Source organism: Rissa tridactyla, chromosome 2, assembly GCF_028500815.1.
Source record: "Rissa tridactyla isolate bRisTri1 chromosome 2, bRisTri1.patW.cur.20221130, whole genome shotgun sequence".
In the NCBI taxonomy this organism is placed as follows: domain Eukaryota; kingdom Metazoa; phylum Chordata; class Aves; order Charadriiformes; family Laridae; genus Rissa; species Rissa tridactyla.
This window is the reverse complement of record NC_071467.1, coordinates 53,681,054-53,949,836: the sequence shown is the minus strand read 5'-3', so window position 1 is coordinate 53,949,836 and position 268,783 is coordinate 53,681,054. Positions and strand designations below refer to the sequence as shown.

Genomic DNA, 268,783 nt, shown 5'->3' with positions numbered 1-268,783 from the left:
GAGGTAGGGGTCATGTCTGCAGTTGTGGTCTTTGGGAAGGGTCTCAGTATTGCTGCCTCTGAGCAGGGACAGTTTTCCTGGGGGTAAGCATCGAGGTTGGGTGTTTCTGGGGAAGATGTTTAGGGAATGGGGGCTGAAACTGTTACGGACTAACACCATGCCTTTTGCATGCAAGGCAAAACCTTACAAGCAGTGTGCCACCCCTGCTCAGCAGAACTGGTGAGAGGTCTGTGGCTCGGCTAGAGCCAGGACAGCCACATGGGAACACCTCACACGCAGCGTGGCTGAGGGAGGGTCTGCATCTCCTGGTGGAAACCTGCCTAGGCAGGGCTTCCCCTTCATCTGTGTCCTGGTTTGAGGTAAAACAGAACCAGTTTTCTTTTCAGTAATTTTACTTTTCAGTTAAGCCTCTTCTAACTCTCTGAAATTAACAGCGTACTTTTCAGACAGTGTCCACTTCTAGCAGGTAAGGTCTGATATTTATAGTGAATACCAAGGAATGGTATGCAGAGGGGGTCTTGCTTATACTTATTGCTGTAACAGCCAAGGTCAACTACCTTTGTTATGTGCCAAGCTGCAAGGTTGGAAGCAGAAAAAAGTGTAGAGGGGTCACACCTGCAGGGAGGTGCAGACAGGACAGGTGACCCAAAACTGACCAACAGTGTATTTCATCCCATCTGCCCCATGCTCAGTATAAAAGCTGAGGGATCAAAGGGGTCAGCCCCTTTCTTCAATGGCCGGCGTCTGAGGAGGACTCTGTTCGTCTGTCTTTGATCCCGATCCATGCATTCCTGAATCCAGATCTAGAATCCAGTTCCTGTCCATTGCTGAGTCCAGTCTGGGACTTCCCCAGTGCCTGCCAGTGACGTCATCCTGGGAGCTTGATGCTGTTTTGTATATACTGTATATATTTCATTATTTTCTTATTAATATTACTGTCTTTCTCTTATTACTATTTTTTATTAATATTTCATTAAAGTAGTTAAATTTCTTTTCAACTCATAAGTCACTCTCTCGCTCTCATTTTCTCTTCTCCCTGAAGGGGGGAGAGATAAAAGAGAGCATCTGTCATTCGTTTTAGTGGCCAGCCCAGCCCAAACCACAAGTCTGGCACACTGAGTTCTCCTCCACCAGAAGTAGTGATCTTGTCTTTGGTTCCTCCACTGTTAGAAGGGCAAAGCAAAGCAGCATCTCAACAGGGAGAATTTTCTTCACCTCCCAGAGGGGAGAGAGAAAAACAGGGACCTGAACTGTTGACTTCATGTGAGCCAGACAGGTCTTACAGGCATAGCTTTGCTCTACAGACCCACACTGGGTGTTTGGCCTGGTGAGTGTGAAAGGTCTTACCTTCCCTGGTAGGATGCTTTGCATGCAGTGGTGATGTAGGAGGTTCTACCTGAGCAGCCAAAGCAACAAATCCATAGCACCCCGTTTGAGATGTGTGTCCCCTTCACCCAGCACACCCAACTCCACCACTGAAAGCAACCTTGTCAGTAGTTCAGTTTGTGAGATGAGTCCAGTCCAGTGGCATTGCAACAGGTTCAGGAGCTCTGTTCCCTTGTGTTCCCTGTTCTGTACTTGGGTCTTCCCCAATATTCAAGGCAGCAGCCTTCAGGGTACAAGGTGAAGCTTGTCACCACTGTGCCTCACCTGGCTATGGAAGGGAGGGTAGTTTCGGCAATGTGAGGACTATGCCAACAAGCCTGTGAGGCAGAGCACTTCTGATTTAGTGTGTCCTGATGTAATGGGTGCAAGATGTTCTCAGATCAGAAAGTGGCACTCACAAAGTATGGATTCCTGTGCTTCCCGGGTACCAGATTTGATGTGGCTGTTTTAATTTCCAGTTCTATATGAAAAATTTTGTTTTTATTAAAGAACCCTAAGCTGCTTAAAAAGATAATTAGCTGCCCACCACCACCAGGATTTTGATGGAAAACTTTTAAATAAATGTAGAAGTGTTTGCCTAGGATCAGAATGGTAGTTTAGGAGAATGGCACTGTAATATATTAAAGAAGTTTTGCCCAGGAATGCTTGATACATTAAAGATTACCTTGGTACTCTAAGTTGTTAAACTAGGTGTCTGTGGAAAGAGAAGCAAATTCTGTGTTCAGTACATCGGCCTTTGCTGTACAATGCATCCAGCAACATTAGTATTTACCTTGTACATTATTTTCTCTGTTTTGGAAATGTAAATATGTACTTGTAGCTATAAGATCATGTTAATAATTTTATCAGGAGATCAGTTCACCAGATCTTGCAGCTGAACTATTGCCATGGTCATGACTTATAATTAAAGAGGAGAATTTGGCTATGCCATGAAATAGGACTCCAGTGAGATTGGTCAAATATATAATAGGTGAGGCCTTGAACTGAAGAGACTCAGTGAGTCAGAGTGATTTGGTAAGTGACATGTTTTTCATGGTGCCTGTATAAGAGAATGACTAAGAAACCCAAACCCCAGTATGAGTATGCAAATAAAACCCTTTGCTCATATCCTGGTTCAGTATTTGGATCCCCAGTTTGCCAACCCTTTTTCTAATGTTGAAATGAAATCCACACCAAAATAAATGGTATTCTACAGTTCTGTTCCAGCCTGTTATCCACAATGTCCGTAGATTGGACTAGATGACCTTTAAAGGTCCCTTCCAACTCAACACGTTCTATGATTCTATGATTAAAGAACACAAGGAACACTGACAGCAACAAAATATTTCCAGTCTGAGGTAGAAATAATTTTTAAACAAAAGGAGGAGAAATATGTCTCCTTTGGATTCAGACCACAAATGGGACATCTCAAGTACGTGAACTTGAGAGTCTTTAAACTTTAGAGTTTAAAACAGAGATCTGCAAATAATTTCAGCTATATGGCTTTTGCTGCACATGTCCTAACACAGAGTGCTTGCTGCAGCAAAAGTGCAGTGCAATAATTACTTGCAAAAATAACTTCTCTCTCTGTTCACATTCATCCGTCATCATTAAAGGGCTCTTGTAACATTAAATGCAAGTCTGCTGTTAAAGTGATGGTTGTAATGAGAAAAGGAAAAGATACTGCGTTAACATCTGAATAAACAGGAGATGATCCATGAGTGATTGGTCAAGATTATTTTCACCCATCGTTTTAATGTGCAAGTCAAAAGTTTTCTTAGTAAAGAGAGAGCAGCTTTGGGAGGTGACTGAACTCATAGTGACACGTCATTTTAATATTTGGCTAAGCAGAAAAGCCTTCTTTTAAGTTTGGAGGGGGATAGCTTAAAGCGCAAACTATTTTGTTGCTACTGTTCCATTCAGGCAAACTTTCAGTGTAATCGAAACAATATCCATTGTATAGCATGTCTTTTCCCTGTTGTTGTCAGAAATATTTCTATGAAAATCAAATGTTTTTCTTTCTAATCAGAAAGACAGTGCTATGACTTCCAGAGGACACCCAGACAGAAAATCTTCGGTTTTAATCTCAGCTCCTATGTGTCTTTTTTAGCTTGTTTCCCTTCTCTGAAGGGCAGCAATAGCTGCCTACATAACTTGTCATCTCTAAGGATGAGTCCTCGTTCTTGTCTGGAATGTGGAAGGGAGCAAGAAGCCAGCAGAGCCCATCAGGTCCAATATTTGGTGAGCCACTGAGGAGGGAAGAGGAATTGTTCTGAAGCCCCACTATGTCAGGTCCTCTGCACATGAATGCTGACAGGCAGCACCAGATTTGGGTGCCACCTCAGTATTACTGTTTTCTGGAACTTGTTATATATTTTGTGATTATGGGAAGATTTTTACCCCAGTGTCTCCACTGAATCTACTTGTCACCTAGGCCCTCAGCCACCTTTAGTATTTTCTTCCCTGATGGTAATATTTGCCCTCTCCTGGGCTCTGCTAGTTCACTCAGTAGCTATATACAGCTGTCTGCTGCAGGACCTTACTGGCAGTATAGGTGTCTCTGCTTCTGAAAGCCCATGCAGGGTAGCAAAACAATCCTAAACTGCCCAAAGTCCTGCCCTTAGTCACCTAATGATGTTGCAACACAGCCTTTGACAACAAAACCTATGCACAGGAAACTATTTTGTGTAGCAAGTATTTGTCCTGTGTATTACTTCTAGGTCACAATTTTACCTTGAAATGCTCTGTATGACACATTTGTGCCTGTACAGTTAAAACATGCATTAAAATCTGTAGGTAAGAACGAATCTGCATGAGTGAGGATGAAAAACAGCTTAAAAAATTTAAGAGGCAAAGCTAGAGAAGATTAGAAACAGGGCAGTGCCATCCCTGCCAGGTAAGTCTGTCACCTTTTCTCACACCAGTTGCAGGAGTTTCCAGCTTGTTCCCAACCCACCTCCCATGTGCTGTGCTTACCTGGTCTCTCCCCAGGACCTGTGCCCCATACAGCACTGCTGATCACAGCTGTTGTCTCTTCCAGTGCCAAACTGTGAGCTCCACAAGCTGTTCTTCCATCCATCCATCCATCCGTCCGTCCGTCTGTCCAACCATCCATCCATCCTTCCCTCCCTTCCTCCATCCCTTCCCCACAAACCTTTGTCTTTCGCTTTCCCAGATGCCATCCTGTCTCCCGGGGGCAGCACATAAAGGACAGTGCTCATTAGAGGGAAAAGAGGAGACTTGATGTAATCGCCTATTTTCTAGGTAGAAAAAGCAGGGGGACACAGAAGATGATAAAGTTTTAACTTGATGCTGTTAATTTTACAAAAAAAATGTGTTAGTTGTATACACATCTGAATGGATTGTGCCAGCCATATGGATAGCAAAACTTCTGGTTTCTGGGAAGTTTCTTACTTCTGCTTTAAAATGGCTGTCAGAGTTCTGGGGTTACATTGTTAAAACTGACCACAGAGGAGTGGAATAAACGCAAACTCTTGATCCACATGAAATATTAAGTAAACTTCTCAATTAAGCAAATCAGCAGAACTGACATGTGGTTTGATCTAAATTTTCCTTTGTGGTTTCTTTTGTCTCAGGCTGATGACGCTCCATACGGTCAGTTCTGTTCTTGCCCTCACTGGGAATGATTCTCATGTTTTTCTCCCAAAACTGCTCCTGGGCTCACCTACCCCATGCTCCTTTGTTCTGTGTTTTTCCATTGTCTCACCACTCAGAAAATGACCAGCCAGTGCCTTTCTGAACATGCTGTTCCTGTTTCAGCCGAATTTCACCATCTTGTTCCATCCCTTGCTAACCTTTCTTCTCTAGCCATTATGAACATGAACGGTTATATTTGTCCTATTGGTATCTCCTTTCAAGGCCAGGAACTTTCTCCATGCTCCAAGATATCGCAGCACAAAGTAATTTGGGATTCTCAAGTAGAAAAGATGAAGATAAGAGCTTTCCTCATCTGTCAGATATACTGATGCCACACTTCTATGGTGCTCTCAGCAGCACGCTAATTTCTGCCATTCACTGCTACCAGAAGACACTAATAATCCCGGTTCCCTTTTCGATACCAGTAACTTTCATCTCTCTACTCAGCTTGTCTTCCCCATTTGGCCTTTTTCCTGAGCCACATGCAAGCAATTTTGGTCTTTGTATTAAACTAAATTCTCTCCTTCCTTCAGAACCCCCCAGCCAACTTCTGCTTGCCTCCCTCTGACTCATACCAGTAGGCTCTTATGTATTCCCATCACTTAAGAAGCTCCCCTGTAACATTTGGTCTGGAGTCTCCGTCATCACTATTATTGTCCATGGCACAGATTTCCTGAGCTCGCTCTGTAGTGGGAGCCCCTCTGCACTCTCCTCTGATCAATCGCTCCTTTCATGTTGACAGTCCGACTGCTTCCTGTTGAATCTCAAAAGCTCCGTTTTCAGCGAGCAAATCATGAAAGCACCTTTGTTTCATCTTTCTGGGTTTTTCACCAAATACAGTTGAAACTAATTTTAACCTTTGTTAATCTTTCACAGTAGGTAATAAATAACAGTATTACTAATGCTTTATTTTCTCCTGATAGTTTTTATGTGTTCTTGAACTCGGTACCACCGTGTGTACTAATTATTGCTTAAATACTAGTTATGCAGACATCTTCCCCATTAGGATGGCTGCTTCCTTTAATCCATAGTGATTCCCTTTTAGTACCAAGACTTCTCTGCCATGGCAGCCCAGAAAGGTCGTATTAGACTGTGATGTTTGGTCTTAATTCTTTCTCCTCTGCAATTGTATCAGCTTGCACCAAAATGTGTTTCAGTTGGGTGTATTCTGACTGCTCGGACTGGATCAGGAGCTGTGAAAAGATTATCTTGTGCTGTTCTGTGGATTCACAGAGCTTAGACAGAAACTGGGACTAGAAAGGCATGGAATGTGGCACAGGCTGACATCGCTGAAATTGGCTTAGAAAGCTGAGAAGAGGCAGGCTTGTACAGAAATGTGTCAGGCGAAGGGGAACGTGCTGACTTGCATAGCACCAAAGCTAAGAGCAGGATGTCTTGGGACACAGCAGATATGCAAAGGGCTGCCTGGGTCAGACAGCTGAAAATGGACCTATCATCTGGAGTGTGGAATAGGCTCAGAGTACTGATTCCAGACAATTTAAAAGATGGAGAGTTGAGAACAAGCAGGCTTGTTGCATAACGCAGACATGCACCAGAGAATAAGCCACTGGATCAATGCCTTGCCACCAATGGAACCACAGATGTGGAGCCAGAACTAGTTCACTTTCATGACTTGCCATACCCATGCTACTTCTGCCAGGATCTGGGGTAGGGACAGATGAATTCTCCCACAGTACGCTGTAAAAACATCGACAGAGCTACACAACTTACTGCAGCGTTACAAACCCTGAGCACCACATCTGGAAAAATGGAACAGGGTGAATGCATGACTTGGCTCACGCAGACACTTGTACAATCCCTTTCCCCCAGTGCTTGCCCATTATCCTGTTGATCTCCGTTATGGTGAGCTAATACAATAGGAGTGTATTGAAGACCTTCAAATTAATCCTGTACTGGAGAGGCGCTCTGGCTGGGGAGCTGAGGGCAGGGAAAATCCACGCATGGAAAAGCAGCATGATTTAAAGGCATGGAGTCATGTCTGTTGGCATGCTTGGGCTGTGGCATAGCAGCTCTGCTGAGGGGGAGCTGAAAATTGGCAAGATTAGTGTCTGAAGGTGGGGTTGGGCAGGAACCTGAGCAGAAACAAGCATAATGTGTAGTACAGACTACTAAGTTCCTAAGTACCACCCCACATCCCCCCACCCCCCACTTTTTAAAGTTATTTAGGCTTGACAGATGCTAATCCTCTAAATTGGGCTTAAATCTTGAAACATTGCTTCAGGTGCTTTGGCACTGAAGACCATTCTAGGAGTCCTTGAGGAGCTCATCCACAGTTTTCCACATTTTAGGCCTAGGCTGTGCCTGCTTTATATGGCTGTGGCTCCTTCTGTTGAATATTTAAGGACTGTTAGAAGAGGGAACAGGTCAAGAGGCAGAAAAAATGTATATGACCTGTACATTACAGTTGCTTTCCCAGGTTCAGATTTGCCCTGTGGCCTTTTCCCAGCTGGGAGAATTTTTGATGTGCAGTTTCTTCCTGAGTTATGCAGTGAAGAAGTTCATCCCTTGCCTGCACACACCTCAGCCTCATCAGCAATTAGTTATAGCTGTGATGGAGGTTACACTTACACTCCACTAGATGTATAGTGGAGGAGACTGTAGATGAAGGGCAGAAAAAAAGGTCTTTCAGTCAAGCTCCCGTTGCCTGTGTGTTCTCAAAACCTAGAGATATTCACCAGCTAGAAGTCTAGACCCAAGTGGAAGTGGAGAGTGTAGACAGCCTCTTTGTCTTAACAATGTCCTTGCAGAACATGATATCCAAACCTAATTGACAGAAAATCAGGAAACCAGCACCTTAACCCTGCCTCTCCATTATATCTAGATAGAACAGTTGCCCTATGTTAAAAAAAATATTTTTTTTTTAAAGTTCTTTATGGCTGGGATAATTTGATATTAACATATCAATTTTTGCATTCCCATCCACCCTCTAGGTAGCCCCATTTAACTTGCACTTATTTGCAATGACCTCTGGATAGCCAGAGATCATGCTGTCACCTTGAGATTTTATCCTTAAGAAGAGGACCTGTTAAGAGTTCCTTTCCGTTTATATAATTTTCTGTCCACGGAGTCATAACATCTATTCATACACCAGACCTGCACAAATGCGAATAACTTATTCCTTGAAGTGAGATATATAATCCTTAATAAGTCGACCCCTCTGTTAGGAATTGCCATAATGACTAATGCAGCATATGAAGTCCCACCACCAGTTTGCATCTGCAGTTCACAAGTACTATACCCAATAGAAAGATAATGTTTTGTATGTAAAAATGAGACTATTGTCCACCATCATATGAGAAGGGAAACCTCTTAATTGAACAAGAAGAAATGACCATAATAAGGGTATGTACAAAGTAGAAAAGGAGGTAGAAAAATGAAAATAATTTTGAACCCACTTTTACAGTTCAATAAGAAGAATGCTTCCTAGGGGAGAAGGCAGGCCTGGCTGCTTCTAAGGAATTCTTTGCTTTGAACAAAATGCACAAATTGTGTTGGGCTTCACACTGAAAAGGCCCATTGTCACGTTCTTCAGCAACTTCTGAGTTCCAGAGCCAGTACATACACTGACTCTGTCTGCCCCCCCCGTGTCTTCCCATGAATCTTGCCCTCCTTTAACAGTCCAGCTTCACCACGAAGAGTAGAAAAAGATCTCATTCTAGAACCATTTCTGGTGTAAGAGCCTTGAGCCTTCTCAGGCTCAAAAGGAAGCTGCACCCAGGTTTCTACTTGCTCTTTGTAAGCTCTAGATACTAAACTAAAATGCAAAGGGCATGAATCTTGTCAGTCGTGGTTTTGCATGAGAACATAGAATGGTTCAGGTTGGAAGGCACCTTAAAGATCACCTAGTTCCAACCCCCCTGCCATGGGCAGGGACACCTCCCACTAGACCAGGCTGCTCAAAGCCCCATCCAGCCTGGCCTTGAACACTTCCAGGGATGGGGCATCCACAGCTTCTCTGGGCAACCTGTTCCAGTGTCTCTCACAGTAAAGAATTTCCTCCTAATATCTAATCTAAATCTGCCCTCTTTCAATTTAAAACCATTGCCCCTCATCCTATCGCTACACTCCCTGTTAAAGAGTCCATCCCCATCTTTCCTGTAGGCCCCCTTCAGGTACTAGAAGGCTGCTCTAAGGTCTCCCTGGAGCCTTCTCTTCTCCAGGCTGAACAGCCCCAACTCTCTCAGCCTGTCCTCATAGAAGAGGTGCTCCAGCCCCCTGGAGCCCCCTGCCACTGTGCTTGTACTTAATTCAATGCTGTCCATCCTTGCTAAACACATTCAGGGTATGACTGCTGGACTCAGCCCATGAAGGCGTGGGACACGAGTTAGGCCCAAAGACATCATCACATTGTAGACTGCATGTGGCTTTAGGCTGGAAATAACAGCAAAGCTGTTCAGCTCAGCCCAGAACATTAGATATAAGTATTCCTGAAAGAAAATTAGAAAGGCCACTCTAGACGATGATGAGGCATGTAAGCAGTTAGGACAGGAAAAGTACAGTTCACTCTGTTAAGAGTTCAAAGTCTAAATTCAGTATGGCTTGAAACCTGGAAGTCTTAAGTTCCTTTGCAAAACCTGTCTGTCTATGCTTATGGAACATTGGTAGATGATTAAGTCATTTGTTACCTTAGTTGTCTCATGTTCTCAAAAACAGAAGTTCCTTTCAAGCACTGTAGGATGGAAACAGATCTTCACTTGTTAAAAAGTGAGTTGCAGGCACAGAGCCAAAATTTGCCTGTCAAACTTGTATGAGTACTGGATTTACTTGTATGGATGCAGACTAGGATTTGGCCAATACAGCTTGTCACAGTCCCAGGTGTTTTAAATGGCAATAACATGCTGTACTCTGGCTAGCAGTTAGCGCAAGGATTGAGGGTGTCTTGGCGGTAAGGTCAATAAAGTGTAGTTGACTCAGTTCCTAGGCTTATAAAACCAGTCTTGCTGAGGCTTCGGTGCTACTTTCACCTACGTGATTCATGGTTACATTGTCACCTGCAGCTGTAATTACCTGGGTTAGACGCGAGGCTCTCTGGGAACCTCTCTGAGGGCTCTCAGTAGCTCACTAATTCGCGCTACTCTAGGAATTGATTTAGACCTCGTTTCCTCTTTCTCTGTGTGGAAGGTCTTAGGCTGGTGATGCATGTAACCATTTAACCCAGTCACCTCCAGCTACACGCACACATTGGTTCTGTCCATTCAGGCACAGCGCCAAAGCAAGATGCCTACGTAAAATGGACTTCTTTTGCAGCTGCAGTAGCACAACATAATAAAAGCTGCATAAGATGAGATGAGCTCTTTTAAGCCACAGTTTCTGACATCCAAACACAGCACGAGGTCTCTGAGGAGACATTAGAGCTGCAGATATACCACGGTGCAGATCTGTAGGCTCTGCGGCACAATTGACGTTAAACAGCTAGATTTCATCCATGCCTGGAAGGGTCAGCAGAAACCTCAGCACTCCCACAAAGGGAAAAAAAAAATCCTGTGGTACTTTATGAGAGGCTTTCCCTGATCCTCTTCACAATACACCGATGTGGAAGCCTTACTACTAAAAGCAGATAGCTGCTGAGGCTGGAAGCTAGCTCTCTCACCTGGCTGCTTGTAGGGCTGTGGCTCAGCTACAGCCAGAAGCACGCAGACCATATGGTGCCCAGATGACGTCTAATACCATTTATTTAGTGGCCTGGAGATCTGATGTTCCACTGGCTGGCAAAAGGAACAACTTCCCTCTAAACAACAGTCACTGACAGGTGCCAGCGCTTGTGTTTGCTCTTTTGTGATACCATGCCCGTGTAACGCAGCCAAGAGCTGCATGGAGGAGCCATGCAGACAGTGTCACAGAAGAATGATTAGCGACTTGATGACAACATAAGCCAAAATACAAGATAAAGCACAGCATGTAGCTAGCAAACAAGGTACAATTGTCTCCTTTTGTCATTAGGCTGTGGGATAAGAAAGGATGAGGCAGCCTTGGAATATTTTGGTTGCCACTTGTTATCTAGAGGACTGCTAGCAGAAAGCTGCTAAATCAGCCTAGCCAAAGCCAGAGAGGCTGGAGGAAGCTGTTCAAACACAGCTTTTTTCACCTCTACTGAAAAAGCGCTTATTACTTTTATTATGGAAATGCCTTAAGGCATTACATTTTCACACACCCCCCCTCCTCTGTTTTGCTAGACACTGTACAAACACAGAGCGAGACCTACTCACCTGTCTGGAGCTCTGAGAGCATTGTGAGCACTGACACGGAAGCTGCTCTTCAGCCAGCTTTTTTTTCAGTGTAGTAAGAGGAAATATGCTCAGCCAAATAGCAAAATATCTACTAAAGTCAACTCATGAGTCTCTCTCTCTTTCCCAATAAAGTCTTAGCTTATTTCAGGAGTCCAAACTATTTTTGTCCATGGATTACAGGCCAGACTAGTTTTGCACAAAGTTTCTATCTTAACTCTGCTCTTATTTATTACTTCGCTACAGTAATAGCATATCGTATAAGATTATATAAACCAAGATTGTACTGTGCAAAGGGCCCCAATTTATTTAATCAATGTCTCATAGCGTCTGGATGATTACATACCAAATGCCAGGGGCAAAACAGCAATAAAAGCAACAAGACACTAGAAGTATTGTTCAGATAGCTGTGTAATAATCTTAAGCAATTTAATTTTCTGTGTTGAAAGTTAATTACTTACTTTAGGGAAAGACCAATTTAATGTCTTCAGTCAACTAAGTGGCTAAGATTCATTAAAAGGAACCCATATTACAAATACCTTCATGCCACATTGCTTTTATTTCCAGGGATAAAAACTTCTTGCCCCCTACCCCCAACCAGCTTCTATTCTAAACAGATTTTATACAGTCCTTTTCTCCATAGCTTCTGGGAACAAAAGCTTGAAACAAACCTTTGTGGACTGTGTAAGAACACGCCCAGATAACACAGGTGTCTGTCATCAGCCGCGTATAGCAAAGAAATGCAAGGAGATTCACCAAATGAAAATTTCAACAGCCACAGAGATAAAATGGGGCAAACTGTATAGCAAAGTCATTAACGTAATATTGTTTAGAGTCAGAAACTCAAGCAAACTATGCCTTTAAAAAAATTGCAAAAAAACCCAACCCAAACCTAAAAACAGCAGAGTCAGGAAATGAGCCACAATTACGTATTGGTATGTAAAGATAAATATTGGAAACTCGCATAATGTTGCTGAAATGGCCTTTTTAGGTGTGTCTCGCTGAGTTCAGTACAATTTCCCTGTACAAGGAAAGCCTGTGAATAGGCTTAAGGCAGGCACGGAGGAATTGTAGGAGAAGAAATAACTAAAATAAACACACCCTAACCTGTTCATAATAACAGCATCTCCCAAATGCTTTCCTTTGCTTTTATCGTCACTTTAAAAACCACCAGTAGGTAAGAAAAACATTCCTGCAAAGGGTGTGTGCAAGCACTAAATCTGTTAAGAATAACAAGTTAAGAATAATCCAGAATCAGTCACACAGGTGTAAAGTACCCTTCGAGTCTGGAAAGTGGTTGTGAAAATAAGCAGCCAGCACCCTTTGTTTGATACTTGCTCTTTCATAGTGATACTTGAGATCAGTGGTGGAAGAGGCATAATTTCCTGCCCCGAAAACCTGGCATAGGGTAAAATCTTCCAGGCATCACTAGGAATTACGAACATCAGACAAAAGAGTCTCCTGTTTTCCTAGCACACTTACCTACTGCCCTCAGATGGCAGGTTTGTCATGTGTCGCCCCGTTGCTGTGCGGCCAGAGATGTGCACAAGAATCTGATTTGTGTTTTCAGCCAAGAGCCTGAAATGTCTGAGGTACTGACATCCCATTTAGACACTGCCAGCATTTTCAAAGCTGACACTGAATTACTCCTTGATCCCGGGGGTGCTTGAATTTCTACTCATCAAAATTTGCAAAGCCTGCCTTAGAGCTTATTAGCTGCTTTGAATCTTATCTCAAGGTGAGGCCCAAGGTGTGGTACACAAAGTAGGGAAGGGAAGGGAATGCCTTTCTTGCTTGAGGGCCTCAACCCTTAGGCTGTGTAAAGCTTGTAACAGAAGGGGTAGATGCAGACCACTGACATGTGGAAGGCATTTAAATGCTCACATAAAGCACAGGAGGCGGGGAGAGGGAGGGAGTGAAACATCAAATATGAAACAGAACCCTGGAAGAGCTGCTGTGGTTTGCCAAAGAAAGGGGCTGCTTCAAGAGTTGACCAGGCATTGGTGTCCAGCTTCTGGAAAGGCTGACTACTGGGATCTCAACTAGAGAGTCATCTCTCTGATCAGCTACGTTAGGAAATGCTTAAGTGCCTCAGCCTCTATCTACTCTCCTCTTTCTGGTGTTTTAATCTTAATTAGTTTAGATGGCTACTCAGTTACCTAAATGCTGTGTCCAGACCTTGGGGCAGAAAATTTCAGGTGCAGCAGGCTGCGTGCATTGCAACAGAAATAGGGTAAACCCAAGTATTTCCAACAAGCCTCATCACTTTCTGCTGATTACTGTCCTGTCCACATTGCACCTTGCCTCCAAATTCAGCTGTAGCTGCTACCAGGTAGGGTTTCTGCTAATCACACAGTTATAACTAGCACAGTATATCCCCCTTTTGGGGCGTTCAAGTAGCCCACAGTCATCTTTGAGTAACTGAATCAGAGTTCTGCGTTTTTGCAGTGCGTTCCCTACTCATCCTTTCATACAAGTTTGATGACTCGTCCTTCCTCTTAGGTCCGTATGTGGTAGGACAGCCCCAAACACGGCCCTAACAGCGCTGCTGTGCTCTGCCTCACCTGGGCAAAGAGGCTGTGGAATAGATGGATATGCTAAAAAGCACGAATAACACCAGCAAGACAGATGCAGTTTGCCTACCTACACATTACTGCAGAGAATACAGTTATTAGTTAAATTCTGAGATTCTGTTCAATTAGTTAAAAAAAATATCAAAGAAAGCCTGAAAGAAATGTTTTCTGACGACTGAAAACAGCATTGATACCTTTTTTTTTTTTTTTTCATTAGCAGGGGAGGAGGGCAGGCAAAGTAGAAGGGTTTAGATTCATGTCCGAGTTCCCCTGTTTGCCAGCAGGATAGCAGTAACAGCATTATATCTCCTGTTTTGCACAACGTATGTCTCAGGTTCTAATAAATGCACAATAACTTATCCCCTAAATCAGTAAAAGAAACAGGCAAGCACTAACTACAAGTAATTTTGTTCCATTTAATTCTCTTCCAAAAATATATCACAAAGTTCGTGAGCTTATCTTGCCAACGTGAAGCTTGTCAACTCCCCCTCAAGCTGCCTCCGAACCTATAGGTTTGAAGCTTGCTGGGGCTGTGGGGCACACAGCTGAGCAGATTTCTCAAGGAAATCTTGTGTGCGTGTGCGTGGGGGCAGCGTGCAGCGATTGTAGTCTCACTGTAGCTTCTTGCAACCATTCCCAATGTCACAGTGACCCGCAGTTATTTGGAAAGGAAGTTTCCAGCTGCAAGTATCTTTAATTTGCAACTCTTATCTACTCGCTGAAAGAAGCCTGCTGGGACTGGTATGCATCCCTATTGGAAGTTGTGTGAATGCTTTTTTGTATTTTTAAATACTCAGTTTACATGACACTTCTGATCTCTTCCATAGAAGTTCTAGTTAGGTTTGCCTTTCATGGCTAATGAGTGCTACTAAAACAATTTTTGTACTTAAGCTATGGGATGCGTAGAGTGGAACTAGAGATGAGTCAGCAGTTAGCTGAGGTTATTTGAATAGCAATATGAACCATGCCTGCCGCTAGGAAACAGCCCACAAAGGTCATACCAAGTGCCTAGTATTTAGGCGCTACCACCCTGGTGATATGAATTCTCTTAAGACTCTCACGGTTTTCAGACCGAGCATCATTCTGTTTGACATTTGCATGTGGTCGTATTAAATGCCCGCTGCTTGGTATCTGGATGACAGGGAAGAATGCTTGACATCTTCGGTACTATTCACAGCGAGGCAACGCCTGCCAGATTGACAGATGCTCCTTTCTCCCCATCTAGGGGGGTTAGGCACTAAAATTAGCAACTATTAAAACAAGCCTACTGAGTAAGGATCTGCTGAATCTCATCCACAAGAAATACTGGAGAGAAGGTAAGGAGTCACCACTGCCCTTTCTATGGGAGTTCGGGCTGTAATTCACAAGCAGGGACAGCGCAGCTGACAAAATGACTGTCCCCGGTACAGAGATAGCCAGGTGGCTCAAGGATAATCGTGTGCCGAGCCACCACAGTAGAGTAAGGGCAGTGACAACCTTTACAAGTTATTAGCTGCGCTGATGTGGAGTGTGTGTGTGGGGGGGGGTGTTAGGCCAGATAACAGGATGTGCGAGACAGTTCCCCGGTGAGACACCACTTCTCACCCACAGTCCTGGAATGGTTTATATGATAAAACTCATTCAGGGTTCAGCTCTGTTGCCTCCACAACCCCAGAAAACAGGCATACCAGCTCCACTTGTGAATCACAGCTTCTGGGAACTTCACCTTGAAGAGCAGGAAAGAGTCTTTCTTCAGGTAGAATTGATCTCTTTAATTCCTTCTGATGGGATCCTTGCCTAAGCTCCTTTATTTGCCAAAGAAGAAAAAGGAAAAAAAAAAAAGAAACAGAAGCACAATAAGAAACACAGCTGTTTGTGATGGTTCCACCCTCCCTTATTCAATTGTTCAGCAGTTTAACATTCAGCCCAAATGTTGCAGACCTACTTTTAATTCTGTCTTCTAGCTGAGAGGATTCAAGGCCACATTGTTCCGGCCCTCCACTCAAGTGACCTAGCTACAAAACAACTCAATTAATATAAAGAAAAAGAAGGAGAAAGACATCCCCCCATAAACGCCTTCATGTTCTGCTGACCCACTTCAGTAAGAACACTTGGAGACTGAGTGGCTTCTCACTGAGACTGATTTTGCCAGGACTGAGGAATGCTGTTACTCTGCAAAACCAGCATTACTGGTTGCAGACAGAGACTTTAAGGCACCTTCTGCATTAGGTGTGAGCAGGGGGTTTAAAACTCCTTTGCAAGAGAAATCTCAGGCCTCTGAATTACCCAGCAAAAGCCTGTTTTTATCAGTCTCTCCAACATGTTTATATCAGAGCAATAAATGCCATTAAACTGGAGAGGGTAAAACAAAGATTCCCCCAAAGGCGAGGCTAAGAACAGCAGCATTAGTGAATTACAGTTGGTCATCACGAGACCGAGTGATGTATCGGTGTTGCTATACAGCAACATAGCCCTGGCCCCTCAGCAAGAACGGGGGTTTAACAACTGGCATTTATTGCTATAGATCAATACCAGCTGCCTCACTCAACAGTTTAGTTTATATCACCGGTTTTAGCCTTTCATATGTAAACAAAGTTATGCAAAGATATAAATTTGAATTTGGGGTAGTTTTTTCAAAGCTGATCTTGCACAACAACAACAACAGGAGATGCTGAGAAACGCAGGAGCGGCATGCTTGGTTTGAGTTACAAAGGCTGGTTTGAAAACCAGTCTTTCTTGAACATGCACCACGTGTGTGTGTGTACATACACGACTGTAGCAACGGCTCACAGATACCTCTTTCCACTTTCTTTTGTAATGAATGAGTTTGATTAAAAGAGCCAAAAACGCAATGCATGTGAAAGCAGCACTTTGAAAAAGCCTGACAGCGTTAGTCCTTGTTGTGGTAGGAGCAGAGCTGCTGCGAGGACCGACCGGATTTTCCTCTGTTTGCTGCACCAAACGAGCTCTTTCGGACTCAAAAACACCAGCAAAAAAATTGTGTTGTGAGCCATTTGCCCTTCAGCTCAGTGCTAGGAGCTGTAACGCCACCTTCTGATGGCTCTGGATAGTGGCCTCCAGTTGCCAGCCCGCTTCCTTCCAAGGAAAGAGCCAGGCGGGCAGGGCAGACGTGCTGCGGTGCGGAGGGAGGGAGGGCGGCTGTCCCCAGCTGGGGGCTGGTGAGGACCTGGCCGACTTCGCCTCCTTCAGACACCGCAAAATTGGTTTCACAACAAAAAACAAAAGTTCTTTTTCGAGTTTGTTATCCCTCTGCCCCCTCTAAATGCAAATATTTTCAGCAGAAAAGCAACAACTGAGAGAAAATGTATTTTTGAAGCATTGGGATTTCTTCTGTCATCTCTGAAAGCGTTTTGAACCCTTTTCCCCCTCCTGTTTTTCATCATCTTCCGTACTTTTCTTACAGTCCTGCTGTTCACATCCTGTGTTCCCTTATGTGTCTGGACAGCCCCCATTCTTTTGCAAACCTAATGGACTGAGGTAGAGCAGAAGCTTCAGAGCTTTTTCCTACAGCAACCAGTGAATGATTTTTTTTTGCGGCACTGATCTTCTCAAAAGACAACAGTCCTGGTAGGTTGTTCATGAAAGAACAGTGTATTTCTAAACCAAATAATCACTGTCCTCTAAGGAAATTTATTAGAAGTTCAGTTCGCGTAGCAGCCTACCAAGAAACAGCAAAACGCTCTCAACCCAATGACATTTCTTAATTTTGTAACCTAAATACTTAAGGGATAACAATGTAATTCCTAGAAGTGACAGAAGCAACTCTGATCTCCCTTTCTCTCAAGACCAAAAAGCCAGAACCGCAAGTATTCAGATTATGGCAAAGTGGCTTCAGAGTACTGTTGCAAATCTGCTACGCATTCCGTACCGCAAGAACGAGAGGATATAATTATGAGAAATGGAACAAAAAAGGCATGCCTCCTCCTCACACACCCAAAGCACCACTCTCAGCAGAAGCTCTTAAAAATATATAGTATCTTGTTTCATCTGGAAAGCAAGAATAACACTTTCCGAAAGAAAACAAAAAGGACAGAGACAGCACACCTTCCTTCTTTATCCTGCCCCATTCTCACTGTGCTTTGACAAAAGCTGGGAAGAGGAAAGAAAGAAAAAAATAAATGGTTGCAATGAAATGGAAAGAATTCTGTATTGTTAGTCCTGCAGAGGTGGTAAGAAGCACCACTCAACCATTCTAATCACACACGGTATCTTTTTTTAAGAAAACACTAGGATTTACCATATAATTTTTTAAAAAGCAGTGTTAATACTGTACTCAAGAGTCAAGAAATGGAGGCGCTGAGGTAGTAAAATACCCCCTCAATTACATCCATAAGATTTAAAATTTTTAATGTGCAAGTCTAGACCAGAAATCATTAATTTACAAAGCAGTAAAATTTGAAGGATGGGAGCCTCTTAATTGTATATGCTCACTGCAGTAAGTGAAGTACTCAGTCACTGAAGTACAAAAATCAGTATGCTGAAGTGACTTATGCTTCATTTTTAAGGCAAAAATAGTTAACAGAACTGCATACAGTTGCAAAAATATTTACAGATATGATTAGATAAACGGTTCACTTCTAGCATGAAAATTTTCATTATGTACTTAATAGAGCAGAGTTTTATTTTAGAAGTTGCCATTAAAAATGTGAAAATCTAGGTAGGATGAGTAGTACTGACATTTTCACCTGGGCCTCCACACTCACGCCTCTCTGTCCCTAAACCTCTGTCACTGTAAGCTGTCCTCTCTCCCTGCTCATTTCCAGTCTTATGACACAGGTGCAGGGGTGTCTGAGCAGCCCCAGAGACCACAGGGGGAAAAGCTGGAATGTTAAAGATGTATGCAAAAGGTCACAACTAGAAAAAAAGAAAAAACAGATCCTGAGAAATAAAATTACTGGGGGGGTGGGAAAAAGCTATCTGCAGGTATCCAGGGATCTGCTCAGTCATCCTTGTCTTTTGCCCCATGTTTCAGGATGCGCGTGAATTCAATGTAGTTGAAATTCCCCTTTTTGTCGATGGGTGCCTCTCTGTACAGCTCATCCACCTCTTCGTCTGTGAACCTGTCTCCCATCGTCGTCAGCAGCTCCCGGAGGTAGTCTTCCTGAATGAACCCTAGGATGAGATGGATAGAGAGAAACACAAAAGGGAAGCCATTTCTCAGACGAGTCTTCAAAAGCACTAAGACAGACGTACTGACAGACATGCAATTCACTAATATAGCACGCAATACATGCATATGTACCAAAAGCCCAAAATACTTTCTTAACTGAATTCTAAAGAAATTCCTTGAATGCAAAGGGAAAGGGAGGGGAAGTTTGATGCATTTCATACAGATTTTTGAAAAGAGGGCCTCATCTGCTGTGATCTAATAATACCTACTTCCAACAGCTCAAAGTGGAAAAACAAGTTTCTGTTACTGCTAGTCTTAATTACACAAGTTGTTCTCTTAATTGAATTATATTTTTCTTGACTTAATTAGATATATTTGTGTGTCCTCTATAAACTAGTTTCCTCTGGGGACTAAATAACCACTGGCTGGCTCTTCGCTGCTGCACAATACTGTTGCTGGAGGCAGTCTACATGGATACAGTGGACTGCTGGCAAGCGTCCAGGGGAAGAGTTTAAAACAGAAAAAACTTTCAGGCAGGATTGAGCAAGTTCACTCAGGAGGGAGGAAGAACATTTACTGTAGAGAGGTAGAGGCAGAGAAGCTAGTCAAAAAAAGGTAGGATATATTATTTATTTTATGCTAAAATTTTAGCAGAAAATTTTGGAAGAAATTTGGAAGAAATGTTCTGTTAATTCTATTTCAATAGATGGGCAGAACCACCAGTTGCCAAATAATTCCAGGAGTTTAGATATTAAAAAAGGAATGCACATAACAAATGCTCGGAGAAGTTGTGGATGCCCCATCCCTGGAACTGTTCAAGGCCAGGCTGAATGAGGCTTTGAGCAACCTGGTGTAACAGAAGGTGTCCCTGCCCATGGCAGGGGGGTTGGAATATATGATCTTTAAGGTCCCTTCCAACCCAAACCATTCTGCGATTCTATGAAATGGTAGACATAAGAATGCACAAACTGCTTAAGGTTGAGATAAGACCTACTATGCCTTTAAATGCACAATAGTTGCTTCATTTGAGAAAGAAACTGGTTATTGAACTTTAGTTGAACTATCAATAACAGAACAGAGGAGGCAGAAGTATGTTCCAAAAGAAAGATACGTAAACTCTGCAGAACAGCTGGAAATCATAAGTAGACACCCACATCAACTGATGTAGATTCAATTAGAATGTGATTAAAAAAAAAGTTCTGCTTTGGAAAGAGAGTTGAATAACTTAAGCAAACAGTTCATTAGAGAAACAAAACCAAACAGGGAATCAGGGGACCAAAAGGCAATCAATAAGCATGACAAATTATCACGGGGTTGGTGTAGGCTGTGGGGAAAGGAAAAAAACATGTTTCAACATATGCTAATTAAAACCGCATCATATCCCAGTGCAGACAAGCCCTTGACTACTGACTCCAAATGAAAAAGGCTAACAGCAATGTTCTACTTTAAAAATGGCGAGAATGTTCAGTTAGCCAGGCCCATCTTAATCAGGTCAAATTTTGGAGTTGTCCAAATTTTGGAGTTGTCTCTTTACAGATGTGCGTAAAGAAGGGGAAAAATAGCTAAAACAGATTAGGCTGTCTATTCCTGCAGTCCTACAGAGACTAAGTAGTGATGAGAGATGACATAAGGATTAGCATTCAAAGAATGCAAGGCCTTTGGTGCTGCAAGTTTAGCCTCAAGGACTTCATTCCTTCTGTCTGAACAGCTAGGTGCTTAAACACTGGAAGAGGTTGCCAGACTAGGAATACACTAAAAGTTTTAGCAGCAACGAACTGTAAAGCAAACAGTACCCCCACTCTCCCTCACACACAGCTCTGATGTAGAGGGGGAGCAACAAATTAATGAAGCAAAATTTAAGATTCAGCCTGTGGCAGACAGCACAAAACAGATGACAATGCAGGATCAATGAGCAGACAAAAGATATACCAAATGCAGACAGATATAACTTTTATACTAATTTCATAGTACTACATACAACAGTAATGCTGAAGCAGTATACTCAACTAGACTGGCAATATAGGAAATGTAAGTAAAAACCAACAAGTACAACTAACTTATCCTCATCAAGAGGATCTGATTTGTATTAGTCTTTTTCAAAAGAACTACACTGATGTAGAGCTAGAAAATCAGACCCGTAACACATGCACATGGAGAGTATGAAGTGGAAAAAAAAAAAAAAAAAAGGTTTGACATAGCTGGAAATGCTTTTCTTCATTTTTAAAAGGAACAAACTGATCAGAAGCCAAATCTGAGAATAAAATGAATGAAAGGCAAACATAACACGGGTTCTACAAATACGTCACACATTATTTTGGAGACTGCATTTTGACTGTTATGAATCAAAAATCAATAAAACAGCATAACTATCTCACATGTTTCCTGGTTAAAATTTGAGGATGGCATAAGACACAAAAGAGACTGTGGAACCATTATCCTCAAATCATCCTAGGAACCAGACTGAAACATTTACCACACAGAGTTGAAAGATAATAAAATCAATCATATCAGTATACATGGGGGCCTGAACTAGTAACTTATTGTTTACATAGATGTAGAAGGTTACTGTTCAAAAGAAGTGGTAGCACAATCATTTTCTTTGTATCCTAATTCATAGGCTCTTGTTTTGGAGCATACAAAAAAAACCCCGTAGCACAGTGAGTCAGACTACCTGTGGAGAGAAAATAATTAACCTACTAACAAAACTTCCTTCTCTAGGAGATGGTAAAAGAGATTTCCCTCGAGAGGGAGGAAGTCAATTAACATTTGAAAAGGCCTTACCAACAGAAAGTCTGTTTACCTACACCTCAGCAGGAAGGGGATGCTCTTTGAAAAGGCAAAAGGTGCTAAAAATACACAGACTGAAAATAGCTGTTTGAAATGGAATAATATCCTTTGAAAGGTTCATAGCACATATCCACAGGTGAGATTGAAACATTGCGGTGGACAGTTGTGAGGAAAGTTATAGGTGCAGTGACATCTCCAGTACAAAGGCTACATAATTTCAGCACACACTAGTAAGATGTGTTCACAACATGTCAAAGCACTGATATTCTGTAATTCCGCAGAATTGCCCTAAGGACACACTTCTCCGTAATCTTAGCCTACATGAATAAATAAATAAAATCATAAACTCTAACCTCAAGATTACAGGCACAACCTTGAAAGTCTGATATAATAAAACTGAGGTCTGCATTTTCCTTTTTCCCCCCACCTTGCTATGCAAGTCAGTCCAATCTGTCATTTCTGTCTTTTAGACCCCACCCGGTTTTTACCTTTAGATCATTAAGGCTACAGCCCTTCCTGCAACCTGAAAACAAACTGAGCTGTGGGTGAGGGCATGACACATGGCATTTGTCATCACAACCATAACATACACTGGGCAAGATGAAGGTTTAAAAAGGGTTTATGTAGCCTGGACAGCCTGTCTTCAAATATTAAAAACATCAAAGAATCCAGATGCATCTCAGATATACTGCAGGGGGAGGACAAACTCAGTTGCGTTAAAGATTTTACATCCGTTACCTTTTGAATGCCATAGAAAATTACGTATTACTAATTCCTCATCTTCTTAGAGCAAATGCATCTTACTTTGCATTGCCCAGTTAAAACACTGTTCTTCAAAGCCTCACAGGAAAACATTGCTACTAGTCTTAAGTACTCACACAGAACAGCCAGTTTTTACTCTTACTCAGTAGTAAGTCAAATTCTCATTACTTGGTAGAATATGCCACCTAAAATGATTACTGTGCCATACTTCATTTATAAAGGTCCAAAACCCAACGATTTAGAAACCTAAATAAACAACGTAAAAGTACCCCCTACCCACTCCCCGCCAAATGGCTGTTTCACACACATACCTGTGGCTTCTTCATCAAAGCAAGCAAAAGCATTCCTGATTACATCTTCGGGATCGGTGCCATTTAACTTCTCACCAAACATTGTGAGGAACATTGTGAAGTTTATGGGGCCTGGAGCCTCATTCATCATGGCATCGAGGTATTCATCCGTTGGATTCTTTCCTACAAATAAAGGGATTCATATTTGGTTCAGCTTTCAAACTAAAAGAAAAAGTAATCTGTATAGTGTAATAGAAACAGAGACATCTCTCATAAGCTATCCCAAACTCAATACTTTAATTTTAACAGCACAGATTTGCTTGGCAACTGTAAACACAAAAGTGACATTACCAAGGGAGGCGAGCATATCGTGCAAGTCCTCTTTGTCAATGAAGCCATCCCTGTTCTGGTCGATCATGTTGAAGGCCTCCTTGAATTCTTGAATCTGCGACTGATCAAACATTGCAAATACATTGGAAGTGGCACGCTGAGGCCGCTTCTTGGTGGTCTTCGTCTTTGCCTTTTTGCTAGACATGTTGATTTTTGGACACTAGGGAGAGACGTAAATACAGTAAGACCAGAGTTAGATCTTAAAAAAAAAATGTACTAAGGCTTAATGTTACAGTTCACAGATACAAAACACCTGTAACACACTTCCATTTCCTCTCATCAGAACATATTTCCCTAATCAAGAAGAGAAAAAGAGAAGCAGAAAAGACAAACAAATGAAAGACAGACTCCTAACTAAAAAATGTCACTAAAAGAAGACATGAGTTAAACTTGCATTTCAGTCTTCAAAGGGACAGCTTTTGCCTGGGATCCCTTATTGATACACACACCCGACTCGTCTCAAGTCTAAAGGACGCTTTGAGAGCTGTCATTAAGCTTGTGAAAGAGCTCTGTATGGATATAGATATACGGTAACTGTGTGCAATATTAGGTAGTGGGGGAAGGAGAAACTCCACTCAGTTCACCTGAACTCTGAAGCACCTATACTTGACACCTAACAGCGGTAAGTAGTTGCTACTTTGTGTAATGTCTCTGTCCTTTCTTTGCCTTCCATTATTTAAAACACATTAAAACTAGAAGAAAACTGTGCAAGCTATGTTTCTGCTCCTAACATTAAGTTCTGCCTGACCTCCCTTTACTTTTCTGCATTTAATTTTACCTGAAATATGGTACAGGTCTTCCATACCTGAAAGCTGACTTCTGCTGCCTACTCCTTTAAGCAAAAGGACAAGAGGAAACGGGTTCAAGTTATGTCAGGGGAGGTTTAGATTGGATATTAGGAAACATTTTTTCACTGAAAGGGTTATTAAACATTGGAATAGGCTGCCCAGGGAGGTGGTGGATTCACCATCCCTGGAGGTGTTTAAAAAAAGGGTAGATGGGGCACTTAGGGACATGGTTTAGAAGTGGTTTTTGTCAGGGTAGGTTAAAGGTTGGACTTGATGATCTTAAAGGTCCCTTCCAACCTCAGCAATTCTATGATTCTATGAAAACGCGAAAGCAACCAACTCGCACTGCTTTTGTTCATCTCCCTGGAAAAACTGCTCAGAAAATGGTGTCTTCACCTGTAACACTCAGGTTAACTGAATTTGGGTCTGGATGCAGCACAGCAATGGTTCATTTCATTGCTCCCACTGCCATTGAATTTACCTTTTGCTAAGCCTGACGAGGTTTCCATCATACAGTGCTGCGGAGCAAACCTTAAGATTTTTATAAAACAACTCTGGGGAGAATGCATTTGTCCTTTAGGGTCGGTGGGATGGGATGGATGGGGCAAATCTGCACGCCAGCCCCTTTCAGCTTTAACCACAAAAGGCTGTGACCTGAAAAACAACCTGGCACCCACCCTTTGCCCTAAACTTGGAGAGAATCAAGCTCGGCCACAACGCTCAGCTCTCCAGCGAGCACAGCACTGAGGAGATTTTTTTTTAGTAGTTTTTTTTTTTTATATTATAATTATTTTTTTATTAAATGATAGGGTTTGGGGCGGGGCGGGGCGAGGGGGGGTTGGCCCCGGAGGAAGGATCTCCCTTCAAAAGCCGCATCCCGCCCCAGGCCTCAAGGGCTGCACAGGCCCCCCCCATGAAAGGACTATGGCGCCGGGGGCCCTTCCTCGCCCTCGCCGGCGTCCGTGGCTGCCGGAGCCTCAGCCTCCACCGGCGGCGAGGGCGAAGAAGGGCCCCCGGCGCCATCGCTTCTCCTCAGCAACAGCCGCCCCAACGGCTGCCGCCAACGGCTCCAACGCGCTTCCCAACGGTCACTTTCCCCACAGCCCGTTTCCGCCCCTCAAACACCATCCCCCCGCCCCGGCCGTACCCTCACGCCAACGGTCGCTACGGTGATCCCGGTACCAGACAAGAGGCGGCGGAAGGGGAAGAAAGCGACAGCGGCAACCCCAGTGCTTCCCGGAGAAACCATCGCCCTCCCGAGCGGCGGGTGAGGGGGACGAGCGGCAGGGGAGACAGCGGGTGGCGGCGGGAGAAGGGGCAGAGGGCAGCAGAATGGCGGCGACGCCTTTCCCTGTCATGGACGCAGCCTCCCCCCCTCTTCTCTTCACCCCGTCTCCTCAGGGCGGCTGGCTGGGGATGTCCCCGTCAGCCGCTTCTTCCCCCCCGCCTCCGGCAGCGTTGGCGCAGCCCGGGGGAAGTGGGGTGAAGTCAGCGGGGAAGGGATGGAGGGAGCTTATTTTTTTTTTTATTTTTTTATGTATCAGGTTGAAGATGGAACGTCGGTCCGTGTTCCTGACGCCTCAGCCGGCCCCCGCGCAGTTAACGGGTTAGTGGTGTCGTAGCAGTGAGGTAAATGAAGCCTGAGCGTTTGGTAACGTGTTGCCCGAATTAAGCGTGAGGTGCTATCCTTACACTCGGTCTTCCTCACGTGTCGCTTAAGGGGCCAGAAAAATTCTAGTTTGCATCTTTAAGTCCTCTAAATGAGCACTCCCGCGTGAACAAGACTTAACGCCTTTCAACCTTTCACAGCCATAGATTATGAGACCCCCCGGAAGATGTATTTTTGTGTATATGTTCTTCATTAAAACAGTGCGAGGGATAACACTAAGGGGTTTTTTTTTTTGTTTTGGTTTGGGTTTGGGTTGTTGTGGGGTTTTTTTTTGTTTGGTTGGTTTTTTTTGTTTTTGCTTGCTTTCATTTACTGATGTAGTATCTTAAAGAAATTGAGGTACAAGCTCATTCTAGTGCTCCCCTGAGGATGGGGTCTGAAATTACTTCAGAAGAATCATAGAATTATAGAATGGTTCAGGTTGGAAGGGACCTTAAAGATCATCGGGTTCCAACCCCCCTGCCATGGGCAGGGATACCTCCCACTAGAAGCAGTTGGGTTTTAGCATTTTAGCTTCAGCATTTTTGGATTTTTTCTGAACCGAGTGCTTATTCACATTTTGCATATTGAACTCCCATATAAATCTCTTGAGCTTCAGGAAGCTGTTGTAAAATTCTGAAACATTGTCAGATGGGAAAGCTGCACTTTGAGTCAGTTCATCATTCTTTCAACTCCTTTCCTACCTGTTACCAGTTTTGTTGGTATACAATCGGTACCCTGGTAAACAGTAACTCCTAAGAAGGAAAGGAAAAAATAAATTAACAGGGTTTTGCTGCAATTACCAATTATATTTACAAATGTAAATGGGTTATGTTTAGGCACTGTACATGCGGAAGTTAATATAATCTAGAAGTTGCAGTCACAAATTTGAAGGGAGGCACTTTAATTGCTAAACGGCACAACTTTCTTTCCCTGCCCTCCCCTCAAACCAGACGAGTTATTTCATGAGGTCTGAGAATTTTGCCTAATTAGCTTGTAAGAATACTTTCCCAATTAATTTTAATATTGCTTGTCTAAAATTTGGCTCAAAATGCAATGGAAAGAAATATTAAACTTTGCTGCTGAATTGAGAGCATGAGCTTTTTCATGGAAAAAGTTTTGGGGAAAAATCCTCTGTACTTACTAGACGTGGCACATAGTTCCAGGATAATTATGTGCAAAGTGTGAGTGGGCAGAAAAGCAGCAGAAACACCAAGATAGTAATAGAGTTATTAAAATACTCCATGATAATCTTGAACTGAATTGTCTGTTGAAATTTAATTATGAAAATAGTTATTTGATATCTTAATTTAAAATCCTTTCATCAGTTACTTTATATTGAACCACTGCTGCAAACATGCTACTCTGTATTGTACTGTTTTTCATGCTATTAAAAAGATGTTATATGAAACTTGTCACTGTGTATGTTGCTCCCAGTGTTTAACTTTCAAAGATGTGAGAAGAGGTACAGTAATATTACTCACCCAGTATGAGATCAGTGATGAAATTGTCTGTCTCTCTCAAAGCTTTTTGTCTCCAATTTGTTACATCATAGTGGAATGAGAAGCAGTTGTTTAATGCAGACCACTTTCTGTGTGATGTAAATCAGTATAAGGCTTTTACAAATGGTTCCATTTAGTGATACCACTAAAGAAACTTAAAGGGGAAAAAAGGGGTTTGTTTCACCTCTTACAATACTTGGAGATTTTTTTTTTTTTCACTCATTGACATAAATCTTAAAAAGAAAGGTAAAAAAAAAGGTCTTTTTTGTGACTGTATTAGCTTGGGCTTCAGGTCTTACTCAAGAAGATGTGATGATCTCTTGGGTGAACACCACTTTGTTTCTGCTGTTTAAACCTCCCTGTGGAGAGGATGGTGCTTGAGGATGGTAGCTGTGAGCTGCCCGCAGCCTTGAACAGTGCTTAGTTCCCTGTGACTGCGCATCCCTGGCTGATTGTGGAGAAGAGCGTGCCTGTAATCCCATTTCCTGCTGCTTTATAGGCCGTTTCTGAGAGTACAATGAAACCACAGGCTGTTTCTTGAGCATGCAGGCTCCGTTCTTGACTATGTAGGCTCCTCTGTGCTCTGATGGTGCTCCCTGGCTGCACAGAGCTGTGCTTGCAGATGACTATCTGATGGGACAGCAGGTCTGGTCTTGAAGGCGGCCTTCAGGCTTTTCTAGAACAGTCCAGGCACATGCTAGGGAGAGCGTGTTCTGGGAAGCCTGAGGTTGAAATGGCTAGCTTGGTTGCTAAGTGGTTCATCCAAACTTTTGCCACCACACAGTGCCAAGTGTGTCCAGAGTGAAGCATTCCTACAACTGCTCTGCGGAGAGAGCGCCCCGGAGCGCTTGGGGCCAGGGGGTGCCCAGGCTGCGCGTTGGAAGGATGCTCATGTGGTGCTGTACCAAGAAATAGTGCCACCTAGTGATGAGCTTCAGTTTTATACAGCGTTTGTTTTGTGGGCTGGAGAAAAATGCTTGCACTACCACATCCAAGAATGTACGCCCCAAAATTGTTTATTTCTCAGTACCGCATAATTTCCTGCATAAACCATACAAAATAGGAATTAATTTATCCATTCTGAAAACATGGTATTTTTTTTTTAAATGCGGAGCTCTTAACTCCTTCAGTTTTCTTCTTTCTACTACTTTTTCCTTCAGTTTTTCCACCTTCTTTCTCATTTATGCCAGTCTTGAGAGAAAAAAAAAAATTTAAGCAAAATGTATAAAATTATTGTATCCTTTCCATCTAAAATTCTCAAATACTTTGGTGCTGTTGAAATGTTTTCCTAGACTTGTTTTCTTTGGACTGTCTAAAAGCCTTCAAAATTATCTGTTTCATACTTAAGTTCTAATGCAATAGACAGCAAGCAATTTACAGTAAACATTTTCCCTCCTTTCACTTAATTCTCTCCATTCCCTCCCTTCTGCAGAGTTAGGATGACAGTGCGAATATTTGTGATTAACTTGTTGCTTAATGAAGCAGAATCAGTCTGTGTCATATGATGCTTCTTTAGGAATCTCATTAATGTCACAGGAACTGTGAGCAGTGGCTCACAGTAAAAGTCTGCCTAGTCCAGTGTGGCCTAGCTGTAAAGAGATGTGTATTCCGGGTGTGGAAAGCAGGGAGCAAAGCCTTATCCATCCTTTGGTGAGCTGGCATTCCCATGGACTGTGTTGGCACTGCAAAGGCAACGGCACTGAACAGGTTGGGGCCAGGGGACTGGTCTACTTGTTTGCAGTCATGTTGTACCACTTTCTTGCTCCGGGGCCAGAAAAAAAACCCAAGATCATCCCCAGCGCCTGCATTTGGCTGTACACAACAGTGAGGAGCGCAGCAAGCCTGTCAGCATTGCTCAGGCTGGAGTTTTGCTCAACATTCACATGTCGATGCTTCCTATGAAGGTGGGAACCACAAAGCTGGGGTTAAATGAGATTGTCCAAGTCTCATCCTGATTTTTCAGCAAGTCAGAGTTGGCCCATAAAGTGGGGAAGCAGAAGCCCAGCAGCTGTGTCCTCTTCCTGCTTCTTACATTTCTAGGTGGAGCACCACTGGGTTGTTTCTACTGACTCCTTGGATGCCTTCAACAAATAATAGATGCTGTGGTGTCTACCCTACCAGGTCCCTGGAGGGTCTTATTGTTTTGGTTTGTTTTGGTTTGTTTTTTGTTTTTTTTTTTCTTCCTGAACTTTGGATTCATCAGGTTTTTTGAAAATCTCTTTCTCTATATTTCCTCCTCTTTTTGGAGGAGAGCAAGCACTGGATTCTTTTAGCCTATTCATAAGGGGAGAGCAGCAGCAATGGCTATATGCAGGTATTGAGAGAAGACATAGAATCAGGGAAGCCTGTGATATCCTCCCAGAATCCTCTCCCAACCTCTTCTATGTTTTACTCACAGAGGGGTAAGCAACCCTGAGCCAGATGTGGTATTTGGTAACCAATGATGAACTACTTTCATGAGCTTGCCTAGTATGTAGTCCTTGAATTCATGTAAATTTAGCCTTCACAATATCCTTTGCAGGTGTTTTTTGATTCCTTTGCAAGGTTGCTATTTCTTACATAAAGAACTTCACCTTACTAATTTTGAACCTACCTATTTCTATTTTTATTCAGTGCTCTAGACTTTGTATTGGAAGAAAAGCCGAGTTGTGCGTCCACTTCTTTTGTGTTCTTTCCAGTTCTTTCAACTGGAACAGGTTGCCCAGAGAGGTGGTGGATGCCCCATCCCTGGAAGTTTTTAAGGCTAGGCCAGATGGGACTCTGAGCAACCTGATTTAGTGGGAGGTGTCCCTGCCCATGGCAGGGGGGTTGGAAGTAGATGATCTTGAAGGTCCCTTCCAACCCTAACAATTCTATGATTCTGTGCTACTTTTGCTTCTTGTGTGTTCTGTCAGCTGTGGCAAAGGGTCCCTCTTATGTAATTTTTCTTGTACAGAGGCTATTCCATACCCTTGCTCATCATAGAATTAAGTCTGGGGATATCCATAGGAAACAAACAAAAGAGTGTAAAAAAGGAGACTAGATTAAAAAGCATATTTGGGATTTTCACACTGAATTAAGAATTAAAAATGAGTGAAACTTCGGTGGTTTTGCCAGTTAAGAGATTTTTCTGAGTGTGTTATCACTGTCCAACCGGAGTCGCAAATGCTACTTGCAGAGGCTAAGTATTGACAGCACAATCAAATATTTCCAAATTTTGTTCTAAGTCACTTCTAGGTCAAAACAGTCATTTAACAAAAGCATTTTGACTGTCAGTTGCTTCACCTAGTATTTTGGCTCATTCTTCTGCCTTTCCATCTTCTGTTCCCTGATTGCAGCTGGCATCTGTTGTCTCTGTCACACTCTCCCAAGTGCAATGCTGTTATTAGTCAAACTGACAGTCATTCTTTTTGTAATGCTGGGAGTGTCCCAGAGTTGTTCTGGAATTTCTCCAAAAATAGCTCCAGCGCTGTGATCCAAACAGAAAACCTTTGAGAAGTTGTGAGTGAAAGAAGGGATTTTGAATCACAGAATCACAGAATTTTCAGAGTTGGAAGGGACCTCTAGAGATCATCTAGTCCAACTCCCCTGCTAGAGCAGGATTGCCTAGAGCACATCACTCAGGACTGTGTCCAGGCGGGTCTTGAAAGTCTCCAGAGAAGGGGACTCCACAACCTCCCTGGGCAGCCTGTTCCAGTGCTCTGTCACCCTCACCGTAAAGAAGTTTTTTCTCATATTTGATCGGAACTTCCTATGTTCCAGCTTGTGCCCGTTGCCCCTCGTCCTGTCACTGGGAACCAATGAAAAGAGTCTGGCACCATCCTCCTTAAACCCACCCTTTAGATGCTTGTAAACATTAATAAGGTCTCCCCTCAGCCTTCTGTTCTCCAGGCTAAAGAGTCCCAGCTCTTTCAGCCTTTCCTCATAAGGGAGATGCTCCAGTCCCTCAGTCATCTTACTTGCCTTTTGCTGGACTCGCTCCAGCAGTTCCCTGTCCCTCTTGAACTGGGGAGCCCAAAACTGGACGCAGTATTCCAGTTGTGGCCTTACCAGTGCAGAGTAGAGGGGGAAAATGACCTCCTTTGACCTACTGGCCACACTCTTCCCTATGCAGCCCAGGATTCCATTGGCCTTTTTGGCAACAAGGGCACATTGTTGGCTCATGGATAACTTACTGTCTACCAGGGCCCCCAGATCCTTTTCCTCAGAACTACTTCCCAGCAGGTCCACCCCTAACCTATACTGGTGCTTAGCATTCTTCCTCCCCAGGTGGAGGACCTTGCACTTGCTTTTGTTGAACCTCATTAGGTTCTTCTCTGCCCAGCTCTCCAGCCTGTCCAGGTCACGCTGGATGGCAGCACGGCCCTCCAGAGTGTCAGCCACCCCTCCCAGTTTGGTATCATCAGCAAACTTGCTGAGGATACACTCTGTCCCATTATCCAGGTCATTAATGAATATACTGAACAAAATTGGACCGAGTATTGACCCCTGGGGGACACCACCGGTTACAGGCCTCCAACTAGACTCTATGCCGCTGATCACAACCCTCTGAGTTCTGTCACACAGCCAGCTCTCAATCCACCTCACTGTCACCTCATCTAGCCCATACTTCCTCAGCTTCCTAATGAGGATGTTATGGGAGACAGTGTCAAAAGCCTTGCCAAAGTCAAGGTAGGTGATATCTACGGCTCTCCCCTCGTCCAGTCAGCCAGTTATAACATCACAGAAAGCTATCAGATTGGTCAAGCATGATTTAGCCTTGGTAAATCCATGTTGACCACTTCCAATAACTTCCTGTTCCTCTACATGTTTGGAGATAACATTCAGATCCAGAATGCGTGTCTTCACTTGGGTCTCTTGGAAGGCCTCAGAGCCCGACTTCTATCCTCCTGCAGGGTATTCCTGTGTTTTTGAGCACAGACCTCATAAATAAAAACGGTAAGTTACTGCTTTCCCAGGTGGTCCCTGCCACAATGTAGATGCTGAAGCATGAAAAATAAATGCTCTCAGGGAATGTACTGGAGCCTATAGAAGAAAGATAGATTCTTTCTCCATATTGAAAATGAGAAATAGCTCTGTTTTGACTTTTTGGTAACTTCCAGTGTGCATAGCTGAGGAAAAGGCGAGAACATAAGTTCTCTAGAGCGTCGTATGACAACAATATGCCAGGGCCAAGGACAAAGCAGAGAAATGCAATGGAACATAAATAAAATAAAGTCAGTCTCTGAAGTGTTGTAAAATCGGAGAAAATGAAAAACTCCAGTATGATTTATTAAATCTGCAGCTTGGACACTGTATGGATGGGCACTGAAACATGTTTGACCAGAGTATTGAGGGACTGGACTCAGCAGACAATGTGCTCCTTGCATTCCCAAGTCCGAAGTCCTTTATATATAAGAACACAAATTTAAAAAAAAAAAAAAGAAAGAAAAAGTTGAAAAGTACATCTTGGGCTGTTGATTTCTGCCAGATTTTTGTCCCTTGCTACCTGTTCGCTATGATGAAGAAGTCACGGTAGTGCCACTTGTGCTGTATGTTCTTCACTTGTTTTTTATCCCAGCTTTTAAATTCCAATAATTTTAAGCAAATCTTTGTGGGTTTTTCTCCCCTTTTTGCACTAGTTTTGAACAGAATATTGCCAGGCGCTATGATTCCACAATGATTATAAGTGAAATGCAGAATTGAGTGTTGCTAAGATATTCTCAGTAAGAAGACAGTGAGGCCTCCTGTCTTTCAGACACATGTAATTAATTGTGCTAAACCTAAGGACATAGATATGTGCCCTCCCCTTGCATGTTAAATTAGTGTTTTTATCTATCTGACAATGTATACATACAAATAAGGAAGGAAATGAAATGTGTTCAATGCTTGGCCGAAGGCCTAAAATGATATTTTAAAACATACCCAGAAAGCAGGAAGGAGCGTATTTAGTCAGGTGTTTGACATAAAAAGTCAGCTGTTATCAGCTTTCTTATTAGGTGATGTCTATGCAGGTTTGGTTGGCTGGTGGAGCAATTTCAAAATCAACGTGCTTCTTGTGGGGTGGTAATACATTGCCAGTATAAAACCTGTTGCATTAGAGATGGTTAGCTCACAATTAAGGAAGAAGAATTAGATAGAGGGGAAAAAAAATGTCTGTTAGATACAATGCTAAGTCAAGGCTCAAGTTACTTGCGTTTGACGCCAACTCTATTTTAGGAAATGCTGAGACAGGGCTTGCAGACCTCATTTTACACCCACTCACTTGAATATGCTAGACAGAGGCTGGAAATTACTGTGAAATGCTGTCTTTTAACTCCCAAGGAGCTATGCCCGCAACATTCATAAGGAAAAAGCCAAAACATAGTTCAATATTTAATTTAGTGAGGTTGTACTCACTGATACTCTAAAATTGTCAAAGTGAGGAAATTACAAATTAAATAAATAATAAATAATAAAAAATAAATAAATAAGGATTAAATAAACCTTGCAAAGTTGAGCAGCGGCAGTTTACAGGAATGCCAAAATGGATGCTGCTGTCACACACCATCTGCCCCTTTAGGCACGCATATTAAGGTTAGTGTTGACCTGCCCAATCCTGTAGTATTTGTAACTGACTTCCAAGCTTTATCACAGCACAAGGCTGGTTTACTAAGGCACTGAATCACGTCTGCGTGGCAGAGGAGTCTGCACGCAGCAAGCGGTTGGGATTTTCCAGGAGGCGGTTTGATTTCCTGCTCTCCTGCTAATTACATGCTTCTGAGAAACACGTAAACATCTTCTCTTAGATATATTACATTCATGCAAACTGCATGACCCCTTAAGCCCTGTGATGCAACGTCTGTTATGTATGAACTGTTCTCTAGGGAATATCACGTTTGGTCTGAAAGGATTCCTTGGCAGTATTTATTTCTGTATTGTTGAAATTTGCAATACAAGTTATTTTTTTAAAGGTGTAGCGCAGGGATTCCCAAAGGACATGCTACCACAGCAGCCTGTGCACTTTGCTCCCAGCAACTGAGTTTGCTGCTACCCACAATGAGTGGTCCCAGGAAAAACATGTGTACAGACTGCAGAGGAAAATGGGAGGATCAGCCTCCTTTTATCTTTTTTTTTTTCTTAAGATTAAAAGTTTCCTATCTAATATATCAAAAGTTTAGGAAAACAGTGATCTCTATGGAGTTGCAGCTCAGAGCACAACAACAATGAGCTGTGTGGAATTTATTTTTTTCCTGGTATTGTTTTTCAACATTTCATGATAACTTGTTTTTAAGTTGCATTTTGAGAGGCATTTACGGAGTTCTCCTTGCTTCAATATTGTTTGTGGCTTCTATAATACTGTTTCTGAGTTACTGTCATGCTAAATCATTTTTCCAAAGGAGGAAGTTATCTAAAAATGACAGTAGAGTTGTTTGTTTGAAAAATTAAGTAAGCAAGCCAAAATAGGTGTATGGATACATGGGCAATACCAATGGCAGATTAACTGCTGATAACCAAAATGTTCCTGACTCTGATTATTACTCACCCGTTATTTGGACTTACATTGTCTGAATGCCTTCAGTATGGTAGAAGAGCTATTTGTTGCCATTTGAAGTTCTGCAGGAACATACCAAATAATAGGTTAGCTCCTGACAAGAAAAGGCCATGGCCACGAGAAATGTGATGACAAGATTTCAGGCATTTTCCAGCTTTCGGAACCAAAAGCACACCGTTACTGATGGAAGTCCTGTGCCAGGATGGGGCCCCTGTGTTACATTTCATTTCTCAACATAAGCTAGTGATCCTAGAAACAAGCGATCTAATGATAGCTCTTAGGTCAGTGGTGAAATGGATCCTTACTTCAGAGTGTACGAGCACCACCTCTGTGACATCAGTTAATTGCTGAGCTAGTATATTAAGTTGACTTACGATGTTGTGAAATGCTTTGGTCATCTGATCACTGTGTGATAAAAGATGACTTTATTTGCTTCAATGCATCGTAAAGAACAGAAGTAAGTGTATCCTGAGTTGGTTAAAAAGCTGCATATTACAGATGTCTCCAGCAACAGTCAGAGGAGGGGGAAAACAAAAAAAAGCAGGCAAGCATATACTGGCAGCACTTCACACAGACGTTCTCCTCGTTGGAGGTTTATGTGCAGCTGCAAGAGCTCTTTGGCTTCCGTTTGACTTTTGTGGATGTAGCCTTAGAACAGGGTAAATGGGTCATGTAAAGTAAATCACTGCTTTTCAGTAGTGCTTCACAGGCCATTATATCTTGCTGTAGATGTAAGACTATTAAATGTGTGCATCAGCCTATGAAAATAGTTTTTTGTCATAAACTTCATCTGGCATGGAGCTTGGAGACCATTATAGATGAATCCCAAGGGAGAAAAGATTAGCTTCCAAGATTTTGATTGCAAAATGCTAAGTCTAAGTAATCAGAAGCTTAAGCTGTTTCAGTGACCAAAGTTATTTTTTATTTTTGGAAGTGGATTATTGATGACACATCCCTACAGCCCTCGGCATGCAACCTCAGCTGTCTGGACATTCCTTGCTGCCTAGCTACAAAATGCATCTGATGCTCTTTTATGGTCTCTTGGCTGGCTCTGTAGGTCATGTAGCCTTCCAGTAGTTAAGGGGTTTGTCCCTACTCACGGGTTACCTGTCTACTACGTTACATACTAGGGAAACCTGAACTTGGAAGGTCATCATTAGACTGAACATCCTTGGAAATTCTTCCTCAATAACATGCCTCCCTGAGTAGGTATCTTTACATTAATGCAGTTTCCTGTCCTCCCGATGCCCTGATCAGAGAGAGCAGCCAAGAGCACGAGAAGGAACAAAGCAGCTACATCCCATGTTTCAGCTGGCTGTTCAAAAATTAAGAGTAGGAGTACAGAAGATTTTGAAGTGGACAACTTCCTCTCAAGGAGGATATCAGATTTTTATTTTTTTTTTAATGTAACTCATATTTATGATTTTAAAGTCACTACTTCAAAAAACTTATTTACAGCAAGAAAACTGCAGCTGGCTTGTCTGCTGATTACACAATGTAATTAACATACCAGCACCTGAAATTTACTGAGAAGGGAGGATGAGGAAAAGAATGGCTTGGGGACTCAGTGTTCATAAGAGAAGAAAACCGATCCTCTGAATCTTATGCCATTTAGACATTCAAAGGGAGAAAATAATCAAGATAGTCTAACATCTACCCTTAGTGCAGGCAGCTTCCATGTACGTACACAATATTGAATTGCATAGATGTGACAAGATCGGTCTGAAGAAGTGACAGTGTAACTGTTCTTTGGCCTAATATTACCTAGAAATGTTTCAACAAGCCCATGTTTCCTAGATCCCCACAGTATTGTCTTTGCCATATGGGCAGTGTAGGTGACAACTTCCATACATGCCTGTAAACTACATTCTAGAAAAAAAATCAGCTGTTGCTGGAACCTTGCAGGCATCTCATGAAGAAACACCTCAGCACCCACACTGAAGAGCACTGAGATATTTTAAAAACAAATTTTTGAGAAAAGGAGCAGGTGTAGCAGTCTGAAGCAGTATAGCAAAGAACATAGTCTGAGTAGGAAAAAAATTGAAGCTCAGTGCCAGTTAGCCGATAAAACACAAAATTGGGAAAAGAATGGCTGAAAACACAATTTAATTAAGCACAGCAGCGGAAGAAACCACCCAAGAATTAAAAAAAAAATAAAAAAATAATAGAAGTATGACAACTGAGTATACTTTGTCAAGTTAACTTATTTAACAAAGCTAAATCCAGAATATCTTCTAAGAACTACCATACTGAGAACACAAGCAAGATTAGTAACCAAGCCTTCATGCTACCTCATGGGAAGCAAGACAAACCCTCCATCCAGCATAAGCTGTCACAGCCTTTACAAACCCTTTAGCCGAAGTAGAATTCCTATTCCTTGGAGTCTTAAGTCATGTGAAATAGCTCAGGGCATGGTTTCTGGATAAGAGGTCACCACTTTAATTGATAAATACATAGGTAAGATAAATTCCCCTCACGCGTTTCAGCTTGCAGTATCCAAGAGAATGAGACACATAGAAGGACATGATCATGCTAAGATCTAAGAGAACAGCCTTTCTCATTTCTTGGTATTTGGGACAACAGCATCAGCACAGCTGTCTTGCTTTTGCTTAAAAGCCATCTTATTGATGGAGCAGAGGAAAATGTATGATCTTTTAAAAAGTGAGGGGGGGCTTTAGCACATACAGGGTTTTAGTGCTCACATTCTCACATGCAAATTAAAAGCTGCAGAACAGTAAAGCTTTATGTAGGTTTTCTGGCCATGTATTGCTGTTAATTAGTGCCAGCACAGACACTGTAGCTCAGAGACGGATTCCTTTGCACAAGCTTCCTTCAGCAGAAGGAAGAAAAATATGCTGAATTCCCACTTATTGCCAGCATAAAAACTTCACAGACAGGGATGCAAAAATGCTGGGCATGGTATCTGCTTAAGAATCATAAATGTTTCCTGCCCACCATTAGGCAATTTTAAGAATCTTCCCTAACAATTTCTTTGTCTAACTACTTACACCAGTCAGATCCCACTTCAAAAACCTGAGATAAGAGATCTGTACAGCTGCATTTTTAGACACCAGCATATACTGCTAGGAACATTTCAGAACTTTGTGACATTGCACAAAACATTATGAAAATAAGTTTTCCAGCTTCATTTGCAATTGTAAGTAAAATACAGTTAATACACCTGCATTTGTAAATGCATAATAGAAATCTCATTCTTCACAAAAGAACTGAGGTATTTTATCTATATAGCAATCTTTATTTCAAAATGCATTTATTACAAAAATGTAAAAATCCAGCTAGATCAGAAATACTGAGATTATTTTACTGGACTCTCAAGTCCATGGATCTTTGTCCCCATATCCTTTTCCTCACAACATTTTCCCCACTTCCAGTCTGATTACACAGGTGCAAATGTGCCTAAACGGCCTGGAATAGATAAATACATTGAGAAAGGCAAAAGCTGTAAAGCTAAATGCATGCAAGAAGTTCTATCAGGAAGAAACCCTCAAAAATAAACATAAGTGTAAAGTAGAGATAATCTGCAGGTATCCAGGGATCTGCTCAGTCATCCTTGTCTTTTGCCCCATGTTTCAGGATGCGCGTGAATTCAATGTAGTTGAAATTCCCCTTTTTGTCGATGGGTGCCTCTCTGTACAGCTCATCCACCTCTTCGTCTGTGAACCTGTCTCCCATCGTTGTCAGCAGCTCCCGCAGGTAGTCTTCCTGAATGAACCCTAGGACACAATGGAAGAGGACATAAGAAAAAGGAGTTTTTACATTTATCTGCTAATAGATGGACAATAATTTCTTTAAATTCTTCGTTTCAATTAAAGAGACCTACAGTCTTTGTTGCCAAATGAAAACAAAGCCATTAAAACCTATTACTATAATTGCCAAGTAATTACAAGCACTCAATCAAGTCAAGCCTCTTAGTTCATTCGCATGGTCTCACTACAAGTAAAGGCCGTTTAATGATTTGCCTGTGTTGTTTCAAAGAATATACAGATTTGTCAGTATATATATTGGACCGTCTTCCCAACAGCAGGGCTATACTCCTGGTAGTACTGAGAGCCTTCTAACAACTCTACATTTCACACAAAGGGATGAAAACCACTAAGAAAAAAATAATGATAGAACTCAACTACCAAGGCTCAATAAGTACAAGAAACACAGGGAAGTTTGAAATATTTCAAAGATTTTAAATTGATCTTAAATCAGTGACAAAACTCACATTTACTAGACTGGTTGCAAAGAACACATTTTTTGCATTGGTTATTAAACAAGCAGCCTTACATAAATTGTGATTCCTTCTATCACCACTCTTGTGAGTCACACGAGGTTTTTCTTATATTAATTTCCTTCTCCTTTAAGTACAGCTTAACAGAGGGAAGGTGGATACAAGTTGCTGACAGAGAACAAGTTCTTCATAAAGCACACCAGCTTTGAAGACAAGGGTTCCCCTTACAAAAGTTGCCCTGAAGTTGAATTTTAAGTTAGGAAAAAATCAAAATATTTTTTTCCTTTCTCCTTTCTTGAATAACAGAACCGAAGTCACAAAAGTTTGTGATTTAAAGTTTTATAGCGTTTGGAAAGGTAATTTCAGCTGCTGAGGATACATGGCATGAGTTTAGTTTGCAGAAATCAGAATTTTAAGAGTTAAAATTTGTCACCACTGCTATGAATACCAGCATTTATCGTTACAAAAGTAAGTAGAAGTAATACCCGCATACCTGTGGCTTCTTCATCAAAGCAAGCAAAAGCATTCCTGATTACATCTTCGGGATCGGTGCCATTTAACTTCTCACCAAACATTGTGAGGAACATTGTGAAGTTTATGGGGCCTGGAGCCTCATTCATCATGGCATCGAGGTATTCATCCGTTGGATTCTTTCCTACAAATAAAGGGATTCATATTTGGTTCAGCTTTCAAACTAAAAGTAATCTGTATAGTGCAATACAAACAGAGACACCTCTCATTAGCTATCCCAAACTCAATACTTTAACAGCACAGATTTGCTTGGCAACTGTAAACACAAAAGTGACATTACCAAGGGAGGCGAGCATATCGTGCAAGTCCTCTTTGTCAATGAAGCCATCCCTGTTCTGGTCGATCATGTTGAAGGCCTCCTTGAATTCTTGAATCTGCGACTGATCAAACATTGCAAATACATTGGAAGTGGCACGCTGAGGCCGCTTCTTGGTGGTCTTTGTCTTTGCCCTTTTGCTAGACATGTTGGCTGTCGGTTCTAGGGAGACAGAAACATATTCACGGTTTAGCCTTATTAAAATCAGATTACAAGTCCCTGGGGGAGAGATGGATAAAGGAGTATCAAATTCCATGTTATAAGAAAATACCCCAAAGTACGCATTTATTTTAATATCTCCTGCTGTATTCTCTTTCATTTGGACTTCACTTGCTATTAAGCATAATGTCCTTCAGGATTCAGGGACTGGCACTGTAGGCCAACCGTAGGCTACATGAAAAAAACCCAATCAAATCATAGTTCTTGAAATTAAACTCACCCAGTGCTTGTATTGCTGATTCAATACTCTCTTTGCATCTTCCACAAGATAAGATTAGTACATACTTAGCAGTTTAGGAGGCACTATTGACCTACCACGTAGAAGGATATGGGCTGCTAACCCAGCATAGTATGTAGTAGTTAAATGAATCAAGCAGTATCCTAAACTAACATTTGGGAAGGGAAAAAAAGGTATTTTAGGCTCATATTAGCATTTTTGTTAGAATAGCTGCTCTTAAAAGAGCAGTAGGTCTCAGTACACAGAATGACCGTGATGAGAGCTTAATGTTTTTGTGAAGATCATTGGATGGTGCTGGAGCTGGGAGAGAGATCTGCCAAAGAACGCCTATTAGAGTTCTTTCATCAAAGTCAACTAGAGGATTGTGTGTGTTAGAAAAAGGATACTGGCGTGTTTCGAAAGCGCTACATTGCTGTTCTCTTACACGGTGGAACTATTACACAATACATATGCAAATGCAAGCATATTCTTTTTAAAATTAATTAATGACATAATAGTTTTAAAATTATGAAGACTGTTTCTTTTAAATTATCAACCTTTAAAAACATTTATATATTCTCGTAGAATCTTTATATAGTTTCATGTATCACAAATATACTAATTTCATTGTCTCCCTCAAGCAGTCAAATGAAGAAATAAACATGTTAGTTTACATGCTGTGACACTAATATTATCAGGGTAGAAGTGAGGCTTTCAAGTTAAGTACTTCTCTTTAGCTGGGAAGATACATTTAGCATTCAACTGTGGTTGATGGTACAAGCACAAAAAGCTGAGTCATTCACTGAAACGCAAACAGAAAAACCTCAACATTGCTACTGGATCAAAGTAAGGTAGACCCTCTCTAATGTTGTTTCTAAAAGTCTCATACACCTCTATGCCTTAGTTTTATTTTATGCAAGCAATCCACGCTGCTAAAATCCTTTATCATGCCCAAACCAAATGTTGTGCAAACTGGATTCCTTCCACCCTTGATTTTGAATTCTACAGGAAGCACCTGCAGGAAGCATCATGAAAGGACACATTTAAGCTTCACCTTTAGTCACAAGAATGCCAACATTTTGAAATTTAAACTGAGTATTAATTTTGTAAGTTTTAAGAAGTTACCTGGTCAGAAGTGCAATTCTAATCAGAGTCACTGCACAGTTCTAATGGTTTCTCAGATAGTTTGCCCAAAGTTACTGCATTTTCTGTTACACTCCTGAAAAGCAGACTAAAGTCACTAATTTGGATTCATCCTTAAAAAAACAGGGAGTAAAATTAAGCAAAGTAACTCCCTTACATGGTCAATCAATCCAATATTCAGGTAAAAAAAATCAGTTCTTTTTTTTGTTTTAATTAAAGCAAAGACATTTTACCTTGCTTTGTATCAGATACAGGACATGCTGTACCAAGCATCTGGATCATAAAAGGATATTCCATGGTTACGTCCTTCTCAGTCTGTCTACAAACAGCGCTACTGATTTCCCCTGCTAACTCCACGCTTTTAAATCCTACGTGCATACACAACGTTCTTCTGACATATAAAAAAACCCTATTATGTCTCGAACTAAAAATAGCCTATGAAATGCAACTGCGCATCATTCAACGATACTGAAGTTCTCTTCATTGCATTCACTAACCACAAGCTATCTGAGATGTCTGGCCTCCAACAACACTTCAACAAATAAATATGAACTCCTGACATCTAGATATTTATGAAGACAGCTGACAATAAAGGTAGTTTGCTTTCAAGCTGCAGACAAGGGTTGTGCATAACTTCGGTCTTTTTTCTTCTGTAAAAACACTCATACAAGTTACTATTACACTCTGAATTATCAATTAAAAGTTCCACTACCCAGAATAGAATTAAACAGTATCTGTTAATAACTGTTCTCTGAAATAATTCATAGTTTTCAGAATATGGCCTATTCAAAGTAAACTAAAAAGTCTGCATGTGCTGCAAGGCAGCACTCCCAGCAAACCACCACCTGCGATTCTCTCAGGTATAATTCAATCCTAATCGAGAGGAGTTAACAACAAAAGCAGACTACTGCTGACTGTAGCTACACACAGCAGGAAGAAAGCCTGTTTCTTTTCTAATTCTGTTCAGAAGATTGCCGTATCAGAATATCATACTAGAGAAGACGAAAAGTTTGCCAATGCTTGCATTAATAATTTCTAAGTTTCTCTCAAGCAGGCTTGGGAGGCAGCCATACAGAATACAGAAAGCACAACTCTTACTTAAGAGACCTGTCAGCCTGCAGTGCAGCTATGCCTGAAATGGTAAAAAACTGGCTGGATGGCCAGGCCCAAAGAGTGGTGACGAATGGAGTTAAATCCAGTTGGTGACTGGTCACAAGTGGTGTTCCCCAGGGCACAGTACTGGGGCCAGTTCTCTTTAATATCTTTATCAATGATCTGGACAAGGGCATCAAGTGCACTCTTGGTAAGTTTGCAGATGACACCGAGTTGGGTGGGAGCGCTGATCTGCTTGAGGGCAAGAAGGCTCTACAGAGGGATCTGGACAGGCTGGATTGATGGGCCAAGGCCAATGGTGTGAGGTTCAACAAGGGCAAGTGCCAGGTCCTGCACTTGGGTCACAACAACCCCATGCAGCGCTACAGGCTTGGGGAAGAGTGGCTGGAGAGCTGCCTGGCAGAAAAGGACCTGGGGTGTCAGTCAACAGCTAGCTGAGTATGAGCCAGCAGTGTGCCCAGGTGGCCAAGAAGGCCAGTAGCATCCTGGCTTGTATTAGAAATAGTGTGACCAGCAGGACTAGGGAAGTGATAGTCCCCCTGTACTCCGTGCTGGTGAGGCCCGACCTCCAATACTGTGTCCAGTTTTGGGCCCCTCACTACAGGAAAGACATTGAGCTGCTGGAGCATGTCCAGAGAAGAGCAACAAAGCTGGTGAGGGGTCTGGAGCACAAGTCTTATGAGGAACAACTGAGGGAGCTGGTGTTGTTTAGCCTGGAGAAAAGGAGGCTGAGGGGAGACCTTATCGCTCTCTACAACTACCTGAAAGGAGGTTGTAGCAAGGTGGGGGTTGGTCTCTTCCCCCCAGTAACAAACGATAGGACAAGAAGAAATGGCCTCAAGTTGCAGCAGGAGAGGTTTAGGATGGATATTAAGAGAACTTTTCTTCACTGAAAAGGTTGTCAAGCATTGGAACGAGTTGCCCAGGGAAGTGGTTGAGTCGCCATCCCTGGAGGTATTTAAAAGACGGGTAGACATGGTGCTTAGGGACATGGTTTAGTGGTGGTTTTTGTCAGTATTAGGTTGATGGTTGGACTCAATGATATTAAAGGCCTTTTCCAAGATAAACTATTTTATGATTCTATGAAATACTGCACTCAGCTCTGGGAAACTATTAGAAAGTGGGTGATAAATTGGAACATGTTCAAAAGAACAGAGACATCAATCCAATTAGCCAAAGAGATTGATTTATGATGAAAAAGTTTGAAGTGTTTACACTTAAGTGTTATTATCTGTGTTCAGCAGCAAATGATGTAATAAGCAAGAACTAGCCTCATTTGAGTCAAGCACTGGACCCACTAATTTTAAAGAAAATAGGATTTCATCTGATAAATCCACCAGGTCATTTAGTCAAAGAAAAAAATCATGCTTTTATAATGGAAATAGTGTAAGTATAGGCTGGAAGTATAGACTGGAAATAGAAGAATTTCAGTAGATAAAATGTGGAAATACTTCACATTACATAGTACAAGTTATGACAGGCAGGTTTAGTTTGTTGTTTAATACTATGATGCACTGAATGGTCTGGGCCTTGTTCTAGAAACTGTTCAAGAAACTTCTAAATTAAGAGCCTGCCTGTAAAACTTACCATATCTCCAAAAACATAACCTTTATTTAGGAAGATTTTTCATATATTAGAAAAAAAGAATAAAGGTCACCCACTGGAGTAGAGAGGTAGGAACAGCCCTGTGCCGCTTGTACATGTACAGTCATTTGTTTAGTTGATCAATAGCAGTGGATATCAAACTGCAGAAGCACAGAAAATCCTCTTATGCTTCTTACCTCTCGGAAAAGGATAAACCCTGGAAGGAGACAAAACTGAGCAAAGGAAAAGCTTGAGCCAGACAGTAAGAAATGAAACTTTAAAACCCACTAAGTGTTGCAAGTTTTGATCTGTTCAGAGGCAGCGATCAGAAGTTACGCTTCAGAGAACAGCCTTGTGTTTCAATAGTTGGTTTTACAGTCACTGTGAATGTCTATCACTCAAAATTTAAAAAAACAAAACACCAAAACACAAACCCAAAGCACAAGTACACACACAAAAAAGTAAACCAAAAAACCACAACACAAAAAACACACCTGGGAAAGTCTCTACACAAAATTTACACACAGAATCATTCAGGTTGGAAGGGACCTTAAAGATTACCTAGTTCCAACCCCCCTGCCATGGGCAGGGACACCTCCCACTAGACCAGGCTGCTCAAAGCCCCATCCAGCCTGGCCTTGAACACTTCCAGGGATGGGGCATCCACAACTTCCCTGGGCAACCTGTGCCAGTGTCTCACCACCCTCACAGTCAAGAATTTCTTCCTGATATCCAATCTAAATCCACCCTCTTTCAATTTGAGGCCGTTACCCCGTGTCCTGTCACTACACTCCCTAATAAGGAGTCCCTCCCCATCTTTCCTGTAGGCCCCCTTCAGGTACTGGAGGGCTGATCTAAGGTCTCCTCGGAGCCTTCTCTTCTCCAGGCTGAACAGCCCCAACTCTCTCAGCCTGTCCTCACAGGAGAGGTGCTCCAGCCCTCTGATCATCTTCATGGCCCTCTGCCGGACCCGTTCCAACAGGTCCATGTCCTTCTTGTGGTGCGGACTCCAGAACTGGACAAAGTACTCCAGGTGGGGTCTCAACACAGACATTATATTTAGCACTGAATGTTTTATTTTAACGCTGCCAGTTATTTCGGAACTTTTATTAAACTAAGATATAACAGTCACCTTCTCTTAAATCATCACGTTCCAAAGCCAGGCCTCAAAGCTGCATCCCAAGTTCTGCCCGTGTATCAGCTGCAGCAGCCAGTGCCACCGCTCGCCCATCGCAGCCTGGGCGACAACAGGAAGAGATGACAAAACCAAGGCACGCCAGCACATCTGCGGCAAAGCTCAATGAAGAGCAGATCTCACTTCGAAAAAAGTATCCTATGCAATCTCACCTAGTCCTGAAAGCCATCTTAACACACTTATTAGTAAACTTCCCCAAACCCTCGAACAGGAGTCAGACCTGCCCCAAAATCTACTTTCCGTGACTCAACAAAGCCTATGTCCGCAGGTTAGAGAACGGGACCCACTGCCAGCTGTCCCCAGCAGCTGTGTTGCGGCCATACCTATTTCAAAACGCGGGCAAGAAGGGAGAGGCTCAGCCTCGCCGCCTCCCCCCGCCACCTCAACAGCTTTTACACCAGCCCTTCCCCTGCTCCAACAACGGCGGGGGGCGGCCCCTCTCTCTCCATGGGCTGCCCGTGCCCGCGGCTGCGGCTCCGGTGTCGCCCCTGAGGGCCGGCTCCCCGCTGAGGGAGAGCCGCGCGGCCGGAGCTCCGGCCGGGCCCAGCACCGGCGAGGCGAGGGCCGGGGCTGCCCCCGAGGCGGGTAACGCCTCAGGCGGCCCCTAGCCTGCCGCACCCCTCACCTACCCCCCGGGCGGTCGCTGGGTCCCCCCCAGACCCACCTGGCGGCTGCGGGAGTGGGTCCTGGTCCGAGCGCGACGGGGAGCGACGGTGGCACTTCCGGAGAGGCAGCGGCCACCGCCCTGCCGCCGGCGCAGGGGAAGGAAGGCGTGGGCGAAACCATCCGAGCTAAGTAGGGGGGGGGCGACGACGAGGCTCGTCGCTTCGCCGGCGAGGCGGCATAACCCGCGCCAAGAGAAGAGTAGCGACGGCGACCGTGTGTTTTTCGCTTCCTCTCAGGGTTCTCTGCCCTCCGCAGGAAAGTGGGGTCGAGGTCCCGGGCCTCTCTCCCCTCCCGTCCCCCCCCCCCACACGGCGGAGCGTTGGTGCGGCGCGGTGCGGTCACAGCATTCCAAGGGCGGGGGTGCGGAGGCAGCACCGCGTCTGCCCTTTTAAGGCAACGGCGGGAGTTTCCTGCTCGCGCGGCGCCGGGCGGGGCGGGTCCTTGTCTCTTCGCCCGGCCCCGCCCCGCCCCGGTCCCGGCCTCCCGCAGGGGCCGCGGGTCCCCTCCGCCATTCGACGCCCCGCGGAACCGGCCTTCCCGAGCCCCCCGTTTCAGTTACAGCGGTGTTACCGTCTGAGAAACACACAGTTTATTGTCGTTTGGACAATTATTCCACCGCCCGGGGAGCCCTCCCCACGGTGGGGAAGGGGAACCAGGGAAAAACCAATGAAACAGGGACGTTGAAATACAGATTTACTAGGATAAGACTAAATAATTAACATTAATAATACTAAATAACCAGTATCTATCCCAATGCCGATATAAGATATACAAGGATTATGCTCAACCCATTCCACCAGCAGAAGCCGTGCACTCCCAGCCGTGGGCAGCAAATGTCGGACACTGCGAGCGCAACGGCTTTGCGGGGAAGGGAAGGGCTCAGGGGTCCGGCACCGGGACAAGGAGTTTCTCTGGACCGCCGCCATCAAGGGAGAGAGAAACTCCTCAGCAAACTTTCTAACTGATAGTGAATGTGACGTTCACGGTATGAAACAATCCTGTTGTCCAGCCTGGGTCAAGTGCCCAGGCCTCGCTCCTCCTTGTGCCTGCACCTGGCAAGGCTTGGAAACTCTGAGACCTTGAATCCTACATGGCCTAGCTGGCTATAAAGTAAATATTTTCACGATTTCAGACACTAGCATCTTCTAAAAATGCAGTTTTCCCAAGCATTAGAAGAGAAGTTAGTCCCGTGTCGCTCAAACCAGTGGCAGTTGCTTCGTGAAGTGTCACAGGCCTCAGACGTTCCCGTTTTCTGATGGGAAAAAATAACTGAGGTCTGTGACCCCCGGGGCAGCGCGGCGGTGGGGCCGGGGAGGCGGCCACCCAACCCGGCAAAGCGTCAAAGTGCTGCCGTGTGGCTCGGGAGGTGCTACGTCACAATGACCCAAGGAGCCGGTACATCTGGAAGGTTGCTTTTAACAAGTTAATGACTTGTCTGTCTTGGGTTCAGAGACAATAAGTCAAGGCTGCGTATTTGGCCTGGTTTCCTAAGGAAAAGGGCTGATGCTGGTCTGTCATCTGTGTGTTGTCCCATCTTGGAATATTTTTTATGCTAGCAGGCACAACCAGCAGCCAGAGGCCTCAGGTGTATCAAATTCTCACTTTCAGACTTTACTGAGTGAAATAAAACTTCATAACCGAGTGATGGGGAGATGCAGCAGGCTGCAGCGGTGTTATGGTTTGAAGAACCCACAACAATTTATTGTCGTTTAGACAATTATTCTATCACCCAGTGACCCCTCCCCACCTGGGAAGAGGAATCAGGAAAAACAAGGATACCTGAGTGTTGAAATATAAGCAGATTTAATAGAATAAGACTAAATAATTAACATTAATATTACTAAAGAACCAATCGCAGAATGGTAGGGGTTGGAACAGACCTTTGGAGATCATCTAGTCCAACCCCCCTGCCAGAGCAGGGTCACCTAGAGCAGGTTGCACAGGAACACATCCAGGCAGGAGAGAGAAGGAGACCCCACCACCTCTCTGGGCAGCCTGTTCTAGCCTGTTCTGGGCAGCTCTGCCACATTCAAAGTAAAGAAGTTTTTCCTCATGTTCAGGTGGAATTTCCTCTGTTCCAGCTTGTGCCCGTTGCCCCTTGTCCTGTCACTGGGCACCATTGAGAAGAGTCTGACCCCATCCTCTTGACTCCTGCCCTTTAGATATTTGCAAGCATTGAAGAGATCCCCTCTCGCTCTTCTCTTCCCCAGGCTAAACAGAGCCAGGTCTCTCAGCCTTTCCTCGTAAGAGAGGTGCTCCAGTCCCTTGATCATCTTTATAGCCCTCCACTGGACTCTCTCCAGCAGTTCCCTGTCCTTCTTGAACTGGGGAGCCCAGAACTGGACATAGTGCTCCAGATGTGGCCTCACCAAGGCAGAGTAGAGGGGGAGGATGACCTCCCTCGACCTGCTGGCCACACTCATTTTAATGTACCCCAGGATGCCATCGGCCTTCTTGGACACAAGGGCACATTGCTGGCTCATGGTCAACTTGTCCACCAGGACTCCCAGGTCACTGTCAATATTGATGCCAATACCAATATAAAATATACAAGGATTATTCTCAGCCAGTTATATCAGCAGGAAGCCGTGCACTCCCAGCAGTGGGCAGCAAATGTCAGACACTGGGAGCGCTGCGGCTTCAGGGGGAAGGGAAGGGCTCAGGGGTCCGGCACTGGCGAAAGAAGTTCTCAGGATCGCAGCCACCATAGAAGAGAGAAAACTTCCCAGCAAACTTTCTAGTCTATATTGAATGTGACGTTTGTGGTATGAAATAATCTTGTTGGTCAGCCTGGGTCAAATGCCCAGGTCTCGCTCCTGCTCGTCGCTGCACCTGGCAAGACTCGAAAATGTGAAGACCTTGAAAGCCACATAGCCTCGCTGGCTATAAAGTAAATATTTTCACAAATTCAGACACTAGAGTCTTCTAAAAATGCAGTTTTCCCAAGCAGTAGAAGAGACCTTACTGAAAAGTAAAATTACTGAAAGAGAAATTGATCCCGTGTCACTCAAACCAGGACAGGCGGGATGTGCCCCCAGGGCTGGGGAGCCGGGGAGCTCCAGGGGAACATCTCCTCCGCCCAGCTGCCGAGTCAGGTCTCCAGCTTGCATGGTTTTCCCTGTTGCTGATGTTGCTGGCGGCATTTTTCATTTATAGGGAAGCGTGGTGGCTTCTGTTCCGTCTCCCACATTTCCCTGCTGTGCTGGTGGGATGCTCCAGGCCACCTGTGTGGGGTGAGTCTTCTGCACCGAACCAGGCAGCACCGGGCCCCGAGCACTCGCGTTCCTGTCCCGGAGTGGCTACAATGTGGAAGCAGAGACAACCTTCCCTCTTGTGATCCAGAAACAGGTCATTCCTCCTGCCCCATATGAAACTGGTGCCTGTTCTGAGCTCCTTTTTCTCAATCTTTGTTTCTTCTGTTTCTAGAGTCCAATGCTTCTACTGCTGGAGTCAGTGGCAAAACTGATTTAGCGGAGTTAAGAGCAGGAAGGGGAATCTTTATCTATATTAGGGGTTATACTTTTTATCCAACAATGAAATAAATAATATTCGATAACAGTGATTTCCTAATTTTTTCCTTCAAAACTTGATACAATATTAACTCAATGATTTATAAGTATATTTATTGTAATGACCTATTCTAAACCAATTTTTTTAGCTTACCCCAAAACTGGAATAATGAAAAATGTACCAATAAAAGAACAATCAAAGGCTAAAAAGTGAATAATGAATATGCAGGAAGACCTGTCAGAATAAGCCTTTATATCTGGGATCTGTGTCTGAAGTGTCTGGATATGAGTAGCTGCCAGGTTTAATATTTAACATAGTGAGTAATAATTAATACATTGACTAACCACAGAGGACTTCAGCCTATACTCTAAGTTATCAAAGTTAAGTTTACCTTATTGCCCTTTGACCTTTCTCAAGATTTTTTTCTGAATAATTTCTTAATGGGAAAAGGAAGGCAACCTTGTATTTTGAGAAGTAGGGAGAAATTTAGAGACTTGCTAGATTTCAGGCATCTTTAAGAAATACAGGCGGCAGTAATATCGGTTCATGAAGGGCAATCCTGTTTCCAGAAAAAATAATTAACCAGTTATAAAAAAATACATGATTTGTTCATAACATTCTTCTTCATTAGCTCTCATTAAACTTCTTTAGACAGTATAGAAGTGTCATGAGTTCCACTTTACATAGGGTGAAACTGAAGCACAGGTGAGCTAGACGACCAGTGATCCATTAATGCTGAAGAATGTTTGGAATGTAAAAGGAATTTCAGTAAGGTGAGTAGTTTCAGAGTCTGCCTTCAATGGGATTTGGAAGCTTGCACACTTCCAAAACATTGACGAGCTTCCAATCTTTGGACACCTAAATAACTTTAGAATCTACCTTAAAGTGACTTACCTGCTACTTCCTTAGAGGTCAGAGGGCCCTAAAGGAGGAAGTTTTCCAAGGCTGCTTTTAAACTCTGTCTTGAATACATTATATATATTAGACTTAGGCTAATCCTTCTGGGTTGGTGTCTCTTTTGTATGCATGGAGGGTCTCATTGCAGTAAATACAGTATTAACGGAGCAACCAGGCTTCTCTCTTGGCCACCAGGCAATGTGCTCAGGACCTCCTCTGTGGTGACTTGTTTTGGGAAGGGTCTGCCTTCCTGGGCTTGCTTGGTCACTGGCATCATCGCGTTTCACATCTTCCATGTCTTTCCGTGCTCCACTGTTGTAAAGCTCTCCACTGCTGCTTTCTGTATACTTTTGGGGATTGCAATCTACATTGCATCTACATTGCATGTAGATTGGTATTTTCCACAGAGACATATACAATATGATTCTCTTCCGTGGAAATGACCATATTGCAATCCAGGCTGGCAACGACAACCTAAAATGAATGATAGCAACTTACCAAAAGGAGTCTGCAGCCAGCAAAGTCCCTGGCCATATGGAACTAAAGGGCCAGAATGTCACACCTCTTCATTAGTGTGTCTCCTCTCTGAGGATGTATTTTACTGGAAGAAGCATACTTTTATGAAGCACATACTTTTATGAAGCTCATGCTTTATAACAAAACAACTTGGTTTCATTTCTTGGAGCATTCAAAGAAACCGAAGCTGAGCACTGTCCTCAAATAGATGATTTACCTACTCTAACCATATGTCAAATTTAGCAATTTGTCTAATGCTTTTCAAATGTTTTATTATCTTTGTCTAGAAATGAAATAATTACCAAAGTAGTTAAATAATTACCAAAGTAGGCCAACTGTATGAGGTTTAATAAGGCCAAATGTCGGGTCCTGCATTTCGGTCACAACAATCCCAAGCAACGCTACAGGCTTGGGGAAGAGTGGCTGGAAAGCTGCCCAGCAGAAAAGGACCTGGGGGTGAAGGTGGACAGCCAGCTTAACATGAGCCAGCAGTGTGCCCAGGTGGCCAAGAAGGCCAACAGCATCCTGGCTTGTATCAGGAATAGCATGGCCAGCAGGAGCAGGGAAGTGATCGTGCCTCTGTACTCGGCACTGGTGAGGCCTCACCTCGAGTACTGTGTTCAGTTCTGGGCCCTTCTGTACCAGAGGGACATCGAAGTGCTGGAGCGTGTCCAGAGGAGAGCTACCAGGCTGGTGAGGGGTCTGGAGACCAGGTCATATGAGGAGAGGCTGAGGGAGCTGGGCATGTTTAGCTTGGAGAAGAGGAGGGGAGACCTCATTGCCCTCTACAACTACCTGAAAGGAGGTTGTAGAGAGGTGGGTGTTGGCCTCTTCTCCCAGGTGAATAATGACAGGACCAGAAGAAATGGTCTGAAGTTGCGGCAGGGGAGGTTTAGATTAGATATTAGGAAGAATTACTTTACTGAAAGAGTGGTCAGGCACTGGAACAGCCTGCCCAGGGAGGTGGTTGAGTCACCGTCCCTATCAAATGTGTTTAAGAAACGTCTAGATGTGGCACTTCAGGGCATGCTCTAGTGACAGAGATTGTAGGTTGTTTGGTTGGACTCGATGATCTCAAAAGTCCTTTCCAACCATGAAGATTCTATGATTCTAAATAATATAAATAACAATAACAAAATAAAATATAGTAGTAGTAGTATTAGTAGTATTAATACTAATACTAATACTAATACTGCTACTACTAATCATAATAGCAGCTTAATACATTTGCAAGAAAGGTCAGAAGAATGTATTATTTTATGGTGTTCAGTTATGTAAACAATAGTATAGTCGGACTGTTAAATAAAATAAACCAAGGAAGGTGGACTATAGTTACATTCTGGGAATCACCAGTACTGACAGTCAGGAAAGAATGAATGTGCTCTGACTTGTTTCCAATCCAGCAATCAACACACGTCTTCCACACCACAGGGAATAATAGGAGTTTACTTAACCAGTACAACTCCAGCACCTGGAAGGGGGGTGCCACATCGCGGGCCCGTCGGTGCCGTTCCTAGGGCATTCCTAGCATGGGAGTATGGCCCTGCACCTCACTGACCTGTGAAGATGTGCCCGTGAAGTCAGGGGTGCTGCTCCTCGCTCGCTCTGTGCAGGCTGAGCTGCTTTATCCTTGTTGTCCCTTTGCTTCTCACGCAACTCGGGTGTCCCGCTCACAGCTGAAGTAAAGAAACGTTTTGAAAATGCAAAAGGACTTCAATACACTTGAGAACAAACCGAACAAAAGCGCTGTCTAAGCCAGGCCACCATTCTCCCTCCCCATGAGATGCTGAGCCACAGCACGTGAAAGAGGAATGATCAAAGTGTCTGAAGTGTTAAAAAAGAGCCCTTCGGTGGGCTGGCCATACCGGACCGCTGTGTCTACGTACGGTTAGTCATCTGGTATTGCTGAAGAGCAAATAACTGCAAAGTAATGATTAAAAATACAGTTGCCTTTGATCACGGTCTGCTGGATGACATCAGATCTCATATTTATCTTTCTTGCTCTGTCCAGAGACTTCTGTCTGCTACATTACTTTTTTTTCCCAGGCCACATTACTTTTTTCCAGCTGTGATCACTACTGCAGGAACGTTTTTTAGTTTGAACATCTCTGCGATGTTTCTGTCTTTTTAATCTTGCAAATGCCTCTCTCTCTCATTTTGTACTGTTGTATTACGTGTGAAGTAGATTTGTGCGTCCATCGGGAGACAATACCTGGTTCCAATATTGATTGCAAAGAGTCAAGCCACGCATTGGGCATTGCAAGCACTGGAAGTGAAAGGAATGGCGGCCCGTCCACCCTCTATGCCTGTTCTGCATAGAGACACAGAGACAGCTTCTGTCACACCTTGCTTATCTGTGGGCGGGTTGTGCAGTAATTGGGGGTGCACAAACCTGACGCGGATGCTGGGAGAGCGGATTGGGTTCAGGAGCAGCACGGCCGCATTCCCACCGTGCTGACTGTGAGGACTCCCAGGTCTCCCTGGTTGGCAAGTGAGGCATCCCCGCTCTCTGCAGCAGCATCCCTTCATTCGTTAAGCCTCTGTTGTAATCCTCATCCTGTAATTTATATATGGCTTGTACTAGAAGTGTTTTATTTTTTTCCAGGTTGTTTCTTTCCCTGATTGCTGTGGATGTTGACTGTGCTACGTTTAAGATGAAATAGCTCTTAAGATTGTGCCTTGCTCCAGCAGGAAGATGTCTGTTTTATAGAATCATTGAATTGTCTAGGTTGGAAGGGACCTTTAAGATCATCGAGTCCAACAATTAACCTAACACTGTGAAGCCCACCACTAAACCATGTCCCTAAGCACCATGTCTACCTGTCTTTTAAATACCTCCAGGGATGGTGAGTCAACCACTTCTCTGGGCAGCCTGTTCCAATGCTTGACAACCCTTTCAGTGAAGAAATTTTTCCTGATATCCATCCTAAACCTCTCCTGGTCCCAACTTGAGGCAATTTCTTCTTGTCCTGTTGTCTGTTACTTGGGAGAAGAGACCGACCCCCACCCTGCTACAACCTCCTTTTTACAGCAGTAGTCCGCTACCTTCCCTACTGTCCTTACAAAGCCTGGGACAGAGACACTCCATCCACACGGCGGCACCGCGGCGGTACCTGCTCCCTGGGCTCGGAGTCCATCCTCCGGGCAGCTCCCTTCCGCCCCCACTCCCAGAACCCCCCACCGCGGCCCTGCTGCCGCCTGCTTTCAGGCTCCGGGGAGGCTGCGGATGATCCGCTCACCTTGATTTGGAATTCCGACCTTGAGCTGGGCGCGTTTGTGTCACTGCGAGGCGCCCGGAGCACCGCGGGCAGGTCCCGTACCGGCGGCCGCCAGCGAGGGGAGCTCCTGGTCCGGGCAGGAACCGCGAGGCGGGGGAGGCCCGGCACCGCCGCGGGAGGGAGGGAGCTGGGGAGGACGCTGGAAAATGACATTAAATCCATTTGTTGGAGCGAGTCCAGCGGAGGGCCACAAAGATGATCGGAGGGCTGGAGCACCTCTGCTATGAGGACAGGCTGAGGGAGTTGGGGTTGTTCAGCCTGGAGAAGAGAAGGCTCCGGGGAGACCTTAGAGCAGCCTTCCAGTACCTGAAGGGGGCCTACAGGAAAGATGGGGAGGGACTTTTTATCAGGGAGTGGAGTGATAGGACGAGGGGTAACGGTTATAAACTGAAAGAGGGTAGATTTAGATTGGATTTAAGGAAGAAATTCTTGACTGTGAGGGTGGTGAGGCACTGGAACAGGTTGCCCAGGGAAGCTGTGGATGCCCCATCCCTGGAAGTGTTCAAGGCCAGGCTGGATGGGGCTTTGAGCAGCCTGGTCTAGTGGGAGGTGTCCCTGCTCATGGCAGGGGGGTTGGAACTAGGTGACCTTTAAGGTCCCTCCCAACTCCAACCATTCTATGATTCTATGATTCTAAATCCTTCTGTGGCCTGGAAAAGAAAGGGGAAAGACCCTATGAGTACAGCAGACTCCAGGGTGACACTTGGGGTGCTTCTGAGTTCCTCAAATGCCTGTAGACAGCGTCTGCCCATCTCTACCAAGAGAAATTGTGGAACATTTTACGAAGTGGGGGTCTGCCTTGCTATCGTAGCCCCTCTTTGCTCTGCTTCACCGCTGTTAATTGCTTTTTCCCAGTCAGCAGAAACTTACAGAAGTGTCTCCAAGCTCTGGTTGCTTCAAATGCTTTGCTGTGAGCTCTGTTTATTGCAGCTGTTAAAGTTCTGTGAGACCTGACATTAACAGTTTCCCCTGGGATGAAACCCTGAGCAGCCTCTCGGGGTTTGGTGCAGCCTGGAAATCAGGGTGTTCATTTTACGAAAAGCTCAAATATTTTTTTTCTGGGATGGGAAAGCATTTTGGTTTAGGGTGTTGCAAATCATAGAAATGCAATAACAGGTACAACATCATAGTAATCAACACCACTGATGGTAAACATGTTTTCTGCTTGTGTAACAAAATCTGTCTCTTTGTTTTCAGCAGAGATTCCTGTGTGAGCATGATGAGCCAGAGCTGACCTGCCACTCAAACGAGGTTTGCAAATCTTCCTCTGAATCCGGATTGAATTTAGAACAGGCCAGAAGGAAACTATGACTAAATCTAGGTTGAATAAAACATCCGCATGCTTGGAAAGTATGTGAAAACAAATATTCTAGAGTAGGCCAAGAGCTGGAAAAAATGAGATTTGGGGTGATTTTCATTCAAACCTGAAAGCCAATGAAGAACTCATAGTTTATGAACCCTTTTCATTGAGAATTGATGAAATGAGCACACGGGCAGCAGTGAAGAAACAAACAAACAAACAAATTACAATGAAAAATGAGCAAATGGAGGCCGCAAATTAAACCCAGCTTTGCAAAGCTCTAGGCACACCTTCTTTCTCTGGCCATGCTTCCCAGTTCAAGTCTACCTGAATACCCCACAGAAACAGGTTAATTTTGATGTTAGGATTAAGAACCCTGTTCCCTCCCTTGTGTAGCACAGGAAAAGTAACGAGGGCTTAACAAGGGCTGTGAAAAACTGACGTAAGACATAAACGCTTTTAAAATCAAATATTTTGAAAGTTTCCTGTTTGTAAGCCTATCCCATGGAACATTATCTGGATGTTCTGCCTGCGCTCAGAACTCCACTGGCTCCCTGTGTCCAGCTGTGGAAGGAAATACTACTTTTTCCATTGATGAGCTGGAAAGGTGTCTCAAAAGCCCTTGGTTAGGGAGATGGCTTTTGTGCTTTTTAAAAGGAAATCTCACTTTAAAAAACAAAGTATTAAGTCTCTGGCCATTTTACGCATGAAAGCAGCCTTGAGACCAGAAACCAGACGATAAGGTGAAATGGCATGTGTAACTTGACTCAACTTCTCCAACTGAAAGCAGGGATAAGGGAAAGCATAAGCATTTTCCAAATGCTCCACACAAAACTGTAATCTGACCCGTGGCTCTCGAGTGATAACAGTGAAAAGGAGCCGATTGCAAATGGTAGGGGGCATAAATAAAAAACTGTTTTGCAGTCCCTGTTGATATTCACATTTTAGAGGCAGTCTTCTTTGAGTGTCTCACTGCAGAATAGCTGCTGACAGACCATGCTCCCCCAAGATTGCAGCCCAAAAAGTATTCCCTGGGGCAGCTGACAGATGTAATAAAATGTTTTTTTTCCCTTTTCCGCCTCTTGTACTGATTTCAAGGAAGAGAAAAGGACAAGCGCCCGCTTTTCCCCCTGGGAGTTTTGAAGCCCTTCTCCAGCCCTTTTCCCACCAGGGAACCACCCACATGGGACTCTGGGTTCCCTGCTGCAAGTTGGGGGTCCCACTGCTCCCGCACCCCCCTTGGCTAGGGCAGGCAGTGCAGGCACCGGACCAGACGCTGCTCACTCGTGCGTTGCCATCAGGAAGATTTGTTCTCCTCTTCATTATCAACCCGCCGGTGCAAAAAAAAAAAAAAAGAAAAAAATATTTAATTGCTCCACCAGGAATTTCTGGAGCTCCTCGGCAGCTGTTATTAACCCTCTAGCAGTCATTACACAGCTGCGCTTGGTCGTGAGCCCCTGCTGGCATGAGCAGAGGGAAGGGACGTATTCCCTCTGTATTTACTCTGCCAGCTGGTGTAGCTCTCCCTAGAGAGCTATAAGGAAAGAGTAAAATTTTAGGCAGATGCAGGAGGGTAAGCAGAAAAGCAGCCCCGCGTCAGGAAGCCACTAATAACTTTTGCAGAGCTGTTCGGAGCAGCACGCACCCTTCCACTCCGAAACCCCAAACACGGGACTTTTTTTGGTTGATGGGAAATGTAAAGTACCGTGGTAGGCTTACTACGTTAACATTTTATATTTGTTTCTGTAGGCAAAATGAGAGAAATTTGATATTGGCTGAAAAATCTTCATTGTCTATTTTATTTTAATGACACTTTCAGGCCTGCGGAAGTAATGGTAAATAAATGTATTAGACATTTCAAGGTGTCTCTGAATGGCTAGATGAAAACTGTGTCTTCATCATATGTAAATAAATACAAGAAAATACTGGAAAAAAACTTAAAGAATAATATGTTTCTGGTCCCAAAATATTGCCGTTTCCCCCCATGGCAATGGATTAATTGCAAAGATTTTTCCAAAAATCCCATTGGAATCTGAAACTTGCAGGAAGTTCAGCCTCTGCAAGTTAAGTAACCTAAAACTTTAATTCATAAAACCACAAAATGTGAAAATAGGCTTGAACTATTCAGTTTGATCTCTCCCTTGTAGCTAACTTTAATTTTCTTTGGCCTTTGGCCAGACCTAAAGTGATGTTTAAATAAATCTTTTTTTGCAAGAGCAAATACAGTAACTGTGGCTAAACTTCAAAGAACTGCCAGGAGGTGATAAATGGTCAACAGATGGGCTCAAATTTGGACCATCTCATAGAAAATCAGTCACATCCAGTGGACAAATGCTTCCCCTCTGTTTTTGCACGTGACTATAAACAGTAAACCAAGATACGCCCCATATTTTCTGCTGCGCAGATTTAGTCCTTGGGTTGGTATCAGCTTTATTGCACAGTGAATCATATGAACTCCAGACTCCGCACTCTTCTGACTTTATCTAATAACTTTGAGTGTTGTGGGTCTGTGTCACTGTTCTAATTATTCCTACAAGGATTGCACTGTTATCTGTAAGAGTGTTTCTAATTAATCCAAAGACTTTATGTATATAGAGATAATAATTCTAGAGGCTATCTTCCTTCCACTGTTTTCCTCACAATAGATATAAAGATTAGGAATCATATCCGTTGGGGTTAGCAGTGTAATGGGCCATGTGGAGTGGCATCTCTTGCGATAAAGGGATTGTGTTGCAATTATATTAGCAGGCATTTTAGGATCATGTAGAGTGCGTGCCTATCCGTAAAGAGTACAGCCCTCTGCGTGTAGTTCCCTGAAAGACTCATCTAGCCTGTTTTAATGCACAGGGGATGAATGCTGAAGGAACTATTATTATAAGAAGTTCAAAACCAGAAAGTACCTGGGCAAAAGAGATTTTTCCACCCCATCGCCAGCTCGCTACCAGAAACGATGAGATCAAGTATTAAGGGCATATGCAGATAAAGATTTTTATAATACACCTATCAACAATTCAGGGACTCACAGAACAACAAAAGTCAGGATGCTGGTATCTCTCAGCTTCTTGAGCTGGAGATAGCTAACATTAATCACAAAAGAAGTGTATGTAAGGACACCAGAATGAGAGCCATTCTGTGACATGAAAGCAGAATGATTCGTGCCAGGTCCCAGGCAGGTTTCAAATGGTTGCCAAGCTGCCCGTGGAGCACATTTAGTAGGTGAGCAGGAGAAATCCAAGGAAAGCAAAGAGATCACCAGCCTTCCAGTTGTTGCAGAGAATTAGGTTGCAACATCTTCCTTGGCTGGCGAAGTTAATACTGGCACCAAGTAGGGGTGGACCTGCTCTACTGAAGAAGCTCTAAGAGAAACCGTTTTCAGAGTAAGACGTAGCTATGCAGCAGCAAAATGGTTGTGACTGAAAAGCTTTAAATACCAAATAGTTTGCAAATGCACTTTGGAAATGGATCTCCATTTAATTGTGCTGCAGGGAAAGGACAGAAAAAAAAAGAAAGAAAATGTTACAAAGCCACCTATATGGCAGGATTTTAATGTTTGCAAATTTGACTGGAGGTTGAAATACACTTCCAGCACAATATTCTCTGCTCGGTCTTGCACATATTTCACTCTTACGTCATATCTCCTTGTTGCCTTCTACCTCCATGGGCAGGCTGAAAAGACAGAGATCACAGTGTAGAAAAGGCAGGGAGAGGACAATCCCCATGTGCCTGGAACCTACTGGAGCTGTTCTCTGAGACTGTATTCAGATTTGGCAGCCCTACACCTGCCTGCTCAAGTTGTGATCCCGTTGAATTAATATTTAGTTCCTCATGAACTCTAAGTCTACCGTTATAAAAAGCTGGCTGTTAATTAGGTGTCTATGCAGCTCACCCAGTGAGTGCTGTTCACACACTCCCCGAATACGACATCTTGAATAGTCACAGAATCATAGAATGGTCCAGGTTGGAAGGGACCTTAAAGATCACCTAGTTCCAACCCCCCTGCCATGGGCAGGGACACCTCCCACTAGACCAGGCTGCTCAAAGCCCCATCCAGCCTGGCCTTGAACACTTCCAGGGATGGGGCATTCACAGCCTCCCTGGGCAACCTGTTCCAGTGTCTCACCACCCTCACAGTAATGAATTTCTTCCTTAAATCCAATCTAAATCTGCCCTCTTTCAGTTTATAACCGTTACCCCTCGTCCTATCACTCCACTCCCTGATAAAGAGTCCCTCCCCATCTTTCCCGTAGGCCCCCTTCAGGTACTGGAAGGCTGCTAACGTATAGTCTTTCTTCCTTGAAGTATTCTGGGATTTTTAAGAGGTGTCTTTCCCAGATAATTGCTTCTTCTAGGTAAAATTACTTGAATTCCCAAATCAATTTGACATTACAAACTCGTTTTAAGAACTTGCGCTGAGAAGGGATCGAAATTATAGAGCTTTCTGAATTATACAGTTGGCTTCTGTTTGCTCATTACTTCAAAGTTATTTTCAGTGAAATAATATTATGCTTGTATCTGACACTTGGAAGGAAAAACTAAAAAACAAATAAGGCATTGCTGTGTTTGCTAGAGGCTCTGAATATCAATATTGCTTTCAGCAGTTTTCACTGATCTATGCAAATATCCATGTGGTTGATTGGCTAGTCTGAGCTTACATTTGGAATACTGATCTATTAGTTATACACATAATTTAGAGATGCTGTGCTCTGAAAATTAATGTTATTCAGCAATTTTAGCGAGCAGATTCAAATGTTAAAATGCCTACCCTTGCCACAGCTCTGTGTTCTCACAGCTTGCAATATCTGTACGGCTCAGTGCTTTCAGCTTTAAACAAGGTACATACAGGCTGCTTGTCTCTGACACTGATGACTGTTATCAGTGGCTTTCCCTTGCCATTGTCCAGCGTGAAGAAGTTAATCTTCCTTCATATGGGTCATTAAACTCCTGAAATCACTTCAACTTCTGTGGATTGGTATACAGCTCTATCAGAACCTTTCTTCTGAGGTCCACATCCTTTATCTGGACATGCAGCTGAAGACCTAACCATGTTTTTGGACATCACATGCTTGCTAATATTAACTGTTTGTAGCTCTGTGAGCCCTCATGACAATCTAGCAGTGATGCAGCCCTAACCCTTCCTGGAGCTATGTCCAGAGATCATCCAGATGTCAACGTTTGCCTTCTTAGGAGACACTTCCCCTCTGGTGATAGCACCCAACTGACTGTAGGGAGACCTGTTCTCCTGAGAGGCTTTCACCAGCTGTGTCCCTTCAGATGCTCCCAGACCAATGGCTTGAGCTCTGCCACTGATTTTTCAGGGTAAAGCTTGGAAAGCATGAGATAGGGACATCGGATGGAGGATGGAAAATCGGACAAGTAGGTTGCTATGTAAAAATACCCTTGAGAACTTCTTTAGAGCCTGTCACTGTCAAAAGTCAGTCCTTGGGTTGAAGAAAAGCTGTGCATCTACAGGTAGACACTGGAGACTTGTGCAGTGTCGCTTTGCTTTGTGTCATTGATAATTTGCCATTGATAAATTGCTGGCTTCAGGGGTGACTTTGGTCCTAACTGATCTGAACCGGTAACAATAGTAGAATACAGAACTGTTTAAATTGCAGAATTTTTTAAAACAAATCTGTCATTAGAACCTCCAAATGGTCTGTTGTTGTTCTACAACAGTGCTGGCAATCTGTGTGCTGGAGGAGTTCAAACACCAGACTGTAGAGCCAGAAACATGTCACAGTTTTTAAAAAATGCACACAAAGAATCAAATTATGATTCTGGAGGGGAAACACTAAATTTGTGAGCATGTGTAGATGATGCTCATGTCTCTCAGCTCTTAGAATAGTCAAGGGCTAGGACAGGTGTCTCAAGGAGGTTGTGCAGTCTCCATCACTGGAGGTTTTCAAGACCCGTCTCAACAAAGCTGTGGACAATCTCCCAGCTGAATCTCCCAGCAGGCCCCGCTTTGGGATGGTGGTTCAACAAGAGACTTTCCAGATCTCTTTCAACCTGAATTATTTTGTGATTCTGTGATTCTCATTGTAGATCCAAATTGCCGTTCACATGTGCTTTACTGTATGCTGGTAGTAAACTAATTAATAGAGATTATTGGCTGGACTGGCATTATGATACCCTGAGATGGAAAAGAGGATGCAAATTTCTACGAACATAAGGTTAATTAGAATTAATGTCCAACAGAGAGATCACAATAAAATGATGGGACACTTGTCCTCTCTCTAGCACCAGCAACCTTATCTTACAACAATATGTGACCAATTTCTGAAATCCTTCACTTACACATAGCCTTAATTTTTTCCAAGACCAGTAATGACTTTCTTGGCGATTGAATATTGTTTGAAGTGCATAAACGCAATCCAACAAAACTAATAACCACTCTTTTATTTTGCTTCAGACATTCAAACCAATCACAGTAGCTTAAAAGGCTGATCTTACACTGCTGCACACAATTGAGACTCATTAGAGAGAAGTGTGATTGTAAACCACAAATGAAGTAGAGCTAGATTTAGAAATTCTGCTGGTGGTGCATCGTTTTAAATAGTAATTCTCTATGTTGTAAGGAAAATTTAGAAAGCAGTGTTTTGTGCAGCAAAAGCAATACTAAGATTTTGTGAAGAGCAAAACCCTCATGGGAAAGAGAGGAAAAAGAGAAAAAAAGCAAAGGAACAACACAGAATAAGAAGACAAAAAGTTCTATAAAAGAGAAGAAATACAAACCAAAGTGTTCTGATTCTTATGGCATGGGTAGCGTGCAGCGGTGATGGTTACAGACTGGGAAAATCTCCCAGATGCCTATGGTTTGGTAAAGGGAGCGGTACCAAATTACCAAGCTGGCCAGCAAAATAGGGGTGTTTTGTCACAGACATTGGGTGAGGTTTTTTTCTTGGAAACCAGGAAAGAATGGAAATGTAACCACATTCTCAAGATTCATTTTTTATCTGTTGCCGAGAATGTTTTTGTCTCAGGCTATTAGCAATGCCTGACAGTCACTCATCTGTGAGAGCCTCCAGCAGGGTTTCCTCAGCCCATGTTTACTTAGTACTTCAGAAAAGCCAGTGGCTGCAAGAACAGGACCCACCGGTGTGGACAAAATCAACTTTCCCTTTGCAAACCATTATATTGCGGCTGGGTTTGCATTAAGATTCTACAGGAAATAATTTTCTTTGTCTGCTGGACTGATCTTTGATAGTTTTGAAGAAAGGACTATTTAACATAAAAATTATTTAGAATAAATTTACTTTGTATTTGCAGTCTTCCTGGGTGTTTTCCAATGTGGTAAGAGAATAATTCTTTATGGGCCAACATTCAGAATTTTTTTATTTAAAAATTCATAACACGGGTAAAAAAAACCTCAACCGTTCTTTCAAACGGGAAGGGGTCCAATTTAAAACATATGGGCAACTTCAGTTTAGCTGAGACAGCCGTGACAGGTACTACACAGAAGAGTTTTGACACAAGAAAATAAGAACTGATGAAAAATCCAGGCTCATAAGTGAAAGTTAAAAGAACTAATATTTAAAATACAAAACAACTGGGAGATGTGAGATACACTATCTCAAATCTAAAACGGTGACTCTTTTGAAAGGACACAAGCATGTGGAAGATTTTTGACAAATGACTTCACGCAGGAAGCTTGAATCTTGCATCTCTCCAGCTCCCACAGCTCTGCTGTGATTTATGCAAAGCAACAGTAATCATCGTCAGAGTCAGGAAAAAAAAAAGAGCTAGAGAATGTTTCCCCTTATCGATTTGCATATTCTGAATAAATTTGTATTACATATGCCTGTCAAATTTACAAGCATATATAAAATCTTCGTACAGTTTCCACACAGAGATTGAGCAGTGACAAAGTGTGGAAGAGATTCAAAGTAGCTGGTGTGAAACAGTACAAAGATTTTTTACCAGGAAGGTTTTTAGCCTAATTGGATAATGATTTGTTTCCAACATCCATTTAAAATGACTGGAGCACTAAACGAAAAATACTGTAGATGAGAAGCTGAGTACGCAGAATGCCCCATGCTGTACACTCAGCGGTGCTACAGCCTGTGCTTTGCACAACAAAAATGGCCCATATGTCGCACGTTTCTGCCATATAACATCATATCTCAGCCTTTTAAGGCCTTATTCAAGGTCTTAGAAACTGAGCTCCTGGGATACCATTTACTTTTTTGACAGCGTGTAGAGTGGTAAATTTCTAGATATATTTCTAAAACCAAATAAGCCATGCCAAATATCATGGTTTAATGTTTTGTCTCAAATCCTGATGGGCAACATCAGCATGCAGGAACGGTGTTTCGAAGTGAAAATCTGTAGGTGAAAAGTAAACAAGAGTAGGGGTTTTAAGAAAAGCACAAGAAGAGGAGCGAGGGAGCAGGTGATCAGCGTGCGTCCGCATCCAAGTGATGTGCTGTGTGCTGCGTACTGGGAGAAGTGGTAGAAAGTACAAACGCGAAATGAGACACGGGGACGGCGCTCAGGCTGCGTAAGCACAGCCTTGACTTAATAGCACTCTTATGGGCTAGGTAAGTAATTTTCTTTTTTGTTGTTTTCATTAGGAAGCAGGGCTTTTTCATTATGCGCAGTTGTGATATGCCTCATCGTATAACGTCGTCTGGGTTTTAACAGAGCCCTTATGACCTCAAGCTCTTGAGACGAAAAAATAATTAATGTTATTTCCATACAGCCATCATCTAGAGATATATCTGAGAGAACTTTAAGCTAGCTAGTTCAGGGCTGACTGAAAAACTCACCCCAAATTGATTAGCTCAGTAAATAGCAGGTGAAAAGGTCCTGTGCTGAGCTTTGCGTTGCCAGAGCCGCACCATCACTGACGTGGGATTTAGCTAGTTAAATCTACGTTTTAAACCTATAGACTCTGTGATAGGTGGTGTCAGGAAAAAAAAATGTTGTGCTTTTTAAGCCAGCTGCTTGTGTAGGCAGAGGAGGATAGTTTAAACGCTGAAACTCACCCCCTGCTTGGCCCTCCCCTGCCCTGTAAGTGGCTTTTGGTACCTCCTCTCAGTTCCCCCACCTGCAGCCACAGAGATTTCTTTCTCTGGCAGCGAACCTGCGGTCCCTTTTCCTCGGGAGCCACGGCAGACAGTGGGGTCTGGGCACTTCTGTGGCCCACACGGTGTACATCTCCCACTCAGCATTGCTGCAGCTTACAGGGCGGGAATACCGAAAAGAGGTGTAAATGGCGCATCTAGAAGTAATTATTTTGTCACTGCTGGCATACACAGTATTTTGGAGGGCCACTTCTGAAACATCGTGTGGCTAAGTGACTTGGAGGAGATGGGTTTCACAGAATCATAGAATCAGAGAATGATGGGGTTGGAAGGGACCTCTGGAGATCATCTAGTCCAACCCCCTGCCAGAGCAGGGTCACCTACAGCAGGTTGCACAGGAATGTGTCCAGGCAGGTTTTGAATGTCCCCAGAGACGGAGACTCCACCACCTCTCTGAGCAGCCTGTTCCAGTGCTCTGCCACCCTCAAAGTAAAGAAGTTCCTCCTCATGTTTAGATGGAACGTCTAGTTTGCTAGATCAGGATTCACATTTTGCCACTGCTGTTGTTTAACCTTACAGCGAGTCAGGAGCCTGGCTTCGGGTATAAAGGTACTGGTTGTGAATCCCAGTCATTAGAAACAAGTCAGCGGTTCTCTGCTGCTTTCCAGTGGGGGAAGACGTGTCCTGCTGAAGGAGATTTCAGAGGAAGAGGCACAGACGCACTAACAGGACATTGACAGCTTCTGGTAGAAAGCCAGGAACAAGCTACAGCAAGAAAAAGACAGATGGGAACCAGTAACTTTCAACAGCTTATAAAGTAACCAAATCCAAACTGATTTTCAGGGAGTCAGTAAAGGCTGACCTCTGATCTGTAGGACTATTGTTATGCTGAATTCTGAAGTTTTACTACAAGCATCTATTCCAAATCTTAATTTTTTTATAATAAAGGACTTTGTTAAGCCACCGCAACTTCCCCTACGAGTTATAAGATCATAAAATAAATGATAAATAACAAATGTTAAGGCAAAACATCCTCTGGGAAAGGGTATTGCAAACCTGTCCACTGTGTGGTTTTTACATCTTTTCCTGAAGCACCTACTACTGACCACCATCAGTCAGGAAATTAGACTGATCTTGCCCTGCAAATTCATACGTTCCCCAGTCTTTGAAGCATCTTATTTTAGCTGATGCTAGTCCCTTTTGTTGAGGCTCCAAACTTGAACTTGCTGAAAAATGCAGGAAGTTTGTCCTACAGCATGGATCAAGACATGAGAGCAGCAGCCCACCGCATCAAAATCAGAATTGGTCCATTTCAAAGTTAAATACACTGCTGCCCTCGTGGAACATGACCGCAGTGCAGCCTGATGCCACCAGCTATAGGAAGTGTTTTAAATGGCTGGAAAAAAGCTATTCAAATCATTTGATTAACTGTCTAAATATTTATTAAAAGTCCTAGTAGGTTTGGCAGCTGTCTCAAAATCATTTGCTGCTGCAATTTAGGGGCTGTCAATGTTTGAGCTACTTCATTTAAAGCTAAGCCACACATGGCAAATAATCACCAGAATTCTCTCTGACTCGTGCCTTCACCTATCAGATCCTTCTAATCACAGTTCCTTCTTTCCTTGAGTGTATCTCCCTCTCTTCTTCAAGTACCAAACTCCAGTCTATTTTCCCCTCTTTGTCTTCGCCAGGTCTTTTTGCATCATGTCCTCCACTTCTGAAAGAGTTTTTCATTCATAATTGATTTTGATGTTTTAAATTTGATGGCTCTGTCCTGCAGGGGGTATTGAACAAACCCATACATTTGTAAATTTCTGATGCAAATTTTCCTTGAAACTTTGTTCAGCTTAATTATTATATTGGAAATAATTTCCAAGTGTGTTAGCTAAACCCATATTTTTTTTTTCTATTAAGACACTGCCACTGTCCTTTCCTTTAATGGAAGCTTTTGATTGGTTCAAAAGTATTTCATCGATCAATGTGAGGATAAGGAAAGTGAAAGTTGTTATTGCGTACTGGGTGGTAAATTTGTGTTAGCTATGCCTGAATGATTGTGGTAGTGATTATTGTAATAACGGAGGCAATTACTTCATATTATTGCAGTAGTGGCTTAAATCTGCGTGAGATGATATCTACAGTTTGTTTTCTTTGTAATGAAACAGAGCAGTTAAACGGACTTTTGATAACAGGAAAGGGGAAGACAATCAGTACAAAGTCACTGTTTAGGTGTCTGGGCTCCCTGGGGGTCCTGGGGGCTGCCTATAGGGTCCATCATGGCAGGTCCTGGCATCCATGGCCCATCCCACCACCCCAGCCAGGAGCAGGGCAGCCGGGGGGCACTGGGGAAACCCAGCCCCAGGCTTGGTCATGCACCTGCGTTTGACCAATATCCTGGCCAAACTACTTAACTCATATTTTGAAGTATATTATCTGCTTCTAAAAGGTGCACTAACTAAATGGCAAGAGCTCAAATACCATACCTCAGTCAAGTTTTCTGGCTTTGGGTTATTTGTCGTTGGAACATCTCTCTGGTCCTTCAGCAGTCGTGTGTCAAGGTGCTTTGGCCAGTGCTTTTGGCCAAGGTGCCAAAGTGCTTTGGCACCTTTCCAAGGTGCAAAACTAAATAGAGTGAGGGTAAGAGAAACTATCCATCGCTATTGGAATAAAGGTATTGAAGGATCTGTGGTGTTTAGGAAAGATTGACCATATGGGACAACATTTAACAACCGTCTGTGTCAATATGTAATTTAAAATGACAGGAGATACGATGGATTGAAAAACTATGTAAGTGCCAAATGCACTTAAAGAAATGATAAGCATTTTCTGTTGGAATAGCTCTATGAGTCTGCTATAGGCTCTCAGGGTGAGGTTTTAATAAGAAAAGAAACCTTTAAAATATTGCAAAGGAAAAAAATGCTGCCAGCAACTGATTTATTATGGGACACTTCCAGTTCCAGAGAGATGCTGTGGAACAAATGTTACTGATAACGGTAAGGCAAATATTTCTGTATAATGAAAAATTGATCTAGGCACCAACAGTCAATAGCTTTAAAGGTTTATGGAAAAATTTTGCTTTGAAACAAGCTTTGAAGGAAAAGTTCCCAAAGATTTTGAGGGAAATGGAAGTCTGCATGGAATGTGCTCAGTAAGAATTAATCATGTAACCCATCTAGAGCAAGAAGAACAAAATCAGGAAGAACAGATCAAGTAACCTATTTTTTTTTTTTAAATGACATGATAAATTCTTTTCCAAACAATAGAAGTGCAATTGATTGAGTCCATCTGGATTTGGTATCCTACCACCTGGAAAACTTAGTTAAAATGGAGAATTTACACAAGAGGTATAGGGCAGCCAAGCCCTACACTAGCCCAATGGCCAGACAAGCAACACCAGGTTTTGTTGAGAAGGGAAGAATTGGAGGAGAGATTTTAGTAGCAAAGGAGCAGTCTTGGGAGCAATACTTAATGTTTTTGCTGGTGATCTTATTATCAAAAAGTAGGAAGGTGCTAATGTAATTTGCTGACTACATAACATTGAGGGGCATCTACCCTGTGAAGAAGGATTAGAATATTATATAGGAGTAAGGCTTAGAGTAACAGAGATGAAATTCAGTAGTACAAAGTGTAAGGTGTAAGATGTCACTAGATTGCCTCAGGTGGAAGTGACAGAGAACTAAGGAGATCTTTTCAGTGGTGCCCAGTGACAGGACAAGGGGTAATGGGCACAAACTTGAGCATAGGAAGTTCCACCTAAACATGAGGAGGAACTTCTTTGAGGTTGGCAGAGCACTGGCACAGGCTGCCCAGAGAGGTGGTGGAGTCTCCGTCTCAGGAGACATTCAAATCCTGCCTGGACGCGTTCCTGTGCAACCTGCTCTAGGTGACCCTGCTCTGGCAGGGGGGTTGGACTAGATGATCTCCAGAGGTCCCTTCCAACCTCTACCATTCTGTGATTCTGTGAAGACACTCATCAGCCAGGGTGACTGTAAGCTGCCAATGCAATGTATGTGTGAAAAAGGCCAATGCAATTCTGAAGTTTATTAGCTGAGTGTTTTTTCCAGCAGAGACAGAAATGTGTCACAGTATGTGGGTAATGGTCTCTGATGAAACTACCTCTGGAGTACTGTGTATGTACACAGACCACCAATGGTGCAGAAAGATAACTTCAAGCAGGACCATGTACAGTTGGGCTTTGCTAAATTGATGAAAAAAATTATTTTGCATCATTGCCTGTCAGCAGGCAGAAGGAAGAGGAGCAGGCTGGTCTCTCTCCTGTGGATGTGTTGGCAGTGAGGAAGCTGGGACCAGCGGTGGAGCCGAGCAGCCGTCCTGGCCGGAGACCTCTGTCCATGGAGGAGTCAGTGATCCACACAGCAGTTAAGCTGAGCATCCTCAGGCCTGTGCTGAGCTGTGCCAAGCTGTGCTGCGGGTATGGCGTGGCCTTCAGGCTGTGCTGCACGGCTTCCTTGTCTGCAGGGTAAACTTTGCCAACTAATTGCACGGAGGAGCCTGCAGGCTGCTCCCACTCGGTACCAGCAAATACACCACCTGCGTGGCCTTGCCTTATCCAACAGTGCAGCAAGAAGTTCTCTTCCGGGCATCCTTTCTGTTTGACAGTAGAAATGATAAATAGAGTTGTTTTCTTGTAAGGAAATCCTATGCTAGCTCAACTGACCGAAATGGAGGATCCTCTTCTCCTGACAGGGCCTGCGTGGTGTGCTGCACGTGGGTCGGAGCCCTGTTTGATGCAACACTGCTTGGGGTTCCCAGCGTATAAGGGGATGTAAGATTATCTGTACTATTTTCTTCTTATAGTGTTAGCACTAACACATTACATTTTGATTGCAGACTTTGAGTCGGTGTGCCTTTCTTACTGGGGTAAAAATGGACCAGCACCTCCCAACGCAAAACAAGCAGTAACCTTCAGCACTCCTTGTGAAAAACTTGCACCAGCGTTTGTTCATTTCGCACCTAATTTATTTCCCCCATGCTAAAATAAAATCTGAGAAATGCCTTTCTTATTTAACCTTTGTTATCACATAGAGCAACAACAGGAGGGCTAGAATCACAGACTGGCAGTGGGGGAAATGGCAACATCCTCCTCTTCATCCAACCCAGCCTCCACGTCACTGAGGAGAAACTCCCCGATCTGAGCTACAGGAAACTTTGGATGTAATTTCTATCCATATCAAGGAGAAAGTCACCTTGCACTTAGTCTTCCAGGTGTGAGGCCAGAGCCTCAAGCTGCAGTAGGCTGCTCCTAGTCCCTGCTGTTACAAGGGAACATGCTCCGTGTGAAATACATGAACCAAGAGTGACGCAGAGAATAAACAGAAACAGAGATTGACTTTACCTGCAGATTTAAGACCTTCTCATGGGTGATGATAAGGGAACACAGATCTCCCTTGTCTTCAGTGGGTTATGAAGACGATATCAGGGTATAATGGAGAGTAGCACATCTTTTTTTTTTCTGGGGAAAGATGTCTTTTTTGGGAATCCATTCAGAAAATCTGACTTCAGTTTGAAAATAAATTCCAGAAAACAACACACATACTTAAAAATTCTGTTCTCCAAAAAATGTTTTGCTAGTTTTATTTAGAACTCTACTCTAGTGAAAGAGATAGACTTAGATGCTGTGGAATTCGACAGGATGCTGTAGCTCTCAAAAATTCAATGGCCAAACAGTCTAGAAAGCTATTTTTTCCACCCTGTCAGGTTCTAAATTGATGTTCCAGCTTTCCCACTCAGGAAAACAAACTGGTCTCTGGCACTGTGTAATTCTAATTAGCAGAAGACAGAACTAACATTTCCAAAGAGTCTGTCTCCCAGGACCTATGTGACTAAGTACATGTGGATCCGCAGTGCTGCAGGGATTCTGAGACTTACAGAGCTCCAAGTGGTTTGAAACATTTATTTTGATATTCAAATAGGAGTTAAGTGGTTTAAAATTAGCTGTGGATATTATCTCATTTTAGGGCCAGATAACAGCATGTAAAATTTAAGTGCCAAAATCATGAAAGAACCCAAAAGATTTTGCTGTCATGTTCTATCTCCATTTTATTTACTGAGTGAACAGAGCCAGCACAGAGTTTGACAACTGTATTGGACTTGGTAGTGCCATTGTACCCAGAAAAAACACTGAAAATGTTGTTTGGATTTTTATATCCCAACTGTGATCTATACAAATTGTATTGCAATGAGAGCAGAGAAACAAGATGTTTAATTGTTTTGTTTCTCTATGTCTCTCTGAATTTTTAAAAACCAATTTGCATGTAATTAAATCTTTAAGATGTCACTGCAAATAACCTATGGTGAAGGAGTGGATCAGGAGTCTGTAATAGAGTCCAGGAATCCACCCACTGAGCCCCTACCTTCTCTAATGTATAATATAGTATATTATAGCCCAGATTCTATAGCTCAGAGGCACTGCCATTGGTAGAATTCTGGGGGGAAGAGAAGGTTATACGAGGGTTTCTATTTTTCATTCTGCCTGTTGCAGGTTTGGCCAGTTTCCCGAGCTAAGATATAGTTTCTATGACTGCCCAACTTTTTGCTGGCCATACTCTCTATGCTCAGGAGCAAAGACCAAAAGCCCATATGGTTACTGTAGCTGAGCAGCTGCCGGTGTTGGCGATGAAGAAGTATGTGAACTTACTCCATTGTGTAGCATCAGGCAGGAGGTAGCAGCTGCCCAGGGAACAAGTAGATAGTGGGGAGAATGAGGAGATTTCAGGTGGAATCAAGGCAGAGGAGAAGAGGATACTGATGAACCGTTGTGCAGAAAAGCCTGTGACCCGCTCATCCTCATCCAGACCTTCTGCTGGTGGTTCCACCCATAAGGGGGAAGGCCTCAGCAGAGGAGGAGAAGGATCTGGAAAGTTCTCAGTTGTGTCGCATGGTGAGTGCAGTGAAAAGTGGTTGTAGGAGAATTGAGAGGATTAATATTTCTGTCCATGCAAAGGCACAACATAAAGTGGACTGATCACTTCTATTGAAAGTTAAATGTACAGTGTAGAGCAAAATCTGTATTTACAATGAAGTCACAGTGCGTTCCACATATTGGACCTCAGATGACTCTACCCCTCTACTGATACTGGTATTCTGCCCCTCTACTCCGCTCTGGTGAGACCCCACCTGGAGTACTGTGTCCAGCTCTGGAGTCCTCAGCACAAGAAGGACATGGACCTGTTGGAGCGGGTCCAGAGGAGGGCAACTAAGATGATCAGGGGGCTGGAGCACCTCTCCTGTGAAGACAGGCTGAGAGAGTTGGGGCTGTTCAGCTTGGAGAAGAGAAGGCTCCAGGGAGATCTTATAGCGGCCTTTTAGTACCTGAAAGGGGCCTACAGGAAAGATGGGGAGGGACTTCTTATCAGGGAGTGGAGTGATAGGGCGAGGGGTAAAGGTTTTTAAACTGAAAGAGGGTGGATTTAGATTGGATTTAAGGAAGAAATTCTTTACTGTGAGGGTGGTGAGACACTGGCACAGGTTGCCCAGGGAAGTTGTGGATGCCCCATCCCTGGAAGTGTTCAAGGCCAGGCTGGATGGGGCTTTGAGCAGCCTGGTCTAGTGGGAGGTGTCCCTGCCCATGGCAGGGGGGTTGGAACTAGGTGATCTTTAAGGTCCCTCCGAACTCCAACCATTCTATGATTCTATGACAGAAATGGTTCTGAAGTAATATTCAGCCACGCTGACTGTACATTTCAGTGCCAAAATGCTGTGACCAAAATGAAAGAAGACAAGCCCATTTAATTATCCCTAGAGGTAATGCTGTTCAATTTAGAAACAAAACGTTGGTTCTTAGAGCTGCATTGTTTAATGCCTCAGGAGGTCATGTTCTTAATTTAGTATTCTATCTTAAATAAGGTGATAAAAAGTAGCACTTTGTCCACAGAACAAAGAAAATACATTTTTATTGAATTCTAACACATTGTATGGCTTTATAGAGTTTTGCTGCTAACTCCTTCTCTAGATTGTCTGTCATTAAGCTGAAATATCAACATCACATACACCGTGGCTTGGCATTAAAAAAAAGAAAGGAAACCATAACATATTCATATTCTTGTACTGTTCATATTCTTGTACCATGGCAAAGGTCAATTTTTTTCTCTCCTAAATCTGATTTAGCTAAGGAAAAATATCCTAGAAATAATTTTGAATTGGAATGATGGTTGTATAAGGAATTTAGTGAAGATACTGAAAAGGGAGAACTCTCATTTTGAAGCTGCTGTCATCGTGTCTTTGCACAGAGATAGCACAGGGTATCGGTATCTGTCTCTGTCTCTCTCCCTCTTCGATGCTATATTTATCACCCCCCTGGCCATAAAAGGTCTGGACTGGGGCTCTGACATTCCACTGACTGCAGGCATTATTTTTGTTCTGGACCTTGAAGTCCAGTCCTTTGCCCCTCGTCCTGACTACCTCCTTCTTTGCTGGCTTCCTCGTTGCTGTATTTTTCTGCTATTCATCCGCTTGAGAGCTATTCCATTTGCTGCCATTCATTTGGGCCCTGGTAAGTGTTCCTTTATGACAGAAGATTTTATGCATTCAATTATTTTTAATCTGAATCTGTAACGCCGAGTTGATAGTAGCTCCCTTGATTCTTCTCAGCTCAGCAGTTATTTGAGGGACTTGTGGACATAAGCTGAAGGCATCTGAGGGTTCAGCCGTGAAATAAAGTGAAGTAGTGCAAGGGCTCACTTATTGTCAACTCAGCTATCCTTGCGTATTGTCACAGTTCTCTCAAATGAAGCATGGGTTATTAAGATACAGGAGGAATTTGTCATGTAACCTCCCTTGGGCTTAGAGAATGTGTAAATAATCTAAATATTTTCTAGTCGCGTAGGATGTCTTGTGATCTGTAAAGTCATTGACTGAGCGGAAGGAAATGTTATATTTTTTTTTTCCTGCTTACAAGAGCTTCTGTTTTTTATCTCTTTCACTATTTGATGGAGTAGATCTTTAAAGAATTCCACAGAATGCCAGTAAAATCACGTTCTTTAAGGTGTGGCTACAACCTATGAACACGTACAAAACTGTCTGTCTCCTCATCAGTAATTTTGAAAATCGAGTTCAGCAGCTGCTATCGTATACCTCCAAAACCTGCATATTCATCTAACTATGGCCACTAATATTTTTAGGCCCAGCTCTGCAGTTATGAAATGCTACACAGATCTGAAGAGGGAGTGTTGTCCCCACACTGAAGGGCGCTGATTAGTGGGCACAAACTAAGTAGGTGCAGGTAGCATGGATTTTATAAAACTTAAGAGGTGGGAGTCAATGTGATAATCAGACAGTGCTCCAAATAGAAGCAAAATCCTTACAAGGGTCAGAGTTTCTCGTCATCTCTGATGGCGTCACACTACTCTATCTGGTCAGACTAGCGTAACTAACTGAGCCTCACCTGTGAGCAATGCTTGATGTTTCAGAGGAAATATAAAACATAACTCATAGTGTGATAAAATACCTATAAAGGGAGTTTCCTCTTATATGACCTGAGTCAGAGTTGGCCTTTGATTTGAACCAGGAGAGCTGACTTGGTGCTCAGCTCCTGCCTTATTGCCTTAGTTCTTACTCCTATCATAGACTCCTCCTCTTACTCCTGAGGACAGTGAGGTCCAGACCTTTCACGTTTGGAAGAAAAAAAGGTTGCTTTTATAAATTTTAAACATGCTGACTTTAAGTCTGCTGCTTATTCTTTTGCTGTGATGAGATGTAAATGAAATGCTTCATTTAACTTCTCCTTAACGGACGACACATGCAGTGCTTTATACTTTCGGATCACCTTCCTTACTTTGAAGCCTGGAAGGCTGTGGGAATCCCTGAGCGACAGGACTGAATAGCTGCTAGCCTTGTGGCTGGGGTATCTGTGATGAAGCCAGCCAACGCTGCACATAAAGCTGGTGAAGGCGAAGACAGACAACTGTAGTACTCTACAGAAGGAAAACAGAACGTTCTCATGTTCTTTCCCTTTTGGTGTGCAAGGCAATACTCATCTGTACGCCTTTGCTCAGCAGAGACCACAACGGCTTGCAAACCCTAAACCTAGCTCTGCGGAGCTGGGGGAGAAAGCAATGAAGAAAAATGGATAAGAAATCTTCTGAAACTAGGGAAAGTAAGAGGAACTAGATACTACTGTAAGCTAACAAAGTGAAATAAATGACAAAGCAAACTATTGATAGGTATTAGAAATAAGAATGCTAGATAGAATAATTGCATCCTTTAGACTTACATGAAAAAAATAGCCAGCAGGAGAAATAAGGGAATTAAAAAGGAACATCAGTTTTTGCCATAGGAAGCAATGGGAGAACACTCTTTCCCATTCCTTCCCCTTCCTCAGATAAAAATAAAGTAAATGCGTAAACTGGTCTCCTTAAAGTCACAGTTTCATTGTGGTCAGGTTATCAGCAATTTCTTTTACATACTTAAAGACTTCTGAATGACTTTCTCGCTTGTTGACTTTGCAAACAAGCTATCTGTTCTGTTATCACCCAAAGAGCTGTTCCCTTGAGAGAGCCCTGGAATATAAGAAAGTTGAAACGTTGATTTTTGTTTTTTTTTCATAATCTGTCTTAGTTGGGGTGAGTACTTGAGCAGTTACCAAAGAGAATAGTTTGCAATTTGTTGACTTGCTATCAGAACCAAGTACTAAAGAAAAAGCCAAGGACTGAAATCTAGGAAGCATAAAGACCAGGGAAAAAATATCTTGATTTTCATGAAACCATGATTACACTGCAGCTCTGTATTTTATGTCAAAACATCAGATCATTGTTCATTAACATGAACAAAACCGGAGGTAGAACAAGTCTTCTATTGTTGTGATTCATATTAAAAAAACACAATAACAAACACCTCTCATCATTGTTTTTTGGATCTTCTTTAAATTCTTTTAAACATTTCCCCAACGTAGCTCATTTCTATTCATAATCATGTACCTTTTCAGGAACAATCCTAGCCATGTTGTAAGCCTGGTCAACAGTAATAAGGGAAAGAAAGGTTATCCTAGGGATTAGTAGAGGCAAGCTTGCTTGTCAAAGAAGAAAAAGTCAGTTTTAACAAGCGCAAAATAAACCAATAACAAAATAAAGACTGAATTGCCATCTTAAAAAAAAACAACAGGGGAAATCCTTTCTGCACTCAGCCCTCATCCCATTTTGAGAGGGGAACTACCTCTCACTTGATCAAATTTCCTACTATGAGCGACTGCAAGAGAATCTACTGATGACTGTGCAAAGTAAAACTTCGGTGGGGCTATTGTCTGGAGGAAGTTTCGTGGTGATTTTGAATATGACCTTGTAGGTTAAAAAAAAATAGAGTCATTTGGGTTGAGGAGCATGATATTATTTTACTCATTCCATACAGGCTGCATCTCTGATTAAACTGTAAAAGTACGATAAGCCACTTTAAATGGATCGCTGGTAATGCGTGTTTACAGAGAAAGTTACATCCTTCTCAATCTTAATGTTTTTAATTCACTGTTAAAATATTAAAAGGAATATTAAATTGAATCTGAAAATTGGATTACAGAAATGAATGAAATATTCATATATTTTAATTTCAGCTTATAGAGCCTTGTTGGAATTGCTCATGTCTTTTTAAATAATTTATTACTAAATTCTCTCTTCTGTAATTTAACAAAAGTATTTACACTATCTCTGAAGAAGCTGAGCACATAAAATTTCACCAGCTTGCAGCAACGAGTGGAGAAGTTGAGCACGTAAAACTTGAGTAGTTTGCAGTGACAGGGAGACCAACTACAAATGAACGGACACAATAGTGCAAGGTTTTCTGGTCATGATGAACAACAGGTGTCTTGAAACTTAAATATGAGCCTAACTTAAAGTCTAAAACACATCGTAAAAAGATAATCCTAAATTCATTGCATTTGATTTTTGAAGTTTTAAGTTCTGCGTTAGTTTGTATTAAGTTGTGTATCATTTGTATGCTAACTCAGAAGTTTCTTTGACGATAGCCTTTATGTTTGATCTGTTCTTTTTCAGACAGTCCTGTTTATTTACATTCAGAAACGTGTAGTAAAAAACAAAATTAGAAGAAAGCCATGATGTCTTTACCTTTCTACCAACGACACCATGAGCACTATGACCGTGCGTACCGCCATAAAGCACTGGAGTCCACTGTAAGCCAGTACCAAAAGGAAACAAAGAGCAAATCTGCTGTCTATGCTCAAGGATCTACAGCTTACGCTAGGGGCTTTGCAGCCTATCGCCATGCATCTGCAGCAAACCTCAGCCTCGACTCTTCAGCAGCATACAGTCATGGCTCTTCAGCCTATGACCTTGAGTCGGCAGCCTACAGCTATGGATCTACAGCCTACGATCACTCTGCTGCACAAAGTAAAAGATCTGCTGCCTACAGTCTTGACTCTGAATCCCTCAGCAAGAGCTCAGCTGCCTACAGCCGTGGATCTGAATCAATCAACAAGCTGGCTGCAGCCTACAGGCTGGGAGCCGAAGCCTACAGTCTTGGGTAAGCAAATCTGTCTTTGAAACAATACTCCAAAACAATAATGTCCAAACACCTCTCATTGAAATCAATGGCAAAACTCTCCTCCTCTTCCACAGAAATTGTCTCTGTAACTTGGTGTAAACGTATTTTCCAGTCTTGGTGTTTTCCTTTGGCTTTGGCAATGGGAAGGGCTGTGGTCAGCTCAGTTTGTTGGACTAATTCCTGTGTGGTGGTTGGATTGGCATAAGAAGAGCACTGGCAATGCTGATGTGGTTAAATGATGACATATTCATGCTCCAAATCCATTAGGCACGAGCCACCCGTCCTTCCAAGTTGTTTAGCCATATTAGTACAGGTGAATTTAATACTTTTGGTTTGAAGCTGGTTCATCTGGCCGGGTTGGAGCAGTAAAAGAACTTAGGGCTGTTCACACAAGTTGGAGCTGACATGTCCATATATCAATAAACATTTCTGCTTTGGCCTAAAGGTGATTCAAATTTTCAGATCACCTAAAGGTGATTGAAATTTTCACACCGTGTATTGGTTGAAGCATACTATTTCCAAAGGAGGAATACCCTGAAGTGTTCATCTTGCACTTGAAGAGCAGCTATGCTTAGGTCCCATGTTTTTTGTTTAATTAAGATAATAAATATTGCTTAAGCAATCACATTAGCAGAATATTTTAGATATTGTAGCCTCACATTATTTGTATGTATCTCAGAGATTTACAGAAATTAGGGGAGTATTAAAGTAAGATTAGAGCAGCTGTTAGCAATAGAGGAACTGATCAACAAATTATAGCCCAAAACGTCTTCTCACTGTTATATTAATATAAAATTTGGAGTGTTATTAGAACTGATCAAGACTTCTCCATCAGAAAATTTAACTTTTGAAAACTGAATATCCTCCAAGGATTGTGGATAAAGATGGAATTTTGGTCAAAACCACTGAGGGGAAGACTACCTGTACCACAGTAAACTGTACCTTGTGATTCCAACCTTCACTTGGCTTTCAGGAAGTTTAGGGTCAAGTCTCTATTTGCCAGGGTCTGTTCAGGAATTTGAACCTCAGGCTGTTAGAGCCCAGATGAATGACTTTACTTGACTGTCTTGGGCTGGTTAACATCCAGTCTTTGTTGTTTAAACGATTTCACTGGTGCAAATAATTAACCACTGAGTGGAAGGAGCAAGAAGCTCATTTATAATCTGCTGATGAAGGGAAGCAAACTGGAGATGTTGGGACTGAAGTTTATCTTTCCAGAGAGAGTTGGGTAGGGGAAGGTATTCCAGTTTCTGCAGTGATGCAACTGTGCCTACGTGCTGTTGCTGAACCCTAACCCCAAGTCTCCTTCTTCTCAGAGAAAACATTCCCGTAAGAAATGGGAACATTACTTGAAATTGCAAAAAATGATTGTAAAAAAACCACGCTTCTGAGTCCCAGTTACAAACACTTCAGTGACTCTGGTTTGTCAGATGAGTTTCTTCTGAAACCTGTATATCCTCACCAAGAACTCTAAAAGTAATATTAAAGGAAATGGAATTGCTTAATTGGGAGAGAACTTAAAATATCTCCATTTCCTGAGGTTTCGTTTGAGGTAAGAGCTTTTGTTTTAAAATAGTATATTTGGCGATACTTCCAAGCTACTCTGTAGTACAAGAGTTGCCAACAGATTGATATACGATCCTGGTAATCAGAGATAAGAATGTCTCAGCTGTAACTTCTTTTTTTTTACTGTGATCCTGTCCTTGTGTTGGAGGTCTGAGAAACTCAGTGCTGCTATGTAAGACTAGGACTCAGGAGATTGGGGCTACGTGATTTAAATCTCTTGCACAAAATTTAGTTAATACATGAGAGAATACGGTTCTGAATGATAATCTCAATATTTAACCTAATTTTATGGTTAATATGGCCTCTATATTGGTATTTAATTGTTTTTTGCAGCCCATTTTGCTGTAATTTGCAAGAAGTAAAATAGAACAAATAATGCAACTGTATGATTAAACGTAGTGCCAATTTAAAGTAATTCTTTCCAAGTTTGTACTATCTTCCCCAGGTAGCCCAAAACACTTCAAAGGATAATGTGGAGACAAAAAGTGTTACTAAAATAAGTTGGGCAAATCAGAGAATTTCTGATTTCATCCTTATGAAAGGAATGGTGTAGCAAAAAAAAAAAAAAAAAGAGTCTTCAAACACTTTCAATTTTCAAAAAGTAGAAGAGGCCCTGAATGGAAATGCTGCATCTAAATGACCTACAACAGTGGTGGTTGCTTGACACCTGAATGGACACACAGATCCAAATCCAGATAAAATTCTTCAGCTAACAATTGATTATTGCATATCACTGGGTTTTAACATCAAACATACATTTATGTGTAATGGATATAGTTTCATGGATAAATCCCATTAAGCCCAACAGGAAAAGTATACTATTCAGATCTTTTACTCAGATCACTTCTTATTTTTATCTAAAGTAGCTGCTGCTAAACTTTATTATACTTGCAAAATTTAAGTCTCTTCCTTTTTTTGTAGCCATCTTACAGAAGTGACAGTGTTGACGCGCAGTTAGTGCTATGTGAGGAATTTATCATGGGAAAACAGTGGAGAAGGACTAGGGACTAGGTAACCTGCAAGACCTTGAACTGAACCCAATTCTCTGACGTTGGAGCCTCGCTCAAGTGGAAAACATGCCCAGAGCATGGACACGGACAGCTTGAAGGAGATGCAGCTTGCTTTTCATGAGGACAAAACGGGTTGCCTTTGCAAGTGGGCTGTCCCTTCCCCGTATTTCAAGTCGTCTTCACACCATGACAGCTTGAAGAAGTAAAAGGAGAGAAATGAAAACTGGCAAAACCGAGAGCAAGTACGGAAGCTTGCAGCTTTGCTGGTTACAGTTTGCAAAAGCTGCAAAACCCTGGGCTCCTAAAAGAAAGCGAGCCTCACCGTGTAAAGGTTGCCACTTCCCACCCAGCCCTCTCTACCAGCTTGTGGGGACACCTCTAGCCAAACGCTGCTTCTTTGGCCTCCCCAGAGCCAGGAGGAGCGGGGTGTGCTGCTGCCTCCGAGGACCGGGCAGGGTCTGTACAGACAAGGGGTGGCAGCTCTCTCCCAAAAGCTGTTGTTGTGGCCACCTGTTCTCTTCCCTGTCCCATCCTTGGAGGATGCTGACGTGGGCAGGTTGGCTTCTGTGGGAGAACATTCCCACGGCACCGCTCCATCCTTCATGTGCTTCTGAGAAGCTGTTGAGAGTGCTGGATTAAACCCACCTACCTCTTTTTTTTGGAAGCTCAGTCATTCTATGATTTGCCTTTGCTCAAACTTTCACTGCTTTTCCCTGTGTTATTTTCCTGGCCGGCAGCATCAGGTAATCCCGTTGTGTCACAGACTGGTTATTGGCCACCAAACAGGCCAGAGGCTTGCTTAGAGAGAAAACACAAGTCATTGCTGTGGTTCAGGCATTTGCATATATTTTAGTAGGGCAGAAGAAATAGCAAAGAAGACACGGCATAATTCAGGTGAACCAAGCAAAGAGAGGAGAGCTGCAATACTAGCTTGCACTTGATGAGGCTGCCAGACAGTAAGAGTGAACGCTGTTCTGAGCAATATTGCAGCCAGGATCAGGACACGGCTGAGTAAATAACGCCCTTTAAGAAACGAGAAGACTGTGATCTTGAGATCCCTACTGGCACCGCTCATCTGTTGGTCTATTATAGGTGAGGGTTAAGGAGGTGGCGTCCAAACGTCATAGCCAGGCATGGAAATTGTTTTAATGAGGCCTGCTATGTGGAAACAATTCCCCTTTAAAAAAATTTGTTGTGGAAGCTGCGTTAGGGAACAGCGTGATTATTGCCAGCGATATTGCCTGGGCCTGTGACAAATCTGCCAGCAACTTAAAATGAATATAGTCACCGGAGAGCACTTCTCATCTTTAGAGGCTGGCTTTAAAAAGCTGTCTTGTGAAAATTATTTTTTTTTTTTTTTCTCTCCTGTAACTGGGTTTGCCAGTCCACTCTCTCCTCTTTACGGTGGGTAAATTCAAACGTTGTGTATTAGGAAAGAAGCAGCTGCTGGAAAGAAGGCCTGGAAAATGCCTCTTGGCTAATGGAGCTCCTCCAGCAGGTACAGCTATTGTGTATACCAAGTGCATCCCTGTCTGCTGTTGGAGTAAAGTGAGAGACGTAACAAAAGCATGCTAAGGACAAGATACATGATTTTCTAGAAGTGTAAATGAGCTTACAGGTGCTTTTTCATGTGGGGGTGTATTATCTAAGGAACAGGGTATTGCGGTCCATAGGACACATTTCTACATCCACTGGGCACAGGGTCTCTTTGTGCAAGGTGGGAAACCTGTCCCCTCGGGCACAGAGACAAGGGCAGTGCCAACATACTGAATTATATTTGTATCTGAGAATGAGACATCAAAATAAAACCTCTGGTTGGGAGGTTGCAGAGGCCCTGCACAGTGTTGCTGTATTTAGTTCCCTTGTTGGGCTAGAGGGAAAAGCTAACAGTGGTTTTTACCTCTCTACAGAACAATACCCGTGCCTTTAGCATTTACAGTCACCCAACTTCCAATTCAGTGGCTCTACTGAGAAACTAAGGAAATGCTGGCGTTGATATTTTAACATGCTGAAAAGCATCAAGAAATGAGGACACTAAGCTTGGGTCACCAAGCTTGATTGATAAGGCAGTACAGATAGTATCTGACCTGGAAAAAAACATACATACGCTAGCTGGGCATATCAAATGAGGCTGAAAGCTGTTAAAAGGTCATGGTACTGTTCCTCCCTGTGAAACTAGAGAGCACTGATACCCTGCTCCTTCCCCTCTGGGGAGATCCTGTTCCACATATCAGGTAAAAGGTTGGAACATTTTAAAATAAAGGACAAGATTTTAGAATCTGGTTCAAGAAAGCAGAGGCCTCCTTTGGGCTACCTAAATAACGGTTGTAGCAGGGTTTGGGTTTTGTGTTGCACAGGAAGAAATAGTAATAACAGAAAAGGAAAATAAAAGAGATAAACTTCATGATGGAAGTAGCAACCAGTTTGTTTTCCCACGCAAAGATCTCAATTCGAATATACGTTTCTACTAGCTTCCGTATATCTCTGCCTGAACAAAAGCAAACTATAGGAGGATTTGGAAAGGAGAAACATTTTCTACTGCTTAAAACTTATTCATCTCAGCTCTTGTTTTATGCAGTGCAATTTAAAAAAAAAAAAAAAAAAAGATATTTTGGAGTTGTTCTGAATACTTCCCTGAAAACACCAGCTGGATGCTCTGATGTGGTCATGAAGCAATTAGAAATTTTGGAACAGCTGTGAGGGAAAGTGAAAATAAAACAGAAAGCATATTGTGTCAGCGTGTTAAGGTATGCTCGTAGCTGAAATACTGGGTGCAGTTCTGATGATCTCATCTCAAAAAGTACAGTCTGAAACTAGAAAAGGGTCAGATATCAGCAAGGATGGTAGAAGGAGGAGTGGAATACCTTCCAACTAGACAAGGTAAGACACTGGGGCTCTTACCTTGGGAAGGAGGCAAACGGGGGCATGTAATTTTAATGTATACAACAGTGAAAGATGTGCAGAGAGTGAACAAGGAACGATTTTTCACTATTTCTCACACAGAGTGGCATGTAAGCACAAAAGAGATTATAAAGTTGCAGATTAAAACAGGTTCAAAAGAAAGTGCCGTTTTCAGATATAAATTGTAAGCTCGCTGCTACAGCCAGGATGCAGCCTTTGGCTCAGGATGTACCTATGCATTTGCTTGAAACCAGAAGGATTTACTGGGAGAAGTATTTCTCCACATAAGCTTTCTTTTTACCTGCTTTTAACCATTGCTGGAAGAAGAAATTGGTGTAAAAGCACCATTGGCATTATTCAATGAAACGCTTCTCACCGGGGTCCTGCTTGGCCCAGGTCAAGTTTTCAGAAGAGCAAACGACTGAAGTAAGTTGGTCGGAGTGTTGTGTTGGCAATCGGAGAACAGCAGGCAATTACAGGATCCACATAGATCCGTTATTCAGCTCACAATTACCATCTGTGAGCTGAACGCTCACATTGATATCTGCATGCTCCCTCTTCTGTACCACTACAAAGTATTGGGAACCAACCCTTGCTCTTAGAAGACAGCACAGCCACTCGCGTTGCAGCTGCCTCTTCCTGAGAAAAAAGAGGAGAGGGAAAGGCATCTAGAAAGGTGCTTACCTGGTCCTGAGCACATACACACAAGCGCCAACCAAAGGATACAATAAAATGAAGGATCCATGAGCAGTAATCCAGAAAAGAATCAGGTGGCTGCAGTGAAAGGTGCCTCAATCAAGAGACATACAGTTTAGATAACTCGGAAGAGAGTGGGAATCAGCTGTGCACGTACAGTGTTTTTATCCTAGTCGTCATACCTCAATACAAGTCCCACAGGCAGAAAAAATGGAAGTGCAATACTCAACTTGAAACACTTGGAGTGTTTGATTAAAAAAAACAATCATCAAACAAACAGAACCTATAGCAATTTGTTCTTTCCTTTTAAAATAATTTTAGGGAGTTATAAGTGAAAGATGGGACAAAACCCTCACGTGTAGGAAAGACGTCAACAAAAGGCCTAGCAGAGAGTGATGCGAACTGCTATGTCTGCTCCCCATTAATTCCTTACATGAGTGTGTAATCTGGACCTTAATTGAAAACTAAACTGACACAACAGCCAAATTCTACTTTAGGAACAAAGAGTAAGTCTGGATTTAACAGTGGTGAAAGTGCCTGAGATGAAATTTTCACCGCATTTCATCTACTTTTATGAAAATAGAAACTTGTTGACATTTGAACTGAAGTTCAAATGATACTGTGATCCTTCTCGATCTAGAAACAACCAGGAATCAAGTGTCCTCCTAAAGGGTTCAGCCTAAAGCCCCTAGGAAATCCGGTGTCAGTCAGGGTCAAGATTCCATGTTTGTCCCATTTTAAAATAGGACAGGAATAAAAGTCACCTGCTAAGTAAAGAACGCAGCTCCTCACAGACCATAGTTCATTTCTGAAAAAATAATTAAAATACTTTGCCTTTGATGTTTCTCACCATTTATTTGGCAACGAGTTCTCCCAATGCATTCGTGGTTGACCGTAGTGATTGCAGCACACCTTTGCCCAACCCAAGAGCGAGGCCGTTGCATGGCCTGCTTCACTCCATCTCTTCCCTTTTATTTTACTCTGCCTGGGCTGGTTCCAAGTATTTTGTACTGGGATTTCTGTCCCTCAAGCTGGATCCGCCGCTCTTGGACTCCCAGCCGGGCTGCCTTGGGCAGCGGCTGGCATCGGACCCCGGAGCAGAGAGCCTCTCTCTCTCTCCCGTAGACTCGGTCTGTGCCTTGGCTGACCCAGTGGCGCCTGCCGTGGTAGACCCTCAGCCCCACTCCTGTGGTGTGTGCCACAGTTCCTCTCTGTCTGTGGGGTCTTTTTGCATGGAAACCAGGATAGAGGGGGAGGAGGAAGGAAGGAAAACTGGCACAAGCTTGTTTTTACACCCTGTACTGAGCATTTCTTGGCTGTGGTGCTGTAGGCATGGTGACGGTGGCTACAAAGTGGGCACCCAGGGAGCCCAGAGGAGAGGGCTGTCTCACTGCGATGCTGGGCAAGGCGAATGCAATCGAATCTGGTGAGAAGGGGGCTAAGCAGAAAGGAAGTGAAACTCTTAATGATGATGCTGGTAGTGGCAGGGCAAAGAGGTGAGGGCTGGAAAGCAGATGTGGGAGGGGATGTGAAGTTCAGGCGAGGAACTAGATGGAGAAGGAGAAGGGTTGACTCTAAGAAAGCCATTAAGATAGCGAGACAATGGGAGACTGATTGAACAGGGGATGGGGCAGGGAGAGAACTCAGTCTGAGCAAAGGGATGGGCATAGATTATTAACATGTATTTTGGAATATATGGAATATATTTTTGCCCTCTTCCTGGCATGACTTGTGTTGGGGGCACCTCTGGAGCTTGGTACTTTTGCAGGGCTGCTGCAGCCTAAGGAAAACATTAGCCCAAGTATGTATCTATAATATTACATTATACATGCATAACATACTCAGGGGCCCAGTGCCGGCATGAGCGTTGATGTTATGTGTCCAGCATGCTGCGTAGAGACACCAGTGTAAGCTACCCAGGGTATGGGAAGCAGGTTAGTCATGTTAGTGCTACACGTCTGGGCTAACGAGCCTTGCTGAGAAACCACGTGCCTTAATTCTGCCCCTGTATCTATGCACATAAGCGGTAAGCTTATGCTGTGTAGACAAATCTCCAGACCAGAAGCAGACTCATACATGATTTCCCCTGGCAATGTTGAGACAGAGATGAATAGACACTTTGGGGATTTATAAAAGGCTGACAGCTAATTAGGGTATTCCATAGATCTGGGAGTTAGAGATGTGTTGCACTGGGAAAGGAGGACAGAGGTATTTGGCGCTTTGTTAGCACAATTTGTAACCATGTTAAAAATGAACCCAAAATGACTGCTTCAAATATGCTTCATGCTCTTCAGAATCCCTCCCAGGCTGGTGGGGAGGGGAAGCCTTCCCTTTGGTTTGCTCTTCTTTCTTCCCACTCATTCTCCATTTATCTGCGCTATGTTAAATGCTGCTGCTTCACTCATCTCTCCACTTTCGATGGATCGGGGTGGTGTAGGAGAGCAGTCAGAGTGGCAACACTGGCTACTGAGCAGTACGCTGCCCTACAATTTGTGTAGAGAGACTTAAATGCATTATGACTTTGAATATATTTGCACACCAGCATTTTGGTTGGGGACCAGACAATTTCAGGGCTGTAAATTTTGGAAAAGTAGAGGTTATGAGTTCAGATACAATCTTCAGAATTACTCAGCGGTCTCAGTGACTTCAGGATCTACCAGAACTAGGTATACAAACTCTCCAAGTCCCAAACCAAGAAGCTATTAAATGTGCATTGCTATCAGGTATATTGTTTATTCTCTCTATTTAGATTTAATATCAAGGGGCATCAGTGTTATATTTGTAATGATGAGTTTGTCAAAAGTGCATTTAGTTATGTGTTTAATAACTCTGAAGCCATGGCTATTAAAAATTATATTTTATTGTTTATCAAGCAAAAGACAGCAAAAAATTTTAGTACTTTTATCTTATTTGGACTGTTTCTTAACAGCTTTTTTGCCCTGAATTTAACCATATTATTTTTATTTCAGACTGAAAGATTCCAGTTTAATGATTGAAGATCAATCCTATAAGATGAGTCCCAAGGCAAAGAGAGCAAAACAGAATTTGATATCTGAGGACAAAGAGAATGAAGCCATAGACTACTCAGTGCCCATATTCACAGGACGGTATGTCCATTTTGCTTTCGTTTGGTATCTTATTTCTGACATTTTATTAACAAATTATAAAATAACAAATCCATTAATAATTTTTTACACTCATGGATCTCAAGGTGATTGTTTGCTTTTCACATGAGTGATAAAAAGACAAAGAGAAGTAAACTGACTGGCAGAAAATCAGACATTGAGCATCTAGAGCCAGCACAAACGAACCTAGGTGTCTGGACTTTGTTTTGAACGTGTCACAGGGGCTGCTTTCTACGAAATCAAGATATAATTATAACCCTGTTTACTGGGAACCAGACGAACATGTTGTCCACATTATTTATCTTATTCTTTTGGTTTGAAGACTTGTTCTGTGATTCAGTGTCTCGTACCAAGCATTAAACATAGAAACAATGAAATGATGTGCTAAAGTTTTGTCCTGGCCCAGGGAAAACCTGGCATGAAACCAAATACTTTCTCAAATCACCATAATGATTCACACTGATCTCACGTGTTGGTGGTATTTATTGCATGGTTACTCCTGATGTAATGCGTCTTACTGCAGCAGTGTCCTCAGTAAAGCTGAATGTGAACTTTATGTGGAAGCCAGAACCAACACGAGCAAGGAGGCTCACCTGCCCTTTTCGGGGTATGGCGCACAGATTTTACCAGGAGTCTCCAACAGTTCGAGCACAGTCATTTGCTCAGATTAATAAATACCGGGGTGTGCCGTGGAAAACTGGTTCCCGATTGGAGGCCAGGAGAAAAATTTCTTGCCCACCTGCAGTAGAACAGAAACCTTCCTTCAACTGGTCTTTCTTCTGCAGTACAGCTTTTTTCACGGGGCGCTTACAAGCTGTTTCCAGGAGCCAGTGCTTTTCTGTCTACTGCTAAACCAACATCCAACGTCACTTCTGCTTTGTGTCCAAACTTGTGCTTTCATGTGAAACTGACTTCCATCTTGCCAGTGGGAGATTTATTGCTTTGGCCTTTTGAGTGGTTTTGATGCTTTTGTGATGAGACCAGCAGTTTTGGCTTTTATTAATTCCCTCCCACTATCCTGGAGTATTTTTTTTCTCACCCCTTGTACATTTCTTTGTCAGATTCACGGCTCTTTGATCCATCCAACATTCAGGAGCACACACTGTTGCATTTTTAAATCATTTCTTCAGCGTTTCAGCTATGTCTTCTGTGACAGAAATACATAAATATGTCTCACGAAACTTGCGGTAACACATTTTCAAGGCTTCTCACTACCTTTGCACTTCACCTAACGTTTCTGCTTACGTAGCAGTAGATTTGCAGTTTACCATCATTGGTCTCCCATGCCCTCAAACACAAATATCCTCCCTTTTCTTTGTGCCTAAGTCCACAAAAGTAAAATTTATAGGGTTGGTCAATAGCTGAAAATCATGACTGGTGGCTAGTGCTCCTGGATGATGATCTTAGCTTTTTTACAGACAGGCCCCTGTGATCTTAACACGGCATGTTAACATCTTAACAAATCTTAACAAAAAATCTTTTTTTATTTTCCTTTTTTTTTGTGTAAAATGAATACAGTAATATCTAACTCAGTGTGAGGGTGTGTAGCTTCATTTGTTTGTGTCTATGCAGTACGTTGGCATCCTACATTAAAAGATACTGTTGGATTCTTACATCATTCTTACCATTCTTCTTCTTCTTATTGTTGTTGGTATCGATCTTACTTTTTGCACATGGCAACTCAGGAAGTTGTGTGTGCTTTTGTACCACTGAAATGACCCAAATAATTTTCTTTTTAATTAGTTAAAGAATATAAAGAGGGCATATGATGTTTGTTAGGGTGCCCAACTCAACATGGCATGAAATGGTTGGGGTATCTGTTTTAGGCTGTTTTTCTGTTGGCATCATGTTCATGACCGCATGCCAAGACTGCGGAAGTTGCATGCCACATTCCTGTCAGATATTTATTTTTGTTTGAAAGATAACAGCTGAAGCCCATTGAAGCATGTGCATGTTACGTGTCATTCCCAAATTCCCCTGTGAAACTGATGTGTTGTTTCCCATGGGCAGATAGCTTTTACAAGGAATAGTTATTTATAAAGGTCAGCTCTCTGTGGGTTCATCGGAGCTGTTGCCCGTGCTGCTGGACGACCTTCAGCGCCGTGTCACCGTTTCCATTATTTGGTTCTACTTCAGAGCCCTCAGGTTCTGCTGTAAAAAAGCTCAGGTTATTCACTTCACAACTGTTCCACTTAAACGCCTAGCCTAATCCTTGCAAGATAAAATTAAGGACAGCCAGACAGTATTCTAGACAATAAAATACCACTTGATTTAATGCCATAGGTACTAAAGATACTGGATGTGGCTCGTGGAACTATTTGCAACCACTAATAAGCCTATGCCAAAGGACTGCAGATGGCAGATACCCTTTAAATAATATTTTGTGTGTGCCATTTGGGGTTTGATCCTGGTGTTTCTGTTTGAAAAGTGTTTTCTACTAAAACCCCTGAGACTTGACTGCAGAATCAATTCTCAAATGGTACTGCATGCTGTTTCTGATGCATTCATCATTGCTAGGAACATGTTTCTCTTTGATCTGTGAAGATTATAACAGGAAGAAATTATTAGCAAATCTAAATATTTAATACTGTTGATCAAAAGCACCTGGGGACCACTACTGCAGATGACTAGGCTGAGTCCTAGATTAGTCTGAGGATATTCATCAGCTCCCAGAAGATGCTTTATGCCTTGAGGAGTGGGTCCGTACTGTGAAGTTGCTGAGATCTTAACTACTGTAATTAAGGAGGAAATAATGTCAGTTGCCTTTGCAGAAAAACGCCACTGATTCATTTAAACTGAATGTAGATAGCTAAATTCATATTCATTAAACTGAGTTTTCCACATCGTCTTTAGAAATCTATGCCATATCTCTGCAGCTTCGGATGATATCTGGGGGGGGAGCTGATGTGCCTAAGTGAAGGGGATCAATCATCCCGCTAGTACTTTTAAGGATCACCCCATTAAAGCAGCCTGAAATACAGAAAGTTCAAGGTAGAGTTTGAACACGAGGGAGGTCAAAGCTCTAGGCTGTTAAGTAAGTTTTTTACTCTTTTAAGCAGTTTTTATGCATAATTAAGTTTACAGCACTTTCCATGGCGTGGCTGTCTTGCGTCTCGCCAAACTGAGTTCATAGCCCAAAGATAAGGGGCTGGACAGTTAAGTATGGGCTTGAATCCAAATTTTCTTGAGTGCTGAGATGTGCTGTCAAATGCATAATATTAGCAATCTTAAATTGCTAATTTAAGAAATTAGCAGAAAAAGAAAACAGAAAAAATCGTTCTTCCAAATATTTTTGCTTTGTAGCAGTAGTAAGCGTTTTATGATAAAATAGCGAGGCTGTGCTTGATTGAGTGCACTCTGGAAATAAACAGAGGCTGCTTTCTCTATAGTGCTTGCATGATGGCACTTAACGAGGACTTAAACAGGACCTCTTTTCATTGTGCCATCTACTGTTACCCTGAAGTAACTAAACTCAGCAGGAGGGTATTAACGCTTCTCCTTACGTCCGGGAACCCTCATTGTATACGCACTACTATAGCAGCTATAGCTTCCTGACAGTGCTAAAACAATGTGGCTGCAATGGTACTTCCACATGTGCATATGGAAACAGGATCGGACCCATTGAGAGTAACCGTTCTTTGCATCTCGCCTCTGTGGAAAGCCAGAGGAGGATGCTTTAAGAAAATCCTTAATCACCTTCTTGAAAACATCTGGAAGGACAGTCACCCTGCAAACATTACAGGATTGAATTTTCTAGGAACGAAGAGAACTTTTTGTGATATACAGAAATGTGGGGGGTTTGTATAAATCACAAATGAGGACATTGTTATACAGTTACAATTATCTCATGCCCCTTTGGTAGTGTTATTATGACTGCTGCAGCCCCAAGTCAATAGCTGAAGATCTGTGGGTATGCCTTACAGTAATCTTTATAGCGACAGAGATATAAAAACCACAGCAGGTCAATGGTTAAACTGAAAATGTGCATGGCATAGTTATACAGAGAGGCACTGAAAACGGCCACGACTTTAAACAGTGAAATACTCAGTCATTTTGCAGTACCCTTCCATATTTCTGCTTTAAATACATCTGAGACTGCTATAGCAGAAATACATTATGAAAGACTGTTGGCCACTGTAGTTGGCTAATTTGGTAGAACGTATAAATGGAATATGTACTCAGCATTTTCTAATGGGATTCTGCTTTTTAAAAATTCTTTCAGAGAAGTGAGTATCAGTGGGATCACAGACACCGAAGAAGAAAGAATTAAAGAAAGTGCTGCATACGTTGCCCAGAGGAACCTTTTTGCCACAGGTGAAGGAGTTAGCGTCAGCAAGGTGGCCAAGTCGACTTCTGAAGAGGAACGTCATGAAAAAAAATCAAGGAAAGTAGCAATCCGGGAGTCTGCTGAACGCGTGGCCCTGAAGAAAACGGTAAAAGAGTAGAAATGAACACTTAGGCTGTAAACAGCGTGGGTCTTTTTTGTTTGGTGGTTGTAACAGGCCTAGCACAACAGGGCCCTGATTTACACCACGGGCAAACACAATAATGGTAGTAAAAACCAAAGTATTTTCAATGGAAGTATTTTCAGTGACTTAAAGTCTTGTTATCTTGGTGTCAGGTGGTTAAGAAAAGAGGTTCAGTGCCTGAGGTAGGCACCAGGAATGCTTCTGTTGTGATGGGAGAGAGGGAGGGAGAAAGGGGCTGGAGAACACTCTTGGTCGTGCCCACACCTAGTTAAATCCACAGCATCCTTCGCCTGAATGAGGCGGCAGTTGCTGACAGAGAAGAAAGGTGGTTATCTTGACAATACAGAGGTGATGGGGTAATTTCTGGATTTTTATGGCCTGGGAACAAGCTTGTCCAAAGTGTTTACCTCAGTTTTAATCACAGGGTGTAAATTAGGGAGGGAATTGCCAAAGACATCCGGAACTGAATCTCTAATTGTGGGTAGCTTTGATATTGTTGTGCAACTTCTTAAAATTAATACTCAGAGGATAGTTACAAATATGTTATGACCAGACTGGCAGAATATATCAACTGCAAACGTGTTTCATTTAGCAAATATATTAATGTTTTGAGCAGAAGAATTGGTGATATGCTTATAAAATATCCTCATGACATGAGGCTGGAAAGAGTGTAAACACTTTGAAGGACAAAGTAAAAATTCAAAATCATCTCAAAAATTGAGAAACAGTGAAGGTTAAATTTGATAACAACCAATGGAAATTACTATGCGCAGAAGGAAAAGAACAAGTAAACAAGAAATGCCTGGCTGGGTAGAAGTACTGGAGGATCTGGGAGTTATAAGAGGTCACAAATTTCATGTCAGTCAATTTAACATCAGTCATTGTTGTGTAAAAACAAATGCCATTCTAGAGTGTATTAACAAAAGTATTGTCATTAAAACCCAGAGGATTGTTATTTAATTGTGTTGGAGACTGTCAGACTACTCTGATAATGAGTAGTTACTGTTTTATGAATGTTGAGGACAAGTAGAACCTGTCCAGGTTCTACTTTGTAAGGAAAAATTGTAGGGAAATTTGGTATTGTAAGGAAATTTGGTATTGCGAAGTTCATAAAAGACTGAGGATTATGAAAGCTGTCTTCTATTAATAACCTTAATAAAGGGAACAGTAATTCTCCATATATGTGAAAGTTAGGGCAGAAAATAAATAGTTTAGCTTGCAGAAAGCAAGATTTATAGGATATCAGGAATTTTTTACAGGTCTGTGTACAGCCGAGCAGTTGAAATAGTTACCGTGGGAGGGTGATAGATCCCATCAGCAGGAAAGGTTTGAGAGCAGATCTGTCAGAGACGATCTAGGCATACACAATTTTGCATTAAAGCAAAAGTACAGAAGACATCTGACTTTCAGACCTATTTCACCTTTCACTCTGTATATAAAAAAATAATTAAATGTGGAAAATTATTTTACTTAGAATAGGGGGAAAAAACCAATAAAAGTTCTTTTTGGAAGGAGAGCTTCTTGAAAATGAAAACTTTGTTTTCTGTGTCCAGGTGAAATAAATACATTTTGTATGTCTATCTGATTTTTAAATAAAAATGGCATATTTTTTTTACTGCTCTTAAAAAAAATAATATGTTTTTTACATATTAATAGTTTGCACTTATAACTGCTGGAGTTTATAATCAAATGTTTCTTTTCCAGCTAGAAGAGACTCAGGCATTCCACAAAAAGTTGAATCAAGATAAACTTTTACATGCTCCTGAGTTTGTTATTGAGCCTCGTTCTCACACTATCTGGGAAAAGCAAAATGTCAAATTTCATTGTTCCGTGGCTGGCTGGCCAGCACCCCGTGTTACCTGGTGAGTTTGTTTCTCTATCACTGAAAGTCACCACATAATCAATACCTGAAGTCATCTCAGTGAATGTGGTATTTTTTTCAGGAAAGATACAAGTTCCGTAAAAAAAATGAGGTACAGAGGCCTGTCAAACACCTTTCGAGTCACCTTGTACAAAACCAAAGCAAAATATTAAAAATAATACTTTGTGTTGTGTAACAACAATATGAATACATAGACCTTTTTTTTTTTTCCATAGAGACATCCAATATACTCTTTTTGTCTGCTGATGAAGAAAAAATAGCAGTTTAATTTATTGTCAGTGCTATCCTTAAAATAATGTTTTTCAAATACTTCTGTTCGGTCTACAAATGCCACTAATGTCCCTGAAGCATTGAGGCATGCTTTGGTCAAGAACTAGTTGCTTGGCTGCTGAGCAGTTATAGTACTGAATTGCCATGAAACTGAAATCTCATGACGCAGGGTGTTCACAGCAGACACATCATAATTATATGAAGTCAAAGACTGCAGATAGATCCAGGACCATCTAAATCTTCTGAAAGCTCTGGAGTCTATTGGGAACTTTCTATTTACTTGAATGGTCTTTGGTCTAAATCTTTACGGTAAGAACTCCAAAATATACTCTTAGTCATAGCTGAAGGTCTAATTTGACTCTTGGATTAAAGTTTGCCCCAACTGGAGTTGAATTTACCTTAATTAACAGTGACTTGTGAAGCTTTACTGTCTCACCATCTATTGATCTGACCTTTCTTACCTGTTTCATGCTACACAGATACCATCATGTTGTTAAGATAATAGGTATTAACTTTTTTCAAACATAAAGTCATATTTCACACTCATTATTGAATTTAAAAGAGTCTTCTAGAATGTGTATATAAAATGTACGTACGCGTCTATAAAATGAACAAAGGACAAGCCTGTGTTTGGCATTAAGCATTAGTTAGGTATAAGTCTTACAGAGATTCTATTTGTGGAGACAACAGAAAACATCTATCATATCATGATGTTAAGTAATACTCATATTTTGCAATTTAGTGCTTGAATTTCTTAATGGACTATGTGTTTATTTATGTCTTAAAAACCTTAATCTCAGGGCTTGATAAAAAGTGCTCCTAAGAGGTACATTAACAGGCCAGAACTGATGCCCATGAAGTCACTTGGTCTCTCTCCTTAGAAAATGACAACTGACAGCCAGGCTCTGCATGGACACATTTTTCCCGTTGTGTAAGGGTTGTGAGAGCCCTGTTCTGACATTCCTCCTAGAGGGGATTCCAGACAAACCCTTCGGGTCTGGTCTCAGCTGAACATAAGGAATGGTCAGCTATCCTCATGGCTGTAATCCAGCTCTGTAACCTGAATCCTAACCAAGAATGAGAGCGCTGGGATGTTTTCACTTTGGTTGAGATTCATCTTATCCCCAAAACCTGACGTGGTTAAACCAAGCCTTCAGCTGTTTGCCTTTGCTCTCACCGTGAACCAGCCTTTCATCCAAGTGCTAAATGTGGATGGTGGAAATTAATACATCGTTTTACCGTACATCTGAATTCCAAAGGGATTTCAGTTCGCCACGGGCTACTAATGGAAAAAAAGAGTTCACAGCCATTTCAGCAGGTGTCCTCGCTTTGAGATACAGAACAGTTCTGACCTGGATCTGTCAGCTCTCATTCAGTTGTGTATTCCAGTCAGTCATTCTTTGTATAAGCAATGGAGACCTTTGCATGCTGTGCATGATAAATTATAAAGCTTCATGAACTTTCTCTAAAGAAAACCTTACTGTGTGATGCAGCTGTTCTGACTCCCTTGGAAAAAGCATATGGAAAACCCAGGACGTTTGAAACCAGTAGCAGAAAGCATGAACTATCAGTGCATAATGACAGTGGGAGGTTGCAGTCCAACATTAGCTAATGACTTGGCTGTTCTGGAATTTGCGTTTCCAGAAATAACAAATGGTCCTTCTAACACATGAGCCCTATTCTTTGCACAGATGAATATGAATAAGCCAAAATCGAATCAATTATTTTTTACTAACCTGATAATGAGGACAAGAGAAGTGAAAGTCGTCTTGCTGCTGCTTGACTGGGCTTGTTTCTGCACAGCACCACATGGTACTGAATGCGCTGGCTGCCAACAGGATCCAAGGGTTGCCCAACCCTTTGGAGAAAAGTTAAAGAGATTACGGAGTCAAGTCCTGTTTCACAGGATTACATATTCCCTAGAAAACATTAGGAACTGATGCCATTATTCTATTTTCTAAACTATTTGAGACAGTACACACAATATAGAGATGCCCAGATGTTCCCAGGCAGATCAGTCTGGGGGGCACCATTGCACAGACGAGCTGAATAGCGGTGGTGAATGGATTTACTCTTAGTGGACGCATGTATTATTAGTGAGGATAACGCAGTAGGAGACCTTTAATGAGGCCAAGCATCTTTGCAACCGTTTGAAGTCTGGAATAGAGGGTATTGCCCTGCATTGAGTCTCTTTTCAGAGACATCTTGCTGAGAGGCAGATCAGGATGAAAAGCATTAGGGTTTATGATCCTTGCTCACTTTGGCACTTGGAAAAATCCCAGTGTATTACTGTGCCCAAATATTTGTAGCCAGGCAAATATTCTTTATTCCACAGCACTGAAATTGTTGAAAGGCAGTTTTCAGATTTATTGCAGGTATAGCTTCATCTTGAGACATATTAAACTAATAATATTCTTGGTTAAAAAAAAAAAAAAAGCTTATTACTGACTTGTTTGGTGAAGCGGGGTGCTGACAGCAGAGCAGTTCCCTTTCCTGATTGAAAATCATGAGAGAAACTGACCTTTAAAATCCAAAATGAAGAAGCAAAGCTCTTTGGCTGGATATCTGTTATGACTTATGAAGAGAAAGGGTTTTTTAAGCTACATTAAAGTAAGAGATGAAGATACTTTTATCTATCATCATCTATATTTCCAGTTCCCTTATATACACACCTTATGGGGCACAGGGAAAGCTGTGCTAAAGGAGGACATTATCATAGGGAACATTCTTTCTTTATAGACTTCACATCAATCCCAAATGTACTGAACACAATTCAGTGTTTATTTTTATTAGACTCGTATTGCCAGTTTGTTCCATATTAATAGTGTTCAGCTAAAACAGGATTCACTCAAACTTTTACTTGGTTACACCATGTATTGTCCAGAATGAGTGACTTTTAATGCAACAATTGGTGAGGAAGAATCTACCATGAACCACTGAACTCTCCCTCCATGAGTCTCAACCTGTTTATATAAATTCTGAAATTAGCAGTGCCAGCTCACTACTGAGCAGTTCTGGTCCATTCCTTCAAATTACTTACTGAAGATATACCTGTACCTGAAAACACTGATAGCGTATGCTTGTAAAGGCAGAGAAGTTTTGGTAGTACAGTTTTTTCCAGATCCCTCACTGCAATGCACTTTACCATCAAGACAATTTTTTTTTATCAGTCTAACCCTATTTGCATCGGGGCTTCTGCCAGCCTAGCTATGCAAGTAACAAAAAAAGTTTCCAGTAGAAAACTGGAAGTTTTTGTGAATATGCAGCTTTTAAAAGTAGATGAAATATGCAAATCAAACAAAATGTGTACAATACCTAGTAGGTAAGGATGCTACAGAATGTTCGTTGCTTGCACTTCACAAAACTCTGAGATGTTGTTCATGTGACTCCTTGATTCCTTTACAAGCAGTAACCTGAAATTCATGGTAATGTAAGTTGGTTTTCACCCTGTTCAATACTATTTTCTCCTTTTAATTAGAAAATAAAAATCACCTGGGGCAGGTCAAAGAGAAAGAGAGTGAGCTTAAGCTTGTCGTAATAATGTCTTTCCAGGAAATTAGACTACAGTTTATCTGGGAGAAACATGCAGAAACTGATGTTCTATTTCAAACACCGAGCACTTGACCTTTTAAAGTATATAATTATACACTTCGGTTTGTGACATACTGTTTCTCTGCTTTTCCATAGGTACAAAAACAACGTGCCCATCAATGTACAGACTCACCCTGGCAAGTATATCATTGAAAGTCGATATGGGCTGCACTCACTGGAGATTAGCACGTAAGGGAATACTAGATAATTTAACAAATAGGTTAAGCTGAAATGTTGCTATAGGTTGAGACCTGCAAAATGTGAACACATCTGTTGGGGATGTGAGACATACCAAGTTTGTACAGCTGAGGTGAATGCTGTCTACTAAACGTTGAAGCCGTTCTGGTTTTCCTCAGTACAGGATATGCAATTTACCCGAGTAATTTATCTGGATGATTATTCTATTTGTGGCTGAGTCGGAAACATGTGGGACATTTGTGATTACTTTTTCCATTTGTCTGCTGCATGACTACAGATAAACATGAGAAAAATCTAGTTCAGGATAAAAATATGTGAGTTAACTGTTTTTCAAATATAGCAAAGTTCCTGGTTCTTACTGAAATGAGGAACAGAAATGAGATATCCTCACTTCTACACAAGAAATATCTTTAAGAGTACTCATCCTCCAAATAGGAAATTTTTGCAGTCACTTTGCATTAAAAATCATTGAAAACACGAGACCTAATTACCTAATTTGACAATCAGCCACAGTCAAGATTTGACAATTTAGACACTGGTGGATGCCCTTTGAAAATATTTTATGACATCTACCATTTCTACAGCTTCCATGTTAAGCATCTCTACACAGGAGACAGTAAATTAGAGATAAGCTAACTTAGATAAATATTGTCAGACAGTTTTTGCTACTTCCATTGTATTTTCAATTTCAAATCTGCAAGTGATATTTGAAAACAGATATGTATTCCAAACACTGGAGTTTTAACACTGAGAAAAACTCAAAGCTTTTTCTTGTTTACAGACTTTACGCAGATTTCTGAGGGGATTTTTTTGATCTAAAACGTAGGAGAGCGTATGCCAAGGAGTAAAAGGGTGCCGTGCCTAATCTTTTCTATCATTTTAGGTGTGATTTTGATGACATTGCTCAGTATCGGGCCTCTGCTATGAATGTAAAAGGAGAAATTTCGGCTTATGCTTCCCTTGTGGTAAAGAGTAGGTTTGCAAAATATTTCCTATGTTTTTTGTTTTGGTTTGTTTTGGTTTGGTTTGGTTTGGTTTTTTAAGATGCATATTACCAATTTCATTTTTGTGGCTCAGAGAGCCTTCACCTCGTGGTGACAGTGACTGGAGTTGCTCTTTTTCTGTCTAGGGTACAAAGGAGACATTGATGCAAGCCTTTTGTATGCTGGAACTGTTTCCATGCCTCTGGGCCGTAAGTCACAGTATATGTTTGTTTGACACATCCATTTACAGTTGTGACATCATGACAAATTATGAAGCAGAATATTTTGTAACATTATTTAAAAAAGAAGCAGGTCTGATTTACAAAGGTACTGAGCTCTACAATTTCACCTGGTGTTAGCTTCACCCATAGGGGAAAATGGCATTGCCTTCTGGATCTATGGCTATTTGGTTAGATAAAGAACATCCTTTTAATATTGCCCTTGGCTGTGGAATAAAATCTGCCAAAGAGAGAAACACTTCATCTATTGCAATATATAAAACATGGTCTGGAAAAAAGTGAGGGGGTGCATGTGCAGAAGTAGAGTAGTTGACTCAACCGTTCTTCTCTGCTGCGACACGATTCCATGCATTGCGAAAATGCACAGAAAAGATGAAATAGCCAGAATCCAATTTGAATACTTCGGATATATCAAGGTAAAAATTGTAGTTTGTTTTACCTGAAGCCCTCACAGCACAAATAGAATCCAGGATATGCTGCAAAGGCATACTAGATGTCATTTATATATCGAAGCTCTGAAGTAATAGAAAACAAGATTATGCACCGCATTACAAAATGCAAGGCCACAAGTTTCCAATATAGTTTGGGATTTATCACTTGGTTATGGGAAAGGAAGATGACGGCATTCATTGATCACAGGAAGACCGAGAGCTACCAGTGTAGGGCCGTTGTGGAAAAGGAAACTGTGACCCCAGGTTTTAGCAACTGAGCTGTTTTCAAAAGAAATACGGAAGTCCCCGTGCCAGGTACACGCAGCACAAGTGTAAAGCAACTAGGATATTCTGTCTAGAATACTGCATAACTTGGGTCACACATCAGAAAAGATAAATTCAGGAGCAAGTACAGAAACAGGCTACTTGCATGCCTGGGGGAATGGAGACCTCATTTAATATTAAGACCTTCCCCCCACCAAAGGCTTATTTAGCTTATAAAAATGAAGGTTGAGTGGACACATGAGTGCCCTGAGATGGAGGAAAAAGTTAAATCAGGGAAAGAAAAGAGCCATATAAGCGAAAGATCAGCTTGAACTGAACAAATCATTAATCATAAGTAGAAGTCTGTTTAAGTTATAAAAAAAAAACTTATGATGAAATGATAAAATGCTGGATCTGAAATTTTAGAAATTCTGGAATGAAATTCTGCAGGAGCTTCTCCTGATAAAATGAACTAGCTGTAAGAACTAGAGTTGCATAAATAAAGAAATAGTTGGTTCTCTGTGATAGTAAGGGCTTGGATTATTTGACACTGCAATTACCTCTGAATATGTTGCTGAATATATGTTGTTTCTATTTATATATTAAACTTTACCTGAGCTTGTGTTCATAATCATTGGGTACTTTTGCTTACTACTGTCATGACAAAAGGAAAGAAAAAGTAAACAGCCAGATTTTTTTTTTTCCCTTATACAGTTGGCGTTACCCCTCATGGCTACGCTTCCAGGTTTGAAATCAGCTTTGTTGACAAGTTTGATGTAGCCTTTGGGAGAGAAGGCGAGACAATAAGTCTGGGCTGCACAGTTGTCATCAATCCTGACATCAAGCGCTTCAAACCAGACATCGAATGGTACAGAAATGGTGAGAATGTTTGACAAGAAGAAATATAAACTTCTTTCATGTAAATCTCTACTTATTTCAGCACGTGTGAATGTTATGATTTGATCATCACTTTCTCAGATTTCTGAACAGTAATATCTTCTCTTTTTCAGTTAAAAGTTTTTTTAAAAATTAGCATTTTGAAATGGAACCACAATTAGAAAACAGACAAAGCGTGTGAAAACATCTCCTAGGGATTTATTCTTTCTTAAAAAAAAATTAAATTAGAAGCATTTCGATCAGCTCCAACATCTATGTGGCCCATCTACATAGCCCACATAGCTTTTACTACTTATTTATATGCCGAGACATTTCTTAAGTAGTTGCACAAATGTGTTGTGCAAGAGCTGATTAAAAAAACTGTTGCTCTCTGAAGTTACAATTCGAAAATGAAGACAAAATTGGCATGAGAGCAGAATTAACAGTAATTTATGATTGTCTTCAATGACTGAAATTTGCATAATAAGAACGTTCTCTTGTTTCCAATCTGTCTATTCCATATATTCAGAATCTGTTCCTCAGTAGATCCAATTAGTTCTCATCATGACATTCTCTAATTTCTAGGTGTTCTTATTACACCATCCAAATGGGTTCAGATGCACTGGAGCGGGGAGCGAGCTTCGTTAACACTGACTCATGCAAACAAGGAAGACGAAGGTCTTTACACTCTACGAGTGGTGATGGGAGACTACTATGAAGAGTACAGTGGTTATGTCTTTGTTCGAGGTAGGATATTGTCTTGTGAACAAAGGTCACTAGAGAAATGAGGAAAATGCTGGCAAAATCAGTCTAAGCCATTTTAGGTCCTTTTTTTCCCAATAAAAAGAGAATAATTATTTTTTATTAATAGATTCTAGCAATATAGCTTCCAATTGTTGTCTTTGGAAAAATTGAAGGCATGCTTCAAGCTTCGGTGTCACATGCTAGAAGACTTCTATACCACATTGGCATTCTGAGTATGAAATTTAGGGTATTGATGTAACTTCACTACTCTTTCTTAATTTCAGCCTATAAAGAGTACTGAACATAAGTCATAAAGAGCAAAAATCTACATAATAACTTAAAAATGTATTTTTGTAACCATCTTACTTCTAGCTAAACTGCACTGGTTTTTTGATCAAGACTTTGTGCACCATCTGAGGGGTTCTCTCTAACGCACAATGCAGTAAAAATACAGTGGAAGGGAAACATAAAGGTCTACACCTGGGGAAGAATAATGTCTTGCACCAACACAAGCTGGGGGATGGCTGGTTGGAAAGCCACTTTTCAGAAAAGACCCTGGGGGTCCTGGTGGACACCAAGGTGCACATGAGCCAGCAATGTGCCCTTGTCACTAAGAGGGACAGCGGCATTCTGGGCTGCATTAAGAAAAGCATTGCCAGCAGGTTGAGGAGGTGATCCTTCCCCTCTTCTGAGGGCTGGTGAGACTCATATGGAGTGCTGGGTCATGTCCTGGGCTCTCCAGTACAAGAGAGACATGAGCTTACTAGAGTGAGTCTAGTGAAGGTGATTAAGGGCTTGGAGCATCTCTCATATGAAGAAAGGCTGAGAGAGGTGGAGCTGTTCAGCCTGGAGAAGAGAAGGCTTAGAGGGAGCTTGTCCATGTGTATAAATACCTGATGGAGAGAAGTAAAGAAGACAGAGCCAGGTTCTTTTCAGTGGTGCCCAGTCCCAGGAGAAGAGACAATGGACACCAATTAAAACACGGGAAAGCTCATTTAAACATAAAAAACACTTTTTTTACTGCAAGGGTGGTTGAACACTGGAACAGGTTACCCAGACATGCTGTGGAGTCTCCATCCTTGGAGATATCCAAAACGTGATTTGACACAGTCCTGGGCAACCATCTCTAGCTGACCCTGCTTTGAGCCAGGGGTTGGACTAGGTGACCTCTGGAGTTGTCTGTCAATCTCAACCGTTCTGTGATTCTCTAAAGTAATGCAGCAAAGTGTAGAATTAAAATGTAATTTCTCCAGGTGTTGTTTGCTTGTACCATGAAAAAACTCCTTGAATTTCTATTAGAGAAAGATTTCTTTAAAAGGAGCCATGGCTATCAGGTTGCATGCTGGTTCTATATCTGTCCCAGCTGCTAAAAGCAGCTGAAGCATGAAATGCTAATTCAAAAGGCTCTGGAAATTCTTGGCTCTGAGACCATGCCCAGAATGGCACTGTGTTGCCAAGTCCAGCAGAGCTGTGTGAGATAACAGCCTGCTCCGAAAATATGACTGAAGCAGATGTTTTCATCACCTGAAGAAAGAGTCTACTGAAATGAGCGTCCGTGACGAGGAACAGGACTTGCCTTTCTCGTTTTGCTTTAAATTCTGCTGCCATATAAATAAATGATCACCCTCGTTCCTGTTACATCTTCTAGCAATGCAGGTATGACCTGACTCTGCACCCACTACCCCTTTCACCAGAGAATCTTACTAGCCAATCGGTGTGTTTGCCAAATTCCAATTAGATTAATTATATTCTACGTTCCTACGTAAATGGTCCCCGCAGTCTCAGTTGGCTAGTATATGCCTCACTGCTCCTCCTAAACTGTAGTCAAATTTGCTATAAAGGGCTAGCTATAGTATTTAAGCACAAGCAGTTGTCTTTCCGTGCCACGCATAGAAATCCCTGTGTATCGATGGAAGTGAGCGATGCGCTAATCGGGCTCATAACATTAGGTCGTTAGACAGGCTTCGAGACCCTGTGTCACTCTTCTGCCATGGCTACAGGTCAGCATTTGTCAGCAAGCCATCAGGGATGAAATCCTAGCCTCCCTGACGCTGATCGGCAATCTTTGTTGCCCCAGCTATTTCCCAGTCTGTCTTGGAAAGAAACTGTGGTGTCTCTTCTTAGTCAAGCGGTAAATATGGGCAACCAAAACCTTTTGTACAGAGGTCACTGAAGACATATTGTTATTACTCTTAATGTTCTTATTATTTTGTTATGTTAACTGGATTGCTTACTCTATACGGTATCGTTTTTAAAAAATGTATTGAGTTAGCTGTAATTAGAACCTGGACTAACTAACTTTGGCGCAGCTTCAGAAGTTCCATGTGATGCTACTTTGCTTGTAAGGGAAGACACAGTGTAGAGTGTGGGTTTTTTCCTGAAGACTACTGTTTTACTTAATGAAGCATGTTAAATACTCCTATAAGGCATTTTTTTCTGAAAGACAAAAGCATAAATATAGAGATTACTTAATATTGTAATACAAAATCCTGTAGTACCTTGAAACATCAAACCTTTTTAAGAAGTCTGGGGTTCAGATGGAATGTATAAATAATATTTATTAGCAAAATATTTTTTTCTTCAGGTATATACGCCTTTCTTGCCTAAGTCAGGTCTTCTTTCGAAGTAGCAGGCTTGAAAAATGCTACATGTAATTGTACAAATTGATGTTATTCTGCAGAGAAACAACATCTCTGAAAGTGTTTCATACGATCTTCTGGCAAAGGTTATTTTTCTCTACATGAAAATTACCCCATCTCACAAATCAGGCTCTGACTGTGTAAACAGTAAAATTCCCCAGTGCCCAGCATATGCTCTGGTTTTGAAAGCTTTAGATAAGATACGTCGAGAAGCTGATGTTGGAGTCAAGGCCCTTTGACACGAGCAGTCTCAGATTTGTGATAAACACTTCAAAGGAACAGTATGCTCATCCTTATGAAGGTTATGTTCCACGATGATAAAGTATGTGTAATATAATTAAACTTCAAAAGGTTTTGACACCTTCGTAGTTCATAGCTAACCAAAAACAAGCAATGAAGGACTATGTATGGAGATAAGACATTTAATTCAGGATTGTATATCCAATGGGTGAATGCTTTTGATGGAGCTATCGCCTGGATGTAAGGCAAGATATCAGCCTCTTCTCCTAAGTAGAATAGCAGATAAATACATAGTTTGCCAAGTTTTTAGTTCAGCTATGTCTCTGGCAGCTACCTAACCAGAATGCGTGTTACTAATCTTATTTAAAACGCCTAGATGAATTACATTTACAGTATGCTATAACATATTAAGCATTCGTAAATGTGGCAAAGAGAAAACCAAAACCTAGAAAAACACTGGCAATAGAAAAACAAATACTTTTTGAGGCCAGTAATGGAACTTCATTTTTGGCTCAGTAGGAACAGAGTTCTGTCCTTAAAGATTAATAATTGTGAAAAAAAAATGTGGTTCACATTTGGAAATCCTCATAGATGCTGATGCTGAAATCCCCGGAGCCCCTGGCGCACCGCTGGATGTGCAGTGCTTAGATGCCAACAAAGATTATGTCATTGTCTCCTGGAAGCAGCCCGCTGTCGATGGAGGAAACCCCATCCTGGGATATTTCATTGACAGGTCAGTGACCATGCTGGACTGGAGAATTTGTATTGCTGCTCATTCTAACTCAAAAACCTAAAAGCACATTGAAAAGCATGAGATAAAATGGTCATTATTTTTATTCTTGTTGCTGGCCAGAAGAAAAATACTTTTTTATTTTGCTTTAGATTGGCTAAGCATGATCTAATTTTCATGGAAATAATTACGTCCTGCTTCATTTAACTACATCACAGAACTCACAACGGAGGTCTCCATGCCCTGTGAAGCCCATCATTTTGTGGGATATACAGTGGAGTGCTGTGCATGAAAGATGAACGAGTCGCCTTCTGGCAACTGCATGTCACTTCACGTATGCTAAAGCTGACACTCCCTGAGTATCCCGGAGCATACTTGGGAGGGTTTAAACAGTGAAGTGAGTTCTGCTCATGTCCCTTCCTCAGTTCAGGAAAGAAGGGGTGCAGCTGTGAGGGATTTAGTGCATGCCCAGATGGTACTTCAGCCCTGACCCCTTGGTGCAGCTGCTTTGATGTCACCAGTATAAAACGCTGCTGAGGAAACTGGTATGGACCAGACAATGAACACGAACAGATGGTGAAGCTGTAAAAGAGGATGGAGGTGCCCCAGGTTTGTGTTTTTCCCTTCCCAGCACTGCTCTTGCTGTTTGTCTTTCTCAGGTGCGAGGTCGGCACCACCCACTGGACCCAGTGCAATGAGACTCCCGTGAAGTTTGCTCGTTTTCCTGTCACTGGTCTGATTGAAGGCCGTTCCTACATTTTCCGAGTCCGAGCTGTGAACAAAGCTGGCATTAGCCTACCGTCCCGCGTGTCAGAGCCCGTGGCTGCTCTGGATCCTGCTGACAGAGCCAGGCTTAGAAGTAAGATGCGCATTTTGCAGGTTGCCTGAAAGGTTTAAGAAGTCATAACTCATTAAAAAAAATATTATGGCTATCTACTCATAAGCCTCCGAAGTCCCACTAGAGGGAGCAATGCAAAAACAAAATACTCTTTGGAGACCGCTTTGCCAAGAAGAAATCTTCTCAGTGCTCTTTGCACAAAGTGCCCTATCGACTCAAATGGCTTTGGCTGGCGGTGCTGCTACGCTCTGAACTTGCAGGAAGGGAGGAAAAGGCACAGGAGACCTAATTGCCTGAAGAGACTTGCTTTTGTTCAGCCAACAAAAAAAGCTGAACAGATCCTGTGAATAGTTTCTCTCACTGTGCCACAGGCAAGGCTGGCTGATTCTGTGCTCATGTGACGATCAAAGTCTTGCAGTAACGTCAGCACAACGCCAGCGTAGCCCAATAGGTAACTGATCCCAAGCTCTCTGCTTTAAAGTTAACATTTTACACGTCAAGGATATTTTTCCTGTGGCCTGGCAATGTCCCAGGCATTTTGCTTCCAAATCCACCTCTCTACACATATGCCGAAATCATATGCCTAAAATCCAACTATTTCTGCTAGTTTCTGAAGTTTTACTATTTAAAATGGTCCAATGTAGAAGCATATTGTATGCAAAGCCAGAGGGCTCCCATGTTCCCTGGTTATATGTCTTACTGTATGTAATGCTGCAAGCTACCGACTGCAGTCAGATGACCAAGGTTCCCATTCAAAATAAAAACAAAAGGCCGAAGGAAAGAGGTTTGGCACCGCCAGGAAACATTGTGCTCTGACAGACATGTGAAACCTGAGGCCTGGTGGAGGCCTCCTCTTTTCACTGGGAAGTGTGGAAGCTGTCTGAGGAGAGAAAGTCTGGTCCTGGTGGTCTATTCCTGTTATATCTCCTGCTCTTGTCCCTCATGACCCTCTTGTCTCCCCACCCCCTCCCTCTCTGCTCACATTTCCAAAACACATCAGCCAACCTAAGGTGAAGCACACGGAGGTGGAGAACAGCATTTGCAAAAAAATTATCTCTGAAAGTGTGCTGACCTGGTTGATAGCTCAATGCATAACTGCAATAATATGATAACATAAAGGCGCTGAGAGAGCCACCCAAATCATATCAGGTGGTTATGTTGAGTCAGGCTGAGCAGTTTCTGTTTGTGACTGTGACCCATGACTTGAAAGCTCGTAATGTGAGGGAAAGTGCTTTAAAAAGAGACAAAGAGCAGCCTGCAGGAATTTGGCTGTTCTTTTAATGAGTGAGCAACCAAGATGATTATGGGACTGGAGCACCTCCCTTATAAGGAAAGGCTGAAAGAGCTGGGACTCTTTAGCCTGGAGAAGAGAAGGTTGAGGGGGGACCTGATTAATGTTTACAAGTACCTAAAGGGTGTGTTTAAGGAAGGCGGAGCCAGGCTCTTTTCAATGGTTCCCAGTGACACGACAAGGGGCAATGGGCACAAGCTAGAACATAGGAAGTTCCAATCAAATACACGGAAAAACTTCTTTATGGTGAGGGTGACAGAGCACTGGAACAGGCTGCCCAGGGAGGTTGTGGAGTCCCCTTCTCTGGAGATTTTCAAGACCCGCCTGGATGCAGCCCTGAGGGATGTGCTTTAGGCAATCCTGCTCTAGCAGGGGAGTTGGACTAGATGATCTCGAGAGGTCCCTTCCAACTCTGAAGATTCCGTGATTCCGTGATTCCGTAAACCAAGTGAATAGAGTATGGAAAATAAAGTTGAAGTTAATTCTCTGAAAACGATGAGCTCAGTGAGACAAATACCTCTGCTTGTCACCTAGGCAACTTCAATGACATCTCAGGAAGGAATAGATGTTTTAGTGGATTAAATTTTCTAGCTGTATTGATTGCTGAGCTGCTCTCTATATTCAAGCTGGTCAGCCTACAACTAGCTTGGGTAACGAGCGTGCTACATGAGCAACAGTCACAGCAGTAACCAAAAAAGCACCTCACATGGATCTTGCAAATGTTAGTTATGAACCACAAAAGAGTCGGTTTTCTCATTATTTCAAAAGTTCTTGAAGTCTCCCATTTCCATGTTACCTCTGACATTTGTTTCAGGTCACCCTTCTGCTCCCTGGACTGGACAGATTATTGTCACTGAGGAAGAACCTGCAGGTAAACACAGCCCTTTTGCCTACAAAAGTCTAATGTGAAGCTGGCTGAGTAATTAGGAGAACTCCCAGTGAGTTCAGTGGACTTTGGCACGCACCCAAAGTTCGTTGTTCTGAGAGTCACTTGACCTTGAATAACTCCCGACTTGGTTGTTGAGGTGAGGTTTCATTATTCAGGACCTAACAAATAAACATGCTTAGAGTTAAAAGAAGGACATTTAAAACCAATATTGAGATGATTTTAACTCTACGTTTTAAAAAAATATCAGGTGCAAAGATATATTAATACTCCTATATTTTAATTGTGGCACTAATTCTGATACAAGTATGAAAATTAAATCCCAATTCCCTTTCCTATTCTTCTCCCCTGTTCTTCAGAGGGTGTTGTTCCTGGTCCACCTACAGACCTCCAAGTCATTGAGGCCACCAAAAACTATGTTGTGCTTAGCTGGAAACCCCCTGGACAGCGGGGCCACGAGGGTATCATGTACTTTGTGGAAAAGGTAAAACTGGACAAAATCAGAATCAAGTTGTGGCAATCTTTTACATTTGTTTTCCCATCTCTTCTGGACTTCTAGGTAACTTGCATTTTCACGTGAGACTTTCAAACTGGGGCCAGGACTAGAACTTCTATACTTCATCAAGATAATTGTTACTGTAGTTTAAGATAAACTAGGAAGAAAAGAAAGACGGAAAATAGGAAAGTAGATGCAGAATGTGTCCCAACACTGTAATATCCTTTTATGAACTGTGTCATTGACCTACCCTGGAGTAGACAGCATGACAAACTCCCTCTATAATAAGAAAGCACAGAGCAAAGGAATATGTTTTTTTTATATATATATATTTATAAATATATATATACACATATATATAAAATTAAATTTGTATAAATGAAGCTTGTCTGGTGGGACAGATTGTTAACATTTTGGATGGAGGCATTCTGCAAGAGTTTCTTGGCATCAGCACTTTCTCCTCCAGCTGTCTTTTCCTATTTATCCTCTACATTAACTTTCCATTTGCTTCACCAACTCAACAAAGATGACAAAATTTCTTTTCTAGAACAGAATCAGTTTTAGTTTCAGTGTCCTGCTTTTCTGAGATGGTTTTTGCATGGCTGCTAGCCTAGAAAATTCTTCATGCCATCACCCTTTTTACTTCTATCTCATGGCTCCCAAACTTTTTTATCAATGCTTTTCCCTGTCAGTCTGGAAGTGTCATCATGGGAGACATAAATATCTTCCCATTATGTGTTTTTCATCTCTCTCATGAAGTCTGGTCAAAATAAATGAGTTTCACTTAGCAACAGACTTAGGGAGGATGAATACATGAATTTTGAGTTTCCATAGAAGTAAGCTTTTGAATAACCTATTGCATGCTGATTACTGAGCACTAATGTCACGCAGTCGGGTAATGTTTTCCTGACAATTTGAAATCCCTCAGAAAGCAGGGCCCATTACTTGAAACTTTCTTTGATGTAAATCACAGGCAAAAATTAATCACTAATATTAATGGTATAAGTGATTATGGGATGTAGAGTTTCTAGCCACAGAAAGAAAAACAATTCACAAATTAATTGCACGTGTTAATTATTTTCTGGAAAATGGAAGTCAGATCCTGAGTGATTCTGGAAGCCACCCCAGAAATATTCTCAAGAGTGGCACAGGAGCATCTAGAAGCAATGTGGTAATGTTAGAGTTTTGTTCTTTGGAAGATATTGAATGTCTGCAGAATTTATTTTGAAAGCAGTCCAGAACTGGATGCAGTTAATAACATCACTTCCTTGTGGTGGAGAGGAGTTTAGCTTTGATATATTAAAACCAGTAAGCGTTTACGTTAGTTTTCTGGAGTAGGTGGACATCTGGCAGATCATAAGCTTTGAAATACACTCGTTCTGTGGCAAGGCCGAAAGAAGGAACGTGCCTCCGTTCTCCATAGTAGACACACATTTGGTGGTCCAGGCAGAAAGTCTTGTTGGGTTAGACACTCAGCTTTTCGATACTTTTGCGCCAAATGCAGTTTCTGGCTTTGACTGCAGTGCGTTGCTGGCACAGAGGACTGGCAAAGGGTGAACACCGAGATCCCTGTGAAGTCTCCTCGCTTTGCAGTTTTTGATTTGTCCGAAGGCAAATCCTACTGCTTCCGAGTTCGCTGTTGCAATTCAGCTGGAATTGGTGAGCCTTCAGAAGCAACAGAAGCCACTGTGGTGGATGACAAACTCGGTAAGTGTGTGGTTGTATGTATTAAATTACCTCCATGGTATCTTTTCAGTTTATGATGTAATTGTTTTGTCTGAAGACAGACAGCTGCCCAGTAAATAATTCAAGTATTAAGAGTAGTCCGTGATTTATTGCCTTTAGCTAAAATAATTTTGGTTTGGGTTGTTGAACCTTTAATGTATAGTCAAATGACAGATGCAAACCAAGGGAATTAAGCTGGAAATAGTGATGCCAAGAACTGCAAAGGCTGCAAATAGTGAAAGAATATGAAAACTCAAGGAAGTACAAAAATGTTTTGTTTTACTTAGAGTCTTTATTGAAAACAAGCCCAGATATCAGCAGAGTTTAACCTTCCTTGTTTGCCAAATTAAACAAAAGTGAAGAATTTAATGTTTACATGAATGCAGAGACTATTTCCACTGGAAGAAAAGCCAAGATGTTCACCACAGTAAAGCATCAGTAGCTATGTCTACATTAGCAATTTGTTTCCAAATGGCAATGCCTATTTGAATCCAGTTCCCAGATTGTTTCTGTTTACTGCATATTGGTTGAATTCTCAGAGCGGTTTGATGCCCATGAACTACATCCTCTAAGAAGAAGAGTAAAACACCTCTTCTTCAAAAACACTTAAGATGCATTTTGCTACTTAACAGGGGCATTTATTTCTGACTTATTCTGTGGGCTGCACAAAATCATTCGGTGTGCACCTAACACATTTTCCCTTTTAGAAAACTCCAAATCACATCTCTGGTGCAGATGTTCAGCACAGGGCAATAAACAAAATCTAATCTGAAAGAAATGCCCATAACCATAGGCCATGGAGATGTGAGGAACCTTGCCATCAAGGACTTGAACCTACTGATCCTGTCCGGCTGTGCCAGATTACTTGATTGAAATCACAGGAGGTTTGGGAGGTTAAATCTCTATTAGTTGTGCTAATATAATCACAAATAGAATGTCACTCTTATTTTATTTGTAAATTTTGACTGGTTGGTCACTAATTTATTTCTGTTTCTCTCCCACAGATATTCCCAAAGCTCCTGGGCGTATTATGCCAACTAGGAATACAGATACCTCAGTTGTTGTCACTTGGACAGAGCCCCCAGATGCCAAGGAGCTGGTTGGGTACTACATTGAGTCAAGTGTAGTTGGATCTGGTCGTTGGGAGCCATGCAACAACAATCCAGTGAAAGGCACAAGGTAATGGCTTTTAAAGCATGGAAATTGTGGTCACCGGTTTTTGATTTACTGGGTATATGTGCTTTCCAGCCATTAGTAGTAGTAGTTAGTCGCTTTGTGGTAGCCAGCGGGCTGGAATCACTCTTGCAGGAGAAGTTCGTAAAAAGTTATAAAAACATATTTCAAGATGTGATTCTTGTCCAAAAGGAATTTATAATCAAACTTATATTAGAAACAATTAGTCAAGGGGGAGGAAACATGGGCATTGCTAGTGAAGAAAAGAGAAGCAGCTCGCTAGTTTTAGCTATTGCACAACCTATCGGTTTGACAAAAAACAGCATAGCAAGGAATGACTGAGGTTACAAATGTGGAAAATTAAACTGCTTAATGTTTGGAAGCAAAGTCCTTTGTTTTGGAAGACTGCTGAAAACCTTTCTGGATTGTATATCTAGAATGTCAGGAGGAAATGTGAACTATATCACGCTAACAATATTACTTTCTAACTGCTCTTTCACTTGCAAATATCAAGATATTAATGAACGCTCTTAAATATTGGGTATAAACTCACATTTCTTACTGACATGAAGCTCAGTCTCTAGTCAGAAAAAATAATCAAGATTTAAAACTTTGCAAGCTAAATCAGATTTCATTTTGTTTGAATGAGGATGTAATCTTCAGAGTGTAAAGGAGTAATTGCAGAACTTGATCTCCAGTGGGTTAATCGCCAATCCAGAAGCAGTCCGTGCTTGTTATGACTGATTATGCTTATTTGTAATTGCTATCCATGACAACCCCTATTACAGTAAGTAAGGCTCCGCTAAATAGTCTTGGACCAACTTTGTTGTCTATGAAGGCATTGTAAATGTACCTAAAACCCCACTTGCTTGAACACGAGCACAATTTCCTTTAAGTATTTTTTTGCGCATTTATATTGCAACAGCTGTATGTGCCAATATTATATACTTTCATACATACTTCTATGATTTATATCGTGGTTACATCAAGTGTTGGTGAAGTTCCGTGCCGTTTGCTTATTTTAAAATATGAAACGTGATCTTTATTCACAGTAAAAATGAAAACATTGTTCTGAGTTACGATACATTGTGATGTAACTACACTGCTTAGGTTCCTATGACTGCATTTTCAGTCGATGTGATATGACGTATGATGCAGTCAGGCCCAGGCTGACTGTTACCTCTTGGCTTTTCTGGTTTTCTGCACACACCCTGGTGAAAGGAAATGATTTGGAAAAATCTGATAGAACAGGTAGGGAAAGTTCTGCTCTGAAAATTTTGATTCCGATTTTATTTTTTCCCCCAAATGTAATTTTGATTTTGAAATACTCTTTGTTTTCCATATTATATTTGCTTCATACATCATTGCATGATGTCAGCATTGGTAGTGCAAGACGTGACATTATGAAGTAGAACGAAATAAAAGTAACATGAAATAAAATACACTTAAAATATCTATTGAAAAATAAATTCTGTTTTAAATAAAATGCTTAAATTTCCAAACCACAATTTTTCCAAAATAAATGATTCCTGTCCTGGGAAATTTTGTGTTTTCAGGGTGCACGCCAGAGAAAATTTATGAGGTTTTTTATGTGATCATTAGATAATCCAGTAGAAAAACTATTCTAATAAAAGAATTTGTCTGGCTTAGATTATTGTGTCACATATAGAAGCAAGAAAGTGAAATAAAAAATCTGACACTTTTTTTTTTTAGCTCTCGTACATTGCCTTGTAATTTTTTTGAACACTGCAATTTTTCATTTATGATTGGAAATGCATTATGGGAACCTGTGCTACAGGGGTGTCTTTTACTTATGTCATGAAGATATCTCACAAACAGATTTTCGTATCATTTCCATTAGGAAGTATGGATTTTATATATTAGCAGAAGTAAGGTAGACCCTCTGGTAACACAAAAACTTGTGTAGTCTTAAGAAGGAGAGAGTGTTGGTAAACAGCACGTCTAAAGAGACATGGTTTTAGACATTATCTTCGTTGTGTGAATGAGGTGCTTAGATACATTCTGCATTCTCTGAACTTCATTTAGGCAACTAGGATCATGGTTTATCTTCAGTTTTCACAAACCAGAATAAATTTTATGGAAGAAACACTTTCTTTTCCCCCTTAAGATTTTTATTTTCTTCATAATACTTTCTAAGTATTCCTTCACTGGTTTGTTTTAGATTCATTTGCCATGGGCTCGTAAATGGTGAGAAGTACGTTTTCAGAGTCAGAGCCGTTAATGCAGCGGGACTCAGTGAATTTTCACAGGATTCGGAGCCTATAGAAGTGCAAGCAGCCATTGGTAAGCTATGTTCCATTGCCCTTTTCGGTGGTAAATATGGGTTTTTTTAATTAAGTAAAGATGTTCACGGTAACTATTTGTAACTAATTGTTATGTTTTACAATGCTGTCCACAAATAATAATTTGTCCATAGATCCTGTGGTCTCACAGCTATAGTTTCACAGTCACTGCACTCTTGTAGACTGTTCACCTTCACCATCCAGTCTTCTTCAGGTGTTTCTTGTGAACCACTGTAAGAGAACACTGCCAAGTTCACTTCATAGGTATCCTGGAAAATGGAATGCCATTCCGATTCCATCATGTGGTATTTATCACCTCTAACACACACCATCCTGTATACACTCAGTTCCCAAGAAATTTTTTTCCACACCTAAACCTAATAATCAGTGCAATGTGTTTTTTGTAAACCTTCTATAACCCTGTGTGTTCTCCCTTTGTTGATGAATTACTTCTGTTTGCCACTGCCTGAACTAATCCATAAAGATTAATGAGATCATTGGGCTATAATAAATTGTATGCCTGCAACATCCTCGCTCTCATTTGGACCAAAACCGCATACCTCACAACCTTAGAGCACAGAGACGTGGCTTAGGGCAATTTTGTGAGATCATTTTGCAAGGATCAGAAATATGACTTGGAAGATCTAATACTAAAATAATGGTAGCAAATGAAGATTACTATTAAATTTCCATATTTCTTCTGCCCTGAAAAGTAGACGTTATTAAAAGAACATTACTTGTGAGCAGGTTGAGAGGTATTCTATGCATTTTAAATTTTTGTGAATTCAAGCTTAACATTTTGTGTGTAAAGCCTATGATTTGTCATACTGTGGCTGCATTGTTCATTGTACGCATTTCTTCATTCTGTTGACTAAATGAAGAGGAAAGAATGTATTCTAATTCAAACTGTCTCTGCTGTTTTCTGGCAATTATAGGGGGAGGATTGCTTCATGGTGTGTGTCCTGAACTGAGTGGTAAAGCTGGTGGACTAACAGACCGCACTACCTGCTGGGAAGGCATGCATGAGTCCTCCCAGCCTATCTTTGACACAGATGCTTTGCTAAAATGCAATGCTAAATTTGATAGAGACACTCTGCCCAGTAGCTCTGACAAACTGGGGAGTACAGGAGACGATAACACGAGAGAAATGGTTAAGGACGGTGTCACATCTGCACCGCAAAAAGTTGCTGCTAAGCAGGCAAGTAAGTCTCCACCCGGGGATCTTTTGACACTGGAAAAAGTGACCAAGAAGAAAGATATAGGTGAGAGTTAATAAAATGAATAGATTTCACTGCTTGGGTACATCCACTTCAGACGGTTGTAACCTCTGCTCATCCACGCCACAAGTGAATGCACTCTCCAGGGATGCGTCTTCCATCAGACCCATTAATCACGTGCTCAACTCTCAGTTAAGGTCATTATGGATGTAATGGTATCAGAGACCACTTTACAAACTTAGTGGCTACCGAAAGGGAAACACATAAATCCATTTACTAATTTAATAGCTTGTTTGACTACATATTAATGTATCCAAGATACTGTATTATTTCTAAATCACTTCAGTAATTTGTTAGGAGTCTTGTTACCTAGTCTCTGGGTGATATATGTGTGAAGGAAACAAAATCTGATTATGATGGTAAGCATGAAAATCTGTGTTGTGTTAGGATATATGAAGATCCTTTGTGGATTTATGCCTAAGCTACAGCTTATCCTCTGAGACACAGTGCTAATGAATGTTGTGTTGTAGCTCTGACTGACAGCAATATGAAATGAGGAGAACCTATCAAGTTGAAGGCACTTGCACAAAATCACGCTTTATGTTGTCAACACGTACACACCCATTGTGCCTGAGAAATGTGGGGCTTGAATTTCATTTAAGCCCTGGTACCTGGCCAGTGAACTGAATTCCTCCCCAGCCCTCTGAAGTGAGACTCATAAGACTCGTGCAAAATGCTGAACAGAAAATAAACTAGAGGCACCCGGGGCTAGCTGACACTGAGATAAAACATTAAAGATGAAAGGAAATGTATATGATGTAGGATTTCCATCAACAGTAGGACTTCAAGGTCACAAGTAGAGCTCTTCACTGGTGCATGACATACTGGGTGTGGACAAGCATTTCCTCACTAGATATAGAAAAACCTTTACAAGAATATGGGTGGGGATGAAGTTAATGATTTCTGTATTGTTAAATTTTTTATTTTTTTTTTAAAAAAGAGCAAATTTTTTAATTTAAGTTCCAGTAACAGACATGTTCCATTTCTGGTCAGTCTACAGTGCCTATGATAACGCTTCCTTCCATTAAGGTAAGATTATGTGATGGGTGCAATGATAAAATTTGCACAGTGTATAAATTTAAAATAAAAAAAAAAAAAGAATGAACAGATAAACTACATTCTGGGAAGGGAAGAATGTGGATCTATTTTAAAAAAAGGGACTACAATGAATATTGTATGTGTAAAAAAGAATTTGCTTTCAGCAAAAGGAAACAAATCATTGCATCTCCAATTTTTTAACTTTTCCTGTAATCTTACTTTTAGTTCCTCATTTTTCACGGTTTTAAAGCGAGTCCTGATCACTTACATCAGAGCTGCAATTGCAACACAGTCTTTCACTATGTATTAGCTTGCTTCTCAAAAGCCAAATGATCCTGAAAATTAACTCCTACGCAGTGTGGAGTTTTTTCATTTGGTTTATTGAAGCTTTTATCCTGCATTTCTTATTCCAACTCCAGAAACTTCCCTTGACCGCATAAATATTGTCCTACTCAGGAAATGCAGGATGGGAGCCACCTGAATACGTACGGTAATTGAACGCCAGTCTGACTATAGAAATATTGCTTCCTACTTACGTATTATTCACATTGAAACAGCTGCTCCATCTCCACCTTATGACATCATGGTACTTGAGAGTGTTCGTGACTCGATGGCATTAGGATGGAAGCAACCTAAAGTCACTGGTGGAACTGAAATTACCGGCTACTACGTGAACTATCGTGAAGTGGTTGACGGAGTTCCTGGGAAATGGATGGAGGCCAACATTAAGGCCATTAGTGAGAGGGCATACAGGGTAAGCCGCTAACTTCTACTAATGCCGTAGGTGCAGACAATATTTCCAAAACAGATCTCAAAGGCAGATTGGGTTGAATTATGACTTGGTGTGCAGATTGCTGTTCAGAGGGTTTTATATCTATGATGATAAATTTAGTTACCTCTGTTAAACTTCTCTGCAAAGTTATCAGTACACTTACCTGTTAGTCTGGCACCAGCTATCATCTGTGAATGCACTGCTCTAGACATAGCCTGTATTTTTGTAAGTCAGGCCCTCACAACAAATGGCGTTCCTACTGGGTTTGGTGAACCTACCCCAGTGCTTGCTGGTGCTGGAATCAGCTCTGTGGCAGCTGTGTTTGGTGATCAGTTCTTGACCCAATTCAGGGACAGTGCTAGCTACAACCTCACTGAGCTGCTTTACAAATGAAAAGCAATGCCAGGACTGAGTTTCACCCCGCTGTAAGGACAAGTCTTGCCTTAAGTGAACTTGCTCTGTATCACGAGACAGATTAATATGATTGTTGACGAATACCCTGCTCCCTCCGTGACTACCAAAGTGCCTGTCAATAGGAAAAGAAAAATTTGAGCGTGCTAAGACCACTTGTGTATGCTCCACCACTAACTAGAGGAAAAGCCAAGGTAGTTATCACCTTATGTGTGATGTCAATAATGCCTTCATCTCTTCAGGCACTTAAAAGCATGCTCACGCATTCAATAATTGTCATTGTGACTTTCTTCTAAAGCCTTAATCCAAAGTTAATAAGTACCATTTTATTGATTCTGCAGATTCAAAACCTGAAGGAGAACATGGTGTACCAGTTCCAGGTGGCTGCTGCTAACCTGGCTGGTGTTGGGACACCCTCCCTACCCAGCCAGCCCTTCAAATGTGAAGAATGGACCATTGCTGTACCTGGTAGGATCCTGAGTGGGAGACGGAGGTTACTCACAGCCCAAGGGTGCTCTGCGACTGATTATCTAAGTTCTCAATGCCTTCAGTTTCCAGGGGAGTCAACGGGCACTGAAGTTCATACCCAGGCTTGAATCTCCATCGCTTTGATTTAGTACATTTACAATGATGCATTAAACAATCCCTATTTAATCAGCAGCATTTTACAAGCAGCTTGTATTTTCTTTATCTTTCCTGCTTGGTTCCAGTACTATGTCTGCCACTTTGCTTCCCAGTTTAAATGGTAGACATAAATACCCATCTAAGGAATAAGGCAGAGAAGAATGAAGTCCTGTAACCCTTGTCTAAATGTATCACTTCAAGGCCAGATGACTGGCCTTTTAACATGCATTGAAATGAATGAAAACAACCTCCATTGACTTCAGTGAACTTTAGAGCAGTCCTTGAAGCAGCACATTAGCTTAATAATTAACTTATTTCCCTGAGTTTGGAGTTTATTTGTCATTTTTGTTTGTTCATGAATATTTGATCAAGATAAAGAATCTCAACAAATTTGATTGTTTTCTGGGCTAGTCTTTTTATTAGTCATCGGGTCTAGATATGATACAGAGGAGCTACACGTGTTATGTCAGCTCTGGGTGTACAACATGGTGTCTGGTTTTGATTTTTTGAAGTCTTTTGCATTAGCCCTGTTGGGATTTATTTTGATACCACAACTGCAACTTTTACTCTTACCTTTCAGGGCCACCCCATGATGTCGCATGCATAGAAGTTAGGAAGGACTCTTTGGTTTTACTGTGGAAGGAACCGGTTTATACTGGTCGTAGTCCCATAGCTGGTTATTATGTTGACATGAAGGAAACTGAAGCAAAGGAAGAACATTGGAGAAGTGTCAATGAGAAGCCACTTCAAAAGAAATACTTGAAGGTAAATAGCTTAAGATTCAAATGCTGGTACAGTAGTATAATCTTGAGGAAGTCAGCCTTCGATAGCATTATCCTGTGCTGATCATGGTTCCATTTAACAAAATATATAGTAGCTTATGTTGTGCTGAGGGTACACGCATGTAATATAGTCAGGCACGTGGCTGTATAGTCAGGCAAGACAGTAACTCAGAAGACAATCTGGTATGACAAGCCTAAAAAGAAAAGAAAGCATTGCTAAAACCAAATACCATTCTTATAACACAGGGAGCAACCCTAGCATTTTCTAGCTCAAAGGGCAAGACAGGTATCACTACACAAAAACAGATGGCACAAAAATAGATGTTGGGATAATGTGGCAAGCGATTCTTTCTAATACAAAATACTCTCTCTACACATTTCATGGCAAGTTAAACCCAAGCTTTTTGCACTATTATGCTACATAATTTAGTGGAATGACTTCTAAATAAGGGATCAGCTGTATCTCTGTTCTAGAGATACGTCTTAAGTAGGTTTGCCATTTGTATGCTTTTCAGAATATTTGAAAGACAACTCACTTTTAAGTGTGAACCTTTCATATATGCTTTAAAGGAGTATTTGCAGGTGTACAGTGTCAGTATGATTCCTCAAGTCACTACAATTAAATCCGTACGCTTATATGCCCTCCTGTTCCCAAGTAGGTGTGGCTGGCAATTATTACCCTGATAATTTCATTTTTAAAAGCCAGAAATTACCTTCAGTAAAAGATTATGCTGTTTCAGAGGTCAGTGTACATGAGTTAAAAACATCCTGTTCCAATAACAATGGTCCTTTTGCAAAGAAATCGATTACATTAATGACGCTGTCTGAATGTTAGCTATGCATACACGGGAGGAACAAGCCAAACAGATCAGTCATGTCACTCCGGAATTGGAAAAAAAACAAAAACAAGATGAGGAAGAAATATTTGTCAACTGGAAAAGCAGCAAAACAAAAAGAAGGGAAATATAACTGTCAGGCATCCAGACTGGAATTGTAAGAAGTGTGAAATTAAAATCAATGTTTTGTAGCACATCATGCATGTATGTATATTTGCTTCCTCCAGATAGGTGGCCTAAAGGAAGGTGTGAGCTATGTGTTTCGTGTGAGGGCAACAAACCAGGCTGGTGTTGGAAAACCATCAAATGTCACAGAACCTGTTGTAGCTGAAACACGACCAGGTTTGTTAGAAATGCGTCCTCTGTTTTGTCATATTTAAACAGGGTCTTGTTTGCACAATGTGTTTACATACAGGCTGCTTGCGAACAGTCTGACCCCTCTCAAGTCAAACTTTTTTACCAAACAGGAAATGAGTTGAGAGTCATATCTTACTTTCTTGTCTGGTATATTTTAAGGTCAGAACAGATTTTTCTTACTATAACTACAGGTTCAGGAATATAAAAATACAATAAAGTTGTAGATCAGCTCAACCAAAACATTCTTCAGATGTAGAATTTTGCCCTTCCTGTAGTAAACCAGTTATTTATGTTTTATCTCCTTTCTTTAACTTATGCAATGTGCCTGAGGAAAGGGTAAAAGAAACTCCTTTTTCCCCTTGGCTTTAAAAACGTAACAAGGTCAGTACGGAGAACACCTTCAGCAGGAATGCAAGTGCACCTCCTTGATGGAGTCATCCTTGAAGGCTGGCTCCAGAGTGTCTATAATGGCAGTAAGAAGCGCAGGAACCAGTGCAGAGGCAGAATCTTTGTACCTAGAACTTCAGCAACCCCTGAGTTTTGTTTAGCTATACAGGTAACAGAAGTGACTTTGGCCGGAGTCGACAACTTTTTGTTACTAAGTCCCTAACAGAAAACACAAGCATGGGCTTGTGGCTTACTCATCTATAGACTATTTAGAAGTGGAGGATCCAACAAGGGGCAAAAACAAACTCCCAGATATTTTAACCAAATATAGCATAAGGTTAGTGTGACATAAGAAAGTACAGGGGTACAACCCAGCCTAGATCCACCATACACCCTCTTTTCCTCTGACAAGTTCCCTCCCTCCACCTGCAGACTCTCATATCTGCCATTACAATTAAAAAAAAAACCCGAACATAAACTCTCATGAAGATGATCATCACGACAAAAAAAAATTGTATGGATTTTTCAATGTTCACTCAAACGAGGCATGTGCCCACCTGGCAATATAAACTTGAGCAGAACATTTGGTTTAGAGACCTCCCCATTAAAGAAGGAGGTACCTGTCAGGATCATGGCCTTTTTGCAAGTGAGGTTTGGGTTCACGGGTGTAATGTCTGAGGGATCACAGGAAAGTCAGGGTTTGGCCCACTGAAATCTCAGGGAAGCTGAAAATTATTTACTTGTACAAATCTGGTTGACCCATATTTTGGTCTGAGATCTGCAGATGTGGCATCCACCAAACTAAGCTTCTTTAAAGTATTAAGAAAGGACAAAAGGCTTATTAAAAAAAAAAATATTTCAGAAATCAGTCTCTTGGGCAGCCTTCCACCTTTTGCCCTCAAACCACACAAATCTCAAGAACAATCATACCATTTTTTTAAATTTACAAGTCTTTTGGTGTTGCCCAATGAATGCTGCCTTTATTACCATCTTGGATGGAGACAAAATATTGTTAGGTCTCTCTAGACAAGCCCTGCTGGAATGTTGTTTTTGGGAAATATGTAAAATAGCCAGACGACTGAGCTTTCTAATCAAAGAATGTAGGTAAATAATATCCTGAATGAAAACATTTGCTTTAATATGAACGGTACCAATTGTCTTTATCCAGTGAAATGTGTAAATATGATGTGATAGTTTGCATCCACCTTCTGTCATTTGAAAACCACATTTAAGTTTTACAGTTATCTTCTAAAATTAAATTAAAAAACCTACCCACAAACCAAATACCAATCCAGGTTACTTTTGAGCTGTAACTTTGTCTTTAGACAAAAGCACTTTGGTGTGTGGGGATGTGACAGGAAGGAGGGGGAATCCAAGAGCAGACTGCAGCTCTTCCCCATTGCTCCCCTTGGTCCTTGTGCATCTTGGTGCAAAGCAAAACTAGATTCTGGTCCTGCATCAGTCACTTGAGAAGGGCTTGCACCTCAGAAACTAATGAAACCCTGTCCCATTCAACTTTTCTGACTAGCTGTATGCAAAATGATGCCATTAACTGTAGGGTTTTGAAGCTGTCTCCTTTATCTTCATGTTATCTCTTTCTTTTCAACGCAATAAAATGCTCAGATAAATGGAGATTTGATATGACATCTAAGTATTTTATTTCTTATGATGACTTTAAGAGAAGCTCTGGGTGATATGTTGAAACCACCAAGCTATCTAGAGGAGGGAAATTAAGACTGCTACTCCTATGGCGGCCTCTTTGGTTCCATTTTGTCAGATAGGGGGAGACCTCTGGCTAGTAATTTAAGAATTTTATTTTTTTTTGGCTCATATAAATACTAGAGGTAAACGACATCACCACTTTTGGAAATAAATGCCATGTATTGTTATCATAATGAGAATGCTTTAAAACAAATATAAAAGATCCTGTCCTTCAAATGAACCTTCTGGCTATAATTCTTTGCACATCGTATAAACTGCCATCAAAAGCTTCATGTGCTAATGATCTACAGGAAACTAAATGCTAATGAAATGTCAAGTGATGAATTTGCATATAATAAATTAAATTATAAAAATTTTGCAAATATGCTGCTGCTTAGTAAAATATTTGTAGACCTTAGACTTCATTTATCACCTATTGGGACTTAAAGTGCTTCATTACTGCGAGGGCTGGTAAATAACAGTAGCAAAATGTGAATATTAATCTCATCTTTCATTAAATGGTTATGGCAAATTATAAAGACTAAGAAAGGTGCGCGTACACGAATTGTCATTACAGGAGCTACTCACAGTGGTGGAAAGGACATGTGTAGTATTAGGATGATGAAATACAGAAAGCTCCTTGTATGCTTGAGGCTCATTAAGAATTATGCTGAAAATAAAGCATTTAATCCCGATGTCAGGAATAAGGCTCTTGTCTTTAAGGTACAATGCTTTGTGGAGAAAGTGTGTCATTAGCATTCTGGGCAGCCCGGAATTGTCTTAAGCGAAGTAACATAACACGAGTGCCCTATTGAGATGCGAGATCCAGCTCAGAGTTGTTGGGAAAAGGAGGCTGGATGTTCTCCAGCACCTCTCAGCGCACACGCTCTCCCTGGCATTCTCAGACAAGCTGTTGAAATGAAAGTTAATGCCACAGATGACGAGCTCACCGAGCCGCCCGAATCCCAGATGAAATTCCCTAAGCTTAACCGGGGGGTGCGAGGGGGCAGGATAGAGGTGCCTTTGGGTTTCTGATCTGGGATTCACTCCCGGGGCCTTTTAAAGGACAAACTGGGTCGCCTCATCCAGCTCAGGGACTGTAGGTACTGGCAAAACAGGGTGGGCGACTTAAGCAGCTAATTGCAAATATTCACTCCCTTTGTGGGCCCGGGATCAATGCTGCTGCAGACGGGGCGGCAGGGCCGGATGCCAAGCAACAGCAATTAAACCAGCCTCCCGGAGTGAAGCCAGAGTCACTGAAAATGTGCCTCAGTTGCACAAGTGAGTCCTGATGGGGCAATTCAAGGAGTGTTTCCTCTTCTGCCGCCTGCACCTCTTCAAACACCCGCATTTGCACACCGTATTCCCTTTAGAGCGCTTATCTTATTAGGGAATAAGAAATCCATGCTGCATAATGAAAGCTCTGACTACCCCTTACCGTGGAAAATATTGCTATTTAATATTTCAAACATTTAGTGGATCTAGAGGCTTGCTTTTTTTTTTTTTTTCCCCTTCAGGTTTTTCTAGAGCAAATATCATAAACTTTCATGTGGGCTTAGACTTGCTGAAATAAATCAGTTGATTTATGATGCTCTTTAATCTGTTCTGTACTTTTATGGATAAGAATAAGAACTGTTCTTGTGAATCAAAGACTGAGGACGCCCATGTTTGCAGCAATTTATGTGCCGACTGAGAAAACAGCAAGGATCTGCTTAATCTCCCCTATGAACGTTATCTATAAAAATTTGTTTACTGGCTTCCTGACAAAGTGGAATTGCCTTGTTCTGGTCTTTCAGGAACGAAGGAAGTGGTGGTTAATGTAGATGACAATGGAGTAATTTCCTTGAACTTTGAATGTGATCAGATGTCTCCAAACTCTAAGTTCGTTTGGTCCAAGAATTATGAACCAATTGAGGACGACTCTCGACTGAACATCGATACCAAAGGCGGAAAGTAAGAACTCCTGGGGGTCGCAATCCTCGTGTAGGCTGGTCACAGAAATCCATCCTTTTCGATGTATGACCTCAGTAAGAGCTACAGCTGCCTCTGTTACTGGAAGGTTACTTTATGAGCATGCCGTTCTCCAGCAAGTCCATACGCAGACCGCTTGAAAATTGAGTCAGACCTCCTGACTGAGTTATGTTTGTGCATAGGGAGAGAAAAATCTGTGCTCTGTCATCTTGTAGCCTGTCAATCAAGGCAAATTATTATTATTATTCCTACTGTTGTTATTTTAAATCTCCAAAGGAGAAAATTGTCTGGCTGCTTGCAAAATGCTTTTACCATGTAACACTGTCGCAATCTTTGGAGATGCTGGAGTAAGCAGGACTCTCTTCTGGCGTCAGCACGGCCTGATTTGGTAACTTCTGTCGTGCTCTACAAGCCTACTCTGTTTCGTCAGGCTTTTAACAGAGAGGGAGAAATGGCAAGTGCACAGGTCCAGCCTGCGAAGTACCTGTCTGCTCTTCCAGTTATTGAAACCATACAGGACTGGTGGCTCACCACGCTCCTGGTATCGCATGTGAAAATTGAATCACCCCATACTTGCAGTATCCTTTCACGCTCATCGAAGACTTGACATGTTTTTGAGCATGCTTGAGCTCGGTTACACTAGCAATCTCCAGTGCTTTTGGCACGATGTGAGAGTTGTGCCACCTCCATTTGTACCACATATGGTAGGACCTACCCTGCTTTATACTGGCCAGAGCCCCGCGTTTGCTTGTTCAGTCAGAGCAAAAGCTAATATGAGATTATTTTTATCTGGTGTTAGAGACATAAAGGAGGAATTTGGTTCAGACTGATCTGATCTTTTTATCAAAATGCTTTTTTTTTTTCTCCCCCTAAAGGTCAAAAGCTACCTTTAAGGATCTTGGAGAAGATGATTTAGGAATTTACTCTTGTGTTGTTACAGACACCGATGGAGTTTCATCAAGCCTTACAATTGATGAGGAAGGTAGACAGAATGTCTATTAAGCATGCCTGTTTTGCTTTCACATCTGTTTTTCCCTGCTGCTGAGTCTCTCAGATCTGTAAGGCACGCGTGCTTCATATTATTTCTTTTACGTCTTTTGCAGAAATGAAACGCCTACTTGCTCTGAGCCACGAACGCAAATTCCCAAGTAAGTGAATCAAACGTGTCTGCTGTAGGGGGGAGTTTTGCATGTGGTGGGGTATCACAAAACTCCTGCCATCATCAGGTAGGGAAGTCACTATGGCAATTTCAAGTGAAAGTGGTTTTGAATTGAAAAACTAAGATTCCTTTTTTTCCCCTCTTTCTTTCAGTACATTTGTGTGTTACTGTTGTTCATCCTGATCTGTGGCAGGCTTCTGATCTAGGCATATAATAAGTCTCTATTACAGTTGGAAAATAAGTATCCCATTGGCTTTGTGTCTTCTGCGGAACAGCCTTTTATACTTACTCAGCATACCTAACCTCATTTGAACACCTCATTTTGAAAAATTCTCTAACTTTACTCCAACTGAAGTTAGCGTAAGTTAAATTTAAGGTTAACAAAGCAGGCAACTGTTGTAAATTCAGCTGTAATGGCCTATATATACATAGAATTTTCCTGCTACAATTCATTCCCTCCATCTTTCCTGTAACACTTGACAATATGAACATACTTTCTTCTGCTTGGGATGGTATTTTTGTCAACTCCTCAGACCTCCCTCCCATACCTGTGTGATATCCTGGTAGTAGCACAACTTGGTTATTTTCATTGGAATGTAACTTCAATAATAGAAAAAAAAAAATAAATTGGATTGTATAATGAATCCTATCACACACAACAAGATGAGACCTAAACCTTGTTTCATCTTCTCCCACTACATTTTCTTCTTCTTCGTTCCAGGCAGTAAAACTCTTGCCTATGTTCTAACACCTTCAGCTTTCGGCATGCACTGCTGGCACCTCCGCCAAACCAGCCCCCATCGCGCCTCTCAGCCCAGTTTAAGCTTGGCCGCAGGAATGGCCTGTCTTTTTTGCCCACATCATCTCTCTTTCTCATTTCCTTCTGTGTTTTTCCACATCAGCCCTACCCTTCTCAACAAATTGTATCACCTTTTGACAGCTTAATGACAACCCAAGCACCCCCTTGTTTACTCCTGCTCCTCCCAGTTGTTTCCTCCTAATTGTATCTTCACGCTGAAAAGTTAGTCATCACAAAACCTTACTGTTGTCGCACGTCCTTGCTTGCCCCGACCTTTGTCTTCTGAGTGCTCTTCCACCCTCCGTGCTCATAACTAACATCACAGAAGCAGCTCCTCAGGACACAGACCGTGTCTTCTTTTTTAGGCAACTGTGCACTTGTAGCTGTGCATGAGCTTCCAGGAGGCACAGGCAAAAAGGGAGATCACTGCAGAACGTATCCTCAAGGAGGAAACTGTCTCACTTGCTTTGGTCACTCTAGGCCCCATGGATGCTACAAAAAAAAATAATTACAAACAGGAGTTAAGATACATCTGGCTATGGCTAGGAGGCTAGAAAAATAATAATGAGCTGCTATGGATCAACATGAAACTTTAGTCATATCTGCAGATAATCTGTTTGAGGATTACTCAAAATCTCTAAAAAAAAATAATTATCCTGTTCTATTCTAGTTGCTAGGCACTTCTGATTCAACATAAGCTCTTGCATGTTGCTTTGTTTGTACTTCTGAACTGCAATTAATTGTAACTTCTGCTTAGAAACATCTGCAGCCAGTAACTCCATGGGAAAATGGGTTGCTTGTATAATGCAGCCTTACAGAACACAATTATACATGGGCACGATTGTGTATTGGTGCTGGGTAAAAATAAATTGTTCCAACTCTTCAATTCAGTAACAGCCCAAGGACTCTCTGTCAAGTGCTCGCAGTAACTTGTGATGCTGTACAAATAGGATGTAAAGCCTTGTAAGCACGCTGGCTGGAAAATGCCTAAAGTAGCTGTCGGTGCTTATGGAAATATTTTAAAATAAGACTTTTGCTCATGGAGGACTGTAACGCAGAGCTGTCCGGTTCCTTTAGCCTGGGGAGTGAACAGCCTTTTCCTGAAAAAGAACCCTTTTGCATCCTTTCAGCCCTTTATTTAACAGCTTCTGAGATACTTTCCTCTTTTCCATGATAGACTAAGATATTCATAGTTAATTACATGCAAATCGAGTGGGGGTTTAAAATTACCATAGAGCTGACAGTGAGACAAAAGCAGTGCAGCCTGATGTCTATTCACACCCTCTCCCTCTTGCTTCCACTGGCTCCTGTAGCATTTCAGTTGCTTTTTTGGGGGGAGAGAAATTATGAAAGACCTGAGATTCCTTTTGTTTCTTACAAGCAAAGTGATGCGCTGGCTGAGGAAGCCTCACGCGGACCATGTGCACTGCTGGGGACACTCCTATGGGGCTCTTCTTTGCCCTGCTCCCTCGTAGTAACGCTGTCCCTCCAGGCTCCAGGCTTTCCTCTTTCTTGCTAAGCCCGTGTCTTTTTCATAATTCTCTTTTTTTCCTGCGATTGTTGCCTCACCTCTCAGAAGCCTTATTTTCACCAGAGACAGGTCCTGTGCCACTCAGGCACCAAAAGCAAACATGCGGGTGTGGGAGGGCATAGGCACGGTGAAGGGATGAGCACGGGAAAGGAAGACATGGGGGGTCCTTGCCCCCTAACTTTGTTTGGCAGTGGGGTGGGATGGCAGCTCTGCTCCGGGAGGCACCCCAATCGTTCAGGACAGTGCAAATACAAAGATAAGAGAAACTAGACACTACCTCAGTCCCAGTCCTCTCCTGCTGTAGCTAGGCCTTTGCATGCATGGAATGCAATGGAATGCAATAGAATAGAATAGAATAGAATAGAATAGAATAGAATAGAATAGAATAGAACGGAACGGAACGGAACGGAACGGAACGGAACGGCACTGCACGCACTGCACTGCACTGCACGGCAGGGCATAGAATAGAATAGAATAGAATAGAATAGAATAGAATAGAATAGAATAGAATAGAATAATCTTCAGCTGGAAGGAGAAAACAACCCTGTCCTGGGATTTGTCTGGGAGGAGGTGTATCTTTACACTATCACCAGACTGCATCATCAAGCATTTTGCAATGTGTTTGTACACCGTCTTCACCTGTTCCATGTTACACCCTTGCAACACAGACTTTAGACTGCCGTGAAAGTAGAGATTGAGGTAGAGTGCACATACAGCAGATGTGCTCTCTAGGGCATGATTTGGTTGAAAATTTGAGCATCCACTAAGAAGACAGCTAAAAATTATGGAACACAATGAAATGATCAATATGCCCCAATATCAGAGTCTAATGCTCATGTTTAATGTTGCTGATTAAGATATTTTAACAAAAAGTTCAACTGAAAGCAAGCTGAGGACTTTTACTAAAATGAACAAGGAAAAATGAAAAAAAAAGAAAGACTAAAACTACCTGTTGTACCCTTTATGTGATTTTTTTTCCTGCTATCATAAGGAATTGGACTATATGCAGGGGATTTTATTCATAGGTAAACAAAATGTACTGGAGAGATTGTGGGTGCGTTGTGATACTTGGTGAATCCTGGGAGATGGAGGTTCCGCCCAGCAAAGGATCGAGTGCCTCCAAATATCTCCCAACCTGCAGCTTAGCAGCTGACTTTCTGATCTGGCTTCGTGCTTGGTGGTTTTTGGTGGTTTTTTTTTCTGCTGAGTCAATTCACTGTCTTACAGTGGCATTGTTAAGTGACCCATTAAACATGGGTCTGCGCCAAACAGACTTACATCGTGCTGCAGAGATACTTGCAGTTTACCTTTGAAATAGGTTTAGCCTTGTATTAGAGTGGAGGGAGACCGGCATAACTCAAATCCTGAATACTTCCAGTCTGTACAGACCTAGTGATTGCAGGATCGAAAGATTAAATCTTGTCTGTCATCCTGTGTATATGTGGGTGGAGAGGCATTCTGCCTATAAGAAGAGCTATCATAAGCTAGTTACCTTGAGCACAGTATCTGAGAATGAAAGGAAGAAGTGGCTTTCTGATTGTAGAAGACAATATTTGGGGTACTTGCAAAGTATATGCTTCATTCTTTTCATTCTTCTTTGTAGCTGTCCCACTTGCCTCTGAGTTGGCAGTGGAAATTTTGGAAAAAGGAGAAGTGAGATTCTGGTTGCAAGCTGAAAAATTGTCTGGCAATGCAAAGGCCAACTTTGTATTTAATGACAAAGAGATTTTCAATGGAGAGGTAAGCCTTTTCATTGCTTACACGTGTTTGCATTTTTATGAGTATCAATGAGTATTAAAGTCTCTGTCCCCAATGTACTTCCAACTAGTGTTCCACACTAATGCATTTTCATGAGAAATAACACGTCATTGAAAGCATCATTAGAAAGATTTTGTCCGTAGTTCTGAGCTGCGGCTGAATGCTACTGGATGCAGTTTATAAAGTGGAGTTAAATGACTTTCTGCCACCTTTGTGAGTACCACGTGTTCTGTTAACTAGTGGGGACCACAGGAGTTCCTGCAATAAGGTAGTCCCAAGTAAGCAACTACTGTGGTCTTCAAGAAGTCACTTGCCTCGGTAGCCCAGTAGCCCAACTTAACTCAGTAGCCTAGATTCATCCTATGTCACCTTCATCTATGGCCCTAGCGTACCCTTGTTCTCAGTTCTCACCTCTCTTTGCTGTTTGGAGGAATTTATTACACCAAGGGAAAATTCCCAAGTGATTGTTTCCAACAGCAGAACTTGCTACTCCCAAAGGCATGACATGGCACGCTTTTGTTGCAACACTGATATCAGGTAGAAGGCAGAGATGGAGCATTCTGCACAAAACCTTGTAAAAATATAATCATCCTCAAAGAAAGGGTTATTCTGAAAAGACGCAAATCTAAACCTTTCTAATAAAGAAGAACATAGTAGTCACCATACAACAGGAATGTCACGTGTTTGTGTAGCATCAGTAAATAGGCTTCACCTTTAACAGATTTATTATTTATTTGATTTTACGTTTAGAGCTGGAGCTAGCAATAGTGGGAATATGAATAAAGAAAACAAAATTTCACCTAAAGACACCATATAACGTTTGACAAATATTTTCTGACTGACATCCATTAACTGTTGCTTTACTTTCCATTCCTGAAGAAATACAAAATGAAGGTGGACCAGAAGACCGGCCTGGTTGAAATGATTATGGATAAACTTGAGGACAAGGATGAAGGGACTTACACTTTCCAACTGCAGGATGGAAAAGCAACCAATCAGTCCAGCCTTGTCCTCATTGGTGATGGTAAGCTAATATATATTGTGCAATAGGCTGCAAAAATTATACCGAGGCTACCTCAGTTGTCATCTTCACTTTCCACTGTTTTCAATACCAAAAGACGATCCAGTGGTTTTTCATGTCACAGTGCTTTCCTGCTTCATATAGGACAGGGCATGTGTGTGAACTGATATTTTTAAAGTGCTGGGAGGAAGGGGAATTGTTATATAGAAATGTAAAAATATCGCAGCCTGTCATGGTTTACTTTTCTACGGATGGAACAAAAATTTCCCATGGAAAAAGCCCATTCAGGTGGGAACAAGGAGCTGTACCTCTCAGAGCTCGAGCGGCTTGCTGACTCTGCTGCCACTCATGTGCCTTCCTACTGAGAGAGGAAAGTAGGTGTATGACTGGGGATTACAGTGCTTCGTCAGACGTGACACATTAAACTCCTGATGACTGCAAGCAGCTAGGGAAGCTGGGTTAGCCGTAATCAGCTTCTGACACTTTGAAACGTTCGGTGAAAACCTGACCCTGTGGCAGGATTCTCATCGACGTTCAAGGGACAGAGCTGCACCTAACTGTTACAGTGACATCCAGTACCCTACAAATGGCACATGGTGTTTAACCTTATATTTCTTGCTGGTTTTAATTCCTAGTATTCAAGAAGCTGCAGGATGAAGCAGATTTCCAGAGAAAAGAGTGGCACAGGAAACAAGGTGATAATATGGATAGTTATAAGAATGACATATGTGTTAGTCTGTTAAGAGTTTGTTTATATTTATATATGTTAATTTGAAATAGATGTCTCTTGTTCTGTTATGTAGTTGCTTACCTTCTGAAGGAGAAATAGGAAAAATGAAACCACATTAAAACGTAACAGTGTTCTTGTCAAGAAAAATAAGTTTGTCTTTGGTTTTGTATCGTGAATACCATTGATGTGACCTTTAAAAATATATATGTCATTTTAAACAGGTCCTCATTTTGTGGATAAACTGGGATGGGAAGTTACCGATGACTGTAACGTGATGTTGAAATGTAAGGTAAGGGACAAGGAAAACGTTGAGTACAACGTTCAAAGGACTTTGACCTGCCACTACTTGGACGGTGAGGGTGGGAAGGGACTAAAGACGTGCCCTTTGCTTGTGTACTCCCAACTGCGTATCGGGTAGTGACAGAGCCTCTGAAGGCTAATCATGCTGAGGTGACTGCTCAGTGCATGCAACAAAATACCTTGGAAAATAGCTGGTCTGTCAGCCACACACTTGGGAAAAGGCACCTGAATAGGAATGACAAGGCTTTGTAAATCCTGGGACTTTCTCATTTTAGGCCAGTTTGTAAGTGTAGAAATCCCACTGGTTCCCCAGGCTCCTTGAAGCTGTTGGCAGTCCTTTTCTCTCTCTTTTCATCCCTCCTGTTTTCCCTCCTGCGCCCCTCATTGTAAAACGGAGGCCTGCAACCACTCACTGCGATCAAGTTGTGAAGTTTGCTGTTCTTTTCTGAGAGACTTGAACAGGCTAGCCCGTGCCACACTAAGTTCCCCTGCTCAAATGACGAGAATAATTACGATGTGGTTTTCACCCATCCTAGGTGGCTAATATTAAGAAGGAAACACACATTGTGTGGTACAAAGATGACAGGGAGATAATGGTAGATGAAGAACATGACTTTAAAGATGGCGTGTGTACTCTGCTGATATCAGAGGTGAGTGACTGTCCTTGTTAGTCCTCAACTGAAGTTAGCGTTACTAATTCAGATGAAAGATACAATCTAATCTGATATTTCAGCAGAACAATCAAAAAAGGAAGTGGGTTTTAAAAATGGAAAAACTTGCAAGGCATCTGTGTTTTAGCTAAAGCAAATGTCTATCTATAACCGCTCGTTCCGATTTTCAGGAAATGATGACAAGAGAGATAATAAGCTTGTCATTTCCTTTGCATGTCGGTTTAACAACAGAATGAGACCACATTTACAGTGCGAATGGCATTTGGAAAGTGCTTGTCACTCAGGCTTTCAGAGGACCACCCTCTTGGAGTCACCAGAGACGTCTGGTCCGTACCCAGCCTTGCTGCAGACTGGGGGGTCACCTGCATTCACCACTTCATCTCTTTACTCTTGGTTCTTTGGCTGAGGAGGGAAACAAGTGTCAGGGTCCCCAGGGGCTCCCCCACGGCTGCAGGCCGGGACCCCCATCCATGGCCCATCTCACCGTCCCAGCCAGGAGCAGGGCAGCCGGGGGCCACCAGGGCAGCCCCAGCCCTGGGCATCGGGCACCTCCCTGGGGATGGGAAGTCATCTGGGGTCAGGAGTAAAATCTGAATTTTTCTACGGTAACTATTCTGAATAGTTTTCCTGTTACAATATTGCAGTTTTCTAAGAAAGACGCTGGCGTTTACGAAGTCATACTGAAGGACGACAGAGGAAAGGACTCCAGTGAGCTAAAGCTGAAGGAGACAGGTCAGAGCCACTTTCTGCATGCTGTCAGCCACGCCAGCTGGCAGCCTGACTGCTCGCCTGCAAGCGGGTGCGGGGTCATACAGGCAACTGTGTGTCACCTTCCTGTGGCTTTGCTCCTCCTGTGTCTAAGATCATCTCACTAGAAAAAAACTGAGATTTTTCAGTTCAACTAATATTTGAATACAGCTTGTTGCATCTGGATTATGTACAATTTGGGGACAACATAAGCAAAATAACAGGTTTCCTCAGGGGGGCATCAGTAGGGTAAATCTACAAGTACAGAAAGAAATTCTAGAACTAGATAATTTTAAAAGATTTCACATTTTTATTTTGTTTTGCCAATCAGTTATTTAGGGGCCTTTCCACTCATTGTGATTACTGTATTTTTAAAATTTCACTTATGTTTCCAAGCAAGTGGAGAAAAACCTATCCATTAGAATGTATATCAATGGGTTAGCATTCCAACTGAGTAGTGTCATTTATGGGGAAAAAAAAAGAAAAGATAATATAGTTTTGTCCAGCTGCCGCAGTATTCATCAAGGCTGCTGTTAAATAAAGTCTGGACATCGTGGAATAACAGGCTATATTTCTGCATTACTTAAATTTCTAATATGCTTTATAAGGTAGGTCCAATCTTTTTCAAACCTACTGGGGAGAATATTTCAGAGCCAGTACTTGTCCTGTTATTGACTGTGCTTGAGCTGCAGACAGAGAGTCTTAGTCTCTGGATTTTATTTCCACAGCTTTTGCAGATCTGATGAATGAAGTATGCAGAAGGATTGGTAAGCACTTAATTCTCTTTCGAATGAATGACTCATTGTGATGCTCAATGAATGGCTGCACGGCTGCAGAAAACCATATGCTCTTCCTTCAGCTTTATCTGCGACAGATCTGAAAATCCAGAGCACAGCTGAGGGTATCAGACTGTACTCCTACGTTACTTACTATGTGGAAGATCTGAGAGTGGGCTGGGTGCACAAGTAAGTACGCAAAAGCTTTGCAAAACTCAGTGCCATTTTGTTTTTATAGACTCAGAAAGAACCCGGATACATGAGAGATGAGGCCCAGGTTGCTTCTCATCTCTCCTGAGTCCCTTCTCTCTTAGGAGTTAGTTTCAGTGAATTACACCCTTCTGAAACCCGTACAAGAGCCAGGCGTTGGTGGTGTAGGGCCCTCCTGTCTTTTCCCTCGTGAGACAGATAATCCCATGCCACGGGATGCTGTCAGGGCCGTGCTGCTTCAGAATGCTTCCCACCTCCTGGATGGGAGCTGCATCTTTCCCTAGATCAGTTTTAAGGAGTGATGCAAATAAAACCTGAGAGACTGACGAGCTTTAGAAGAGGCCAGCACCACAGGTTCAGAGATACCTAGCCTGGAGGTCTGCTTGTCTAGAAGCCGCAATTCACGGGAACTGGGACAAGCGGGCACGTCTTCTTTAACGCATGGGTTCATGTTTAGGAGGCAAAGCATGTTTCAGCATGTGCCCAGGGCAGTAAAATCCAGACAGCCCTTCCTGTGAGCTCTACAAACCTAACGAAGCCAGACAGAAGAACTGAGATTTTTTAAAAAGAATTTGAATGCCCAGCTCCCCATAAAACTAATGGGAGCTGCATATCCAAATCCATGAGACAGCTTTGAATTCTCAGCCAGCGCAAACAGCACGCACGGGAAAACTCAGAGAAGTAAACAACTTAGATTTGATTTAATAGTAATAACATATTTGAATCGCTTCAAATCTATTATTATTGCTCTCGATGCTTCACTTCCTGTGGACATGGTAGTAGTTAGTCTTTAGGATGGAATCTGAATTACTGATCTCTCAATAAACCTCATGTAAACGAGGCACAGTATACCCAGGATGTGCTGTAGCAGTCTGGCTCTAATTATTGACACTGCTGCTAACCAGTAACGCTGCCAGAGAAATGAAAGCAGTTTGAGGTTTTCCTGTTTCTTGGCACCCATTTTGACCTGGTGTCGCCAGGAGTCCTAGGCATTTCAAACTGGAAGTGAATACGAAGTATTCTGGATTTCTGGATTTCTCTTTTTCTCTTAATTCTCTCTCTCTCTTCTCTATTTAATTTTTAGAAACTAATTTCATCTTGAAGCACATCAAATTAATCTAGTAAAAATGTTCTCTGACCGTCTAGTATATTCGAAATTATCAGCTTAAAGATAACAAGTAGCTTATTTAATATCTTTTGCCTCATACAGGGCAATTAACTGCTCAGCTAGGAAGCTGAGAAATTGATACTTTTTGTGGAAGAAAATATACTTACGTCAAAGTACGTTTAACTGTAAATGTCAAAGCAGAGCAGAGTGTAAGAAAACATTCCAACTAGGCAAACACCATTTGAGACAGAAGTGGGGGGTTTTGTAGGTACAGCCCTATATAGTTTTATTTTGCCCAAGCAGAAATAAACTTATGCTAAGGGGAAAATATGAACGTTTGAGGATGCATGGCTTACCCTTCAGAGATCTGGGTTTTAAATTTGTGTAACTCTTCTCTGGCTCAGGTCATAGACTAAGATGCCTAACCTTGCTTTGAGGAGGGCTAGACCTTGAACAGGAAAAGACTTTCATGTCAATTCTGCCCTGTTGGCCCCCAGCTTTATCACGAATTTGACTTCAAAAGTTTCAAAATATGGTGGCATACCATAGCACCCTGGAAATCATTTAGTAACTGCAGATAAACTCAGTGACTCATCGGGAGCAAATCCCATTTATACTCCAGTAAAACGAAAGGGTAACGTCGTTTGGTATTTTTCAGCGATACCCAGATTAAGTTTACAGACCGAGTGAAGACTGGCGTCACCGGGGAGCAGATCTGGTTGCAGATCAATGAGCCGACTCCACAGGACAAAGGCAAATACACAATGGAACTCTTTGATGGTAAAACAGGACACAAAAAGACAGTGGATCTTTCTGGACAAGGTGGGCCGCTCCCTCTGCTAACATCACCTGTATTACGTGGGCATTACGTGGTGGTCGTGCAGGAGCATCTATAGCAGGACCTTGCTACACCCCTGTCACCCTTTGGGTTGTAGGGTCCCTGCGTGCACCCAGCAGCCTGGCGGTGTTTGTGGGGACAGTGCAATTTGTTTTCCCCAACGTGTGTTCTTGGGTCATAAATTGCGAACGGCTCTTTCTATTCCAAATGCCCTCTTGCAGTTTGTCAACTGAGACGTCAGCCCAGTTTCAGAGCTAACTTACAAACCCCCTTGTGTTGCTGGCATTGATTGGCAGTTTTCAATACAAGTTGTAGCACTGAATGCCTTCTGTATCTTTCCCTTACAAGTAATATTTGGAGGAGGAAGTGAGGGATAAGTTTGTTCTGTTACTTTCCTACTGCATTTCTTTGATGGATATAACAGGGCTCTTTGTTCTTCAGAGACGTCAAGACTGGTCCCTTTCATCAGCACGATGAAGGACTGTTAGGGGAACAGCTAAAATTATTTGGATTGACTGTTGGAAGCTTTTACTCTGAGAGACCTCTCAGATCCTAGGGAACTGATTAACTCCTTCCAAACTGTGGAGTTTCCATTCCCAGCTGTTCCCATCCCTAAAGCTTCACTTTGGGTCTGCAAGCTCTGTGTAAGGGCACTTACCTTATAATCATCTCCGTGTTGCTCCTTCTGTACTCCGTCTGAGAAAAGAGATTTCTTCTTCCCTTTTAAAGTGGAGAGGTTGACCTCCCACATGATGGTAGCTTAGCCTGAATTTACGAAGGAGACAGCAGTTTGCTGTCTGGTTTGTTCATGGCCATCAGTGTGATGCTTCAGATGCAGATGTGAAAGCACTTGGAAAAACCAGATCTCTTGTATTCCATAAGCCAGTGGTCTCCAAAGTAGGGATGTGTGTGTGCAAGATGATCTGCTGGGGTGCGGGAAGAAAATATGAGAACTTCAGTAGTACATCTATATAACTTATAAATAAATAAATATACATAGATTGGGGGTGCGTGCTCAAAAAATTTTTACCTATAGGGGTGCATGATCGCAAAAGTTTGGGAGGCCACTGTTGTAAGCTATTGTTTAGGTCGTGTATTGTGGGTTTCTTCCTCTGTTTTGTGAGATAATTTCAGCCTATTGCTCCCCTTTGCTATCTCTTTGCCTTAAAGCCTGACTTTTAGAAGAAAAAAAAAAGTGTATTTAAGCATTCCTATGTATATACAACAGCTGCCATATACAAGATGGACTTTATTAGTTGACCCATTCAGCCTTTTAGGGCATATACAATATGCGTGCATCCATACATTAATATTTCTTTAATTACGTCTGCATTTTTAACTTAGTTCTACATTCTAAATTTAAACTTGTGATAACTTGCCTCCGAACCTACCTTTAAAATCAACTTTTCTCTTTACAAAGCATTTGATGAAGCCTTTGCTGAGTTCCAGAGATTAAAGTAAGTATTATGCCATCTAAATGCAGTAATTGCAGCCATAAAATAATAGAGAGTATTTGTTTGGTTTGTGCTAAATATATCCTCTGAAACAAATCCTAGTCCTACAGAAGTCTGTAGGAGTTCTGCATGTGACTTCTTTGGTGCAATTCTTATATAACAGTTAGGTAACGACGAATAAGCAGTATTGCCAAATGATGACAGAGATTTTCCTTAACGGATTAAAGGCAATTAAAAAGATAAGCTATATTTTACAATCAGTCTAAGTAAACCTTAACTGAAATTGGACTTTCTTTTCGCTTCTTTCAACTCCAGGCAAGCTGCGATTGCAGAGAAAAGTAAGTTTTACTTGACAATAGTTGCAATAAAGTCTTTACGAAGGTTTTCTTCCTCCCCAGGAAGGTTGTGTGTTGGGACAGAGAGGGCATGTATACATGTGTATGTGCATGCGCTCATCCTAAGATGAATTCGTCCTTGCACCAAGGGGAATCAAGGAGAGTGACCGTTTAGTGATTTAATGTTGGTGCGCATTGCAGCTAACACCACTACAGTTATGGGTTATGATTTTTCCAGTTAGCTTTCTCTAAAAATTATCTTTATGACTGAGATCTCTCATGCATGTTCTCTGCACAAAAGTCACTTTGTTTTCAAAGATGGAGGAAATCACTTTGCAAGTTTTGAACTATCTAAAATGTCAAATGGCTCTGCATTGCATAGAGATGGGCGAGAAAGCAACACTAGCTTTTGCATTGCCTAAAGACTGATCTCCGAATCTCATGATGCTTTTGCGTGTCTGTCAATTCCAACATAGCAACTAAACCGAAAGTATGTAATAATTACTGAAGTAATATGTTATTAGAATTCAACTTGAATTATTAAGCACAATATTCTCCCTATTTACAGAAAAATGCATGGGAAAAATCTAACACATCAAAAAGTTCTCCCACTGCAGATGACTTTCAGACCTGTATAAAAAGGAGGGCAGAACTGGCATTTGAAAAGTTATTGGAGAAAGATCTGGGCTAACTCCTCCTGGACATATAATCCAAATAGAGCAGGGTTGGGAAACACACAGCGATCTCTATGAGTCCCAGCTGAGATGGCACAAAGGGATCAGTAATAACCCTGCCCTGGGCATTTCATTTTTAACCCTGGACCGTTCGTAAGGGGCTGGTATGTTAATTGACATAACACAGTCCTGTTCCTGGTCTCATAAAGTTGTTATCTATGTGCTCCAGAGCACATCTTTTACGGAATACGTTAGAGGAGAACATTTTGTATAGCCATTTCCTTCCTCTGCGAGGCTCCACCAAGACTTATAACGAACAAAATCCATACTCCAGAATAAGTGCACCAAAGCCTGCATGTGATCAGCTTATTTGTATTTATGTAAGATTCCTATGGGACTTTGAGCTTAAATCTAGCCCAAATATCGATCTCATTTACACCCAGATATGTACAAAGTGGTGGAACTTCAGTGCTGTCACTGAGATTGTCTTTGTATTTAGATCAAAACTCAATCTCCACCACTTTATTAGCTGTCATTCATTTCCTTTTGGAAACACAACGTTTTTAGTTTACAACACTAAAAATGTAGAGTGCCAGATCTCAAAAATTCATGGTTTTTTTGTGTGCAACTCGGAAGTAACACTGAATTGATGGCAAAATCTGCAGGACACAGCACATGTACTTTAATTCCCCTCTGTAAGTGATTGACACCAGCTATTAACACATCTTTTGCTGTGAATTCAACGTTTTTTTAAAGTCCAAATGGTGTGCTAAGAATGCCGAATAGTTGTCTGCTAGCACAGATATCAGAGACAAGTTGTACATAAATAAGATAAAAGAAAAGAACAGAAACAGAATCTGGGACACAGTTGATTTTGAGACACTAAAGAAAATTATGCTTATTTATTTCCAGATCGTGCACGGGTACTTGGAGGTTTGCCCGACGTTGTCACCATCCAGGAGGGCAAGGTACGGTAAATAACTGAAGTTTTGCCCAACAGCTTGAACGCCTTTCAATGATGGGAAAATATTCACCTTTTTTTTTTTTTTTTTTTTTTGTAAAGCTGCCATCTTTAAAATCTGCTACATTATTTATTCATCCCCTGCCTTCTGTACGTAATTCAACGGTCTTGCACAGATGGGTTTATGTATTCAGGGCAGTGTCTTTTCTTAAGCATTAGATAAAAGCGAGATGACAATGTGAGCTGAGACTAAAACTGCTTACATAACCAGCTCTTTAAAAATTCATGCACAGGTTTCACAGTTAAGATTTTTTTGTAACAGGGTATCAGGGATGTTTAACTCCTTTTTTTTACAAAATGCTAGTCTTTCTGTGGCTTTTGCAGTTCACCTCCTCAAAACGTGGCAAGATAGTCACACCTGCCAAGGCTGGCTTTTAAACGGTGTAAAACCAGTAAACCAGTCTAACTCAGTTCCCTTCCAGACAAAAGGAGACAGTTTTCTCTATTTCATCAGGGTAAATGGGAAGGAAGTCAAACGAAGTCACTGGATTATATTAGCAGACTTTTAACCAAAAGCTTATTGTGAGGCACTCCCAGAGGAAGACGGCTGCATGGATGCTTCAGCACAGAACAGGTGACCCAGAAAGTCAGTTCTCAGTCTCGCAACCTTTTCCCAGCACGCTGCTTCGACAAGTTGCTGCTTAATAGTACTGAGACCGAGAAACGCCTGCTCGTGCCTTCCCACTGGTCTGCCACCAGCCAGTGCCTCTTCACAACACTGAAATAGGGCATGAGAATGTCACTGAAAACCTGTGATACAACTCCAGAAGGACAGCTTCCTGATATTTCTGGCTTTAGCCGGCAGTAGGTCAGCCGAGTTACAAGTGTTTGACTATAAGCTGAGCAGAAGTGTTAAGAATCTAAAATCTTGGTCTGAATTGCTCAACAATGCGAGATATAACATAGCCAACAGATAGTAGACTGCAGCAGTTCTGGGAAAATTAAGTACACTGGCATTAGAAAATGAAATAACATTTGCTTAAACCTTTTATTAAAGGATTTAGCAGTTTGGGAAATGTTGTAGAAGTAAGAAGCACTCATATGTTCATTGTAACTGTAGGCAGAAGACACAAAGAAACAGAATGAATTCGCAGATTCTCAGCTAATAGTGCTCGTGCTTGGAGAAGAGATTCTCATACTGGTTTGGGTGGTCATCATCAGTTTTAATTTTTCCGCCGAAAGACAGTTGATATGAAGTTGAGTATGAGCTCACTAAAGCAAAACATGTAGAGTTTATAAAAAGGGAGTTTGTAAAAAATGAGTTGCAAAATCTTACCCAGAGGCACATTTTCCTTGACAGCAAGGACATTTGTGATGTTTGAATAAGTGACTGAAAGACTCCCAGAACTCAAGACAAATATCCTTGACCTTATGTTTCTGGATTCAGTAGATGATCGTTTTGAGAAACGGAGTAGGACAGAGAGCGATCGGGGAAAACAGGGCTTGTTTGGGTGGCGTTGGCTCCTCTGTCCATTGTTTGCATATATGCTGGAGAGAGAGGAATGCGGCTCTCTCTTGTGTAATTCGTGCAAATTGCACAATCATCAAGGATTTTGAAAAACAGTAAATGAGGCAGCAGAGGACTGTCAGTTGCAGGCCTTGATTCTGAATACAAGTGCAGCCATAACTAGAGAGTTATATGAACAGATTGGTATCCATAGATTGAACTTCCAAGCATATGCATGTCTTAAACTTAACACCGTGACTGTGATACTATTTATTAGCTTTTTACATGTGAGCTGAAGAATATGTGTGAGAACGAATGAACCAGTGTTTACCCAGTGTTAATCAAACAGCGCTCCAGATGGCCTAAGAGGCTTCCACTGATAGACAGAAATGCTCTTCAGCAACGTGATATAATTGGAAAAGGCTAAGTGTCAGTTCATATTAAGGAGGAACTTGACCTGACGGAGAATACAAGTCTAAGTTTTGTGTACAGCCGGCCAAATTAACCTAAGTGGTTGTTTTAATGAAGGCCTGTAAGTGAGCAAGGGTTGTTTTTTTTAAAAAAGGAGAGGCTCAGGATTCTGAGAGACCTAGAAGCAATGTGTTGCATCCTTCTGCCCGCCAACTTCCCATTCTACCCTTCTGCCAGGGGTAGGTGCCCTCACAGGAAGGCCGGAAGAAGGGAGCAGGTTCCCGTGATTGAGCTGCTTCAGTTCACTCACTGGTATCTTAGCCCAAACCACCCAGGAAAATGAGTTCGTGCTAATACGCAAGAGGAATGGCGATACTTGAAATACAATGACACATTTCCCTCTGCCACCTGTACTACCCTACTCATTATAATCTGCAGTGAAAGGCAGAAGAGGTGGGGGGGACACAAAGGGTCTTGCACCTGCTGCCAAGTGCATGTCTCAGTGCCCCAGGTCCAGACTTACAGGAACTTCTGTGTGGAGCTCTGAAATACTGAGATCCCGTTCAAAGAGATGGTGGATTTTAGTCACCCAGTTTTTTTCAGATGGTTCACATTTCCTGATAGATTTCATTCCCTCACCACAACATCTAGACAGGCTTCCAGTCCTTCCCCTTGAGAGGAAAGGTGCCTCTTCTCCTCGGGAGGACAGGAGAGACTTTTTTACAAAGATAAGAAGTTCAGGTTGAATACAGCATTACAGTCAGGGGGTTCTGTGAGCAATAAGGATATGTATTAACTTATGAACACATGAGCAACAACCATCTCCCACTCAATGAACAGAAAATCTGGAATAGATACGTGCAGTCACAGTGGGTGATCACTTCTCCTTGGCTAAGGCTCTGTAATTATGGATTACCATCCAGAAAACCAAAGATCTCACCGTCTACATAGTGAATTATAAGATACATCTCCACACATTAGTATCTGGAAAATAAATAAGAGTCAGGAAGGTAAAGAGGAGCACGGATGTCAAAACAGGAACTAGCGATGCAAGGTTAAGCAAAAGGCAGCTATTTTAAGGAATTATTTAGAAGAAAAAAAAAAAGAATCATCACTGCTGCTTGAAACTCTTTGAATTAAAGAGTACTGACACTACTTCAAACACCTGAGGTTTGAATGATGCCACTAATAGAGCTGTCTGGACACAGACATCATCTCATTAGCATCTTGGAGTGGCAGCTGGGGCCACTCAGTGGTGATCTCTTGCTTGCTAGAGAATCAGAAAACAATAAAGAAATACCAACCACCCGAAGGGACCCATATGCAGTGCTGAGGGCACATGTGTATTGAGAGCAATAAGGAAGAGGGGGAAATGTAAAACCTCTTGTTTTGCAAAAAGATGGACTGATATAGCAATCAAAACCACATTCACCCCAGTGGGCTACAAGAGAAGGCAGTCAACAGCCCCATGCGGTCACCAGCCGTAGGTGCTGCAGGAAATCAGACAGAGGCCGTTTCCACCATGCCGTAACCACCTCTCGCTTGAAAACTGCCTTTCCTTCAGTACCAAGAATTACGTGTTGTTGATGGTGGAAAGACTTCCCCCTCCCTTTTGTTCTCATTTTGGTCCTTAGGGGATGTGGGATTTATTTGATTTTTGTTTTGTTGTCAGAGGTACCAAAGTCTTTCATTTGTATAGAGGTATCCATTTTTTCTATCTGCCCAATTCAACAGCCTTCTGCGTATCTGTCTTCTGTCCCATCTTCCACCATCACACTAGCAGATCAAAAGCAAAGAGGTGAAGGGAAGGTAGTCTGTTAAACAGATTTCTCACAGTAGGTTTTTAACACGACAGACTATAGGGCCAACAATGTGAGTGCTCTTCAGTTGTGTCTATTTTTGATATATTTTTATCAAGAAAACTTGATTCCAGTCAAGTGGAAGCCTGTTGATTCCTTATGTATCCCTTAGTCCATGCCTAATGAAACACTCAAGACCACTTTCTCTGCAGCAAAAAATCTTCAATTTCCATTTAAAAAATATTCTACTTTAAATAACTTTTTAAGTTTGGACCAATATACTATTTAAAACTTAGACATAAATGGACTCCTTCCTTGATAAAGGTCCAGAGAAAGGCCTACATACCACAGAAGTTTCATATGAACATTTTTAACGTTGGACTCTGTGTTCATTTTTGCAAACTCTTTTGAGAAGATACCCATGGCATTGCGACTGGAGGAGGGGATCATTTGTGTGTATTGGTATCTCCCAAACGTGAATTTCTCAGCTGACAACAAAAAAAGGAGGCCTGAACATGGTGGGCACACCAGAACTCCCCAGCCTACAGAAAGTACCCAACTGTCAGTGATCTCTCCAACAACTGACTCTCTGATGATGAAGATACTTCCTTCAGTCTGATGGGACCTAATTCAGACCTTAGAAACGTTACTAACATCAAAGGGAAATACTTACATGATCACCAAAGAAAGGGTAAAGCCTGTATTGATTTCAGTTAAAAACAGTTTTATAGAAGTAAAGTCTATAAAAGAAGTTTTATAGAAGTAAAAGAATTCAAGTCTGTTGGAAGAGCTGTCAGGGCATAGTTTTAAAAGATCCTAAATTAAACAAAGTATTCCAGGGACACTTTGTTCTTAGTTATTTAAAAAGGCAGGCACACTTTCTTAACTTCTGTGGTGAGTATATAGTGAGCTTAATGCAAAAAAATCCATTTGACTGTTCCTCAAATTCTCATTTCAGGTCTAACACACAAATGCAGATAATTTCTAATTTTACATTAAACAATACACATGGAGAAAGCTCTACTAATGATTATGAGAGTAGAGAACAAGGTTCCATAAAATATTGAAAGGTTTTAATGGAGTTTTTGAATTAACTGAGTTCCTTCTTTTCCGTTATGATACAGAAAGATACTGACAAAAATTATTGATTACTGACGATGATATGCATCCATTTACTAAAAGCAGGAAGATAAATAGGGGGTTGGAACATTTGGAGAGCCAGGCATCAAAAAACACAGCAAACAGTTATTGAGCCTTACCTGTAATTCCTTTTGGACTTTTTTCTATAGGCGCTTAATCTTTCTTGCACTGTCTGGGGAGATCCCACTCCAGAGGTCTCATGGCTGAAGAATGAAAAAGCATTTGTGTCAGATGCTAATTGCATCCTGAAATTTGAATCGGGCAAAAATGTCAGCTTTACCATTTCCACTGTGTCCACACTCGACTCTGGGAAATACAGCATTGTGGTGAAGAACAAGTACGGCACAGAGACCAGCGATGTCACTGTAAGTGTGTTCATACCCGAGGAAGAGAGGCAGTCTGAGCAAGAGAAAAAGAAAGAAGCTAAGAAATGAAAGTGTGAATTTAAGACTAGAAAGCCGAAGCATGGGGGAGATTTTGGGTGATAGGCTGACATAATCTGTGTGTGTAAATGGCTTTCTGCTTTAGCAGGCAGTCTGGGATTTTTCCACTCACTTCACTTTTGTTTCTAATACGCTTAATTGTGCCAGGGAAACCAGGGCCTTTCCTAAATATTTTCTTACTGCTAACCTCACAGAACCTACTTGTAGCATCTTCAGCCAGGCCAAATGCATGCTGGCTGTAAACACAGGTCCACCACTTGACCCCCTTCCTGGAGCACTTGACCATACAACAAAAACGGAAAGGGTGAAGAATTATTTCGGGGGAAGCAAGTGATGAGGTAGATGGAAAGATAAAAAAATGATCAAGGCATTTTTGAGCAGCCGTTTAGATTTGTTCCAACTTCCATAAAGTAGCATAGATGGAATGTGTTAGAGAATTAAATAATGGAGATACTAGTGCTGGTTTTGTCTACATTAAGGCCCCTTTGTGTTGCTGTGTTAATTTAGAGGGGCCTTAACATGGGTGTCATCTACATCCATAAATATTGTTTAATTTGCCCAGTTGGGGTAAAAGTACTGTAACATAAATGAAAATTAGGCTTAGGAGGCCAGAATACTAATGTGTGTGTGTCTGCAAAAACGTATGAACTCTGCTCTGTATTCACAAATAAACACAATTCACTTCTTTCCTTCCACCACAAGCTTGTGTCACTGTGTCTTGTTTTACTAGTCACGGCTCTGGTAGATGTGCACAGTATCTTAGTCTCTTAATGCTTTCACCACTGTAATTACCTCTAGCTTTCCTTTAGATCCCTGTTAATCTTCACTTTACTGCTCACGACAAAACCCACAATGGCTTCTCATCGCAACTTTCTGTCCAGACCTTCCCTACTTCACATCTCAACTCAACAAGGTATTTTTGCAAGTTCAGGCACAGGAGTGGTCTCATGCGATTCAGTGGACCTGCTCATGAATTTTGATTTAAGGGTGTTAGGTAAGTATTTTGTTAGACTGAGACCTCAGTTAATCTCATCCAAACTTAACACTGGAGGTCAGAAATAACATTGTCAAGATCTTTTAAAGCTACAAAAAGAATCTTCACTGGAACAGAGAAAAAAGAAAAAAACGTGGGTTGTTTTTTTTTCAGATAAAAATGTTTCAACAAAAAACATTCGTCCAGATCTTTGAACACACTTATATAGATTAAAAACTCCATTTTTACAACAATGCCACTGAGGCAACAACAATTAGCTGAGGAAGAGCAACAGAATGTATTACATATATGTCCATCCTGCTGGATATATTATGATGTACACACGTGATATAATGTATGTGATATATATATGATCAGAAGCAGTTATCAGCCCAGTTGCTAATTAGGAGAGCAATGTGCCATATTAATAATTCTCTTCATTACTAATCTCACAACAGCACGATTCTTCACATCAAAATGTAAAGAACGAACGTACCTATTTTTAGTACACGCCTGAAGTCTGTGCACCTTTCACATACTTTCTCTTGTCATTTTTAGCGACGGTGAGTGCGGACACAGTGCTGTTTCCCAAGCACCCACTTTGCTGCAGTACTGACATTTCTGTGAGGATGCCACTCGTAACGCCGCACAGTTAATGCTCACTTAAACACTTGCCATCTGAGGTTTACTGTCAGCTACCGTTAAAGGCGAAGTGGAAGCACGAGGGAATTCTTAATGGCTCAGACAACAATAGATTCAATGCAGTTATCAATGGTGAAACTGGGGATCTCTTCAATTTTTAATTTTTTTTTATCAGTTTCTATAAAGGGCTAATGATTTTGATCTTAATCATTGAAAAAAAAAACAAACCAATTCAGATCTAGATCAGACTTATGACCTACCAGAACACGTTAGCATGTGCTTAACTTTATGCCCAGTACCCCCAGTTTCAAGGAACATGTTAAGTTTATCTGGTATAAATATTTTTTCTTCTAGACTAGGGATTTTTAACATGAAATTATGTAAAACTGTGTTTTCAGCATTTCACATAAGCAGTGTATGTTTTCACACAGCCTTATCTCCTAAAATAGTTAGGACTCAACTATCAAACTTGATGACATTATTGCAATTTTAAGGTTTAAGTGTGTGATTATGTACATTAATGAACCTCTTATAAATCTCTGTTATAAAAAAAGTTCAGACCATTTAGTCACAACAGTTGCGTATCAGACATAGTAAAACAGCTTAATTTTTAAATTTCAATATATAATCAAGAGAATATCTGTAATTTGAGATACAGCGAGCTTTCAGAATTTAAAGAACTGATGTCAAATTATCTGATAATTTTGCTTAGTATGACACGAAGCCCATTCAAGGACGATAAGCAGGTCACTCCATCTTGGTCCAGGACATACACCTTAAAAGCAACTGTCACACCTCTTCCATCCTCCAGAGCGCAAACAAGAATATGTCTTGCTCTTTGTGATACCTGATAACTGATGTTAGTTGTTTAGCATTAGCACATTTTTAATAATGATTGCATTTTGGCAGCAGTTTATTTCTACTACTTTATCTTCAAAAAATCTGTCTTCCTGCCTCCCTCCTTTTGGCAGAACTGCGAGGGAATACAAGTGGGCCATCTCCCAGATTAACACGCTGGATTCCACTTCTCTTTGCTTCAGAAGATGTATGTGTCCCTGAAAGTCAGAGTAATAGCTGCTTCTAAACAGTTTTGCTCCCAGGGACTCAGTTACGGTGGTTTCAAACTGAATTTGTGATGCATCCACACTTCTCGCTTGTGCACTTTTTGTTCTTGCTTTGCTTCAGGTGATTGTGATTTCTGTGTCAGGACAGACTGACACAGTCCAAGGACAAGATCAAAATAATGTAGCTGTATCTAAAAAGAAAAAAACGACGACAGCAAGCAAACGGAAAGAAGGGGAAAAGAAAGGTAAGAGCACTTTCACCTTCATGGTCTTCTACTCCAATGAAAAAATTGTTAAACATTATGCTGTTAATGGTCTGCACCAATCAATATTACTCAGGTCCCAAACAAACAAGTTTACAGTACGTATGCTCTTAATCAACAACAAATGCCAGGTATGAATTGCCAGGTTAAACCTCAGTGAAAGAGACTTAAATCCACACTTTTAAATCACCTTTCCACTGGGCTGCAGGTTCTCACCTTGGCTCACCTACCTGGCTGATGGACGTTTTTTAAGCCATAATAAACACTTTCAAATTTCTGAATGCAGAGGAAAGACCTCCTAAGCATGTATATATACACACGTGGTGTTATCTTCCAAAGTGAGACTCATTTCAGCAGATAGACTTTTGACACTTAACAACAAAAAAAAAAAGGCCTTGCTAATTAAGGTACCCTAAATGCCAAAGTGTTTTAGAAAAGCCTGATCGTATAGCCATTATTTGAGATTAATCGATTATTCTTTCTTAGTTTTATGTCCATATTGAATGGTAAAGTTGGAATTATAAGTGACCATTTTTTTGTCCAATTTAGAAAAGGGTGGACAATGAAAAGCTCTCTGGTGATTTAGCATTCTTGTATATTACAGATTTTTACTGTTCTTTTAGACTCTTACTATATAATTGCTACTTGGACATTGATTTATTCCTCACAATTACAACTCCCTCACATAGAGCATTTTAGCTCCAAATAAGGCTTAAATTCCAACATTATCAGAACATGTTTTACATATTTTTGCCTAAGTATTTTTTCATTGTATACAGGGTATATACACATTATATCATTGCTGACAGAACGTTTTATACTTTTATTCCCCTCCCCTTTCTGCTCCTAAGGCAAGAACAAGTATTTAACTGCGTTTCTTTCCTCTCTTGCCTTCCTGGTATGGGTAACCTAGACATTTCTGAGCAGTCCTTTAAATGAGGTGACTTATGTGAGAAACAATAATTTCCATCTGTAAATGTTTTGCAGGTTCCACCCTTTCCTGAATCTTTTTAATTACAGACCATAAAGACTTGGGCTTGCTTTTGGCTCTGTAAACAGTAGTAACATTACTTGTGATACTGAATCTCTTTATATGGGTATGGGAAGAGAAAAAGAACACGATAATGTCAAATGCAATGTGAAAGCAAAATCTTACTTATGTACCTCTGTATTGCTGAGCATAGTAAATATACGGGAAATTTTATTACTTCTCCTAAATTAGATTTTATTAAGCCACATGTAGAAGAAATTATTGCTACGGAAGAGACACCCGTTCCAAATGAAACCCCTCCTGTGGAAACAGAAAAGGATACAAAAAGCAACCAGCAAGCAGCAAAGACGACTGACGGAAAGGCAGCAGTAGCAGAAATGGTTCCTCAGCCCGCAGAAAGCTTGGATAGGCAGGGAAAGAAACCACCGGGAAAAAAGCCTTGAGTAAACCCCACTGTTCTTAAATGATGAACGTGATCTTGTTATGATCTGGATAATAAGTTGAAGCTGAGATTTCATGGGTGGTAGACTAGCTGTAACATTTTAACACAAAAGTTTATTAGTGTTTTTTTATAACATTTATAATACTTTATAACTTCAATGGCATAGTAGATGGTCACCTCTGTCTCAGTACCAGATTAATTGCACTGCAGGCATTTCTAACTATCTTAATAACAATCCACATACCGAAAAGGTGATTTTAATTACTGAAAAACATCCATGTTAAGCAGAGTTTATTAGAGTGAATCCTGTCCAGAAGTGACCTATTTATTACTCTGTAAAAGAATGTTGATATCAGTTATGTGGATCTGTTAATTGATATTTGTAGGCCATCACAGCTTGAGGCAGACCCCGCTTACTTTCTCAAGGAAACCATACATACAGTTAATGCTATGTGCTGGCTAGACTTTTCACCAAGATCAATTTGGCCACAGGAGAAGATCTTCAGAAACACAGCCATCTCCCATGGATGCAGGGGGCTAGAAGTAGGTTTTTCTTTTAATCCAGGTTTCTTTCATAGAATCATAGAATGTGTTGGGTTGGAAGGGACCTTTAAAGGTCATCTAGTCCAACCCCCCTGCAGTAAGCAGGGACATCTTCAACTAGATCAGGTTGCTCAGAGCCTCATCAAGCCTGGCCTTGAATGTCTCCAGGGATGGGGCCTCCACCACCTCTCTGGCAACCTGTTCCAGTGTCTCACCACCCTCATCGTAAAGAACTTCTTCCGAATGTCTAATCTAAACCTCCCCTGCTCTAGTTTAAAACCACGGCCCCTCATCCTATCGCTACATGCCCTTGCAAACAGCCCCTCCCCAGCTTTCTTATACGCCCCCTTCATGTACTGGAAGGCCGCTATAAGGTCTCCCTGGAGCCTTCTCTTCTCCAGGCTGAACAACCCCAACTCTCTCAGCCTGTCTTCATAAGAGAGGTGCTCCAGCCCTTGGATCATCTTAGTTGCCCTCCTCTGGACCCGCTCCAACAGGTCCATGTCCTTCCTGTGCTGAGGACTCCAGAGCTGGACACAGGACTCCAGGTGGGGTCTCACCAGAGCAGAGTTCTTCATGCAAACCTGTTTCATCAGGTGGATCAGGATGACATCTGGCCATTCCTTCTCATCGAGACCACTCAGGACTCTCCACTTCATTAATTCCCCCATGGCCTTGGTGAGGTACTATGGATATTGCATTAACCCATAAAGTATCAGTCGCCCCATGTGCTGATTTCTCTGCACCCTTTTTGCTACAGCAATCATATTTCTGTTTCCAAGAGCTGCTAAACCCTTTGTCCCCTTTCCCCTCAGTGTCTCAGCCCAACGCTATCCCTTCTTCCCCTCACTAGGCTATCAGACCCGCTGGTTTCTTATAAGGAAGTGTAGCTTCATGGTCCATGTAAAGTGAGGAATAAATGGAGGCCAAGAATCTCTGCTTTAAATCACTACCGTGCTCACTCACATTCATTACTGTGCTCATTCACATGTTTATGTACTAAGGATATAAGAAAATATGACTCATTTGTGGATGCTTAGATACTTTGAAAGAAGCAGAGTTCAAGCTGAAAAACAAACCAATAAAAATAAAGGTCAGAACGTATTTTGTTAATATGCAAGCTGAATTCAACTTTTAAATGGCCAGGAATTATTAAATAGAAGAAATAAAAATAAGATACTTTAATTACTAGGAAAATGTTTTTATTGATTTCAACTCTTAGAAGGCTCAGTCATATTATATTGTCTTTTTCCAGATGGATTATTAATGAAAGGTTACTGAACTCTGCTGATATTTCTAGGGTATTAGCTCTGTGACAAATATGGAAATACTGAAAAAAACCAAGAAATATCAGTTTCTAATGCAGCATTATAGAATTGTTAGCATGAGAAAACAAAGAATCTTAATAGCATATAAATGTGTAACACCCAAGACACTGATATCTCTGAAAGAAAGCAAACTGTTTCCTTCCAGTAGAATTCCAACAGGGTTATTCAAGTCTCTGTAAAACCAACAGAAAGATTCTTCCTGGATGAAATACTAGATAAGAGTGCTTATATGGAGGCAATTAGAGTAATAACATTTCTGTAAACAAGGTAAAGGATATAAGTAATTTGGATGGTCCATTCTGGGTGACAGAAAGATGTGGGATGCAACAGAGAAAAAATTATGCAAATCATAATATTGACTGCTACACAAAAGAAGTGGTGGGAGAAACTTAAAATTCAGACTGAACTGCAACTAAAATCATCCTACTAGACGTAGGTACTGTTTGACACATAGAGCTTGATTCAGTTCTACATTACATCTTGTTCTACATCTATGGTTATAGTTTAAATTAGAAAACTGGAGTAGCCCATCAGCGAACACCGTAAGTGTAGGTCCCATACGGAAATGCAGTAAGGACTTTTTAAATGGGAACCTTAATGCATGTAGGTTCTCATGCAACTGTTACAGCAAATGTTAAATATCTACAGATGTGCAATTACATCACTCTGCCAGAGAGCCTGGCCTTTCAAAACATTACACAGCTGCAGGTTGTTTCACACAACTCTTAACCGCTCTCTGCCATGGCAATTATTTCAACCTGCCTCACCTCTCTAAAAATCCATCACCTCTTACAGCTCTTTCGGGTTGGGAGCCTGTCTTCCACAAACATCAATGGCAGCCTGTAAGTTATATATAGAACAGCCTGTACCACTGAGAGCCTGATCCAATTCCTGCAAAATGCCACAGGGGTCTTTTCATTGGTTTTAATAGAAAACAAGCTGGATCTCAGAAGAATGTTCTAAAAACGTCCCAAATCTCAGATTACAACGCCCATTTTGCTCACTGTGAAGCCAACGGCAGATCTCCCTTTTGTGTCATTGTAGCAGCATCAGGTCTTATCTTTTTGCTGAAGGGAAAACCAGTATTTTCAATTAAAACCTACTTTTAAAATTTAAACTAAAATGCACTAGGGTTTGGAGGTTTTTTCTGTTAAATTTGGATGGTCCCTCAAAAAGCTGGAAATGCAGTTACATCAGTATTGTTCTACTGGAAACTATATGCTATCCAGAAGCACAGTGTTTTCTGCATGATAAATGAAATACACAAATAAACATATAAAAGATTAAAAAAAATCAAAACTATTATTTAAGCTGTAGTTGTTCACAAATGTAAAACAAAGCATTCAAAATATTAACAGAATTGTTGAGTACATTAAAGTTTATTGTTACCATGTTTTTCTTGCAATCTAAATGTATAGTTTGTATTCTATTCTCCATGATAACTATGAAAAATTGTTTCAATCTGTCCATTACATAACGATAGAATGCAAATTATTTCTGAAACAACAGAATCCCCTATCAAACACACAGAACCATTTGACTATATTTAAAATCAGACACTGGTTGCAATGTTTATCCAAAGTGCCACTTCTGGATAATATCTTCTTTCTCACCTACATATTCCATTCCAGCATGCATTACTCTTGACGTTCAGAGTTATAACTCTATGATAAACTCATGTTCTTGTGTTATAACAACAGTGTGCAAAAGTATTGCATTAAACTATATTATCTAATTGCCTTCCAAAATTACAAAGTGTTATTTTTTTAAGATGAAAGAAAATGTGAAAATTAGGCTTTGCCTTCCCTTGTAGTAAAGACATTGTGATTCCACGTGTCCTTGAGCTCCTCTGAGAATTACTTCTGGATTTGTTACCCAATTATTGAGGAAGACCTGTCTGTGGTCTGGGACTGATAAACTGTAATTTGATAACATATAAAGCCGTAATCTTTGAAGCAGCTAGTTGCAAAGTGAGATCATCCTTAAACTAGCGTAGGGCAGACCTCTGCTCTGTGTCCTTGAATAGTAACTATAATAACCACACATCTGAAACAAATCTTTCCACACAAGTTTTCTTGTGTTGTTAAAATGATAGTAAATTTTGTTAAAATGATAGTAAATTTTAAGAATTGAAGTAAAATGTTGCCCAGGGAAAAGAACAACAAGAGCAACAAAGCTGTGAAGAGAAAAATGTTAGAGAAACTGCTCTGTTGCACAAGGCCTTCTGGAGATGAAGCTGCTGTGAGAGACACGGTGAGGGGAGGGATGAGACCGACGGCAGAGAGAAGAGGGCAGGCACCAGATTTGGCTGCAATCTTCTGCTGACTTTTCCTCTTGTCTCACTTCCTATTTCATTATGCAAGATGTCTTTCCTGTAATCTTTCTCCTTCTGCATTTTCAAATGCAACACCTTTCCTTCCCTCTTTCCCCACCTTGCATCTTCTAGCATTCATCCTATTTGATACAGTCATTTCCATTCACTGTTTCGTCACTCATACTGACAGGAGCAGAATAAAACCTCCTCCTTACTTAGGCTGTGATTTTGGCAAGGATAAGGAACCTCTTAACAGGAGGCCTGAAACCCTATCATATCTATTATCAGAAAACAGTTTGTGAAACACCCGCTAATGATTGACAAAGGGAGAAATGCTGCTGACATGAGACTTGATCTGAGTGTGCTGACTTAACAACCTAAACCTACAAACCAGCCCATCAGCTACAGTGGGACTATTGGTGTGCTTAAATATATTGGAGGCTCAGGGTATGGCCAGGGTACAGCCCTGAATCCTTACGACTGACTTCCCTTGTATTTATTTTTTTTTCCAACTGTTAAATGGGATTAAAAGGATGAACTAAATAAACTAAATTAAATTGTGACATGCTTTTATAATATCATTCTGATGCTGGAGAAGTTATTGAAACACTCCTGAGAGGACACGTGCAAGTCATGACTAAGATGCAGAGATAAGGAGCCCCTCAAGTTTACGGGGAAGATATAAATAGAGTCAACAATTAAAAAAAAAAAAAATTAAGGATATCCTGACTCCTGCAATATAAGCATGGGTGATGGTGGGTATGGGAATAAGTGACTACTCCAAACTATGGTTTCTGGGTGTTGTACGCACACAAAAAAGGCAAAATGACATAACAAAATCTCATCACTGATGTCAGCTTTTATGCCACATGTGGCCAAAGACTTTTTTTTTTTTTTTTAACTGCTGTAACAACTAAGCAAAAGGCCATTTTTTCTTTCACCTACAAATGTCAGCAACATGTTGAGCACTCAGAGACCAATGCAAGCTGGGGGTTGGTGCTACATCCCTACACCTACATCTCTCTACTATCTGCAGGACCACAAATCTTCTGAGACTTCACCGAAGCCATGCCGAGCACCCTATATCCTCCCAGACCTGTCATTTACCCCTGGCGCTCTGTATCCTAACCTGCTGGAGATCCTTCATCCTTGCTTGCCTAGCCCTAAGCAGGCTACCTCTCTCACACACTATTGCTGCTAGATATGATCTGTCAGTTGAACAGCCAGAGAGCCACTGATTTAAGTATGGCTCTAGGTAACACGCTTTCAAATTATTTCCCCTCCACCAAAGAAAAAAGTAATTTCAAGCAGTTGTTCTCATCTCTCCTTCCCTTTCCTTGATGGGGAAAATAATAGTGAAAAATTTGTGGTGAAAAGGCAAAATGAATGTAAATGAAGTGGCAGGTTTCCTGTGGCCTGGAAACCCTGGTTTACCTACCAGTGAGTTATGGTTCAAAAAGGACCGCAAATCATACACAGATGTAGAGAGATCCTGCCTACACCACTACAGTGTCTAACTCCACGCAATCAGAATGGAAACAAATCTCACCTGATACAGCTGTGGAAAACGCAAGCCATTTTTACAGCTTGATCATAATCTTCTATGTGTAAGTGCAAAAGAGTAGAGAATACAAAAGGAAAATACAGAGGGCTGCCTACTTCTGCAGCCTTCTGATTGTCTGGAGATGGTAATATTGGAAAGGAAAAGGTTACCTGAAGGGAAAACATTGTGTTTTCAAGCAAATGCTCTTTAAACAGAAGCGCCTATTCCAGGTCTGAAATAGAAAAGTATGACTTATCAATTTGTCACCCCTTTTCAAGTAAAAGATTTTTCTGTCACCCAAGAAGCTAGCCTGCTTTTGGATTAATTTTATAATAGGATCTAGCTTAAAATTGGTATTTGAGGATGTATGATAGATTTAGCCCCTACCTCTTATCTCCCTGTGAACAGGGCCGTCTGGAGTTGTCCTCTCAACTAAAAAAATCACTTGCTGTTATGACTAGCAAAGATAAGATCACAAGAACACAAAGATGATGTGGTCACCCTCACAATCTAAGGAACTAAGATGCCAAATAAGAAACTTGGTAAAGCAGGGAAATGATCTATTGGCTGAAGCACAGACTGAGTATTTGTGACAGATGTTATGGTAACGTTAGCTAGGTAATTATTATTAAGACATTATATTCAAATGGAAGGCCTCTTCAGAAAACTGCTGCAGCTGAAACATGGTTGCACCCAAGGGTGGAAAATTGCTCCAGTAGTCTGGTTTGCATCCGTTTATCCTGAGTTCTGGAAAGTGTTCTGAATTCGACTATGGATTTCTGACACTACAACGTTATCAAAATGGGCAGGCATAAAATCTGACCTTTCATTCTTTTTACATATGTATAATATAGTCACTCTAGACACGTAATTCTGCATTTGTGTCTTCTTCCATGAACTGCTTTCTTCAAAAATCCAGCCTGCATGTTATGTGCGGATAGATTTTTTTAGTTCCATGCTCAAAGGGATTTAAATATATTATTTGCAAATAAGCAAACTCACTGACTATAATCTTTTAGGCAGCTTGTACCAGGAGGTACAGATTAATAAACAGATCTTCTTATCTGTTTGTAGGACTGGTACAAAAGATTGTCAAGAATCTTTTGAGAGATACATGGGCTATCACAGTAAATTTTGTCTATACACTTCTTTGCATGCTAGCATGTCTTTTTGTCAGTTGCACTTAATACTGTTAACTAGCCTGTTTTCTTATGTGACAATTATATGAAGCCTATGTAAGAGCCCAAAAACGGCCCTAACAAGAAGTGGGGCAAAGCCGACTTTTAACAAAAACTCTCATGAACAGATTGGCAGATGAGAAAGTAACTGGCAGACAAATAAACATACAATAAAATAAAATAAAGAAGTAACATGGGTAGTGATGAAACAATTCACATCCCTGAAACCTAAACTGTATTTCTGTTTATGCTACTCTTTTCTTCTCCCTTTTTTACACTGAATGCTGTTCAGGGTGAGAATACTATCCTGTTTTAGTACATATTATGCCTCACAATCATCTGGGGCCTCTGGGCAATAGAATGACTCCAGTAAATAACAACACATAACACAGCCAACTACAGTGAGCAGCGGTGTGAATCACAAAAGCAGCGGGCAAGTGAAGCTGCTGACCTGTAATACATACCTGGCCTGCTGGACACGTTTTGATTTTGCAATTCTGCACTTTCATCTAAAAATAATAATAATAAAAAATTTATTTTTCAGCCTCCTGTGAGTAGACTAGCAACTTTCAAAAGAAGGATGCACTGCCAGATGTCTAAAGCTGCAAACACCCCGGACGCGGCGTTTCTTTTGAAACATCCCCGTCACGAGGTGTTAATTCTGAGACACAGCTCAGACCACGGCTATAAATAGCCGCGGAGAGCCAGCACTTCCCTGCTAATCGCCGCAGGCCGGGGCCCGAGGGAACGGGCGGCAACCACGCCACGGCGGTAGGTAGCCGAGCTGCTTTACCTCAGCCTCGACAACTCAGGGCCGGGACAGGAGACGAGGAGGAGGCGGGGCGAGGAAGACAGGAGAGAATGAGGAGGACGTCGGGCGAGGAAGGCAAGCCGCGGGCGGCTGCCTCAGCGAAGCCGCGCTCGCCACAGCCTCGTGCCCCTTCGCTGGCGCCTCCTGCCCCACACCGACCCCAGTCCCCGTCCCCCCCAATTCCCGGCACTGAACATGGCAGCGGCGACGCGCTCCCCACTTCCCTGCCGCCGCTCCCCCTCAGCCGGCTCCCGCCCCGCGCACGCGCACCCACCGCGCGCGTCCTTTCCCCCCCCGCCGCAACCCTGCGTTCGCCCCAAGGTCACGTGGCGCCCGGGGCGAGGCGGGACCCGCGCCGCTGAGGTGGCGCGCGCGCCGCCCGCCCGCCCACTCCCCACCCGCGGCGGCGCGTCCCCGCCCGTGCGCCGACGTGCACGCGCTGCACCAACGGCCGCCGCTTGGCGCAGTTCGCGTCCAGCCCGGCGCGGCGCGTCCCGGCTCCCTTCTGCCCCCCGCCTCCCCCCGCCCCGCCGCCGTTCTCTGGCTCTTCCCCCGCCATTCATCCGCCCGTCCGTCCCTCCTCGGCTGGCGGCGGGCCCCGCCGGGCCTCGCTGGAGGTAAGGGAGAAGGGGAGCCGGGGTGGGGAGGGGGCGCGCCCGGGGGCGGGGTGTCGGCCTGTGTGAGGAGAAGTGAGGGGATGGGGGGGGAGGCCGAGCGAGCCCGGACGGCTGCGGGGAAAGGTGGGCGGCGGAGGGCCTGCCCCGGCCTCGCTCCCATTCCCGGAGAGGGCTCCGAGAACCCGGCGGGGGGGAAGAGGGAGCATCCCCCTCCTCATCCTCTCCCCTGGCTGACAGGTGTGGGTGCTGTCACCCTACCCGGCCCCCTGGAGCTGCCTGCCAGCCGTGCTGGTGACATGAAGGCGGCGTGCCCCTTGTGAAACGTCGGCTTTTCTGGCTCCGCTTTGGCGGTGCGACTCTTGAAACGTTCAAAATCGCGATAGGTGCCTTGCTGCCCCCGAGCTCCGTGCGTTTTACGGATTTGCGTTTCTTAAACTCGGGCTGTTAACTTGCCTACCTGCCGGGCACTTCTCCTTTGGGTTGGTTTTTGTTGTGTTTTTTTGTTGTTGTTGGGGTTTTTTTTCTATTTATCCTTCCTAGTGCAGGCTGTATGAAGCGTTAATCACTAGAAGTATGCTGTCTGCATTTTTTGGTGTATGTGTTTTGAGTTTTTGCCAAGTGCACGTCTAAATTAATTTGTGTGAACTGCATTTTTCCTCTTGTTAAGTGATTACTGAGTACATGTAGCAGACATCAATGATGTTTAATAGAGCAAGACAATATGCCGTGTAAACTCGTGCATTTCCAGCCAACAAAGTGATGTCATAAATATACCTGTGTTTTGGCTGCACCTTGTATGTGCACATCGTCTGATTACTTTTTTCTTTTGCAAACAAAATTCCATTGTTGTTACGAGAGACAATTTCTTAGCCATATGCCATAATGGTATATGGTATTATTTAGGATACCATCAGAGGAGAAAATGATAGACAATCCTACAGAACTCAGTTGTTTGGCTTTGTTTTTTTTATACTTTATAATAGCATTTCTTAAGACAATTTTGAATACTGAACTCCTTATGTTTGCAAAATATATTGGAAGAGGAAAATGTGGAGTTATACACATTTTAAGAATGTACAGATATTCATTAGAATAAAAAATAGTAAGTCACGATATGCCTTCACTTTGTGTTAGTGAAAGTGTGGGTATGTCAGTAATTCAGTGTATACCTAATCATTGTTGGTGTACGTACTAGGCAACTAGCTCTATCCAGGGCCATCAGTTGTTTCTTCTCTCCTAGCTCCTGCTATAGTTTTTTTTGCAGCCCAGAACATACAAGAATGTAAACAATTTTGCCATCTCCTACAAAAGTCAAGGATGATGTATTTTCTTGAGTAAAGTAAGGAAATGATCTGTGAGGTGCTCTGTAAAAACATATTACTATTATGTAATAGAATATTAAACTGATAAGCTGAAGTTAAAAAGTTTCTAAATGAACTCAGCATGTCAGGAACTTTGAATGAAATGCTGTTTTATCTGGTATTATTCTTAATTACAGTAGGAATAACTAGATAGTGATGAAAGGCTCTTGTAAGCAATTATAGCATTAATTTTTAAGCTCATAGTACAACTTTTCAGTTAAGTGTATCAAAATGTTTAGGTTTTTTGATGGCCTGTAAAAGAGGTGTGTTTGAAGTTGTCTTATTCTTAGTACTTAACGTTTTGGTTTGTTACAAAATTAAGCTTAGTTCTTTGTTATTATTTACTTGGAAGACATGTAAAATGTTCCAGTTTTGCAGTGCAGAGAACTCTTTGTTCTTTCTCCCTACTTCCAACATTTCTCTCCACTAATGTAAAGTCATGATCAATTATGGGGAAATATAAACTGCACTTGCTGCACTTGACACCTCCTTATGTATCTTGAGGCCCAGAATAGCCCGTCTTTGCATTGCATCATACTGCCCAGAGAACGTGCAATCTAGATCAGAAAAAGCTGAAAGGATTTTGTTCAAAGCCACATTGGGAACATCTACGGGTTAAATTAGTTGCATTTGTTGCCCTCTTCCTGGAAGGTGCTCACATGGTTATACTCCAGATCACAATACATCTTAAGTGCAAGACCACAGCATTTGCAAATACGTTGTGTGTAACTGTCTGAAAAGGGATGAAAGGACACCTTCTGGTGTGAGGTTTGGTGTTGCATGTTATGTGGATCCATAGTGAAAAAGCTTTCAGGCTTACACGAAACAGTGGGTGATGTGTTTGTGATCAAATTCAGGTCTAAAGCATACGCATTAGATGTCTTCATCCCATACTGGGCAAATTCTGAGAACATAACTTTGTATCCCAGTGATTTTTGCATTTGGCAGCGCTGATCAGGAGTGCTTTCTTTATGAACCTTTGATCTCATTGAAGCTGCTTTTTAAGATTCTGCAGTAACACAAACATGTCATCTCTGTAAATATCTCACTGTTATATAGGTAAGCAGAGATTATTTTTTTAAACTGGTAATTAAAATTACTCTCTTAATGTAATTTTAATGTTTCACTTAAAAATGAGTTTTTATTTTGCCTAGCTGCTATCTCATCTTGGTTGTTACAAACAATCCAGTATGTACTAACATTAGAGCTTACATTTCAGTTTGTGCAGGCACGCTGATTCAATATGAAACTGTCATGCCAGTCATGTCATGCCAGTCAAACTGTCATGCCAGTCAAGCAAGGTTGTCTTTGTGTTTGAGTTTAAGCGTACTTGAGGGGGATTTATTTTTTTTTAATTTTGATAGAAATTTCTTTTTTTCTTATGTATATATTTCAAGGGAGTTTCCAAGTAAAGGATGCTAGCTTCCTCTTCCTATTTATTTTGTTGTTATCAGTTTCTTTCAGCTTTGCAGTAATGTAATTTGTCATTAACTGCCAGAAATTGTCTGAGTCACTCTTTTCCCAAAACTAAGGGACAATTCCTTATTGCTGCTGTCTGTAGGGATAAGAATTATAATTGAGGAACCGGCTCATTTATTTATCCAAAGTGCTTAAGTTTGATACCAGAAATGTAAAGATGCAAAGTAATAACAGAAAAGTCTCCAGTGTACTAGGTGACATTTTTGTGTTGGTCTACGTGGCTGAAGCCAGCACATGCTAAGTCAGTCTTAGGCCAAGTCTTTAGGTTTACTTGTCTTTTTTTAGACTGCATAACTGCCTCCTCATGTGCTGCTTCTGGATTGATGGTTATGAAAGGCCTTTTAAAGGAAATGCGTAAAGGATTCTTTGCAAAATTCTTTCAAAGAAGTGCTTCCAGTAATGAATTGTGGCTGAGATTCCATTAGAAATGCAAGTAGCTGTCTCTCACTTGGCTAACAATAGAATTTAGTTTGTGGTGGAACTGAAATACAAAGACTTTAAAAAAAAAATAAAATTACTTAGTGGTGACTTAAAGCTGTTCATTCTCCAAATCAAATGTGTGCATGTTAACACAAACGAGAAATCTGCGAGGCTGCTTTACAGGTTTGTCATGTCCCATATAGACAGTGCAGACATGCTATTGTGTGCTAAGGATGAACAGATACATCCCTCAGACAAATGTATGATCTCTGTGTTCATTAAAACTCAATAATGCAAGTAGATGGTGTTTGGTGAATGAGTAAGCATATGCTACTTTGCTCAACTATATCTAATTTTCCCGGTCCCAGTATCTCATGCTATGAATACCTTTTATGTGGGAATTCTCTAAGACTAGCATTTTTACCCAATTTTGTAATGAAATAGCTAGGTCTTACATGCAAATGAAATTTATGGAGGCTCTTCTATTTTGGTACATGCTCATCAGTTCAACAGTATGGAGAGTTTATCAAGTAAAAAAAGTTTTCTTGTTTATATACACTATATTTAAAACTTCTTGGGTATTCCATGTATGTATTTCTCAGAATAAGTATATTTCTGCTCTTTCTTGTCAACCTGAAGATATGTACTAGTCTCAGATCTTATATTAGTGTGTCCATTCTAAAGGTAATCAAACCACTAATATATCAGGATGCATTTCATGCTTAAATACATGAGACTGTTCTTCTGCTTTGACTTTTGAATCCTGGAAGGTTGTAAGAAAATAAAAATACGCCTGAGGCAGATCAGTGCCTGGAAAGAAATCTTTTTAAATGCAGAAAATAGAAAGATAAGGGATTGCTCATTAGGGAAATGCTTAGTGCTTTATAGAAACATACAGGAAAAGCTTCATCTGTTTTCTCTAATCTCATGTAAAAATGAGATAGATGGAATTTCTATTCAGAAACTTTCGTTTCTGTGGTATGTGTCTGGAAATAAGTTCAACCGAGGATGATGTGGCTGTAGAAGAGCCCGTGCTGCTGGAAGTAGGTATGTCAAGTGTGGCAGGCACTTGTGTGGGATATGCCCGTGCAGGTTCCAAAGGGCTGTGCTCTTGGATTAGCCAGTTACCTCTTTTCAGTACTCTTGAAAGAAGTTAAGGTCTTCACGTACATAAGATAACGTAAGCTTTTGATTGAACTGATCATTTTAACAGTAAAACTCACTTTATGGACTTTTAAAGTATTGTTCTCACTGAAGTTCCTTTGCAAACAGAAAAAAGGTAATTTGCTAAAAAAAAAAGAAGAAAATGTTCAGATTAATACACTGGAATCAGATGATTCATAGTAGATCATACAGATATAACTGTTTACATGTTACAAAAGAGCCAAGTCCAAGTAAACTGCGCGTTTCCTGTCTTACTATCTTTTTTTTTTTCCTTAGAGATAAAAAGAATACTTAAGCTGCACGCAAAAATATTCTCATTTGAATGTCTCTTGACTCTACCTGACAGGAGATCTTGAAGATACTGAATTTGCTGTTTTGTATCATAGATGGAAAACTAGACATTTGATTTTACTGTTTTTTTAACCCCAAGTTTAGTGGGCAATGCATTGCTTTTGTATCACTGGTATTTCTCTAACATCTATTAACTCTTTGGATTCTTGTACCGTACTGTTATTACTGGTGATAGTCTTTTTTCATTATTTTTATTTTTTGGACTGCTGGGAATGGTGGGTGAAAGCAGGTAATGCTGCCTTTAGTCTTCAGCATTTCCGAGCAAAACTTGATTTTTAGCTGCATGTAACTCTGCTAGAATGGAACATTCCAAGTTATATATTAGCTGCCTTTGGCCTCTATATGGAAAATTTTAGCAACTGTATTCGTTTTTTATAAGAAGTGAAACTTGACAGTATGTTTCCACTCTACTAGAGGAAAAATTTTAGCTGTTTTCTCTTAGAAAAATTCTCTGAGGCAGATGGTCTTCATTCAGTATGTCTTCTGTTATTCATGTGTAAATTTACTTTAATTTGGCAAAGTTATTAGCCTTTGAATTAGGTTTAAAAGTCCATAATGAGGATGGATAGACTTTTGCAGTTAAAAGTAACAAACATGCTGTACTGAATGTATTTTATCACAAGAAGGAACGAGCAGAACTGTATTTCCAGTTTCAATAAGCAGATGCTTCAGACCAGGGCTAGGATCAAGAATTTGAGCACAGGGAAGTGTTTTCAGTCCCAGCCTGATTTTTGTAATCTCTATTGGAGAATTGGTAACTCTTCCATTTTGTTTGCACCTGATAGACAAAGTGTAAAAAGTGCACACAAAAAAAGAAGTGGAGGGGAATTTAGGAACTGAATTAGAGGCCTGGGGAGAACGGATCTTTTCCAATGTCAGGATAGGGTGTGAGAACTGAGAACTGGGGTGCTTAAGTCTTAGTTGATAGTAAGTAAAAGTGATTTGGGGCAGGATGAGGTGAAGGAGACGTACGGGACATGAACAAAGGTTGTCTTGTATTTGCTGTATCTGTTAGGATATGTTAATTAGAGGAGGATTTGTCTCATTCATTCGTCTCAGCAAATTTATCCTGATGTCTGAGTGAATTGTGATTGTACTAATAGAAGCTCGTGTCTATAGGATTTCTGCTTCCTTCCTTCCAGAATTTAGAATGACAAGTACTTATGAAAGCCGGGGAAAAGGCCTGGAGCTGTGTTCTGGCCACACTTGTTCTACAGTTCCTATATAGTACAATCAAATCACTTATACGTAATTTTCACAGGCAATCAGGCTTTTTTTATTTTTGTAGTGACCATCTGGGATATGTAAATCTGATTAGCAGCTACAAATGTAGCCTATGGAAGCAGTGTTTTGAATATGCAAAGAGGTAAAAAATGGAGGGAAACTCTGCAAAGTCAAGTTTTAACTGTGCTAAAACCCCCTATATTTTTAATTCCTAATGTCCTGGCCTGGGTTTTCCATTGCGTATGTGGAAAAAAAAAAATAATACTACATCTCTGGGATGCTGTAAAACTAAATGAATGCAATCAAATATATGATAAAGGTTACTGTAGAAAAGTACCATTTAAAAATGGAATCATACTTCCCATCAGGGATTTTGACTAATGAGCAATGGGATAAAATGTGTGGACTCAGGAAGAACAGAGGGGGGAAAAAAGAACATAGAATGATGACTGATCTTTGTCAGGAGTATTAACTTGCGTGAGGCTAGTGGGAAAACTCATATGTGCTTTCTGAGGCTAAACCACAGTAAAATCCACTCACACCAAAGACCTGGATTAAAGTTGCATGAAAAACATTGCTTCTAATACTTTCCAAATTTGGGGTATTTGCTTTTCAACACTAAAGCTAATTTTCCTGTGTAAATTGTAAGTAAATAGCATAGTACTTAAACTTACTCAGAGGGAATTATATTTTATTTACCTTATTAATATTGAGAAATGAAAGACAAGGAGGCTTACTAAACGTGCAAAGCTTATTACCTGTCTAAAATCTTACCTTACTGCCGGTGCAGTGAACCCAATTGTATGGGTGTTCTAGAAAGGCTGTCTTCTAAAACACTTTTAGAAGCTTTGGAGAAAATAATGTCAATCTGAAATACTGAACAATAGTGAAATAGAATAGATGTAACAGAAAGTTATACAGAAAAAAATAACATAAAGCTAGGTCAAAAGTGTTTGAAAAGAAGCACTGGCTTACAAAGTTGGCTCCATTCTGCTCATAAGTGTGTGTGGTTTACTGTGTTTTAATGTAACACACGATAAAGGAATGATGAACAAGCAGAGGAGAACTGAGTGTGTCTAGTAGTTCTTAATATCCTATAAAAATACTTGTCATGTCTGCTAACAAAACAAGTGGCTTTTCCTGTGAAGAGCCACATTAAATACAAACCTACTCAGTGTATAGGAAAGGGCTCGGAGATGGTAGCAGTTTATTGCAACCTTACTGCAGATGTAGTAATCCAATACTCAATTTAGGAGTTTGTCATCAAGACTGATTTAGTTTTCACCTTGAGTGTAGTTCATTAATTATTTTGGAAACCTAAAAGCCATTTGGCTGTATGCAATAATGTGATTCATTGCACTTGCATCAGAGTCCAATGCATAAAATTACGAAATTTACAGGAGAATGGAGTGAAAGTGGTAGTAGGATCCTAGATTATTTTTTAGTTTGTAATTCAAGAAGTAGTCCTCCACATTCTTCTGTAGGAGAGGCAAAGCAACACTGTGCGGGTGAGGAAGAGATGCATGCGTTTAAGGTAGCGAGGGAATGGGTGGAGGGAATGTTAATGGTCCTCAGAGAATGTCTTTCCCACTCAGGGGTAGAATTGTTTCCTTGTGCTGCTATACTTCCTCAGTTATTTCACCTATCCGTGATACTATTTAGAGAAGTAATGACACTTCAAAATTCCTCAGATCAAAAAATTCTTACTCTCTGTCATGGAGCTAGGTATACAATAAGCTTTTATGTGTTGTCCACATACCGAAATTATACTGCTTTTACAATTTAAAGTTTAAAGAAAGTAGGAAAACTTCCACAGGACAACAGTGTTTATTTTGGTATGCATTGGTTTTGTATGATTTAGTATTAACTTGACACCAGGTCAGTTTTCTCTTTACTACTATAATGCAATTTCAAAAAGGGGGGAAAATAGCCCACAAATACCAGACCCTGAAATGTCATCAAATTTGTCCTATAAAATGTCACCAGCTAGCCCAGTGAAACCATCGGCAGAGGGAGCAGGCACATGGAGCAGTGGTAGGCATTCTTGAATTAGGTGTGCAGCAGGCTGAACTAGGACTTTGAATGCTGCTACGGGCAGTGGAGTTGCAACAGTGGGTGAAAAGTCTCCAAGTGAGCTAATGTAGGCTTTGCTTAAGAATCATTAACTAAATCCCTGTTTCTTTTCATGGGAGCTTCAGTTGAAGTCATGTGACCTGATGTAAAACAACATCATTGCCTATCAGTGCAAACATATGGCAAAGTCTGCCCATGTTATTACTTATCTCAAAGAGTGCAAGGGGGCTGTGACATTTCAAGCAAAGCCTATTGGTGAGGGAGTTTCTATGTGAGCCTTCTTAAAGAAGCGCTTCCTTTTTAATCATAATATTGCGTGGGAAAGCATACCAAACACTTTTCTCTAAGAGACCAGAAGATTTACATAATTCTTCTGCTTCTATGGAAAGAGAAGAAATGCTGATACAACATTCTGTTATGGCTGTAAGCTTTGCATTTACCTGTACTGTGGAAAGTTAGTTTCCTGTTTTCTGAGATGCATTTCTCAGAACAGGATGATTTTGAAGATGACTTCAATAGAAGTGGTGTTGCTGCCCATGAAAGGGTTCCTTCTGGAATCTTGGTGAGTTTGACTGATTTATTGCTGAGTACGGGTATATAATTTACTATAGCATGGTTAAAATATCTAAAAATTGACTGCCTGTATTTACTAATATGTGGAAGCCTTAATTAGGCATTCAACAGACTGACTTTGTTTTCCATTTTTTTCTGTAAGTGCTCTGTGCAGTACTAGGAGCAATCTTAAACCCCAGTTCCAATCTTTACTTAGGAGCAAAGATATTTTTGTTTGTTCATTTTTGCTGAGTAGACAGTGGTCCTGTTTCACATGGTTGGTTTCCCCCCAATCTTTTCAGGGTACAAAATAGAAGCTAGTAAAATACTTGTAGAAGATTTTCTCTGATTAAGGAAAGCTCCTGCCTCATAAATACATATACGTGCAAATATAGGCAAGATGAGATAAATTGAGAGAAACCATTGCTATGCATGCTTTCTTATTTTGTTTTTCTACCCAATCTCTTAAAACAAATACTTCTTTACTGTTTACATCATGTAGTGTTAGACTATCTTTTAATCCTCTAAATGAATCTCAAAATAAATGGGATGTATAAATATCTACTCTCCTGTAAGGTAAGATCTACATTTAAGTAACTTTTTTTTTGCAGTGGTAGTTAAAATATATGCCCTCTAAAGCTGTATCTTTCTAGATACAATTGCTTCTCTAGGCAATCTGATAGCTTGCCTTTGAGTAACTTGTACTCTGCTTTTTCTGTTGTTGAACTGGGCGTTTGTAGTGTTCATGTTCATAGGGGTGCACCTGTATAAAAGGTGTTGGCTTTAAGAACACAAAAATCACGCTGTTTACTTTTACTAAAAAAGTACTCCAAATGCACAGGAAATTTGTGGACAGCCTTCTGATTATGTCTTGCATTTGTATATGGATAATACTGAATAACATAAAATTATTCAGGAAAACATGTTGGTTTTGTAGCAGCAAAATAACATCTTTGTTAATAGTACATGGATATAATTCCTATCCACAAACCTCCCGCTCATGTTATGCTAGTGTAAGCATTTCCTGGTGATGAGTTTTGAAAATTTGTCTATCACATAGAACGTGTTAGATACTTAATCTGAACTGTAGTGCTGTTTAATCATTATTTCTGAGGATCATTCTATTCCTCACTGCTCTAACATGAGCAAGTCAACCAACATGGACGGGTTTAATTTTAGTTTAACTGATTTGAGTATTTTGTAGGTGGAGGCACAAAATTTTATTTTTAGTTCTTGAACTTCCAGAGCAGATACTGTCTTTTCTTATATTGTATTTGCTGTTACACTCTCTCTCAAAAAAAAAAAAAGAAAAGAAGCAGCAGTTTAAGTTTCTGCCTTTTGCAGTGTAATGGCTTCTTGCCAGAAAGAAATCTTTTTTATGATATAGGACAGAGAGATTCTTTCCCCACTCCAATTACACTTGCACTTAGCTTAGTAGTATTAATATATTCAGCTATAAGAATTTTTGCATAAACTTTCAAAAATCAGTCTATCTATGACTCAAGAGACATAAAGTGTTTTTCTGCTATGAGACCTTAGGTATTGATAGCCTTTAAATTTCCTATCCTAGAAGACTAAGTAGTGGTGAGCTACATTAACTTCAGCTTTTATACGGAGTTCTGGAATTTGACTGCATCAGGTAATGTATACTCTGGGTATCAAAATAAATAAAAGTTTAAAGCTAAACAGTATTGTGAAATATTGCTGCATTGCCCTTTCTTAGCTTGTCTTGTCCATCACACTTCTGTCTTGAATTGTAGAACTGGAAATTGGTGTGTTTTTTAGGTTCTTATAGCAGGTTATGAAGGCATACTGCTCTTTGCTTTTCTCTGCTTTCAGGACAATGACATCTAACAAACGTTTACTAAGCACGAAATAGAGTGTTACTGAGGAAACACTTTGTCTTACCAGTTATTCTGTGATCAGGCTATTTCTATCGCATCTGTAAGAATTAACACAGTAACATTTCATGCTGTTCCTCTATATAGTCAGGTTCAATAGTGCTCACCACAAGTTTTCCAACAATATACAATAAAACTTAAAGCAAAAAAGAAACTCACACAAAATTTTAAATTCTCCTAAGTGAGGTTCTGTTGACATTTGAGATTAATTAAATATCTCATGTTTCTCAGGTATGTAGTGACACTTTATTTCTATCTGATTATTCACTTGCTACAGTTTGAACCTTCTTAAATAACATGTTTATCTTACAAAGCGAACTGTTATGTTAAAAGCTGAACTGCAGCTTGGTAAGCAATGATATAAATTAGTTTCTGATGTACAAGTTTGTTTACTTACAATGTTTACATTAAGACTTGGATCATAAAAAGCTTCTTTCCTTATAAACATTGTTTTTAATACTCAATAGGTTCAAAAGTTCATAGCTTCTTCACACGTAAGAGGATACTCTGTTTATGTATGATCATAAAAGTGGCTGTGCTGTGAGCTACAGAAGTATAACAGATCTGTAAAAGAGGTAACTTTTACTACAGGAAAGCAAGAATATATGTAAAATAGGTGGGTCTTGTGGGTTTTTTGGTGATTTTCTGTGCCTAAGCAAGGTCAGGTAGCATGTATATGAGGAAAACTGGATTATTTATCAACTGAACTCAATTCTTACCAGTTGGTGTGAAATACTGATCTTCTAAACAGTTGCTACATTTAAGTTGCTACTTAAATGATAGAGAATTCATTGCTAATGTGCATTTCTCAAGTCCTATTCACTGAAATGAAATATATGGAAAGGAGACTCTATTAAGGACTTATATTCCTGATTGTGACAAACATTTCTTTTAACAAATTCAGTCTCCTTGGTGACAAGAAACCAACTATTCTTTGCAAGCCAATACCATAGACTCGTCTTGGAAGCAGCCAAGGTATAGCCATGAATGATAATGACTATGTGTTCGAGATTTTTTCCTAAGACTAAGAATTAAGATTGACTGTCACTGTAGTGGAAGACTAATTGCTTAAACAGTAGAGCAGAGATATTGCTACCTTTCCGTCTTGGGTTACAGTTCCATGAGATGCATCAAATATCTCACTTGTCAAAAGGAAGATGTTCAGTTCCCTGCCCTAGCCTTTTATTTTTCTAGCCCTCTGGTGCTGCTGTCTGTCTTGTGACTCTCTGGTGTTTGTCATGTTCTTCTTCGAGAGCTAATCTAATTTACTAACCCACTGAAACAAACAACAACAAAAAATGGGTAGACTTCTGCCAGTTGTGTTAGTGAGCTAAAATCAGCTTATTAAGAGGGTCAGATGAGGAAGGGTTGAAGTGAGACCTCCCCTTTTTACGAAGAGTGAGCTATGACTTCATTAGCAGGCAGTCAATTTTATAGTTGTACATGAACCTACTTAGAGATGAACTTGAATTTTATTAATCACTAATGTTGATAGGGAGTCCATTCTACTAATCTCATTAGTCACTCAATGACAGTCTGTTCTTTTTGTCTTCATCAACCATATTGTACAAAAGCTACGGGAGAAAATTCTCTAGTATGTTACCTTGTGTAGTAATTCTGTGGATAATTTCAAAACAGTTTTAAATCTGTATTGGAAATCCCCCATCTTTCTTTCTAAGTCTTGTGGAGAAGAAAGTTGTTTTTTTTTTTTTTTTTGTTTTTTTTTTTTTCAAAAATCTAAATATGATCAGGTAATGTATGTTAGGCTTGAGAAGCCTGAGACAGAGAAAAATACTTCTGTAGCTGCTCTAAATCTGTGAAAGTAATTTTAGATTTCTTGCATGTTTACAATTGTAATGGTACTGTTAGATGTTACAGAAGAAGCTTCCTTTTGAATGAATGCATTATACCCTGTGTTACGGTAAGGAAGACTTTGAAGGCTCAGAACAGAAGCAATTGATAAAGTACCTAGATCATGAAAACACTATCTAAACTCTTGTTTAGAGCCATTAAGAAAAAATGCTAAACCTTGTTCAGAGGCTAATAAAAATAGATTAGCAAATAGACAAATTCACTGTAGATTTTTTTGGTAGAAATATTATTCCAAAATAGAATTTTTACAATTTAAGCCCTGTTATGTGTTCAGTGTTGTTGTTTACTTGTTTGCAGTGGTTCTTTGTTCTCCCAAATACTACCCCTAACTTTAGAGGCATGCAATTGCTTGGATATATTTGAAGTGAGCTTGTAGGAGTCTTTAGGGTGGGATGCGGGAGAGGGCAGAATGAGGAAGGCTTGCAGTGAGTTTTCTAGTAGAACACCTTCATGGTTTTCCCGTCTCATTCTATTAAAGCTCAAATGTTCAGAGAAATCTTTGGACTCCTATTTCTTATTGGCAGTCATAGTTCACATTTTATTTTCAGTCTGAAAGACTTGCAGTCATTCAAAATTCATTCATTAACTTAAGTATTTTTAACAGGTCACACATCAGACAGAATGTTCCATACGTGATGCTATGTGTCCTTTGTTTATCTTTGTATTTCTTGTTTCTTTCCAGTTTGGCTATAGCATGTGTATGTCTTCCTTTCCTTGTATTCTGTCCTGAACTCACCACTCTCATCTAGTAAGATTTCTTCACCTAGACAACATACTGTTCTTTTTCAGTTTTCTGATGTCAGGAGTATGAACAAACACAAAAAACTGTAAAATATTTGTTTTCTCTGGACTGAAACTTGTGGAACCTGTAGAAAGTAGTTAGTGGGTAATTCTTTACACTTAATATATTGCATGAGCGTGTAAACTTGGTAAGACTTGCTTTTCACATATGAAAATGTAGTATTTGGAATTTAGTGTGTATCCTTTAGGTGTAATTTCTGTGGAAATAATGATTGTTAGCTAGTAAGTTATCTGCTCATGGACAAGAAGTGTGTTCAGGACAAGGTCATGTTGCTAGGTTCATTGTGTATTCACAGAGCAAACTTTACTTCAGTAGCTGTTTTAAATATAGGTACCTACAAGTTTCAATAAGCTCTTTAGAGAAGTATCCATTTTAACCATAGGTGATACTTACTGTAGTTTTATTTAATCAAAAGTTACTGGGAGAGTCTCAGTAACTTTGAATATCTGGCATCACCTACCACAGGTGGAAGTCTTGCTTGCCTCAAGTTTTAACTTCTGAAGGTCAATGTCAGTGTTTTTCAAGAAAGGTTTTTACAAGCTCATGATGTTTGTGTTGCAAGAGATTTTAGTACTTGTTTCATGGCAAATAAATTCACTGGTGTTGCACTTTCCTTATATAGGAAGAAAACTGGATTTCTTCCATATTTGTTTTCCCCACACTTGTTCTCAAACTCCTCTGTCTCCCATTAGATCTTTTGATAATTTCTTTAATGTGACTGCCATTTTTAAAATATAGAGCTGTAAAGGAAGAGTTACATGAGGTACACTATACATAACTTTTTCTGACTTAAGATTTTTTTTGCATCCTTACGTACAGTTATCTCCACTTTCAATAGAGGATAAGTTGTATTAAATAGGCAGTCTTCAGAGAATGAATTTGTCTCTAGCTTATCTGAGTAGTTAAGCATCACTTGAATCTAGGCTTTGGGCTTTAAAAAGTACATGCTTCAAAATTTACTTTAAAATATTTAAATAATTGTTCAAGTTAATAAGCTATTAAGAGTAGGTTTTATAACTCTGGAGACTGTTAGTAATGTATTAATTGGCTCAAAATTCTGTTGACTCTTGAAGGCATTTGTGTAAAGCCTGTTAAAATAATCAGCGTAATTGATAAATGACATTGCACATCTGTTTAGATGTTTTTTAAAAAAATTTTTTAAAAGAACTTTTTATGTTTTTAAAATGTATTTACTTTTTTTTTCTTCCTCTCCCTTAGTCTCAGACTATGAACTACGTAGGACAACTTGCAGGACAAGTCCTGGTTACTGTGAAGGAGCTGTACAAAGGCATTAATCAGGCAACCCTTTCAGGATGCATTGATGTCATTGTGGTCCGGCAACAAGATGGTACATACCAGTGTTCTCCTTTTCATGTCCGATTTGGGAAGCTTGGTGTATTGCGCTCTAAAGAAAAAGTGGTAAGTTCAGAAAGTGGGCCAAAACATAGTTTTGAATACCAATGCATTCCCTTTTTTCCCCCTCTTCCGTCCTTCCCCAGCTCCCCCCCTCCCCCATACCCAGTTAGCAGTCTGGTGTGGTACAGAACAGTTTCTCATATATGCTGTACAGAGGGATAGTTTTGGAATGCAAAACAGAACTTCCTGTGGTAATCTAAGGGCTCTGGAAAAAAAAACACTGTGAAAGAAATGCTTTGACAGCTATGCAAAAAGAATAATACAAACATGCAGATTTCAGTCTTAAAATATTTACATGGCTATTTATTTACTTGTTTAAGTATGCTGGCAAAGACATGCTTAATGCCATTTAACTGATCCCTGATGTTGCAAGCAACTATTTTTGGAATGTCTGGAGGATAAATGGAGCATGTCTGAAGGGTTGGTGACCTATCATAAATATTACTCCTTGTTATCTCTCTTCAAGGTTGATATGCTGTAGAAAATGCAATTAAGCAGGACTGAAGCTTCATTCACTTGTGGGCATATTTGAAAGAAAACCTGGTACAATTACCTACCCAGCCAGTCTGAGCCTGTGGCGCTACCAGAGTGGATTGTTCTGCCATCACCTTTCCATAGACTTTAGTAATTACACCTAGGGAGTGAGCTTGGGTTGTAAATTTGACTTAAAAAACGGACCTATTGTGGGAGACTTTACGTTGCAGTCAGTAGGGAGTAGTGTGTGTGTATGGGAGTATTGCCAGTGGGTGTGCTACCAAAGGATGGATTGATTTAAACAGATCATAAAACCTCAGGATTATGTGCTGCTTTTCTAAGAAGTGAAAGGATGCCGTGGGCAACTACCTCCATCTTTATATTTTGGTTGTAAAAGGAGAATAAAGTGCAACTAAGAGACCAGTTATGTTAGGGCATTTTTTTGTTAATGGTCATACTGGGAATTGCATGCATTAAAGTTGTAAGTTAATCATAGTAACACAGGCTAGCAACAGTTTTCTTGTTTCATGTTTTTGTTTTGATTTCACACTTGCTAATGTTTTTCTTAATGAGCACACTGATGACAAAAAGTTGGTTTTTCCTAAACAGTTCTGCATCAGATTATGTTACAGTTTTTCAGCAAGGTACAAGAGAGGTGGTATAGCTGTACTTTTTCTAATGTCTAAGATACAACAAGAGTGATCTGAAACTTGAGCTTGCTACATGTCTTTAATTACACTTCTGAGAAGGTGAACCAAATTTGAGAGGATTTCAGCTCCTGGGTACCTCTAAAGAACTGTTGAATAGTAGAAACATCTATTTTTGCTACCTGCTGTACTAGGCTGTACATATTGGATATCTCATAGCAATTACAATATTTAACTTTGTCTCCCTTTGATCGAAATGTCTAAACTATATTTAACCTGAAATGCCACTAGCATTTTCTACAGTAAGGCAGGTCCACTGTGTTTCTATCTGACATGTATTAAATTATTTTTAATTAGCTAGGCTAAATGCGTATATACAGATACTGTTAGATAAGCAGATTTACTGAAAAATAAGATAATATTATCTGAATATTGAAGATATTTTCTTTGGAAAAATTTGGGATGGAACTTAACTGGATGCCCAAGATTTCACAAAGAGGAGGAAGTAAAATAGTTGTATCTTGGTTTTGAAAAGACATTTGTTTTTTTTTTTTTCTTTTATTTCATACATGTGGGGAAGGATAATCTCTCCCTCCTGTGCAATGTAATCTAAGTTAATGTACCTCCTTATGACAATATAAAACATTCTTGCACTGAGGAAAGCACTATGGTTGCAGAAGGGTAGTGGTCCTGTGTCGTATCGCCATAAATTTGGGAGCAGGAAAATCTGAAAAAAACATTAACTGAGTTGCAGAAATAATTGTGGCAAATCTGTATCCCATTGAAACAAACTCTGCCTTCAGGAAGATTCCAGTTTGTTGCCTTGAACTTCTGGTATTCAGGACTTGTATTCATACTAGGCCCAAGTTTAGGTTGAGCTTTAAGCATATGAACATAAACAGTCTCAATCATTCATCTTTCTTCCAGGAAATAAAGACTGTATCAGTTACTATTATTTATGCTTCTAGCTCTCCAGATCAGTTGAACAAGATTCAGTCTTCAGATGTTTTGTTGTTTTTTTGTTTGTTTTTTTCTCAATTTGTGTTGTAGGTGTTAGGCTCTCTGCTAGGAGCATGATGTGTTTTGCAGGTTAACAAAATAAAGATCATTATTATAACAGACTTCCTTCAGAAAGCAGAGGGAGGAGAAAGATACGTGATTATACAATGGAACGAAGTTTACTCTCAGAGTGAAGTGGGCCTTGAGATTCATCCTGTGATGGATTATTTACATTAAATTGTCTCTTTCCACAGATCGATATAGAAATTAATGGCGATGCTGTTGATCTTCATATGAAACTGGGTGACAATGGAGAAGCTTTCTTTGTACAAGAAACTGAGGAGGAAAATGTAAGGGGCTTTGTGCTTCATGATGGCTACAATGCAGTATTATCAGAGTAATGCGTTAAAAATGCTTAATACAGTGTTGACAATATTGTAACTTTTATGAAAGCTGTGTTTTCTGTGACTGAATCTTAACATCACTTTCATGTGCTGCCAAGATGCTTGGTGTTTTGTACAATTCTGCTACCAATGATAAAAAATAACTAACTTTTTTTTTTATTAGAGCTTTATTTGAAAGATTTGTTGAATTATTTTTTTACTTTGTTTCTTGTTGACTGCAGTTATACAGATTGCAGTGTCTTATAATAATTTTTTGCCTTAAGAATTTACAGCTTGTGTTACTGACCTCTGTACTAATAAAGACTGTCTATATTGGTATATTTTTAATTTGTCTTAAAATTGTGAAAAACTGTGCTAAAAATTGTATCTTTGAAACTTTCTCCAGTTAACAGTAACTTCAACTTGAGAATTCTTCTTTTATTCTAATATAGTAATTAATTTCCCAAGAATGTATTGCAGCTGGAAGTCTCTGAAAAAGAGAAATAATAGTTCATTTTTAGTCTGATATCCTAAGGATATGGGACCTATGTAATCATAATATTTGTCAGTCCCAAGCTTTGTCTTTGATCACTTTTTAATCTGGCGGCATTTTTCATCAAGGCAGAAGGAAAGAAGTTCTACATACAAAGTGCCAAACGGTTTAATGAAAGTAGTCAGTTAGAGGAGAGAGAAAAAATTTTGTCTCAGTGAAGTAAAAGATGAAGTGTTCATTTCCTGTTGCTTTTAGTAATCAGAGTCTTTCAAGGAAATGAGCTTGATCCACTTTGTGAGGGATTGGTTGGAGGAAGCTCTCACTTTGAAAGGAGTTAAATATTATTTAAAGTGGAAGGAGAAAATAAGCGTTAAGACCCTAAATGGTAACTTGGAGTAGGGATTCATGACACTTAAGAGAAATGAAGGCTGGATTCTGTTTTAGCATATACCATGATTAAGTTCAAAACTGAAAGCAGTTTTTTATAGCAGTAGACTGTGTCAGCCATTGATGGGAACTGATCAGTCTTTAGACTTTCTGAAAGGGTGATAACCACTACCTTTATCCCCAGTATGATGTTTTAAAGAAGCTGTTGCACTTGCTTAGTATATCTTAATTTATAACAAGAATGCCTTATCTGTATATAATGTGTTCTGGAAAGCGGTAGTTCACGCTGAAACTATAGATTGAGTTAGCTACAAAGCAGAGAACTAAGTTATTTTTAGTGCTCTTAGACATTTTTTTTTTCTCTCAGTATTTCTGCTACTGATGAACGTGACTTTGTGGTCACCTCTTGAAGCTATGCTTAAGGTATAAATGATAAAGCTCTCATCGAGTTCTTGGTGTATTCAGAAAGGTTCTTCCAAGCGGTCAGTCTTTGCTGTTTTCACACCTCGATGTTTAAAAGTAAAACCACATCCTGCAATTCATGTGAACCAGGACTATTATAATATAACTTTCAGGCATTATTTTTCAGCCAGTTTTCTTTTAACTTTTCTTCTGGTGTTTTGGGGTTTTTTTTTGTTTTGTTTTTGAAATTCTGTCTTGTTATTATGGATTATTTATTACTAATTTTATAGAATATTCACTTTATTTTAGGTGCTATAATTTTATGTGGAGGTTTTTCACAATGCAAAATCTGTGTGTCATTAGTGCTGTATAGGGCTGTGTTTTGTTCTCCTTTCTCCACTTTGCTTTATAACCAGTGGAACAAAACTTGGTCTCTAACTCTTAACTCAATGGAAAAATTGAATTTGATATTAAAAAGTAGCAGTTCAGACTTTGAACACATCAAAAGTAGTATCATTGCTCTGGCTGTTTCTAATCACAGTGTAGTTCTTGACTAATCTTCTGCATAAAAGTTCTGTAAAATAACAGTCATCTTGTATTTATATTCTTACCACAAAATTGAGCCCATAACTTTTTTCTCCCTGCTCTGTAAATTCTCTTCTACTTTTGTTCCACTTTGTCTCTATCCTGTCACAGTGTGTTTCTTTCAGTCTAGGTGTCAGTATTTTTAAGTTTCTTGTTATGATGCAAACAAACACCAGGCAGTTGATTGCTAAAGCTTTTCCTTCATTTGAATTGTTCCTTCCAAGGGCAGTGAGTTGTAATTAATTGAGAGTTGTTTGTTGGTTTTACCGTGAGTAAATCATAGTTGAGTTTTTCTTTTTGAAAGATACTTTACATAAATGGTGTCTGACATGGATGACAAGACTGAATGCACCCTCACCAATTTTGCAGATAACACTGAACTGGGAGGAGAGGTAGACAGGCCAGAAAAAGAGCCACCATGTAGAGCCAACTTGACAGGCTGGGAGACTGGACCAACAAGATTCGCACAATATTTAACTAAGATATCTGTGAAGTCCTGCATCTAGGTTGGAAGAATCCCACACAGCAGTTTGGGCTGGGGTCTGACTGGATGAAATGCATCTCTGCTGTAGAGGCCGTCAGCGTGCCCTGGCAGCAGTGAAGGCAAACATGTCCTAGGCAGCATCAGCAGGAGTACAGACAGCAGATGGAGGGCTGTGGGATTGTCCCACTCAACTTCATACTTGTTAGGCCAAACCTGGAACACAGTTCTGCTCCACCAAGTTCTGGTCTCCCAAGTTCAGGAGAGAAAATTGGAGCGAGTCTAGTGGAGAGCCTCCAAGATCATCAGTGGTTTGGAGAAGTTGACATAGGAAGAAAGATTGCTGGAATTGACTGTGTTCAGCCTAGAGAAGAGAAGACTCGGGGATCTAACCACAGTCTTTCAACACCTACAAGGTAGTTATAGAGCAGAGGGAGGCACTCTCTTCACAGTGATGCCTGGTGATAAGGCAAGGGGCAAAGGACACAAGGGGGAAATTCCATCTGGGTATAAGAAAAATTCTTCACTATGAGAACAGTGTAACACAGGAATAGGCTGCCCAGAGAAGAGGTAAGCTCTCCCTTACTGGGAGTACTCAACATTTGGCTTGACAGGCCCTGGATAACCTGACCCTAAGGCCCTGCTTTCAACAGAAGATTGGACCAGATGATTTCCAGATGTCACTTCCAACCTATACCTTTCTATGAATCTGTTTCAAAATTAATAGACAGCAGAGGGTTTAATTAGCCTATTTTTCTCAACACATTTACTAAGCCTGGATAGAACTGGTGTGCTCAAGGGCAGATAATTTCAAAAGCATTCCACTAACTGGGTATTTGTTCTGTTTAGCTAGCAAAATCAGTTGTATATGTCTGAAACTGTAAGAATACTAGCATTCATTTTTCTGAACTTGGGTAATCCTTCTAGTGAACTTGGTTCCTTTCTGGATATCAGACTCGTACTGCTGAACTATTGTATGTTTTTTGTCTAAATATAGATGCAAGGATTAAGCTGTGGCTGACCACTATTCTGAATGTACAAAACAAAGTAAAAAAATTAGTCTGTTCTTTATTTTCTTTTTTTTTAAAATTTTTTTTTTTTTTTTGCTTAGGAAAAAGTTCCTGCATATTTGGCAACATCTCCAATACCCACTGAAGACCAGTTTTTTAAAGACACTGACAATCACTTGAAATCAGAAGAAAATGAGAGGACATGTGCAAACTCGGAAATTCCACACCCTGTGGAAACGGAGACTGTATTCACCCCAGGTTCTGTGAAAAAGAAAAAAAGAAGAAGAAAGAAATACAAACAAGATAGCAGGAAGGAAGATCAAATCTCCTCCCCTGGAACAGAAGAGATTTTTGAAATGGAAATAAGCTCAGATGATGAAAAAAGTGTTCAGCCCCTAAGGTAAACTGTCAAATACTTGGTGACTGCTTTCACTGAACATCTAAAAGGTGACTTGTACCTTTTCTCTATGCAAGTAATCCATAAGTTTCAATAGGCTATGGGTAGGCTTTTCCTTGCACAAACAAAACCCCAAACCATTATCTTCCACATCTTTACAGAATCCTTCAAGTTTTGCCATTTTGTTATGAACATGAAATCAAATTAAGCCCATTCTGGTGTAGAAGCATTGTCATGATCTATTGTGAGTCTTGAGGAAAAAGTTGAACTGTAATTTCTTTAATAAATCAGAGGGGTCTTCTAGTTGTTTGGTAACCTCCGCATAAACTGCACTGTCGAATGCCTGTAGTACACCACATCTGAATTTGACTTCTCTATAAATTGAAGTTTACTTTGGTAACTGAAAAATACAAAAATTAATGCTCCTTCGCATTAGTAAAGAGAATTCTTTACATGTGTAGTCATAAAGCAGGGGGGGAATCAGTCTTGTATTTTGAAGTGGATAAACTACTAGTAAAGTGGAGCTGGCGGTACAGTGGTAGCACATACTAATAAGCTGAAGAAGCTTATATGAGTAATAGCTTTTCTTCTATGACTATAATCTTTCCTATCAAGTATCTTAATGCTTATAATCCAGGAGAGGCCTACTCATCTGTTTTCTGTGGAAGTTTCTTAGGCTGTTTAACAAAAGAAGTGGACTTAGTTTTTAGACAAAGCTAGCTGCTATATTGGGTAGCAATACTGTTAAATGTAGTACTGTCTGAATAAATTGAAGATCTGGTCTGGGAATTGGAAGAATGTTTTGGTGTAAGAGACTAAAATATAACCGAAAAACCTCCTTCAGTGTGGGTCTTCAAGGGAGTCTCAAATTTAATAAGTACCGGTCAAAAACGTTAGTGCCACCAGAAAAACATGAGTATCTTAAAAACATGAATCTGTTATCACACCTGTGACCAATAAAACACAACAAACAAAATTTGATTTTTAAAGTGTTTTCTAGAATGTCTGTGGCTTTCTTAGTTCATTTGCCTTAGTTTTTCACTGTCATATGTCAACAAATTGTCATTTAGATAGTCACTGCTCAGTTAAAGTCTGGGAATTGGCATGTTGTTTGGCTTGGGATTTTTCCTTGTTTCCTTTTTTCCACTTTAAGAAAAGCAAGATCCTTGTTCTGTCTTCAGTGTGAGAGTATTAAGATAACAATAACCACCAAAAATAAGAACAACCATCAAGTACAGAAAGACAGAAAATATAAGCCAAGAATTGTTTTTTCTTTATTTAACAAATTATTATAAATGTATGAAGAATTTAGGCACGTTGTGCCAGTAATGGCTGTTTTCATCCAGTATTTAGAATTCGTATTGCTATTGTAGCAATTATCTTCATTTGACTAGAGATGAATAAAAACTTGTATGAAGTGTCAAGTGTTTAGTCATAGCTGAACCATTGTGTTCATGTGAGCATGGTGTTTCCGTAAAGGTTACTCTGGTTTGCCGGGGGGAGGAGGGGGTTGTACGCTTTACAGTGAAAGACTGAAAAGGCTTTTTATTTGTAAACCACGTTTTTTTTATATATATATAAACAGAAACAGCAGTAGAAAAGCATTCTCAGTCAGAGAAGAGTGCTAACGATGTGAAAGGCAAATTTTGTTAAAGAATGCTGGTTTGTTGTGAATAGCAATTAAATGCAGGACTGAAATATACATTGTAGTAATGGAAGGCCAGAGACAGTAGGTTTGCGGCTACATGTCTGTGTGTGAAGTTCATATATGGTTGTTCCAGCGACTGACCAAGGCAGGAAATAAAATGCCTTGCAATAGACAATACACTGTTTTCTTCCTTGCTAAAGAGATCGTTCTGAAAAAATGTTCATAAGCTTTCCTTTCACATCCTGTGGGGATGTAAGGTAATATCAACAGATTTGGTTTGTTTTGGGTTGTTTTTTTTTTTTTTGTAGTTATAAATGCATGGCTCTTGGGGGAAGGGAGGGGATTAAAAAAAAGAAACAGAAACTTAACTAGCTGTTATTAGACATAGCTTCAGATTTCAAAGTGAAACTGGGAAAAGGAAGGCTGGTTTTCCAACAGGAAGGTCAAAAATTCAGCCACAGGTACCAGTCTTATCTAGTTCTATTCTTATAAAATGAAAAACAAGCTGTTTCCTGTTCCTTGGGAAAATCCATTTCCAATTGTTTATACAGCATTTTTAAAAATATTCCCTTTGGCTTTTTTAGCGATGATTTAGATATGTTAGTAGTGCTTGACTTACCTAAAATAATACCAGGAGGACTGAGATGTACACTCAGAGAACATTGTTGCTCTACTGCTAATAGTGTTAAAGAGTTAAAGTAGTTATCTGTCTCTAAAAATCTTACATATTTATTTTATGTATTTATTTAGACCATGTATAAAGTGGATAAGAATGAGGAAAAAATGGTAGCACTGTTTATAAATGTTGCAAAATAAATAGCTTAGAATTGATAGTGCAACTCAAAGTTGATGCATACTGATTTTTCCCTCCTACTTTCAGTAATCTTTGACCACACACATTTTGATTTTTAACCTTCAAATTTATCCACTTATGGATGAAATTTGATTTGGTTTTATTTTTGGATGCTTCATATGAACCCATTTGGTTGCTAATTCCCAGTGAGTTAGCACTCAGTAGTATCTAGTATCAATATCAACTAGTATCAATAATACTTTTTTCCTCTTTTGGACATACTTAGCACTGGATACAGACAAAGATAGTATGAAACATATTTCTATCACAGTTAGCTTGGTTTATGAATGCAAAGGATGTACATTCTCTGCAGCTCTCAAGTCAAGCTGTTACCATCATGTTTCATCATAATAATAATTCTGAATGAGAAGTGGAGTTATTAAGACATTTTTAACGTTCAATATTTAACATAGTCTAGTCTTCCAAATGAAAGCCTTCTACAAATGAGGTAGATCACTGTAACTGCTTAGGGTCTATTGGTCTCTATTGAGTAAGCATGTAAATTCTAAATATTTATGTATTTTAATAGGTAATGTTAAAATATTTTCTCCATCCATAAGAGAAATTAGTGTTAGCATTCCAAAAGAAGTCCAGTGCAACCATGCTGCTAATGGAAGAAAAATGCGTTTTCTTTTTTCTTTCATAATAATGGCTTAAAGTGATTTGTATTGTGTTTTATACCTAAATTCCAGGCTTATCTTCCTTGTATTCTATCCACTGTGTAGCCATGATGCCCCTGATCTAACCTCAAAACTGTTGTATCCTGAGAACAGCTATTTATTCAATTAAATTCAGAAAGCTGGAAAAAGATCTGAAGTACTTATGATGGAAATATTTAAAAGGGACTTCTGTGTAAAATACAATGCCTGCCTGCTCAATGGGTCATACTGTTGGTTGGGTTTTGTTCTTTGGGTTTGGGTTTTTTTTTTTTGTTATAGATACTGAGTAGAGTTCCCAGTGCAAAACAAACCCCGCTGCTCAGAAAAGTACAGTACTTTTAGCTACTTGTTGTAGTTCATAAATTCATGGGTAGATTGTGGGGCTGGTACCTACCCCTGTTTTCTTACTGGTTTTAATTTGTGAAATGTGAAGTCATAAAGTGCATTGCCAAAACTCCCTTTTCTATTTAACTTTTTCAGTTTTTCTAGGGTTTACATAGTGAAGGTTATGTGTAAATATCTGTGTTCATCTTTGGGTTTTGATTAATATTAGCTGTCTGTATAAAATGATATAACTTATGTTGTTGTGACTTCTTTAATACTAAACTTAGTATGTGTCAAGAGTAGTAGATTTTTAAACTTACAATATTTTCAAGTATTAATAATTGGTTTTATATACATTTTAAGTTATGTAAAGATGTGTTGCAAACAGTGAATTCTTCAAGCTATACAATTCTTTCTTTTAATCTTGGATTTTTAATAACATATAAGTAACTTTTCTAACTGAATTAGTAATGTGGATATCTTATAGCTGACTTAATGTCCCATGTATCTCCACAGAGGATCCTCAAATTCGTCACCAAAGGGTGAAGAGCAAAAAGAATCTTTGATTTATCACTCAAAGGATCATTACCCTCTATCTGATGGAGACTGGTCCCCTCTGGAGAAGTAAGTCACTTTGTAACGTCATCATATGTATAATGGTGAATAATTATTAAAAAATTATTATGCATTTTTATTCATTTTTTCCCCTGATCTGTCAAACTATCAAACGTACCTAACTTCTGATGTCAGATGCTGCATGTGATACTTACTTGGAACTTTCCTCTCCATTTTATGTATTACACAAAATTTTTGTCTTTTTTCTTTTTTTTTTTCTTTCCCCCCTCAAGTGGAAAAAAATCTTCCTTACTAAGATTCACTATTAAAGAAAGAACATACAGTTAATAAGATTTCCTTAGGTTGAGAAGGGTATGTAAACTGAATACGGTCCCTATGGTTCACCCTAGCATAAGCAACACTTGATATGCCATGAAGCAGAAGTGTCGTATATGTAAATTAGAATTTGCCAGGTGAAATAATACAAATTACTCGAGGTAAAGCTAGGTCCTCAGCTTGAATCGTATTCCACTTCAGAACAGAGGATTTGCCCATTACTGGAATGCTAACCCAGAGGTACCAGAAACAGTATCAGTTGATTATGGATTCTTACAAATGATGTAATACAGATCACCAGTCAGTTTTCAGTTATAGTGACGAGGGGACTTTTGTTCATATGTTCAAGCTCTTCAGTTTCTGATGATCATGGTAATATATTCCTCTTGCATTTGGTTTCAAGGTTTTTCAGGGCATGCCCTTTGGATTTCACCACTCTAACATCAATCTCTATTTGCATAAGAAAGCACTCTGTCCATATGTGGTATCACTTGAGGTAAATTTCATACTTTTCCCGAACGTTAGGCATAGGGAAGGGCATGTATATAGCACATAGATTGCTGAGCAGTATCTTGATTCATCTTAACTCTTTGAGCGTCTAGTTTTACTGCTTTTCAGTTTGGCTGAGGACTGTACTCTGTTCTTCTGTATCAGTAGATGGTAGAGCAGAATAGAAGAGAGCGCTTCAGAAAATACTTTTTGAGGTGCATATAATCTCTCTGCTTCCGGTGTTTCCAGGGCTGTGGCCTCAGTAGAGTCTGAATGTACCACACCATGCTTGGTGCCTGCTAATTCCCTCAGTGCATAGCTTCTTAATGAACAGAAGCAGTTGGACAGGAAATCCAATTATCATTCCTTTTAATGTTTTGGGCTGACAACCACATCCTCAATTGTACTTGATGAGATGTAGTCTTCAAATGTTCCCCAAAGGTTTGTGGTTTGTGACTGTAGAACAGTCAGTGTTTGACCCTGAGGATTGACACAGTGTTGTATGGATTATATCACCTAGATAATTGTAGCACAGAGGCCGATACTCCTTTCCAGCTTACAAAACTCTAACCGTAGCCTAGCAGGCTGTATCTGGGAGATATAATTCATGCCTCTCTTCTTGTTTGCGTATTTAGGGGATAGTCTGCTCTAACAACTTGTTTGTGCATCACGCGAGATACCTAGACTCTTTGTAGCTTGGATTTTTTTAACAAGAAGCTATCCAGTACAGATTGCAGTGTAACAGAGAAATTGGCAATTTTTCTTTCCCTTTGCTGTGCGGGGCAGGGGGAGATTCTCTCTCACATGAGCCATCTAGAAGAAGACAAATTTTGCATGAAATTGTTTCTCTAAGCCACCAAAGGAACATTCTATAATATAGCTATTGTACAGTTAATAACCAGATTTGGAGTCCTGTCTCTTAGTTGAGGTTGGTCGTCTTGCTCTCCAGAACCCTTGCAGGGAGCTAAGGGAAGATAATAGCCTAAGTCTTTTCAATGAGGACATTTCTGTTTGACCTACTCGCTAGAATAAAACCAAAAAGCATAACCATTAACTATTTGATACCTGATACCATAATGTTTTTCCTGTTTTAACAAGCAATGTTAGCATGACTAAGCCCACTAGTACAAGCATGGGCCTTTTGACTAAAGACTTACCTCTGAGAATGATAATGGAAAACTTACCCTTTGGGGGAAGTGGAACAGGCTTAGGTTCTCAAAGCCCTGAAGTACTTTTGCGAGTACTGCTGGATATTAAGAATTAGGCTTAGAAAAAGGTTAATATGTCTGCATGGCTTCCAGTTGACTTGTGATGTAAGTGAAACAAATTATTTGGCACATAGGGAAAATGAATTCATATTCCTCCTGAAAACAAATATGTATTTTTATCAATATGTTACTTTAAATAAGCCCTTCTAACAGTACAGAAACTGTAATTTCTGTAGGAAATTGTTAAAGGAGAACTGAGGGAGGAAATATCTAAATGGTTTCATTTTTGTATCCCTGGATGAAGGGACCTCAAAAGATCATCTAGTCCAACCTTTCATGGAAAATGAAGACTAGATGAGATTAATCTAGCACCCTGTCCAGCCACAAATTGAAAATGTCTTGTGATGGGGACCATGTCCCTGCGAACGTTGTTGCAGTGATTGATTATTCTCACCGTAAAAAATTTTTCTTATATCAAGATGAAACCTCTCCTGGTACAACAAGTACAAAGACAAGTGTTAAGTCCTGCATCTAGAATGACATGACTGAAGAGCCCAGTACAGGCTCAGATCTGTGTAGTGGGGGGCAGCCTTGCTGAAAGGCACCTGAGGGTCCTGGTGGACAGGCAGCTGATCGTGAGTCACTAGTGTGCTGCTGTAGCAACAAAGGCAAATTGGGATCCTGGGCTGCATCCGCAGGGTCATTACGAGCAGAGATAGAGATGTGACCATCTCACTTTATTCAGCGCTGGTCAGGCTGCACTTGCAGTGCTGTGTCCAGTTCTGGTCCCTAAAATTCAAATTGAAATACCGAGGTTTTTATATATATATTTAAAAAACAAACAAACAAACAAAAACACACCCCACCCTTGCCCCACCAATACTCTATGAATGTCAAAGTGTAAAAGGAGCATCATTTCTATAATATGCAATGTAATTGCCCTGTTCAAGAAGGCATAGACTTGGACCTGCCCCAACATTAAATGCTGCTTCAAAACGACCTCTTATGTTTCCTTTCCTCCCTAAGATCATAAGAGCAAAATGATTTTGAAATCACACCTTTCTAGCATTTTGTAGAGCAAGATCTTCTGGCTTAAAAGTAGTTCTGGCTAAAATAAATTTCAGAGGTCTGTTTCTGATTTATGGATAACTGCTGTAGGAAAAATAGGCTGGAACTTCAAAAGGTCATGTAGTCCAAACACATCTGAAGGAAATTTTCAAGTAATCTCCCTTCCTTCTCCTAAGTTATGTTGTTAATGCTGTTTTCCCCGCATCACAAATGGGTGTTATTTTGCGCATTTGTCAGTTAGGTTTGCAGGACTTCTATTACTGAAGTCTTGGCACAGCAAGCTCAAATACTGTATTTTTACAGAGGAAAGGAATTTACAGCTAATTTCTGTCACGCTTTTAGGTAAACTTTTTGTTTTGTTCTGTTTTGTTTGAAAAATGGAACATGGGCTGAGGGGAGAGCTATATGTACACTGCACATACATAGCGATCACTCTAAACAGATTCCTCCACTCTAAGTCCTTTAATGTGATTTTTGGTTTTAACCTAATTTCTCACTATCTGAAAACCCTGCTGGGCTTCTTGCCATGTTGCCGAATAATTGAAGCTCTGTTAAGCTGTAGAAAACTCTTACCAACAGTAGCTGCACAACAGATGCATTTTAAACACTAGCTTTCTTTTTTCTTTTATTTTTTTTTCTTGTTGATTTGCTAGCCCTTTCTCTGAGCCAGTCTGCCCTAAAAGTGATTCAGAACTAGAAGTTAAACCTGCTGAGAGCTTGCTCAGATCCGAATCTCACATGGAATGGACATGGGGAGGATTCCCAGAATCAACCAAGGTAAATATATTTATTGTCTCTAACTTTGTAAACTGAATTTCAGCATATCTAAAGTTGTGTCCTAAGAAAGGATTGGAAATCTGCTGCTGTTCTTCAGAATAATTCAGCTGAAATAGGAAAGTAGCACCTCCTTGTGGCTGGCATATAGTCGAATTTATTGAGTTCAAAAGCTGGTCAGCAAAAAGTAATTCCAGAAAACCTAGCAGTAAAAATCTGAAACTTTTGAGTTTTTAGTTAGAAACTGAAGAAAGCAACTTTAGAAGTTAATTTCCTTTATTTTAGGCTTCATTCTAGTTCATTCCAGAAGAACTGTGGCCTTGATAGAGTAAATTTGATATCTAACATGACAGCTGGTGACAGAAGCCCTGGTACATCCACATTTATGCTTTTTTCTTGCCGTGGTTTGGTCAAGTCAGTACTTCCTCTATGACAGTTTCTTTACTGAACTTGTAAATAAGCTATTGTAAGAAGCTTCTGTTGCAGGGAACTTTGCCAAGAAGGTGGGACATGTTTTATGTTGCGAAAATACATGTTGAAATTCTTACCTGGTTTACTTCTGACCAGGACTTGTACCATGAGTACAAGTTTAATGTTTCAACTAGAATAAAAAAAACATCTGAAGTGAAAGAATTGACTAGAATTTTGTTTTTCAGATAAGCAAAAAGGAGAAACTGGAACATCGCAGAACAGCTACCATTACTCCATCAGAGAAGACTCATTTTAGGGTCATCCTCAGCTCTGATGAAGTTGAAGATGATGATGATGTGAAAGATTCTGTCTGTACAGTACTGAAACCTGAGCCGAGAACTCATCCACTGCTTAAGCAGATGGATGTTAAAGATTCTCTTGCTTCTGCAATCATAGAACCGCAAGATCCATTGCCATTAGATGCTGATCATCATTCCAGACTGTTGGTGGACCCTTTACCAGAAACAAAGCCAATAGCAAAAGTTGACTCTCCGTCAAAAAAGAAAGGTATGTAATAAAGCTGTTGATTCTTTGCTTCAGTGTCATTTACCAAATTTGAGGCTGTAGTAGAAAAAGTGTAAATGTACCTTTTCAATTTTTGCTATTTAAAGTCTGATCTGAATAAAACTATAATTAAACTCTTAGATTTATAAATGCTACAAGTAAGTCTGAATTTTCCACAATTAGGTTTCTATTTGATGTGTCTGGATAGCTTCATCTTAGTAATCTTCTTAAAATTAACAGGGGTGCACAAGAGAAGTCATCATCAGGGGCCTGACGATATTTACTTGGAGGACCTAAAGGCTTTGGAACCTGAAGTTGCAGCACTCTACTTTCCCAAAAGGTAATTTTGAATAACGGTTCTATGGGTCTAGGGTTATATTGCAGTTGCACTGTGTGAGTTATTAAATGTGTGATTTAGGTGTTTATGCACCAGTTCTGATAGAGTTGGACTTCAGGTTTCTAGGCTTTTGTGGAGTAATCAGTACTGATCTTATTGTGAAAATCTGCTTCTGATTTGATAAGAAACACATTAAAAGATCATGTGGGACATCATTAGTGAGAATTTTCATCTTTGTGGAACCTGTATGTTCTGCAAATAAGGGGGGGGGGGGGGGGAGGCTAAGTTTAAACTGCACATTCCTTTTGCATACCAGTACTCTATCTTGCCATATTGCTAGCTCTAGAAAAGCACACATCAGTTTATTTGCTGCATGCCCTGTACATCACTTCCAACAATTTTTTTTAAATATCAAAAAAGACCAACACAAAAAAAAATGCCACAAGATTTTCATGCAAGGCAGCTCAGTCTCAAAATTCACTCTTGTTTGGTTATTTTTAATGAAAACAAAGGATTCTGTACTCCAAAAACACTCTCTAAAAGACTAACTGTCTAGGAAGACTTCTGTAAAAATACAGCTTCATAAGGAAGAAGTGTTTATTGGTTTATGTTAAAACTCAATTTGTAAATTTTTCAGTACTTGTTGATCACATTACTCGGGATCAAACTAATAACTCTAACTTTAGATGACAATGTGATATTTTTTATTTAAAAGGCCACCTTTCTTTTCTATTGTATTTTTTCCAAACACACAGTGTTCTAAACATGAAGCAATGTCCTTTTTATTCTTATTGTATGGCTTTCAGGTAAAGATGGATGAGCATAGTATTGTTCTGTAAAAATAGAATGTAGAGGATCTCTTCCTCATTTAAATCCAATTTTGTTGCAGGCAAGAGAAATGTAATTATTTCCCAATTTAGGTGAATGTTAGGAGAACTGGAAGATGTCAGTCTGCCAATGGTTGGGGGTGTGTGTTTGTGTCTGGTTTTTGTTTAGTTGGTGTCGTGCATGAGTGCGCATCTATCACAGTTGATTTTAAATTGATGTTGTAAAATGATGTACTTAAAAGAAATGCAACAGCAAAATTATTTTTTTTTTTTTTAGTAATCACATATTGTGTTCTGTAACCTAAAATCTATACATTTTCTTTGCAAGTGAAATGCTTATGGAAAATGTGGACTTCTTCTCTCTAGTGATTCTGATCCGGGCTTCAGGCAGTGGACAGAGTCAGATAACCTTTCCGGCTCCCAGTCACCACAATCAGTAGGAAGTGCTGCTGCTGATAGTGGTACAGAGTGCATGTCTGATTCTGCCATGGACTTGCCTGATGTTACGCTTTCACTTTGTGGAGGTCTCAATGAAAATGGAGAGATTTCTAAAGGTAGGTGAATAATGAAACCATAAACAGTAATAAAGCTCAGGCAGCTAGACAAATGAAGTGTCTTGAAAGCTCTAATTTCTACCCTGCAAAGCTTTGGCTTATTGTTATGTTCGCGTTGAGAAAAGGGAATGGATAATCTTTCATTTTCTAAAATTCTCAAGCATTTGCCAAACAGAGATAGTAGAATTTAACCTCAATTTAATCAAAAGCACTTGATGTCTTGAAGCTTTCTGTCTCCTTTTTTGCACTACATATTCCATATCTGACCAACCACTCTTGTTTCTGTTTGCAGTTACTTTTAGTCCTACACAAATGTCACAGTTCATGTTCTTTCCAGTTCACCTTCTTTCCAAGTCTTTCCAATTTTCTTCTTTTTCAGTTGGTTTAGGTTTTTTTGGTTTGGTTTTTTTCAAGCAATTAAAAAAACATTGACTATTGGGTTGGACCATCTCTTCTCCTGCTGTACTTTTCCTATCCTAAATGTTTGTTAACCTTTAGATTCTTACCAGCTGATGCTTCTCTATTAATCCTCTGGTTAATTTTAATATTGAAGTTGCATGGATTGCATGTACTGCAACATTTTTAGTATTACATTGCATTACATAGTCATCCAGTCTCTAATGCATCAGGTGAAATTTGCATGCTTATTAATAAAGGCTCAGAACAGCTCTTGGTAATGTGGTAGTAATACTGGATTTGATTTGAAAAAACTCTGTCTTCCTTGCAGGGGTCTTGCACTAAAACATGAATTTCTGCAAACCTCAATAGTCACTAGTCATGAAAATGCTCTTAGTATTCAGTGATGAAACAACCTTGGAAAACTGACAACATTTTTCCCCCTCCCCTGTTAGTGTAGTACATAGGCCCCTTACCTGCCATAATAATTTTTAAAGAAAACTTGCTTAGACAAGCATGGCTCTCTTTTTCCAGCCAGTGAACTGAATTATTTCCTTCCTCCTCCTTATCATCCCTCTTCTAATTTCTTAATTCTCATTACTGTGGCTCTTGAAGTGGTATGAGGTTTCCCCTGTTACTGAGGAGGCAGTCACAAGACTCTTAACAGGTAGGCTGTATTAGCATGTCTTGAATGATGTTGCAAGATTGGCAAAGACTCTGAAATGACAGAAAGCATTTTCCTAGATACAAACTAATCAGACATCTTGGGATTTTATATTATTATTTCTAATTAAAATCTGCTTCTATTGCAGAAAAATTCATGGAACATATTATTACTTATCATGAATTTGCTGAAAACCCTGGACTGATAGACAATCCTAATTTGGTAATAAGGATTTATAACAGGTAAATTCTCTATATCATGTAATTAGGTCATAGAAGATCTCATTTGAAATCTGCTCTTTAAAGTGAGTGCATTTCTCAGCTTCCATTGCAATTTGTGGTTTTGGTGGATTTGTTTCTCAGTCCCAGAGAATGATTTTGAACTGAAGATTTGCATTAAATTTAGCTTTAACTGAAGTGAGATTTTTTTCAGCAATTACCACTGATGTTGAGTTGTATATATTAAAATAACTTGCTTGCAGAACTTTTAGTTGTTAGCAGCAAATATATATTTTAATCAACCAAAGGGCAGTTTGTACACTGATATATTTATTGACCTCTAGTCAGATTTTGTAATACCTTATCAATAACATGTTTTTAAAACAGGTATTATAATTGGGCATTGGCGGCTCCAATGATTCTGAGTTTGCAGGTGTTTCAGAAGAGTTTGCCTAAGGTAAATAGATACATCTATACTTTTTTTTGAAGACTTTGTATGTTGTAGCACATGATTGTCTCTTTATTTTGTTCTTCTATACAAATTAAAAGCATGCCTAATTTTTCAGGCTACTGTTGAGTCTTGGGTCAAAGAAAAGATGCCAAAGAAGTCTGGAAGGTGGTGGTTTTGGCGCAAGAGAGAAAGCATGACTAAACAGGTAACTGAGACCTATTTTTTTTTTTTTTTTCTTCCCTTAGCTGTTAAAAGACGAAAAAAATAGTGATTTGTCAGAAGTGCCTCAGAATGCAGTTCATACAGCTCTGTGTCACTGATTGCCAGCTGAGAGTTACTTAGTGTTGCAGTAGCTGTAGCTGCACTAGTCTTAAATATCATATCCTTATTTGCTGTTACTAGTGGTTTCAAGAAAATTTATTGTATTCAGCTGTTGCACAATATTCTTAAAATTCTTTTTTCTAAGGCATAAGCAGTTGTCGGAGCTACTCTTCAGTCACTGCAGTTATGTTTTAGGAATGTATACACAAATAAATAAGTAGCTGCTATGGTGCATAATAAATGTTATGCTGAGACACCCCATTTTAGACTCATATTTTAGGCACATACTTAAGGCTTAGAAAGCTTCAATTTACTTCTTCCCCAAACCAGTGAATTTTATAAGCTTAGAGGCTGACAGCTCCTTTAATGCTAAATTCATGATGTTAAACTAGCAGTTCTCAACTCCAGGCATGCAGTTTTGTTTCATGAAATAATAAAGTGTTTTAATGGATCATCTCTTCATAAGCATAAATAATAATTTACAGAATGAGCGATTCTGAGGCTTAATATACTTTATGTACTACATTGATAGCTATTTGCATAAGTGTGAACTATGAATTCACTTGGATCAGTTTAAAATGCTTAAAATGTCAATATGTTTTTTATTATCGTATTGCTTTAGATACCGGAGGCAAAAGAGGGGAAAACTGAGACGCAAAGAGCAAATGAACTGCCAGCAACTATAAAAGAGCAAGTTAATAGTAGGTGTGTTCCTGTCTGAAGACTATTTTGTGGACTGAATAGTGTCTTCCCCTGCCCCTGCCTCAAATGAGGAATTCAGTAGAAATTTACTGTGGGAAGAAACATTTTCCTCTACGCTACTGAAGAGGAACCAGATGTGTTTAGTAAAATAACGTAGCAGCAAACATTGTAGGAGCTACAAATACACTACAATTATTTCTTAAATCCTATTGTGTTTACTTCTTAAATCATAACATAACTGACAGAACAACACAGACATATATGGTAACCTTTAGCAATGGGCCACTACTCTGTAAATATGGTGGTATTGTTTCTGAGATATTGTTTGTCTTTTTTTTTTTAAAAAGCCTAATATTGTATGAATAATTTAAACCATGTGCAATTTTCTGTAACATTAAATAATTGGAACAATAAAACAGTATTAATTACAGTGTGCAAGTTGCCCAAGATTGTGGTTGAAAACTAGCAAGCAGTATTTAGTACAAAACTGTCCCAGTCTAGGTAATTTATTTTGCATTTTCATATTCTCCCATGATTTTATGGAGGTACTTGTAAATGTTGTTGCTGTCTTAAAGATTTGAAAAACCATATTGTGATGGAATACTTCAGAGAAATTAAATGCTGCTTTTAATTTTGAAATCTCTAATTAGCAGAAAAATAAGTCTGAATAACCTTAAAAGGTGAGCTACTCCGCTAACTTATCACCCACCAGTTAAATTATACAGTTAACTGTGGCAGCTGTTTAAAAAAACAAAAACTGTTACTTATTCAGTATCCCTTTTCATCTGCAGTTTACTTAATTCATCAACACAGTATTAGTGGCCGCTTCACACTGTGTCTTTACTAAACCCATCATGTGTGGAGCCAGTTAGTAATAATAATGTTTAGAGCTCCACCAATGCTAGCATGTGTTACAAGTCTTACTTGCTTATTGACATATACTGGCTTTATCTGGGCATTCACTAGACCATGGATTTTGTTAATCCGTGCTATCAGGCTAGTAGTAAATCCTCAATGTAAGCAGAAATCACTGCTGCGTAGGAATCTTACACCATTAAAGAAGGATTTTCTGTAGCTTACATTTATTCTGGTTGATGTCATGTTAGACCTCCAGAAGATGATTCTTCTAGTGATGAAACGTCGCAGGAGTTGAAGGAGTCCCTGAAAATAGATTCTGCCCCAGTAGAGCATCCAACTCATGGGAATATTACATCTTACAAGAAGTCACTTAGACTGTCTTCGGACCAAATAGTAAGTAGCATGCCTTTCTTGTAGATGAGATGCTTCATAATTCCATTCTGATTGTAAGAGTTGGACTTTTACTGCTTTTTAGAAGCAATTTACAAGTACATTTCACAAAATAAAAAATGATCTTTGGGTTACTTTTCTAGCAGTAGAAAATAAGAATGGGGAAATCTAAAATGAAATTTAAATCTCTTCCTGTGCTAGTGTGGGCAGCTGCAGGGAATATTTGATTTTTTTTTTTCCTGTTTTTTTTAAGAATATGAGTTTGGATTAAAAAAATAATAATTTCTTACAAAGTTCTATAATCAAACATCTATATTAAGATGTTGCCAAAGAAGTGGCATTGTTGGCTTCTGCAGTTCGGATATCCTGGGATCTGAACAGTCTAATAACATACATTTAAATTGGTATGCAGTTTATTCATTGCAGTCTACCTTACAAGCTAGTTTTGCTACTGCCTAAATGTATGATCTTAATCAGGGAAGAATTTTGAGGAAAGTACCCACTAAGTAGAAAATACTATTTCTCACTATAGCAAACAGGCAGTTCCGTTTGACAGTACTGTAAGTCTACTGTAATAGCAAGAATTAATGTAGCAGAGAGTCAGATTATCTGCTGCTGTAAGCAGATATAGGAGCTATGGACAAATACACATACCCAGACTACAAAAGAGACTTTGCCAGCAAAACTGTGCCAGTGTTAAACTGGGATTCACTTTTTGATGAGTTAATCAAAATAGACGAGGAAGAGTATATGAGCCATTTCCTGTAGCTCATTTATGATTCTAAAAATTTTACAGTGAGGGCAACCTACATTTTAAATTTTTTTGTTTTATTCTAAGGCAAAATTGAAACTCAGAGATGGCCCTAATGATGTTGTATTTAGTATTACAACCCAGTATCAAGGGACTTGCCGTTGTGAAGGAACAATATATCTCTGGAACTGGAATGATAAAATCATCATATCGGACATTGATGGAACAATAACCAAGTAAGTATCATTGGGTTTTTTTATTTTCTTTGATTATTTTTTTTAATCTTGCTTTATTGATCCTATCCTGCTTTTCGAAATTAGATGAGGAAACTTGATTCAAGAAGACTATTAAAGAATATTCATTAACACTCATAGAAAAAAAAAATTGTTGCTTTGATTTTTATTTCTATCTGCATTTACAGCAAGCTAGAAAATGTTTTTTAAAAGAAAAATACAAAAGTGATAATATTTATCGTGTGACTGTTGCCCTTTCAGTTAGACTTCTCCAGGTTTAGCAGCCTTATGTTAACCTGGAAACTGACTTGTGTGGTATGGCCCCACTAATTGCTCTGTCTGCAGTAGTTACTAGTTCTCTTTTGAAATGGTTAGGACCTTCTACAGAGATATTTATTCTGCAGATACTCATTATAAATTGTGTATTCATTAGTGGTTGTCTTTAACAAAACTCATATACTTTCTCTGATTTTGCTTTCAGGTCTGATGCTTTAGGACATATCCTCCCTCAGTTTGGCAAGGACTGGACTCATCAGGGCATTGCGAAACTGTATCATTCCATAAATGAGTGAGTATGTAATCTATGAAGCAATGAGGGTTTTCTAGAATTTGTGAATTAATGGGCAGGTAATTGGATCATTGTTAATAATTATGCAGTTTATTATAATTTGTTGGTCTAAATGTTGGGAAGTGAGCTACTTCTGTCTTTCACAAACAAAACTCAGTTTTTTCCCCAGATGTGTACTTTAGCAGAAATGGAAGCTACCACTTTTACTAGTTCTCTTAAATGTTTGACTCCGCATTTTAGTTGTTAAAAACTGTGTGTAATATTGTTGTGACTACAAAAGAGAACCATAATAGCAATAATTTCTCAAACAGTCATGTATATGTCTGTTACCACCAACTCAGGTTGATCACAAAGCCTATTACAAACATAGTACAGTGTAAATTCAAACTTAAATTGTGTTCTTCCAATGGATAAATATTTTGTGTTCTAATGTGTTTGCTGCCAAACTCAAGTGAATGCCCCTTAGGATAGATTTCATGTTCTGAAACAAGCCTAATAAAAAACTTGCCACTGCCACAAAGAGAAGGCTGGTGGCTTGGCTCAAGTTTTCTGTCACTTTGTGCTTCTGACATAAGTCAATGCAGCTCAGTGAAACAGTAGAACAGTAATTCAGCATAACGGCAATTTCCCCTTCCTCTCTCTGGGTTAGTCAACTGAGCAGGCTCACCTTCTGATCTGCAAGAACCTGCAGAGGCAGCCTGTGTGCCTTCCCCCTTGCAGCAGTGGTGAGGTGTTTGCTTAGTTTAAAAGTGTTGTGAACCATACCTTTATAAACGTACTGTTCATCTAAGAGGTATATAGCCTTATAATGTTTATGTCCAGTAACTTAGAGCAGAATAAACCTACGTATCTCCTCCCCTTCCAGATTTAGTTCTTTGTTTATCAAACTTTTTTTTCAAAAATATAGTGATGCCAGAAACAATAGTTGCTACTGAGGAGGAGCACAGGATGATCAGCTGTTAAACACACAATGATCCACTTAAAATAATCAATGTTTATTTTTACAAACAAACAATGTTTGTTTTTAACTTTAATAGTCTTTTTTTCCCCAAAAATATTTGGGGTCTTAGAATCTACTGTTGGCCATCGTTCTGTGGCTGAATTTTGTCTGTGGCCCCTTGCAGTCCATGGGAGATAACCTGAACTTTTGTATTCAGTGCATAATAGAAAATTATTTTTGGAATTGTTTGCCAAATTGAATGACAGTTCAGGGGCTGGATGAATGCTTCTTGGTATCCGTCCTTCACTCTGCATTGTGAATTCTGCCAACAACCTGAAAAAAATCCAACAATCAAGACAGAAGATCTGGCATCCAATATTATGTGATGCAGATAATTTAAGTAATTGCTATCATTCTACAGCTGGGGTGAAAGAAGCTGGATAAAACCAATGTGGCACTTATTTAAGCACGATCTAGTCCATCTAATTGTGTCACATTACTATTGCCATCCCTGTTCTTTTTGCACTTCCTGTTTCTCAGTTTTGATTGAATCATGTATTTAAGTTATTATATGCCTTGAATATTGTTTTTATCAGTGGAACAGACTTTTCCTATGTGTTTGTGCAGCACACTGCCACGAGTCAATACCTAGACTGGTGCATCTGGACACTGCTATAACCATACACTTTTGTTGGCGAAGAAAGTCTTCAGCAGGAATATGAACTAAGTTGATAATTCTTTTCTAGAAACGGCTACAAGTTTCTGTACTGTTCCGCCCGTGCCATTGGGATGGCAGATATAACCAGAGGATACCTACACTGGGTGAATGACAAAGGAACGATTCTCCCTAGGGGCCCTCTCATGTTGTCCCCCAGCAGTTTGTTTTCTGCCTTTCATAGGTAAGCACGTGGGATTTCATACATCCATTTCCTCTCCATCTCAGAGAAAGAAGCAGATTAAAAAGATTTGGCATGCTAATCACTGTAGCTGTACCCAAACATTCCACTGGGTGATAGATGTGCTACTGAGACTTGATGTCCCTCTGTTGATCATTTATAAGCTATTTGTTTTGTCTGAATTTCACTTGCATTATACTTGTGTTTCTGTGGGCATGTTAGAAGTGGCTACAACCCACAAAATATCAGTCACAGAGCAGCTCACCTTCCCTTTTCTTCATTCCTCTAGTCTATGACTGATTACTATTAGGTCCTGTTTATACCAGTACAATTTTGTCTTTTCAGGTATAGCTGCAAGGATTGATTATAGTGCAGTGCAACTACACAAGATAGAGGGAAAAGAAAAAAAGCTGGGGAATATACACTAGGTGATCTTGTGATATTGGGAGTGCTCCATACATGGCTACTTAAAAAGCAATATGGAGTTAAGCTATGGGTCAGTTCTGTTGGTCTTTTGAACCAGCCATAGTCTGCCCCCTCTTGATGGGAAGAGTTAATAGTGGAAAAGTTTTACTTATTTTTTACTAAAAAGGCAAATGATTCATGGCTGGTAATGACAGCAGCTTCCATTAAGGTCATGAATAGGCCGCCCACATTCTTCTGTCAGAGGCGGGAGTTCTAACAAGCTGATGTGTATTTGATTTGGTCTTCTGATTCAGATGGTCATCTACACGAAAAGCAGTTCACAAACTGTATTCTCAACTGGGAATTTCATTCCATTCACTTAGCCTAGGCACAGGTTTTTTTTAGTATGGGTGTTGGAAAACAGAGACTGTTTTATTGTCTCTTGTATCATTCTTGGAAAGCTACTGACCAATGTCTATATAAACTACCGATGCTAGCAACGGGAAGCAATGATGATATAAATATCAGATAAACGGGGGAAGGAGGATACCCTCTATCAAACAATGATTTAGAATTTGACTGTTGAAATTTTATTTTAGGGAAGTAATAGAAAAGAAGCCTGAAAAGTTCAAAATCGAATGTTTGAATGATATCAAGAATTTGTTTGCTCCCAGTAAACAGCCTTTCTATGCTGCTTTTGGAAACAGGCCCAATGTAAGTCTGCCCCTTTCTAACTGAAGGTTTAAAATGCATGAAATACTTGGGAAGCAAAGGACATAGACACTTGTATCTGTTTGAATTTGAATAAGCAAATGGGTCACTGGTGCTTTTATGGGTTTGGTCAGGAAAACTCACATGCAGATACCTTAAAAGGTACTAGAACTGTTTGTATAGAAAAAAGGTTACAAAGATGTGTTGGTATTCTCAAGATCTTATTAAATACGTTCCACCTTTGCATATTCTTTTTCAGCATTTTTGACGGCTTTACAACCTAAGGGTATTAATTCAGTGCTCCTCAGTCTTGAATCCTTTTTCCTGTTTTACGGTTCCTGTATTTTCTCTACAGATCAATGTTACCATAATTGAGCTAGAGAGAGAGAGGGTATTCTAAGAGGAATATTGTCACAAGAAATGGTATTGTGTGGTATAGATTTTGTGCATGTTTGGTCCTAGGCTTGGGAACAGGAATTGAGGGATTGGGGGTGGGAGGAATGTTTTGTTATGGTGTATGTATAGGTTTGGGGGGATAATCTTGTTTTATTTTTGGCTGTTGTTTAGGGGACTTTTTTAAGGGTCAGCTTTACTGTACCCTTTTTGGATCAGCTTTGCTCATTCCTTCAAGAAATTGTTTGTTGTATCACATTCAATAAGGGAATGTTGAAGCATGTGCTTTTGTTCATGCTTTTTGCAGGATGTATATGCCTACATGCAAGTGGGAGTTCCGGACTGCAGAATATTTACTGTGAATCCAAAGGGTGAACTGATCCAAGAACGGACTAAGGGAAACAAATCTTCGTAAGATCATTTTTGTTATTTCAGCTAAAGAAAGTAGTTAGGAATGAGATTACAAAATAATTGCGATTATGACCATGATTTGATCTCCTATTACATACGACACGTGAAAATCTTACTTGCTAGAGACTTACAGCTTTGGATACTTAACGGAAACTTTTCAAAAAGAAAAGTAAACTGTCGAAATAAAAATTAAATTGCTTCTGCAGTAGTGATGACTTATTTGACTATAGCTTTCTGGTCTAGACTTCTAAAGCTCCTTTTTGGCTACAGTTGAACAGTGACTAGACTGTAAATAATGGTCTTTCTTCTTTTTTAATATAGATATTACAGACTAAGTGAGCTCGTGGAACATGTGTTCCCATTGCTTAATAAAGAACAGAGTTCGGCATTTCCATGCCCAGAATTCAGCTCCTTTTGCTATTGGAGAGAGCCTCTTCCTGACCTTAACATGGATGACCTGGCCTGAAAAATACTTCTCACCTAGAGACGGAATTTCATATTCAGCTACTCAACTTCAGTTTAAATGTGAAGAACTTTCTTAACAAAGACGCTAATTTATATACTGGTACCATAAGTCTTACTTAAGAAATCACTTTAACTCTGTTGGTTTAAAACAAAGAAAATGCAAAGTTGCTGTCTATTTTTTTTTGGGGGGGGGGGGGTACTTTTTTTGTTTGTTTGTTTCTTTATTGTGTTCTAAGGCACTTGAGATTGGCCTGTCATTGATGGTCGTGGTACCCAAGTGCTTCGGGGCAACTAAATGCTGAGGTAAACTATGACTGCATTTTCATCATACAGACCTTATCGTAAACGTAGATTATTTTGTTTTCGTATTTGTCTTAATAGTATATTTTCTAAAATGAAGCCAAAAAGTGTATGGAAACTGCCAAATAGAATGTCAGACCTATTAATAAGAAACGTGGTCTAATGTTCAGATGGGCAATTAGGCCATTTTTGAAAGGAGCCAGAACTTAGGACCAGTGTGCTCTTTCTCAGCTGAAATACAGAAAATGTGTAGATGTTACTAGCCTGACAGACTCTGAAGACACAAAACCCCTCTTTAAATGTAAATATGCCTTTTGTCACATGTACAAGACTGTGCTTGTACAATTCACACTCAAACTAACTCTGCTTATTACTTTTCTTACATGCAATGCTTAAACTATTTCATGAGCTTGTTAAAATGAAACTTGTCTTCAGATACTTGTGTGGCTTTTGTTGTTTTCAGGCTGCGCTATGTCATGTTAAATTTCATCAAGAAAAATCTTGAACATTTCTGTAAGAGTTAGGGAGCTGGCATTTTTATTTCCTTTTTCAACACAGAGATGATGCATATGTATGTGTATGCTGTGTAGGCCAGTAAAACGTATGTACAGATTATATTCAGGGAATTGTAATACTAAAAAAATTATGTATTTAATTTTTTAATTGTCTACTGCAGGTCTTTCCAGAATTCCGTAATGCAGGTTTTCAGTAGCTGGAAGGAAATGCAGCTCAATAGTGAGATTCCGGGTATGAGAATGGTTGTTAAATGCTGCAGAGCAGGAAAAAAACCTTTTTGTTCTTTTTTCCTTTTTTTAAGTTTTGGGTTATTCATAAACATCATGCTGGTCATTCCTCAGGTTCAGATCAGAGCCTGCGAACAAATTGCATTCCAAGTTCTAGTATTTATCAGCTGTAAAAGCAGCTAGTATTTCTCTCTCCAAAAAGTACTTGAAGGCAAAGGTAGTTCTGCTTTTTAAGTTGAGTTAGTGCATTTAACCTCCTTTGGACAACTCTATGGTGAGAATATATCGTTCCACCAGCCCAGAGGGCTTAAGGACTGCAGTCATTTAAACGTGAGTCCTGGGCTCTCTGGGCACAGAGTCTTTTCTGTCACTCCTTAAGCAAGTTCCTGGGGCCATTAAAGATCCTTCCAGGGGCAACGTCCAGAATTTCCACCAGGCTCCGGTGTGAGCTCTTCCCCCGTACACAGGTCCCAGTGGGAGCCGGGAAGTGTGTGTGATCTTTAGAAGGCATTTATACGGCTCCCTGCTGCGGTGCCTGCGCCAGGGCTGCCCTTCTCAGGAACAGCTTGGGCAAGCCCTTCTGCTTCAGCTGCCCTGGGCTCAATGCAGGAAAGGAGCTCTCCTTGTTTCCCTACCTGCAAAAGAGTACATTTAGAGGATTTTGCTCCCCCACCCCAGGAATATTTTCTTTCCTTTATCAGACTGAGTAGTCTTAACCCACAGTTCTGATGTAACACCAGCTAACGCCAGATAGTTGGTGAACTGCTTGGGGGGATAATTTTTAGATCACTATATAAATGAAATTATTTTTTTCTTCTCCCTTATAAAACTGTAGCGTATTCCTATGTTTATAAAAAAAAAAAAAGAGCAGGGGCAAGCAAAATCAAGGTGGAGCCTCTCTTTCAAAGCAGTAGTGGGAGAGTGGGAAAGAAAGGATACCTATCTGTCACGCTGTGCCGTGCACCTAAGTGAATCGACAGGCATCCTTGTTCTTAGACAGTAAGAACAATACTTTCCATGACAGTTTCAGCAACTTCTTGATCCTGTTACGAATCTACTCAGCGTTTATGTGGATTTCACAGGATTCAACTCGAAGTATATGTTGCTCTTACTGCTTTTTTCTTTTTTTCTTTTTTTTACTCTCAGAAGCTTACAAACCATTCCGTTGGGTTTTTTCCCCCCTTTTCTTACCTTTTATGCCATAGATTTCATTAGAAGCTGAAATTTCATGATCACCAAGTGCTTTGAATATCAACGGGATTTGAGCTTTTAAGTCACTTAAATACTTTAAAATAAATAATAATCCAACGTAATAAAGTATTTTAATTACAAGATGAAATATTCTATCTAAAGATTCTATTTTACATAAAGGGAGTGAAGCTGCCTCTCCTAAAACAGTCCCTTGTGGATGTCAAAATTTTCTTTACTATGCTTAACTTATACTTAGTGGCCCTGGTATTACACAGGTTTTCTAAAAATAAAAGCACTTCATGAAACTGGGATGGGTTTCCAAATGGGGCAGACTGTTACCAAGGTTCAGCTGTATCTTTCTTGATTGACTTTTTTACTTGGTTAATTTTTTCTCTTCATTTCAGTTCCATTCATCTTTTCAGATTGTTATAAAGGTAAGCTGTGGAATTATAGGAGGGGACTTGAGTAAATGAGCAGCAAAAGAGTATCAGGTGTATCTCCAAATGCATGTAACTTCAGCTGGTATGAATACGGGAGTTGCGTGGTTAGGGAGCTCCTCATTCTGCTGGCCTGTCATTTTGCATTACAGGGATGTCCAAAAAGTTGCTGCGTTGAAAATTTTGCTTTTTTGCTCTGTAACAGCTACAGCTTTGATATTTGTTTTTTGATGAAATGTAAAAGTGTTCTTGAGTATTTCTGATATGAGCAGGGTGGGGGGGGAGTTGTTTCGTTTTTCTAAATCTGGCTGGTATTTAAAGCTATTCAGATTGTTTGTTAACCCTGTTTAGGGACAGGCCGTGGGGGCACTGTACCTGTCATCACGTACCCGTGTAATTTGGACTGCTGGGCACTTTACTGACCCTAGAAAAGACATCTCGTTACTATCAAGCTGTGGGCTTGTGCTGCAATATTAATATGAAGTGGAGTAAATAAGAATTATGCACTAGCCTGTCCTTCGTTACCTTAGTCGAGAGAAGTGGCCTGAAACTAATGTTTGAGAACAAGTTGTGCTATACTTATTTAAAATCAGCGCAAGGTAAATCATTCTTTCTATGAAAGAGGAACTTCTAAGTGTGTGTGTCTGTAGGTGGACGCGCACCCCTGTTAAGACTGTGTTGTTGAAGATGCAGATCCTCTTAGCGTTGGAACCCTGTCAAAGGCTGAGTCAACGATACCTATCTGGGAAATAAATAAGGAACATTGCAATTCAAAACTTGTTAGTGACTTGGACATTACCCATTTCAGTAATGATTTAAAGATCAGTAACTTCAGTGGTACACATTTCTGGGTTGTTTTTTTTTTTCTTTTAACTGTACCAAGCATGTTTTGTACTTCAAAAGGTTGGGCTCTCATCCCTAAGAGTATACAATTGCATGTGCGATCTTGGCTCATGTATCCTTGCCTTCCAGTCATCAGTATACTCCTTTTAAAGCTTCTTTTTTTTTTTTTTCCAACTGGAAAAGTTTTAACACTTGTGTCAACTCTGTCATGGAACTTCTGAAGCAAACTCTGAATCCGCTTATGGTAAAGACGAGAGATGAGATTTCATGTTAATATTTCATACAAGTCTTCTAGAAAATGCTGTCATATGAATGAGAGTTGTTTAAATGACTGTAACACAAATTCATAATGAAACATCAGAAATACATAGTGAATTTGAGATGCCTTTAAAGTGTCACTTTTGCCTGAAGAAGTTTTAGTTTCCAGAGTTAAATTCTGCTGAACAGAATGGAATCGTTTTGGATATTTTCTACAGTGTTAATTACTTCCAGATGAAAGTTAAAATGTTGGTTTATTTTGAGGGTGGGAAAACTCTCTTCAATCACTTGTTTCATTTTTTTATGTTAAAGATGTGGAGTACTTGATTGTTAAGCAACTCAATCACTAATAAGGTAGTGTGTTCAAAATTGTCAAATCTGTGATCATACCAATACAGTGGCTTTTGTTAAGACTGGACTATCTCGGGTACAGTAACCCACACTTCAGTGCAATGTTTATTGATGTTCAGAACAATGTTATCACAATAAACGACCTTAAACTAAAATTTTTCTTCACTTTGTACTTGGGAATTCCATTCTTATATTGCTAATTTAGTAAATGTGGGTTTATTTAAATTAGACTTGTATTTTACATGGAGTTCAAGTTGCTCTCCTAAGGACTACGCTACATTTGCTGTCTCTCACACCCGGTTTACTTCTTTCAGAGTATTTGTACAACCGATAAATAATTGCTGTCATCGCACTTGCATTGCCTGCCAGTACCACTGTTGGGTTATAACTATAATGAAAAGCAAACGTCCATTAATAATACAGAGTATCAGGTAACAGAGGCACGACTTGGCAATACACAAGCTGCCTTGAAGAAAATATTGCAATGGCATAGTTTGAGCTCTTGTAAATCTGCCCTAATTTGGAGTTTTATCCTAATTCCGTCCAAGTTTACTTTTTCCTTTCAAGGCAAAGAGTATTGTCTTCTGTGACAGTTGTTAAATTGCTTGAGGCAATTATTGTGAAACCATCATGGAAAAGGGGCCTCAAGCTTTCGGTAGAAACTTATTCTTCCTAGTCTCTTGCTGGTTTTGGTAAATGCAACTACCTAGCGGCCTGCCTTAGAAAATCCAACCCTTTGAGTCACACCTAAGTATGACAGATCTGCATGAACGCGTAAACGATGTTGTGCCTCTTGATCCTTTTGCAGCGTCTCACTTGTGTTGCTGCCACCGGCACCCCCGAGCCCCCCTTGTGCGCAGACACAGAGTTCCTTCCTCAAGCATTACCATCTTCTGCCGCAGCAGCAGACCCTCCGTGTCGTCCTGCTCACACGCTGCACCCTTCTCTTCACACCGAGGGTACCCCACTCTCTTCACCACCCATCTTTCACACCCGGGCCTCAGTACTTTGGTCATCTGCTGTGCGTGACTGTGCCAGTGCAAGCAATAGAAGGGTGGTGTGTCCTACGTGTGCCCCGTGTCCACATCTGAGCTGGCAGTGTTTCTCCTGTGTCCGTCTTCCCTTAATGGACTCCCGCTTGAGTAATCTTGTTCTTGGTGGATGGATTTTTTTTTTGTCTTGGATATGTAACGAATAGAATCGCAGTTTCTAGAAACACAGTTTCCAAGAATGGGCTCTTCCCTGTGTGTGCGCAGGGCACCGTTCCTGGAGCTACACGGCACGGTTTGTACGCCAAGGGCTCCAGGAGGCGATGTGTGCGGCCCTGCGCCATGTTGCTGGGGAAGCAGGTGTGCACTCCCACGTGTTGCTGTTGCCGGCCGAGCTCTCGGCCCAGCGGTGGACTGCGCTGTGAGGGCTGCCTGCTCGGAAGGGTTTTCTGGGCAGAAGTCCTGCGTGCTGCATGGGAGGGAGAGGGATGGTTCAGAACTTCCAGAGGTTTCACTGTTGGACACAGCAAGGGCTTGTCGGGGTCTCCTGTCCAGCAGGGGCAGCCACTTCTGTGCAATGTATTTTCTAAGCGTGACGATACCCGCTGCTTTTCCTCCCCTCCTCTGGCCTTAGGCAAATTAATCAAACCCCCAGTGATGTCTCTGTCCCATTCCGGAGCTGCCCACGACCTCTCTAATCGTGCGGGGGCTGTAGCAAAGAATAGCAGATAGACTCCAGCGCTGCACCAGACCCTGCGGGGTATTCTTCTCGGTGGACGCGGGCGGTGGGAAGGACTGCCAGGCAAACGGCTGCGGCAGCAGCGTGGCTCGGGGGGAGAACAGATGTTGAGCCGCATGAGAGCGAGGCCTTTGCTAATGGCTTTCACGTGTAGTGCTTTGAATGGGGCACAATTAACTGTGCATTGGGTTAATTACAAGTGATGCAAAACCATCTCCTCGGGAGGGCTGCAAAAGCCTTTGCTTGTAAGGAAGTATGCCAGATAGAGATAGTTTCAACTAACCATTCATCTTTAGTCTGAATTAATCTCAGTTCTGCTTTAAGAGCTGGGTGGCTGCCAGTCTCGCCCCAGCACTGAGAGTGGGTGCGCCGCAGGTTTCCTTCCTAGCCAGTTCTTTTGTTCCAGTCTTTCCCTGCCTTCTCCTCCTTCCTGCCTCCCTGTTCTCTAACCTTCTGTTCCCCAGGTCCGACGATACTTCACGTATACCTGCTCTGGTGAGAATAAGCAACGTAGCCCGAACTGCTCAGCCTGCAACTGTCTTGAGCGGCAGGGCTTGGACAGTTGTGGTGAACAGGGCAACATCTGGCTGGTGGCCAGTCACCAGCGGTGTTCCTCAGGGCTCAATTGTAGAGCCTGAGGGTGTTCAATGTGTTTATGTATGATCTGGATGCAGGAGGTGAATGCACCATTAGCAGGTTTGCTGATGATACCAAACTGGGAGGTGCTGTTGACTCCCTTGAGGGACACGATGCCTTGCAGAGGGATCTGGATAGATTGGAGGACTGGGCAATGGGATGAAGTCTAACAAGTCCCAATGCCGGATTCTGCACCTGGGACGGAGTAATGCCAGGCAGAAGTATAGACTGGCAGAGGAGTGGCTGCAGAGCAACCCTGCAGAAAGGGATGTGGGGGTGCTGGTCGGCAGCAGCTCAATAGGAGCCAGCGGTGTGCCCTGGCAGTCAGGAGGGCAAAACACATCCTGGGGTGCATCAAACATGGTATAACCAGCCGGGCAAAAGAGGTGATTATCGCGCTGTGTTCAGCATTGGTGTGGCCTCACCTTGAGTATTGTGTGTAGTTCTGGGCCCCACAATTTAAGAGGGATACGAAGGTCCTTGAATGCGTCCAGAGGCGGGAAACAAAGCCAATGGAAGGGCTGGAAGGAATGTCTCATTAGGAGCAGCTAGGGACTTCGGGCTTGTCTACTTTGGAGAAAAGGAGGCTGAGGGGTGGCTTCATTGTTCTCTACAGCTTCCTGAGGAGGGGATGTGGAGAGGGAGGTGTTGATCTCTTCTCCCTGGGATCCAGTGATAGGACACATGGGAATGGTTCAAAGCTGCACCATAGGAGGTTCAGACTGGACATTAGGAAGCACTTAACGAGAAGGTGGTCCGACACTAGAACAGGCTTCTTGGAGAAGTGGTCCATGCCCCAAGCCTGTCAGTGTTTGAGAGGCATTTGGACAATGTCCTGAACAACATGCTTTAACTTCTGGTCAGCCCTGAATTGGTCAGGCAGTTGGACTGGAAGATTGTACATCCCTTCCAACTGAAATAGTCTGTATCTATGGGATTGTTCAGTCTGGAGAAAAGAAGGCTCCGAGGAGACCTTATAGTGGCCTACCAGTATCTTAAGGGGGGGGGTCTACAAGAAAGCTGGTGAGGGACTTTTTAGGATGTCGGGTAATGGTAGGACTAGAGGGAATGGATTAAAACTAGAGATGGGTCGATTCAGACTGGACTTTAGGAAGAAGTTCTTCACCATGACGGTGGTGAGACACTGGCACAGGTTGCCCAGAGAGGTGGTGGAAGCCCCATCCCTGGAAGCGTTCAAGGCCAGGCTGGATGGGGCTTTGAGCAGCCTGGTCTAGTGGGAGGTGTCCCTGCCCATGGCAGGGGGGGTTGTAACTGGATGATCTTTAAGGTCCCTTCCAACCCAAACCATTCTATGATTCTATTCTACTGTATTCTAGTCACCAGGAATCAGGGCACTGAATGAGCAACTAAGATGAGCGAGAACTGTTGGCAGAACTTCTGTGCACCACAAAGCCTACCTAACAGAGCTTGACGCTGAATAAACACTTAAAGTATATATGGAAGCCTGACAGAGAAGCCAGAAGCTGCAGTTTTAAAGGTGTTGGAGAGAGCAAACAATTTTGGCTCACAGTGCTGCTGCGTTCACTGAAAAGCAAAAGAGCATCAAGACATCACACAACAGGTGGGCTTTATTTGGGCATATCCGCAGTTGTTGTCCATCACACAGTTTTCTTCATGTGTCTGGATATTACTCTTTCTTTCTATACATGAATATAAGTATACACATGCATGCACAAAGCATACTCTCAAATGTTCTTTGCTGAAAAATTACAGTAATGTTTGGGGTTTTTTTACAATCAAGATAGCAAAATGGAGAAATGCCAAAACCTGCTTATGTAGTAACACGTTACAAGATGGTTTTTGAAGTCTCCCACGTACAAAGAATTGGCAGAGCTGCTCTTCTGCATCTCGTCTCGAGTCTGCAGGGTACGTTGCAGGAGGGTTGGTGCTGGCTCGAGTGCGAGTCTGTCTTGCGGTGACACGACACTGCCCCCAGGTATTCCTGGTAACGTGACAATTTGAACTCTGAGCCATTATCTGGGAGCAACTAGCAGCCAAAGCCTACCTGCCGCGCAAGCCTACAGGGAGCGCGTGTTCCTCCCGGCGCCAAGCTGAGACTGGAAACACATTTGTAGTTTTGGTTGAAATAGATCCGTTTCCACTACTGGGCCGTTAACACAAGGACTTAACTTATTCAGCAGCTAAAACTCGCTTCCGAATGCACAATGTATCTTCAGGAAACAATTCAGTCCCGATTTGAATCTCCTCATCGCAGCTGGGGAGCCCTTTCCCTTGCATTCCCAGTGCATTTTAAAGCTGCGTTGGGTGGCGCTGGGCATTCTGTTTCAAGTTGCTTTCCATTTACAGCTCGCTCTGTTTCTTTGACTATTTGTAGTTTTTCGTGACTGGCTGGATGGCTTCACCAAGCTGACTGGGGTCCCTCAGCACAAAGTTGCTGCAAGTAACCCGGCGTACATTGGAAGGATACACGGTGGAATACCATGGAAAATCCTCATTGCTTTGAGTGGTCGGTATAGCGATGTCTCCGCTGTCTCTGAAGTCTTAATAGGAAATTAAAGTAATGAGGTAGGGGTTTTTTTACATGTTTTGTGGTGAAAATTGGCATTCCTGCTTTGCTCTGAGCTTTCCTGGGCATACGACTGATTTATACATTGCTTTGTTGCCTTTCCCCATCGCTGCTCTAGGACACACTTTCCAGGTTTGGCCAGAGCAGAGGCTGTCGGCATGGCGGAGATTCTTCAGCTGTTCTGCTGCTAATGACCCGGCTACGGGAATTCACCTCTCTCACAAGCGATGCTGCCCTGGAGACTCCGCTGGTGTTGATATTTGGATGGTCCCTGAGAAACCACCTTGCCTCGTGCCTGGCCAAGGGGCTGTCAGACACACGTCTCTACGGCTTCACCTGGTACGGTTTGGTTTTCTTCCCGTTTTGCTGTGAAATGGGAGCACCTGCCACAACGGATACTGTTTTGCCTAAGAATCTCACAGTCCTCACAGACTGCATTGCAAAGCCACCTACGAGGCAGCACTGTGATTTATGAAACAGGCAGCATACCTGCCCTACAGCTCCCACCTACAGCATTATTTTTTTTGAGGCTTTCTTGGTTAACAGATGCTTCCTATTTGAGCTGGTGGATGTTTCTGGAGGTGGTAGTCAAATCACGACCCCACAGTGTGAAACGCTCCTTTCAGTGCAGGTATTTCCTCCTCCTGTTGCTGGTTCTCGCCAAAGATGCAAATGCTCCGTCAGTGGGTTGAGGGTATTCTGGAGCAAGGCTCTTGCTCCATCCTTTGAAGCCAGGCTGTTCTGTAAGGAGCAAACCCTCAGCAGGCCCATGAATGTGTCTGTGCTTGAGTCTCTTCCAGCTGCTGCTTTAATTAATGTTTTATCTGAGCAGACACTGGAGCAGAGACTGGAATTCGGGTTCCCCCTTCCCTTTGCTATTTAGGGGCTACAGCATTGTGGTCTTCCCGGCTGGGTGAATATTCCACTTTGTAAGCTCCAGGAAAATAACCTCATCAGGAGAAACTGTCCCACCTACCCTGATTACAGCAATTACCAAGGAAGTGGAAATTAAGGGTCAAGTCTCCCTCAACAAAGGCAGGAATCTAAGACAGAGGTTCCTTGTCAAAGGTCATAGCTTTAGCCCCTGCGCTGCTAGAGATGGTGGATGGGAAACTATCCCTAAAAGCTCTAAAAGGTGTCCTCAAAACACGCTGCTGAGATTGGGCCCTGCTGTGACATAGTTCAGGGAATTCTTTATACCTGCATTATAAGGGCTCGAACAATCCAGCATCGGCAGCAGCAGATCCTGGGGTACACAGGGAAGCTTTCTGGTAGAACTTTCTGGCCCTGTCCCATGAGCAGAACTGGGCTGGATTTAGAAATCTAGCGGATCGGTTAGGTTAAGAATTAGATGATACACCTTTTGCAACTCTTAGCGCTGAGCTTGCACTGCTGACTCTTAAAAATGGCTCACTTGGAGGGGGGAAAAAGAAAAAAGAAAGGAGGTGGTGTTTGCCAGCTAGGTCTCCCTAAGCGCTCAGCTCATTTTGTTTGTTTCCATGAGTCATTTTTAGAACAGGCAACAATAATCTAACAATGCTTGAGTCACACGTAGTCTTGAGCCAACTTCTTAGAGAACACAGCTTTCTTGAGAAGAGTGAAAAATATTCTAAAAGGAAAAGTGCCTCTCCAGCTTTTGTACATAATGAGAAATTATGTATTTTAAAAAAAAAAAAAAAAGTGGTTGATGTAATTGGCTTTTGAAAACACAGAAGACATTCTTTCCTGTCCTTCCCTTTCAATTTTGAGACCGAGGAAGGCATGGGACAGAGAGGGGCTGTTGAATTAAGACAGAAGAGAACTAAGTCCCCCTTGGAACAAGCCCGCGGTCGCCAACTGCACGCTGTCGCCTCACGCTCCAGCACAGGTCGAGACAAACGCGCAAGGAAACGAGACGGGGGCGACTCCCTTTGTCAAGCTGTGAAGCGCAAGCTGACTGTACATCTTTGGCTACCAAGTAGTAGTTTCGTACAGAAACAGCCTTCCTGCTACAAACTCCATCCAATCCTGGCTTTGCTTATCAGTAACACCGTCACTGCTGAAAATCAGGTGCCGAGGGATCTTCCTAATCCAGGTGCTTTAAAACCCCGCTCGCAATTTCCTTCCTGCGCTCGCGACTCGGTGTGATCCCCGCTGCACGGGGACTGACTCAGAGCTCCTCTGCGGAGGGAAAGGTTGTTCCGCCTGCTTTTCTCAAAAGCAGCTCAACTTCCAGGATGTGACAGTTTGTTGTGGGAAGGCCCCATCTCATCGCCTGGAAACCAGAGTTATTAGGGAGTATCTATTCCAAAACTAAGCAACAAAGGCGTTAAGCCTTCATCTGACCTCCTCAGATGGGAAGGGCTTCAGTCAAACCGTGCTGCGCTGCTTGGAGCGCAGGGAGTTCTTCCTTCACCTAAAGGAATTGTTTGTTCTGAGGCTATAAACAGCTGTTCTGGATTTGTAAGAAGGGAAACATACTACACAAACCACTACGATAAATACAACTCTATGTAGCGTGAACAGACTATCAAAAAGATCAGTTTATATAAGAAGCTATAGGTGACAGCTGAATAGTCCTGCTCTCAGTAAAGCACGGCTGGATTTTTTTTTTCAGCCACAGAAGAGATCAAAACGCTAACTCAAAAGAGACAAAACATCACTTTTGCTACCTCCACCGAGAAGTGGCTAGTATGAGAAATAAACTACTGTTGCCCCAAATGTGTTTATCTGTTTTTTAAGCTAAGAAAGTTGTTTCAGCCATATAAACAGATGCCGAATATTAAAACAAACCTCACTCAAGAGCACTGGTGCAGGAGGCTGCTACAACACAGGCGCAGTGCAGACAGCTGGGTTATGCATCTGACAGTATTGGATAATAAGACAATTTTTCCTCCGATTTATTTTCTACAATGCAAAAAAGACAAAACTTTCTTTTTAATGCCAATACTGTGAGAGTGCCAGAAACAAACTCTGTAAAACTTTTTTAAACTTTTCAAAATCACCAGTTTTCTTAGTTAAGCACAGACAACTTCGATTTTTATGACCTGTTTTATTCAATTTCAAGCACCAAGCTTTAATCTCAAGAGCATCACGCTTAACCGATCGTCTGGTTTTTACCGTATCAATGGAGGATAACTGTTCTAAATCTCTCAGTAGTAGCAGCTGCACCTTACGCTCGCGTCCGCCCAGTGGAAAGCAGAGGCAAGGGAAGTTTCTCCCTGCACAGCTGCTTCCATTCGACTGGAATGAGTCGCTCATCTCTTAGCGCTGCGTTTGGCCCTTAAGGTAAAAAAGAAAACTGATGCAGATAAGTATCATTTTGCTTTGCACCACGACAGTGAGCAATTGCTTTGAACAAATTGTTTATGCGAATGCACTTGACCCAACATATTATTAAATAACACAAGGACTAAGAAGTCATCAAGCCCGTCCGATGCAACCTCACTTTCTTGCCCCTGCTTGACTGAAAACATGAAAATAGCTGACCACAACTGTAAACTTCAGCAAAGATGTAAACTTTGATACACTAGGGACGACGTGATAAACTAGGGAGAAGACCGCAAAGGCAATTTAATAGGGAATAGCAAGAGCACAGTGGAAAAGTATCTATTGAGAACGTATTTGTTGTTTAACATTTGTTCTGCTTGTACGGGTAAACAAGGGCTTGGGAAGGAGTTAATTTAGCTACAGGGACACGTCTTTCGTAGCTACCTCTGGAAACGGGGGACAAGGAAAAGGTCTCAGTATAGACTATAAACCCATCACGGAAATCAAATATATAAACTGAATATATTAAAGCTTTGAATTTTATTACACTTAATTTCTTCTGAATATCTTACCCTTCTCTCCTGTTCAAGGTAAACCTAAACATGAGAAATGGAAGGATAAAGGAGAACTCCACTAAACGTGGAGTACATTTCATCAGAGTCTGTGTAGGCCAGTTTGCCTCCTGTTACGACGACATTTACTTCATCTCCTGCTTTGAGGTGAAGAACAAGGTGGAACGTCCCAGGACCACCACAGGTCCGTTTCCCCGAGTAGGGTTTGTGATACTCCAGCAGTTCCCTTCTGTACCCAGCTGTGTGGAGCTGAGCCACGCTGGCGTTGGAGACGGACAGCACTGCTTCTACATACTCATCCCTCTCCGGGGCCAGCACAGCGGTGATCAGGTAGCGCCCTTCATACGGTGATGTGAAAATGCCTGCAGAAGAGAGGCAGACTGAGCTTTTCAAAATGGAGAGACCCGATCGCTCTAAGCACGATGACAGGCATGAAGTGACATGGGTTACCCACTGCTATGTATAGGTAACTGTGACAAGGTCAGCCTGGGCAGGCGACCAACTGACAGCAGTCATGAAGGCAAAGGATTGCTGCTTTTGTGTTAGAGCCCACTGGTCCTTCAGGACATAGGCAGGTCCTGTCCACATCTGGAAACCTCCTGGCCTAAGCAGCTGCCGTGACTTAGAGCGGGGTGAAGAGGTGAGAGGCACCCACATGCTGTGCAAGTCCCCAGTAGGTCAAGGCATGCCGAACACCCTCGAGTGACACGATACGCTGCTTGAGAAGGAAGCAGCCGGCAGTGACTGCTGTTGGAGAGGCAGTATGTGTCACCTCCCTCCCTCCTCTCCCCGGGGTGACCCAGCGGGCTGAGCTGCAGTGAGGTGGGTTAGCAAGGGACCTCACCTCTGCTACCTGGGCTCAGCTGGCCTGAGGTGGGGTGAGGAGCACAACCAGCTGTGCTGGCAGAGCAGAGGTAGCGGTGACTTGGGCCTCAGTACTGCTGGGCAGTTGTGGAAAACCAGCAGTGGCAAAGAGTGTGCCTGTCCACAACCACGGAGGCTTTTACCCTGGTGTGTCGGGTTTAGAGGGGCTTCTTTTGTTTGTTCAATGCGCCAGCAAGGCCTGAGATAGCATCAAACACTGGTAACCCACGCTACTGCCCATCTAGTATCTCTGTGGGTCCATTCTTTGGCCGTTACCTGTACTGGGGTTATAATAGTCCCCGTCATTCACAAGCACTTTGTTAAAGTGAACCACGCCGACGTCGCTAGAGAAAGGCTTCTGTGTGAGCCCAGCAGAAAATGACACCAGAGAGGCTGCAGCAGCAGGTCCTAAAATGGGTAACAACATGAGTCAGAGCCGCATCAGGATGACAGCACAGCCTCTCCCTGTGATGGTTTATAATCCAGTGTCTCTGTTCCTGCACAGACTCCACTTGGACTAACCCTGTCACTTGAGGGATGCCAGAATTAGCAGAATACGTATTGCTGGCCCAGGTCCCAGGTGTCTCACCATGAAATTTATTCAGCACCATAAAATTCCCCCCTGGGCCACGGCCTCTTTTTTTTTTTTCTTTCCCCTTCTAAGGCAAAGGTACGTGTCTTGTAAATGCTGGCAGTGGAAATCCTGACACCCCTCAATTCAACAATGCTTCTGCCACGGACCTTCTTCAGGATTGAGGCTCCCCGTGGACATGTCTGCTCTGCGTCCCTGTCACAATGCAACAGGAGTGATAAGGCGTACAGCTCGTGCCAGCTTTCCTCATCACGCTGAGAAGCTGCGCACAGCTTAGATCTCTTACCTTCACTGCTGAAGGGTAGGGAAAACAGCTACAAGAAATAACATTTTGGTATTAAAGCAAAGAGAACCATCACTAGGGCTTTTCTCTCTTGCACTTCTCTTTTCACTCCACAATTTTTTTTTCTTTTCTCAGCAGATCAAACAGACACTTAGGTATTTTATAATGGCTATCTGCTTACTAGCTAAATGCTGCTGTTGGACTAAATACAATTTGGACAATTAAGACAAATTTTTACTTTTAACAGACTGACTTAATGACAAGTCTTTAGTGATCAACCACGTGTTAGTCCCATTTTAGTTCCCTTCCCTCTAAACTTTTCCCCTAAGGCAGGAACACTGCTAGAAGTAGTCAAGTCTTGTTGCTTTGGTCAGCAATTAGGTAAACAACGAACACACTTAAAGTTGTCCTCAGTTGCTCTTTCTGTTCTAGACTGTTCAGGTTAGGATCCATGTCATCTCCATGTTGTTTCACCCCTGCTCCTTCTTCTGCCTTCCTTAAAATGTATGTTTGGTTTTCTCCTTCTCTCAATCTGAGATGCCCACCAGCAACCAAAGTTCAATTCAGATTATATCCCTTAAAAATTGAAGTTAAAAAGTGACAAAACTTCATCTAAAATGTGGATATACAAACGTTCTGCTACATTCTGCTATCCTTTTTTTTTTCTTCCTGAATTACTTGGCATGGGAAGGGTGGGAGGGGAAGGCGAGGGGAAGGCAAGGGGAAGACATGCCTGCAACCTCAGAAATGGCAAATAACTACCTTGGTTTCCCTCAGGGGCTAGTAACCAGCTGCCTCACGTATCTTTGGAAATCTCCTTATTCAGTATTTTGTCTCACGCTCAGAAAACAGACAGAAGCCCTTCTTCATTACTCCTACCTGCCAGTGTGCCTGCAGGTGCTCCCGTGAGCTAAGATGAGGTTATTTGAAAGGATCAAAATTAATTGCAGGAAGTCTACTTACTTAGACACCTTCTGTAAAGCTCCACCACCTTAATACCACGCTACTTACAGAAAGCATCCCTTTGTATTCGCAGCTTACCCTGAGACTCAAATCAACTGAAAATGCACCTTCAACTACGTTCTTGTTGGCTCACTTGGAAAGGTTTCTCTACCCTGCAGTCATACTGCATAAACGGCAGAAACTATTTGCTGCCTACCCAGAAACTCTGTCCTCTCCGTTTGCAGCAGCTACAATTCTGTTCAGGTTGGCATCATGTGGATAAGGGAGCAACTCCTGCCCTGGCTCCCCATGCTTCCTTCAAGATTCTCCTGCTCTAATTGCTAGAATAGTTATTAGAGTTTGCTGCTGAAATTGCTTCAGATCTGCGGCCTAGTTTAACACATCATCTGAGTTTGTCCAAAGGAGAAATCTTAGAGCCCTCTAAATATCCTCTGCATCAGTTTAGTGGGCAATATAAGGAGACGCAGGAAAGCTGCAACATCTCTATGCTCTCTTACCCTCCTCCCTGCTTCCAGCTGGAATTGTGCCTGTTTGAAGCTTTCACAAGTCCTACCGACAGCTCTCAGCAGGGCTTCTGCAGAACCTTACAGAGAGGTGAACCACCTTCTCTTACGTGTCCCCACTTGCAAACACGCTTCTTCATGCAAAGACCAAAGTTCAGCTTCTCTAGGCAAGGTCCAGGCTTGGAAACTGCTTTCACTTAAGCAGTCAGCGTTGTGGAATTATAAAAATCAGGAAGAAATTTTAAAGCATTTAAAAGCTGGGAACCACATGCACAGCTCTGATGAAGAAACTGCTAGGCAGACAAAAAGTTTCACAAAAGATTCAACCACAGTTTTAAAGCTTCTGGGGGAGGAAAAAACTCTTTGACTTCAGTATTCAAGGTTTCACTTGAGATATATATATATACACACACACAAGCAGGATCAGGTATGTGTACTAATGGCAATCTAAGCTAGTATAATGCATTCTGGGGAGACCACAGAAGATACATGGGTGGCCTTTGTTCAGTTACATCTACTTCCACCCATCTGCTAGTTGTATTTCGGTTCTCCACCTCCCTTTTGACTTCCCAGCACAGTTCATGCCTCCCACAGAGCCCAAGGGCCAGAAGCAGAAAAAGAACAGAAAAATCAAGCAAAACAAAACAATGTCAACATTTGCCATCAAGACGAAAGGAGAAAAAAAAATAACAGTGTGATGGTGCTGCTGACAATTACTCAGCAACTGGAATGAGGACTCTTCAAGAATCTACACAGAAGAGAGAGACCATAAGTATGTAATTTGTTTGTCAGTATGCACTTATGACATGGCAGGAGTAGGGAGGATATGCCAGATTTCCTCTGCTTGGCCAGTACTCCTAAATCTAAATGAGGGTGAAGCGCATAATTTCAGTTAGAGCAAATGGGACAAATACCAGCAGTTTATCACCTCCTTGACTTTTTTTAACTCCTCAGTTTGACCCTAACACATGTCGTTTTCAGGGACATTCCCTCTGCTTATGGTTTGGCCATGCCGTAAGTGCCACACTGATTTCCAAAAGCCAGTGTTCAACAAAGCTGGGACCATTAGCTCTGCCCTGCTAAGTCACAGTGTTTCTGATGCAGAAGATAACTCACTCGGTGCATTATGAGGACACAGCTGTTTTTCTCCTGAGTTTGTTAGTAACAGTTCTTCCTGTTCTTACAACTGTCGTGGTTTGTCCTCAAACCAGGACAACAACTCTTCCCTTTCACATCGCAGCAAAAGAAGGTTTGCCCTAGTACTTACCTCCTGCTCCTTACACAAATAACCATCTCCTATGCCACCCTTCAGCACGCTTCTGTGAATTGAGCTTGTTCTTTCATGCAAAGAGCAGCAAAACACAACCACTAGTGCAACTGAGGATGATCCTATGTTCTCTACCTCAAAGTCAGCAAAGATGCTTTTCCCCTGTGATGTGCACTAACAAGAATACTGCTCCCTGTCCAATAATCAACAGAAAGAGCTAAACATGCAGCAGAATCCGTCAGAAGCATGGCAGAGTAATTTACGTATTCAGTAAATTCTTCCTTCAAATCAAGGACCACCTACAACATAAATCTTGTATCCCAATAAACCTCATGCCTTTAAATTTGAAACATGCCCTACAGGCTAGCTCCCTCAAGTCCCGTGGAGAAAGTGAAGATGGCTGAGTATCAGACAAGTAAGAACAATAAAAAAGCCGAAACCAAAATTAGCCCTTTATCTGCACAGATACATAGAGCAGCGTTGGCACAGTGACACAGTGTTTCGTTTAGAGAGGAGCCACCACGCTCCCTTGGAGCTGCAGGGTTAAGGACACGAGCAACACTGCATGAAGGGGGAGGGCGCGGAAGGCAATTTGTGCTTTCAGGGAATTTTTTTCACTGTGACCCTCCGTACACTGATCAGAACGTCCAAATCCTCTTCTTGGCTCTGTCCTTGCCTAATTGTGTGACCTGGGATCTTACATGCGTTTTCTCATCAGTTCCCAGACCAGTTCACCAGCCAATTCATTACTTCTGCTCTGCAATTTTCTTTGCTCCAGCAAACAAAAATTCTCGTAACTGTAAAATTGCCATGCTTCAATAGTATTTGGTGCTGATGTTTCTTTAAATAACCACTGGTTCAACTCTTTCTGTATTAAAAGGGATTAGGTGGATGCACTTAAGTCCTGACACTTAACTCAACTTTGTCATAAACTCCTTGTCTGTGAAAATAGAGCAAATATGTAACATTGTGCCTTACGCTCTCTCATTAATACTTCTGAGTCCTTGAAGATATTTACCTACATCGTTACATTGTGAGATGCATGCAAACAGATAACTAATGAATCTGAAAAACTCCAGAAATGCTTTGGTAATTGAAAGTATGCAAATCGTGCCTCAGCATTCAAGAAGAGCACTAAAGTGGGATAGTTTAATCCCAGAGGACGGAGTTGGAACCCTCAACTTCTTCCTGAGCAGTGCTTTTATACAACAAAAGCTATTCAGAAACAGAAATGAAAGGGACTACTCAGATGGCCAGTTTAATAGTACAAGCTTCTTATTTTAGGAATTATAGTACAAGAAGGTCTGATCTTCTTTCAAATTTAAACTTCAGTATCACAAAATGTACTGGGTGAAGACTGGCAAAGACCTCAACTATGGTCCTGCACGAATTAGATATTAAGGACTCCTTGATGCCTTATGTAAACATTAAGTTCCTCTTCCAATAAGCCAAAAATCTTCCCTTCCCCAGCTGTTAATTTCTACAACACTATTAACTGCTGTATTCTGCCCCAGAACGCTCTTTCTTTGTTGTTTATAAGCAGACATTGGTGATTAGGGACAGTGGATGTAAATGCTCTAACTCCACAGAAGTCTAACAGCTATTTGCACCATCCTTCCCCCTCTGTTTTCTATGACTGTACCTTGCCATTGGGGTCTGCAAGGCATTTGGGGGGAAGTTACAGGGCCGATCAGCAGGTGTATCTTATATTTAGATAGGTCTTCAGGGGCACGGACCAGGAAAAGGAACTCCTTGGTCCAGCCCACCTCTCTCTGGGTCCCAGGATGATAACGTTTCTTTGCAACATGTTCCACCAAGCAGCAAACAGGCGCGCTGCCTGCTACGCCCTGCCTTTTCAATACTTTTAACATACACCTACTGTTTCACACGGTTTTAGCATAAATTTATTAAAATACTGCTGTCTATAAACAGCAATAGGCTGTACAAAATGGAAGAAACCCCCCAGGAAATCCATTTATCACAGAAATCTAGACATCTATGTTGGCTTTGCTGGCATCAAGGTAAACAAACATTTCCTTACTTCTCATCCTCTTCCAGAAGCCTTATCTACTGCTGCTTGTTCTTACCACCACAATCCTCAAATGCAAAAAGACTGCTTTAAGGCTATGACAGATTTTTAATTATAAAGTATAAATACCAGAATTACAGTTTGATCTCTTTACAACTCTTTTTGTCAGTCCCCAGACCAGCCTTCAGGATGTTTATCTGTGATTTTGTTAGGGCCATCAAACTAAGTCCCAAGGGCAGGATTTTGGATGCCATAAAGCCCTAATGTTTTATTTTCATCTATTTTTCATGTTTCCTCAACAAATTTAGATTAAATCATTCTTCCTGAAGAGGGTGTGGGAATATTCGCTTTGATCCCGAATACTAATCCCCAGGGTTTGATAATATCTTGAGTATGAAGCTGTAGGGCTGGCAGCACCCAATCAATGTATTTATTGAGGCCGACTAGCCTGTCTCACACAAGGTTTATACCTGTTTATCATACAAATCCATAAATGAACTGTTATATTAAAAATTATAAATAATAAAAAATCCCCTACCAAACCAAGAAAACTGCATTTTGAATCTTTTGAATCCGTGGTTGTCAGTGGGAGCGCTCCTGCTTTCACTGAAGTCAGGAACAGGAGCCCTCGTGACTCTAACAAAGCCAGGAACACCTCCACAAGGAGGACAAGCTCAGGCACTAGCTCACATACTAACAGTGCTTCAAGATACTAGTCTTGGCCTTATTCATATCTTATTAAGGTAATCAGAAAGAAATATACTTCTTTTCACTTAAAAAAAAGTTCAGTACTGACACTTGCTAGGAAATAGAAACCCTTTGTGTTTAAAAAAATCACCGAAGTAACAGTAACAAAAAATTAATTAGTTTTCAAAACCTAAAAAACCTCCTATTTTCCTCCACATGAAGGATGTGAATTAATTTGTAATGCTTAGGTACAGCAAAAATCTGTCAGATTTTCCTCAATGCTAAACTTCAAATACTAAAAATCAACACTTTCTCTCAACCGTGACTTTCCAGGGACTGAAATAAAGATTGAGTACCTGCGTAAAGAATTTCTAGGAAACAACTGCCTTACCTTGTGAGTCTGTGGTAGGAGGAGATAACTTTGGATATCCTACAAAAGAAAAGTAGTATGTGTGACACAGTACATAATAGAGTCCTTTATGACAAAGTATCACTGCAGTCTTCTAAAAAGCATTCTTTGTTACTGAACAGCAACTTACCAAAATAGCTACCGAACAGCAACTCGTATGAAACGTTCAATTATTGTTAAACTGGGGTGGTCGTGGCAAAGAAAACCAAATTCTTATTGTAACGTACTAAATCCACTGGCAAGCACTATGGCAAGAAAAAAAGTAAGTTTCCCTAGTGGCAAAGACTGATGTAGTTACCAAGGATTTTACATCAGCCCTGTTGACCTCATGCTTTGTGCAGCCTTGGCAAAGGCAACAAAACTGGCACTGAAGTAGTTTCCCCTACTTCTGCAGCCAGCTGGAGGCTGCAAAGGCCCACTCACAGATCACCTCTGCCATAAGTCCATTCCCAACAGCAATAGCTATAACGGGCACCCACGAAAGGCTGAAAGGTGGTTGTTGAAGCGTAACAGATCTCAATGTCACCCCTCTAGCAAGACCTGGCATGTCCATTGCACTTAGACGGGAGTAATTCACCATTAGTTTGGTTCTCTCACCTGGGGCTCCAGCATACCCTTCAGCAATGGGCATGGTACTTTGACCAGCCTGACCATCTGCACTTCTGAGCCGCCCTCTCCCTGACATTAGAACAGTGCCAGGAGGCCCTGCCTCTCCAGTCTCCAAGATGATCCCGGTTGTTCCAGGCAGAAACGGCACAACTCCTGACCCTGGCAGCACTGGGCGCAGAGGAGGTCTTGGCTGCGGTGGCTGGAGGGGAGTCCTCTGTCGCGGGGGTTGTATCCTTGGCCTTGATGGCAGCAGGGATATGCCAGGCTGGGGCTGCAGGGGTGGTCTTGGTGGCAACGGCTGCCGTGGTACTTCTGATCGCCCTTTGAAATGATAAAAGAAAAGGAAAGATACAGAATTTGAAATGATAAAAGAAAAGGAAAGATACAGAATTATTCACCCAAAATAGTATATAAAATATTCATATTTTTGTAAAAAACCTTTAAAATAAAACAGGACTCAATTTGAGGCCACCCATCCCCTCAGACCCAAGACTGCACTGGCAAAACTCTGTTCCACTCCTGCAGTACTACAGATTCCCCTCTTTCCTGTGACGCAAGGAAAGGAATGAAGACAGCCTGGAGATGGGACAAGCAGCAGTCAAATAACCCGTGAACACTCACCCGCTAGTCCTGCTTTGACTTTCTGCACCCAGCGGGCTGTCTATCACACCTATTCCCACCGGTGCCTTCACCTCCATCGTGTCCTCTCTCTCTACCTTCATTTCAGTTCTCCTGAACCCCTTACCGCCCACCACTCCTACTTTCAACTCTGCGTTCACACAACACCTAGCACAAGGCTGACCCTTTAGCAGTACCATAAAGAAAAGTATGCATAGCAAAAAACCTGAGTAAATGTACACCGACTCACAGATTATTTTTTTCCCTACTTTGAAAAGCAATGAACTTAAAATTCCAAGTATTCTCATTACTAATATTTTCTGACAAAGACGGCAGAAGCCTAGGATATAATCTACCAGAAAAACCTTTATTGTTTGAAGAAAAGAGATACCCATTAAAAGACTTTTCCAGTAGGGCAGCCAACACATACGACATCGGGGTTGAACAGTGCTGACATGGTTACATTTGTGTATCTGGTCCAGTTCTAAGCCCTTTAAAGGATTTACAGCTTATTCCTAAAAATGAAGTCCTAGATGACAAGAATGAACTTGAATTACATCTACATTAAGAACGTGAATTCACAGCTGCGTAGATTTCAGCAAAGGCAATGACAGCTTTTACACAGAATAACCAGAGTTTCACTCTAAATTCATCATTAGCATTGGTTATTTTGGTTGCATTTTGAGACTAAAGCGTGGCTTTAGGTGCAGGGATGGGAGTGAGTTTCTGGGGAAATGGACAAACATCCCCTTGCAAATTTATCTGATGCAAGTCATCGCACCAGAGATGCTTGCCATGGTCCACAGTGGAGACCACTGCTCCGAGGTCTCAGTGGTGAGAATGAAGAGCACTTCAATTCATCACAGTCTAAAATCAGCCTGGGTAAATTCATCAGTGGCTAGGGCTACACCGAATGGCTATGCCTAGAGGCAGACATGGTGTGAGGCTTACCCTGGCTCTGCTGCACAGCTGGGGACCCCCAGGAGGGCCTTACGCTGAGCCTCTGGGCTAGAGAGCTTACAACCAAGTCATGCAGGTATTGTCTGCAACGCACGGCTGGGGTCCAGACGGTGTTGCTGGCAACCCACGTGCTGTTTCGTGACTACTTGACACCTGCACTTTACTCTTGTGAATCTCGTTTCTTGTTTTCAGTCTCATAAAAAGTCCACATAAGCCTTCCAGAACACCAAGAGGCTGTCTGAAGTCATAGTCTTGCACCACCTGCATTCATGTGCTAGGCACGCCTGCTAGAAAAAAAGTCTTCCTCAGCTTTGCTGGCTGACTTTAACTCTCATGAGAATCAAAAGTTGTATAAGCAATGCACCACTGAAGCTCACTCGGTAACGCTATCCACAAGGCACAGGACCAAGGAGTGAAATTTTCACTTTATACAGATGAAAATTATCTTCGTAACAATCCCAGGATTAAAAAAAAATCTTATAAAAATTTTCAAAAAAAGGCTTAAAGTATCAAAGTGAACTGTTTAACAGAGTTGTTAACTTAGCGAGACATCTTCTGTCCACAGTGGCAAAGGTTTAGACCTTCAACTAAGATCTTCAGATTAACCTAATTTAAAACACAAATTGGCAAAATACGTTATCTTGGGATGCACGTACTTGTCATTTCTCTAGTCAATTGAGCTGAGCTTTATTAAGACAACAACTGGAGCTGACAGAGTGAAAGTGAATATATTTCTCTGCTTACTTTTCTAAACCTTTAAAAAACAACCAACAGCTCAAATCCTCAAATCCCGTGTCCTGTGCAAACTGCTTCCTTGCATGCAACATCAATATTCAGAATTGTCCAACTACATCTCCATAAAGTCAAATCCAAAATTACCTGCCTAAAGCTCAACTTGAAGTGCCAGTAATCAGAGATGTGTGGTTTGAGAGGGATCTGGTCTGCCATCTTTGCCGACCTTTTTGGCCTCTTCTACTGAGATGCATCATAGCAAGAGAAAGCACCAATAAATCACTAAACAAGGTGATAACGCTGGAGCCACCCCATCCTGATGCCAAATTCCGTAACACGTGTTTTCAATTCACAAGGCAACGAGAAAATGAACCCCCAACGAAGGCTGGGGTGAATCTAGCTGGACCTGCTTAAGCTTTGCTGAGCAGTGGACAAGCCAGAAATCTTCCCCATCATCTTCCCATCTACCGGGGAAGGCAAAGAGCAGAGCTGAGATCATTCTACAGCTGAGAACAGTAACACTGCACTCAGCAGCGGCGTCCTTGCTGCTCTGGTTGTCATCACTGGTGTAAGTGACAACTCGGTTACCATGTCAGGCAACAGCTTCTGCTCTCAGGTGCCCATCCGCAACTGAAACAGAAGGAGAGGTTTCCCTCCTCAGTTGAAAATAAGAATGCTTTTGTACCCCTCCTCCTTAAAAGTGTTTTGGGTTTTTTTTTTGTTTGGTTTTTTTTTTCCCCAGTTTATTCAACTAGGCAGCTTTAACCTGCAATTTACTTCACTGAAGGAGGAATGACTTGCTGAGAAGGAAGACAAGCAGGGACCTGGATGCACGAAGCAGGTGTATCTTTGGGGTGCGTCTGTTTCTAGTATTGTTCTGCCCTGATCACGCTCTCCTCAGCCCCCAAAACACACAGAAACAAAGTGAGTAAAGGAATATGTGACTGCACTCACAAGAAGCCAAAAAAGACCTGACTTGAATTTTCCTATATAGACACCAAAGGGATTTGACAACTACGTTACATTTTGCACAAGCTCATAGGGATCCTAGAGGAATTGACTATATGACTCTCTTATTTGTGCTACAACACTAAGATTTTATGTTGCCTTTTATCGATGCAGTGATGTAGAGCATACATTTGGTTTCTTAGACAGTAACTTCAGCAGACAACATTTAACTGTTGCTTTCAAAACCCTGCTACAGAGACAATTACAAGAGGAATTGCAGTTCAGGTCAAGTAACCGTAACCAAAGCAAACTGCACTCCCAGCGCGGTATCTGGCTGCAAGACCACACTTCTGACTCCTGGAAAACTTCATGAATCTGTATGAATAGGCAGTAAGTTAAAAGCAATCACTAACTTCAAGATTGCTTTCAATTTCGTGCCATTTGAAGAGCACACGTTCCTGCAGAGATGCACAGGGTGCAATGAGAACAACAAATTACCCTACCAGATGTGGAGGTGGGGGCAATCACCATTTAAGGTGGACAAAGAGCTGCTGGATTACATTACCTTGGGAAGCACATTGTCCCCCATGAGCTCAGAGCAGACCACCGCCTGCCCTCGCCACCGCCTTGTGTATGGGAATGGCAGGACGTCGTGCTATCTTCACCAGAAAACGTAACAACTAAAATACGGGTCCAGTTTCTGGGTCTGTATCTGACGTATTGTAATTCACTAACGTGGCTTGTTAGTTTGGACTGAAGCACTTCAAACCCCCTAATAAAAAATTTGGAAGAAAACACAGCCATATTCCTAAGATCAGAGTCATTTCACTTTGCTCAGGTTTACAGTGTGCTGTGCTTACACTGCTTGATAAGATTTTATGTTGTTTTTCTTGCAACGTATCCTTGCCTTACTGCCCTCAACAACTGTTATTAGTAACAAATTTGTTTCTGTTTTGGCCTTTCCAAAGTCAAATGACATCATTTGAATGCTACGATATGCTGGCAAATAGTGCATAAGAAACTCAACACCGATCTACAGCCAGGACTGAAAATCGTCTTTTCAAATGATGTTGGTATCAGAGACGATGCTGTAGATCAGGGACATAAAAACAGTTAAAGCCATACGCAATTCACGTTAACAGGGTTCCCAAACTACTTCCAAAAAAGGCTCTTTTGCCAAAATCTTCCTGCAACTCCAGCCATCAAAACTTACTTGGACTGCTGTGCCAGACAGTGTTATTGTAATTGGAAACATTTGGGGATTGATGTGTGTGCTTCACGAATCCTTTGGGGGCCAGAGGCACCCCACGGCAGGGAGGGATGCTCAGAGGGCCTGCACCCCGGCAGCCGCAGCAGCGTCCTTCCACGGACCTTTGTCATCCGATGGTGGATGAAGAGCTCTGCCCCGGAACAGCGTTACGCTATGGAAACCCGGGCGCACTGAGGTTTTTAATGCTTTACAACATTGTAAAAGGGGTGGATAAATACAACTCATGAGGCCACTCGAACACCTGCTTTAAATAGCAGGAGGAAGATTACTGTGTGTATCTTGGACCTTTCTCCATTGTTGGTCCCTAGTGCAAATTTATTTTTGGCAAGATGGATGAGAAATAGGATTACATAGATACATCATCCTGCATTTTAATGGGGACTGGGTCTGCTTTCGCAAGATCTAGGGACGAAGGTCCTAACCCTATTGAATTTAAGTCAAGATTTCACCAAAAGAAATATCTGAGAATTACAGACCCCCTGCTTTATCCTTCACTTTTTCCTTTAAAGGAAGACAAAGGTATTGTTTTTTAATTTCGCACAAGAACGTCTCACCTGCAGTATTTGTGTCAAATACTGCAATACATTTGGTTTTAAACAACTAAACACTCGGAACAAACACATTTATCACAGGCTTTCAACTCTCCGGCTTGGAGTAAGAAGGATACTCTTCCCTGCAGGAATTACTTTCAGACCTTTAATGAAGCACAACTTGTCTATTCAAGCAAAAACGCTCACAGTCCTGCATCTTATCTCCCCCAGCCACCACCAGCTGCAACAGCCCAGGGGCTTCTCCCTCAGCACCACTTCTTCTGGTTTAGGGCCAGTCACAGAAACCAGCCTCTTATTTATCTCGCACGTGCACAGAATTAAAACCAGAAGCATCAAACAACTTAAGAGTGCAGTTTCAAACCAGTCTCCAATTCCTATGGTTTTGCATCATGCTACCAGAAACAGGAACTCAGCTTCCTTCTGTAAACTTTGTCTCTCTCAGAAAAACAACCCATTGCTGAAATTTGGAGCAAGAACCGCAGAGGGAACTGAGTGGCATTTGGCAAGGTCTCTAAACCTTCAGGGCACGGTTTACCAACATGCTGAGGTTACCATTTCATAGCATTTTGAGCCAAAGGGAACGTGCCTCTGCTTCTCAGCCACTTAAATGCAAACTTTAAACCACCTAGAAGTAGATTTGAACTCACACGTTGGGCTACCAACAGAAGTGGCTGAGGTGTGAAAACATTGCCAGCTGGGGTGTGCACCTATTGCCAACTTGCCAACTACGTTGTGGGAACACAAACTTCTGGGAGAGCTATGAAGCAGAGGTCTTGTATTGCCACACCAACATATGCCAGAGCTTGTTTGCGAAAGTCCTAAATCAAAGAGTTGGTGCTGAATTATAATCATGAGCTTAGGCTAAGAACAAAACTTACAGGGAATCTTTTTTTATCATAAATTTGAATTCCTTTGACCTCATTTTTCTCCATTTACTTTTCAGTTTCCCCTGAGGAATCAAGAATAATCTCACACAACAAAACAAAAAAATCAAATCAAATGAACTGTAATAAGACCCACTGATAATTATTACTCAGTATCCAAAAATACTAGTTTTCCCACTGTCTTTATTCTGGCTCAACATAAACCTGAAAGCGTGTAAGACTTTTTTTTGGGGGGGGGGGGAGGGGGGGGAAGTGAGTGCTTTTAAAAGCACTCAAAGTCCTCTATGGTGTTCTAGAGCAAAAGCCAAAGTTAGAGTCACTGTAAAAACAAAGTAGAAATTGTGTAATACTAAATTTTTCCTCCCTTAATTCCTTTATAAATGATTCAGAAAAGAAAGCCAGCTGAAAATCAAACAAAAAAAAGGCATTTAAAAAGCAAAAAACCACTTACTTGTGTCAGACTGAGATTTCAGCATGCCTTCAATGTCCGTGGTGATTTTGGAGACTTGACTATAAAACTGTTGGACAGAATTTTTGAGGCCAGAAATATCAGTGGAATGAGATGCTATAGTTCCATTCATTTCACGGACGCAGTTCCATAAGCTGCTTATGTGCTTATTCAGACCTTCTTTTATCTTGTCCAAACTACCTGAGACAGAGTCCAGCTTGCCACAAACTTTTTCAACACGCGACACTCTGCTCTCAACATCCGAAACACCCTCCTGGATACCTTGGGTCTTTTCTTTGCACTTGCTAAGATCATTCAGGATATGGTCATTCAATTGTTCTAGTCTCTCTTTCACTTCCCCACAGCAATGATCACTGGGATGAGCAGTTTGATTCGCAAATGTCCTCTGCATTTGATCGATTTTTCGGAAGACACCTCGTTGTGTTTTTCTACAGGTAGAATTGACACCCAGAAGCTGCTCCTTGCAGCTACTCAAGCCATCTTGAAGATTCTTCACATCTTTATCCATGACATTTAGACTGTACCGGAACACACGTACATCTCTCTGCATTTTCTGGATGTCACGTTGGTTACCCTTAATTAAGTTGAGTTTCTCATTGAGAGAGCTATTTAGAGACTGCAGGAGAACAGAGTTGTTCTCTGTTTTCGAAAGCAAGTGATTGTATTTGTTGTTACAATTTTCTAGCTCTTTCTGAAGGTCCTCCGTACCTTGTGGTGCAGACTGACATTTCTGCCCACAGAGGTGTTCAAGCGACAGCAGTTTGTTCTTCATGAAATTCATCTCAGCTGTAAATTGCTCATTTGCAAATCCTGCGTCACCGGGCAAGATGGGCCCAGGATTAATATACATTCCATCTGGGTCTGTGGTATTAGCGATCTCTAAAATAGTGCCACCTAGCCTATCTTCTAGGGCCCGTAGTTTTTGGTCAAACAAGTCTCTCAATTCATCTACCTCAGCAGCAATAGCACTGCGGAGAGTTTCCTCAACATAAAAGCAATGTTCTTCAGCATTTCGTTCCGTAATGTTCATCCTCGCATCTAGTTCCTCCAACCTCTCACCGAACATGTCTTCCAGATCCGGAGTCGACAATCGACTGATTTCATTATCTATTCTAACGTTCAAGATCCTGTGTGCTTCCACAACTCTGTCAATCTTCTTATCTAAATCTTTTATCTGTTGGTCAAAGTAATTTCTCTCACCCTCCTTGCAACAACTGGACTTGTTTGATGGAATCTGAGTTCGGAGAGTATTTATTTCTTTCCTCAAGTCATTCTCTTTTCCTTTTATAACATCAATTATTCCTGAACAGTTATTGTCGTTGTCATCACACTGCTGCTGGATATCCTGTAGTTTGTATTCACAGGAGTTCTTCAGATCTGCCATTTTCTTTTCAAATCCTTCCAGTATTTCCTGTCTGAGGGACTCAAATTTTGAGTCTATATACTCCTGATATATATTGTCACTGGGCATTGTTATTGTAGGTCCCTGTGCTGCCTCCTGCAGTTGTTTTAATTGTCCCTCATAGCCTTTTACTTTTCCATTCAGTTCCTCCAGCTTGTCATTCCTCATCTTCAAGGCTTCTTTGACCTCAGCTAGCTCAGACTTTATATCTTCCATTTCAAAATCAATAAAAGGGTCTTTTTGATCTTTATTGCTGAGGAGTCCAGGCAGATGAATACTGTCTGTTTCACCACCAACCGCACTATCAGGCTCTGGGCGGTCATAAAGGTTGTTCAGCCAAGTGACCAACATCTTACTAGCATCTTCTTGGACAGTTAACTTCAGGTTTTCATTCACGCCTGCCACAGAGGACTGAAGTTCAAGCACTGATCGTGTAAGTCTAAACAACTCATCCTCAAGAAACTGCATTTTCTTCTCATATGGTGGAGGTTCCGGCTCTTCTGTTGGTTCTGCATCTGTTTCATGGAAATAACAAAGTCTGGATGTAAATATTCCCAGTGGTATCTGTTTTAATCAGTGGAGGCTAATTTTACTTCTCTTGAAAGCCAAATAGTGTTTTAAAATGCATAATGCTTGTTCCCTTTTCTATCCTTGCTTTCAGTAGTTTATAATTAAAACGTTATCAAAACCCTCCAAACTAAAAGTTTTAGCACATTGACCAATTCCTGCCAAGATACTACAATGGCAATGAAGAAATAAATTAGCAAGCAGAACCACCCTTCCTGTTCAGCAATGAATCTAAGCTATAGCATATATAACAGACCATTATAGATCCATATACATCACAACACAATCACCTTAGAGCCACTGCACTTCCAATAACAATAACTTGGGAGGTGCTGCTCCTGAATTCCCTTTGAAAACTTAAGTGGCAATAATTCACGTGCCAGAAGTGGGTTTGTGCTCCAGTACTTTGCTGAACTGGTCTCCAAACTTGATGGGGTTCTGCAAGATATTCCGGTTATCACACTTGCTTCAAAAATACCTAATTATTCGACACATATTTCAGTAGGCAATAAAAATGTGCATAAAAGCACAAGCTTTATGCATCCAAAATTGTTAGATTAAAATAACACCAGCGCTAGCCTCTTTGAATGAAAAAAGTAAAAGTAGACTTCTAGTTGCAATCTCGTTTTTACCTAGCACAAATCAATTAATCCATCTGTCATTGGTAGCACCTCATCTGCAGAGCCATGCACAATTCTGGCTGTTCAGTTTGAAGCAAAATTCTACAACTCTAGAAAATCCAGACGAAAGGAAGAAAGAAAGGAAGAAAGAAAGGAAGAAAGAAAGGAAGAAAGAAAGGAAGAAAGAAAGGAAGAAAGAAAGGAAGAAAGAAAGGAAGAAAGAAAGGAAGAAAGAAAGGAAGAAAGAAAGGAAGAAAGAAAGGAAGAAAGAAAGAACATTATCAAAGGTCAAGAAAGTATAAACTGCAGGAAAAGCCAAAGTAATTTGTTATTTAGGCTAGAGGAAAGGAGAATGAGGATATTCTGAAGATATTTAGAAGATATTCTGAAAGATATCTGCAAACCGGTAAGAAGTAAACTGTTGTCCTTATCTCCTACTGATGGTACAGGACAAGAAGAATGGGCTTCAGCTGGAGCAAGTGAAATGCCAGAAGTCACTGTCTACATGAGCAGCAGAATTTCCACCACTGGAGTCTGGACAGACATAGCTGATCCTAACATGGGGGATTGGTAAAAAGGCCCCTTAAGATCCCTCTAGTGCTATTTTCTGGGATTCTAAGCAATAAGGCACAAGTAAGTCAAGATACTGAGTGTGAACCCAAATAATCATCTAATATTAACGAAACTTGCAGCTAGACCACCAATTGGTTTAGTTTAACAAACATTTAATACCACTTTAACGTGTAGATCCACACGATGTGTAGATCCATTGCATGCTCCCATATATACCCCACTGTGCCAAGCACGGGTGGGGTATACTCTGTAATTACTTCATGTATATTCCTGATTGTGATTTTGCATCGTATCTTTTATGCAATTCATAATCCACAGACCTTTGCACAGTTAAGTCATACTATTACAGACATAAAAAACCCACGCACAATGAAGCTAAGATGCAAAAGTGAAGAAGAAAATAAACTTCTTTAAATACAGCAGAATATAGACACATAAGCTGTTAGCATCAGAGTAACTCTTTCAGATGATAAGTAAACAACTAAGGATAAGAAAAGCTCCCTGTCAGATTGTGACTATATTGTGTTGGAGTGGTGTTAACACTTAAATCTTGAGACAAAAGAATTTCAGCACTGGTTCCAAGCTATGCATTCTAGATATACAGTGGAGAGCAACACTGAGATAGGGTCTGAAGGACACGCAGTTGGAACTTTTCTTGGTTTTAAACTGGATTTCAGCTTAAAGACATTACAAAGAAGGTAGGAAGTTACAAATACACTCTGCAAGACTGGTAGGGTGGCCAATTCCTTTAACAATAATAGAAGTGTGCACACACAGAGTGTAGCTATAACATACACGGTGGTCTTTCTTTTGCACTGAATTACAGTTCTTCTAGGGTCAGAGCAGAAAAAAAAATCTCTAGACATAAGCAGTGTGCAAGTTAATTAAAGATATCACCATGTTTTATTATCATCTTTTGGAAGTAATATTTTAGGTGGGCTAACAAAATATTTAAAAAGCTTATTTTTAAAGCAGGTACATGATCTATAGGACTGGTTTAAAACCTTATATTCTGTCCCAATCCATTCCACTACACAAAAACACAAGTGGAAATCTGACTAAGTGCTATACGTGACACTAATCTCTGACGATGTTGGGAAAAAGTCCGTCAGAAGGAAACATCTGTTTATCATTTTTTGTTAATGCAGAAAAGGCGTAATACTGCAGTAACAGCACTCCTCTTGCCCTTTCAGAAGACATTGTCTTATACAAACAAACATCATTCATTTTTTAAGGTATTTTTTCAGCAACCGAGGCTTATCATTCCCTTACCCTGTAGTATTAAGGCAGGTAATCTAACATGAATCTGTAAAATCTGCACAAGCCCTTGAACAAACAAAACACTGTGAAACTGCCAGAGAGCATTATATATTGTTAAAATTAGTACCTGCTTTTTTTCGTTTTAATAATAGTTCCTCTCAAATATATCTCTTTCCTTTTTTTTGGTGAACATTGAAGAAACCACAAAAACCCCAGCAAATTCTTACCAAAAAAACCCAACCTTAACGCAAAGATTTTCCTGAACCATGAGTAGCCAGCTGGCATTTACGGCCAGTGTTCTACACCCACCTCTCTGTTATTCTTCAGGAAATTCTCTGTATCAAGACTGCTATTGCCTGGCAATTATTTTCCCACCACAGAGTGTCTTCCATATGGATTTCGTACCTGCCAGTAGTTGAGTTTAATAGAAACCATAACGGTTCTTATACTTAAAAGACAAAACAAAAAAACAGACGTGATCATGCATACGAAAATTCAAACAAAAAGTTACCCAAGCCTTTCTTCACAACAGCTTTTGCTGGTGGTGTAGGACGACGAGCAGCATTTGGCTTTTCTGCTGGGCCTTCTCTGCAGTCTTCCCCTTTGTACCCAGGACAACATCTCCACTCCAGCTCTGTTACTGTCTTATATGCAACTGTGTACCGAGGCCTGAAACTCGTTCGGTATCTGCCAAAACAGAAAGCATTTTAAACGATCCATAACCTAATCTGCTGTTTAGATTAAACCTAAAATTTAACTAGGGATTTTAAAAATGAAAATCAATTAATTTCATATATGCTTCATTTTCTCCTTCAAACATCGAATGAACAAATGTTTCTGTCTAGGTTTTAAAGGTACTCGCACACAACACAGTCACGCCGGGGAGAGCAAATATGGCCATATGAACACAGGGATAACGCGCTGTGGGAAGTGAAGGTTCGTCTCATCAGACACTGCTGAGTATAACCGCGACTGCCAGTGTATTACTCTATAAATTCAAAACCTTTTTCCTCTAACTGCTTTTCCTCACAAACCCACAAACAGGGCTGTGCTGGCAGCAACTCTTTTGGACATCAAAAATGTTTCTGTCTGCCTGCTTTGTCCCACTTGTCTTTCCACAGGCTCCACTTAAACCATTCCTTGGAATCTGCGTGTACTGAGCAGTCAAAGGTAGGAGGGATATTCCAGAGAAGGACAAAATGCTGAAAGCATGAGTCTGATAAGGACATGAAAGGAGTCAGATGAAAGGCTATGACCAACAGAGGAATCAACTCTTTCCTACTTCACTGCCCCATTTAAGTTGAAGAGGATCTTGCAAATAAACTTGTGCACACATTATATACATACAACCTGAAGTTTCCATGATTAATCACTCAAAAGTTAATAAATAGCAAACTGATTCTGGTTGTGCAGCTTTCTTTAACCATAGACTTCTTCCATAACTTTCCTTCAGTTCACATACCGCAAGTTCAACTGCAGTCAGACACTATGGTATCCCACCAGATATCCATAAGCTCTGCCCTTTTATAAAAACTAAATCAATGTATGGTACAGTTCATCTTGGGTTGAGAGATGAGGAAAATAAATAAATCAGGGATTCATCACCTGAGCTCTACAAATCGATATACGTGGAACACATACTGCAATAGATAAAACAAACTTACCCCAATTTCTCCTGTGAATTCCTCTCTCTGAATAAAACTAGTATCATACTATTAACCACCCTATCACATTTTCATTTTTAAAGATTATTTCAGATTAGAACAACAGTTTCCATTCGTTAATGAATGACAGACTTGCTTCACAGCTGAAGTGTCCCTAAAGTAGTAATACTGGCAGCAGAAACGCAGGAGGGCAGCGGAGGACTCAACAGGAGCTCTGCAACAGATTTCATTCATAGCCTGGCTGGGTTCATAGGGAGTGTATTTTGGGACAGAGAGGATACAGTGCAGAAAAGGCACCAGAAGCAGCCATGCTATCACAGAAAAAGAAAGAAAGAAAAAAAAAAAAGACTACAAGTTTCATTAAAATAATCATTTTCTTGTATTAACATGCAAAAATCATTATTGTTTAAAAATAATCAGTAATCAACTACCACACGGAAAGTGTTAAATCTTACACCGACTGTGAAACAGCTTCTATTGAAAGGCACAAAAGAAGAGATTAACTGTTACTATTCAAGGTTTCTCTTGCTGTGCATGCACATAATTGCTGAAATAATTCTGTATTTTTTTACTCAGCATCTTCCACCTTCAGAGACATAATTTTAGTGTTACGTCCTACATCTGATAGGCATCTGCTCTTTTGGTAAGCTGCTTTGCAAACTCAGGGCAGGGGAAAGGTTTCAAAGGGTTAACTAGTATTTGTGAATTTGTTTCTTTTCCAACCATATTTTCCCAATTCTGCCACAACATATTCCAATTTTTGCACTCAGGACCTACTCCTTTGCATAATTACTTTATCTATAACCTCTCTTTTAAGTGGAAGAAGTTACTTTGACTCAAGACAATGTTATATTTTTCCAACTATTTTTGGGCCAAAGAGGAGTTTATTCTAACAAACCTCTCTGGATTCCCTTCTGTGAATCTTCCTACAAAGGCAGGGGCAGGTTCGGCTCTAACTCTGTCTATTCGCTGCTCCTCACTGAAGTGATTTGCTGAGATTGCCAGCTTTTCAGGTTATGACTTGAAGCATGCAAACTCAGAGTGGGTTTCCAATCCTCTTTTACCTTCCCAACACCATATATGAAACAGCCGTAGCCTGCACTCCAGCTCATTGTTTCTTTTACAATTTTCACCAAAACATCTGCCGAATCCTGTTTACAAATGTAAAGCACAGACAGCCCCAAGGTCAAGTGCTTTAAAAATTAAATACAGGAGCGCAGTGTAGAGGGCACCACTGGGAAGGACAACATCCCGGCCACCCAGGAACTGCCTTGTCCTTCTCCCTTATCTAAAGTATTAAACTACATCTTCTTGTAGGTAATTTGGGTTTGACTCCTTTCCTTCCAACGAGCTGCCAGAGGCAAGAGGAACGACAGGATTAGCTAGATGCTTTAGTGTTTTGAAGTGGTCTGAGAGTCATTACAACCTCTCTCACAACCACCACATTACTGAAATGCAAACTTTGAACTTCCAGATCAATTTTCACATGCCGGAAAGGGTTGTACATACTTTTCTCTGATTTCCATAAAACACTTAACTGCTCCAAACTTTGTGTGTGTTCCTCTCTATGCTTTCAGGGCCAAACTCGCTCCTGAAAATTGCAATATTTTTACTATCTTCAAACACCATTAAGATACATTTCTCTTATTTTTTTCCTAACAAAGTTTTAAGAATACAGCTGAAACAAATTTTACAAAAGGATAAGAACAGTTTTTCATGCAAATTCTGCACTTCTTTGCTCAAATTACAGCATGAGGATTTTCCTTGTACCATTTCCGCCATTCCTATCCTACTTTTGACAAGTTTCTCTTCACATGCTTTCTCTGTAATCATGTTCATCAATGTAGACACCTTCAGATGACTTCAACATTCAGACAAACACAAATCACGAGACAAGACCAAATACAAAAGGAGAATATAAACAAAGTAAAAGAAACCAAGCTTAGTTTAGGATTTTTCATATGGTCAAATTTAAAACTTTTCCAAACTCTATCTTAAAAATAAAAAATATGCAAATTTGACATTCGTGTTCTTTTTTATTTCATAGTTTCACGATCCCAATAAAACATATTAATATGATTTAATACAAAAATTAGAAGAAGAAAGAAGAAGAACCCTCCCATTCTAAATTATAAAATACAAACACTGTGTATCTACAACTTTTAAAATGTCATAGCAGTCCATTCCTTGCAAATTCTTGCAAGTCTGAGAGCTCAAGCAAATACACGAATTGGATCTGTTTGGATTTCAGCAATGGCACGTCAAATACAGTCTAACCTGAATCCTAAACCACAGTTCTCCTAGAGCAAAAATAAGCTAGAATCAAAATGCTTCAACATCTGGATGTAGAACAGTTTTCGTATTTTACATCTTGAACTATGGTAACAGTACAGCTATACTCACAGATGGCTCAGAAATTGAACTGGGATTTACTTACCAAGAACTACTGCTCCTCTATACCGCCAGTCCAGTCCCACTTACTGCAGCAAAGCTGGTCACGTAAGGCTGGGAAACAGGAACTTAGACCCTAACGCCTTCCTAATTTGAATCCAGTCACATAAAAGTTTCTTAAAAACCACAGTTTCATTGCTACAGCTTCTCTAGCAATGATATGCTTCACGCACAGTTGTGGAAGCTGCCCATGCAAGGAATGGCATCACTGTGCCAGCACTGTCCAGCTGCACTGATAAATGAGTCACCAGCGTGCTCCCAGCTCAAGGGAAATTCTCAATCACGCAGGTTTTTTAAAGACAGAACTTTGCCCACTTAGTGGGTATTAGTGAACGAGCTGGAGATTTCCCGGATTTTGTCAGGATATAACAGTCTAACAGCAAACACAATTACATTCTTGGTTAGAGTTCTATTAAAACAAACCATAACTTTCTGCTAGGGACAGCATCCTGACAATAATTCGCGATTCTACGTATTTTAATGACATTCTACATAAAATTCTGCGTATTTTAATGGGAGCTACTACAATATACAAATCAGACATGTCTTTATTGCGCCGTATTCTGAATCCAATTGCTCGCTCAAAGTCACAGCAAACATATAACATACAAACACAAGCACATAAAACATACAAAACACACTCAGTGTAGCCAGAGATGAAATGTTGCTTCACTGTGCAGCTGGGTAGAGTTACATGGTTAGAACATAACATGCTCAGGTTTCACATCTTTTAACTTGTAGGTGTGAATCTTTACACAGTTACCTAGTAAGGCAATTTGGTCAAAAGGGTTCACAAAAGTTTCCTAGGTCTCTTAAAGAATTAAGGCTCCACTTTAATGCCTGTATATGCTGGAACGTAATTAAAAGACAGTAAAACATTAAATCTTGCTTCAGTTGACTTGGATTTCTGCTATTCAAGTAAGAGTTAATAAACACAATAATTTTTATAAGTGTCTCAAACATATTTTTAAAAAAAAAATATTCTTATGTGGTTAAAAGTTACATGCAATACACCAGCATTTATTGTGCCTAGTCACCCCATCCTCTTGTGGACTTCCAGCCTAAGATGATGGTCATATCCTTTTGGTGAATTGAGCTAAATTCTACAAATGAAATCATCATTTTAGAAAGCATGAATAGAGGGTGATTTCAACAGTCTCTAATCTTTCCTCCCAACACAGAAAATAAGAACAGCTGGTTTTTAGGAATCTTCCCACAACAGACTTATGAACTAACGCCTACTACCTTCACCGTGAATTTGACATGCTGATCAAATGAGAAAACACATTCAGAACACTAATGAAAATCTCCACTTTTAATATCTAAGTATTTTGCAGCTGAAATAAAGTCATACAGCGTGGCAATAGCATTCAAATATTCCTCCTCTTTGTGAGGGAAGTATTTTCTCAGGAAAATGCTTAATTAAAAATACATGTTTGCTGCAAACGCTAGACATTTTGACTAGGGAACGAGTTATGATTTTCTCATGGTGCTAAACCACAGAAGGAAGCAGTTAGCACCGATATTCAGAATGTCACCTAATAGAGATAAAACAAATCAGAAACATTTGGACGAAATTGGTGGGAAAACATATGGCTCAGTTCTGTAACTAGATATTAACATTCAACCTTTTGGGAAATGCAAGGAGATAAGTGCCACCACATTCTCACTGTGAGGAAGGGACTGCAGAATCAGCATATGTTTCTACATAAGCAATGTATAAAATGTTTATTCTGAGCACTAAACTTCAAGGTTGGTCCAAAATTATGTAGTCGTTGGAACGGGTCCCATAACTTCAGCAGCCTGCAAATCACGGTCTTACTGAATAGGAGATAGCGAGTCTTCACTATTTAACACTTTTATTGAATGTAGATCCATTCTTTGTAAATTATATAGTCTGCTCTTGTATGTCTCAGTCATCCAAATCTCCAATACATTGCAATGGGAGTGCTGAAGTAGCACACAGACACCCCAAAAAAATACTACTTAGAAGATATAATTAAATGCAATCATATTTTGACTAAACCTTTTTTTTTTAGTTTGTAGTCTGCGAAGGCTTCTACTGAAAATACACATAAATTGGCCACTTATACTACACAGTTACTGAACTAGAACCGTTTGATCCCAACTTTTCTGTTTCCCAAGAGTGCAGGCTGAATTGCAATCCCTACAGACGGCATCAGAAATCACAGTTCCACTGAAATCACGGAGACTTTTAGCAATTGTCCGTAACAGTGAGTTTCAGCACACCTGAATTTCAGGTGCCTACTGTGTAGGTACGGACAGGCGCTAGTTGTCTGTATTTACATTACAGCCAACAGAAATATAGTCGATACAGCCAGTCGTGTCGAAGCTGGGATGTATCTCATCCTAAAGTCATTATTTACATCCGAATACCTAAAGAGCATGCTGGACACTACTGACTTGCATTTGAGTCACCACTCCTCCAGGTATCTAAGCTCCCATGCTCCCATTCATCCCTCTGTAAGGCGGACAACGGAAGTTAAGGTGAGATGAATCCCACTTCTGGATTTTCTTCTTTTGTAACTTTGCTAGTACACAGCAGCGTTGGCAGCTAACTTATGTTCCAACCCACAGATGAGCTTAATTTGAGAAAAATATGTCTTTACTAAGAATTTATCCTAAGGCATTTATGGCAAGCGGTGAAAAGATGTTTTGACAGGAATAGATTAGCTTACAGAAGTCTAGGTGTTCACTGGAAGCAAGCCATGGAGTTGGTAATAAATCCCAATTATACGCTGCAGCAAAAATCTATTTAAAAAGAATCCTAGTGAATCCCAAAATAGTTTTTGATTTTGATCTGGCATTAGAGACATTAAGCTTCTTCTTACAGATGGACTTAAGAAAGACTCATCTTCCCACTGCTACTCTCCCTTTAGCTGGCATTTTTCCTTTCCAAAATTTATATAAAGAAGGTCAGTACATGTGTTTGCAGGCGTCAGGGTGTGGGGAATTACTTTTCTTCAAAACACCACCACTGACTTTACCCAGAGGAGAGAATCATGATGCCTAAATCAGCTCATGACAGCCTGGTCTCTCTTACATGGTTCTCTTTAATGCTGAAGATTAGTTCAATACATCCAAGAGAAAGTGGCTGAATTTTACTGCAGAGTTTGGGCTTTTTTCAATAAGAGGGGCAGAAGATTACAGGAACTGGTAGAATACAAAAATGCTCAACTTTTCTCAGACAACACCACAGGGTTTCATTTGTAGCTCCATTCAAAATCTCCAGTGACATTGTTCATTACTTATACAGTTAATTTCGATGCCACTCATCTCAGCTAGAATTCTTCTATCCAAAAAACTGAGATTCAAAATAAAATTTTCTCTCTTGGGAGAGAAATGTTTCTTCTTGGGAAGAAACAACCAAGGGACTGCACATTCTGAAACATGCCCCATGTCTCATACTAGTTATTTCTAGTTGTTGTATGTGTATATATGTGTGTATATATATCCATACACACACACACATATATATCTATCTTCTGTCTGTCTAACTCTTTCTCTCTCAGTTGCCAAGGATTTATTTTGAAAAAGTTGACCGCTGAAGTCCAGTAGGAAATACTGAAAAAATAAGTTTCAGGTTTAAAATTTTAATACTCTTAATGTTCATGAATTACCACTCCTGAAAGCTAGGTAGGCATCCTCCTCTTATGAGCAGAGAAACCAAGACACAGGATGCATTTAAGTAACTTACAGAAACAGTCTGTGGCAGGGCTCAAAGCAGAGCTTCGTTCTTGGGATTTACAATCTTGAATTATCTTATATGGTTGCTTCCTTCCATTTTTGTTGCAAGATAAACCTATGCCAGTCAACCACATGCTGACAGACCAACAGTAAGCTACTGAAAACCCACTAAATAAAATGGAATAGGAGAAGCCTGAAAATACAGTCCTTTCAAAAGGATTTCAGAAAAATTTTGTAGAGCAGTACTGTGACGTAGTCTAACAGTGATGGAACAAGAGTGATATTGCAATGGGTTATGTATTAACAACATCCTCACCTGCCTCTTCCAGCAGCAGGGACCAAATTTCTCACCTTACACCAGTGGAAAGCTCAGGTAAAGATGCAGAGCACTGCTCCTGATAAAGCTGCCTGAGAAACTGAGCTCCAGTAGTATCTATTCTGCCTCTCTGCCCATGAAATAAGCTTATTTCTAGGATCATTCCAAGAAAGAGCTACTGCTGACAGATTATTTGAAAACATACACAGATATCATAGATAACCAACATTTTTGTGAATGCAGGAGCTAACGTGGGGGGGATTAGCTGGGACCCCCAACTTTTAGAATAAAATGCCACACTGTTTTCCAAGCTGATACTTTTCAAGACAGCAGGTCAAAAGTGAACCAGAGGGGAGAGGAAAGATGAGATGTGAATGCAAAAAAGAAGTCAGATGGGAGTAACAATCTGCAACGCGTAAAACTGGCACTGCCCACTTTCTAATGGTACAGAAAGTTCCTTGGTTATTTGGGTGATTTATGACAAAATAGGCCTTAAACAGGTCAGCAGCTCCCTAAAATTAACAATTTGTTGTTTTGGCAACAGTTTGGTGCTTAACAGAAGAGGCCTCAGACCTCCAGGTCACACATTTCTCAAACAAAAAAAGCATAAAAAAAAATCTGATTGTTTATACTAATGTGAACTGAAGAGCAGTTTGTGATTTCTTTTTTTTTTAATTATTACAACAAACTCGAATGATGTGTGAAATGAAAATTCCCTGCCCGGTTCACAGAGAAGAAAGACTCTGTTGCATTCAGCACACAGGGGCAGAGATGCACATTTCAGACTCGGGGAGACAGCCAGGAAAGTTTACCACACGCAGCAGGCGCTCAAAGATTTTCAAACAAGCGCTCCAGGAAACTGAAGTACGTTCTGAAGTTTTTTCAGTTTCCTTGCTGTTTTCAATGCACAACCCCTTAGGCTAACCTCCCTATGTAGTCAGCTAGCTGGAGCCTGTACAAAGAAATTCTGCTTCATACAAAATACACGAAGTAGGAAAAAAAAAAAATCTCCTAAAGACCTTTCTAGATATTTGGAGGGGAAACATTAAACAGCCCTCCCTTTCCCTTCAAGTTTTTGTGCATCCTGAAAGTTCTCCTTATGAGATATGCAGGGCTAGAAACCAGTGGCAAACATAGGCTTTGATCTGTGCTGACTTGCGTATCTATCCTGCCTGGTGCTGAGCACTCTGACACCGATTTGTATGCTTAGTTTCTAGCAACTTGAACAGTCTCAGAGAAAATTACATTGGGACTGCTGAAGGGTTGAAAACTACATGTGGATTTCCTACGTGTTCCTAGACTGGGGATGATGTGCTTCACCCAGGTTGTTCTGGGGTTGCCAGAAAATGGTACATCAATGAAGCCATTAAACTTGAAGTCTGATATGCTGTTTTTCAGTAATAAAATTTCCACTTTTACTCAATATTACTTTATTAATAAGCACTGAATACTGCTTATTAAAAGCTGTGCGTTACTTGTAAGAATAGTCATCTATCCTGGTATTTATGATTGCAGAAAACTAGCAGTTAACAGTCTCTAAAGTTTTTTCAGTCGTTTGCCTTAAATCTTTGTCTTGGCAATGATTAAAACCGTGATTAAGTATTAAGTGATTAAGTATTAAATGACAAGAAGCTGGAAAATATTGCTCAATGAGAGATTTGGAGCGGCTTGCTAATTTAGCTATTGATTCCTTCATCATTTTCTTGACCATTTTCTAAGTATGCGCAACCTAGTGAAATAATGGGTTTGCTTATTATACATTTATCATCACTGTTGAGAAGCTCACACTAAATCATGAAATCCTCTCCCCACAAGCTAAGGACAGGTGACCTGACTTGTTACACGCCTGAGCAAACAAACATCTTTACTCACATGAGCAGAATTAGTGGGGGCTGGTACTTGAATTAGGAGATCTGATAAAACATCCTTTCTTCAAGTCCCTAAGCAACCTGATCTAACTTTGAAGCTGGCTCTGCTGTTAGCTGGGGGCTACAGGGTTCTTCTCAATCTACATTTTTTTCTATTTGATTTACTACCTCGTACGGGCAAGTCCTGTTTGCCAGTTCTGTAGCAAAGGTGGAAAGCCAGAAAACACCCCTCTGCTTCAGCCACTTCAGTTCACTTCAAACTTTAAAATTAGAACTTTACTAGAGAAAGAAGCTTTGCCCAAAAATGCTGGGCCATAAACTGGAGCACCTATGGTACAGCCAGGTGTCCCAACAAACTCTACAGCACAAAAGGCAAAACAACTTGTATAACAACACCCTACCCTGAAGCGGCTACGTTGACCAGAGGAGGTCCAAGAGGGGCCACAGCCCTAAAGAGCGTGTAGGATCTAGCCAGAAGGGGAATACATTTTGCTTGTAGAATCAGACAATGCTATTAGTTACAAATTGCTAATAATGCTAATTAAGTTATTAAACCATTCATAAGAAAGCTAGGAAAGGAAATTCACAACAAAAGAAGTAGGGAGGGGTCAGTTACTTATGAAGCAATATTAAATTTCAAAACATACAATTTCTTTTTAGTGGATAAAAACACTAATATTTTTGTGTAAGTATCTTTCTGTCCAATGACCCACTAATAACAAAGTTCCTCCCTCCTTTGCCAGTCACAGTTTTAACAAAAATAAATCAGGAACTCACCATACTTCAAAGGGAACATACTTCAAAGTGCCCTTCTGCTTTTTCTTTCTACTCCCTCTCTTGCTATCTCTTAAGCAGCCACACTTCAACGCACATTTATCCTTGACACCCTAATCAGACAAAGTATTCACTAACTTTTCAGTGAGGAAATGCACTATTGAGCCCAAACACCTATAAAACACTTAAACAATGAAGTGTAATCATTTCCTGAATTTCAACTTCACATTTCAGGAAATAAACCCTGTAGCCAAACTGAAATTACAGTTAATACTCCTAGGAGTGCAGTCATTCCAACAGTGGGAATTTTTTTCAGACAAATGATATTTTAATGGGCCTAAAGGGCAGATAAAAAGGGTTCAGGCATTCATAAGATTCTTAGGCTTAATCACCAAAGCTTCCTATTTCTAAAACAAAAATAAGTAAATAAATAAACCCCAGTGTTGACTGTAATCCATATTTGAAATACACACTCTCTTGTATCTGAAGAACACGTGGGATTCAGGAGTATGCTGTACGTTTAAGGCAGTGAAACACTCCTGTATAAAATGCAGTGAGCTATTTAAGTAATTGGTATGCATAACCTAGACTGTACTTAACACAATAGAAGGGCTCTTTAAACCTAGTCTTAAATTCATTTAAATCAATAGTAAATTCACTGACTGACAAAAAAGTCCCCCTAATAGTACTTAAGTACTAATAAAACCCATACATATACGATACAGTTAAACTATTTGTTTGATTTGGATCTCACAGTCCCCACTATGTGCAGCAGAATGAGCTCTTAGATGAACCACGGGTATCAGGAGACTACACAGAGCCTGTAGTTTATTCCGATGAGTATCTGCTATTTAGTTCATTTTTAACTTCTCTATGTAAGTGTAAAACGGAAAAGAGAGAATAATTTCAGAAAAGCCCTCACAGTCATTTCTTTGTCACTTTTATAGCTCTTTCCTGTCCTATTTTTGTCAAGATCAGCTAACAAACATACATAAACATATTTTGTTATTCAGACCACTGCTCCTACTGAATTAAACAATACTTTTCAGAGGAATGAAGTTACTCCTGTTTGCAGGGGTTTGCAGGATTTGAACCATGTATTTCAAACGCTTTGGATTAGTTCCTTTATTACTCTGCCACTAAAAGAATGCGTATACCAGCAATAGACAGAAAAATAAAAGTCACACCCTGTAAGCAGAGTTTTGAACACAGTAACATTTCAAGATTTTGATATTCCAGCTACTTTCAGTGTTAATCTGCTGGTGCTGTAAAAGGTACTTAAAATATTTTACATTAAGAAGGAATTATTTTGCAGTTGCCGTCACGGTTATGAAGAAAATAACAGTTATGTTCACCAAAGAAATTCGAATTGAGGAAAAAAAGGCTTATGATAAGTATCTAATTCCATCCGCAAAAGAACAAAATACCCCATGAGATTGGCCACAGCAGGCGAGACCAAATGTCTGTTTAGCCCTATATTCTCTCTCTGACAGCAGCCAACTCCAGATGTTTAGAAGCAGCACAAGGACAGGCAATGCCATTGCACAGAACCACAGTGTAATCTGGAAGGGAAGGGATGGGATTTCTGGAGGTCACCCAGTCCAGCCCCCTGCTCAAGATGGGCTTCCCCTTCCGACTCGAGCCAAAGATCTCTCCTGCTTCAAGCAGTTCTTGGTTCAGGAATTTCCTGAGCTAGAAGCAATGCCTTTGCACTTTCTTCATTATCTGCTAGCAGGTAGTCCAAGAAAATCCTAATTTACCGCCTCTGAAATTCCTTATCTTAACGCTTAGTGATTTATGTGTTCAAAGAGCTCAGTTTCAACCCCTCCTCACTCCTCCACTACAGAGGCTCCGCAGGACAGAGGGCACACCCCGTTACACAGCCCATAAACTCAGTCAGAAGTCCAAAATGGCCAGTTCAACACTCCAAAGAGAAACAAGGGAAATTACACAAGACGGTGTTACTCAGCTGTCTGCTGCCTTTGTTATTTCCCTCAAATTCCAGTGTTTATATATTCCAATAGAGAAAAGCTCCTTTTTTAAAAACAAAAATAACAATCCCAACAAACAGAAAACAGTGCATTTGAATGCCAGAGGCCCAGCACCTATTTTCACAGGCCCCAGGGCGGCAGCGCCATTGATGTCCACAGTCTATTTCAGTAGCACCCAGGACCCAGCAGTACCAGTCTCATCCTCACTGTTTCACATCCAAATAAAAACTAGTTATTTGTTGCTGTAAAAATGAATCCTCCCCATCACCTCAGTCCAACTCTGAGCCTAATCCCATGAAAATCTATGGGTGTCTTTCCGCTGATTTCTAGGGGCGGTAGTTTTCGGTTTCACAGAGTGCTTATCACCTACAGCTTTCAAATAAAAGTGTGCAAATATTACTGGTTTTTCAAGTGGGGAAACTGAGGAAAGGGGATTTGCCTGAGATTAGCCAGAAGGTAAGTGAGATACAGCTGTTCCCTGACTTCTGCTGTACCTGCGGGCTCACACAGCTTTGCTACAGCACACCGTGCTGTAGGCAGTCGCTCTACAGACTACTATGTGGTCACACTCAATTGCACGAAGCTTAAAATCAAACAAGTAACCTGGTATTACCCCCTGTAAAAATCTCTGCGCTGGCTGCCCTGCTTGCTGGACAACTGACAGGGATCCCCAGATTGTAAATGTGCTGGCTCACATTCCTGGCTCTCCCTCGCCGTTATACACCCATCCAGCCACAAACACAGCAACCGCAAAACCAGTTTCGGGTGCTGCTGTAGCCTGGCAAAATCTGGACCAGGGCGCGTAGGCGCGCTCCCAGCAGGTGTTGGTGCTCCCACTGCCCACGGAAAGCCGCCTGTGTCCTCACTGCCTCCCTGCATGCCCCGCGGGGCGACGAGGTGTGCCACTGTGGGGTGGGTGACAAGACTGGCCAGCGTGGGGTGACGAGGCGTGTCCCCGCAGGGTGACGAGGCGAGCCAGCGCAGCCCCCTTTCAGCTCTGCGGACTGGCTGTACCGACCAACAACGCGCTCAATCTGGCTCTAATTAGCTGCCGGCAGCCTTGTGTTTGCAACGAGAGGGAGCGCTTTGTTCGGGGCGCGCTGGGGGACCAGAAGGCGGTAGGCACACTCCCGCCCCGGCCGTGGAGGCTTTTTGGGGGTGCCGGGAACAGCCCGAGCGCAGCGGCAGCCGCCGCTTCTCCGGCGGGGCTTGGCAGAGGGTGGCCAAGAGCTTCCCCTCCCCAGGTGGCCTCCTCGGCTACTTACACCGGGGTGGGCTGGCAGGGGAACTGGTTCCAGGCGCACTTGTACTGGGCCTGGACGTAGCTCTCCGTCCCGTCCAGCACCGAGCAGCTCACGTTCTTGTTCACTATGTAGGCACACCAGTTCCTGAGGGGGGGGGAGAAGACAACGGCCGTCAGGGACGGGCACCGGCATGAAGGAGCCCCCACACACCGCCCCTGCCTGCCCGCCCGCCCGCCCCGGCTGCCCCAGCCCGCCCCAGCTCGCCCCGCCGCCGGCAGCGGCTCCGCAGCCCCCTCCGGGGCGGGCGGTACTCACTTGCTGCGGGAGCCCGGCCGGGTGTACCGCAGGTGCGGGGTGGCGTGGCTGAGCCCGGCGCCCAGGGCGAGGAGGAGCGGCAGCGCCCAGCCCGAGGGGGCTGGGGACCCCGGGCACAGCTCCATGGGGCGAGGGGGCAGCGGCGGCGGGCGAGCGGGGAGGGACGGTGCCTCTCCGCGGGCTCCCTCCGTCCGTCTGTCCCTCCGTCCGTCCCGCCCGCCCTCGCCCCGCTCCCAGCTCCCTCACTGACGCAAATCCCCCCCACCCTGTTTCCGCCCTCCACGGCGGCTCCGCATCCCCCCTCCGGCCGAGACGCCGCTCCCCTCCACCCCCGCCCGGCCGGCCCCGGCCCCGGCCCCGCTCGTTGCCGACCCCCTGTTCCGCTCTCGTCCCCCGGCCGAGGAGATGCGGCGCTGCGCGCAGACGGAGGGGCAGCTGCCGGCCCCCACATGGCGCCCGGCCGCCATGAGCGGGGCTCCCCCCCGCGGGGGCAGCCCCCTGCGACCCGTCCCCTGCCCGAGGGGGCTGGCGGCCGCCCCCCAGCCCGTGTTTCCCACTGGAAACCTGATGGGGGGGAAGAGGGTCGGACCCCTGGGGAAGAGCGGGGCAGGCAGGGGGCCGGGCCTTCCCCCGGAGCCCGAGGTCCTGGGGTAGAGGGCAGCCCCCGAACCGTGGCCAAGTGGGGTCTGCGCGGGGTCGGTGCACTCGTGTGAAGGAGGTTATGGCAGGCTCGCTGTGGCTCTGTGGTCCCGCTTGACACCACTGTTGTGACATGGTCGGTGTTCCCTGGTGTGGCCCAGTGTTCCCTCCTTGGCCCAGTGGCTCGTTCTGACCCTCGGGCCAAGGAGGGCTGCTGGCAGCTACCCCTGCTGCAGAGCCATATACAGTAGGCCATTATTCATCCAGAGAACCGTTCGCTGGGCAGAGGGAGCTGCGGGCATTCACATTCACTCAGGCGTTAAAATCCAACGCGGGCACGTTGAGTGGATGACCGGGTGACCTGCCCACGTGAGGGTGACCTGCCCCTCTGTGACATCCGACTGTGATGGGTCCCACCATGGTCCAGAGCAAAGGGAGGCCCCTCCGTCCTCCTCAGCTCCCGCTCTTTTGAGGCGGATGCTTCGGATTCAGAGCAAAGCATCGAGGCTGGGCCAGGGCTGCTCCTGCCAGAGGGAAGGAAGGGAATGGAGAATCATAGAATCGTCTAGGTTGGATGGGACCTTTAAGATCATTGAGTCCAACTGTAAACCTAACACTGCCAAGTCCACCACTAAACCATGTCCCTCAGCACCACGTCTGCCCGTCTTTTAAATACCTCCAGGGATGGCGACTCAACCACTTCCCTGGTTCCAATGTTTGATAACCCTTTCTGTAAAGAAATTTTTCCAAACGTCCACCCTAAACCTCCCCTGGCACAACTTGAGGCCATTTCCTCTCACCTTATTGCTTGTTACCTGGGAGAAGAGACCAACCACCATGTCACTACAGCCTCCTTTCAGGTAGTTGTAGAGAGCCATAAGGTCTCCCCTCAGCCTCCTTTTCTCCAGGCTAAACAACCCCACTTCCCGCAGCTGCTCCTCATAAAACTTGTGTTCCAGACCCTTCACCTGCTGCCGTTCTCTGGACACACTCCAGAGAGAGCGGTGCTTGGGTGAAGAGGTTGGGTGGGAGATGTGGGAGCAGTGCCTGCTGCTGCTGCTGAGCCTGACCAGTCCCAACCCTGCCCACGTCCTCACAGGCCTCCCGTGGCCATAGCAGACACTTGGGCTTTCTAGGTTTCACGTGGAGGCAAAGCAGGCAGCAGGGCTGGGCTCCTTCTTCCGCTGTAGGCAGAGCGGCCTGCCTGAGCTGAACGTGGACCTCATTGTCTGCCCCGACCTGCTGAAACAGGCAGGTTTCGTCTGCCAGCCTTGCAGTCAGTCTCGCCCAACGACTTCACTCAGCCTCCGAGTCTGACAAGAAAATAAGCTTTAAATGCTGAGGTCAAAATTGTGCTTTCCGACTGCTTTTTAGTAATTGTTTCACTGGAAACGTACACTAAAGCTTTCTGCCCCCAAGAGAAATGTGTTCCGTTACAGATGCGTAGGAACACTTCGCTGGTGATAAGTAGCGATGGGAAAATATGAGATTATTACTGTTTCGGTTTCACTTGAAAAAATGGCACTCTCCTAACATTCTGCAGCTGCTTTGGAGAGGGTGGCACCTCACTGTCTAAGAAATTATGCTTCAGGCAAAGGTTAAACCATTTGCTGTGCCACTGTTTACATTTGCAGGAGCATGCCATTCAGGCATCATTATTTGTGCTGGCAGAAATTATTTGGAGTTTCTCCAGCCTGAAGAAAGGAAGACTACAGTTCAGTCCCTAAAAAGCAATGAAGAAGGCTCTTTCTTCCTTTTTCCCCTCCTCATCCAGTCAAGGAACTTGTGAAGTTGGTCTTTTTCCAAAAAGGATGAGCAACATGGAAGAGCTGTACATTGTCCCACAAAAGGAAAGTCATTAAGTAATGAAAAACTGAGGTCATGCTGGTCTTGAGAATGACTGCATAGTACAAAAATTAATAGGCTGATTTAAACGAAATGAACGTGAAGCAACAGTATGTTTCCATATGCAAAACACTGAGCTTATACCTTGGTGAAGGGAGGTAAAGCAGATGTTACCTGATTTGCCAGGAGGGCACCTTTCTAACCTGCAAACCACAGACTTGATTGCACGATCAAACACAACTCAGGGCACCGTTAGAAGGAGAGTCATTACAGCTTTTCGCTTACCCCATGGATACAGCAGATAACGAGTCAGGAATTACCTGTAACTTCAGGACTCTGTCCTTGGAAAAATGTTTGTTCATTCAAGAACAGTGCAAGAAAGTCTCTCTCCTGTTTTCTAGTATAGAAGAGTTGTCCCTTTACTGTCTGGATCAATGACTTTATAAATATTATGAAACAGGACTTTGATAGTATTTGCTGCCATTACTTTAAAAGGGTACGTGAGACCTCTTCCACTGCAAAGCACAGTGTATTTTTGAGTTTGTTTCATTTGAAATAAATCATAACGATGAAAAACAAAATCCTGCAGGACCATTCGCTTCTCCTCGCTGAAACCAGAGCTCTGTGGGAACTTGAATGTAAGCGCTGTTGCAGGGAGTGAAGCTTTCTGCGTGGCTGCGTGATGGCTCGGTATGGATTAACAGCAGAGGATGACTTGTGCTGAGAAGTATTGAGCTGAACACAAATGGATGCATCTGGGCAGATGCATAGAGTTGACCTCAACTCCTCTGATATTCACACTGGGCCTATGATATCAGCTGATTCAACAACAACCAGCACAGAAACTGGGCTCTGCCGGGAAAATCTTCAGCTCAGGTGCACACTGAACATGTGGTCCAAGCTCTGCTCATGGTTGCATTTTTTCTATGGGTGTAACTAGTTTTATTTCAGAGTGTAAGTATGAAGGTTAATAGGGCTCTCAAGGAGACAGCAATGCTTGCACTTTATTTTTCTGTGCTGTATCCTCTCATCTCTAAAATTCACAGAAATCCCAAGACAGATGACTCTTACAGTGCATGGAAAGCATCCCTCCACCCCTCCCTACAAATGGAGCGTGTAGTCTGTAAGTGCACTGAGGAGGGCTTTGGTGACTGGCGAGGTCATTACACGTGTTCTTGGGAGATGCAGATCACAGACGTGAGTCCATAAATGCTTTTAAATTGCATTAAAGTTCTTGGTTCTTTACTGAGCAGTCTGTCTGTGTTTTCAGCACCAAGATCAACCGCACTTCTGTACTTTGTAACAGGATAATGATGGGGAAACAACTAGGACCACGTGTGAGGGTCTGCCAGAGAGAGAAAGGTGCACAGAGCGGACAGGCAGAATAAATAGCAAAAACATCATCAGAGTATTTACTGCAGAACTGCAGAAGATAAATTTGTCTTTAATAGTGTGGTGCATGGAGAGGAAGTGGTGTTCTCCCTGCAGTTTATCTCTCTTACGTATCATCTCTCGCTGCAGATTTCAGCAATAAATTGCTTTGTGAATTCTGGATTCCTTTTCTTCAGGTTCACCGCCTCAAAAAATTGCCATAATAACCTGAGGTGAGTGTTTTTTAGAGAGCTGTTTGCACTCCCTTGACACTTCTCTTTAATAAAAAAGCTCTCTCATCTAGAAATATTGTCTGTGTCATGTAAGATCTCTCAGGTACTCCTCACCTGGCCATCAGATGAGAGAAGCAAGCCTGCAGCTGTACGTAGTTTGGCTTTCCATTTGCTGCTGCATTCACTCCATCAGTGAGTCAAAGTAAGTCACAGTGTCCCTCCGGAAAAATGAAACTGGTATTAGGGATCAAAGAAAAGTTTGAAAGGAAGCTGTAGGAAACTCCAAGCTAACAGAGGAAGGCTTGGATTGAGTCGTATGACGCATGCCGGTTTGGATGTACCAGGAAAAGAACTCCGTGGGGAAAGAGGAGTTTGAATACTGTTTTGCAGAGACATGATACAGCCCTGTCCCATTCATTTGGCCTGGTGTATTTGTCGCTATGTAGCAATCTTAACATTAACATTTCTAATTCCAGTCTAGGATTGGTGTCCTCCAACTTCTCCCCTCTCAGATCAGATCATGAGCTTTTTTTGCAGTATCTTTTAGAAAATTATTCCCCACTGCAAGAATCAGGTTTGAAATTTTTATGTGTAATCACCTCTCTAAAGTCAGCCAGACACATATTTAGCTGTGAATGTTTAATGACAATTAATGTCTGAATGACCAGTAAATAACAGATGTTAATAAAGTTACTATTTATAAACATGTTAACTTAAAGAAATAATCCAAGCCCTAGTCAGGAGTGAATAAGTAAAGAAAGGAGAGGAGGGAGACCAGAAGATTTTGTTTTCCTTTGGACCAGTGCTCAGGCCACATCTTCACCTGGTTGAGGTGCCGTATTTGCCTATCTAGGCACTGACAGTGTGGTGTCATATGGGCTCCGTGGAGCAGGCTTGGCGATAATTTCAGTGCATGGGTGGGCAACCTGGCAACTCCAGCCCTTCTTGGTGTTGTTTCCTTTTGGAGGGAAAACATTTGTGCTAAGTTTACTTATTTAAACAGAAAAACAAATCAGTGTATTATAAACAGCCCAAACATTGCCCAGTTGTGGCATGCATTAAGTGTTTGTATTAAAACTGATGCTCTTTATTGTCATGGTTATGGTTTTGGCTAGAGAACAAAGTAAGCAAAGGCTAGTCTCTGGGAACAGTTATCTGAGTGCACTATTACAATCTGCTCAAGGCTTCGAGGCAGGACAGCAGAGATCAATACACATTATTCTCCACCAGGAAGAATGATCTGCCTGAGCGTTGGAGTGCAGCAAACCACAAGTATGCCACGCTTGTGGAATGTCCTATCTAATTCATACTGAATAGTCATGACAACTAAAGAAATAGTGATTAAGGTCTGCTTCCTGCTTCCACAGGAAAGGTAAGCACTGTCGTATTACTTGCTATACGATGTGAGGGGACTGAGTGACACACTGTTACCATGGATTTCTGAGCACAGCAAGTCTGAAGCCTGTGCAGAGAGAAGACATCAGAATATAGGATGACAATCAGAAGAAAACGTTTTAGTGCTCCACAAGATCACAGAATCACAGGATCACAGAATCTCAGTGGTTGGAAGGGACCTTTGAGATCATCGAGTCCAACCACATAAAAAAAAACAAAAAAAAACAAAAAACACCACACAAAAAAAAGCACCCACCAACTAAACTCCACACCCACAACCCCACACACAACACCCCACCACAGACCAATAATCTTGGGCACTAGAGCATGCCCTGAAGTGCCACATCTAGACGTTTCTTAAATACCTCCAGGGACGGTGACTCCACCACCTCCCTGGGCAGGTTGTTCCAGTGCCTGACCACTCTTTCAGTAAAGTAATTCTTCCTAATATCTAATCTAAATCTCCCTTGCCTCAGCTTCATACCATTTCCTCTGGTCCTGTCGTTATTCCCTTGGGAGAAGAGGCCAACCCCTGCCTCTCTACAGTTTCCTTTCAGGTAGTTGTAGAGGGCAATGAGGTCTCCCCTCAGCCTCCTCTTCTCCAAACTAAACATGCCCAGTTCCCTCAGCCTCTCCTCATAGGACTTGTTCTCCAGACCCCTCACCAGCTTGGTGGCTCTCCTCTGGACATGCTCCAGCACTTGAATGTCCCTCTTGTACAGAGGGGCCCAGAACTGAACACAGTACTCGAGGTGAGGCCTCACCAGTGCCAAGTACAGAGGCACGATCACTTCCCTACTCCTGCTGGCCACGCTATTCCTGATACAAGCCAGGATGCTATTGGCCTTCTTGGCCACCTGGGCACACTGCTGGCTCATGTTAAGCCGGCTGTCCACTAACACTCCCAGGTCCTTTTCTGCTGGGCAGCTTTCCAGCCACTCTTCCCCAAGCCTGTAGCGTTGCTTGGGATTGTTGTGACCGAAATGCAGGACCTGACACTTGGCCTTATTAAACCTCATACAGTTGGCCTTGGCCCATTGATCCAACCTGTCTAGATCCCTCTGTAAAGCCTTCTGACCCTCAAGCAGATCAACACTCCCACCTAGTTTGGTGTCATCCGCAAACCTACTGAGGGTGCATTCAATCCCCTTGTCTAGATCATCAATAAAGATACTGAACAAGACTGGCCCCAAAACTGAGCCCCGAGGGACACCACTGATGACCAGCCGCCAACCAGATTTTGCTCCATTAATCACAACTCGCTGGGCACGGCCATCCAGCCAGTTTTTTATCCAGCGGAGGGTACACTTGTCTATGCCATGATTCTCCAGTTTCTCCAGGAGAATGCTGTGGGGGATGGTGTCGAAGGCCTTACCAAAGTCCAGGTAGACAACATCCACGGCCTTCCCCTCATCGAGAAAGCGGGTCCCATGGTCATAGAAAGAGATCAAGTTGGTCAGGCAGGACCTCCCTTTCCTAAACCCATGCTGGCTGGCCCTGATCCCTTGGCTGCCCTTCCCTTGCCTTGAGAGCTCGCTCAGGATGATCCTCTCCATGATCTTTCCCGGTACCAAGGTCAGGCTGACAGGCCTGTAGTTTCCGGGATCCTCCTTCCGGCCCTTCTTGTAGATGGGCGTCACATTGGCCACCCTCCAGTCATCCGGCACCTCTCCTGTTGACCAGGATTGTTGATAGATAATGGAGAGAGGCTTGGTGAGCTCTCCTGCCAGCTCCCTGAGAACCTTTGGGTGAATCCCATCCAGCCCTATAGACTTATGCGTGTCCAGGTGCATAAGTAAATCATTAACTACTTCCTCCTGGATTACAGGGGAGTTGTTCTGTTCTCCATTCTTATCTTCCAGCCCAAGAAGCTGAACACCCTGGGGGTAGCTGGTCTGACTATTAAAGACAGAGGCAAAGGCGGCATTAAGTATCTCAGCCTTCTCCTCGTCCTTGGTTGCAAGGTTTCCCCCCGCATCCAGTAAGGGATGGACATTCTCTGTCACTCTCTTTTTGTTGATGTATTTATAGAAACTTTTTTTGTTGTCCCTTATATTAATTGCCAGGTTGAGTTCCAGCTGGGCTTTTGCCTTCCTGATTTTTTCTCTGTATGACCTAACACGATCTCTGTACTCCTCCTGAGTTGCCTGTCCCCTCTTCCAAAGGTGGTAAACCTTCCTTTTTTCCTTAAGTCCCATCAAGAGCTCTTTGTTCATCCAGGCCGGCCATTTTCCCCGCCCTTTAATTGTGCACCTCATGGGGACAGCCTGCTCCTGGGCCTTTAGGATTTCCCTCTTGAAGATCGTCCAGCCTTCCTGGGCTCGTTTGTCTCTCAGGACTACCTCCCACGGGACTCTCCCAACCAGGGTTCTGAACAGGCTAAAGTCTGCCCACCGGAAGTCCAAGATGGAGGTTTTGTTAACCCCCTTCCTTACCTCACTATGGATGGAAAACTTAACCATTTCATGGTCACTAAGCCCAAGACGTCCTCTGACCTCCACGTCCCCTACTAGCCCTTCTTTGTTTGTGAACAGTAGGTCTAGCAAGGCACCTCCCCTGGTAGGCTCACCTACCATTTGTGTCAGGAAGTTATGCTCCATACACTCGAGGAACCTCCTAGCCTGCCTGCTCTCTGCTGTGTTATATTTCCAGCAGATGTCTGGTAAGTTGAAGTCTCCAACTAGAACAAGGGCTGGCGTTTGCGAGACTGCATCCAGCCGCTTATAGAATACCACATCAACCTGCTCATCCTGGTTGGGTGGTCTATAGCAGACTCCCAGCACAAAATCACCTCTGTTAGCCTTCCCTTTCACCCTTACCCATAAACACTCGAATTCTTCATCACTGGAGTCTATCTCTATAGAGTCAAACAGCTCCCTAATGTACAGAGCCACACCCCCCCCCTCCTTCCTTGCCTATTCCTTCTGAAGAGCTTATAGCCACTCATTGCAGCACTCCAGTCATGATCATCATCCCACCACGTTTCCGTGATGGCGACTATGTCGTAGTTGTCCTGCCACACAATGGCTTCTAGCTCATCCTGTTTGTTGCCCATGCTACGTGCATTAGCGTAGATGCACTTGACCTGGGCTACTGATTTCACCCCCATCTTTGGCCCTTGACACTCAGGTTCATTACCAGCGGGCCTGGTTTTATCCCCTTCCCCCTTAACTTTCAGCTTAAAGCTCTGTCCATGAGCTTTGTTAACTCTTAGCCTAGTACCCTTTTCCCCTTCTAGGAAAGGGTTTTCCCATTGTTCTCTAGCAGTAATTTCTAAACGTCTATCACCTTTCTCTGATGAAATGTCAGAGTGGGAGTCCTCGCTAATGTGGTCTCCTTCAAACCGTGGCATGCTTTCCGCAGGTTTAATCTTGACAGGCCCAGTTATCTCTCCTTCCCCTCTCATATCTAGTTTAAAGACCAGTCAATGAGCCCTGCTAACTCCTGCCCCAAATCTTTCGGTGAAGAGCCCCAGGCTGGCTGACACATGCGCAAAGGTGGAAGAAGTTAAAGAGCATTGGAAAGAAGATCAGAGGAGATAAGCATTTCCTGGCAAGTGGGTTGGGGTTGGGAGGGTAGGGAAGGTATGGGGAAGAGGTTTCCTTTGTGTCTGCTTATCTTTGATTTGGTGGAATTGCCAAGTGACTTCAATGGAGAAGGTGCATAATGCTCTTTTGTTCTTTCCACAGCTACTGCTGCTCTAACCTGGACATACAGTAGGACAAAGTTGGTTCATACAAAGCTACCTGCGCACGGGCCCTTTAAAAAACCTGTGGGCAAATTGCTGAAATGTACTTAAAGACTGAGTCTGAAACTGCATGCATTGTTTACCCTTGCTGTAAAGAGTTTCTTCCAATCTTGCTTGTTATGAAATCAAGAATTGTCATATTTTGTTACAGACATACTGGTTTTCATAGAATCATAGAATGGTTTGGGTTGGACGGGACATTAAAGATTATCTAGTTCCAACCCCCACCTCTGACTAGACCAGCTTACTCAAAGCCCCATCCAGCCTGGCCTTGAACACTTCCAGGGATGGGGCATCCACAGCTTCTCTGGGCAACCTGTTCCAGTGTCTCACCACCCTCACAGTAAAGAATTTCTTCCTAATATCTAATCTAAATCTACCCTCTTCCAGTTTAAAACTGTGACTCCTCATCCTGTCACTATACTCCCTGATGAAGAGTCCCACCCCATCTTCCTTATAAGTATCCTTCAAGTACTGGAAGGCTGCTCTAAGGTCTCCCTGGAGCTTTCTCTGTTCCAGGCTGAACAACCCCAACTCTCCCAGCCTGTCCTCACAGCAGAGGTGCTCCAGCCCTCTGATCATTTTTGTGGCCCTCCTCTGGACTTACTCCAACAAGTCCATGTCCTTCCTGTGCTGAGGACTCCAAAGCTGGATGCAGCACTCCAGGTGGGGTCTCACCAGAGCAGAGGAGAGGGGTAGAATCACCTCCCTTGACCTGCTGGCCACACTTCTTTTGATGCAGCCCAGGATGTGGTTGGCTTTCTAGGCTGCGAGCACACATTGCCAGCTCATGTTGAGCTTCTCATCAACCAACACCCACAAGTCCTTCTCCTCAGGGCTTCTCTCAATCCATTCTCCGCCTAGCCTGTATTTGTGTTTGGGATTGCTGTGACCCATGTGCAGGACCTTGCACTTGGCCTAGTTAAACTTCCTGAGGTTTTGATATCTCACCTCTGATAGTAGTGCAATATTTCAGAATACAGAATAAAACTGAGGGCATTAATTACTGTGCAGCTCTTACCTCTAACACAGGGCAGCTTCCAGAGTTTCATGGCATGCAATGCCTTTCTCAATGTGCTTCTCTCTGATTGAATGTGTCAGATTTCAACTTTCACGATTTTTTAGAGATGAGCTGGAAAGGAGAGAAAGGGAGTGGCACATGACTTTACAGTGTTTGGGACAAAGTTGTCAACAGATTTTTAAAAAATTACATTGTTCCTGATAGAAAACTACATGATTCTGAAGCTTTAACTCCTTGTTCATGATTTTTTTCCAGTCTCTTGCTGAAGTTCCTGGTGTTTTAACTAAGCAAGACATTTACGTGAGTTTAACCACAACAGGTGTAACTTTCTATGCAGACATTATAATCTCAGTTTAGGCATAATAGGTGTTGGTTTATTTCAAGGAAAAAATGAAAAATGCAGTAAGTCTACTTAATATTAATATAAGAAGCTCTTCCTGAAAACACGAGGCAGAAATTCTCGGTGTTGATAAGACCCAATACTGTAATTCACAACAACTTTTTTGCTTCCTTGGAAAAAATAACTCCTGCCCTAATTACTTCCCAATCAAAAAAAAATGACCACTAGTTTGAAGGAAGCCTTCTGTACATTTCTTCTGATTCTTATCTATTTTGCATACAAAGGCAAGGTTAAATTTAACTTCTGCTTAACTTGCAACACTGTAAAGAAGATGTAGGGTTCTTAAAGAAATGTTGTGTTTCAAAGCGAGCTAACCAAACACAAAAATGCCAGGAATATTTTAAATAAGACCTCATTAGGTAAAGACTGTGGCCGCAAATATTTCATGCCTCTCTGCAGTCACACTGTGTTTTTAGAAGAGGATTTATATAGGCTCGTTCATGTTTCTGATTCACCCGTTTGGACACTGGGCAAATTTCTTCAGGTCCTCTAGTTTCTCCCTGGTTTCTCCCTGGTAGAAGGTGCTGCTCATTATTTGTCCTGTAAATTCTCATTAAGGTCACAGCAGCTCATAGGTGCAAAAACCCAAATAAAAGACAAGAACAAACCCAAAATCTCTTTTCTCCCGCTGTCTCCAAGCTTATATTTTCACAGCACAATGATGGTACATGGCTGTCCTTAATCTCAAAAACTACAACTCAAAATGTATGACTGCAGCTTCTAGTGAACAAAGCGAAACGACAGCTCCAGGCCCGGGTGCCTGCAGCCAGTGGAGACTGCTCACCAGAAATGCAAAACTATGGGGAGGAAGAGAGGAGGAGAGTCCCTTTTAGCAGATCGCTCTCATCACCCTTCCCCAGGGCAATTTCCTCCCCTTGCACAGTACCCAAAGGTGCTTTCGTGTAGAATGACACGGGCAACCTCCTACCAATACGGGATGAGGCTATAATACTTTTTATGTGCACAGACCTACTAAAGGAAGAGGACTTCCCATATACTAGTAAGGCTATCATGATCCATTTTGTAAAGATGAACATGTAGCTGCTACCCAAAAAGAGTTTACAGTCAAATCAAACTCAGGCAGCAAATGATATGCTGCCTGTTTCTCAGCACACCTGTAAGCTCCGGTATTGCATTGTGACAAATCATATCTTGTTTTGTCATAATGTGAAATGCAGAGGAAACCATCCGATCATTTTTTGCAGTTGCTTTTGATTCTCCGTTTATCATTTGAGAGTTTCAAAGGAGGTGGCCATTTTAGAAAATGAGAAGTTACAAAAGAAAGAAGATGAAGTAAAATGTAAGAGGCTGCACAAGAGTAGCTGGGGGTAAGACATTGGAGGTAAGAAGGTGTGGAAAGAGGAGGTGGCGAGCTCTGTGGTGCAAGAATGGGCAGCATCTTTCTCTGATCATATGTTCAAATCCTGTGAAATGTCGCTATTCAAACAATTGCCTTATTGTGTTGTACTTTCTTGTACATTTCCTGTACTCCAATATGAATTTCAATTAGTTGGGGCTGAGGGGGAAGTGTTTATTTTTCCTCAAGGCCCCCTGTGCCCTGGGGAGAGGCTGTCTGGAGACGTTCCACTATTGAACCCTAAATACCTTCTGAAGGTTGCAAAGACAAATATACCAAGGAGCATATTCAACTGGAAAAAAGGAAAGTTTGTATCTTATTTTGTTCACAGTGTCTACAAAAAATTATGTGTTTATTCTACAGATTGTTCTAGAAATTATTCTCAAAAAATGTTTTGCATTGTGTCCTAATTGTGCGTCTAATCGTGTGTTAATCAGACTGTGCAAACCATTTGTACTGAATTTCCCAGGGCTGCAATTAAATAAACTAGTGATAGCAGTGCTTTGGTTTGATCGGTTAAGCAATCTAAATGAGCCAAGGGCAACATCCTTAAAGTAGGTAAGTACTTCACTCCCACCGAATTTGACGGCAGTTAAAAGCCTGCATCTCCATGACAATGAGAGGTTAAGCACCCAAGGTTTGTTTCAGTCAAACCTCTGCTGGATAACATCAGTGGATACCATCTGTATGCGTTGTACACCTCACTCTGTCGCCTTCTTTTGAAAATCTCAGGCAAGAATCAATAGCTTAATTAAACAAAACCAAATATTCTTTTGTTCAGAGGTGCTGGGTTAAAGCAATGCCGTGACTTGGTTAGCAAAGTCCACGGAGAATGGGGAAGTACAGGACTATTTTCCACATACGATGGCCTTGTTGATTCTTTCTTCCCAGCACTGGGAGAGGAGGGTAGGTAGTTTTGAATACGTGCCTCCTAACAAGTAGTAGGCCTTGTCTTTAATTACAATTAGTAGAAAGTGAGGAATATCTAAATAAATATTTAAACTGTCTCATAGCTAACCACTGAAGTTTCCATTTTGCATCCTAACATCCTTTACTGAAGTGTTTATTAATATTGATAAAGATTTAGATTTTAGAAGATCTCGGAGATTTCAGTAGTATCTGTAAGTTAGTTATGAGATGAGTCCAGCTCAATCTTGAATTTCCTTTTTCCCACCTGAGATCAAAACCTTGTGGTGACACCATTTCCTCTGATTCTTTCAGACATGTCCTACACTTCAGCACCCTTCCTGCTGCAGGCTGTACAGAGGAGTGCTCTTGATCAGCCACAGACTCGTATCCTCTTTAATTTGTCTTTTATTGTTAAAAGGAAATACCCATTGCCAAAGGAGGGTGTGTCTTTTATATCATTTTGGAAGAGCAACATCTACAGGAATGATGGTTGATGGAGAAGAAGTTAAAAATTGTGAATGTTGCTGGTGTGTTTCCTGTGCGGGGGACTGAAAACCAGTGGATCAAATGACTGCAGTACTTTCACTGAACAACAAGACTGTATGCAGTAGTGGTAAAATGAACTCATGGTTTCAGAATTTACTTAAGAGAACATAAGATATGAAGAATTTATGTATAGCAGCATGTGTTCAAGAATGAACTCAGTCATGGACTCAGTTCAGGGCATCTGGCATTATTTACAGCATTCGCTTTTGCTTTTAGGAGCACAGAACTTCAGGCCTGTAGAGTGTTTTTCAAAACACTTTTTTATGACAGTTAAAACGGAACCCAAACTTTAGGATGAACTCTGTCGGGGATTGTTAATGCTCTTTGTGCCTGGTGGTGTTAGGCTTTTCTTTTTATTCCCTTTAGCCGTTTACAGAACGCTACAGTGGAGTCATTACTGCTCCAGGATGAGAACTGATTAAGGAAGGAATCCTGTTGTTTTATAGGTACCTGGCAGTGACGACAGAGAAGCTGAACAAAATCAGAGCTCTCTTGTCTTCAGCGGCATAGAGTCACAAGCTTTGTGCCAAGGCATGGTCTCTACTGAGAGTTTTGCCACTTCAGTTGTACTAACAGTGTTAAAGCCAGAAAAAGAGGTCTAGATACAGATGTGGTTATCGTGCATAAACTGGTATAGCCTATTGCAGTTTGGGAAGTGGTTAGACTCTGTACCTGATGAAATTCCCCATATTCCAGTAATAACAGCACCCACGCTAAACGCTGTAGTCCAACTGAGGTTAGGATGGAGGGGGAGGCAGTGGGAAGGGAGCAGAGGAGGAAGGGTAGGGAGTTTTTGTCTTTTCTTTCGTGTTGTGTAGCTCTTCCCGAAAGAAATGAAAAGCTTATGCTTACCATTGCTCTTTAGAAATATATTGGCTATCGTTTCTCTCCTTTCAAATTTAATTAAGGAGAAACAGGACAATCTCTGCTGTAAGATGCTGCCTTACTTCATGCCAGTCTACGCGTTCAATTTGAACAGTTTTCCAATGTTACCAACAATAGGCCACTTGAAGGCAAACATTCAATTAATAAGTCACACCAGCTCATTCTCACTGTTGCCCTGAAGTTTGCTATTAATAAAGAAATAACATCACAGGAGCTGTAGCTGTAGACATACTTTTAAACTGCATGAGGGGAAAACAAATGGTCTGAAGCACATGAGGATGTTTCCTAATGGGAGGTCAAGGAACTCACTGCAAATTATTACGCTGTGATTTTACTGCAAATAGTATACTGCAGAAGCTTAGCATGAGTTATGGGGACAGTTCTCTTTCACAGAAGATATCTGTATCCAGAGCACATAAAGCCAAATGTCTAGAAACATCAACCGTGTATAACTGGAGAGGTTTAGATTAGTTTTAGAGAACTCAGAGGAGCCACTTCACTGACTGTATCCTGAGACAGCCAAAACTGCTTCATGCATGAGTTGTCCTTTTTGCCCTGAAAAAGTGGGAATGCTCCCAAGACCTTTATTCCTAGAGAGGTCTGATCAGTTCAACGGACTTTACAAGCCCCAACAGTGAAACCCTGGTGGAGAAGGAATGTCTTATCATTCTTAGATTATGGGATGTATTTTGTTACATCAGTCTTCTCTTCAAAAAAATGAGGCAGAAAAAATAAGTCTCTGCAACTGCTGTGCTTCATTTGTCTTTACGTTTTTTTTAGTATTGCAGCATCTCATGCATTTTGCTTTTTCATTCAAGCTCCAGTTCCTGGAATTCCAGCGTGATTTGAGCACTTCAGATTGTATTGCAAGAAAAAGTTAGTTCTGGCATTCCTTTGCAGAGAGTAATTTGAAAACCTGACTCAAAACCATCCTACAGACTCAGAAACCAACAGGCAAATACAAAGAATTGTATACTTTTAAAATCTCATGACTTTTAAGCCAGTCTCCTGATTTTTTTTATTGCTAGAGCTTTCCAGTAACTTGCTGTCTTTATCCAACTGCTTCTGACTTTCAGGAGTCCTCTGGAGTTGCTGTTCTGGAGTTGGCAATGCAGATTATCTTACAGCACTATTTGCTATGCAGCATATTAGAAGACAACAAAGACTTTAATTAACTTCTCTATCCAGTTATGGAATCAGAATTCTTCACTCTTCTATCTTACAGTTCAACCTTCCTTTACAATTACTTTATTCTATTTTCCGTGCGTGTAAACTTTCTCTGGTACAGGTCAATTATCTGGGTTGAGTTATTGGTGTGAAGCTTCTAGAATAGGTACTTACTGTTACTTAGAGTAAAAGACGCTTTCCCTTCTTTTCTCTCAATTCAGTCTATGGTAACTGCGTTTTTGTATTTCAGCTGCCTCCTGAATGTACAGACAGCAGTTCATGCCTGACTCACTTCTTGGTGACTTGCAAAACTCCTCAGAGATGAGTAAGTGTTCAGGCTTCATAATTGTTTTCAGGCTCTAGTAATTCTAAGTGTGAGGAGCTCAGCTTAAAATTCAAGCCTAGATCCTTTGTACGGATATACTCTTTTGTTTTTAGGCAGTTAACAAAAAATAAAAGGAAAAAAAAAAAAAAAGAGTCCACAGCCAAACATTGCAACATAGGTTGGACACACATCCAGGGGTGGAAACAAAACAATCCTTTTCTACAGACCGTCTCTAGGGTCTGGTCCTGTTTTGCAATTGGCAAAAAAATGGTTATAAAAGATATTACACTGACAACAAAACCTCACTGCTGTTAAGGACAAGGTTGGCTTGGGCCTTCTGAAGGCGAGAGGCCTCTGCAGGTTCCACGCTCTGTGTGAAGCATACGCGGTCTGCGAAAGCGAGCAAGAGCAGTAAGCACAAAGTTTCTCAGTGCATGTGCAGTTGGTGCTGCAGCTGAGGTTGTTGATAATGCACAATATATCCACTTGTGGTTCTTAGACCACCAGCAGACTGCTCTGCAGGGTATTGAGAAAAGTGGGTAGTTGCCGTGAAACTAGGCAAAACACCAACAAAAACCATTTTTATTTGCTTTTCCTACCAGGGAGTGCATTTGATTGCGCAATACAGGGAATCAGTTTGTACAGATTGGCTGATAGATCCTGGGAGCCATTTCAGATGGAAAGCCTGAATTCTGGCCCCCGGTGTCTGTGCTTTAAGGTGTTAGCATCTGATGCGGCTGCATGGACTTGCTGCTGCTGAAAATACAGACTTTTGGAACATTCAAAATTGTACACACATAAATGAATGGTGGCATCTGCTTCTAGTCAAGCCATTTATCCAGTGTAGTAGAGGACCAGACTGTTGAAAAAGACAAGACCCACCTGCAGCTGCTCTCTAATAATTGTTAGAACCTCGGTTCTTTTTCTGATATTTTAAACAAACTAAAACGGAGACAGGGCATTTGGTTTTAAAACCTTAACTTTGAGTGCAGGTTACTAAATGACAACCAACCAGATTTTGCAGCTGTAACAGTCCATGATGAGCACATCAAGTCAATTTGTCATCACCATCGTATACACAAATGGGTACCAAAAGAGAGCCACCGTATTGTGTTCTGAGGGTGGAAATCCAATGCCTCGATTTTCAGTAGTACAGAATAGCCAGCAGCTCCCACAGAAATCTCCTGCATCACTGCCTACAGGAATTAATCCTATTTAATCATCTTTAATTTCCATCCTGGAGGAATTTATACCAGCAGACTTAACCTGAAGTTTAGGAAAGAAAAAATTAATTGTGTGAAGTGACATCCAGCACTTCATCTTCAAAGCCTTCCAGACCCTTTGGCAGAGATAATCTGATAGTTCTTTTTCATCCTAAAGATTCTGGTTTTCCTTTTTTCTTTCGAGAGGAAATTTACATTCACCACTTACAAATCTTTCTCAGACTTTACTAAATATATATATGCAGGGGATTAGAAAACTTCTTTTTTAAAAGAAGAGGAAAATATGCAGATGAAAGCTCTAAATGTTACGGATTCTGAGATGGCATTATTTATTTTTCACCTAAGTGAATTTTAACAGGATTTGACTACTTCTGTATCTCTCTCTTTGTGTAGTTGCTTTGCCAAAGTGTTCCAAAAGCAATAATGGGCATTGCCTAAAACCTGAGGAATGTTCTCACAAATTTCCTTCTTTCCCAGGAATCAGGAGCGCTGCTGGAAGGAGCGAAGGGAGACATACCGTCAGCGTAGATGCAAAATAAGGCAATAGGTTCCAAAGACAGAGCAGACTTAAAAGCAATAGCTGTGATTTTGAAATTCAGAAACATTCTGAAATCTGAGAACAAAAGAACGAGGTAACAATTAATAAACTTGCCGATTTCCAAAGTTTTCACTGAATTGTAAATGTTTGGCCAAATTGCATTTTAATGCAGAACACTGAACTGCTTTCTGCTTTGCCAACTCAGGAAAAAGAGCCCACATTTCTTTCCAGTTCTTACCCCCAGGAAGATGGCATATTTTTCATTATTATTTTTCATATGCAGCAGAGTTTTTCAACAAAGGAAAGGCTCACATTTCAAGTACTGCTATGGAAAATATTCCATATCATCAGGTCCTTGACATACTACACAGATGTGTCAGCATGTCTTTATAAGGATCTGGAACAGTCAGTCTTGGCAACAGAGCTAACCAGCAAACTCTTTGACCCCAAATTCCTCTATTTTGATAATGTTATCATGCATTTGACACAGGGTCACTATTACCCTCTTACATACAAGAAACTTTCAGAAGAGAAACTGGGTAACGCTTATTCAAGAGAAATCCAGTTTGAAGTGATAAGCTGGACCCCCAAACAAATACATTGCAAATATCCTTTGTTTTTTGGCTATGCTAGTTTTCTTATCTGCTGAGTTAAAGAGGATCTAAAATATGAAACAATGCTGACAGATCACTTGAAAACATGGTTCTACTATTGAGAAGATACATATGAAAAACAAAACAAAAAAACGTGTGAAAATATACCATTTGATTCAACATCATGAAGCATGAATGAGGTTTGAAGTTGCTTAGGAGCATCCCAATTGTAATCCCATGTTAATTCCAGATAATTCTAATTGCCAAAATTCTAACGAAAGCATCCGTGTTCTGTTATTGCTCCAAGCCTGGCAGCGACACCTCCAGACCCTCAGAGAATGCAAGAGAGTTCAAAAGTTCACTTGTTATTTGCACTTCAACACATTTGGTTAAAATAATGTTTCCAATCTTTCTCAACACCAGAAGTCATATATGTTACTGTTCTAAGATAAGAGAAAGTAGAGCACTTCAGGGGGAAAAAAAAAAAAAATCAACGTGAACATTTTAAATGTATTTACGGGATTTAAGAAACAGTCTATCAATATATAAGGAGCAACTCTTCTCCAGAATACCTGACATGTTGTATGTAAAGTACATGAAGTGTATCTGCATATATCCATAGTTATTTCTCTTTCTCCAAGCTCACTCCATTTTCTAGAAAATACTGCTTACACTTCTGAAATATTAGTATTAACATAAAAAATTACTTGGACTTGCATAGCCTAGAACACATGTTCCCACGCTGTGATTCAGTGGGCGGTTGAGTAAGTGGGGATTAGGTGGCTCTGGCTCTGAGAGCCACAAAAAAACCCCACAAGGAAGATGAGAAAGCTAAAAAAAAAAATCAGAGTTCTGTTTCCCATAAGAAGAACGGCCTATTGTACCACCAAACCTTGCTTAAAATTGATTCCATCTCTGTGATCTTTCAGTGACTCGGGGAAGTTATGTCATCACAGAACCGAGGAAAAGCGGCCCATAAAAAGTCTTTTGGAATAGGGTATTTAGCATAAGTAAGTTGAAGATCCACCGCCTTTGGGTTTTGCAATGTGTAATCACTAGAATCCAGAAACCGCGCCTACTTGTCGACGTCAGGAGTCTCACTGGTGAGGTTGTCCATAAATCTACCACAGTAACTCTGTCTAATGTTGACAGATATGTCTGTCTCTCAGTTCAGCCTTCACGTTACTTCTCAAATACTTACCTGGGATTTTATTTTCAGGAGCTCCAGCAGTTTCTGGTTTTCTGCTCATCTTCTCTGTTGCCTTCAGCATCTAATTGTAGGGAACTCCTACCACAGAGCTGAGTATCTTGAGGACTCTTGAAGTCATCTCTCAGTAGCCTCCACAGCTGGTTCATCTCTAACCCCAAGCCACTTCAGTCTTGGAAGCATCCAGCAGCAGAGACCTAACAAACTGTCAGGTCTCCTTTTGGGAGACGTAAAACTTCAGACTCAAATTTCAAAGCCATCAATGTCTGATTCCTTACACCTTCCCCATCGCTTCCACACTTCCCCACTCCCTGCCACACACTCCTCCATTCAGAAATCTCTGAGGGCTCTTGTTTAGATTTGAAATATCTTGGCATATGTGGGCGGCAAAGTTTGGTAGAGCAGAGAGAGACTCTATAAGCATCACAAGATTACTCTCAGTAACAGTTAAGAGGAAAAAGTGAAGACCCTTTTGGCTTTGTGCGGTGTGAGACAAGTAGAGCCCCCCGCCAGCGCTCCTGCTGGCCTCACAGTGTTTGCAGAGTAAGGAGGAGGACAAGAATGGTCAAATCTTGTACAGGTTGGATGCTTTGGCGCTGACTCCCCGATGGGCTCAGTTCTGCAGGTAGGTAAAATCTCCATCCAGAGTCCAGCTGGATAAGTCAGATAAGCCTGACCACCCACCCTCAGAGGGACTCTTTTCCCTTCAAGCTGTGCATGACAATAAAGTGCCTTTGGCATCTGAAGGCTCTCCACTCAGAATGTAATTACAAACTTCAAAACAGTGGTTAAAATGCCAATGAAAGACATGATTAGTGGCAAGGCTGCACATGTCTGTCTAACGACACACTGCAACAGCAACACACCATTACTTAGCAATTGATCTAAGCCATCCCCATTTTTACTCCACTGTTGCAGCAGTTTGACTCAACCAGCTTTTCTCTATACCTTTCAGGTCAATTCAGGCATGGATGATGGAAGATAAAGCTGCTATACTGAAGGCAGCTCTCTGTAGCCATTTTTTCTGCGAAAACCCCCAGTTGCAACAGGAACAGGCTCAATTTCAGCATGCGAGGCTTCTTGCACGTGTACCAGTCTTCCGCGTACTTCCACTTCAGCAGCTCTGCTTTGATTTCCCATCACTGAGCTAGCTCTGGCATGCATTACTAAAACTACTCTCATGACTGCTTCTGCCAGAAGTGCCTAACATTATGAGGACTTCTAACCATCCCTTCTCACTTTTCACAAGACATCCTCTGTCCTAGAATTGCCCCAGGACTCTACTGAAGAAAAGAAGCTCTTGAGCAACTGCAGAATGGCCTTCTCCATTGTTTGGGAAGAATTCTTTTCACTGCATTCCTCAGGCTGTCATGAATCTTCCTCTTGCACAACCCGCTCTTCCAGCTGGAGCTGGGATGGACCTGCTGTCTGCGACTTAAGACACAGCAGCCCTTAATTTAGGTCGATGTTATACACGTGCGCGCACGTACGTGCTAAAAGATTCTTAAGAGTTAAAAAGACAGGTCCTTGAAAGGAAGACAAAGCGGGACCACACCAGTCTGCCTTGCCCATTTTTTATGAGTTAGTTTGTAGTTAATTTTCATTTTGATTAAGTACTAATTTTAAGATACTGCCATTTCATTACTATATTTTGGATCTGCTCATAACGTGATAAAATGAGGAGCTGTGTGTAATATGAAATACTTGTTCTCATTAACTGTTTACTGAAGAAAGTTAACTTCTAGTTTTCTTGGGATCATTTCCATTAAACAATGTAGCAGCAATTTTTAATTCAATAATCCAGTTTTTTATTCAGTAACTTTTCAACCTACCAATTTTTTAATGAAAAAATTATGAATGAGAGGTTCCCGCATTTAATGAATTGGTTCACCATTCTTCCAAACTTCCTAAGTACATTGGGGGAAAATAAAGTAATTTTCCTGTTCAAGAAATTAAGCTTGAATGCAACAATTTGTGTACTTCTTGCATGATACAGTTTACTTGATTTGCCAAAGTTATAGGATAAGGGATAAAGAGGGAGTGGATAATAGGAAATGAGAGCCCACTAAATATCCTTCAAGCAACTAGAACATTTGTTTGATAAAAAAAGTGAATATTGCATATTTAGGCGAAAATTCTTGGACTATGTTATTAGATGAAAAAGAATTCAGAAAATTTTGCACACTTTGTTCTCACGTAAGACTGGGAAACAAATAGTTCTGTTGTTAAATATTTTCAATTTTGGGAAATTGAAGGAAGGTCTATTCTTTGTGGCCCGTTTCTGTTGCAAACTACATGTGTGCTTGATTCTGTGCATACAAACAGGGCCTAAATATTGTAGTCGTAAACAGCTAGCTGCTAGCATCCTACCAAATAATTACACACAAAGTAATGAGTGGGGATTTCTTTAGAGCCCTGATAAATACTCTGTCCTATAAAAACTAGTGAGAGTTGTAAGAAGCCATTAACATACGTTAAACATACAGTAAAAATTGAGGAATTAATATATTTGCAAATTGAAGGTACTCGTTGTTTGCCTCTAATATCTGAAAGTTTTCCTTACTTTTATATATAGGTTGGCTTAAAATAAAATCGCATTCAATTAGTTTATGTGCACAAAAGTATATGCAAGCTTTGTTCAGCTGAGACTGCCTGTTCCTTGGAAGCATTTCGTTGGAGAGAAGACATGTAACACAGGCAGAGACAGATTATCTGTGCAGCTAAACTACATCTAGTCAACACCGCCGCTCTGTCTCTGTTGCAATTTTATGAATTTCCACAGTCACAGTGGGTGTGGAAGAGCCTGTTTATGGAAATACGGAATAGTAGAGGAACTATATGTATGCATATATAGATATTTCTCTGTGTGTGTATGCACATACACATGTCTATACTTTTTATGAAACAGAAATGATCCCTGTTCCTGAAGCCTGGGGAGATGATCTGGCGTGGCAGGAATGTCAAGATCACTGGATACACCCTTTCCAGCCACAGGCAGAAAGGGAGGCTAAGAGCTACTTCATACTGAAAGATACTGTTACTGCTACCATCAGTAAAATGCATTTTAATTGCTAGAGGATAAGCAAACAGACTTTTAAAAAAGAAAAAACCAAAGCTAATTTGGGCTTCTCCTATGCTGGACTGCATCCCGGCAGGTGAAAAGGAACTGACTGCAGATCTGTTCTGTGGTGTTGCCTCAGTGGAAACGATTATACTTGCCGTGTGCTAATGAAATGCAATCTTAACTGGCTTTGTTCCCTAAACGTGAAAAAACCTTGGGAGCAGAATTTATTGGGAGAAAATGTTGATGCATGAAGGCAGACAACATTTTAATGAGAGTTCCTCACTAATGCTTTATTCAATGTCCATAAAATGACACCACGACAGCCTCAGCTGCATTCTGTAATCATAAAAGTCTTTGATTAAGAATCTGGCTGGGAAAAGAGATGAAAAAAAGACCTTTAAAAAAAACACTGACTCCTTTGTTGCTATCACATGGGGAAAAAAAAAAAAGAAATTAAAAGAGAAGTACACTTGAGGAGTCAGAAAATACAAACTGTGATAAAGCAGGATGAAAGTATCGTTAGAAAATGACTGTTAGGATTAGCAACAAAAAGAACAAATGGGAAGTCTGAAGCAAACTGACTCTTGGAATGGAATATTTGCCTGAACAACTAACATTAATTTTTAATGAACATTCAAAGACCTGAGCAGCATCAAGTAAAATGGAGATCTTCGATTGAATCATAGAATGGTTTGGGTTGGAAGGGACCTTTAGAGGTCATCTAGTCCAACTCCCCTGCAATGAGCAGGGACATCTTCAACTAGATCAGGTTGCTCAAGAGCCCTGTCCAACCTGACCTTGATTCTTTCCAGGGATGAGGCATCTACTACCTCTTTGGGAGACCTGTTCTAGAGTTTCACCACCCCCATCATAAAAAAGTTCTTTCTCATATCTAGACTAAATCTTCCCTCTTTCAGTTTAAGAGGGGGTAACCTCATCCTATCGCTATTCCCTGATAAAGAGTCCCTCCCCATCTTTCCTGTAGGCCCCCTTCAGGTACTGGAAGCCCACAATAAGGTCTCCCTGGAGCCTTCTCTTCTCCAGACTGAACAACCCCAACTCTCTCAGCCTGTCCTCATAGGAGTGGTGCTCTAGCCCTCTGATCATCTTTGTGGCTCTCCTCTGGACTTGCTCCAAATCGTTGACCACTACTCTCTGGATGTGACCATCCAACCAATTCCTCATCCACTGAACAGTCCACCCATCAAATCTGTATCTCTCCAAATTAGAGAGAAGGATGTTGTGGGGGACCGTGTTAAAGGCCTTAGAGAAGTCCAGATAGACAACATCCATAGCTCTTCCCTTGTCCACTCATGTAGTCACTCCATCATAGAAGGCCACTAGGTTGGTCAGGCAGGACTTGCCCTTGGTGAAGCAATGCTGGCTGTTTCAAATCACCTCCATGTGCTTTAGCAAATCTTCCAGGAGGATCTGTTCCATGAGCTTCCCAGGCACAGAGGTGAGGCTGACAGGTCAGTAGTTCTCAGGGTCCTCCTTTCTACCCTTTTTAAAAACGGGTGGAATATTTCCCTTTTTCCAGTCACCGGGGACTTCACCTGACTGCCGTAATTTTTCAAATATCTTGGGGGATTGCTGTTCCTGTATCAACAAACATACACACACACCTCAGCAATCTAGACCTGCTTTGACTGCTCACCACTTGAGTTGTGCTTCATTCACCAAGAAGGACAACTGAATTTGTTTCACTTCCACCTCCCCCTCAATTGAACTACTGGGTCCCAGTTATCTATAACCACACAGCAAAAGGGATGGAGGAATAACTGCAAAATGCACCAAACTGCATTCCTGAAAAGATCACATTACAGCAAGCAACTTACCTCTCTTCCTATTGTGAGCAATTGATGGTATGGACCATTCATCAGCAGTGACTGCATATCTCTTGACCAGCTTAGCTGAAATGGAGTTCAGAACAGCAATATAAACCTACCTTCATCCAATATGCACCTACTTCGGATGCTTCAGAATAAAACATCCGGTAATTCTACTACTCGAGTCTCACAAAGTGTCTCAGCAGACATTTGGAATGGGTGCGTTTTTCATCCAGGCTACTGAGGTAGCAATAGCATCGCATCATCCTGCAGTGGTTCCCCGCCTCGCTTACTGCTCTGCCTTCCTTTTGCTCCCCTGGGCATCATCCTTTCCTCCTTCTCTTTCATTGCTTTTTCCCTGAGCTGGAGCCCTGGCTGATAATGGGACTCAGAGAGGCCTTGGAGGAGAAGAAAGAAGTCACAGATGAGATACATGTGGCTAGAGAAGTACCGGAAAAGATGGCAATACTGGGATGTTAGTTGTGGAGCCAGGGCCATGGTACTGATGGTGGGGCTGTAACACCACAACTGCGTGGTTTGGAAAGGAAGGACTTGTCACTGACTGGGTTACAAGGGGTATCCCCACTCACCCGACACAGGCAGTTTCTGCATCCCTGCTTGCTAAAGGAGAAAGAGCAGAAAGCCTGAAGTACACACCAGCCTAGGGGAAGAGGATCTTACGCATCAAGTCAAGCTATGGTCCTTTAGGGATGGGTGAAAGAAAAAAAGCCCTGCCATTTTCTCCTCTGCCGAAGGGAGGGAGACTGGGAAGAAGTACAGTTGCTGACGCAAGCCCAAGCTCACATTAGGTTCCTCTTGGTATGCTTTGTCAGAGGTTGCCTGTCCTATGGGAGAACACAGCAGCTGACACCATAGAGGTGCAGCTCCCTGGGTCTCCTTGTTTAAGTGACAAGTGCTCCGATTTCCATCTTCACTGATGAGCCCAGCATACAACATGATGATATTGGCGTCTGATGGGGCAAGGGCAAGGTCTCGGGTCTTTCAATGGGGGAAATCTAATCTACCTTCTGAGCAGGAAAACTGCTGGGGAGGGGGGACGGTGTGTGTACAGAGCCCACCGTGTGCAGTGGGGTCACCTGGCACAGCAGTGGGCCTCCTGTTCAGCTTCCTGACAGGGTACAGCAATAGGTCCTTGCACAGTAGTGCCCACTGCAGACGCTTCCCCACACAGGGACAGCAGCACCATGTGACTGTCTCTAGGAGTCTCTGTTGGGGAAAAATGGAGAAGGTGAGGTCTGGAGGAGGCACTCTTACTTCCATCCCCATTTTCCCTGCTAGCAGAGCTCCCTCTGCACTCTTCTTC

General features: G+C 41.4%; 5 protein-coding genes across 16 annotated transcripts; 2 read left to right on the top strand and 3 right to left on the bottom strand.

The window, feature by feature from the left end:
• Positions 1 to 17,450: 17,450 nt before the first annotated feature.
• Positions 17,451 to 25,228, bottom strand: LOC128905677 (myosin regulatory light chain 2, smooth muscle minor isoform-like). Its single transcript, XM_054192088.1, has 4 exons — positions 25,115 to 25,228; positions 23,141 to 23,339; positions 22,811 to 22,972; positions 17,451 to 18,952 (listed from the first exon to the last, which is right to left on the bottom strand). Exons 1-4 carry the CDS (start codon positions 25,214 to 25,216, stop codon positions 18,780 to 18,782), a joined length of 636 nt encoding a protein of 211 aa, XP_054048063.1. The 5' UTR covers positions 25,217 to 25,228; the 3' UTR covers positions 17,451 to 18,779.
• A 12,616-nt stretch (positions 25,229 to 37,844) lies between these two features.
• Positions 37,845 to 45,986, bottom strand: MYL12B (myosin light chain 12B). Of its 3 annotated transcripts, XM_054192108.1 has the most exons (5): positions 41,506 to 41,613; positions 41,255 to 41,348; positions 39,658 to 39,855; positions 39,340 to 39,501; positions 37,845 to 38,343 (listed from the first exon to the last, which is right to left on the bottom strand). In XM_054192108.1, exons 3-5 carry the CDS (start codon positions 39,839 to 39,841, stop codon positions 38,171 to 38,173), a joined length of 519 nt encoding a protein of 172 aa, XP_054048083.1. In that variant the 5' UTR covers positions 39,842 to 39,855; positions 41,255 to 41,348; positions 41,506 to 41,613; the 3' UTR covers positions 37,845 to 38,170. The 3 variants fall into 3 exon arrangements, with proteins under 3 accessions (XP_054048083.1, XP_054048082.1, XP_054048081.1); XM_054192107.1 differs by lacking the exons at positions 41,255 to 41,348; positions 41,506 to 41,613 and adding an exon at positions 45,829 to 45,986; XM_054192106.1 differs by lacking the exon at positions 41,255 to 41,348 and having other exon boundaries at positions 41,506 to 41,665.
• Positions 45,987 to 72,714: 26,728 nt separating this feature from the next.
• On the top strand, positions 72,715 to 152,824 carry MYOM1 (myomesin 1). 4 transcript variants are annotated; one of them, XM_054191305.1, is made up of 40 exons: positions 72,715 to 72,866; positions 76,354 to 76,840; positions 86,004 to 86,141; positions 90,382 to 90,592; positions 92,333 to 92,490; positions 96,468 to 96,560; positions 97,453 to 97,541; positions 97,699 to 97,761; positions 99,201 to 99,365; positions 99,948 to 100,109; positions 103,577 to 103,718; positions 104,375 to 104,574; positions 106,659 to 106,715; positions 107,090 to 107,214; positions 108,750 to 108,933; positions 109,956 to 110,130; positions 112,307 to 112,428; positions 113,363 to 113,380; positions 115,300 to 115,496; positions 116,267 to 116,393; positions 117,130 to 117,314; positions 118,395 to 118,509; positions 122,409 to 122,565; positions 123,459 to 123,565; positions 123,687 to 123,731; positions 127,676 to 127,812; positions 128,710 to 128,854; positions 129,487 to 129,546; positions 129,803 to 129,870; positions 130,418 to 130,531; positions 131,197 to 131,284; positions 132,028 to 132,066; positions 132,159 to 132,264; positions 134,052 to 134,215; positions 135,652 to 135,688; positions 136,001 to 136,023; positions 137,607 to 137,662; positions 142,662 to 142,877; positions 145,756 to 145,879; positions 147,120 to 152,809. In XM_054191305.1, the coding sequence occupies exons 2-40, from the start codon at positions 76,413 to 76,415 to the stop codon at positions 147,329 to 147,331; spliced, it is 5,052 nt and encodes a 1,683-aa protein (XP_054047280.1). In that variant the 5' UTR covers positions 72,715 to 72,866; positions 76,354 to 76,412; the 3' UTR covers positions 147,332 to 152,809. The 4 variants fall into 4 exon arrangements, with proteins under 4 accessions (XP_054047280.1, XP_054047281.1, XP_054047282.1 ...); XM_054191306.1 differs by lacking the exon at positions 113,363 to 113,380 and having other exon boundaries at positions 147,120 to 152,803; XM_054191308.1 differs by lacking the exons at positions 72,715 to 72,866; positions 76,354 to 76,840 and adding an exon at positions 85,554 to 85,757 and having other exon boundaries at positions 147,120 to 152,824.
• A 2,717-nt stretch (positions 152,825 to 155,541) lies between these two features.
• LPIN2 (lipin 2) lies at positions 155,542 to 201,195 on the top strand. 6 transcript variants are annotated; one of them, XR_008464844.1, is made up of 21 exons: positions 163,887 to 164,298; positions 170,082 to 170,282; positions 172,654 to 172,749; positions 176,242 to 176,540; positions 180,538 to 180,645; positions 184,331 to 184,454; positions 185,108 to 185,429; positions 185,667 to 185,766; positions 186,957 to 187,144; positions 188,353 to 188,446; positions 188,810 to 188,879; positions 188,989 to 189,078; positions 189,817 to 189,899; positions 191,003 to 191,147; positions 191,983 to 192,131; positions 192,610 to 192,696; positions 194,383 to 194,535; positions 195,537 to 195,651; positions 196,349 to 196,452; positions 196,774 to 197,220; positions 197,894 to 201,195. XR_008464844.1 is itself a non-coding variant. In XM_054191316.1 (20 exons), exons 2-20 carry the CDS (start codon positions 170,091 to 170,093, stop codon positions 196,916 to 196,918), a joined length of 2,664 nt encoding a protein of 887 aa, XP_054047291.1. In that variant the 5' UTR covers positions 155,542 to 155,664; positions 170,082 to 170,090; the 3' UTR covers positions 196,919 to 201,195. The 6 variants fall into 6 exon arrangements, 5 of the variants coding, with proteins under 5 accessions (XP_054047291.1, XP_054047288.1, XP_054047286.1 ...); XM_054191316.1 differs by lacking the exon at positions 163,887 to 164,298 and adding an exon at positions 155,542 to 155,664 and having other exon boundaries at positions 196,774 to 201,195; XM_054191311.1 differs by having other exon boundaries at positions 196,774 to 201,195.
• A 3,706-nt stretch (positions 201,196 to 204,901) lies between these two features.
• On the bottom strand, positions 204,902 to 243,387 carry EMILIN2 (elastin microfibril interfacer 2). 2 transcript variants are annotated; one of them, XM_054191310.1, is made up of 9 exons: positions 243,165 to 243,387; positions 242,871 to 242,993; positions 229,345 to 229,520; positions 224,394 to 226,328; positions 217,968 to 218,300; positions 217,353 to 217,391; positions 210,914 to 211,045; positions 209,774 to 210,135; positions 204,902 to 209,213 (listed from the first exon to the last, which is right to left on the bottom strand). In XM_054191310.1, the coding sequence occupies exons 1-8, from the start codon at positions 243,287 to 243,289 to the stop codon at positions 209,798 to 209,800; spliced, it is 3,201 nt and encodes a 1,066-aa protein (XP_054047285.1). In that variant the 5' UTR covers positions 243,290 to 243,387; the 3' UTR covers positions 204,902 to 209,213; positions 209,774 to 209,797. The 2 variants fall into 2 exon arrangements, with proteins under 2 accessions (XP_054047285.1, XP_054047284.1); XM_054191309.1 differs by having other exon boundaries at positions 204,903 to 210,135.
• Between the last annotated feature and the right edge of the window lie 25,396 nt (positions 243,388 to 268,783).

Bases quoted from the DNA above. Each gene is read 5' to 3' on its own strand.
- LPIN2 (XM_054191311.1), top strand. From the start codon at position 164,212: ATGCATTTCTCAGAACAGGATGATTTTGAAGATGACTTCAATAGAAGT. The intron at 188,880-188,988 runs GTAAATAGATAC...CTAATTTTTCAG, and splicing joins TTCAGAAGAGTTTGCCTAAG to GCTACTGTTGAGTCTTGGGT. The intron at 189,900-191,002 runs GTGTGTTCCTGT...ATGTCATGTTAG, and splicing joins AAAGAGCAAGTTAATAGTAG to ACCTCCAGAAGATGATTCTT.
- EMILIN2 (XM_054191310.1), bottom strand. From the start codon at position 243,289: ATGGAGCTGTGCCCGGGGTCCCCAGCCCCCTCGGGCTGGGCGCTGCCG. The intron at 229,521-242,870 runs GTAAGTAGCCGA...CTGTTTTGGCAG, and splicing joins CCCTGCCAGCCCACCCCGGT to ATACCGAACGAGTTTCAGGC. The intron at 218,301-224,393 runs GTAAGTGGTTTT...ATCATTTCAAAG, and splicing joins GAAATCTCAGTCTGACACAA to GGCGATCAGAAGTACCACGG.
- MYL12B (XM_054192106.1), bottom strand. From the start codon at position 41,650: ATGCACGTAGGATTTAAAAGCGTGGAGTTAGCAGGGGAAATCAGTAGC. The intron at 39,856-41,505 runs GTAAAATGTCTT...CTGTCTCCCTAG, and splicing joins TGTATCTGATACAAAGCAAG to AACCGACAGCCAACATGTCT. The intron at 39,502-39,657 runs GTAATGTCACTT...CTTTATTTGTAG, and splicing joins CGATATGCTCGCCTCCCTTG to GAAAGAATCCAACGGATGAA.
- MYOM1 (XM_054191305.1), top strand. From the start codon at position 76,413: ATGATGTCTTTACCTTTCTACCAACGACACCATGAGCACTATGACCGT. The intron at 92,491-96,467 runs GTGAGTTTGTTT...GCTTTTCCATAG, and splicing joins CCAGCACCCCGTGTTACCTG to GTACAAAAACAACGTGCCCA. The intron at 123,732-127,675 runs GTAAGTGAATCA...TCTTCTTTGTAG, and splicing joins CCACGAACGCAAATTCCCAA to CTGTCCCACTTGCCTCTGAG.
- LOC128905677 (XM_054192088.1), bottom strand. From the start codon at position 25,216: ATGGTTTCTCCGGGAAGCACTGGGGTTGCCGCTGTCGCTTTCTTCCCC. The intron at 22,973-23,140 runs GTAATGTCACTT...CTTTATTTGTAG, and splicing joins CGATATGCTCGCCTCCCTTG to GAAAGAATCCAACGGATGAA. The intron at 18,953-22,810 runs GTATGTGTGTGA...ATCTCATCCTAG, and splicing joins CTTTGATGAAGAAGCCACAG to GGTTCATTCAGGAAGACTAC.